At 46.0% G+C, this 286,372-nt stretch overlaps 8 protein-coding genes and 1 long non-coding RNA gene across 35 annotated transcripts in view; 2 read left to right on the top strand and 7 right to left on the bottom strand.

The window, feature by feature from the left end:
• Positions 1-3,946: 3,946 nt before the first annotated feature.
• CD101 (CD101 molecule) lies at positions 3,947-18,398 on the bottom strand. The gene is made up of 8 exons (XM_084532999.1): positions 18,253-18,398; positions 17,116-17,493; positions 16,218-16,634; positions 14,977-15,360; positions 13,746-14,141; positions 11,406-11,813; positions 10,290-10,682; positions 3,947-8,091 (listed from the first exon to the last, which is right to left on the bottom strand). The coding sequence occupies exons 1-8, from the start codon at positions 18,308-18,310 to the stop codon at positions 7,895-7,897; spliced, it is 2,631 nt and encodes an 876-aa protein (XP_084389125.1). The 5' UTR covers positions 18,311-18,398; the 3' UTR covers positions 3,947-7,894.
• Positions 18,399-25,324: 6,926 nt separating this feature from the next.
• On the bottom strand, positions 25,325-128,469 carry PTGFRN (prostaglandin F2 receptor inhibitor). Of its 5 annotated transcripts, none has more exons than XM_084507201.1 (13): positions 128,392-128,469; positions 128,123-128,292; positions 110,471-110,680; positions 108,642-108,710; positions 103,473-103,621; positions 63,581-63,946; positions 62,357-62,776; positions 59,414-59,797; positions 54,596-55,021; positions 47,548-47,967; positions 37,117-37,224; positions 30,200-30,505; positions 25,325-28,943 (listed from the first exon to the last, which is right to left on the bottom strand). In XM_084507201.1, exons 4-13 carry the CDS (start codon positions 108,695-108,697, stop codon positions 28,777-28,779), a joined length of 2,802 nt encoding a protein of 933 aa, XP_084363327.1. In that variant the 5' UTR covers positions 108,698-108,710; positions 110,471-110,680; positions 128,123-128,292; positions 128,392-128,469; the 3' UTR covers positions 25,325-28,776. The 5 variants fall into 5 exon arrangements, with proteins under 5 accessions (XP_084363327.1, XP_084363328.1, XP_084363329.1 ...); XM_084507202.1 differs by having other exon boundaries at positions 128,123-128,284; positions 128,392-128,416; XM_084507203.1 differs by lacking the exon at positions 128,392-128,469 and having other exon boundaries at positions 110,471-110,580; positions 128,123-128,352.
• A 3,697-nt stretch (positions 128,470-132,166) lies between these two features.
• On the bottom strand, positions 132,167-144,920 carry CD2 (CD2 molecule). Of its 2 annotated transcripts, XM_084505561.1 has the most exons (6): positions 144,683-144,878; positions 141,459-141,755; positions 138,608-138,844; positions 135,883-136,002; positions 134,018-134,053; positions 132,167-133,891 (listed from the first exon to the last, which is right to left on the bottom strand). In XM_084505561.1, exons 1-6 carry the CDS (start codon positions 144,741-144,743, stop codon positions 133,683-133,685), a joined length of 960 nt encoding a protein of 319 aa, XP_084361687.1. In that variant the 5' UTR covers positions 144,744-144,878; the 3' UTR covers positions 132,167-133,682. The 2 variants fall into 2 exon arrangements, with proteins under 2 accessions (XP_084361687.1, XP_084361688.1); XM_084505562.1 differs by lacking the exon at positions 134,018-134,053 and having other exon boundaries at positions 144,683-144,920.
• Positions 144,921-159,569: 14,649 nt separating this feature from the next.
• LOC311430377 (uncharacterized protein) lies at positions 159,570-186,697 on the bottom strand. 4 transcript variants are annotated; one of them, XM_084506904.1, is made up of 8 exons: positions 186,611-186,691; positions 186,460-186,531; positions 185,806-186,033; positions 167,806-168,081; positions 165,737-165,985; positions 162,128-162,265; positions 161,430-161,549; positions 159,570-159,946 (listed from the first exon to the last, which is right to left on the bottom strand). In XM_084506904.1, the coding sequence occupies exons 3-8, from the start codon at positions 185,822-185,824 to the stop codon at positions 159,786-159,788; spliced, it is 963 nt and encodes a 320-aa protein (XP_084363030.1). In that variant the 5' UTR covers positions 185,825-186,033; positions 186,460-186,531; positions 186,611-186,691; the 3' UTR covers positions 159,570-159,785. The 4 variants fall into 4 exon arrangements, with proteins under 4 accessions (XP_084363030.1, XP_084363031.1, XP_084363032.1 ...); XM_084506905.1 differs by having other exon boundaries at positions 186,460-186,526; positions 186,611-186,629; XM_084506906.1 differs by lacking the exon at positions 185,806-186,033 and having other exon boundaries at positions 186,460-186,697.
• A 19,743-nt stretch (positions 186,698-206,440) lies between these two features.
• On the bottom strand, positions 206,441-217,524 carry LOC311445415 (uncharacterized protein). Of its 12 annotated transcripts, XM_084537500.1 has the most exons (9): positions 217,443-217,524; positions 217,291-217,354; positions 214,852-214,882; positions 214,355-214,645; positions 212,662-212,949; positions 211,192-211,491; positions 210,133-210,255; positions 208,779-208,859; positions 206,441-207,684 (listed from the first exon to the last, which is right to left on the bottom strand). In XM_084537500.1, the coding sequence occupies exons 2-9, from the start codon at positions 217,333-217,335 to the stop codon at positions 207,281-207,283; spliced, it is 1,563 nt and encodes a 520-aa protein (XP_084393626.1). In that variant the 5' UTR covers positions 217,336-217,354; positions 217,443-217,524; the 3' UTR covers positions 206,441-207,280. The 12 variants fall into 12 exon arrangements, with proteins under 12 accessions (XP_084393626.1, XP_084393628.1, XP_084393627.1 ...); XM_084537502.1 differs by lacking the exons at positions 217,291-217,354; positions 217,443-217,524 and having other exon boundaries at positions 208,779-208,856; positions 210,133-210,207; positions 214,852-215,077; XM_084537501.1 differs by lacking the exons at positions 217,291-217,354; positions 217,443-217,524 and having other exon boundaries at positions 210,133-210,207; positions 214,852-215,077.
• A 7,027-nt stretch (positions 217,525-224,551) lies between these two features.
• LOC311445905 (uncharacterized protein) lies at positions 224,552-228,575 on the top strand. Of its 2 annotated transcripts, none has more exons than XM_084538494.1 (3): positions 224,552-224,762; positions 226,016-226,111; positions 226,695-228,575. In XM_084538494.1, exons 2-3 carry the CDS (start codon positions 226,051-226,053, stop codon positions 227,612-227,614), a joined length of 981 nt encoding a protein of 326 aa, XP_084394620.1. In that variant the 5' UTR covers positions 224,552-224,762; positions 226,016-226,050; the 3' UTR covers positions 227,615-228,575. The 2 variants fall into 2 exon arrangements, with proteins under 2 accessions (XP_084394620.1, XP_084394619.1); XM_084538493.1 differs by having other exon boundaries at positions 224,628-224,762; positions 226,013-226,111.
• Positions 228,576-237,812: 9,237 nt separating this feature from the next.
• On the bottom strand, positions 237,813-272,516 carry ILDR2 (immunoglobulin like domain containing receptor 2). 4 transcript variants are annotated; one of them, XM_084506287.1, is made up of 10 exons: positions 272,344-272,516; positions 264,484-264,816; positions 263,306-263,425; positions 254,880-254,936; positions 250,333-250,479; positions 249,414-249,590; positions 244,077-244,190; positions 242,249-242,459; positions 240,642-241,320; positions 237,813-240,116 (listed from the first exon to the last, which is right to left on the bottom strand). In XM_084506287.1, exons 1-10 carry the CDS (start codon positions 272,387-272,389, stop codon positions 240,081-240,083), a joined length of 1,920 nt encoding a protein of 639 aa, XP_084362413.1. In that variant the 5' UTR covers positions 272,390-272,516; the 3' UTR covers positions 237,813-240,080. The 4 variants fall into 4 exon arrangements, with proteins under 4 accessions (XP_084362413.1, XP_084362412.1, XP_084362415.1 ...); XM_084506286.1 differs by having other exon boundaries at positions 244,077-244,193; positions 272,344-272,514; XM_084506289.1 differs by lacking the exon at positions 254,880-254,936 and having other exon boundaries at positions 272,344-272,515.
• A 328-nt stretch (positions 272,517-272,844) lies between these two features.
• On the bottom strand, positions 272,845-280,252 carry LOC311432115. Its single transcript, XR_014689827.1, has 3 exons — positions 280,225-280,252; positions 274,945-275,056; positions 272,845-273,185 (listed from the first exon to the last, which is right to left on the bottom strand). It is a non-coding gene; the product is annotated as an uncharacterized lncRNA (long non-coding RNA).
• A 2,009-nt stretch (positions 280,253-282,261) lies between these two features.
• Positions 282,262-286,372, top strand: part of MAEL (maelstrom spermatogenic transposon silencer) — a 12,839-nt gene continuing 8,728 nt past the window's right edge. Inside the window, exons 1-4 of one of the 4 annotated variants that reach the window (XM_084509802.1) lie at positions 282,363-282,459; positions 282,919-283,031; positions 283,248-283,331; positions 285,355-285,457. In XM_084509802.1, coding sequence (XP_084365928.1) covers positions 283,269-283,331; positions 285,355-285,457 — 166 coding nt within the window. In that variant the 5' untranslated portion in view covers positions 282,363-282,459; positions 282,919-283,031; positions 283,248-283,268. Of the gene's footprint in view, positions 282,608-282,918; positions 283,032-283,247; positions 283,332-285,354; positions 285,458-286,372 lie in introns of all 4 variants that reach the window. The other 3 variants (XM_084509800.1, XM_084509799.1, XM_084509801.1) reach the window with 3 other exon arrangements.

Consider the following 286,372-nt stretch of genomic DNA (forward strand, 5'->3'; position numbering starts at 1 on the left):
TCTTATGTGCTGGTATCTGTAATTTTAGCAGCAGAGCAACACGAGTTGGCATAAAGAAGTTGCAAGTTGGTCAGCTATGCGGAAGCACAAAAAAGGCTGGATCCCAATTCAACAAAGCTTGTCCTTATTCCTGCCTCCATCAAATAAAGCACATAAGCCTCCATGGAAATCACATGCTTGCATCCTGAGCTGAATAGGGATAAGCAAAAAGCATGCTTAAATATTTTGCAGAATTAGATCCACAATCTTAATTTCATACTGCAATAATTCATTTTCAGAAAAAAAAGCTGTTTCTATGGAGACTTATTTTGTGTCCAGCAGAGATTTTTCCCTTTAATTCTCACTATTAGAGTCAGGCTTTCCTCCTGTCTCCTCCTCTAGAGAAGACGTTCTAAAGAAGTAGATTTCTGATTTCTTTGCCTGTTTCACAGCAAACTACTGTGTCTAAGTTCCCTCATTTGTTAAGCAGAGAAGATTCTCAACGATGCATTGTGATGGTGTGAAGTGCTTGAATGGAAAATGCTGTAGAAAAATAGAGTATAATCTAAATTTTTTTTCTTGCTTAGTGTTCTTTAGATCAACTCGATTTACTCTACTGAAAGAAACTCACCTGGAAGCATTTTTTTTAGAGAAAAGGCCTTGTTGGGTGGTATAAAAGAGAAAACGTGATGTGGTATATGCTTTTATGCTTTTTTTTTTTTTTTTTTTAATCTTATGCAATTGTACGTACAGCTACAAAGTAAACGTAGAATAAGAACATAAAAACAATTTCTAGATGATCAGACTATCTACCTCCTCACCTTGTCTGAACAACGGCCAAAAGCAAGGGCAGAAGACAAAAGCAGATGACAAAGAGCAGAAGACAAAAGTAAAGCAGTCGTATGTGGTACTTCTGCAAACCTCTCACAATCCGCAGATCAAGGACTTAACAGGCCAGAGAAAGCTATTTCAACAACGATCAGTAGATTCTCTTCTTGTTCATTTTCTTCTGTAAAACAAAAAATTATAGCACAGCATCCCATCTCAAGGAGCTTTCCAATGTGACTTTATGTTGTGTGAAACCCCAATCTTGTTCACCTAGACAGAATTTTGTCTATTGTTTCATTGCCCAACCAATTTCATAAGCCCCTGAACATTTCCTCAGAGCCAGCCCTTGTTCCTAATACCTTGAATAAATTAATATCATCAGCACAGCTTTTTCTCTAAGTAGTCATCCCCCTTTCCAAGACATTTATGTCTTCATTGAGCAGCACAGGGTCTCATCGGTGGTGACCTCCCCTCCATGTCAGAACTATTTACCTTCTGCCTTGTATTTTTAGCTAATAGTTTATCCATGTAAAGAGCTGGCCCAGTCTTACCTAACTATTACTTTGTTTCCATGAGATCCTTTGATGATGGAACTATTGAGTCTCTTTTGGCTCCACACAGACCACATCCAAGAGATGTTTCTTATCTATGTGCTCCTTTACTCTTTCAAAGAACCTAACAGACCTGAGAGCACTTTTTGATAGCCTGATCATTTCTTCCTTGCTTGGTGCAGACATCAAGCTTCGCAGCTGACTGCATGTCCCTCAGCCTTACCGTGTCTGGTTGGTCTATCTAGCACAGCTGCCTGCAGAGCCATTCAAGCCTCTGTATACCCACTCAAGATACACAACTCTGGCTTGACAGTAGGGCCTGAGGGACTCATCTCAGTAAGTATCACCTGACACACTCATTCTTCAGAACAGGTCACGTCTTTGCCTGTAAGAGACTCAAGATGGGGTTGCCCAGTGTGAGTTACCATGCTCCCAGATCATGGGTTCTGGCCTGAGGAACCTGTTCTCCAGAGCCTCTGGGTCTGCCCCAGAATGGCCTCATCAGTAGAGTCCCAACACATATTGTTTTGCCAAAGTCCAATTAAATGTCCAAATGATAGCACAAAATGACCTACTTACTCCTCTGTACCTTTGTCTTACCTTTTAGATGCACCATGTTGATGTCCACAGTCTGAGACCAAGGAGCATGATGACCTTAATGGCCTGTACGTGATGCCTGCCTTGGAACATAGGATGTGTAACAGCAGCACACCACATTCATAGCTCTTCTCTAGGCACAGCGGAATTAGGGGCTCAGCCATGGACACAGGTTCCCAAGGACATCAAGCAAGAGACTTCGTGCCAGCTGATGGTGGTGGGAGTCACCCTGTGACATCCCCAGCCTCCCTACCCATCTCTTCAGCCCTTCACTAATTCCTCCCAGAATTGCCTGCCTCTCCGAACATTATCAGGCCGAGGCGTGAGTCCCACTTCATTAAGCCTGTAAGCCAGTGGCTGGATGATATCTGACTTGCATCCGTTTGCAATTTAAAATGGGCATTTGCTTCAGATCAAAGCGGCAGGGGCAGCAGGAGCAGAAATTAGCATCTCATGGGCTCTCTCCCCCCTGCTTCATTGCCACAGTGTGTCTCCCTCATTACCAGGGAAATGAAACGTCTTTACAGTTCAAGCTGTCCCTGCCTTTTATCCCATGGCCACCGCGTGAGGCATTATTGCCGCATTTCACAGCGATTGGTCATGGCCCTTCTCTTTCAAATTGGGCAGCGTGCCTCTCCTCGGCCTTCACACCCTGCGAGGGGGCTGCAAGGAGTCACTGCCGCTCCTGCTTTTCCATATTGCTCCCAGCATTCACCAATTCATTCCCTCACGCTTAAAATAATACTAACCACCAGCTTTCCTCTACCCCCTGACCTGTGAATTTTCACACTTGGTTGGAAGTCCCAGAAATAAATGCTCCCCTCACCCCTACAATGAGCAGGGGCAGCGGGCATGAGGCTAGAGACAAGTTAACCTCCTGCTTTGCAGTCATCCCCATATTGCTTTGGCTTTGTGATGTTCCACAAAGAAGGGTCTGGGGACAGCATCTCATGCAAGGGCAGGTTACAGGGATGCCAGGGGAGCAGCTCCCTCCCACTGCCCTTACCAAAAACCCAGACACAGGACCTGCTTCTGGCACCTGTACAAGGAACAAGCAATTAAAATACAAAACACCCTCTGATGGGATTTCTATTTATTTTTTTATTATTATTATTATTATTTTTAATGAAGCTGCTTGTGCAGGTGAATGGATACAATGGCAGTAGCAAACTGCACACCCACACATCCCCAGAGAGCCCTGCTGGGACTGGCTGTCGAGGAAGACTCAGCTCACTGCCAGCATCATTTATAAACATATAGCTCTCCTTAGAAATGTACAGAAAAAGGCATAACGAATGAATGAAAGCAAGAAACCCCTAATGAGCGTATGCTCAAAGTTGCTGCTTGTGGTATTCTGTTTCCTGTTTGGATTGCAAAAGCAAGTAGCTTCTGGACCCTGCTTTCCTGTTTGCATTTCTAAATACAAGCTGCTAGGGAAAACAGCCTTGTATATGTTGTAAACAGCGTGCGCATGCACACACAAAAAAAAAAAATCCTCTAAAAAAAGGAGATAAGGGACCATTAATGTTGTCAGCCCCACAGCACCTCAACCAGCTTCCTTGCTGGCACGTCTAGCTGGCTTCAAGGATGGAGACCCAGTCCCTCCTACATGCTGCAGTAGCAAAGCGAGCTGTGTTACCTCTCCCACACCCTTCTCTCCTCCAGCCCCACTCTTTCCAAGGCTCCTGCCTTGGAAAGCATTGCTGTGGAGCAAAGAATGCCTTCTCCTGCCCTGTGCAACAGGGCTGTAATCCTATATTACCTGCTGGAAGAAGAGAGGGAGGAGGCGGAGAGTTGGAGGAGAGGGACCAAAAGCCAGCAGCAGGCAGACACAAAGCAGCATTTTCTTAGTGGTTAAGGGAGGTTTAGAGCCCCATGGGTGATTCTGCTCTGCCTTAGATGCCAAAGACCAAGGCCAAAGGACACGTGAAACAAGCAGAGGCTGCAGGCAACAGCTTGAATGCAAAATAGCATAAAGTGAGACTAAAGCACATATCAGAACAGTATCTTTTATTTCCAGTTTTTAAATGTTTTATCACAGGAAGAAAACTGAACGTCAGATTTCAAAACCAACTCAAAGTTAATAGGAAGGAATGAAGAGATACTGCTTCAGAGGGGCATCCCAGGAGAACTGCACATCATTTGCTTGGAAGCATTTCTTGAAAGTTTGGAAGCCTTCCTCAACAGCCTTGCCCTGGCAATACCAGGGCAGCACATTGCTGCTGTGTCCTCTTTTTCCAGGGAGCAGGGCAGAAAACCCTGAGACATAAATTTTGAGAGGATGCAAAGTACTTCCTCGCCTGCAAGCCATTTGCCACCATTCCTGCATGGGAACCAATTTACTACCCAGCCTCCCTCCTCACAGGCTACCAGCAAAAGGCCCTCAGTGCAACCATCTTCAGGGGAGAGACATTCAGGTAACCCTTTGTACCCCATCACACTGCACAAGCTGCCCATGTGGCCATTAAGCACCATCCTTGCTCCTCTCCAAAGCCAAGTGCCATAAAAGCCTTCCAGGAAGGCAAAGCAGTGGTTATATTACTACCTGACCCTCTCACACCATCCATCTTCTGAAGAGCAAGGGTCTGTCAAACTGCAGGTCTTCACTTTGAGTGAAAGTGCTTCCCTCCTCTTGCACAAAGGTTTCCATGCCTCCCTTCCTGGCCCTTTTGGAAAACAGGACTGAAGAAAGCCTGATACTGATTTCTGACTGCAGGGCTGCAAGCAGCCCCAACCACCCCAAAGCTTCCAGCACAACGCAGCCCTTGTGTTTCTTTAGCCCCTTGTAGCTGATTCATTCTTCTTGGACCCAACCCTGCATTGCCTTGTAGCCTGTTCAAGCTGCTTTAAAATACTTTAAAGTGCTTTAAAAAAAGAGGACCTGAAGGGCCACGAACCTTCCCACTGCATACTGTCCCTCACACAGGACTGTCCCTTGGCAAGAGTACATCTGGGGTGCAACAGGAGCACTGCTGTGCTGCAGTCTGCACCACCACACTGTTTTTCTCCATAGGTTTATTACAGTTAAATATATATTTTATCAGCTGTTTTAGTTTACATCAGAGGCCAGGCTTGAAAAAAAAGTGGTGATGGGGTGGCTAAAGATGGCCAAGAGCCCCAGCAGCAAAATTAGCACCCTCCTCCTGACCCACCACTCATACATCTACCTCAGCCGAGTGAAATGTTCTCTTTAAAAATAGGACTGTTTTTTTGCAGCTTTTACTGTGATGAGTTACAACTCTAAGTCCACTCATGGAAAAAAATACATCTTAAAAAAATATAGCCAAAAGGTTTGGCTGTGACCCAGCAGAACCAGATGAAAAAAAAAAGAAAATAAAAAAATAAAAGGAAAAACCACCCCTGCAAAAACACACACATTCTTCTCACAGACCCTTTCATCAAGGCCCCAGGCACGGTTCTCAAACCTAAATTAAAACCTCTCAACCTGCATGAATGGAAAGCTGCTACTTGGGCCTCTGGCTAACCAAGAGAAAAAGGGCCAGAAAAAAAAAGAAGGTGTCCTGCGGCTGGGAAAAGCTCCCCCTCTCTAACCACCTTCTTCCCCCAGTCCACCAGACACAAAATCTCATGTTACTGTAGTCTGCGGCCTTTTACAAGAACTTCAGATGCCAGCAAAGATGTTTCCATGGACCTGCGATGGAGCAGCAAAGTGGATGAGCAAAGGGCCAGCAGGGGTTTTGGGGACACCAAGCCCAGCAAGGTCACTCCTAGGGCTTGCCACAGAGTCATGACCCAGATAAGCTGGATTCAGGCAGAAGGCTGGTCTTGGTGAGGTTCATCCTAAGACGACCTGTTAAGAGTGGCATGTCAAGCCACATGTGTGTGATTTACCAGGGTGATGCCTGAGGAGGTGTGAGACACTGAGCAGCAATAAAAGAGCAAGGTTCTTGAGAAAGAGAGGGGAAACTGAACACCCACATCTTCCTATCTGCGGTCCTCAGAGGTACAGAGGGACAAAAAGTAGTTGCAAGCACCTAGAAGTCAAGTAAAAGAAGCGAAACATTCTCTTGCTGTTTAAACAAGATCAGATTGTGTCAGCCCTATCTAATGGGTAAGAAGTAGGGATCATAGGTTCTTGACTTTAGCAAGGCTTCTGAAGCGTGCTCCAAGGTACTTACTTACGAGCAAGCTGTGAAAACAATTTGAATAAAAATACCGAGGGAGAGCACGATACTGGTAGATAAACTATGTGCACAGAGTCATTACTAATAGTTGATGGTCAGAGACAGTGCCTTCTTTCTTTTCCCACCCCATAGCATACCTATATCTTCCTGCGTCCCCTGACTATGAGTTGGACACCAGGCAGTGCGTGTAAGGCTGGCTCAGGGCTGGCTGGCAGATAACTCATACTTGGTGGGACAACATGCCTACCTTTTCTCCTTCACCCAGCTATCACTGTTCCTGAAACCTGTAGCAGTTAAACATCCTGGGAGCATCTGCTTCTCTGCCAAAACAGAATGAAACCGGCCCATGAGGTAAAACGTTATCAAGACAAGACTCAGCCAGCCAGCACGATCCTTAGCAAATGGGCGCAGAAAGCTGTTCAACAACCCTGTGTAAAAGGTGCTTTGGTTAGATAGGAAAAGTCAACAGCCTGCCTACACACACAGTGGAGAAGCAACTTGCTGGACAGCAAAGCTGCAGGAGAGCAGCCAAGCACAAACAATGTCACACTGTCACACACACATGGAAAATCAAACATCCCGCTGGGATATGTAAACGGTGTGTAGCCCACAGGGCAGGGGGAAACCTCTGCAGAGCACCAGTGAGAGCCCCACGCACAACACCAAGTGCTTTCAAGATGGCTGGGGTCGGGACAGCTGGGGAAGAAGATGTAAGAAGTCCAGAGAACTTGACCTGCAGGAAAAGACTGAGGTGGCTGAACAGGGAAAATAAGAGCAATAGCCTTCAAACTTATGAAAAAAAAAAAAAAAAAGTGCTTTTTTCAAGGAAAAAAAAGTGATCAGTATTTGGAATGCAGGGCAGGCAGGTTTCCCAATTGTAAGGAAAGTGAGGGACTTGAACGCAGATCCCACTAGCGTCCAATATATTGTATGGTACAACCCAGAGGGATCTAAGGCCGAGTCCGAGCTGCGCAGCTTTCTGACCCACACACAGCCCACTGAAGACCCACTGCCTACAGCAGTCCCAGCAAAGGAAAACTGGAAAGACTTTGTACACGCAGCTCAAAGATGACCTGCTGTCTCCTCCTTCCTTCTGGGAACCAAGACTCCATGTGAGTCCCTTACCAAGTCAACAGGATTTCTTTTTTTTGTGGCAGGCTGTGGTACTCCTGCTGTGGACTTTCATCAGCCTGGACCAGCCTTGCTCAACTCCTGCAATGAAAACCCATTTCCTTTCAGAGAAGATGCTCTTTGGGTGCAGGATCTCTCAAAACCAGCGGACAGCAGTGTCTGAGTGCTTCCCCAGCAAGGGATGGGCAAAGGCAAGAGCAATGTTTTAAATGGGACATGAGCACTCCATTTCCAGCTCTGCCTATGTTTTTCAGCTGCACACTGCACAGATTTTGTCAAGTCACCTTAAAATGAGCAGCAACTTGTTACCTTTGTGTCCCAGTACAAAAGGAACTGTTTTTTTCCCTTTATACCTGAGGGGTGATAACAACCCCACTGGGACTGTTCGGACATGCATACTGCAAGGACTTCAAATAACCAACAATGAACTGATTGTCAAATGGGTGGGTTCCAAACCCAACAGAGGAATGCCTGTTACAAAAACCTTATTTGCTTAGTAACTCAAAGCTGCCTCACTCCACTGAAAGTAAACACAATTTCAGGTATTCATTGCATGAGCTATGGTAAAACAAAAACAAAAAAAGGCCCTCTTCATGTACTCAGTTCTCCCTCCTCAGGTGTCCAGTTCTTCTCCTTCCAGTTGCATCTGCCATTTCAGGCCAGCTAAGTTTGCTTGACTCCTCCAGTCCCTTTCAGTTCCATCAGCTCTTCTCCTTTGATGTAGCCCTTTTTGCTTTTCCTGGAGATGAAGCACCAGCAGAAGCCAGCAATGGCCAGGAGAAGGATCAGAATCAGAGGTAAGAATAGGATGAAGTTCAGCAATGGTGGAGACGAACAGATCGTAGACAAAACAGTTGCCTCTGGAGGAAAAAGAAACAAAAAAGTGAGGCCCTCAAGCTAGTTTGAATTTCCTCTCCTACTGTTTCTATAAGTTACTTTTTTATCACTCTTCCCTCAATCTTCAACATCTACCAATTTTTACAATATTTTCAAGGCTACCTGAGAAGAACTGGAGACAATCTAGGTAATTTGTCTGAATTTCTTGCTTTGCGAGGTCAGATAGGGCCCTGTCTCACTCTCAGCTGAAGCATCCCACCAGGAGCACAAGGCTCTCCAGTTAACCTGTTCCAGACTGGTCTCAGTAAGGAAAAGTCATGTATCCACCACCCTCTTGCTCCTGCCTGACACCAGTGAGAGGCAGAGGTCTGCCAGAGGGTGCACCAGAACAAGGAGGGACAAGAGGAAACCAAAGGAATGAGACCTAGAAGTTCCCTGTCCCTCCCCACCCCACACTCCCCAGACACCTACCCCTTCTTGCTCCTGCCACTCTGCTGTCCTATTTCAGCTGTGCTGAGCTTCAGGCAGCTACTGACCCAGTCCTGTCCTCGGCACCTCTAACAGAAGAACTCCCTGGTCAAGGTGAAGGCCACCTGTACTGCTGGTAGACCCTTTGGGTCCTCTGAAGATCAACCCCATGCTAGCCTGTCTGGTTTTGTCCTGAGCTCCTCATATTCACACATTAATCCCGACCATTACAATCCACTCTTGACACACAGCTTCCAGCTCCACAGACCAACCTCAGATGCATGTGGCCTACCATGAAGGGCTGTGCCAGCTTGCTTAGATCTCCTTCATTCATCTCAGTGTTGTTCCTCAGTTCCTCTTTACCCAATACCAGTACATGAATGCTTTGTGCTTGCCCTGCAGAACCATGCTGAGCACGGTCAGTTAGAGCTGGAGCTGCCCCTGGTTATGGGTGTACTTGTATTTCCCTTTGGAAACCCTCAGACAACCTCCCCTCTGAAACCTGTGAGCCAGAGGGACATTTTCAAGATGCCTGCATCACTGGAGAAGCAAAACAAACAAACTAAAAAAAAAAAAAAAAAAAAAAGAGAGAGAGAGAGAGAGAAAAAGTATCCAGCTAATCTCTCATATTTTGTGAAAGCCATGAAAACCACTTGGCAAAAACACCAATAACAAAATTGGAGGAGAATTTTCCAGCAGTTACTGAGCAATTCTAGCAATTGTTTCTTCACCAGTAACAAGTACAGCAAGAGATCGGGGTGGGTGGGGGGATGATGAAGGAGAAATTGGTGTGTTATAGGGAGCCGTGAAGGACAACGGCAGGAACTTAACAGCAGAGGGAGGGAGCTCTGTCAGTCCCTTGCAGTGCAGTTAAATCCAGATTAGCTCTGCTGTAGGTGTGCAGTCTTGTGAGCAGGCTCTGTACATGCCTGTGCTAGGAGCAAGCACAAGGGAGCACCACGGGGCCCACCTCAAGCCCTTCCACCTCGGTGGGTGCTGGTACTTGCTGCAGAAACAATAACTCCCTGTAGGCACCAGGACTGGCCTTGATACACCCCAGCTCAGCTGCGTACATGTCTGATTTCACAGTTCGTATTTTTTCCTCCACACAGGTCATCCGAGCCTCCTTCTTCCCCAACACAAGTACTTTTTCCCTTCCAGTTACCTCCCTAAAAACACTTTGCATGCCTGACTGAAACCTTTCTTTTTATTTATTTAAACTTCTGTCTGCAGAATCCAGCTCATTTCTGCACCAGGCATACACCCCAAGAGGACAGTGGTGGTTTTTAAAGGCCTCACTGGAGATGCCAGAAAAATTACTACAAGATTTACTTTTCCCCTAAAAAAAAGAAGGGGGGGGGGGGAGAATTCTGCCCCAAGTGGTTGGATTAAGAGCAGGGTTTTGGGCACACGATCCTGCAGAGGGCCTACAATCCAGCAATGCAAGGGAGCAGACGGGAGAGCTCCCTTGGAAGTCAGTAGTACCATGCTGTGGACCACATCTTACTCTTTGCACCTCACTTGACCTCCACCTCTACCATTTACAAAACAAGGAACCCGGGGCTCAGCCCTGGCAGATGGTCGGGGCCAGAACCTCAGCAGGCCCCCTACACAAACCCCTCAAATTGCTCTCCTCCTGCCCTGCATCCCAGTGCAGCTCAGCCTCCCCAGCATCCAGCCAGATGAGCTCCTTTGCAAGTCCTCCCACCCCAAAAAGTTAAGGGCAAGCAGCCCCTGCCCGCAGGGCACTTACCTCTGGGGATGGCGGTGAGCTGGGTGTACCCTGAGCTTGCCCAGGCCTGCAGCGCCCACTCCCCCTTGCCCCGCTGCTGCCACTCCTGCAGCTGGCAGTGATACAGCCCGGTGTCACCCATCTCCACGCCGCCCAGCGTCAGGCTGAAGTCGCCGGCGGTGGGGCGGCGGAGCTGCAGCCTCCCCACCAGCCCTTCCTGGGGGTACTCGATGGAGCCATCATGGTGCAGCGTGAGCAGGGCCCTGGGGCGGCCGCCCTCCTCCCCACGAAACCAGGTGGTGGAGAGGTGGGTGGTGGGCACATGGGCGTCCCGCAGCAGGCAGCCCAGCGTCACCTCCTCGCCCTCCCTCGCCGAGATGCTGTGGTTGGCTTGCTCCAGGTGCAGCTCGCTCTCTGGGGAGGGAGGCAAGCAGAAAGGGCTCTCAGGGCATTGCACGCTGCTACAGAGACGCTCCCCCGCCTCCAGGAATCTTCTGGAGAAACACACAGGGGATTTGGATGGCCGGGTGGGAAAGCCTCCACAGGACACCAGGTGATTTACTTTCTCCCAGGTGTTTTTTCCCCTTTATCCCCCACCCTCTGCTGTAACCCTTCCCTCCCAGTAAGAGATAAGGCATCCTTTGCACCAAAAGCTGTTCAGGAAGCCGGAATCCTCTGATCCAGTTTATTTAGGGCTGAAACCCATCAGCCAGGTGGGGCCAAAAAAGGAAGGAACCCACTGCCCTGCACCCCAGGGTGAGAGCAGAGCTAAGCCCTTGAGCCCTGTTTAGGACAGGGAAAGCTTTGTGTCTTGCTTCAGGATGCTGAGGAGCACCAGGAAGACGCTGCTTCTGTGTTCCCAGCACTGCACCACTGACTGAGCACACCATGCATCAGAGGGGAAAGCAAGAGCCATGGCTCACTTTGTTGTGAAGCGTTAGACCTCTGCTGCTGGAGGCAAAAATACCAGCTTGATTGGTTCAGGAGAATGCAGTAAATCCTCCTAATTCCCTACTTCCCCCTGAGAGGCCCACTCAACAGAGCAAACAACCCCAAAACAGCCCCGCACAGGAACCACTGCTTCTCCGAAGCCCTGCTGCAGACACCCCAGCCTCCCCCAGGGGCACCCCAGCTCACCGGGCAGCCGGAGCCGCAGCGAGGTCCTCCCCGACTGCCCCTCTCCGAGGCTGTGCCAGCTGTCCCCCAGCCAGTGCCACTCCTGCACCAGGCAGCGGTACCCGCCCTCGTCCCTGGGGCTGGCCGAGAGGATCCGCAGCTGGAAAGCCTCGCTGGACACCCGCTGGCTCAGGAACCGAGACCTCTGCGCAGGGGAACTGAACTCGGCCCCGTACTCCAGCAGGCCGCTGTAGCCGGCCTGCAGGATCTGCAGGGGGGTGGCAGCTGCTGGAGGAGGAGGTAGGAAGTACCAGGTGACGGCCAGCTGAGTGTTGTTCTGGGAGAACAAAATCCTGCACTCGATGCTCGCGTCGGCACCTCCAGCAACCTCCACAGAGCTCTCCTTCGTAGCGACTTGAAGCTTGCTTTCTGGAACGGAGGAACAAAGTAATCCCCAGAGGCTGCAGCTGCCAGTCAGGCTGGCCTGGACTGCCATGAGAGGTGGGAGGCTGAGGATGCTCAGCGTGGATGCTGGAGCAGGTGGGCTAAGGGTAGGAGGCTAAGGGGAGAATGAGCAAATCCACACATTTTTAAAGTGTGAAAGAGGCAGGAACAGGGAAACTGAGGCTGCTGTGGTGCTGGGGCTCCGAGGCGAAGCCCGTCTCTGCAGTGAATGTGCCAGCCTCCCGCTCCCATCACCAGGCCTGCAGGTAAGTGACAAGCCCAGCCCACGGCTGTGGAGCTGGTGGACAACAGCAGCCTCATCTCAGAGAGACCGTGGAGCCTCTGTGGGTTTTGCCAACAGCCATCATCCGTTTGTGGTGGTGGTTAACCTGAAACCACACACCATGATCCTGAGTGTCCTCCGTGATTATACCTGGTGGTCGTTCAGCTCCACGACAAGCAGCCCCTTCCCACCACAGCACCTTTCCTACTCCCTGAGCAATGGAAAGGCCACAAACAGGTCCTTCTGAAGCTCCCAGCTCCTGCAGGTCACAGGTGACTACCTCCTGTAAAACCTCCTTCTCCCTGTTCCTCAGGCACCCATCCAAAACAAGCAAGCAGATCACTTCAGACACCATCACTGCCTCTCTTGAGGCCAGCCAAGGCAAAACATCCCATCTGCTGGCCTTTGACACTCCCGCTGCTCTGGAGGAAATGGGGAGGGCAAGAAGCAGAAGAGGGGAAGGCAATGACCCTAATTGGGAAGCTGTTCAAGCTTGTCACATACACACATGGAGCAGGCAGACTTGAGCACACTTCAGAAGCAGATGCAAGAAGTTGTCTTCCAATGCACTTGCCTTTTTCAGAACTTAAAAGGGCACCCAGCCTTGCTCTAAGGACATGCACATCTTCAGAGGAGGGCACAATCTCCCTCCTCAGAGATTTTCAAAAGTCACTAGGACACAGGCCTGGGCAACCTGCTCTTGGTGTCCCTGCTTGAGCAGGGGACTGGACCAGGTGACCTCCAGAGGTCCCTGCCAACCCCAGCCATGCTGTGATCCTGCGGCCACTGGAAGAAAGCAGGCTCTTAACTTCAGCTGCTCAGAACACAGTTCAGCCTGCTGACATCCAGGAGCTTCATGCAGGGACCCAGTGTGAGCCCTGCCAAGGGTCTTATGCTGAACTGTCCAAGAAGTCAGAAGTGGAGAGGATCTGTCCTCGTTCCCCCCTCCTGCTGTGACCTTTCACGCAGCTCTGTCCCACCTGGAGCCACCAGGCTGGACACGAGCAGCATTTAACCCCCTGCAGCACCCACTAACACCCAGTGGTAAATAAAACACTGAAGCAGAAGTCATGAACTTGAGTATCTCTGCGGGCTCCAAGCAAGAGATTTTATGCACAAAGGAACAGGCTGGAAATTTTCGTGATTTGCAGCTCTACTTTCCACAGCCTAGCCTCATCCCATTGCTGCTTGAGCAGGCTTCCTCTCCAGAATTACTCTGCACCTCCTAAATATCCTTCATGGCTCGTGCTGCCTTTCATTGAGAGGCAGTGCTAGAGCCAGCAGCCACCTCCTGCAACATGGGTCTCCGCCTCCCAGCATCACAGTATCCAGTAATGGCTGCAATACATTTGGAACCAAATGTCAACTTGTCTTGCTGTCCACTCTGTGTGGATGATCTATGATCACACTTGCTCATCTTCATGCCACTTACACTACTACTGCACATCCACACCAGCAATTTACTGTCCCCACAGCCTCCAAAGATCCCTAAAATCCAAAGGAGGAAACAGGAGGGGCCACACTGCCTTGTGCACCCTAAGAAGTGACTCAGCTGAGGACAGCCCAGCATCAGCGGTCCCAGCTGCTCTGGTTACTACCGATGGGTTTGAAGGAGCTGCAGAAGCACCACTCACCTGGAGGGATGACCTGTATCCCCACGGCGTTGGAGGTGGCAGAGGCAGTGGGCTGCCCCCGTGGGGTCCTCCAGAGCCCCACCTCACACTGGTACGTCCCCGCGTGGCTGGACACCGCGCCATGGATGCGCAGCCGGGAGGAGGCATCCACCTTCTCCAGCTGGGCTTTGCCCTGGAAGTTGACCTGCACTGGCCCCCAGGACACAGTGCCATTGGGAAGGACCCGCACCAGTTCCTGGTAGCTGCCATCAGGTGGGTTGGGCTGGAAGAACCACCCCACGGAGAGCAGCACCTCCTCGATGAGGCTGCTGGTGCTCACTTTGCAAATGAGCTCAAAGCTCTGGGTGTATCTGACGGTGGCCGTCCGGCTTATCAGCGTGGCTTGCAGACCAAGACCTGCTCAAGAGGATGGGAGCCATCAGTGTTGGGGCAGAAGTCCTCCCTGCTACCACCCACCACCCCTGCCCCATGCCAGCTCCTAGCCCCATTTTCACTTTGCAAACCTCATCATCACGATGAAACCTCCTTCCCATCTCCCCTCTCCTGAGCTGCAATTTGTTCTTCTAGCCCCAGCCACAGGTCCTGTCCTGTCCCCTCGTCCACCACTCCCAAGCCTCTGTGAAGCTTGGGCAGCCCTGAGTACCCAGGAAAAGCAGTCAGGTGCCAGCACCAGGGGCGCATCGTAAAGGACATCTAAGAAAAAGAGCCTCAAAGGCAGGTCCTGCTATGCCAGAACAGTCCTTGTCTAGCATGACATGGAGACCAAGAATCCCCTACATGTTCTTCTTGGAGCAGTTTCTCACAAGTCCTCCCCCAAATCAGCACCTTGTTGTAAATGACAGCAAACCCTGCTGCCCCTTCCCTGTCATTAGCTGCTCCGCTAGGTCACCCCCTGGTCCCCAGGAGAAGCAACAGGGGCTACCCACAGCTTTTTGTGCCAAGGATCCAACCTCCAAGGACCCAACAACTCCACCTATTCACCCCAAATCTGATCTCAAAGAGACCAGGCTAAAGACATACACCTTTTGTTGGCAGCTGCTGCATCTGTCACACTGACATTTGCCAGGGCAAATGCTCTTCCCATTATCTCCTACTGAAAACTGGCACATTCACACTCTTGCTGTAAGCAGCAGCTACGTTGTCCCTGCCAAGGTGAGGCCAGACTCACCGTGTTCCCCAACCCAGGGATCACTGTAGGTTTTACCCAGAAGAGCCACGAGGACTGACTGACCTATGGGCTTCACATCAACTGTGACGGCTGATGACAGGTTGGTCTGGATGCTCTGAACATCTCCAGGAGCCTTCACCTCTGAAGCAGAGCAGTGGTAGGCACCGCTGTCCTTCGGCCCCACACCGTAGATGACGAGGATGTAAACTGAGCTGCTTTGCTTGAATACTCGGAGCAGCCCCAGCCCAGCTCTCTCCTCGTATTCCTTCTTCCAAGCCAACAACCCGCAGGGGCCAAGCCTGGCCACTTCCACGCCGTCGAGGAACCAAGCCACTTGGAAGTACCTGCTGCCGCTCCTCTGGGCTCCCAGTGTGCAGTTGAGCTGCAAGATGTCCCCTTCAGAAAGGGTGCTCTTGGAGGCGGTGATGCCCACATGGAGGTCACGGTCTGTGGGCAAACACAAGTCAAGAGAGTACAGCAGTGGCTGCACAGAGAGAAACAAGAGGGGGTTCACTATCAAAATGTTTCCTTTTTTGTTAGAAGAGTGATGGGAATGGAAAACGTTCACCACAGAGAGATGGTCTGCAGCCCCCTTAAACCAGAAAGAGGCACAGAGGGGCTCTGCAGCTTAGCGGTGCCCCCCCGTCCCACGTGAAGGGCATGGCTTCGTGCTGAGGTTTGGAGGCAAAACAGAGCACCTCAGCAGCTGCTGCTGGTGGGGCTGAAGTACTTTATGGAAAGCACATTGCCCTCCGAATTTAAACACCACTTCATAAACAGCACGCGAGCAGGAATCCCAGTTGCTGCAGATATGTTCGGCATTCCCAAATATTTGCTGGAACGTTTATAGAAACCGTTGGCCTGCTCGGCCGCGGTGGGGGCGGCAGTGCCGCACTGCTGGGCTGCTCCTGCTGAGGGGCTGTGCCATGGCCACCTCTCCTCAGCAGCACCGCCTGCTCTGACGTGAGCACCACGGCGGCCTTGCGGCACCTCCCCTCTACCCTCAGCAGCCACCACAGCACAGATACTGCACTTCCACGAGGTTTCCCTACTTCTAACATGGTGGCATGGCACTGGCACCTGTAGCCATGTTATTTGAGCCATGCCACAACCCACCAGGGGAACGAGACATCCTCTGGTCCCCACCTAGCAGTGGGGCTTAAAGCCTGACCCACAGCCCCTTCACACCATGTATGTAGTGGCAGAGGCAGGCGTGTGAGCAGAGAAGCTTTGCGACACAGCGCTGCCATGGCCACTGCTATAGGGCCCGTGGTGCACCAAGGAGCAGGAGCCAAGGGCCTTACCCTGGCTCGTGACCGCCAGCACCGTCTTCTCTGTCTGCCCACGGGAGATGTCCTTCCACGTCTCATCAGGGTCCTCAATCCACTCGGCTGCCTCACAGTACAGCTGCCCCCGGTCAGAGGGCTCCACTGCCACAATGGAGAGCTTGTAGGTGGTGTCCCCAACCTTGTCCAGCCGCACGTTCCCCGACAGAAACCTCTGTGTGTAAGATGGCCCCGGCCTCAAGACAAAGTCCTTGGAGAGGGTGAGGATCTCCTCGGCTTGGTGCTCCCCTGCTCCCTGAAGGCGGTACCAGCCGACAGAGAGGTGTGTGTGCTGGGCCGTGGTCTTGGACACCTCACAGGTGAGCTCCACTGCGTCCCCCTCTGCCTGGGTGAGGACCTGGGACCCCATGGAAACCGAGAGGGTGTCCGGGATCACTGGGCACAAAGGGAGAAGCACAGAGAGAAGCCGGTCAGGGGGAAAAGCATTTCTTGGCCTCTATGGGCATCCTGTTGGTCACTACAATAACCACAGCCAAGCCCTGAGGGGTCTGACAGCTATGGGACCTTCTCCCATCCCTTGCCCTGACTGGGGGGCCATGGCCAGAGCAACCTGCTGAGGTACCCTCTGGGCATCCCAACCTTGACCACTCAGGGTTAGGATAGCATTCCCACAGCAGGAATGTGCCATAGACCTGAAGATAAGCACATCTCACCATCTGCAGTGGGAAACCCACCTGCATCCCTACAGGCTGTAGACCCACGTGTGCCCTGGTGTCACTCTGCACACAGAACAGCACATCCTCCTTGGGAGCTCTAACATCATCTTGACGGTATCAGTAGGAGAATGGAAAATGGAAGTGGAAAAGCCCAAATCAGCACCACCTAGCACGGAGCAAGGCTGCCCTTGGGGACCCACCTGAGAGGTTTGTCTTGGCGCTGTAGCTCCCGAAGTACCTCTCGTCAGTGTTGGGCGTGTGGCACTCGTACTCCCCAGCATCCTGGTCCTGCAGCTCCTTGATGTGCAGCAGGACGGCGTCCCCCTGCACCCGCTCCACGTAGATCTCCTGACTGTGCACCCGCTGCATGTAGTTGGTGTAGGGGAAGGAGGGGTCGGCCGTGCTGACAATCTGCACCTCACGCTCGGGGGCCGAGGGCATGTAGATGGACCACTGGAAGTTCTGCTCGGCCGGGCCCTGGTAGCCGCTCACCTTGCACCACAGCGTGACGTGGGACCCCCTCACTCGGTAAAGGGGTCCCTTTTGGACAGTCACCACCCGCTGGCCAGCACCCACACCTGTTGGCAGAGTCATCATGCAGGAGTTTGCATGGATGCTACTGGAGGCACCCAAAAGGGCGATGGATGTGGGTGTGCAGGGGATTGTAGTGTAGTACTGAAGTGAGTTATAGCACGGTCTTATTCTGTGAAGCACAAAGCCCCAGGAATTCTGGTGCCCTTGAATTTGTAAGAACAAGCCCTTTATCAACAGACTTGTGAATTTGCTTCAGGGGAGTCAACAGCCACTTGCACACCTTCCCATCCCATGCAGTTCCCAGGTGTGATGCTCACTCTGGACTGGTGCTGAGCAAAACGCACAAGGGACACGAGCACCAAGACAGAAACCAGTGAGGAGACCAGACCAAGGAAGAAAGCTGGTGGTGGCACAGCCTAAGAATGCTTCAGAAACTCCATCCCAAGACTTGGGGGGGCAAAGTAACACACCCTCCCCCCCCACCCCCAACAGCCATGCAACACGGGCTTGCACATCTTCTCACTGAAATCTTGCCAGCATCTGGCATCAGCCCACAGCACCAAAAGGAGCACGCTCCACTGGACCCTTGCCACAGCCACAGAGCTGGAGCATCACGGGGGCCGTCCTTACCCTACAGCCTGAGCAAGTCGCTTTGCGCAGCCACCCACCTGGAGCATCCTGTCCCCCCATTTAGGGAGGCAAAGCAGCCCCGGGGAGGCAGCCCGTACATCTAGCTTCTGCGGGGTTCCCACCAGCCTTACTTCCCACTCGCCTGCCGCTGAAAGCCCCTGCAGGGCACTCACCCAGGTGGAGAAAAAGGACGAGGAGGAGAGCAGCCACCCTGCGCCACGCCAGCCCCATGGGAATGAGCTCTGCTGGAGTCCTCTCGTACAGAGGCGGTGAAAAGCCCTCATGGGTAATGGTGACAGCCACCCCACAATTTTGAAAGCAGCTGGGAGGAAGCTGCCAGCCTCCGGCGGCGGTTTCCTCTGCTTAGAAAAAAGGCGGGGAGAAGTCAGGGAGCAGAACGTGACATCAATGTGGTGCACCTCTCCAAGGTGACAGCTGGCCCCATGCCATATGGGGCAGGGTGCTGCCCAGGCCACCAGCTGTGACTTCTCTGTTCTGCAGCAGCTAACACACAGCATGCAGCAAGGCAAAGTGCTTGCCCTCTCCCTTGAGTTGGGGGCCAGGATGGCCCCCACAGGCCACGGGGACCCCCGGACCAGCAGCACTCTGATGACAGCAGCAATGCCAGGAGGATGCTGGCCTCAGCACTGGAGGCAGGCACTGTGGCTGCATCCCACCACATGTGCATCTCTGACTTGCAGTGGAGGCACTCTCTGAAAGGGTTGGTTTGGTTTTGGCAGGGAGGAGGGCGGCGTGAAGCGCTGACTCCCGAGCTGTGCTGCTCCCGCCAGCCTGCTGGGGCATCGGCTGAACGGCTAAATTGGCTCAGGGATTCGCAAGCAAGAAGTAGCCATAAAACAAGCCCTTTTGCTTGATCCTGCTGGACTCCCGGAGGGAACAAGATTCATGTAATGAACCAAAACAAACACAAGGTCCCCCCCTTGCCCCATTTAATAAATGGATTCACATGACAGCCTGCAGGGCCAGAAGACAGATGCACAGACTCCTCGTTGCAAGGCTGGTGCCTTTATCAGCTCTGACTGCCTGTTAGCCTGCGCACGCAGCTCCGTTAGCACCGCACAGCTCCCCAGAAAGCCACATCCAGCCCGGGGAGACAGAGAGGTTCTGGATCAGGATCTCACCTGTCCCCTGCCACTCACTACCAATGGAAGGGAGTGGAGGAGCAGCAGCTCTTTTGGGGTGCAACACAGGGCTGAAACCATTGCTGCCTCCTGCCTCAGGGGCTGGGGTGAGGTTTGCTCTCCAAGAGCAACCCAGAGGTGCCCCGGGGATGATCCTGATGGAGGGATCCCTTCGGTGGAGGGAAAAGCACCTCTGCCACAGTGGCAGAGAAAAGGGAAAGGGTTGGAGTTCAACCTCAGTGAGCTGCCTGCCGTCAGCGTGCAGATAAACACACACACGGGGACAGTTTGATGCCAAGCCTGCAAAACGCTAAATGACGCATGAACCGCTCCTTGCATTCACAGTGGAGAAACCGGGGAGAATAGGATTGCCTTGCCCAGCCCCATCACTGGCAATGATGATGCTCTGCGGAGGAAAACGACAGCTCCCTCTGCCCAGGACTGCACAGTATAAAACTTCCTTGCTCCCTCCTGCACAACCAAGCACCCAGCAGGGCCGTTTACCATGGTGAAGGAGGAGCAGCAGAGAATCCTTTACAGGGATGCACTGACAGCAGAAACCTCATCAGTCAGGCATGGGAAGAGAGATCCCATAGCCCTATTTTCTCAGAGAGGACACAGGAGGGAAACTGATGGGGAAATACCACTTACTGGGGAGCACAGAGAGTCCTCGCCTTGTGTGGCAGGGCCACCTCTCAGCGCACCCGTCCTTTTGGGATGCCGCTCTACCACTTTGGGACAAAGCCTTCTGGAAAAACACCAAAAATGCAGCGTGGAAAGTTGTACAGAGCCCAGAACAGCCAGGATGAAGTCAGATTCGACCTGAAAGGGCCTGTCAGCAGTGTCCTTGGGGACTGTGAAGCCTCACAGACAGCTCACTGCTGACCAGACACCCCCCTCACACGCTGTTGGGGTCCTGGGGGAATGGCAGGATCGCTCCTGCAGCAGGGCAGAGATGCTACGGGGGAAGCCATTGATAGTGAAGGAGCTGACACCTCTTGCCTTTGCTTTGCAGCTCTCAGGGGATGTGCCCTGCTTCCCCAGCCCAGAAATGCCATTGCCACATCCCCAGGGTGACCAAGGAGGGGACAGCCTTGAAAGCGAGGCTGGAGCCAGGCAGAGCTGGGGGACTCAGGGCACAGCGCGACATTAGCCAGGATAATCCGGCAGTCCTGGGGGACGCGCTACAAGCCTTCAGATAATCAGGGGAGCTGGCACAACAGACTTTGAAGTCTGCCATCAGTTTTTCTCAGTCCAGCTCAGACATCAAAGGCAGCTGGTTGCATCCCCCAGTTAGGGAGCAGGAGCCAGCTGGCTTCCCCAAGGCCGCCAGCTCATCCGCCATCCCTCCCGTGGGCAGAGCCCTCCTGACGGAGCACAAACGCCCAAATCCACCGGTTCTTGATGCAGCCAGGCTCGCTTTGCTGGGAGCTACACAGACAGCTTGCAGAGACGAGCGTGATGGTGGCGGATAAAGATCTCCACCCTGCCACACCACCGAACCACACCACCAGCTCCCAGACAGCCACAAAAGCAAGGGAAGTCCAGCAAAAGTGCAGAAGTCACAGCCACTCCTGATGGCAGTGGGACATCAGGAGTGGCTGATGTCCAGAAGGACAGCAGGACTGCTGCTGCCACTCACATCTCGCACTCCAGCTGGATGTGGCTCTAATGTACAGCAAAGGCAAGGTTTTCATGAGCAAAACCCACAGCAGTTTTAGCACAGAAAGGCTGCTTGGATGGTTTTGCACCTAAAAAGAGACATTTTCTTTGGTATAGGAACTGAAACAAACCTCCTTTTTGGGGTGGGGAATGAACGACACGACACAACAACCTATTGAAATCTAAGAGCAGAACAGGCTGAAAAGCAGACTAACATCAATCCTCTGCAACTGCAGCTTTCTAGGGCTCTGGCTTTTCTCAACAAGGGTTGGCCTAGGAGGAGAGCACCCACAACTTGTTTTTTGTTGAGCTAAGGGTTGCTCTCACTCATGCCATTTCTACTGTAAAAAGTTAAGCAAGAACAAAATTGGCCAGGGCACCACAGAGACACCAAAAACCTGCAGAAATACAGTTCCAGCCACTGACACACTCATCTGAAGGAAAACCCCTGAGGCACAGCAAAGTGGTCACCAGGGCCTCAGCACCAGCTGGTTTGCTCTGTGGGGCCACACCATCTGCTAAGACAGAGCCAGCTGTCCCTCTAAGTGACAATCATCAAAAATACCTGACCAAAGGAGGAGGTGACAAGGTGCTGCTGCAGCACCTCACCCAGCCCTTCGTCCAGTGCCTGTTGCCTCCCACAGGCGGCCTTTCCTCCTTGGCACCAAAGCACTGCAGTTTTCTGCCTCCACAGTAGCACCTCTGCAGCTCTCCAGGTGCCCTGACATCTGGGCAACCTTAAGCAACCTTAGGGGGACGATGTGCTGCTGGGGACCAGGCACCCGAGGGACGCTTGCAGCAAGGATGCTAATTCAGCTCTCCCCCAGCAGCTTCCTGAAGCACTAACGGAAGGAGCTGTGGCAAAGAGGTACCACTCGGTAGCTGCCCCTTCCTGCATGGAGAGGCTGTGCTCCTCTGGCCGTGCGATTTTGCTCTGAGGCAGCACAGCCTGCTCTCTGCAAACCCCAGCATCCCCCTTCTGCATCACGTTCAGGACACAGTCCTGTCATCGTACAGTTGACAGGAGCAGCCCCCTCTCTGGCTCAGCACTACTCCAAACCTCTCCGTGATGGCACTCGAAGCAGCATCAGCATTTTCTATGCAAGCAGCAGCATGAAAGACTGTTTGAAGCAGAGCAGCAGAGGCTCGTGCCTGGTTCTTTTTGTTCCCAGTGGACACGGGGAGGGCAGAGGACAGGGAAGAGAAGAGGGGGGTTAAGAGGGGAGCAGGGAGAGCATTCGCAGCAGGCTGTTGTTAAGTGGGAACTTCTCCTGGGGAATACAGAGCGGTATAACGAGTGGGGAGAGAAGCTAGGTTTTAATATTAAGCTGCTTATTTAGGTCTCTAAGTTATGGAGATGCTGTGCTTCAAAACTAATTAGATTGACAGAGCTTGGATTTGATTACAGGATTTGCAGAAGCAAGAGGGTTTAAAAAAAATTAAATGGCTGCCCTGGAAATGTTAGCAAGGGAATTAAACAGCCATTGCTGCAGCCAATTGTTAAATACATATAAGCTGGGAAAAATGATAAATTCCAGTTGCCAAAACTTGCTGCAGCAGGGAGCTGTTCTGCTAACAGGCCTGGCTGGAGGGTGTACAAAAGGTGCGTTCCCCTGTCTTAGAGGGGGGCACAGGGGCTCCACAGCTCCTAAAGAAGCACATGCCTCTCACTGATGGCAGCCTGCAAATCTAAGAGTGGATGGATTTTCCCCTGCCCTGACCCTGCAACACTGAGCACGGCACCTGGGAGCCACAGGCAGGCAGCTCTGGCTCGAATGGAGAGAGACTGCGGGTCCCACAGAGCAGCACAAGGGCTGCTTGGGGAAATCCTACCTCAAGTGAGGAAGCAAGGTAGCAATGGCAGAACATGTACAGCTCACCTAGCATCAAGTCTCTGCTATATTGGTAGAACTCAGCTACCCTCTCACTTATTCCTCTAAGACCATGGGAAAAGCAGCAAGTTCACAAGGTCCAATAGCAGAGCCAGAGCTGCTCTTTTTGAAATCGCAGAACTGCTGACTTCTGTTCCTCCTGAAGCACTTCAAGCAACCTCCATCCATGAATATGAAGCTTCTCTCTAAGTACATGGACAAGTGTCCAAAGGAATTCATTTTGGGGCCTGATGGGTTGCCAGACTTAAAATGTAGCGTAAGCATGCTAGTAGTCTAGATGTTTTAGCTACCAGACAGAAGTTCCCAGCAAAATAATAGATGCTCTGCTCCTATATGTCACCTTCTCACCTTCCTAGGCATCAGTTTGTATAAAGCATTCTGGACAGCAACATGCTGTCCACCCCATCTTGCTCTCATTGCTGCACAAACACCCTAAGAGAACACAACATGGCAACATCGATGCTGCTGCTGCTGGTATCCTCCATTCACGCTAAAGGAGGATGTCACAGAAAGACTGGATTATATTTATGCTTAGCCAAACATTTTTTCCTTCAAGCAGAAGGGAGGAGCTACATCCAGCTCCAAGGAAAACCTCCAAGGCATACAGCTTTGGTTAAATAGAGGCATTAGGAAGGGTTATAAGTGTGTATACTAGACGTCACCTCTTTGTGCGTGGATTGCAAGTCTCACCCTGAAAGCAACTCCTCCTTCAATGCTGCCATTGCTGTCCAGGGCTTAATAAACAGTGCTCCCAGTACTGCAACACAGCAGCTATCACCTCACTTTTAACTGACACCTTCTACCCAAGAGACCCTGCAGTGCCTCCCCAGTTACCCCCACAGACTCAGAGAACATCTCTCAACATGGGCTCAGTTGGGTGGGAAGTGGCGACACTCAGAGGACATGGTGCTGCCATCCACAGAAGGTAAGGGAGGGTTCAAACACAGCAATGCCATGCCCACGGGTCCTGAGAGCCATCTTGTTAATAGCGCATACATTCAGGTCAAGGAAGGAGATGAATAGTGACTAACAAAAGACATTCCTGGATGAATAGTGACTAACAAAAGACATTCTTGGATGAAATCAGGGAGCTGAAGACAGGAAGAAAAGATAATGGCACCAGGCAAGGACACCTCAGCACGCACCTGAAAGGCTACAGGCAAAGCCTCCAACTTCAAAAGAACCTTAAACGTCTTTCTTCTAAAGAAAACAAACTTCCAGGCTGAGAACTAAGAGCTCAGCTTCTAAAGGGGCTCTCCCTGAAACATCAGAGACAGACATTTCTGGGCTGTGGTGGCTGAGAGGAGCGGTGAGAAGGACAAACACCAAAAGTAGAAAGACACATACATTATCCTTTCATTGCTGAAAGACTCACCTTATTGCAATGGTTTTGCTCCAAGTAAATACTTCAAGAAGACTGGTCACTCACTATTAGTGCAGCTAATAGGAGAGATGGCTTCAGGGAGATACTTTGCAGATAACATGCCAGGAACCTTGGTATGAGACTGCGGGATTCACGTGGCAGAAAAGCAGCATGGCTGAAGACTAGAAGCCTGAGCAGGGATATAAAACATATATAGATATAAAGAGTGGATTGGATAACATAAAACATATGTAAAAAGTGAATTGTATCCTTTCCATAACCCATTGGCTATTCTTATGCAAAGACAGGTGTTATACACTCAACGAGAAAAAAAAAAAAAAAAAAAAAAAAAAAGACTAAAATCCATCCTGGAACTGTTTTCACAAAAAGTCTCTGTGAGAGTGAATGTTACAAAAACCTCGAAACGTCATCCATGTCTTGGTTGAATTAATGACTACAGCTACCTGCTGTGGTTTCCTCCCTCCTTTCCTGTCCTATCACTAGAGGGAGCTGCTATTGCCTCATTTCTCTTACCAGCCTGGCCAATACTGTACACTCTTGCCACACCTAATTCTCACATCTGAGATAAGCTGGCCTTTCCTTTACAGCTCATGGTAAGAAACATGTACTTGCAGGTTCCCATTCTTCTAAAACACATGTCTCCAGTAGGTCAGATAAACTTCGTTCTTGAGATACCTATTTTTCCAAGTTCAAGGGGGCTGGCCGAGGTGTTAAAGATGAAGCCCACTGCAATAACCTGTGGAAAAAGACTTTGCTTCATATTAGGTACAACGTTCAGCGCAGAGTTGCTTGCCTGGAACTCATAGATGACGAGCAGCATTTGTGTTATCATCACAAGCAGCCGCTTGGAAGAAACGAGGCCAAAACCATCTTATTTAGAAAATCTGTCCCTTCCGCTCTGGCAACGAAAATATTGACTTACAACGGGGTAGGAACAGGGTCGATTCAGAAAACAATTAAGTTCCCCAATTCGTCATACAAACGTAGGCAAATATTTTAAACTTACTGTAAAAGGACCGATGCTTATTTTGCAGGGCAAGCAGTGCTGGGAACAGGACTGGAAGGTTTACATTTGACAACCTGGCAGTAACAATAGCGTCTGCATATGTGCAAGGCACAAGGAGGGAACTCCCATAGCGCAAACATCCAGACCCACAGCACAAACTTAATCAAAAAGGCTCTTTATTTTAAACATAAAAAGAAACATTTTACACAGTATTGTTAGAACTATTGGGTACCTGCATTCCAGAACTGTGCCAAACACTTCATTTTGTAACTTTGAAATTAAAACAAAAGAAAGAAAACATCTTGCCCTTCTGCTATACGGATGTTTGGATGTTCGAGCTTGTCCTGGATCAAATTCCCAAGTGCCTGGAGGAATTTACCAGCTTACCCAGGAGATGTGGCAATGCGAACAGAGGAAGATCAACATGAGCCCTTAGGATACTTAGACAATACCACAGGTTGCAGCAGAGAGGATACGGATCCTTGCACAGCATTGCAGGCAGCTCACTCTCCTGATATTCTGCAGGTTTAATACACGACCAGGTGCACACACACCTCCACTCACACAAACCCTGGTCACACAGGAAATAATAATAAAAAAACATGAAAGTGACCAAGAGTCTTTTTTTTTTTTTTTTTCCCCACCATTGGAGACAAGATTTCCACTCTATTTTTAAAAAAGGGGATAATACAAAATTGGCACAAATAGAAGGAAACCTGTAGGGTAAGCCTAGCCCCTCAGCTTCTAGCCTTCCAACTACAGCAAATCCAGGGCCTAAGGTGATGCAGCATTGCCTTCCAAGGGGCTGGCAGCAGTGTGAGCTAGCAGCAAACTTGCTTCACTTGGAATGACAACGATGGTTTGTTACTGGCCTTGAAGGAAGGCCAGCATTAGCTAAAGACATGGGGACCTTTCATTAGAGGAGCAGGGAGCCCTGACCAAAATAACCCTGAGTTTTTTTCCGGCAGGGATAAAGTGTGCTATGTTGCATGCTTGGGAAGAGCTGGCGGGTCCCTGCTCATTCATTCCCTAATTATTGCATCGTGACCCTCTTTCCCTAAAACTTAACCAAGGGCACATAAATATGGAGTCAGTCTACTCGGACAGCAAGCACCTGATGCTGTGCTTTGAACCTCAACACCACTACCAATCTCCCCACCCAAGACACCCCAATTCCACAGGTCATTTCTGTGAAGAAAGCAGACAATAAAGCAGGAAAGAAGCTGTGTAGATCAGTGTGGGAAGGACAGCCAGCACCCCAGACATCAGAATGGTGTTCCTTAACATTCAAGAAAAAGCAAGATTTCACTACAGCAGCCAAACAGGAGAGGAAGAAAAATTCTTGCTGTCAAAATGATATTTGAGTGAATTTTCTCCTTGACGCCCTTTCTTTGTAAAGCATCAATAAAGATTTCCGGGCTTTCGCAGTGGAAACTAGAGATTGCTTCTGCCCTGTTCCTCAGCAGAGGCAGCTACATCTGTCTGCAACATAGGACTTTTCAGAGCTCTTCAAGAGAGGAGGGAAAAAAACACCACACACATCAGGACAGAAAGAGAAGCTGCTAAGAATGTTTAGGCCAAAAGTCCTCCAGAGGTTTACAGGCTGTGGGTCTCTCAGCTCTAGAACCCTACACAAAGTGCCAAAGAGAGTCCAACAGTGAGTTGCAAGCTACATCTCTGCAAATCAAGTCCATTTTGAAGATGCCTCACATTCAGCTTCCAAGAAATCATTAGACATTGTGTGTGTCCATATGTACAGCCAAGGTTTACCCACCAGCAGTGTGACTGTGTGCATGTTTGCGTGCTGGGAGCAGAACGTAGCCTTCTAGAGAAAATCTTCATGCCAACCTCAGAAAAACGGTCACAACACAAGCTAAGAAAACAAAACAAAAAACCATACTGAAAAAAAAATGGAATAGCTGTAGTGGTGAGTAAAAGGGTCCACTAGCTAATGTGAAATGAGGCCATTGCAGCACAGACCTGCAGCTCCCCTGGAACAAGCTGTTAGTGAAGGAGACGGCCTAGAACATAACTAACATCTAAGATTGGCAACAGCACACCACGAACGCTACCTTCTGCAGGTGCCATCCTCCAGAGTCTTTTCTTTTATCCTACAAAACCTTTAAAGGATTGAGCCCTGACCTCATCTCTGCATTTTTAACCCTTCCTGATGCAAACTAGACCCTGGCTGTGACATCAGGTTGTGGTACAGTCCTACTCTTTTGTTTGTACACAGTACCTATACTCTGACTTTTATTGCTTAAAATACCAGCTGTGCTGGAAAGACAGAACTGCCCGGAAAAGTAGCTGCTCCGTTGGCAGCAGCCAGGTCAGTGTATGTGGAAGACCAAAGCAGGACTTCTTATAATATAGCACCTAGGAAAATACCTTGAACCCATGGCGAAAACCTTACTGCAGGCCCATGCACAAGACCAGGATCACAGGAACTTTTTTGCTGCCCTCTTCAGCTTGCTCATACTCCTACTCTGAGCTACTGCAGTCAGACTCTGCTCACAGGTTCAAGGGTTACCACTGAGTGACTGTCAGAAGCAGCATTGGTATCTGGTCTGTGCATCTGGGGACAGTTTACCAGTCCCCTCTAAAAACACGATCAGTCGGCCAAGTGCACATGAAGACCCATCTCACATTTTTTTCATGAGTCACGCCACTGCCAGTTGGGCAAGGTCTCCTTCCTCTGCCAAGGCCAGCAGAAGGCTGGATCTTGTCTCTAAATACCATGCTGCCCCCCATGCCACAAGCAGAGCAGGGTCTGAGGCACAATGTGAGCAGCTGTAGTGAGGAGAAAAGAAAGGTTGGGGAGCTGGTGGCCATACGCAGACATCCAACAAATGCTTGTCTGAAGAGTGACTCTTCAGGGCTGACAAGTTAGCCCCTGTTCACCACAGTCAAGAGCTTTGAGCACAGAAAACTAGAAAAAAAATAATAAGAAAAAAGTCTCAAAGACCTCCAGGCAAGTTATGCTTTCAGGTTAATCGTAAACCCTTTGAAAGCCAGGGAAGAGAAGGCATGCTAACAGCCAAAAATCAATTCCCTGCTGGAATAGCCTCATGAGGCACCAGTGGAATACCCTTCTCCAGGCTTCAAGCCAACACAGAGAAGTCTGTGAGATACCGTGGTGACAGAGGAAGTGGACAGGATGCTGCAATGAGGGCAGAGGGGAAAAGTAGATTAGTTAACACAATGAAAGCCTGACGATTCTACCAGTCCCTTCCCACACATTGCCCTCCTTGTCATGTTTTCGTAGAGGAAGACCTTTTCAAAAACCAAGAGGGGCTAAATCAAAATATTTATAAAATAACAATTTAGTGAATTTTGTCACAGGGCCCTGCTGAAAGCAGACTCAACAGTTTGTACGTTAGAAGGACACGATCCCTATGCAGAAAGTGCTGCTGGAAGAACGAGAACTTTGAGTCACTAAACATGGCCTGAAAGCTCTCGGGACATGATGTGTAACAAGGAGAAGCTTGAGGTCCAGGCTGAAATCAGAGAGGAAGCGTGCTGTCTTGTCTGGGCCTGTGAGCGAGTGTCTCAGCACAGTCCAAGAGCCCTGTGAGTCTCTCCCAAAACGCAGGTGTGCCTGGCTCCAGCACTCAGTCCATCTCCATTGACATCAGCCGGCGACGCTCTCGCCGTGTTTCCTGCACTTCCTTCTTGCAGCACCAACGGGAGCTGCAGTAGCCGATGAGGCAGGATAAGAGTCCGATGACAGTGGCCAGACCAATGCCAATCAACAGGGGATACTTGAAAGCATTCAAAACTGAAAAACAGCAAGGAAAACAAAAGTCGTTAGATATCACAGAGAAATTTAAAGATCAACATTATTTGTTCTTGCCTAAAGAGGGAGTAAATCCCACATTTTTCAGTCATGGGCAGGTTAATTATTTTGGAAGGAAAAGCTAATTCTCCTTCTTGATTTCTGTCTTTTGAGGTTTGGGATACCAGGACCTTACTGGACTCCATTGCTTCCTTCTTCACCATATTTCTTCCTCTACCATTTCAAAGCTCTGGGGAGGCTAGAGGCACCAGAGAAACCTTGCAATGATATAGCAAAGTGACAATAGTTCTAAGAAGTACCCCATTACCTGTTTTTCCAAACAATGGCCTGGCAACAGTTCTCTATCACAGGCAGACTGTGGCTGCCATCTCTTTATAAAACTGTTTCCAAATGGCAAGGACTTTACACTGTGCTTGATTAGAACTACTTGTACAGTACATTCACTGCCACTCAGCAACCTCACCTAATCAACCTCCTAAGTTGGTGCATGAACAAGAAAGTTGATTTGTAGGCACCTGATGCACACTTAAAAGACAGGGTCAAGAAATGGAAGGAGCTTAGAAAGTACAGTTATGACAGTTATCTGCATAGTAGGGAGAACAAAAGTTTCTGATTCAAGTTCACAGAACTTCTCATTGTGACCTCTCCTGGAAACGCTTAGAAGAAAGCAACCAGTTCAAAGCCTCTCCCAAATTCATTCTTCTCCTTAGCTACGTGCTGAATGAAGCATCTAGCACACATCTAGCTTCTCACAAAGTCTAGCAACACTTGCAACTCTGATTGTAGAGCAGGCAAGGTATTAAGTGCAGGGAGCAGCATGTCTTGTGGTTAGGAGAGGGAGGAAGGAGTCAGAGCCCTGACGTTTTGTTCCCTGCTTTGATATTAACCATAACATGACTACTTCAGCACACCCCAGCTGCAAACCAGTGTTTCTTCCAGCAGGGAACAGGAAGATTAACACTTGGAGAGAATGCTACACCTTGATTAAAAGATGCCCTAGCTATGCAAAACGTCAGCAAGGCATCAGGAAAAAGAACACTTCGCGCTTATGAGTATGACCTATTCAGGCCTACCTAGTCTGTAGAACTTCGAATTACAAATTGAAAACAACAGCAAGAGGATAACAAAATCTAATGAGATTATCACAGGCATCATTAAAAACATATATAGAGAACATTTGTCACAGATTAACATAACAAGGTGCTAAAAATCCCGCAACACACACAGTCATCTCTTACCATCCATTTTCACAGATAGGAAGACAGGTTTGGCTTTGACGGCAGGTTCCTGCTGCCACACACCGGTGGCAGACCGTACCCACGGGGTCACCACGCAGTAATGGTTCCCAAAATCATGGTCCTCGCAGCCATGCACACGGAGACGGAATTCCAGTGGGCTGATTCTCTCCAGGCTGAGGTCACTGCTCCCGTTTCTCCTGCTCTGCGTCACGATCCCTCTTCGGTCCACCGAGGCCAGCAAGACGGGCTCTCTGTCCAGCGCAAAGGAGCGCACAGCAAACCAGGAGACATCAAAAGACATGTCATCTGCATTCAGGGAAAAAGGAGAATTTGGACACGTTGGTGAGCTGCAAAGACTATTCATAGTGCCACTTCTCAGTAAAAAGGTTAATCTGCCAATGGCGTAACCAACACTGGACTGACAGTGGGGGTAGGGGAGGCAGGGAAGAATGTCCTGAACGTGTCCTTTCGAGGAGGATTCAAGCAGTGAACTGCAATGAAATGCACTGACAGGAAGAATATAGCTGCACAGGGAGGGTGACTTGCTATGGCAACAACACAGAGGGGGTTTCTTGCTTTCCTACCTATCATCCTAAAATGCGTATTTCGTCTCCGATCTAACTTTTCACCAAGCAGGCCTGGTGTCATGAGAAGTGCTAAAACTGGGCTGAGCCTACACTGAAAAGGGAGTGGCAATGCTAGGCATTTGCTAGCAGAGTGATTTGCAATCACTACCTTCATGCAGCAGCTGCACAGCTACAAAATCAGAATGCTCTTTCCTAAAGGCCCCTTCCACACATTTAGTCTGCCTAAACTTAAAGAGATTCTACAAGGAGTAGAAAAAAAATTACGTGCAAAAATATAAAGCATTTGGAAGCAAAGTTTGACCACAATGCTTTTATGCACTATTTCTGCAATTGTTAGTAAGTGTCATGGGCCATCGTGCACTGTGCTTTGTATGAATTTTACTATCCCAGGAGATAGCCTACAAAAAACATTTGCAGCACCTTCCACATTAACCTCGCTGACAGGTAGACAGAGCTCATCAGCACATTAAGCCCTTTTTTACGTTCGTGCAAAATGCTATTGATCCCATTAGCAGATCTCAATCTTAGCCCTATTAGGCTGTTGTTGAGTATCTGCTTTAAAAATCAGCACGCTGCTTTTCTAATGTGAGCTCAGCAATACCTGTCAAAGGGTCTGAAACATGGCGTGACCCACAGCGTAGACAGAAAAGGGCCTCAGATGCCTGCTCGCTTGGTTCAACAGTAGTTCCTCCTTCCTGGCACTTAAACTGATAGGCCCAAACTGGAAACAGAGGGTAGTAATTCTGTCTTGAGTTTTGTGCAGACATTCTGCAAGGGGATTAACCTCTGCACACCTAAGACAGTCCTATGATTTTGGGCATATATCAAACCTTCACTTGCTGGTATTGAGATCTGTGAAAAATACAGCATTAGCAATCTGAAATTTAAAACTGATCTTTCATCTAAGCCCTGAACCTCCTGCTGTACTTAAATTATTTGCAGATATAATTGAAGACAACTTTTAAGCTGTTATCAGGCAAGCTGACATCTTAGGAAGACAGGGAACCTTAGAATAATCTTTTAAAAAAGGGTAGGGACATCCTCGGTTCTGCTACTTGTGGTTACGCATCAGCTGCTACAGTCCCTCTTATTGCAGACAAAAAACACTCACTGTTTGCGGTACAATTAATTCCCCAGTAAGGTACACTGTTCTACACACATCTTCAAAAACAAAATAGAAACTTGAGGAAGCAGATGGCAGCACTCAGTCACTCCCAGAGACACTGGCTGACCAAACCATTTGGGACACCAGCCAGTTTATTGCCCTGCCTGCCATGGCCAGCTGCTCCGGGTGACAACACAGAGCCTCAAGAGAGCACCTCGTGTGTTTTGTAGTCCTATCGCGGGAAGAGGTTTCCTGGTCCTATGTGGTGGTGAGCATTGGCCATATGGACCAGCAGCACTCATAACAACCACACTTTGCCACATCATACCACAAATACTACCGTTAATTACTCAGCATACCACTCCGATCCCCTCCCTGGAAAGCAAAACTAATCAAGATCACCACACACATTTTCAGTTGACAGGACTAAACTTTGACCGCTGCCTTGTGTACTCTCCCAAGTAGCTGTGGGAAACAGGGCCTCTGCTTGAGAGAGCTCCGTTTCTATAAACTATTGTTCATCTCTGTTGCCTGTTTATTCCAAACACAGCATTAACTCCAGCCACAGGCAGTCAGGTTGGGCATGACCAATTCCTTCCAAATATCATGAAGGCTGACATTTTCTCCATGCTTCCAGGTACAGTAGGAGCATATGGACACCTTCCAGGCTACGTCCAACTACACTGAATACACGGTTGCATTTACTAAAATAGATTTCAGCAGTAAGTTTAGGAGGGGGGAAAAAATAACCTAGCCTTCAGATTCCTGGGGGATTTACTACTGTTGAAGAACTCCTCTGTTTAAGTCTCACTTAATTTGAGGTTCTCTTCCCTCAATGTACAAAGATGAATGCAGGCACTTGCTGTCATTTTGAAATAGCTGAATCTGTCTTCTGTAATTACAACATGGGACAACAGTATTATGCCAACATATTTTATTAGTCAGTATACACAGTGTGCAATTAGTGACTCACTGCAGACAGTCAGAGGGAGGATTTGGCTCAGAGTGCTCTTTGTCGCTATCCTCCTTGAACTAGCTTCATACAGCAAAGTCATCTGATTCGTTTCTATCTCTCTCATTTTTCATGCTGTAAAAACACAGTAAAATTTAGCAAAACAAGGACACAGATCAAGCACTCTCCAAAGATCAGTGATGGCCATGCCGAACAGCTCCCACAAGCTAACAAATCTGCAATTTTACTGACATAAAGAAGGCCAGACGCTAGGCTTCCCAAAAGCATCTGTTTAACTCCACACACCCTTTGTGTCCATGCAGACAAATCAGACACTCAGTTTTTGTCCCCAGTCTTCAAAAAACAAAACAGAACCACTTGACCCACAGACACACTTATGACTACAAAGGTTTCTTTTACCAGTAAGGTCAGGAAGGGACCATGCATTACAGAAAGCTCGTCACTGGGATGTTGTGCTGCAGAAGGCCACCAAGGACCTCAGCACCCACTGCTCGTGCAACCCAGCTCCTTTCATCCAGGAACACGGGGCACTGGATGCTTCACAGGCTCTGTAAGCAGAGTAAGAGTGGTGCCATCCTTCCCCTCCTCAGCTAGTGAGCATCATCAACATGTAAAGCACATCTTTACACACATTTCGATTTAACACACAGGACTAAGCTGTCTGGGTCTCAGCTGCTTCTCTGGCCAATCACCCCACAGAACTGGGAATCCTATTTCTAGACCAGCTCCTAGGAACCATGCACTTCCACTGCTTAGAATGGAGCTCTCTCAGCATCTTGTTACAGCGCTGAATCACAATTTTGAGACCCTTTTTGTTTACTACATTTAAATGAGGTTGAATAGGGCTTCCTAGAGAGCTGAGCAAACCACTTCAAGCCATACAGGAGGTAAACAAGCTGGTTTTGTTAAATTCTCCAGAGTGCCCACTGGGTCCGTCTGGAGCAGATTTAAAAAAAAAATAAATCTCTTTCAGGCAGAGTAAGTAATACTTTTAAATCCCTAAGCACATAGCCCAAGAAGGGGTGATCTGGGAAGTCTAGAGAGATCGTTTGTGAAAATGTGTATTCAACAGAAACATCAGAAGCAGCTTTTGTATCTTCAGGGCACAGAAGTACTACTACTATTCCCCCCTGACACACACATACTTCCCTCATATCAATTCAAAACACCAGCTACGGATGCCAAGCCAAAGAAGCACTTCTTTAGACAGAATGGTTGCTGCCATGTACTGAGCTCAGTAATACACACTCCACTTCAGCGGGGTCTCAAAGAAGCAGAGGAAATTAAACCACGTAGCAGTCATGCCAAAACCTTTTCAACCCTTTTGAAAGTTTCCCACAGGGTGGGTGTGTGTACTCACACACAGCTGTGAATTGCCTCTGCTAGAGGATGGGCCAGCCCATAAGTTATTCTTCTAGCAAGGAATGGACATAAGAAGGGGACTTCCAAAGATCATTGGTCACTTAACTTCTCCTCAGCTCCTTGAAAGTACTTTATTTCTCTGACTGTGGACACAAAGAGGGAGAAGAGCTGGCACCTGACACCTCACCTCGCTACTGAAGGTATACATGCTGATCTGCTTGCATACTTTAACATCACACTACATGTACAAGAGCAGAGCCAGCTGGCACACCAAGCACATTCAGACTGTGCAGGAAGTGCATTTAACAAAAGATCTTATGAAATTCCCTGATCCCTCTTTGCACACAAGCGGGCCTGTAATACCCTACTGCAGAAGGCCTGACCCCAGAAGAGCAGACCTCTTGAAAGCCATAATGACCCACAGAACAGCAGGATAGCAACATCGATATGCAATTGCTCTGCTCTCCCTTCTCAACAAGTTCCCAAATGGAAAGGCCATGCCGGCACTGCTGTCATCTGTTTTCTTCTAGGAGATGCTGGCAGCTCTTGCTTTTCCTATCTCATTATCTGGTGTAGGCTTTCCCCAACAACATGCCTTATTTCCCCACTGGGATGAGACAGCACTGTTATTTTCACAGTCTGTCTAATGTTTTGGCAATCATTTAAAGTGTAAATTCTCCATTTTGGTTGTGAATTAAATTGTGATACTGACTGAGTGTAGAGACCCATCAGAGATGGGATGCAGAGTGAAAAGCGTTCCCGTTGAATGATTACATCTGGTTGTTACCGGATGAGGCCTTAAAGTCCTCCTCCACATAACTGAAGCTCTGCTGCCTGTCTCACCGAGAGGACCAGCAAGGACTGGAGAGGGGCCAGCTTCTTAGGCCCAGCTGAAGTGCTCACATGGGACTTCCCCACAGAGACACACAGAGCATGGCTGGTTAGACCCCAAACCTTGCTCTTTCAGCAACTGCAGGCTCAGAGCACAGACCAAAATGTTCTCCCTACTTGCCACAGTACCACGCTTCTTTCCTCCTTTCTGTGGGTATCCGTCACGCATGTATCTGCCCCGTTACAGACAAAAATCCACAACAAAAACAACGCCAGCAACCAGAGAGGCAGGGATGTGCCATTTCAATATGATATTACCCAGTTACGGAACGCGTTACAGTGCTGACATTTAAAACTGTGTGCTGGCTGCTCATGATCTCTGGAAAGGGTAATGTTTCCAAATACAGGCATCATCTATCAACTCAACAGACATCCCTACTCTCTCAAGAATTTTCCCAGTTTAAACTTAACTGTGCTGATCAACAGCTCCTTGAAGAGGCCACCTTTTTATTTAAATCCATTTGATTACCCTTATCTTGTCAGTGCTTCTGTCTCGAGCTACCAAGCACACAAAAACATCACAAACCCAACTGCAGCAGAGCACTGATAGGAGAGCCCCACTCTCAGTAAGTGGCATCTTTTCAAGTTTTAAGTGGGTCAGGGATGCTGAGGCCTCTTCCACAAGGCAACCCCAAGCTTATTTTAGCTGTCGAACACCAGGAGAAGCAGCAGCTGCTCCCTGCCAGCAATTACTGCTCTGCAAAGGAAGACAGATGCTTTGGGTACTGCCTTGCAACAATACCTTTAACAGCTTAGAAACACCTCAACTTCAGAAGATGCTTTCTGCTGAGCAGAAACTGCAGGACAGATGGAGGCATATGTACAGACGTACATTGCTGCAGACTGTCCAATATCCCAGGCTATGACTCTTTTGACAACAATAAAGTTTACTCAGCATTTCCCCCCTACCAAGCATTTCAATAATACAATCTACAGACTTCTATCATTTTTTCACAGGCAGCACAGAACTGTAATCTAGCAAATTGTCTCCCTGCTACACTCAGATTTAACATCAAACAGCCATTCTGCAATTTCAAAGTGATGCACCTTCAATAAACTTGGTACTTCATCTCATCAACTATTACACTAACTAATATTTGCCACACAGCCCCTTTTTTGTAGCGGCTTTTGCATAGATTTCTGTCCCACATGAATCATGGTACCTTTACATTTAGGTGTATATATATTTATATTTAAACACATTTATAGATTTAAAATATATTTTTATATTTGCACATAAAAATAACTTTAAAAGACACACTAAACTCACTCCAAAGCCACATTTTGGATACAATAACCAGAGCTACTCTCACAGCCTTTTGATGAAAAGCAGCTCAGGCAACCTTTGGCAAGCAGCTAAGTTTTGAGCAATTCTCTGAACTTTTCAGCCCTTCACAAAAATCTCTCTTTAAAGTGTCTGCTGTCCTTTTCATAGGTACCATGCTTCTTTTTTCTTCTACACAAAAAAAAAAAAAAAAAAGGAAGCTCACCTTTGAAGGCATCAGGAAGTAATGTTCATTTTCAGTATTTAGGCTGCAGAAGTCAATTTTTGTGATTCTTAGATTTACATTAAGCCTTAAATTCACTGTGAAGTTCTAAGCTGACCGGCCAGGTGATTTTAAGATTGGTTTACAGGTAACTGCTTTCTCCTGACAGGCTTTGCCAATGGACCTTCTTTCTAATTGAAGGAGACAGCAATAGTTTTCACGCCCATCTAGTGGTTGCAGGCTGACCGCCAGCAGTGGGGTCAGTTGGTACAGACAGCACAGGGGTTAGGAATAAGAACGCTTTTTTCCCCCTCTCACCTCAGAATGTGAAACACAAATCTTGTTTTAGACTTGGCCGTGTAAAGCAAACATTCTCTCCTGTATTTAGCTAGTTCTGTACAACATTAAATGTTCTCAATTCTCCAGCTTCACTCACATGACACGGGGTTATAACTGCTGGTATACAATCTGGAGGCGAATGAGTTACAAGTAAAATATTTTCTTCAAAATACCTGGCTCCAGTGCCATTCCATCCGTTGTGATGATACAGAGCAAGTCTGCCAGTTCACCCTGGTAAATTGTCAGGTTGTCAGAATGCACGGAGACATTAAACACAGGACCTAGAAAAGAGTAACCACAATTATTCATGACAGGCTTTTCTTCAACGTCCAAAAGTATTCTTGTGTATTTTTGAATCGTCCTCTATGTGTTTGCAGAAACGGAGCTTTGAAGTAGGGATAAGCAGTCATGCAAGTTTGGGCAAAATAGTTACCCATTTTTAGACACTAATTGCTGCACTAATACCCAGACTGCCAGACCTGTCACACAACACAGAAGTCGCTGCCCGTATCTGCCTTCCACTGTCCTGCACAAAACGAGCCTTTCTTCCACTGGTGACTTCTCTAAGAAGAATAGAGTTCAGGTCCTCTGGCTAATCCAGCAGAGATCATTTCAGCTGAAGCTGTCAATAGGAATTCAAGTTAGAGCAAACCAGTAATTTAACCATACAGGAGGTTCTGCTGCGGAACTGAAACACAGACAATACAAGAATGCATCTGATAACATTTTTCTGCGGATTTTCCTTCAGGCTCTGCTACAGATAGCTTCTTTTGTACAAGATGTCTCAATGCCCAAGGGTATAGTAACTCCTTCAGCTGTGAAGTGATGATGATATTGATGAAAACCATTAGGCTGTTATGAAATGCTCAGACACCATAACAACATGTGTGTTTGACTTCTGAGATGCAGAAGATTAAAAAAAACAACACAACTTGCCCACATTTTTGACAACAACTACATCTCTGGTGCAAAGTTAACAAAACCACAATTCCTCAGACATGCCTACATTGCTAGGTACTCTCCATTTCACAGGACAGAAAACGAAGAATGCATCAAAATACCCTTAGTGATTTTTCTACTAAAGAAAACAGAGGAGATATGGAGGAGGAAAGCAGATGCTAACTGTGGCCTCCAGAATGGCTTTGGGGAAAGGGGCCAAGGAACGGAAGAAGGCACTTGGGATTCAGATTTTAGAAGATTTTAGATTTTTACCTTCTCTGAAATCTCTTAGCTGCTATCATTACCTGGCTCAGCTACTTCTGGGATAGCATCAGCAGCAACAAGAACAGAAAATTAGTTTATAAACTGTTGGAAGATCTGCCATGCTCTGCTCTTACATGCTAGCAGTTTAAGTACAGGACTTGTAAATTCCAAATCCATTCAAGATCTGTGGCAAACAACACTTCTGACAGAGAACATTTAAGGAAATCAGCCAAGCAGCCCACTTTCCCCCTGCCCTCCCAACAGGTTTTTGTGAAAAGCTATGCCGGTAGCTCACCACGCTGCACACACTTATCGCATCACTTCCAAATTGAGGTTCTGTACAGAAACTTGGAGATGCCATGAAGCTAGCGCTGTTATTTTTGGTGAAACTATGATAGACTACAGGGATCTGGCTTGTTTTCTTCAGCAGAGATTACACAGCACACAAAGTAAATTCCATTTACATTGCAATAATTATTCTGTGGCTTCCAAAATCCTCCCCCCACAATTTCCACAGCACACAATCTGCTGTGGTTTGTTATACTGCAAACCTCTTATAGCCCTCTGCCCCAGAAGCAGTGATGCCACCACCTCCCTGGGCAACCTGGTCCAACGTCTGACTGCTTTTTCTGAGAATGTCTCCTCGTTTCCAACCTAAACCTCCCCTGGCACAACTTGAGGCCATTCCCTATAGTCCTATCACTGGTTACCTGCAATAAGAGGCTGATCCCCAGCTCCTCACACCTCTAACCATATTCCTCTTGCAGCTGACTTGATTATTCTTTTTCAGATAAAACAAGGTATTTCACTTTTTTGGGGGGTGGGGTGGGGTAATTGTGCAGATTCAAGGTCCCAAGGGACTAGTTGTGAAGGGAGGATGGACCAGGGCACCACAGCCAGCTGTAACCAGCAATGTCTCATGGCGCGTGTGAACTCTCACAGCAACACAAATGAAGCAAGTGTCACGTCTGCCAGGAACATCCCAGCACACACCCTCTGCTGCACTGATCAAACACAGAACAGCTCCATACTAATCCTGGCCACTGTCTGTAGCTCAGTGTCTACACAACGGCCTGGCAGTGACTGAGGTGACACGTCAGGAGCTTGAGACATGCCCTGGTCCTGCGAACAGGCCCTGGCCTGCTGGATGCTAGCAGAAATCAGGCGAAGGAGATGAATTGCATGATCCCAACTTTGTCAGGCTAAGGCTGACTCCTGCCCTGGCAGGGTGAAGAAGGAAAGACAGAAGGGTACATGTAGATAGGACGTCTTTTCCGGTCTTATTTCTAGAGTGAAAGTCCAGGCATTCAACAGATGCTGGCTTCAAACCTGGCAGGCCAAAACACACTAATGCAGAGCCTCCGGAGTCTGAGCACCCCCGGCCATTGAATGTCTTTAGGGTAAATGCCAATTTGCTTGGTTGGTCTCTCGGCCAGGAGAGGCCATATCACAGCAACACAGCACCCCATACAGACCCTCCTGTTCTGGGTCACCAAGTACATCTCTAGCCTACCTGCGTGTGAAGAGTCAAAGCTTCCTAGGCAGTAAGAAGGCTGCCTGGCAGCTCCTGCTCGGTCATTTTGTGATCATACTTCCCCTTGGTAAGCCACAAGCAATAATTTCCCTTTGCTTATTTCCCTACAAGGGGGTACATCTAAAAATCACCTTCTGTAACTCCAGAGGAAAAATCACTGCCCTGTATTAGGACTGGATTTTGACAGTGCTCTTCCCTCTCTCTAGCTGAAGAGGAAAATAAATATTATCAATTAAAAGCTTTTTAAAATGTAAATAAACTTCATTACAGTGAAGTCCCCTTAGCTTAGCCTTGAAAACTGCAGCTTTTTAGGAAGAGCACTGTTCTGCCTTAGCAATACTGCCGACCTTTCTGCCCACATGCCCCATGCCCTGGACCTCAGGCTGCCCTCAGGCATGAAAGGGCAGAATAAAGCATCTTCACTGATGGTTTTTCCCTCACCCCAGAACTTGAAAAGACAGGAGGCTGCTTGCAACAGACACCTATTTAGCCCTGATCTGGATCAAGACAACCGTGTAACCCCTTACCACCCAACACAAGGTACACTTGCCAGAGCTGCAGTCACTGCACAGCCTGGGAAAGGTTCACAAAAGCTGACAACATGGCTTTATCCCTCGTGAAAAATCTGTCACCCTTCTCTGTAGAAGGGTTCAAGGTTTTCTGTTTGGTTTTATTCTAAAGAAAAAAATGACAAGAGTTTTTAACTTAATAGCTTGTCTGATTTATGTCCCCCGGCTTAAATAATTTACTCTGGCTTCAGCTGAACCTGCCTGGCAACAGGATAAGAGAAGCAGGAATGAACTGCATGTGAATCTCAAGCAAAGGCAGCAGCAAACCAGTGTTTGTTAGTGAGTTACAAGCAAAGCCATCACCTTAGCTAACTGGGTATCTTCTTTACTATAGGCTCAAAAAAAGGACTTCAGTTTAAAAAAAAAAAAAAAAAAAAAAAAAAAAAAAAAAAAAAAAAAAAAAAAAAAAAAAGACACCAGAGCAAACACAGGATGTTTCCAGACACCTTTCTAATGCTCTTGAGGACCTCCCAAGGCAAACATGCCACAAAATCTTCCACAAGGTGTGGATCACCTTATTTTTTTCCCCCATTACCATCACAACACAGTATTCAAGCAGCCCCAGATCTAGGCTCCACCAAGAGCTCATCACACAAAACCCAAGTGGTATCCTGAAGTTTTTACCCCCCAAGTAAAAAAACAAAACAGCAAAAACCCAACCACACACACTCAACCCCAAGCTTACAGCTGCAAGCACTTGGTTAACAGGAAACCCTCAGAAGACAGGGACAACAGCAACATCTATCGGTGTCTCTCCATTGCCATGTCCAAGTGTTTGCACTGTCACAGGAAGGGATGGGGAGGTAACAAGCTCTCCTTCAACAAGACCTGAGTTCATGCCACATGAACACTGAGAAAAAATAGAACTCTGCAGACAGATGATGTGGCTTTTCTCACCTTGCCACCTGTATTTAACAGTTTGAAATCCTGTTGTTGGCAACTACAGGTCACTCGAGAACAAACAAGTTGTAATTTAGTTTCAAGTGCAAGGTTGGCAGATGAAGCATGACTTGCAAAGCTCATCAGGAACAAAGAAAAGTGTAGGGAGGCTATTCAGGAGGTTGAAAGCTGAAAAATAAGTGGATTTGAGTAACTTCTGGTTTGAACACAAGCATCATAATCTCAGCTAGCTCAGAAACTAAAAAAGCAGACTTACAAAATAAACCAGCATTCCCAATTCTAAGAGCCAAGCATCCATTTTCCCCTATATTGCCATCCTCTACTAAGACCTTTGATTTAAACTAAGCCGAACACTCCATTTCTCACTAAAATGAGGCCGTATGTAAGCTTAGAAAAGTCTCTTAAAAATTCTTCTTAAATAAAGTAATAACAATTTTATATTAAAAAGCAGCTACTGTCAAGATAGGAAAATAAATAGTTTTTGGAGTCATGTCTTGATTTCTGCATGTCTGAAAAACTCTACTTTAAAAATAAAAATGGAAGTAATTGAGGTAAATTGAAATTGAAAAATTGGTAAATTGAAATTGATCAATTGAAATTTACTAGTACAAATCTAGAAGTGCTTAAAAAGAAACTCTGTTCCAGGATCAGGACCTGTTTGGTTTAATTATTCAATTAATTTACTCAGCTTAAGGATTTATGTACTGGAAAAAAATAAACCTTGAGCCCTGTTTACCTGATGTCACCCTACTCTCCCTGCTTTCCATCACTGCTCAGTAATCCAAACATTTTAAATCAGCAAGAAAAAGAAGGGGGGGAGAAAGAAGAATAACCAAAAGCCAGTTAACATCTGGATTTACAATAGAAGAGCTAATTAACCAGGTCCTAGGTGATGTTTTGGCCTTTTCTACTTCATCTCAGGCACTATTTTCTCTGCAAAAACAAGTTCCAATCTCCCCACAGAAAGGAGTTACTTTCATTTTCCAGACGAAGTAGGGCAGAGAAAGGTCAAGTAATCTATCTGGCAAGAGAGATCCAGACCAGGCTGCTCCAGCAATAACCCTGTACCCAGTTTGTTACCCAGCACAGCCCAGCGCAGCAGGAGCAATCACTGCATCCAGCTCCACTTCTTGCAATCAGCCAGCACCACGGACCACAAGGGGGAAAAAAATGATGCAATCCACAAGTGCTCCATCATCCAAAGCATTACTCATATCTGCCCTGGCAGCAGATCTCTGCTCAAAGTGAGGATCCCATGATCTGACTCTCCAGATAACGAGCTCCTTCACCCACACTATTGCAGCCCCCGTCCTCTCCCAGCTTCTTCACAGAGCTGTTCCCCAGCAAGTTTCACCCCAAGCGTCATACTAGCCATTACTGGAAGAAGCCTCTAGTAGTTTAGTCTGAGGTTTCTACTTCCAGATACAAATTAGTGCACACAGGCACAAAGGCATACAATGACAAAGCATGTTCCTGCCCATTAACGGTGGCTGGAAAATACCAGCCTCTCTCGCCAAAGAATTTCTGCTGTATGGCCGTTTATTCATTTCCATGATTAAGGTTTCTTTCCTTTAAAACCCTTCTGCTTTACTTTCTTGCAGCTGAGTATCTCTGGGTCATTGCAGGGCATCATTTCATTTTAATTGCCAGTTCAGCATCAATACTCAGCTCATATTTCCGAAGCTCTTAGTTTATCTCAACTTCTTCCAAAGAGAATGATAATACATTGCTGTGCAATGAGCTCACATGCAGATGTAATCCAGAGTTGAAGATTTAATTGAGACACTTCCCTTCAAGTTCTCTTTTATTTTTGCCTCTCCAGAGCTACTTGCCCTTTGCTGAATGGCACAGAGGAAAGCCAGCTCAGAGCACAGCCCAGCTCCAAACGGTCCCCTCTCATAACGGACTTCTGAATACACAATTAAAAGCTTCCTTCTTTCTGCTTTCCTTCAGGCAAAAGAAAATAAGTCACTTCTGTGGAAATCCCAGTGAGCACAGAGAGGGCAAACACAACCTAAACACTAACCTGGGTTGCTGGGTACAGGCTGAAAGGGATAGAAGATTAAAGGATGAATGCCAAAGAAGAATATATGGCCCCGGGATAAACAATCCAGCTCCAGGCCAGCTGGAACCACTCATACCCAATACCTGTACACAGACCTGTATCAGATAAGCACTCTGATCTCAAGCAAGTTCCCAGCTATTAGAAGCCACTTTTGCTGGCTGGCTCAGCTAAGTCTGACGGTGACAGTCTGCACACACACACACACACACAAAAAAAGTCAACCTCTCACATCTGCTGCTCAGCCCTAGCAGTGCAAAGGCACTGGAGCAGCACCTCCAGGTGACCAGGAGAGCTGATTTTAAAAGGGAGAGATTTGGGGCCAGGTGGGCAGGATCATAAGCCTTACAAGAAGCTGTCCTGATAAGCTGGCTTGAAAAGGAAAACAGGAAAAAACTACAGAAAACAGATGCATTCCAGGCTGAACAAAATGCTGTGTATATATACACACACATCATCTGATGGCTCGATGGGGGAGAAGCAGCATTTGGGCTTCAGCAAGAAGAATGACATGAAATTAAGAGAAAATCACAAGACAAGTACTAGCAGCTGCTCCTATCCCTCCCAGTGCTGGGCAAGCTTTGAGAAGGGATGGCAGAACTTCTGTTTTAAACTGAGCTGACCAAAAAGCAGCACTGAAGAATATTACTTCATATGGGGTGGCTTCCTCCTGCCTCCTTCCCAAATAAGCTTAGCTTGCTTATAGCTACTGGACATACAGCAGGCATTCATTTCCCAAAACTAGTCTAGTGCTCCACAGTATTCACAAGGCCTGACCCGAAGGATTCTCAAGATCCCCCTCTGGTCTTAAAATACATCCAGCAGAGAACAATCTGCCATTGATTGAAAATATGCAAACTAAAGACTTACGAGGCTCCTCCTTCCCCTCCTCTTCCCCTCCCCCTCCAGTTTATATAATTCTGTGAACAAAATCCACATTTTTTTTTTTTTTTTTTTTTTTTTTTAAGTTCAGGAAGTTTCAAACAAATGCCTTTACATTAACATTTCAGATCATAAACTACATGGAATAAATACGTCCCTCTGCAACAGCAAGTGGAGAAAGAGGAGAGGAGGTCTCTGCTTGCAGCCAGCAAGTTCTGCCTTGAATGGAAAGAATCCGAGCGAGACATTTTCCACAGATGTTCATGGAAAAACATTTCGGAGCACTGCCACATTTCAAGCCCATTGTGGCAGGAAACACTGAAGTTTCATGCGCGCAGTCCCCAGCTCATATAAAATGCTTACAGGCCTCCTGCTGCTCAGATAGATCACGCTGCACGGCGCGTACGCACACCAAAATCCTTCCTTGAAGCATCGCTCGACTCAGGGATCTGGGAGGGAGTCAAGCTGGCAGGAAGGATTTCCAACCCAAGCAAACCTCCCTGCCCCCTACCGAAGAGGAATCAATAAAAACAACCGAGCAAGAAATTCCTCCTAGCACTCAAACCTTCATGTAAAACCCTTTAAGGGCTTCCTTCTGCTGAAAATGCTGCTTCCATATCGATCTCCTCCCCGCTCCATCCCCCACATGGTGCCAGCTGGAAATGCTGTGGCAGCCCAAGCCCTCGTAGTCGGGAGAAGAGAGGAATGCCTTCTGGATTTTAAGTTACACTGCATTAGCAAGGCCCCACCACTGCCACACTTAAAGTGCTTCTCTGCTACACTTCGAGACCCTTGAAGTCAGGAGAACTGTTAGCAAGGTAATTGCACTATCGGGGACAAACACACACATAAACCAGTCACCACATATCCCCATCGAACTCGAGATTTAGCAGAGAGGTGCCTTCCAGCTTTTGCAGTTACCTGGAGAGCAACATGCCCCTCTTTGCTGTCTCTGACCCTCTGTTGGTTAGCTTCTTCCCTCCAGTTCTGGGCAACCTCCCGTTTTCCCCAGAAAATCCATCAACCTCAGCAGTTCTGCCTTACACCATTCCCATTGGGGAGAATCTGGCATCAGCTCCTTTTTTTGGAGAACAAGCTTGACAGTTGCCTGTACCACAGGAAGCGAGACAAGGGCGCGATATCTGAGCTGTGCTTTTATAGCTGCCCCGCAGCTTTGCCACTTACCTCTGGCTGCCTGACCCGGTCAGAGTTTGCACCAAAGGAAGAAGAAAATTTTGGGGAAAGGAGGGTATGTAAGTAGGGAAGCAAGCCTGCCAGCATCCATTCTGACTGTGCTTGTCGTGTGTCATAATCATGCCCACAGATGAATGTCCAGTGTGGATATCTGAGCAACTACTGAAGGACACAAAGTTCATCTATCAGTTGAATAAAGGTATTTTAAGCCAGACTTGGCTACATGGCGAGGCTATTTTGGGAAACAGCTCTCCAGTAAATTGTGCCTGGGATCTCATTTCTGCCTTCATTCTCTAGTAAAGCATGGAAGGCTGACAGGGCTTCAGGACCATCCCTTCCCTGGCTCCAGGAATTCACACATTCCCTGGGCAGAGCTGCGGGCTGCCTCCCCTCCTTCGCTCCACGTGCCGGAAATCCTAGCTGGGCGAGGAGGGAGTGAAGAGAAGCTGATAGCAGAAAGAAGTCAAGACTGTGACATGCACACTTCCCTCCCTTGCATAGCTCACAGGTTTCCCTCCGAACCACGAATATTAATAGCCTCTTGCCAAACCTTTTTGGGGGGAGTTCAAAGTGACATAACGCAAACAGTGTTGGCAGAGCTACCAAGCACCACTTTCGTGCAGGAAAGCCCCCATGTCAGAGCTTGCAGGGGGGAGGTTTGGGCCAGATTTCATCCCTCATGGTTTCTTGCATCAGCCCTTTGTAAGTCTTGCTCTCCCACGATGTCTGATTTAAACAATAAGAGCAGCAAGGCTGAAGCTACAGCCCACTAAAACCGTATCTCTAGAAGACAAATCTACAGCAATACTCAGCTGTGACACTGTTACTCCAAGAGCCTTTTGGAACATATGCAAACTAATAGGATATTTTCAGAACAGTAACTTACCATAACACTGAAAAGCCAACTGGGATGATCTAGAACTGAACAGGCACTGAGCTGAGTCCCTGTCCTCTCTTTGCCCAGCTTAGGTCAGGCTGTGTCTTCAATAGGGTTTGTATGGGGATGATACACTTCAGAACTTCTTACAAAGTGAAGTTCTCACTGCACAGATGCCCCCTACGTTCAGCTCTTGTCCTTTTCCTTGCACACCAGCTACAGAGAAACTGAGGTTTTAGAAATAACCTGGTGGAGAATGATTACCTTAGTTATGGAGGCAACCAGAAGTCAAGCTGCTCTAGCCTAGTCACAGCTGCTTCTTCCTAAAACCCTTCAGTCCCATATTATATGCAGAGTAATTCAGTTCACGAAGAATAAGGGATGTGAAGAGAGACTTCCACCCAAGCTGTGTTTGTGAATAGCAACAGGGGGGTGCAGGAGGTTTGAGATAAGCAGCTGAGCAGAGAGCTCCAACACAGGATGCACCCTTGGGCTACACCAAGAGCTCTTTAGAAGTGTTCAAGTCATCACGAGCTTGGTTTATCAAATCACAAGATGAAACTCTCACTGCCATTACAAAAACAACTCTGCAACAGTTCCCAATCACGCGGCATGATAGGAAGTCAGCGTTAACACGCACCTTGACGATTCAAACCAATACTGCCCCACTTTCTCTCACCCCCATAATATACCAGGACAGGCACACTTCCCTGGGAAAACCCCACCAGGCGGGGTTTGTTACAAAGGTGAGGGTTTCAGCAAGGATGTGGGGAACAGGATGCACATCTGGGCACTGAAATTCATTCCAACTTGTGGAGCTTTGCAAACCATCCACAAGAGGCCTTAAAGGTCTTCAGCAGCAGGATATACTTGCTGAGATTGTTGAAAAATTGCCATTGCCTTGACCTCACCATTTTCTGCAATTATATCAACGAGAAGGTGTGCTCAGGCAATTTAATGCTATGCTAATGAAGTTTGTTTTGGAACAGAAATCCACTTTATATTAATACTCTTCCAAAGTGGTTGTTACCTAACAGCAACCTAGCAATGAATCTGGCAAATGTGGCAGCAATTATTCCATACTGAGAACCAGCTCTGAGCCTGCAAGACCATAAAAGCTGAATTAGTAAAGGAAGAATTAGTTATAATCGTAACCTTTGGGTTATTGAATGTCTTTCTGTAAACAATTTGTAACACAAAGGATGCAAGTACCACCAAAGGAGACAAGGAAAGCTCCCAGCCATCACACCATCTGGAGAGCCTTTCAATTTCTAAAATAGCAGGTATTGCCCAGAGACAGGGAAACCACTGGAAGGGTGTCACAGAACTCCCTCCCCTTCTGGCTCAGACACACACACACACACACACAAATGCTACACCAACCTGATGTCTGGAAGTCTATCTGGATGGGGTTGGATAAGCCATTCACTGCTTCACGCCACATGCCACCACCACCTGGAGACCAGGCAGTCACCACACAGCGGTAGAGCCCAGCGTCAGAAATTTGGGTTTGATACATCCTGTAGCGGAACTCGTTCTCCTGCACCTTCTCCAGAACCACGCCATCCACACGGGTCTGGTCCGTCCAGTCTTCCAACCGCACCACTGAATCCTGGTTCAGGGAAATTATGCGAGTGGTTCCATTGGGATTCGACTGATCTGTCAGTGGCTTCTCTGCCGTGATGAGGACAGAATAGCGTGGCGTCTTGATGTTTTTCGAGGACACTTTGCATGTCATCTCAAAGGTGTGGCCTGCCACGAAGAATGGCTTCAGTTTCACCGCCTCCACAGTCAGCGTGTAATCTGAAGGGGGAAGGAAATAAGCAACAAGGAAGGGGTTAATAAGTAGTGCAGTTATTGCTGCACTTGTTCATCTGGAAGGTTACTAATAAGCAAAATGCTTTTTTTGCAGAGACAAATCCCAGCACATTTATCTAAACACACATGGACATCCCAGAATGCTACTTAACAGCACACAACAGCTTAGGTCGAAATGCAAGGATTCAAACAAACACCATACTCTGAACAGATGATGCAACACACAGGACACAGCATAACCTCCAGGACATTTTTATTTAAGAGTATGGATACTAGTCAGATGAGACTTGGAGCCCCAGTTTGATGTTGGATCTGGAAAAGCCCCATCAGCGACAGAGTACAGGGACGCTGATGAAGTACTTGTGACTAGTGACAACAGCTGCCACTGACTGAATCTGCAGCACTTAGTAGAGCTGCTTTTTATTTCTCTTGAAAAATTCACCCTAACAGCAATCCAGACACATTGAGCTGAACCCCTCAAATCATGACAAGATTGCATGACAGGAAAGTTGGCGTTAACATGAGAACCCATTGCCTCCAGTACACTCATACACACACTGCTCTCGAAGAGGTCAGCACACATCTGCCTCCACAAATGCTCTTTTCACTCGTTTCTAGTGCATTCACCTGATTACAAGCCTAACACAGACCTTGATGTGTCCCCAGCAGTTTGGCACCAGCAACGCTTACTACTTGATTTCATTCCCTTCAGCATCCTCCAAGTATGCGGGCTCTCAATCCCAAGAATCCCTTAATTATAGGGTTTGGGAAAATTATACATCTAGGAGCAAAGCCTCAAGACAAAAAAAAAAAAAAAAAAAAAAAAAAAGTCACAGTGAGAAAATGAGAAAATGAAGAGTGCCTGAAATTATATCTAGATAAAAGGAAAGGGAGTTGTTATTTTCCTGGCATTGTGATGAAGAGACATCCTGCACATCCAGGTTCTTCCTTAGGAAAGAAGGGCTGGGGCAGAGCACACAGCTTACAGCAACATCCCATAGCAGCAGTATTGCAAGAACTTGGCCAATGCAGCTTTCTGGACTTCACTACAGCATATTCTCCTTTCCCCTTCTTATGAAAAATGGGTCCAGACGCATCAAACAAAATCTCCACACATCACCCTTACGCAAGGTGAAACTTCTCAGGATAAGGAAAATAAGCGATGGTAAGATTGCAACGCTTTCCCCAAAGTGAACTAAATGAAGTAATATTTATGCCCTCCCCATAAGAGCAATGAGATACTTGTCAAGATTACATTTTGCAGTGTTTTGCCTTCAAGCAGCAGTTTTCACAATGAGTAAACACGGCCCGCAAGATGAGAAACCTGGTATGACAACTTTAAATCGGTACTGTATAAAGCAGATCACAGTACAAAGCTATATAAAGAAACAGCAGGGGCAGCATCAAGTGGTCTCGCTGAGCACAGAATTATTTGATACTCCACACCAGCCCCCCTTGTACTTCCACCCACTAAGCAAGTGGGAATGTAAGGGTTGCACATTTAAGCACTGAGGGTACAATCACAATTGAAGTTTTGTGTGCATGCATCCCCTGCTTCTCCTGGGTGAGAGCTCATCTCACATCTGATTCCAGACTTCAGATCTGTTTTTCTCATTCTGTGCCCTGAGACTCTGATAACACCCTCTTTATAAGATGGTAGCTTTTGGGATCCCAGCACAAATCAGCTTGCCTCATATCTTAGGAATATAGCCTACAATCATACTTTTGCCCCAAAAGCAGCACAAACAGCTAACCATACTTCTCTGCCTTACTGCTGCTCACTAGACCTTGTGAGAAGGCTATGGGCAAAAAGTTTCCTGATGCAAATGTCCACTGTGCTTCTGATCTCCATGTCAGAGAGCTGAGTCCTGGACACTGAAAAAGAAATCTTGCACTTGGTCTCTCATACATGTACATAAGGAAAATACCTTAATGTGACAAGAACAGTACAGATGTAGCTGAGAAGCTGCAACCCTCCCTACCATCTGGGCTGCAAATGGAATACTTTAACTATTCTCTGAGACACAGGTCAGGAAGCAGCACACAGGGAACTGTGTCTTGTCCCCAGCAAGGACCAACCCAGCTTTGTTCCCAGTTGTTGTTTTCTTGGCTTCCTATTTGAGGGCAACAGAAAATGCTGCTTTGACCAATTATTTTTGTTAAATAAAAGTAGTAATGGTAGCATGAAAACGCAGCAATGTTGTCTGTAGAGTTTGTGGAAGAGAACATCTGAAGACCTGCAGTACAGCTGGATAACAGTGGTTGAATACAAAAGGGTTAGAAATTAGGATGCTGAACAAAGGACTGGGAAACATCCTTCTAGAAGTCCTTGCATAGGATTTTTCTACCTTTAGAAAAAACCCAAAGCCCCTTCATCCTTTACGTTGGATGAATACCACAGAAGGCAGAGGCACATTCTCTTATGTGAGAACATAAGAAATGCAAACCAGAATGGAGAAGGGGGCATGATAAACAACACCCAGAGGTGCTGAAGTGTTTGTTGTTTGCTAGAAAGCAAAATATAGGCCAGAGAGGTCAAAGAACATTTTCTTTCCAAGAACTACAGCTTGATACCTCTTTTCTAATCTTCTGAGAATTGACAAGAAAGCAATGTCTGTGTCTTGACCACTACTGTGTACACTTGCCCCTCCATGCAGGCACACACACACAGGCAAGAGCCTCTCTGTCCTGTGCAGAGTCTCACCTCCTTCTCAAAAAGCTCTGTGTAAGAAAAGCAGGACAAAACATACCCCTGTCCATCGCACACAGGAGGCTGCAATCTGCAGAGTTTGTTGGAAAACACTAGGGGAAGAGAACCTATATAAACCATACCCAAAGCTCATAACCAGTTTGGGTCCTATTACAAGACAGAGGGCTAGCAGAATAAGAAATCCTGGCCAAATTATTTAGATAAAAATTGACCAAACTGTACTTTGGAGCTTGGCAGCATGTGCTGCTGCCTTCCATCCCGGGCCACTCCAAGTGGCTAACCCACACTAATTCTCTTGCTGCTCCCTTCGACTAAGCGTGTGCTCAGCTTCAAGGATGCTTCCTGGGAAATGACTGAAAACAGTTTTCACCTAATCTGTCAGTCCAATTGCTAGAGAAGCCTAGCAGCTAAAGGGCAAGGAAACAACAAACATGTTCCCTGTGCTCCACCAATTCCAGTCTGAAAAGAAGCAGCAGCCACAAGTAACTAATCTCAGAGCCTAATGCCTTGTCAGCAGCGCTAAGTAACACCATCCCAATATTCGTAAAAGCTGCTTCATCCCCCAGTGCACTGAACAAGATTGGAAGTGGAGGGAATGCAGCAGACATTAAGGTAATGACAGTTTTGCCTTCGCAGGAGGCGGCGGCTGTATGGCACCCCACGGTACAATCGTAGGCCCAGAAGCTTGGATACCACGAGCACTGAAAGCACAGCCGGCACGCTGCGGCCTACACCACGGCCTGACACATGTATACACGAGGCAACTGCTCTCACTGCTGCACACACCCCCCCCTATGTCGCCTTCACTGCCCTGCTCAGCTCCTAAGCAATGAGTACAACCACTTGGTCCTCGTGCAGCCAGGGGAAGAGGAGCCCAGGGGCTCCTGGCTCGTGTAGCTACTGTAATGCACTAGCTTGTTCTCAGGCCCAAATTGGCACGTAGCGTGACGGAGTGGTGCCACAGGGATGGGGATTTCTCTGCATGTCTGTACTGAGCAGTGTGTTACACACCAGCAATTGCAAAGACAAGTGGGTAGAAGAAATATCACCTGCTCCCTGCTCGCAGGACTTTCTGCAAGATGAAGATGCCCTTGCTCCCCATTAAACTTAATGGAAGGTCCTGAGCAAACGTTTAGGACCAGTAACATTCTGTTAAATACAATTACTTTGCAAATTAAAGACAGAAGTATTAACAAAACCCCAAATAATAGTATCTTTGGGATATGGAGTTTCAATTAAAAGATAATGCTCTCTTTTGCTAAGGCTTTCATGCAGATCTAAAGCTGACAACACTGGTTTAGGAAACGAGCACTGATTCTGCATTCCACTGCTAACAGCACCTTTGTTTTAAATGTAGGTAGCACTCACACTCCAACTGATATATAAAATAATCTTTTCAAACTATCAAACTTCTGTGTTCAAAATAATCTACAGAACCAGTCAAAAAAAAAAGTTTCCCTGCCTTCCCTTACCCCTTTATAAAGTACAAATCCCAGGTAGTAAATAATCTGAATACAACAACACATTTGATGCTTTCATATTTGGGACAAAGATGCTTTGTTGCCATTGATGGGGGGCATTGGGTAACAAAATAAAAAAGCAAAGAAACAGAAATCAGGCAGACCATGTCAAAAGCAATGGTGATGTGCAATCAGCACTTGCAGAGCTGAATAAGCAGAATGACGCATGAGCTTTATTACTCCCAACGGATAGAACAGAAGAAAAAAAAAAGGATAAAAAGCCTCAAGTGAAAATGGGCAAGCATACAATTTATTATAAAACACAAGGAAAAAGGGCTTTGACATCCTCGTGTGATGTTTACATTTCAAGCCAAGGCCTGTTATCCTCAACACCCCTCTACTGACTGCCCCACGGATGCAACAAAATCATTTCGCCTTTCTCTGATACTCAGAGTGAGATTTTTCAAAGTCAGATCTCTCTGAAGTCCTCTCCACCCCCAGCACTGCTCTAAAGTTAACACAGACAATGCAAATAGTGAAATAGTTGGAAGAAAAGCCTCTATGTAGGCATAAGCTATCCAAGGAACAGGCAAATTTCGGTTCTCTCCTTAGGCAAACACGTGGGAGCCTGGCTGCTTGCTTTTATAAGCATTGGGAGCAATTCGGGACTCAAATCACCAGAGATACTTGTCAAAACAACAGTCAGAGAGCAGAGGCAGCAGCACATTAACTCCTTCATAGTTGGTGCTGCACCACCAGGCTCACAGCCCCGTTTGGAGCCTGCAGGAACCAGCTGTGACTGGGGTCAGGGCGTGCAGGGAACGGCATCTGGGGCCAGATTGCTGGAAGAGCATGGCAGGGAGTGGAAGGGAAGAAGGGGGAAATCAAGCCTAAATATTTCCCCCTCCATACATACATATGTGTGTGTTTTTTTTTCAGGAGAAGAATGTTTGTAGGAGAGTTTGCTTTCACGTCGTAAATACCCCAGCTCTGAGTTTTGCCAACAAACGTACTTTTCAGCATGGGGACTGTAACATTTACATTTGTGTGGCAAAATTAGCAGAGTTTTTGGAACAAAACCAGAAACAAGGGAACGTTCACACCTGTCACGGTTTGTTTTCCCTCAGAAATGTCAACACAGGCTGAGACTTTTCAACTCCAGCTGGTTTCTCTAGCTGCTCTGAAGGCGGTGATCCATTACGCGTGCATGCACACACACACAGCTATGGCATAACTGAACTGATTGTGACCGGCATTCGCCATTATTGAGGGATCTCATTCCTGCTAGAGAAGCCAGCTCCTAACAAAAAAGGAAATACCCTTTCTGTGGACCAGACTTGGTCTGGGGTTGAAGAAAGTCTGAACAAGCAGCCTGCCATTTTCTGTCTCCACTGGAACAAAATCACAGAAGTTCTCCAGTTCATATAAAGATAATGCCTGAACAGATTTAAATTCATTTAAGACTACATGTCTTTGAAACGGTCATCTGTCTATAGCTACTTGAGCTAGACCGCTCAACAAATCTGTGAGGTGCAAGGACAGCTTAGCTAATTGCTGTTTTTGTTGTTGTTGTTGTTTTGCTTGTTTGTTTGTTTTTTTGTTTTTGACAAAGATGTTACATCCTAGGCTACCCCATTCCTTCTTCCCCCATTCAGCAGTCCCCTCTTACATGGCTTCACACGTAAGCCAAAAGGATATCACTCTACTGGACAATCAGGCTACAGGAACCCGCTTTATACCAAGTGATTCAGGTACCTTTATTTAGCTCCTAAGAAATGCTCCCAAGGACTGTTGAAATACTGACCAAAGGGCAGTTCACTTCTGTCAAAAAGAGGCCTAGGTCCAAGCAAAGCACTGAATGACTTTGCTGTCACATGCTTTTTTTTTTTTTTTTTTTTGATGCTCTGGTACTACTATGCTCATGAACATACTCAAAAGTGCCCTTTAAACACATGCTTATAATTACAAGTTGGTATAGAAAAAAACAAACAATCAAAAAAAAAATGCTATCAAACTGACAGTAAGAGATGACTTAAAGTGAGTGACATTCCTTTTTTAACCCAAGACAGCCTCGTTGCAAGCAACAAGATGCATCCTAGAGATACTGAAATACTCTGGGTCATGAAAGCGAGCAGTGACCCCAGCATTACTGCTGGATACACCCTGTCACAATGACAGCCTGGTTCCTCTAAGTCTCAGCGCAGTTTGAGCAAAGGATCTGTTTCGCACTTCCACTCCAAGCTGTTGCACAAAACTGGTCAGTGCTGTTTACTAATTATTTAACTGCAAAAATATAGGTCTTTACACAAAGTAATTTTTCTTCTTCATAACACAGAGACACATTTCCAAAAGCCTTTTGTAGGCCTTCTGCATGATGGATCTACTCAAGAGAAAACTATCTTAGCTTTCCAGGACTTCCAGTGAATAGGTGCAAGGTTCCTACCTTGTGTAGCCCATAAAATGCTGACAGGTGCAGAAGTCACGTCTTTGCTTTTTACCCAGCTGTTGTTGCGGTGCCTGCTCCATGCAGAGATGACACAGAAATAATCCCCTCTGTCACTTTCTGAAGTCCACTGGATCCGTAAACTGAAGGTGTCAACAGCCTTTTTAGAGAAGATTATTTCCCCGTTCTGAGTCCGCTCTCTGCTCCTGTCCCCGAGAAGTAGAGTCCAGTCTGCATCCATGGTGGCCAGCAGTTCCTCTGTCGCAACATCGTCACCGGGCAGGTGCTCCTTGTAGTACCATGAAACTGTGAAACGGATGTTTGCTTCGGTGTCCTGGGCGTTTGTGATCCTGCACTCCAGCTCGGTGGGGTCATCTGAAAACTTGGGTGTTTTAGATGCATTCAGGAACACCTCATAATCTGGCTCTGTGGGAGAGAAAACCCACAATAAAGAAGTGAGAAGATACAAGCAGAAAGGAGCAAGTGGCAAAGCTTAATGTTAAATAAGATACTGCTAACTGCTAACATCCAGTTTGTGAAAGCACATGGTCCCAAAGCCAAGTGCCAGAACATCTATTTTTCTTACAAGAGCTGGTGATTGGGAACTTGGACTCTAGCTCTCAGACTTGTACTGGTGTGAAGTGAGCCACCCTAGGCCTGAATTTCCAAACAGGACTTGTGTGTCTTGTCAGACCGTTTCAGAAAGATCAGGACAAAGTGATTTTATTGAGCAAAATCATTCCCTTCCTTAGGCCTGGCCCCAAGAACCCACAGTTGTTTCAGATATCCCGCCACTTTTGCACCTGTCTGAAGGCCTCCAGCAGCCAGAAGACCAGTTACACTCTGTCTTTGCACTGTCCAGAGCCATCCCATCTCCCCAGTTTGTCTCCAGGATAAGAGTCCATTTCCCATCCTGAAATGCCACCTTCTCTGCACTTAACATCCCATCATCTCTCTACAGCATGCAATGAATGTTAAACATCTCACCCACCCGTCCACCCAAATCAGGGGGCATCAGTGCCACTGGCCACGGGCAGCACAAACAGCAGCGTGCAGTAAATTTCAGCAGGCATCATAATAAATAACAAGTAGGTTAAGCCAACAATGTGTATATCAAAAGATATCAGAAGAGCTCCACAGAACAAAGAAGTAGATGCTGTACAGCTGTGAGGCTAGAAACCCTGAGGCTTGAAAAGGATCGCCTGAAATGCACGGGTTAAGATTGGGGCTGCTGTATTTAAATCTAAAATAGCTGGCTGTCCAAAGCCTAAAAGAGATAAGGCAGCCACATGACTATTTTCTCTTGGACTATGGAGATAGTAAAGGAAAAAGATTACAGCAAGGACCTCTCACCACAAAGGAGATACATGTTTATTTACTAGCATTAGAATATTTTTCTCTCTTGCTGCCTACTATTATTCAGAAAAAATACTAGCCTTCCAACTGTTCAGCCAATACTCATCACATGGATTTTGTATTATAAGCGTATTCAGTGCTCTATATTTATTTCTTGCTTTATGTTGTATTTGGCATTTTGCCCTCCCAGAAACAATTAACTGAAGCTATAATTGGGACAGAGAAGGCAATCCAAGGCTAAAACTTAGACTTAGCTCACCAGTGAGCCAAGATAATAAAACATCTTAATAGAGCTGCTGCGCTAATGTGTGTGCACATGCACTTTTGGACTTGGGATGCAAATGAAGGAAACAATTCTATTCAAGCAACCTGGCTGCTGCCACGCCAGCTTGGAGAAAGGATCTCTCGCCACTAAGTGTTCTGCATGCAGGCATGCAGTGTCCTTGCATCTAGCCAGAACAAGGGCATACAAACAGACCAGACGCCGGAAGATCTAAATCACTGAGTTTCTGCAGTGCTAGGTAACAAACGTAAAGGTATTGCTCACCTAAGTCCAAAGTACCTACTGTTGGCAGCAGTACCGCACAGCTGTATAGCACTGTGCTTCTTTATTCTGCGAAGCTCTCCTGATATATGCATCTCTGACTGTTAACCTACTTTGTGTTTATTATGATGCCTGCTGAAATTTACTGTACACTAGCTCACTATGCACTACATAGTGAACATAAGCATAGATTTTTGCAGACTCTCGGTATGAGTAATACAAAATAAAAATTCACTCAATTCCTCTGCTGCAACCAACTCATAGATTATTAATGGTGGCCAAAATCCATTTTTGGTGCAAGCAAATCCCCACAGATCCTACAGCTACTCTACCCTTCCTGTCTCATTCACAAAAGACCAGTCTTCTCCAGGGCCTCATGATATATTGCACACACTCTGCAGTTTTCTTATTCCCCCTTGACTCATCTTCACCACCAAAACAGGCGGCAGTCAAGACCAATTAATATTTTCACAGCAACAAAGACTAAAAGAGCCGAAACTCTTCTCAGGATAGGAACACAGAAAGGAAAAAGCTGCAAGAAAGTCAAGTTCTTCAATAATCACTTCAGGTTGTTTTATTTGCGGGGAGGGAAAGGACCGCTAAGAAGAGAGTCTTGGCTTTGACAGCACCACTCCAGATAGGCGCTTCACCCTGACAGACATTCAGACAGAGGATTTAGAAAGAATAAAAGGCTGGCTGGATAAACCTCATTCCTCCACTCTGTCAGCTGTCAAAGAACAGCCTCACTGACAGTTCAATGACTTAATACCCCAGCAGCTCTTAACTTCCATTAAGAAGGAGGAGTTGGTGAATTCTGGATGCAGCTGAAAACCTCAAATGCTGAAAAATTATTCTACTTTCCTTTGTCCTTAGCAACCAAGCGTCTGCCGAGGAGTAGATTTTATTCTCTCCTTTCCCCAGATAATACCCAATTGGAATGGAAAAAGCAAGGAATAGTTCTACAGGCACTGGCAATGTAAAAGAATATGTGAGCACATGGTGCACCTGTATGTGCATGAACACGTGTGTGCACATGCACGTACATGGGGAAAGGGGCGAGCTCGCAGAAGCTGAATGTGTAATCAAATGGCTGAAGAATGAAAACAAAGACTTATCACTTGTGCACTTACCTCTAGCACACATTGCAAGTATGCAAGAAAGAGCCACAGCTCAACTGCTCTGTACAATGCCAAATTGCAAAATTACAATGTTTATCACTGGAATTTAACCTTGTGGCTACAGCTATTTATTTCTGATAAACAGACTCTCTATATGCTGAACCCATTCTGTCCTTTTGTGTTGGAGGAACTCTGCCTTTGTAACTGGGCAGTACCATCAGACTGATTACAAGAGGCTCCAAATGAGTACATGGAGAACGTTTAGGCACAGATGCTTGCATCCAATAAAAGCTGGGAACAAACATCAAGTACGACAGCTCTGCCAGTTCTCCAGTTCACATCTAGGTTCATCCATGCTTCCAACACAAACAATCCTTTGTGAATTTCAGCAGGAAAAAGGTGGAAACGCCTTACCTACAGCATCCTGCAACACCATCCTGAGTTACATTGCTTATGAATTGAAGTTACTCTTCTCTCATGATTAAACTAGAAGATAACATAGGAAGGCTAACATACCCTTAAAAAGCCAGACTTTTTAGAAGTTTTGCTGGAGTTTCATTTTTAGCATTTCTCAGAAGCAACTTTGTTTCTAAGCATATTTGCATAAAGAGAGACAGCCAAAGCTTAATGTTCAGAAAGGATAACGCAAAGTAAAATATCTACAGTCTTCAGCATGTGTATGATCCAGTAGATCTCCAAAACACATTTTTTTTCAGGGCGGGGGTGTAGGGAAAGATATTGTCAGCCTGCTCTTGTAGGCCAGGTAGATTAGACAAGCCTGTTGAACCTCTGACCTCCACTTCAGCTTCTGTTCTGTTTAGAATGAACAACTGCTAAACACAACTCTTCCTAAGCACAGCCCCCTTGTGAAGAAAAAAAAATATATAAAAAAAATGATGGTATTAGAGGTACAAGAAGGGAAATAAGAAGGGAAAATAACTATGAACAGCTGGGGAATGAAAGAAGGAGAGGATAAAGAGATCATCAAATCGCTGTTTAAGTAGATCTTTTTTTTCCCACTAGTGACTTAAAAGAACTTGCTGCAAAAATGTTGCAGTAACTTAAGGAACCCATACATTCAGGTGCACAAATAATCCTTTGTGTTCTCAAAAGGACAAAAACCCACTCATGTCTAGAACTGAATGATCAAAAATGCACCAGAGTGGGATATTAAGTACTGCGGGAAGACCTACTTTAGTGGTTACTGTGCTAAACAACACTTCCAGAATTAAGCTCTTAGCCAGGTCTCTCTTGTTCAGTCATACTATTCAATAGTGTGGTCTCCTAAAATAGACTTGCCTGTCGAGGGAAGAGAATAAAGCAGTATAAAATCCCATCCCATCCTAAATCTATCGGTAGGATGTGGTGTGTCTTTAGCGATTAAAACAAAGAAACAATTTGAAAGATATTGCAGTTCATTATGAAGTTTGCATCATAAATAACTATATGGCAAATGACTCAAAAATGATGGGAACCATGTGGTATCACTGCGTTTGGAGCTCAGAAAGAACACCTGCTGCAGTATCAAAGCCCTGCTGACAGTACACGGGAAATGAAAGGGGACAATATGATACCAAGGTAGCTTCAGCCCCTGGAAAATAAGGTGGACTTTTAAGCTCTGTTTCCCAGTTACAGACAGTTCAGTGATACCCTAAAGTCCCAAAATATACAAGCCCAGAGAGAGAGATGATACATGCAAATGTGGAAGAGATGAGATCCTGCAAGGTCCTTTCCCTTTTCTGATAGGAAGAAGGAATGCATGGTACAATATCCATGAAGTTTGCGAGCAGAATCACTCACCTAATGCAGTCACCACCACACTGACTGGCGCAGATGTCCTCTCCACCACTTTATGCCAGCTCCCGTTGTGCAGCGGTACCCAGACAGCTGCTTGGCAGAAGTAATACCCAGAGTCCTCCACACCCACATCACGCACCAAGAGGCGATAGGAATTCCTATCGACATGGCTCAGGCTGATTAGAGTTGAATCACTGACAACAGAGTCATGGTCCATGCTCAGCAAAACCTGAGCATCTGACAAGGTGTCGTCGGGTGACCCAGAGAAATACCACGTCACCTCAGCCTGGAAAATACCACTCCTGTCTGTTGTGATGTTGCAGGTAAGATCCAGGGAGTCTCTTTCAGTCACGGACAGATTGCTTGTTGAGATGAGCACATCTAGAACTTGGAAATGAAGAGAGAAAAATTCAAACAAAAAATAAAACATTGCTTTTATTAATATTTTAAAGAGCCCACTCACTGTAAATTATGCAGACCTTCACTTTCTATTACAGAATTTTCTCAAGTAGCTCAGTAGCCCCACTTTCAAGCACCCCTCGACTGTTGTGCTGCATCATTTATTATAAGACAAGCACACATTATCAAGCAAGCAAGGGATCTTTGATAAGGGTGGGAGAAAGAAGGAGAAGAGAACAGTGTTTCTATACCTCAACAACAACTGGTCTGTGAAGGCTTTGTCCTAACCACAGACTGTACACCACCCTCACACAGGAAAAAATGAAGGATATTTATTCTCACAGGAGAGTCAAGGTATTTGGGGACTCTCCCAGAATGGAAAATGTCCACTGAAACCACGAGGCCCTACACCAGAACTGTAGCAGCTCTTCTCAGTAGTTCCACTAGTCCTGCCTTAACCAGGCAGCTAAGAGCAGATCAGTGATTTCTATGTAAAGCCATGTTCTAGTACCTAATACATACCCATCTGTAAAAGCTTTCTAGGACTATCACCAGAAACTAGAGACAGTATAGAAATGCCAAACTGTTTTTCTGAGTGGCCACAACTATTGCCAATAAAACCAAGCAGTACTCATCTCACTGCTCACCACTCAATAGCACAGAACAGACTGAATCGAGCCTCTCCTGAGAGGTAAAGCCAAGTCCCCTATCTGATGAATGCCTCACCGGGACTGGAAACAGTAGGAAAGCCTAGTTAATTTAAGAGACTAGTTAATTTAAATGCCAGAATACAAATCAAGAGCCCTCTGAAAAGTTAAGAGCAGTGTTTCTCCAAGGAGCACCTCTGATCATGCACTAGTGACCGGCATTCAGAACCTGGCAGGATAATCACGGAGAGGGACTCTAAGAGAGTTTACTTGTATGTGCCTTCTCAAGGCTCCTTTTTTGGTTGCAGAAGTGCCTGAAGGCCTCACTTAGGATTATATTCCTCTAGTGCAAGGCGCTATTAAAAAAGACATACAGGAACAAAGTCAGGCCGAAAGAGTTCATGATTTAAGGACACCAAAGTAGATGGAAGAGTAATTCCTTTTTGCAAGTAATCTGTGCTACTTATGCAAGTAGTTACACAAGTAGCTTTGCGCATGACTATTTTTTTTTATGTTAGATAATAATTTCTGTTATTATTTTTATTTTATTTCTACAAATTCAACCCTACAGTTTACAGCAGGTAAGAAGGGAGGGGGAGGCTAGAAAGCTTTCTTGCTCCTGACAAAGTGCCACTGCTGCCAATGACTGAGCTGAAAATGAAGGCCAAAAAAAACTTTACAAACCAAACAGGAGAAAAGAGACACAGACAGACAGAGGGAACATTAAAAAACTGCCCCATTAGGCACTGCTACTGGTCCTGGCCATCCTCATCCTGTTTTCTGCCCACCAACTTCAGCCAAATTCTCCATATGTGCAACAAAATAGAGGACTACAGCTACAGCTCTTAATCAGCTGCCCCTGTCTCAACAGAGAGTACCTGCAAGCTTTACTGTGTAACAGATACCCTGAAAAAGGGGCAGATTGATCCTGTCAAATCTCACAGGCTAAACACCATCAGGATACTAAAACTACATCCAAGGGAGCTAGCCAAAACCCAGCAGTTCTGACTTTTCCCTATATCAATCAGAAGATGACAAAAATGAAAAGATACCCTTATTGTCTGAATACTTTGAAAAAATACTGCCATAATCTCACATTTCTGAGACCATCATTGCCTGTTTTACCACCTATTGAGTGACAAGTAGCATCACCCCCTGCTTCCCCCCTCCAACTAGCAGTGGCAATGCTAATGCAATTAAGCGCTTAGTGCATCTGCTCCTGAAACCTACACAGACAGGGATATCTGGATATCCTCAGCACAGCACTATGTGTATTTCTGTCTCCTTAGTCAAGCATGCAATGATGCATTTAGCAGTGCCCGCCAACACAGCGGAGCCATCAGCCCAGTGATCCAGTGGTAGCGATAGAAATCAGAGGATAATTTGTCCTTTGAAATTATCCCTGCCTTTCTCTTTTCTGCCAATCTTTCTATGCCATTTTAATACACAACATTCACATCTGTCATGAATCACAGTCCACTTTCACAGGGGAAGCACAGCAGTTTAGTACTCTCAGATAACCTATGTTAATGATAGCACAGAGGGCAGGTTTAGGATGCTCGGGGTTAAACACAACACGATTTAAGAAATAGTGTAACCCGAGGAAGTGAACTAAGAATGAGATAAAAATCTCAGTCTAGGCACATCAGAGATTCCAGTCAGTCCTTCCATGCCATCATCCCCATTGCCCCCAGAATAAAAGCTAGCAAACTCATGCCAAGCATATGCTGTTAACCCAGATGTAAACAGGCCAGCTATCCAAACAGCACTCTAAGCTCTCCTGGAAAGGTGTCCTTATTTAGTTCAGCTTATCCAATTTCTGCTCTCAAGAAGCATCGCCTCCTGGGCACAGCACTGCAGTAGCTACAAGCCATGGCCCCAGCCCAGCTGTAACACTCACCAGTCCGCTGGATCGACACGCTTGCTATCTCCACGCTCTTCTCCTGAATCTTCTGCCATGAGCTATCTGCCCCTCTCACCCACTCGCTCACAAGACACCTGTAGGTGCCTGCATCCACCGATGAGGCCTGGGACACAGATAGTCGATACGTATCATTCGCTCCTGTGTCCAAGCGGATATCTCCATCACGGTAGCGCTCCTCATAGCCAGGGCCAGGCTGGAATTTGCCTTCGTGAGTCAAAGATAGGATGTCCTGCCAAGACAATCCACTTTTGATCTGCCAAGTCACGTGCAGGTGTGTGTGCTCCGGTGAGGTGGTGATTGCTGAGCAGCGCAGTTTGAAGGAGTCACCCTCAGAGAGCTTGAGAGATGTTGAAGAACGTGCTTTTGAACCGCTCACCCATAAGCCATCAGAAATTACTATTTAAAAAAGACCAAAATACACAAATATCATAAAAGGGAAGAAAGGAGAAAACACCCACAATGACCTGTTTGGATATAAAGCACTAAAACTACCACCTCTCCAATTGTTCCTTCTTCCACACAAATACATTCCAGGAACAAGGAAACTTGGCTGAAAATTCATTCGTCACCCCCTTTAAACATGCCATAACAAGCATTCAACTTCATTTACCCTACCCTCACTTCAATTTCTTATCCAAGTAATATCATTCAGACTATTCCGATCCAGAACCATCTTGATTTTCACGAGAAAAAGAGACAACACAAAGAGAAAAAACAGTCTCCCAAATTATTACTGAAGAACCCTAAATGAGAGAGCAAGGCTAGGACATAACTGCAGGAACAACATGCTAAAGATGAAAGGGAAGACTACTTCCCTCACAGAAAGATCTCTAAATGACACTAAATAAGAAGGAACGCAGGCGATGTTTTTACCTGAAGTTAGCCCCTCTTCCCAGAGGCTTAGTGACATTAAGCATTTGCAGACATCTTAGGAAAACACACTGCTTAGTTTTCCCATATTTATTTACATATTTCCTAGATAGAAAAGCAAAAGTGGTGTTCAGAGTAACAGGTCCCCTTTGCTTCTTTGCCTGGCTTGCCCTTGCTCCTATCATGCCTCCCAATTTTGGCTTCAGTAGAATCAAATAGGAAAAAAAAGATCACAATGCTCATAAGCAACAGAAATTCAACATCATTAAGGGTACATCTATAATCAATATCAAAAACAAACTTAGAGCACACCTCACTCTTCAGAAATACCTTTCACTTGGACCTCAGCATCATAATTTCCCTGAACGGTGGCATCAGTGCTGGGCGTGGAGCATTTGTATCTCCCTTGGTCAGTTGGCTGGATGTTTTTAATCACGAGTTCCACAGCATCGTTGCTGCTCCGTCTCAGTTTGATATCCCCGTGGCCCACGCGTTTTTGGTACTCCTCAGAGGTGAAGGTAGAATCCCAGGTACTCACTATCCGCACGAAGTCAGTCTCTCGGGCGAACTCCCAGTCAAAGTTCTGCTCGCTGGGTCCGTCGTAGTCACTCACGCTGCAAGGGATCGCCACCTCCGTGCCCAAGACTCGAATCAGAGGACCTTTGGGTACCCTCACAATGCGTCCCCTGCAGAAAGCTAGGTTGGGGAATAAGGAGAAAGAAAGCAGGCAGTTAATAAAGGAAATCACCAGGATAGCCTTTGACCAAAATAATGTGAAATACGGTAAGGTTGGGCACCCACCCTGCAGAAAGCTATAACTAGTAAGAGCAATCTTTCCCATTAACGTTTAATCTCATTGGAACAGCATGGGCAATCTTTGGTTCACTGCTTATTTAGTAATGTGTTAGGTAATGAAACACAGAGACGAGGAGAGAAGAATTTAAAGAGAAAAAAAAAAAAAAAAAGAGAACACTATTTAGCCACAGGTCCAGTGGTTAACAGTTTCCACCAGAGACAAAGTGGTAAGCCTCCAAGTGCCATGTTTCCACCAGAGGCTGAGAGAAATACACTTAAACAGCATTAAGTAGTGGTTTTCATTACTACAGTGATGGCATAATCTAATTGGGCATTTTTATAAGTCTTCCGCTGACATCAGTAGAGGGTTCAAAGAAGAAGTTCTAACTCTCCTTCAGCTTGACAGCCATAAGAATAGCAAGTTGACATTCTCCAAGCATGAAGTCACCTCTTCCCTACAGGATCAGGGCTTCTCTAATGCAGATGAGCTTCCCTGCCTTTCTAAGTGACTTTAAAGGAATTACTGATTTCCACAAACAGTGCTTGAATGGGTTTCTGCAACCACACCTGCTTCCAGCACACAATTCACCTTTAATGGAAGTCCCAGAACATGAGAGCAGGAGCAGAGCACACTCCCTCCAAAAGCACGGGGAAACAGTGTTCAGACTGTGTTTTCTGGGACCATCTAACTCAAAGGACAGAAAAACAACAGCAGTTCTCTGCTGAAGGCTGGCACAGCAACGTGTTATGCTTCAGGCAAAAGCACAAACCACTTAAAGTAGCCAGAGGACCTGGCAGATATAGAAAGAGACTTTTCTGGTTGATTTGGCTCTGTAGCTCAAAGAACAACCACAGTGTCTGCACGTGGATCTTGGCAGATTCTCACTTCAAGAAAAGCAAACGGCTTTCACTCTGGTTCCAACCAGAGAAACTTGTTCAGCAAGAGATGTACTACCAAAGTTCAGTCTCCAAACAGTAGCAACAAAATGCTTACCAATATTTGGCTGTGGACATGGATACCACAGCTCCACATCCACAGCAAAATGGCAGAGCAGGAGAACAGCAGAACAAGAGAAGCCAAAATGCTAAAGGGTAGATATTGCAAAAATCAAGTAGACCACCATAACTATAGCAGGAGCAGCTGGACCAAAAGGTTGATCTAGAATATCACTCAGGCAATGTCAAATTTAACCAAATAGCCCACATATGCATGAAGCCCAATAACTCACAACTGCTCTAATTCACCAGTTGAACCAAGGACTGACGCTGTCTTTACCTCTGCAGCTGGTAAGAAGAGGTAGTCCCCAGCATGTTCTTTGCCTTGCAGGCTGTTCATGTGCACAGGCTCGTTCCTAACAGCCCAGTTTCCTGATTGCCATGACTTTGTATAATTGACATTAGTATTTTATCACACTAACCCCAGTCTGCAATCAAAATATGTCTCTTACCCTCTTATACCCCTCTCAGAAGACTGCTGTAATGTACCTGATCAAGTGATTGCCTAGTCCTAATAAGAAGGCCAAACTTCTCTGCGTCTTTCACATGTGAGCAGGAGAGAAAAACCTTGACTATGTCTTGTCCCCTTGTTTAAGGGGATCTCTCTAACCACAAGCACCATATATTAAAATCCAGACTATGGAAAAACAACCAAAAAAAAAAAAAAAAAAAAAAAGATAGCTGAGGGGCTCCAGCCAATATATTCTCACCATGCCTTAAGATTCAGCCCCATTCAATCCTTCAGCTGATCCTCTTACAGAAAGCAGGAACAGCAGCAGGTAAGCTTTAAAGCACTGCCTGACTGCCAAAACAGCTTTGAACAGACCAGAGTGAGAAGTCAGCTCAGGATCCCAACTGAGGGCATTCTTTTTAAACGCTGTCTTCTCTCTAGAAAACGCTCTCCCGTGATGCTAAAACAAGCGGACAACACTGTTCTGCATGTGTCTTCAGCTGTAGACCCACATACCGTGCACTGCACTAATCCAATCTAGAGGTGACAAAGGCACACTGATGTGGCAAGGGCTACACGTTTGTGCTTTGGATTAGCACTGACAGCTCAGTTTCTCTTCCTTCCGAGGTTGCTAAAGACTCTCTGACATTTAATGAAGGTAGTGGTGATTAGCATCTTTGTAAGAGAAGGCAGACAAAAGGAAAGAGAAAGGGGAATAGGGATTCCTCTGTGAATCTGTTCAGAGTCGGTACCCTGCTGCTGCAAAGCCTATACCCTCTTCACAACAGTCCCAGAAGCAGGCAACAATTTTGGTTTTACAGGAAGGTGGAAGGCAGGCAGTGGAACAGCTGCAGGAGAGAAAAGGGACACCCTGTAACATTTTCTTATGATTTCCTGCTTCGCAAACAACATTTGTTACTGCTAAAAGAAAGGAGGGTTTTCATGAGGCAGGAGCACAGAGACAGCATCACGAGGTAAGAGGATGTGTACTTACTGCAGAGCACCTGCTGCGCCCTAACTGCCTGCAGGTAGGGAAGAGAGAGCACAGGGCTGATACTCGAGGGTGAGTTGCTATTCTAGGTGACCCAGGAGGCTCAGTGTCTAGCAACCCATGAATTCAGGGTTCTGCTTTTTGTCCCGTAGCAGTCAGCAGCAAGGATATCCCTAGCTGCTCAACAAGGTGTTGTGTTCTTCGCTGTGCATTAGGGATTAACGTCTCATGTAACTGCAGCAGAAGGCACCAAGCTGCAGACACCAATCTTGCCAACAGCAAGATCCATGTTGCTCTGGCAGATAAATGGGAGCTTCTGCAAATATTTTGTTCTTGCAGTGCCCTGTGTTAGACTCACATACGCCTCCCTCCATCTTCCCAGAGCAATCAAAGTTCAAATTCGCACTCAGTGAATTTATTGGGAACATTGATTTTTCATGGCACCTAATATGTTTTAATGTTAATATAAGGTGACATGTTCTTAATGAATTCACTTGAATACTATTTAACTGTAGAAACAGATGGATCGGGACAGAACAGAGTACATGCTAGTGACAAAACTCAGCAGAACATAAGCAGTTTAGGTTGGTGCTCTCTGTGATACTGAAAAAAAATTGATGGGTACTTAGTAAGGACTCTGTAATTGGCTCTGTATCATAAACTGCAATGCTGGACATCAAATCCGAGTACAAGATGAACTGCATCAATGCAAAACTGTATTTATAGAGCTCCCAAGCACTAGATGAAATTGCAAGAAACTACTTTTCAAGGCAAAAGGTAATGGAGTGGTTGTAAGGAGGCCAGCAGGCAAACACAAAGGATGCGACTTGTTGCTTGGGCTCACTAGGCAGGTGACAGGACCACCTGACAACACCAGTGCTTTTGGGCCAGAAACACCCAAGTAGGAGGGCAACCACAGGGATTTTATGGCTGTTCATCAAGTGCTTGTTTAGAGAATTCTCCCTCGGAAATACATGAAATACTCAACCAGAAACGCAGGCAAAGTATGTCTAAAGGTAGAATAATAATCTGGGGACTGCCATGTCAACAACATAGAGGCAAGATATCCCAGACTCAGCCGAGTTAGTTTTGAGCTAGTGTTTGTTCCCTACTGACGCTGCATGAAGTACTTAGTTTAATTTGCCCCATCACTTAGATGCACCATCTCATTGCTGTCATGACATGAAATATTTCCAAAGAGAGCGCACAGGAAGCAGATGACTGAGTAGATCGGTTGTGAAGTCAATCCAAGTACATTAAATAGCAACCTGTCATTTTTAGGATAACCAAGAAAACAAGGCAGCAAGATCAAGAAGGACCTACATAACAAGTGGTCTGTTTAAACTCTTAACCAGCAGCAACTCCTCAAGAAAGGAGCTGGTGAGGATTTCCTCTTACATTAAGGACATTACCATAGATAAGGAAAGCCTCCTGGGAACTTCATCTTCACACAGGTTGTGTATCTACATATCATTTGGGAAAGAACACGATGAGAAGTAATCTGATAAGTCACCCACAAGGCTGAGAGGGTATTATTATTGCAAAGAACACACTTCTGCTTCAGCACTGTCTTACATGAGGTGCTTCCCCCAGCCCACATGAGACAGCTCCACCTAATACAAAACCATGTTCTCTTAGCAGCCGGGAGAAGGAGGTCGACTCTCTACATCCACCCTCCAAAGGAAAACGCAATGTGACATGCAGTAGGAAGTCAATTAAAGCCCAAAAAGTGAGAACTGACGACTGACTAAATTGGCTCAGACTGAGCGCTCTGCATCTGAAAGGACATGCTGTCCAGCTCCTCACCCAAGGCAGCTGGGGAGATGTAACGACAACTTTGCTGATGCCTTTCATCCCCAAAGCATCTCAGAAGAGCTTTCCAAACAAAAGGTTGTTTCGTTTGCCAACTAACCGTTAGCATGTCTGGGAAGGAGATAGAGCAGCCCTTCCAAATTCACAACGGTTTATGACAGGAAACATACAGCACCCAACTATGCAAACGGGGGTAACGATTTTCCCTCTCTCAACTCCTCCATTTATTTTCAATCCAGGTACAACTCTGCTGCAACCCTATACAAATGAGGGGGTTGAGCAGGGACAACCATTCCTGTGACACACCAGAGGACATGCAGTAGATTCCTCAGCACGAAAAGCTGTGCTCTCCGCCTCCAATTTGGAGCAAAACACCTGATCTCCCAATTCTGTAGCACCCTGCTCAACTACAGTGTTTGTGACGCATGAAAGCATTTTACAACATGGAAGAAAAAAGGGATTTGATTTTGGCATCATTTTTTTTTTCCTACTGCTGAGACATGTCCACACAAATCCTCTTCCTCTGCTCTGAAAAGAGCTGTTCAGGCCCCTGCCCCAAGGCACTGAGCAACTTTTCCTAGCCAGCAGACAGGTAAAGAGACAGGCAGCATGCCACACAGTCACAGGCTCTTTTCTAGGGAAGGAGAACCAAAGTATATCAGCAGGAGAGATTACAATCCTTATCTCCAGTCTTCCCCCCCGCCTCTCCTCCCAGCTTCAATTATCAGGCAGCTCCACATCAAGAATGACATGTGTGACTATCGGGGAGAGAGAAAGGAGCTTTAACAAGCAAGTCTACAATGTCTGAAAACCTTTCAATGCCTTTACATACATACATATTCTTTTTTAATATATAACACTGTTTTCCTAGAAGTTGCACCTTAACACAAACAGCACATTGCTTTGGAATTTCCCCGCGCCCTTTTTTAAATGCAATCAATTCAATTTTCTATCCTACGTTGCCTATGTAGAAGAGAGAAAGACAGAAAGAGATTAAGGAGAATAAAAGGATTTTTATTTTTTATAGCACCAGAAATCCAGCTAATTATTGAAATTTCTTTACTGGTCTTAAAAAGAAATAAGCGAGATCTCTTACCATCCCTGCATAACGTGCACCAAAATCACACTCTTCTTTCCAGTGCAAAAGAGACACACAGGGGTTGGGACCTACCCTAGACAAAGCTCTCTTGCTACTCCTTCAAAATTACAAAATTTATATCATCCTAATCAGCAGAAGCAACCTGTCCCTTACAACCAGGCAGCCTGAATCACAAGGGGCTCCTTTAAAAGAGACCAAAGCCGATCCCTTACATGTAAGGGGTAATTGCCATATACTAGTCTGGAATTACTCGAAGCAGCCTGGGCTCTGTCCCTTGCAAAGCAACGGTACTGCTCTACCTCCCTGCCTGATATACTCTACCTAAAAAAGGACTGGTAGGTTTTTATGGCTTGAAAGCTGTGCAGTGCATCATCTGAAGTTATCAGAGAAGAGCGAATGAAAGAGTCCATGAGAGAGACATTTACATTGTTCTTTCCCAGGCGGCTGGGATTCTTTTTTTAGATAATGCAGAGCTCTTATCAAAAGGAATTAGCCTGGGTGTAATTGCTTAAAACCCATTATCTCTATCAGGATGAAGAAACGCATACTGCATCTTAAGTGAAGCCTCAGAAACGCTATCAAACTGCAAGGCTGCTGGATTGCTCTAATCTCCGTGCCATCTGAGATATCTCCGAAAAGCCACATCTCCAGCCCTGGGTGAAAAAGCAAGTACCTTCACAGTTGGACTCCATCTATACCACGTGGACTGGGATTCACATGAAAGGATTAAACAACATCTTTTGCAGCACAGTAACGAACTGCTGTCTCCTCTATTCATCCCACACACATCTCCTCCAAGAAAAGGGATTTCAAATGCCCCTGAGTGAATCACAAGGCTTTCACTAGGGCTCAGCTCCCAGTTATCCTACGGTGCATCTCCCCATTTCCAAAAGTCCTTTAGCACAGCTGTGTTAGATGCCTGTCACCTTAGCTAGCTAGCTAGGCTCTACCTGTCATCAGTGGAGAAAAGCACTCCAATAAATTTCTCTCCCATCACTGCTTACGGCCAGAGCCTAGCGAGAACCACCTGAGATCAGCAGAAAACAAAAACAGTTTTTTTCCCCCTTTTTCTTTTTTTAAATACACTCCAGAAATGCAAGACACACCATCACAGTAGGCCAGATGAACACACAGGGAATCAGGCCTGATCCCTTCTGCTCAACATGATGTTACTTTGGGTAACCACAAAAAGGGGAAATAAGGAGCCACATAAACCTTCCCCAGCTATGCAAAACAAAAGCCTAGCTTGTTAAACTGCGTACCCTTTGGTGGGCAGAAAACTGCGGCACCTCCAGTCCAAACAGAAGAAATGTCTAACAGGCAGAGATAATACTGAAGATTGTGTTTTAGATTCCTCTGGATGTCAAACAACTACCACATATGATCTCTATTTCCTTTCTCTACCACTGACTGACAGTTGAAGATAAAAGGCTACATGTAAAGAACTACTTTTGATAAGTCTCCAAAATGCTGCTAGGGGCGAAGTGGGACAGAAAGAGAAAAAGCAATGAAATGCAAGAGTCAACATGCTGCTTCCTGGCTCTTACCTGAAAGACCTGCCCCTGTTAATGATCTTCATTTACTTTCCTCCAAATTCTCTCGCAGAACTTATTTTTTACCTTACCCTGACAGAGCACCCCATTTAGGTTACCTGGTGACATCCAAAACATCCAGGGACTCTAAAAACTGACATTTAGACTGCCTCACCAGACAGGTGATTTTCTTTTGTTCTACCTCAAAGCAATTTGTATGGCAAGAGGACAGGTTCAACATGTCACATTTTAAGAAAAAAAGTTGACAAAGCAATAAAGCCCATGACTCAAAGCTGAGGAGTTGGCACAGTTGGAAGCTGGGCTGCGACAATTTGTACAAATGCCATTTTAAAAATATCTCCACTTTTTTTGTGTGTGTGGGGAGAAAGGTCATAGGAAAAAATGCAATATTAATCCCAACTCAAGAGAAAAACATACATTTATCAAAGGTAAAAAAAACTCCTCAAACTGGAATATACAGAATTAAAGTCAGTGCTGTTCTGCAACATCATTAACTTGCACTTATCTGTTATCTCAGATCTCTTCCAAAGCAGTTGGAAGGGAGCAGAGCAGTCTAAATCCATTTGCTCTACACTGTAATTTCCTCCGGGCAGAGACCAGCCATTTTCTTTGCTCTGTGTGGAATGCAGCACACCTCTAGCATTGAACTGAGCCTTCTTTGGATTTAACTTGAGAAAACAATTAGACTAGAATAGATCGTTCCTAAGTCTGCATTAAGTAAAATCACACAGAGTGTGAAAACCCAAAATAAGACAGAAAAAATCTAAATCCAAGGCAAGCTCGTGTTAAACTGTAGAACCTAATAAATTTTTCAAGCAGCATCATTTTAAACTGAGCATAGCACCTAGCAGTGATGGGAAAGCTTTAAAGCCAAGAAAAAGTATTTTTGTCAAAAGACTTTTTAAGAGATGCACATACAGCAATATCCACGTGCTTCATAAATCTATAATTTCACAAAATATTAATTTTAAAAAGGCAACCGTAGAACACTCCCAACTTCCCTCTCTCCTCAAAACAATTTCCATGATTATCACTCCTTTTTCTTCCCAGAGCAGCAGGTATAGATTTTTATTGGCATGGAGTGATCATTTGTTTTCAAAGTTACCTTTAATGTTAGGCAATACACAAAAGCACTCAAAATGCTAGGAAATGCTGAATCCAGTATGAAGCCTTCTACCTTTCATTTCTATTAAGAACAAAAAACAGAAAAACTACCACAGAATAGCTGTTTGTCTTTTTTACCTGCTCAAAGTTGGCACTCTTCGTCCACTTCAATTCAACCCTGCACTTCACCTATACCAAAGTCTAACGTGGATTGACAGAGGAGATTAAGGAGCCACACACACTCTCATAATCCAGACACTGATTTTACCTGCTATTTCCCCAAAACTCCTTGCTGAGGATCATTTCACATCTCAGCACACAGAGCTAATTTCCCAGCAAGCATTCCATGGGATGAGAGAAGCCAAGACGCAGACCTCAGCAAAACCGGAGCCAGGCCTGGCTACAGGAGGCGGCAGCCACAACACCGAACATCCCAACACCACGACAGGCTCCTGAAGTCTCCAATTGCTTTGGGATCCCCAAGGGCAGCTTTGCTCTCTTTGCATCTGCTGTGGTGAGAGATTCAAGGAGGTGACGGGGCAGCAGGAACTGCTGGCCACAGCAGCATATGGCACCAGCCTGCCTTGGCTCCGCGCTTGACTTGTAGCTGATTTGCAGCCACAGGAGCCAGTGGAGGGACGGAGCTCAGTGTCTGAGTAATCCTCTTCATCTGTAATTTAATTACCTAACAGTCCGTCTTCAACATAAATAACCTCCGAGCAAGAGCCACATTAAAAATGCCCACAGCAGATGCACACCGAATGGGCCAGCTGTCTTGCTGCAGAAGATACACCTGGACAGACCAACCAACGAGACCACGCTCATGTGGTACAACAGGAGCCATTAGAAATAGATCAGGCACTCCTGGGTTCAAGCTCAGCACCCATTTCACTGTAGCACACTGTTTCTTCACGTAAAGATGAAGACAGGGAGATCTGTTGAACTAGACAAAGAAGACAAGAGCAAATGTATAGGGGACAGCTCTAACTATTGGTGCCCCCATAGCTCGGGAGGCCCTGAGGCCTTCATGTGGTCACCTGCACCACCATCGCATCTATACTTTTGGCTGTAACCTGGAAAAAACAGAGGGCAATGTTTTCCAACCCCTCCTCTCAACTCCTAGATCCAATTAGCACTCAAAAGCCAATTTCAGGTCATGCGGAGCACTACTGTTTAGTATGCTAATCTCTACGGAGCCTGCACGTTAGGAGCACAGATATTTTCCTTCTAGACAAGGGGCACTCGTACGCATGCGTACACATCCGAAGTATGATTTAAGACACACCAGGGCTCTTCCTTCTTTAATATAAGATTTGCATAACTAATTCTGTAACTGAGAACAGGAGTGCAAGGTATTTACAGTACTTGTTGCAGCTGAGCTTTTATTATTTGCTATGGGACTATGAGAAACTCCCTTGTCCCAAAAAAGGCAGCTAGCCTGGTCTCCAGCATTAAAAATATTACACATTAAGTTACCCCACCTCAGGAAGAAACATTTCTCATTACGGTATTGACTCCATCTTGCAAAGTATAAGACCGCAAGGGGTCTAGAAGGGGGTAAGAGAAAGGAAGAGGTCAAGATAAAAAAAAAAATACAAGAGGCCAGAGGCATAAACAACACCTAGAAGACATGCAAGGATTCAGGTCAAGGTCTTTAAGAGGGTATGTGTAACCCCACACAGAACATTAAATAAAATTACCCCCAGATGGGTCTGCAGAACAGCTGGCTTTAAAACAGACATGCCACAGCACTCTTCATTATTTGAAAGAGACTCTTAAATACCAGCATATACAGTTCCAAAGACATGGGAAAAGCCTTCACAAACAACATCCAATCAATCAGGTTGCTTGCATTAAGACTCCTGAAAACTGAAAATAATGTATTTAGATCAGTAGATGGAACACACAACAGTCTATTTACTTCAATAACAACTAAAAAGCAAGCATCATTTTTAAACTCACAAGACCAGCACAACTGCTTCAGCAGCCGGTCCCAAAGGAGAAAAGGCTGTAGAAGGTTAGTGGTGAGGTCCCAAGAACTACACTACACATCTGCTTGGGGTTTGCACCACTCTGCATTTGGTGCCATAAGCCAAAAGAGCAACTGAAGCACAGCAGATGTGCTATGAGGAGATTCACATCAGCAATTCAGTCCTTATCCCATGTAAAATGGTAACAAGGATGCAGCCTGAGGGCTCCTTCTAAAGGGTACTGTTCATATTAAACTTTTGAGAACTTGAATGTGGAGATGGGAACTCTTCCCAAAATCACAAATGTGAGTTAAGCCATCAACACATGTCTGGGATATGGAATCCACCCACTCTCTGCAGCGCTCCTTATCCCTGCTCAACAAATTCCAAGGCCAAAGTCTCCAAAAAAGTGTGCAAGAGTTGAAAATTTGCTGGCATTCACTGCCTCCCAGAGCTTGAAGGCAAATTAGCTGTGTAATTAGCTGTCTTTTAACTGTACTCTACCTCTAGAAAGCTGTTCTCGCAAGTGAAAGGAAATGACATTGTATGAGGCTGCTGTTTATCCTAACCAGGCCGGCCAAAGAGAAGAGGCTTGCTGGAATGGGTGGGCAGGTACGGGCATGCGGGCAGTGTGTGAGGGATTCAGAAACCTGCAGAGAAATGAACCACCCTGTGCAAGGCTTACTCCTGGTACAACTCTGCTCCCATTTACCCCATCCTGGAGAGAAGCAACCTCTTCGTATTTGCCCCTTCTAGAAAAAAAAAAAAAAACACTCCACTGTGATGATCAATGTTAGCTAGTTCAAAAAATCCAAAGGCTCAGTTTTCAAAAAACCCTGAACATTAACCCTAACATTAACCTTCCAAGTCTCTTCATAATGTTTCCAAGCTCACAGCCTGAAGCTCTCCACCTCCTCTCACCTCTGAAAAACTTGCCCTGCATTCAGCACAGGTATTTTGTTATCTCCAGGAGCGGAATAAAATAGCAAGGTTCATCAATTCAGTACCTGCCTGAAGAAATCAAGCAGTTGTCCCCTGTTCCCCATCACAAACTGAAAGTCTCTTCTCCCTTTAGATTATAGGCCAGAGAGTTTTCACTGCTATTTCTTCGACTAACTTGCAGCATTTGCCATAGTATCTACTCTCCTCTGCAATCAATGCTGAATAGCCTCCCTTGTATACACAGTAGCACATACCACTACAGAATGTCACACACGTTTAAGCTTAGGGACAATTTTATACCATGAGACATTTGAGAAAATCCACATGCAGCCACATAATGAAAGACTGCATTGCAAAATATTGTTTCTTCAAGTCTTAGCAGTTGGCATTCAGCCACAAGCCACTAATTTTCAGATAAGCATGCCTAAATACACATCTTAAAAGTTGGAATAACAGGAAGCATATTAAGAAATTTATCTCACAAGTATTTACTTTGCTGCTGTCGCTGCCATGCTGCGTACAGGAAAGGTCAACATCACAGGTGATAAAAGAGAAGAGGAAAGTTAACACACAAAGAGCAGCTGATATGCACCCTCACCCAGCACACTTCAGAAAATGAAACTCAAGAGGTCAAATGCAATGCCTGTGAGTCAGCAGACTTTTGGAGGAAAAATCCGAGGCTAAATGTGAGGATACCACCTCTAACTTAGAAGGTCTCCAAGCTAGAGATGGTCATGAGAGGATGGTAATGGGGAGGATGTGCTCACTCTTCCCCAGGCATCCAGTCTTGGCAACTGTCAGAAGCAAGATATGGGGCTAAATGGACATTTGTGGTCACCCTTCTCTCTCTCCAGCTTCTGGAGGATTGGAGGAAGTGCCATTTTCCACTGCTTGCTTCTCAGTGGCAGCCAAACTGGTGGTTCCACTGTGCCCAGGAGTGAGAAGAAAGGCAAGAAAAAGAAACAAAGAACAAACACAGCTTTTTCAAGTAAGTCTGAAAATGAAAAGAGAGGGAACCCTTTGGGGCATGACACGGGAGAGAAAGGGCAGAGAACCAGCACAATGTTAAAGCAGCAGGAGGAAGAAAATACAGTTTTTGAGAGAAGCCCAGAGGGAAACCGCTTGTTTCTTTTCTGCTCCAGTCTCCTTGCAGAGCTGTTCCAGGGTTACACTACCTAATAAGACAACCTACATACAAATTAAGTAGCTCCTAATATTTGGGTGAAACTTGGATGTCCTGAAATTATTCAGTAACTAACACTTATAATCAGCTTACGCGGCAACAGACAGCAGATTGCTTTCACCCTGGGCATCCTCACATTTGCTGCACTGGGAAGAACAGGTATGACCCAGAGTGCCTTTTACAGCAGCACAAAAGACTCCACAGCCATGCTTCACCCCAACAGAGAGCATGCCAGACATTTTCAGGCTCCTGAACCAGTACACGTATAGGGCATAAGAACTAAAGACAACATTGCAAGTTCCAAATTACCATTGCATCAGCAGCAGCACATTGCGGTCTAAGTCTCAGAAGTCTTACACCAGCCACTGTATTAACACAAAGGAGTAATTTTAACACTGACTGAAAAGAAATGATGTCTGGTGCAAGCGCAGCAGCTGTCTAACAGCATACAATATAGAGCAGCATACAAACAGAAAGTGGAAAGTACAACACCCATTTAGAAATTGAAGGGTGTTAAAATTCATCGGGAAAACTGCAGACGTGTCCACAAACACTAGAATTAGCAGCCCACACTTTTAAACAGTGAGAAAAGATTCTCAGTAGCATCTTTTAAGCATCTTCAAGATTTTAGCTAACGTTCATCTCTCTGACCTGCCCCTCTGGCTCCCCAGTGGCATTCTGGTAACAGAGCTGTACTCAAGACACAGGGAGGGCTAACATTCCCCAGAAGTACCTTTGATTAAGCCCAGTAAATGGGATCATGAAGCACCACTGTCCAATGGGCTGAGCAAGTCCTGATCCTTTTTCAGAACATGTCCTGGAAGCCACGTGAGGTTAAGGCAAACTGTTCACCCAGCCTTAGCACCAAGGACAATATGAACTGACATATCTTCCAGGATGCAAACGCAGAACACTGACCCATACATAAGAAAACCAGAAATGTGAACTGCAGCTGTACAACACCAACCTATACCCAAGAGGTGTTCTTTTGTCACTTAGGCTGCAAGCAATCTGCCTGTTCTCACAAACATTAGCAAAAAAAGGAATAAGCAAGAAAAGCACTTGAACGCTGTGCAATATCAGGAAATTCCCCTTGCTCTCATACCTCATGATAGTGTTCAAAAGGATAGCATCACTTGAGAAAGTCAAAGTGTTGCATCTAAGCCCCAGCGGGCAAAAGAAAAGGAGTTACGCCTTCACACATCCTGCGTCTCTTTCCAAGTGTTAATGCAGCCAGACTTCTCAACCTATGGTTTGAAACAAAGGATCCTCCTCCTCCCAGCTCTGCAGCTCTGCCAGGTCTAGCATCAACAAGACAACAATTTAAAAAGACCATAACAAAGACTGGCATGTAAATACACCAAAAGTATTTCTCTTTTAATTTCTACTCTGTTCGTAATTTGTACTTTAAAGTGTCAAATACTACTTCCACACCCTGCTCTCTTGAGTTTAAAGCATCCCAAAACGAACTGCTTTTAGCTTTCTCGCTGGCATGGCAGCCATAGATCATGTTAACAGCACTACCCTATAACAAATTTTGTTTGTTATTAGGCAGCAGCCAGAATTATTACTGTTGCAGGAAACCAGCAAAGCTCCTAGCAGGCACTCCTGCTGCTAGCGGAGAGCTGCACAGCAGCACTTAGGGAGCTCCAGTTAACCGCGCGACTTCCGCCTCACCTCACTCCCTGCCTCCCCACTAAATTTTTCAGAAATAAGAACAGGTTTTTAGAGATTAACGATCTGAAGAGCATTTCCCAGGAGCTTCAGCCAGTTAAAACACACAACATCAAATTAAGATGTTTCAGAGAATCCAGGCAGAAGGGCGCCAGCCATAATGCAATGCAAGAGCAGCCCACAAATGCTTCCACTGTTCGCAGTTTTATAGCCTAAGCCCTACCAAGAGTCCAAACGTGGGGTGCAAAGCACGCTACTAGTTCAGCTTTCGCCTTTCCTCAGACAAAACACAGATCATTTCAAGATCTTTGTCCCTTTCACAAGGCATAAGCAAGCCTCGGACAAGGGACAGCTACAAAGTCTTAACAGAAAGTACAGACCAGACGTCCAGTTCATGCCTAGGCTGAAAAGCAGCGCTCTGCTTTTATCATAAAAGGAGATCCACGTTGCTGAAGAGAATAGATGTTTAAAAAAGAAATCAGTTTAACACTTTCGTAATTATGTTCCCTAGGTAGCTTTAAGGTATTTGTATTTTCTGCCTGCCCTGTTCACACTACTGTACTTTCATCTTTTAGCAGGTCAATGCAGGAAATTCACTTCCTATCTATCATCTATAGTTGCTTAGCACAATCACTAAGATCTCCCAGAATTCTCTGAGATCCTATTGAAAAAAAAATCTCTGTACTGATGAAAAGAACCATCTTCATTAATCCGCCTGGCAGATGTATTCTTCCCTTCTGATCATTATGGGAGTTTACAATTCTAATAAAGCTGTACTCACATCACATTATTCACATTACAAAATCTCTGGAAAAAAGAAAGCTCTTGGGCATGGTGCTGTAAATCATCAAAAACACTTCTTATTCCTCGCTGATAAGCTCTTTAAGAAAGGGTTTGTACGTAGTTGACTGCTAGGGAAAAGTCACAGGCATGGGCAGGCAACTGATTATCACTGAAAAAAAATCATCTTGTAAGCAGAACTCAACTGAGATTATAATCAGAACCCTATTTTCTACATGGAAGACACATTTACACAGGTTTTAGCTTGATCTTGGGAGTGAAATCCACCCAAAACAGATCTATTGTAAGCCAAGGCTCTAAATCAACTGTAGAGAGCCTGAAACAATAGCGGAGGTGAAAGCTCCAACCCTGAACACCAATACTGGAAGCCAGTAACAAAAACAGCATCGTTATTGTGGGCAGTTTCATCATTTATGTATATTTGTGGAAATATGCAACTGCTGAATATTGTCGAAGTACAGGCATTACAGATACCAAAGACAGGCTAATACCATGGGTCAGGGCTGTATTTATGGGAAACTTCTTGCAGGAAAAGTTTTACTTGATGCTCTTTAATTTCTGCCTGTAAAGGGGGAGAAGCACAGTACAGGCTTTCTCAGCCTAACTTCACAAGCTGCTGCTAAGACTCGATGTCACTCAGTTAAATATTTGTCCCCATTTCCTCCTTAAATGCCAGAAATCTGAAAGGACAGAGGAAAGAAAACACTAATTGATTCCAATTAGCTTCTATCTCAACATACTAAAAATAAAAAATTAAAAACCTGAGCAAACTGAGAATTAAAATATGCCAAGCATGGGGGAAAAAATCCAGAAATGGACACCAGAGCTTCCAAATGACTAGCACCATAAATTCAAAGAGTGTTCATCCAACTATTTCATTTTTAGAGCTTACTTGGTTTTAAACTGCAGTTTTATTATTACTTGTAACTTGTGACAGCTTCCATGCAATGCATAATTCAGCATGCGTGTGGCAGAAATCATAATCAGAATTATAACTTCGAGTCACAGAGTAACTGTATAATCTAGTAGCAGTATTTATGTAACCACAGCAGTCTAAGGCAGTGTTCTTTAGAAACCCTTCATTAGGCCAGCTGGTAGAGCTGGAAGGGATGGCACACCAGTCCCCGTTCTGACACAGACACAGTGAGGACCTTCCGTACAATTTCACATGCACAGTTATATATTTGCCATCATCCCCCATCAACGGGCTCTGCAAAGTCCCCCGGCCTCCCATGGCTGTCCCTGCCACAAGTATACACTCCAGTGCTTCTACCCATAGCGATCCTCCCGCAGAACAAAGTACCCAAAATGACCTGACAAAATCCTTGCTGGCATTCATGCTTCTGATGCTGCTGAGAAGACTGCTTAGGCAGAAATAATAGATTTGAATGGAGGAAAGAAAAGGCAGGCAAAAGATGACTTCATGTGCAGAAATAGATGTTCTGAAAGAGGGCAAGAGAGATTCCATTCTCCTGAAAATGCCAGCAGTACGTACCGCCAGATAAGCACAGCTCTCACTAAATGAGTTCTGTTCGAGTTTCTCAGTGGGCATTCACCGCCTTTTATCTATTCCAATACAAAGCAGGCATGCCATCTTTTCGGACAGAAAGGAGAACAACCTCTGCACAGACACGCTAGCTAGGAGACGCTCTCAGTCTCCTGCTTCAAGCTCCCACCACCCATCCAAACTACTCCGAATGTATGAACCAGCACCTCCAAAAGGTGCAACAAAGGATGCAGAACAAAAGCACAGGTAGCCATATTTGCTCCATCTTGTACATCTTTAAAGTGTCCAAAACAAGCAAGTTTAAATCAACTGAATACATTACAGACAAAGTGGAATTGGGCTATGCTCAGCACAACTTACCATACACACTGCTGCCTCTCAAAGAGTACTACAGACCTGTTTTTAAGTAGCATAAGGGTAAATTTAACTCTCAGGACCAAATTTTATATTAAATTACTACAAAAATGGTAGATGAATCAGCTTGTGAGGGATTTAGGGGTCTTGTTGAACAGATCAGAGCAATTATCAGGTCATTTTCTGTCATAATCTGGTGGCGTGAACCCGGGACTCCAGGAAGGTCTTAAAGATAGGGCATTAATTACCATGAGTTAAAAAAATCTCCTTGGCTATATGTACACAAAACAGTTGTCAATATATGAGCCTTTCATATTTATAACACATATAAAAACAGCCATTTACAGAGAGGTGCAGAGGGAAGCAGTGATGTTAAATAGCAACGAGAAGCACTCAGTAACTTTCAGGCCAAAGGTCTTCTCTTGCCCACTCAGACAAAAGAGGCAAGAGCAGGGCAAATGTCCCCTCAGCAGCCTCCGTGTGCAAGTGTCAGCCAACACATCTGGCTGTTTGGCATCAGAAACTGGGTACCGAGCTGGTGAGGGAGCAAATTTGCTGACTAGCGTGTCACCCAGGACCTGCCACCATTTCACTCAGGGCAGCAGACATGCATTCACCCAGAACCCCATTTTACACAGGCCCACCACAGGGCAGCCACTGGGCTAGGTTCATACCAACACACGTGAAAGCAGAAAGCTGTCCTCATGTTACCAAACTCCCCGAGACTCGTTGTTCCCCACCATTAATTCATGGCACAGAGTACTATAGTAGTTTTCTTTGTCCTCTGACAATCAACACGAGGCTTCGAGCCTAAAGTTGTCCACCACATTATCCCCGTCAACATAAGAGTCTGACACCTGAGTAAGGAGGTAGGAAGAAATAGTAACCTACAAGCAGCTTTTAACACACACAAGTCCTAAGGAGAAGGTCCAAAGGAGGTCCAGCAGGTCTCATTGCTAGACCTTCTAGAAGCCCATGTTCCCTTCTCACACTCAAGTACCTCAGCTGCTGTTTTTCCCTTTACCTCCCCTCCCATGCAAACAAGCTCAAAAGAGACCTTAAGCCATCAGACCAAGATTATAAAATAAAATTAAAAAATCATGAAGTGGTAGCAAAGCTTTTCATCACTATGCCACTCACAGAACCTGCAGCTTGGGCCACTGCCTCCTACACCTACCAAAACCTCCAGATAGGTTCCCACCCCCGTGCACAACCTGCTCTTCTTCAAAGCACACCCTGTGACTCGATTACTGATCATTTCCCTCACAAACTGCTTCTCTGAACGCATTTCAGGCCAAGTGCCAGGCACAGAAGGTCTTACGTGAGAGGCTCCCTCTGAGGAGGAAACCTCGGTCGCGGGGCTTTAATCCCAAGGACTGGCTGTTTACTTATGACAGGCACTTGACCAAAGTCCTGCTTTCGACTGCAAGCGAGATCCTACAGCAACAAGGCAACTCTGCCCCCAGATTGTCACTTGTACGAGAACAGAACTCACGCTGGACTTTGGCCAAGCACACAGATGCAAAGCAAGTTCCCACCCCAATGCACCAATACCAGAAGTGTGATGCAAGAAGAAAATACAGAAGAAAGAGAAGCCAGCAAATTACTCTGATGGCATATACTTGTTCCAGGAAAGCCTTGTACAGGGACTGGTTTCTCGTTCTAGATAGGAATCATTAATGCAAGGGAAGGACCCACCTTACAAAGCCCGGGTATGGAAATACCTTGTCCAGGAGAGTGCCCTGCATTGGTCTGTAGGTTACCAGACTTAGCATGAAAAACAAAGTGTCTCTCTATGGCTTCAGGCAGGGAGAACAATCTCTCTAAATGCATACAAAGCAAAAACTGCCAGCTCACACCAAAAAGGTTGCAAAAATATCTTTTAAATGACCCTTAATAGCTTCTTTCCAAGTAGCTTTGGCTTATCTAGTTGATCCCTATGCTTTTACCAGGAAGACAAGTTCTGTGACAGGCACATTCCCTGTGCCCTCTGGCCATGAGTGGGAACAAGGGGACCCTCAGAAGTCCCCTCTGTCCTGCTGCTTTGGAAAGACACCCCCACCCAGTGACTCTGCTCACAGTACCACAGCCTCCCCCTCAAGCCTCCCTTTCGGACTCAAAAGGTGGGCACCAAAAATCAGTCCAGACACCACCACACACCCTGCAGTTGCACCCATCCCACTTCACTCCTTGTTTTAAGTTCTGCAGGAGCTGAAAATTAGCTATGCCATTTACCTGCCAGCGGTCAGCAGAAAACTTTGCTCAGAAAGCTAGGGTATTTCAAGATTTATTTGCAGAGCTTTGAGAAACTTGTTGACTTCTACCAAGGCTGTTTTCTGTGGATAACTGCCCCAGCAGCACCGCCCCAGGCAGCAGACACACCTTTAACTCATTCTCCCATGTTAAGCAAGCCATTCTCCCACTGCTCGTTCTCTCTGGAGCATGTCCTACTCCAGTACTCTCTCCTAGCCTTCCTTACTCCAACTCCTAACAACAGACACAGTTCTGTGTTCTATGCCAATTGAGTGCTGTTATTTACTCTCTCTCTTTTTTTTTTTTTTTTTTTTTTAAATGAATGACCTAACAAACCCAGGGCTGTCAGCAGTTTGGCAGCTATTGACAGGTGCCTATCAATACAGAGCTCAGTCAATAGCTTTAATGCCCATTCAACCCTGCTTTGTGACAGAAATGCAGGACCCAGGCTTACCTTGCCACCTCCCCGCTGCAGAGGACCGCAGGGTGATTTTGCCTGCGATAAGCTGTCACGCTTTTTGTTTTCTCACTGATGAAGCCTGCTCCAGGCATTCAGGCTCTCTAAGCCAAAAGGCACAGCAGGCCTTGCCTAGAACCCAGCCATGAGATCAAAGGGAAACGAGGTTGATGCAATAGGCTTATTACTCTGCATTCATTTAGATCTCCATACGAACTGAATATAAACAAGCACACTCTACACACAACACACAGGCTCTTTACATAGGCACAAACTTCATCCACTGACAGCACCTCCCGAAACACAGGATGCCACCGGGCTTCTGAAGAACATGCCACTTCTTTTGGGAAAAGGCGGAGGCTGTAACTTCTGGGTGCATCTTATGGGCAGTGCTCTGAATGCACAAAATAGGTAGTGGCTATGGTAAAAGACAAGGGAAGACACCACCACCTTTCCCACCATCTAGCACAGAAGACCAACACCTCACCGTGTATTCCAACAGTTTCCACTAACAAGTAATTGCCTATTTTCTACCTCAGTATTACTCACTATGTTCAAGAGCAAAAAAATGCATGTACTGATTAAACATACATTACTGTGAGAAAAAATATATAAAAAAAAAAGTACTGGAACCTAATGATTTATTCACCCATTGTGTCAATTCTGACTTTTTCTCTCAACGATTATGTTTGGTACCCTGAAAATTTAGGAAGCATCCTGTGTTAGTTCAGCATCTGTTTCATATTTAGAAGCTATTCTTTGCAAACACAGGGGTCACGCTGCTTTTAAAGCAGCTACTGCCAATTCTCTTTTGCAGGGCAGATTTAATAGCAAATTCCACTGCCACAGGATTCACTGTGTAATAATGAAGGGTAGTGTGTCAATAGATGAAACCGAACACATCAATAAGAAGCTGGCAGAGGTCCCTGCGGATGCCTCTCTTGCAACAATCATTTTAATGCGTGTAGGAGAACAATGCTGTTACAGCCCGCTCAAAGATTCCCCACAGCCACATTGCATCAAAGACTGAAACACGACGCTAAATCTCTGCAGTTGGAGCTAACAGTGGAACACGCACGGAAACAAAGTCCTTTACATTGGCAATTATTCTTCTTAAGGCTGACAAACCTAAGCAGAGCTAGCTTTTGTCAGAAGCAGACTCTTGCTAACCATCCCGACCCCAGCAATGGTTCCACCAACCTCTTTTTAATAGATACTGATATGGCAAGAAAAGAGTGACCCAAAAAGCATGAAAGCATGCAAATCACAATCACGAAGCAAGCATTAAGCAGCATAGCTGAACCACATCTATAGGAAAGTCGGCAGAGAGGCAAGCCCAGACGGATCAAGCTTATTAAACAGGAAGAGTACTATAAGTTCTTTACTTTTTCGAGAGAAACTATAGCAGCAGCAGGAACTGGTTTACAGCCAGCATGAAGTAAAGGACAAAGGGGGACACCTGGGAAAAAGCCTGAGAGAAGAACTGAAGCCAGAGAACAGAAGTTGAAAACCACACATAAAGTTTACATTGATTTTTTTTTTAAGGCCATATATAAGAAAGATGATATATACTGTGTCTGCTGTAAGCAGCAGGCTCTCACAAGCAGATATGATCAGTGATCCACACAGACCAGCAGCACGTTGTTCCAATACTGGCCAATTTGGCAGAAGGAGGAAAAAAAAAGAAAAAGAAAAAAAAAAAGAAAAAACCTTCACAACACATTTACAGAACTCTGAAACTGGAATAAAAAGGCAGCTTCCACTTCCCTGCCCCCAATTCCAGCTGTAATCCTCTGACACCTCAAAAAAAAAAATGACAGAGTGCTTCCTCGAGGGACCTGAGACTAATTCCCTAACGAGCCTTTAGAAACGGATACTTTTCCAAGCCTTATAATGTGGCCAAATTTGGACATTTTTCATAAGAACAGCAAAAGCCACATTCTTGGTGCAAAGTTAACTCCAGCCAAATTTCCAGCCCTTGCTCTAAAGCACTGAGGTGCTACAAGTTCTCAGCTTAGCAGCTGCAATATTATTATTTGCTCGAGACTGAGGAGAGGGAATTGGCTAGAACATGTGGGAAAAAAAAAAAATAATAATAATAACAAAGCTGCTTCTTCCTGCCTTCCCCACTCCCAAAGTGTAATGCTTGGAAACGTTTGAGCTTTTTTGTTTGTTTGTTTGTTTTTTGGGCGGGGGGGGAAAGCCAATGTGGGGTATACACCCAACCCTAAAAATTTCAGCTTGAATGCATGAAGCCATGCAGAGTAATAAACAATTTAAGAGATGGCCCTCGTAACAAAAAGTAGCAAGCAGACGTACTACAGGCATTGCTGGCAGCCCTGTCTATCAGCAGCTGTGACAGCTTGCCTGTGAGCTCCAGTCTTTAATTAGTTCTCATTCCTGAAGTTCACAAGTCAATTAATTCCAAAAACCATCCTCAAATCCTTTTTTAAAGGAGTAAAACACTGCTCACAACTTGGTCTCTTATTTATTTACTGACTTATTCTTCCCATAGCTTGGCTAACAGTTCAGTTCCTTTACAGCATCCATGCAAATGCCATCTGGCCGTAGAGATTATCAGCAGTTCGCTATTTCAGCTTGCTTCAGCTCTTCTTCATATTTCTGCAGCGCAATTTTGCCATCGCTGCATACAAAAAAAAAAAAAAAAAAAGCACCAACACATCGTTCTCAGGGCTGTTCCTTGAGACCCAGTCATATAAGGCTTTCCCTCCAATGTGCCTCACCCAACAGCGTAATGAAAAGCACCTACTGCAACACTTGCACAAGTTTCGAGCAGTCCCCAGGACAATTACATCAATTCACATTTCCTAGCATTCCCATACAGCTTTATAACATTAGAAGACTCGGTCAAGATATTTAGCAGGACTAGTCCTACCTTCTAAGCTCACTCATAAGCCTAGCTGTAATGCCGTAGCTAAAGTTTGTGACTGTTTCCAGTGGTAACCCAGTTCTGAAACCTCTTCCAACTACAGAGGAAAAAAACAGACCATCCCTTTTTTTGTCTCGGACTTTAGTTAGATGAAATCAGCTGTTTTTCAAATCTGCAAACTCTCATGTCTACAAATAAGCCAGATTCTGATAAAAAAAAAGAAGTATCTCAGTATTTTGAGTTAAGTTCTGTAAGTTCAAGTTAAGTTCTTGAATCCTGTTTTAGATACACGGATGATCTAGAAAGATAAGATTCACGGCTTTTGGCATCTGAAAAGCTATTTTTCAGATCATCCTATCTCAAACACAATTTTTTTGAAACTGATTATCTATTTTTATACCTTTGCCCCCTATAAAACCTAATGCATAAGATGTTTTAAACATTCATCTAATTATTTTAGAGCACTTTTCAGCAGGTATTCAAGCCTTGGAAGAAAGCTACAATTTGAGATTTTCTTAACAATCAACTTACAAAAAAAAAAAAAAAAAAAAAAAAGGACAATTGGAGAACTCGGTATCTTGAAACAAACTCATTCCTTCTTTAAGGCAAGAAATATCAACACCCAAACAAGAAAGGGAGTGACAGTCTCTCCCTTTCTTCTTTAATTCAGTTTTGGTGTACACCTTCTTTGGGTTAGGAATGAGGGTTGTGCAGGAAATGGCTTACTTGTAGAATCACAGAATGCCTTGGGTTGGAAGGGACCTTAAGGACCATCTAGTTCCTGTCCCGCTGCCATGGGCAGGGACACCTCCCACCAGCCCAGGCTGCCCAAAGCCCCATCCAGCCTGGCCTTGAGCGCCTCCAGGGATGGGGCACCCACAGCTTCTCTGGGGCAACCTGTGACAGTGCCTCTCCACCCTCAGAATAAAGAATTTCTACCTTGTATCTAATCTAAATCTACTTGTTTTCATTAAAGCCATTCCCCCTTGTCCTGTCACCACACCCCCTGACAGGGAGTCCCTCCCCAGCTTTCCTGTGGGCCACCTTGAGGTACTGGCAGGCCACTGTAAGGTCTCCCCAGAGACTTCTCTTCTCCACCCTGAACAACGCCAACTCCCTCAGCCTGAGTTATTATTCTTGGGCACAGAGTGAAACATCAGTATCCATAACAAACATTACAGGTATCTTACACATCAGGCTTTATTATTTACTACTGCAGATCTTCTAAAAAAGCAGGACTGCTAGGCCTTGTAGGTAACCTCTCCAGGAAAAGTCAAAAGCAAAATGCAAAGAAAAATACCTTTTTCATGTTATAACAGACACCCTCACTTCATAATTCATCTAATGTCCTGCCTTCAAAACTCAGAGACCTTGACAGACACCGACATAACCCTTACTTTGACCCAATTGATATTAGTAATGTTTTCCTCAAGTCCTTTACAATTTAACTTTCCTAGTGAAATTCTATACATGATTAATATAATTAATGTAATTATATTCATTAATTATATTATAAATAATTAATATAATTCTATACGTGATTAATTTCTATACATATCAGGAAGGCTTCACACCTTCAGATAAGGTGTCCATTACTCTTCCTCCTAAAACACAGGACTTCACACAAAAATGTATCAGTGAAAGGCATCTAAAAGAGACAATCGTAACATTTAGTTTCGAAAAGTATCTCACTTAGATATGCAACTTTTTCTCCATTAAGAAGACACACAGATCAGTTTTGCAGGTGTTTGAAAAGGACTGTGGCAACTAGGAAAAAAAAAAACAAAACACACCACCACCACATAAAACCCATCAGTTTATCAAACATGAAAGCTGAAATCTCAGATGTCCCCAAATGTTTGTTTGTATATAGAGGTGGATTTATCTACATATATGTATTTTATTTTTTTTTTTAAACCTACAATCCCCCCTAATCGAGCATGTGGCTGCATTTTTAAGTGACCCCTACTGCTTAGTTCAAATCTTGTTCGGGCAGGCTTACACTTCGATTCAGGGATTAGAGCCAAATACAACAGAGGCTACCTAAAGAGAGCAAGCTGTTGCAGTGTTGAAACGTAGCAATTGAGAAATCTGGAAAACAGGGATGAAGAAATTTCAGAAAAAGCACCTGTGCTACTGAAAAGTAGTTCTGGACCTCAAAAGATGCACAAGAGCCAGAAAGAGGTGACCAAGCTATCATCTGCTGACCTGAAGGAGCACAGGGTGCAAGGGTAAAAACACTTGCTGTACTGCTTTTCCTCTGATTTCCACGTACTCCCACAGCCTACACTCTAAGAAAATACATCAGCATGGCAAAAACACATGGGAAATGCTTCCTCCTCAGAAACAACACCTGCCTTCCAGTGCCCCACCAACCCAGCTCCAGTGTTCAGCATATGCTTTTTAACCACCGCTAAAGCTACAGCAGAGGTATGCAGGCCTCACCGCCTGCTCCCCCTCTGAGTAGTAGTGTGGGCACGAGTCCACCTCCTTCCAGCAGAAGGAGAGCAAAGGCCACCAGCGCTGAGCTTGCCAGCAGGTGAGCAGACACCAGCAGGGAAAGGAAGCAAATTCCCTGCAACACACCTTGAAAGGTGCGTGGGCGCTCGTCCATGCACCACTTCCCCGCCCTAAACCTTATGGCTCACCCATTTTCTCATGCTTTAGGTGCAAACCCAGGAAAAGATTAAAGCGTGCTTTTCCTTTAAGTTCATGATCGCAATAACTTACACTAATTGCCATAAGCTTTCTAACACAGAGCCTGAGCTAAAGCTTGATTCAAATGACTTGCTGCTGTAGCTCCTGAGGAAAAGAAAAACAAACACTACAGAATTCCAGGTGCAAGTTGTAGGAAATAACATATTTATGTGCACACAAGGCGTCTGGGGATCTGGCATGCTGGCACTGGCTACCATCACAGCAGACAGCGTGTGTCACCCAGGTCTAAGTGACAGTAAGAAAAAGGTCACCCCTGGGAAACCCAGCATCAGTGGTATTCCCTCAGGATCTAGTGAGCGCCTGCTCTCCTCCTGTCCCACAGCATGTACACAAAAATGAGCTTTTGATCAGTTACACTGAAAACCTTACCTTAAATCTCAAACAAGAACAGGAAAAAAAATAAAACCCAGAGGCTGCAAGGCTCACTCTCAGACGCTACAGTCTGAGGCCTAGTAACTGCTAGATACCTGTGGGTTTGGTTTTTTTTAAAGTGTTGTCCTAGGAAGGATGTTTTGGTTTCCAGAGTGTTTCACAGGTTGATTAGGCAGGCTGACTGCAGAATGAAATCACACATAAAAGAGGGAATGGCAGTGCAAAACTCCCTCGTGCTGCCCTCTGTCCTCAGAATCTAACCACACCAGAGGGAAGCAGACAGACTAGATCAAGCCTTTAATTCAGGATCCACCATCTCCTTACCAACACTGGCACTAACAGATAACAACAGTGGTACTGGATCCAGGAGAAAGGATGAGAAAACATTCCTATTTGTCATGGCCAAATACTTCAGCCATTTGCTGGGTTATTCCATAAAGATCTGAACGAAACAATCAAGCCTAAGTACACGCAAGGGATGAACTTTTTCATGCTTCAACTCCTTCCCTTCACCTTGGTTATACAGAAATTCATCAACACTTGCAGCACATTAATTAAAAGAAAGAAACAACAGCCCGTCTCCTCTATTAAAGAGCTCCTGGAAAACACACGTTTGCAGAAGCACACTTTTCCCACCCAGAGTGAGAGGAGCAGCACCTCCCCAACCTCTCACACAGCCTTCTCGCAACATTTGGAATAGCTCAGAGAAGCTACAAATTGTATCAGGAGACAGTCACACCGCAACACACCAGACAAGTCATTCCGAAAAGTTCAGGGTATTTTTTTCCTGCACACAAAAGCACTTTCAATTTTAACAGCACGACTGCAATTAAAAAAAAGGACAGACCATACAGACAAAACACGTTGCAAATGGTGGATCGATACCTGTGCATGCACGTTTTAAGTTATGGGAATTATTTTGTCTGGAATTAAGGAGGAAAAACAAAGAAAAACTTCCCTGTTGCACACCACCCTTAATAAATTTACTTTTTGCTGGGTGATCCCGAGCACTTTATCCGAGAGTCCTGGTCTTCTGCTTGTCCTACTAAACCACTCTCTCGAAAAAATTTTTATTCCCTCTCTGTTTCCTAACCAAAGAGGCTAAAGGTGTCCTCGGCGGTTCTCCGCCGCTTCCCCAGCCGGCACGGTGCCGACACCCGAAGAGAAACGAGGCAGCCAGCCCCGGCTGCAAGTCGGGGAAAGCAGAGCGGGCACCTCTCGCCCAGCCTGAGCGCCCCGGGACCCAGCCGGGGGCGAGCCCAGATTTGGGAGGCCCGACTGCCAGCCGCGGCTGCCCGCTCTGCAGACCCGGCGAGGACGGCGCCCTGGCGGAGTTGAGACAAGGCGTCACGGGCGCTGCCGTGTCCCAAGCAGGAGCGCAGCCCAGGCGGGCGGGCAGCGTTTTGTCTGAAGGCAGGCGGTGCCGGGCGGGGCGGGGGGCACCCCGCTCCTTGCCCCCGGACCTGGGGAGCCCGGCTCCCACCTCCCCTGCCCGCCCCAACTCACCGGGACCCCAAAATGTTAAAACGATGAATTAAAAAAAAATCATAAAAAAGCCACCAACCAGCCAGCCAGCCATCGCCCACCCCGCGGGAAGGAGCCAGCGCCCAGCACCTGCGCCAGCGGGTCCCGGCCCCCCCCCCATGCCCCGGGGGGTCCCCGGGGAGCCCCCGCCCCAAAGTTTGGGGCACGGCCCCGGCGCAGGGGTCCGCGGGCCCTGCCCTCCCCCGCTACCTGCGGCCCCCCGCGCTCACCGAGCAGCAGCAGCAGCAGCAGGAGGAGGAGGGGGAGGCAGGGCGCCCTGTCCCCGCGCTGCCCCATGCCGCACGCCTCCTGCTCGCCTCCCTGGCCCGGGGACCGGCGGCAGCGCTCCCCGCCGCCCGGCTCGCCGCCCGCTGCCCCGCCGAGCGCACGGAGCCGCCCGCCCGCCCCGAACCGGCCGCGCCGCGCCGCGCAGCCAACCACGGAGACAAACTTTCCCCAGCGCCCGCCCCTGCCCGCAGGTAGCGGGGGGGCGGCGGAGCGGGGACGGCCCCCGGAGCCCCGAGCGGGGCGGAGCCGGAGCCTCCCGCCCGGCCCGGCCCGGCCGCCGCCGCCCGGCCTCCGAGCACGCGGGGCCCGGCAGAGCCGCCGCCGAGCCCCGCCGCCCCCCCGGCCGCTGGGCCTGGCCCGGCCGACATGGCGCCCAGCCCGCCCCGTCCCCGCAGGCAGTGCCCGCTGCCTGCACCGCGAGAGGTGTGGGCAGGGCAGGAGGTGCCCCCTGCCCGCCCCTGCCGCAGCACCGCAGCCTTCCCGTGTTGGTTTGTCCGGGGGGGTTGAGTTCCTGATCTCCCGTGAAAGCAAAAGGCTCAGGAAACTTGGGGAGTTTCAATCTCCTTGCCATATTGTAGAATCATAGGATCAATAAGGCTGGAAAAGCCCTCCAAGGTCACCTGGTCCAACCATCCCCTGCCACCAGCATCACCCGCTAACCCATGTCCCTAAGCACCACGTCCAGCCTCTCCTGGAACACCCCTAGGGACGGTGACTCCACCACCTCCCTGGGCAACCTGTCCGAACACCTGACTGCTCTTTCTGAGTAGAAATGTCTCCTCATTTCCAACCTGAACCTCCCCTGGCACAACTTGAGGCCATTTCCTCTAGTCCTGTCACTAGTTATATGCAAGAAGGTAGCTGTAGAGAGCAATAAGGTCTCCCCTGAGCCTCCTCCAGACCAAACAACCCCAGTGCCCTCAGCCACTCCTCACAGGACTTGTGTTCCAGGCCCTTCACCAGCTTCGTAGCCCTTCTCTGGACACACTCCAGGGCCTCCATGTCCTTCTTGTAGCGAGGGGCCCAAAGCTGAACACAGCACTCAAGGTGCAGCCTCACCAGAGCTGAGTACAGGAGGACAATCACCTCCCTGGTCTTGTTGGTTACACTACTCCTGATACAAGCCAGGATGGTTATTAGCTGCAAAATCGTCACCCTCCATGTGTGTGTCCTGCTGTTGTCTTCCCAGGCTCCCTTCAGGCCACCTGGTTTGCCGTGCTTTGGCAGAGCTAGGCCCGCATTACAGTTGCTGTGCAGGGAGCCTCCAGAGCCCGTGCACGGTTTTGAGCAGCTCCTCCAGCAGCAAATGGCTGGCGTAGGCTTTATTCCGGTGTCCCCAGGACACCTCAGCCTGGAGCACGCCTTGGGTTGGGTGAGGTTGTTTGCTCCCACCAGCAGGAAGTGCGCACTGTGTTCGCGCCTGGGAATGATTACCAGATGGGATTTGGGGTTGGACTTTGCCATTAATTCCGTAATGCTTCACAGGAGGGAGGGTGTTGCCTGATAGGAATGAGACAGGAGCCACCTGATGAGGCTTGGTGAGAACGTTTATGCTTCAACTGCAATTACCTGAGCTCTGGTACAAGTGAGATACCTTTGCAGAGCTGCAGCTGCGAGGTGCCTGGGGGACACTTGGTCCCAGCCATGCTGAAGTTATCCTGTCTTCCAAATTGCAAGTGAGGCTGCAGCCACAAACATGACTGAGCAGCGGCTGCCCAAACAAAACAGGACTTTTTTGTGTTTACAATACCCTCTATGCCTGTTTGTTCTTGCCACCTGTTTGTGATCATTCTGTTCTACCTCCTCCTCTGGCCAGCACTCAAATACATTTTTTCTGAAATTCTTTTCCTTCACTGAAAAGCATCTCTTCTGTATACCAAAACATGTTTCTTAACGTCAAATTCAGAAAACTGATTAGCTCTCTCTGCCTTACCAGTCTACTTCTGTCATGCTGGTTAAACTACTGATCCTTCACCAAACTCTAGTCCTGAAAACATGTCCCCTTGTACCCCTTAAGCCTCGCAGCAGCAATCCTAACAGGTACATATGGATGTAGTCACGGTTGCGAAGTTCACTGCATGCACAATCCACTGGCTCTGCAGAAGCCCCACTCTGTTTGCTCTGTGCTTCATGTTTCCTGTGTTCTGCTGCTGGGTTAGGATCAGCGAGCTAGGACCTGAATTACTGAATGGTTGCAGCAGTAGCTTTCTCCAAGAGATGGTCTTGAGGATTTTCTTTGTACCCGTGGAAAGCTTTGCCTTCTGACTGTCCAATTTGGAAGGCCCCATTGCATTTACTGTAGCTGCCAGGTGCAGGTGTCTACTTCACTATGGCTTGGCACTGGAATTGTACTGGTGAAAAGAAAACATAAACGCCTATGATCCTAGAGTTGTGGTGTGTGGTATTGCCAACAAGTGGCACCTCACCCTTTTACTTCACATTTAGTAGGAACCAATTTCCTTCCCATATACACGGTCAGACTTCTAGATAGGAGGGGCCACCATAACCCCTTAATCTGACATGTGTACACAAGCCATGAATTTTTTCCCAGCAGCTGGATCAAGGCAGTTTTATTTGAAAGAAAACACATCTTGTCTTAAAGGCTCCAAGGAATGGAGAGTGCCTTGTTCCATCCGCTAATTTACTCCAATGTCTCATTACTCTTGCTGCTAGAAAATTGCTTCTTTCAAGGTTGAATTTGTCCGACTTTGACTTCGAAACATCAGAACTTGTTATGCTTTTGTCTACAAACCTGCACTCACAACCCATTTTCATGGATAAGTAACTATACACAGTGCTCCTATCACTGCTCACTGCTAAACAGAATGGATTGTTTTCGCCGACACCTCGCATTAAAGGATTCACTTCCCAGCTCCTGCAGCATCTTTCGGATTCTCCCACATTTCTACGTGCTTGTTGACATGCAGGCACCCACCCTGGATACAATATCATCGTGGTCTGTACACATGCTGCACACGGAGGAAAAACTATTTCTTTATCATTATTTGGTTTTCCCCTTCCCACATACATGAAAACAGAATTACACCATTAACTGCCTACCCTACACAAACAGCTTGTGGAGTCCATCACCCATGCTGAATCCTCAAGTCTCTTTTTGCATCTGTTTTCCAAGACAGCCATTCATTACTGATGTTCTTCCTTTCTCACGCCGTGGCCTTGCAGCAGGCTGTGTTAAACAATGTTTTGAAATGCTGTGACAATTTAAGCAGATGTTTGAGATCCCTCATTCGATTTTAAAACCATTTCTCTGAGGCTGATAAGTCACCAGCATAGATGCCAAAAAGAACAGGGCTGAAGCTGACCACTGAGTTAGTCTACCTTCTCCTTCAAAGCCTGTTTTCTTCTTTTTTTTTTTTGTTGCGTGTCCTACTTTCAATGGATTGTTACATGTATGTGATTATGTCATTTTTTCCCCTTGCCAATTCCATTTTGTATAGTTCAGCTACAGGAGCCAGACTGAGTTAAAAGCTTTCTCTGAGTATAAAGTCAAGACAAATATCTTCCTCTGTTTTTGTGCTTTCTCCATGTTTATTTACGACGTGCAGGGTAAATATGTGGTCAGTTGTTTGTTTCTTAGGAAGGCATCCAGTTTGACTTTCAGCATTTGGCATTGTTGTCGTTGCGTAGATACCACATCTATTTCATTTATTGATGACACTGCAGAAATGTTTGCCTGAATTTCTTCATACCTAGATTGCTGCATAATGCATTGGCTGAAGGCACCTCTCATTCTGGGGTAACTAGATTAGCCAGCAGTCTCTCGGAGAAGGATCACCATTGAAGGGTTATATTCAACAACATGCACGCACACGTGCATAAACATGAACACACACTGATCCTCAAGAAAGCCACATGCAAACCCTCTCTACTCGCACCACTCCTCCAACACTTACTTGCCAGGCTTTGCAGTTTCCCTCTTGACAAACAAGCTGCTGCGCTCCCCACCTTGTTGCCTGAGCAGCAGAGGACAAATGTGAGCCGAGTGCCCACTGGGAGCACGGAGTGCAGCGTTCAGAAGTCCTATGCATCTTTGGCAGTGGAAGGGCCCAGCCAGGCAAGGACCCAGCACCCTGTTCAGGGGCAGGGGCTGCAGAAGCACAGCTCCCATGCAGCGCAGATCGCTGGCTGCGAACCCTAAGCACTGGAACAATATTTTGGTGCCACTGCCTGCTGTAAGTGAGGGCCCTTGCTGCTGGTGTGTGGCAGCCATAAGCTCTCCACAACAAAGAGAGGGCTAGGCAGACAGGTAAGTCCATGCTCATCTGCTCTGTCAGCAACAGGGCAGACACTAAGGGCAGGAAGGAGACCGTCAGCAGCTCCCAAACTGCCCTGGGCAAAGGGAACCACAGCGCAAAGCTGTCCTGCAGACACCTACACCTAGATGTGCCGTCTGGTGCCGTGGGTACTCATTAAAGATCCTTTTCTCAAGAGCTAGGGACATTATCCCAGTGTGCTGGCCAAAGTCTCGATTTCCTTCTGCTTTGAGGTTCGCTTTGGATTTTGGAGCGGGCACAATACTCATCCTCAGCTCCTGTTCAATCTCGCCTTGCCCTACTAACCAGCCAAGGGGCTGCCCCAGCACAGCTGTAGCTGGCATGAGCCCGACAGCCTCTAAGATGCACAGTCAGTTTGGTGAAATGCTTCCAAACGTACCTGGATATAAAATACATGCCCCCTGTCATTCCTCTCTCGGTAGCTGAACAGAAATATGGGCAACAGCAGAGAGCTCACAAAGAACTGTGAAAAACTCAGCTTACCCATTATGTATTATGCATTAAAACCTGTCTCTATTGAGCTGTCCAAGATAAAGTCCTACTGGCATTTGATCAAAAGGGCAGGAAATTACCTTGATTTGTCCTGGCTAGAGCTGGCTGCCTTCTGTAAAAAGTATTTGTGAATAAATTATTTGCAGATTGACGGAAAAAAAAAAGCGGGTAATTTATTTGATGAATATTGTTCAGATGGCTATTGAGGTAACCAAGTCATGAGGAAAAAATATTGGTGAATGATTTATTTGAAAATCTAGTTGAAATTTGACAGGAGAAAATGGTCAAACAAACTGTTTGCCACTGTTATTCAAATGTTAGCAGAAGTGAAGTGCACCATGGTGCTTCAAGCCATGGTCCCAAGAAAGGTATGAAATATGAATTCAAATCTTCAAATCTGCACTCGCCTTCTCCTTATTCACCTATTAGCGAGTGCAGGATAGATTCTACGTTTGCAGCTATTTATTCTTATTTATTATGAAGACATTCTGGAAACTATCTTGCCTGATAAAATAGCAATGAAAATTGAGTACCTTTTACTTCCCTCCTGCCTCCCTTCAGCGGATCTCTAAGCACTTTACAAATTTCAATGGGTTTAATGTTACAGCTGTTCTGTGAGGCAGGAAGGCATAATGAAACCCAGAACAAGTAGGAAGCACACACTGCTAGCTACAGGTTCCTTTACATCATAAACTATCACACTTCGTGAGCATTTTTAGACTAGACTCCTTTCAGCAGGGCACATCAGTTACAGGCTGACTACATTTTTCAAATCTGGCTGCCTGACGTTTGGTTCTTAATTCTGTACTTGAGCACTCATAAACAGCTGCTTTATATTACATGCTGAGCTCTTGTTGAATTTGATGGAATTTTTCAGCATTAAACACATGAGGAGAAAACCATGTATCATGATATTTCGGTGCACGCATACAGATTTAGCAGCATGACCTTAGATGCTTGCCTGCAGAAATGTTTATGATGGTCTAGGAGGAAGATAATAACCAGGAAGCAGGCAGGTTGCAGAGACCTGTGAGTGGCTGCAGCTTGCACACCCATGTCACTGGTGCCTCACAAGCAAACCACACACAGAAGAGTAATCCAACCTGCTAGGCAATAAACGAGACATCTTTCTCCTTGATGCCTCTCTTTTACATCTCCAGTAGCAGGGCTGCAGCCCCTCCCTTGATTTTTGCTCAGAATTGTGACTGCTCGGTACCCGATACGAGGAGCTGTACTTTCAGAGCAGTATATGGGTGTGAAGGGTTTGGCATTAGATGTTATGGCAGCTCCTGCCATGGCACATACAGTACAGATAAAATCAACACACTGCTCATACTATTGGACATTTTCTTGTCAAGTTCAGTACAAAGGGGATTTGACCTCCAGTACCAAGCTGAGCATCACCAACCAAAGAATTTGTGAACAGAATCTGCCTGCCAAGGCAGTATGTGACTAAATTATCACCCAAAAACTTGCTGTCTAAACTCTGTAGAAGTGATTAATTAATAAAGAAATGATCTAAAAGATATTTTTATGTAATGATGACTGAATATCAAATTGAAGATCTGCTGATCAGCTTAAACACAAACTATAAAACCAGAATAAACATTTGGTTGTTTTCTGTTGATCATTGGAGACAGTTAAAAATCTAGATTTACTCGGCATGATTTTTGTTCTCTTTCCCACTGGCATGTCTAGGAAAAATCAAAAGGAGTCAATTGTGCTTTCAGGTTTTCTCCATTTCTGTGTTGTGACTGCAAAAATCATAGGGGAGGATATTGCTCTGTTTTAAAGGAACAGCTTTCATTACAAACAGAGAAAGAAAACAATAGAAGCATTTCAGTTGGCGTTTGTTTGTTTTCATATGGAACCTCCGAGGCAAAATTGAAGTTGGGAAGGCGGGGAGAGTCTCTGCTTGTAAGGCAAGCAGGTACAATTCTCATCCTGCTCCAGATTCACTCTCTCGATGCAGTCCAGTTATGCTCCATTTTGGGAGCTTGCTTTGCTTTTTTTTTCCTGGGGTCAGTCTGAGCTTAGCTCTTTTTTGTGTTACTACCTGTGGGACTACTCTCTTTCCACATCAGAAACAGGCTTAAATCCTTTTCTAACCTTGCCTACAATGAGCAGGACATCCATGCAATGTGGCAAATTAAATCAGAAGCTGCGAAAGCACGTTTCTCAAGGAGGTCCCAGAGCCTCACATGTCACTACAAGGTGCATACCCCACTCTGTACTTCTTTACTTTTCTGAGGCACAGAAATTACAGAAGCAAGAAGCCAGGAGGCCTCCGCCTATGCAAGGCTGAAATGCTGCAGATAACATACACTGAGCTGTCACCTATTATCCTGAGTTGATTTTAAATAATCTATAATCCAGGGATGAGAAATGAATACCACAGGATGAGGCAAATCCTTCTCATGCAGCAAGACAGCGTTGTCACTACACCAAGCCACGAAGCAAGAAATGCTATCTCGTCAAGAGAGGACTTCTAATTTCTTGAGCAGAGTGGCTAAAAGAATCTTCCTGAGTGCACTTACATTAGCGGGAGTTAATTAGGAGATTAGGCTGGGGTTGATGATCATGACCCCTTCTGACAATCTGGGTGCACTCTGTAGGAATGAGAGCCTGGAAGCAGGGAAGAGGCACGCTATTAGCTGGCACGGTCGCTGTGCCCCAAGGAGCAGAGGACAGCCCACAGAATGACCCAGCAGGGTGCTCTGGGGGCTCTTCCCACCCTGGAGTGGGGCGGGTGGAGATGAGATGAAGAGAGCTTTGTATTAAAAAACAGGGAAAGCCAGTGAAATCCCAACGTCTGATTTTCAGGTTCATTTTTAACTCACAGTGCTGAGTGAAGTGATTAGAGATGTAAAATGCATGCAGAATAAAACCAACATAAAAGTTCAGTGACGATTGGCAAGCTGAAACTTCTGCTTTCAACAGAATTCCAGAAACAAACTTAGAAAGCTTTATGCACAAAAAGCTATAGGAGAGCAAAGCAACCTGTGTTCTTATTGTATTTCCAGTCCTTTTGGCATCTTACTATTCCAGCATCTCCTGCTCACTGCTATTTGCTGTCTTCTTCCCTCTGTTTTGGTTCCACGTTGGATGACCAGCTAACTAGGTACTGAGCCAGCAGAGGGAAAAAACAGGTCAAAAACTGCAGATGTCTCAGTGTTTGAGCCCAAGAGACATCAGATAACAAGCTGTTATAGTCCATCTGCAAATCCACTAGCTGGCTCGTTATTCATGAGTGCCTGCATAAGGCCTCATTGATTCTAGTCTGGCTTCGTGCTCTTGACCCTGCAGCGCTTTGGGGGCATCTGCAAGCACAAAAGGTTTGTTGGCGCATCCAGCACTCCTTCTGTGAGTTTTGGGTAATATTCGGGGAGGAACCTCAAGTGCCAGCTACCCCGAGAAGATGCATCTCACCACAGATGTTCAGATGAGCATCAGCTGGGGGATCCTGCGTGCTGCTGGAACGCTGCTCCATACATCCGTGCCTCTGCAAATCCTGCATCCTTGAAAATGGTCCCTTGCAGAAAGTGCTCCTGCTTTGGCAACATGGGGAATGTGCATGCTGATCATGTGGTTCACCGGGACAACCAAAAAAGCTCACTTATCGCAAGGTAAACTGCAGCACAAATTCTCCTTGCCTACCCTGTGACCGCAGGGATGGCAAGCAAGGAAACACATTGAGATTCAAGTCACGATATATAAAAATCTCACTAATTTAGACCCAAGAGACTTCAGAAGAGGGCAGAATTTGGCTCTCAGTGAGAAGGCAGTGTCTGCATATAAAGTCACTGGAAAATGTCCAATAAGGCTGCATATACCGTGTCCCCCCAAATCCGCTTCCCTGGCTGGGGAGTAGCTGCTATTCACAAGCTGCATGTCTTAGAGCAGAATGAGAAGGTTCAGTAAAAGCAGCATGAATAAATGCTATTAACATGGTGTTGAAGAAACCTTCAGACCCAGCCTTTGGGCAGATGAGTGAGCACAGCCAGGCAGGGCAGGCCTGTGTGGGGGGCTCCGGCTCTTCTCTTATACCCCTGCGGAAATCATCACCCCTCTGCTTGTGGGAGAGCAGAGATCCCTGTGTCCCCTGCCAATCACATGTCCCATGGGTTTCCCCTTCGGCTTGTCACCCACCACATGGCAGAGATGATGTCTCCTGTGAGCGAGGAGCCAAGAGCGAGCAGGACATCTGCCCGTGGAGAGGTTTTTGGGTAGAAGTAGTGCAAAAGGAAGCATCACAGAGTTTCCAGATCCTGTCACAGAGGATCAGGGCAGCTGGGTAGCCGTGGAGACGGAAATTGAAGGTGTGTTACGGGGATTTACATGCCATTTTTGGAAGCCCTGTTTCAGTTTAAGATGATTAGCAGTAACTGTGAAAGCCCTCAGGAAACTGCCTCATATAACTTTATAAAGGCTCCAGACGAGGCATAGCCCTCTTCTTTGAGCAGGAATTCCCTAGCCAGTGGCTGAAGAAATGTGTTGCTTTTCTCCTTGCTGAGAATAGGCAGCTGTTGTGCTTGCTAGATTAGCATCCAGGCTGCATGGGAAGATTTGATTTAAGGCAAGCCTGGCTGATGACTCTCTGCATGTAAAACTTCCAAAACAAGGGGGAGGGAGCAGCTGCAATTACAGTTTTCAACTGGGAAGTGAGAAAATAGAGATAATTTCCGTTTCTACAGCAATATGAATAATTATCAAAAAGAAAATGGTTGATTGGCAGCTAGAAGACTTGCTCCTACTGAAATGGGCCAGTAGGAGTAGCACAGATGAAATCCCTGGATGGAGGAGTTTACTTCCAAATGGTAAAACTCCTCTTCCCACTCTCATTTGCATGTTTGCTTATTGGCTTTTCATTCACCCTTACTAAGAATTTATATTTTTTTCCTCCAGAAAAGTGTTTTACAAGGTTTGCATGTGGACATCTCTTCTGTGATCCCTTGTTACCCCTGCTTACATCTCAACAGCTGCATGACTGTACATGACTGCAAGCCATTCAGGCATCAAGGCTCTAAAAAATCCTGCATCCACTTGTAGATTGTAAGCAACAATGTTCTTTCTCAAAAATATTTGAAAAACAGCCATATTGAGCAGGAACAGACTTTCCCCATCATGTTGCTTTCATACAGAGCTGGTTTTCTGGTGCCGCCTCAGACAGCCGTTCCTTCCAAAATTCCTATATCCAGCAGTCAACAAATCCATGGCTATAGCCTTCTGATGTGATAATAAAATACCAAGCCAATTCTGGAGCCAACCTCTGGCATACAAGTCTGGACTTCTTTCTCTAAGTGTTGCCAATGCTAAAAAAGAGCCTGCCACCTAAAAGAATGTGGTGCACCATGTGAGCAACACCGGCTCAGCTGAGTCGCCTGCCCGCTGCAGAAAGGCAAGTCCAGTGATGCTCAGCTCATCTAGCTGCAAATCTGCTGAAATCCACTCTAGCTACTAAAACTGAAAATCCACGGGGTCTGAATCAGAACGAGCAAGCAGTCAAACCTAAAACATCACTGCAATTTGCTGCTGAGCCCATGGGCTCTCAGAAACAATGAATGTTTAAAAAAAAAAAAAAAAAAAAACTTCAGAAAGGAAGGTCATACATATCTTACAAAGCAGGTAATGCCTTTTGTATTTCTCGCTGAGCTTCTGTAGCTGGTCTTCTTGAAATACTCCCATCAGCACATGCTGGAGCACATCTCATGCCTATTCGAACAAACAAAAGATGTCTCATCTTTCACTTTCTCCTTCCTCCACACTGCTGGGAATTACTGCTCTTCTCTTCTTCATTCTGCTTCTCATGTGGAGAGAGTCATTTTTAATTTTCTAGCACAGTAAAAATAATACAAAGCTTCATGAATGAAGCTGGCAAAATACAGAATCGGGCTTTACTCTTCATGCACAAAGATAAAATGGTAACATAATATTTAATCAGGGAGTGAAAGAAAGAGAAGTGAGTTCATTAACTTTTCCCTTGAGTGAAAACTCCTGTTTTCATTTTTCTTTTATTTTTATTCAAATAATTTGCAAGAGAACACCATCCGTATGCAAATGCGTGTGTCCTCAGAACACAGCTTTCTTTTATATAGATGATCGTGAGCCCACTCCAATAAAGAGAAAGAGCTGGGATTTTTCCATAGAAGTAATTGGCTCTATTAGCCTCCAGTTATCTCTTCCACATTCCTGAGAGCTCATGTACTTCAGTGGACAGCATTTGAGAGCATTGGACTTCACTGGCCCAACTGCTTTTACCTGGGGTTAATTGTTTTCTTCCCCTACCTGCAAGTGACCGAGGAGGAGGAAACTTTTGCATTTCATTCTCTGTATAGCAAGATTCACGGCCTTGAGACCTTTGGAGGCTCCACCTCACCCCAGCTCCCTGCGTTATTCCTGGAGCCAGCTGGGCTTGGGGTGTCATCAGGGGGAGTTCAGAGGCAGGAGGGCAGGGGGATAGCCAGCAGGTTTTGGCCTCCAGCCATGGGTGGACATGGCTGTCCTGATGACAATCCAGCTGTGAAACACCGGGCATGACAACAGCACCAAATCAACCCCACCTTGGTTGTGTCCTGAAGGTATGCTACTTGAGGACACTGTGTATCTCTTGTATCTCTTCTGGGTGATCCCTCCAGGTACAGCCAGTTGGAAAGCAGTGTTGTGGAACACAAGCTTTTAGAGAGCTGCAAAAACGATCATTAAAGTAACCTAAGCAATTCCCACACCCCTTCTGTGACATTAAAAATGCACTCATCTCCCATCACCTGGGCCTGTTATTTCTCAATTCTTCCTCCTGTTGTTTCCTTGTAGAAAACCATCTTATCACAAGCCACTAATTTATGAGGAGCAGGTGAAACACAGGAGACCCCATCCCTTCCTCAATGACGTTACTTCTGTCCGATCAGTATCTGAAAAATCACCAAGAGCCTCTCAATGAATCTTTCTGGATTACTTCCTAAGCAGCTGCTGATTCTTTCTTAGTAATAACAGAAGAGAAATCTGAGAGGAAAAACTGCAGCTGCTGCCGCAACAGAGAGAGCTTATTATGAGGCATTACACAAAAAAACATTTGTTTTTTTCATTTCATTTTATCTGTTTTGGTTTTGTGTTGTGTGGTGTTTTTTTTTTTTGTTTGTTTGTTTGTTTTGCCTGAGCGGTAAATTACGATGCAAAATCCACACCAGGAAGCTGATACCTAGCCCCATTGCAGGCAGGTTCCCACACAACTGCAGGTGACTTCACCTGTTTTGGTTAGCAACAAATTCTACAAGGTCATTCCCATTCTTGTCCCTCATGATGTTTCCACTCCATTTCTACATGGCTCAGATTTTGCACTGGAGGCACTGAGCCGTGATCTGAGGGATTTGCCACCAGTGACTGCCTTTCTCCAGTGCACGCTGGCTCAGGTTACCTCAATTTACAGTGCCACGTGGCACCATAACCACAGGTATCCTCTTACCTGCCTCGTTAATGCCTTTTGATACTACACCCTTTGGAGAGGGGATCATAATGAGATTTTTAGGCCCTTTTGCAGTACAATAACCGATAACATGAACGCTGTTCTGTGATAAAATACAGTTCCCCAGGCCAGACTTAACCCAGAATTACCAAAGCTCTTTGAGGACTACAAAATGCTACCTTCCATTAACATTACAAATCCATATGACATGGAGAACAAGAACCAAAAAAGAGGGGGAATACCTTGTATTGTAATAGAGAGAGACTTTAAGTGGTCACGGGCTGCTGCGGAAGATGCTACATGGAAGTGAAGAAGCCTCCAGTCATCAGCAAGCTCTGAGAGGATGAAACACCTCTGACTTCCTCCAACCTGCTTCTTTTCTGCCAAACACCTATATAAAATAAAATACAGTAAAGTAAAATAAAATAAATAAATAATAAAATAAAAGCTATTATTGACCATGCAGGTTACTGACCAAGCAGGCAGAACAGGGAAGTTATTTTTCTCTTGAATCTATGCCCTCCTCTGGAGGAGGTGTGCTTTTCTCTCCACCACAGCTCTCTTGCTGCGTGAGTTCAGTTAAGCGTTTATCAAGTCCTTTCCAAATCTGGAAACACTGATGTGTCATGGCAATACTTCTTTGTTTGGGAGTTACTGGGTGATTAATTGCAGTAGCTCCTCGAAGGACAACTTAATCTGCATTAACAACTCACCTGCTTCTCGGTGCAGCAATCATGCATGTGTTGGGGAGGGTGGATGGGAAATTAGGAGGTTAAAATCATTTTTAACTCTCCTTATCTCTTGACATGCCTTAAGCAACTTGCCTAAAAGGCTGGCAAACATTTACCACAGTGTGGTTGTTAGATGTAATGTGAAAACAAGTCAACAGAGAACCTCAGGCTAGCTTGGGTTTTTTTAAAACTTTCCCAAGCAATCAGCTAGACCATATCCTCCTAAGCAGCTGAGTCCCTAAATTATTTGTCAATTAAAAAAAATGTAGTTTTAACCAGCAACGTGACTTTGCAAACAGTCCATTGTATGTCTTGGAATCAAAATGCTCTGTGACACAGACACGTTTCAGTATTGGTCCAACAAGTCTCGATCCCATATGGCTTCAGTTACAGAGAAACTCGCTGGAGCCTTTCCTTTCTTGCACAAAAGCATCGTCAGCTAAACTCCAATAACTGAGCTTTTTTTTTTTTTTTTTTTTTTTTTTTTTCCAGGCATGTGCAAGGGGTGGAAAGAGCCTAATTGAATCTAATTTGATAGCTTTGTCAGTTTTAAAATTAGCGTGGACTGACATTTTTTCCTAGAACAAGGGAAGAGAAAAAAAAGGTCAGATTCTTAGCTGGTGATGAGTTGATGATCTGGTCCCACCTTACAGCTAGGAAAACAGCAGTCCAGGGATGCAATGGGGCGGTGTGTGGGTAAGTGGTGATTGCTGCAGACCAGCCTGCAATGCCTCTACAGACCAGGAGTGAACATGAACATGACAGCAGAGGACGGTTTGATAAAACCGTGCTCCTGATTTTGGCAGCCATGGGTGCTCAGTTCTGCTGGCTCTGACACCACCAGCCACCCCTCAACAGAGTCCAGTGCAGGTTCACAGAGATCCAAACATTCTCCTGCAGTTTATGGTCCTCAGCCAATGCCAAATCCAGTCAACAGGAATCTTTTTGTTGACTTCAAAAGGCAGTGACTAGTCCCTAATTTGTCATTAGATCCTTTGAGTATAATTAAAGCCATATTTTGTAGAAAGGGAGGCTGGACACAGCTCCTCAGATGATGAGTTTTTCTATCATTGCTTGGTTAGCAAGACTGATGATGATAATAACACCAGTAGCAGAAGCATCCACTTTGTGCTGTGAGCCTGCCATAGGCCTCCCTCCAGGTGTTAGGTGATTTAAGGAATCGTGGCTTTGCTTCAGCCCCAGTATTACAAAGACTCATAAGGGAAGAAGCCCAAATCTCCCCTGCCTTTAGCATCCCTTCGCTTAATTGCACCATTCCCTTCTTTCTTGAGATTATCTCACCACTGTATGAGCCCTGTCTGTGAAGTGGGTCCTTAGATCCTTTGCGCTCACTTAGCATTTCAAAGCTTGGTGCTAGAGCCACTGCTTTGCTGCAGTGGGGCCTTGAGGAAGGGTAGTGGGATCCAGCCCACCTTGAGATCAAACAAAACCTTGCCTTGGGGGAAAATGAGGTCTAAGTAGCATCCTGTCTATAAGCTCAGTGCCAGTGAGATTTTACCCCAGCCTTTTCCCTGTTATCTCTTTGTGCTTTGGACAGGTCACCAGGCAATCGCAGATCAAAATCACAAGTGCAGGTAGTCACAGCTCCTGCTGGCAGTGCCTTAACTGAGCCAGGCAGCAGCTCACTTTGAGGCAGGAGAAAAGGTGTAGCAGCCTCACCAATTTATAGCCAGGAGCGATGGATGGGGCTGTGCCTGCGGCCCTGGCTGACCATGAAGCATCCCAGCCAAGTCAAACAAGGACAGACTCAGAACCCAGTCCTGCTTCCAGGTCCTCCTCCAGGATGGAGAAGGCAACATGACAGCTCCCACCTCCTAACCCGGAGGACATGCCACTGTCCTGCTATGGGTCCTGTGCTGCACCATCCTCCTCACAGGGAATCGGTGGTTAGTTTTCTCACAGCGCGTATACATTCAGACGAGCTAAAAAAGGATTGAATGTGTCTGCTGTATCTCTTTTCTCTAGAACTGCCTGGGTACAGTAAAACATGAGAGGCTGTTGCAGTTGTTCAAAATTGCATCTGTGTTTAATCAGCCCATGTGCCCAGCTGTCTGCTGCAGTAAATCCTCCTGGAAGCCACTGAGATGGGCTTTTCTTTATGAAATCTCATTACTGTGATAGGTGGTAGCAGCGCCTATTATGCAGGTTGCCATTATACTCAGTTTCTTCTGAGGCTGCCTGACTTTAACTGGCTGGGCTGACATCTTCTGTGAGAGGTCTTGCCTCAGGCTGACAGATTCCTCAGCCTTTTGTACTACATACTATTCAAATCTGGTTACTCTGGCCCTATTAATTTCCTCTTAGGTCTTTCTGTAGCACCATTACAATACTGGAGTGCTTAGGGCAGCTCTGGCCCTATTTAATTTCCTCTTAGGTCCTTCGGTAGCACCATGATAATGCTGGAGTGCTTAGGGCAGCTCCTGCATTTCTCCCAGCAGCTCAGTGCCTGGTGGGAAGATGCAGTCCCTTCAGATGCCCTCCTTGAGCCACGGAGGGGCTGTCTGCCCAGGCACATCAGCATAGGGCCTGGGTGCTACCCTCCTGTGTGGAAATCAGGAGTAGGCAAGTAGGGAGCACTGGCCACTTCCCACCGTGAAGGTGGGATGTGGCCAGGACATGCACCGAAATTCAGGTGCCAGACCCCAGGTTGAGATAACACAGGCATAGCTTCTGTTATCAGATCACAAAAGCTCAGGAGCATGACCATTTATCCATCTCCACAGCAGGTAGCATGGGTTTTAATATTTAAAACAACGTTTCAAACCTAAATTCTTCCTGCAGTCGTGAAATAACAGGAATGGAAGCTCCCAGCTGACAGGCAATCTCTTCCTCCTCTCTTTCTGCCTGTGTCATGACTGGTCCTATTTCACCAAGCCTAACACCTTTGCCTTCCACTTAGAAATGCCAGTTGGGATTTTACACTTATTAAAGGGCATCAAAGCAGATCTCACAGTCTAGCAGAGCTTGTGCTGCTCTTTTTCCTATGAGCCCATCTTCACTGCTGCACTGAGCAAAATGGGCAATTCTCCTTCTGCAAGCCAGCTATTCAGATCTCAAACTGTTATTATTTTTTTTTTCCTGAGCTGCAGTTATTACAAGCTCTGTCTTTTACAGGCGTGTTGTGCTGGATCAGAAATAGCGATGCACGGCCACTGAAGGTTGAGCCCTGTGTTTTGCTAACACTTTGGAAGACGATACCATCTGTGACATGATTCAGATCAGTGGTTTAGTGAAATTCAGCTGGCAGGGAGTTATCCACCAGATTAATGTTTCAGAAGTTCTCGTGCTTCCAAAATGATGTTTTGTCTTCCCTCTCCCTCTGCTGTTTTCTTCCTTCTTCCATGTCTCCATAGGCAGGCCCTGTCAGGTGTCACAGGCACCTCGTTAACAGGCTTGGACAAGGCAGGAAACAGTCTTTGCCAAAAAAAAAAATAAAAAAAAAAAAAAAGAAAAAGGTACTTACATCTTGAAAGGGTGCACACTTCTGCCACTTTGACTGAGGGCAGCAGGGCACAGAAATGCATCTCCCTGCAGGCACCCCACTGCAGCCCAACACACAGGGCACCCTCAGTGCACACACGGGAGGCAGTGTGGAAACTTCTTTCCTGGCCACCAAGTTTCACCCCTCTGAAGACCACTATAGCACATTGTCCTGCGCCTCTGGGATGTGCCCCATTTGCAGGAGTGAGAACAAGTGAAAGCCGCCTTTGATTTTAATACCACAGCACCACTGTGGCTCCCTGCACACAGTGGCTTTGTCTGGTTCACAAGCAGCCCAAGTAACCTCAATACTCATTTGCAGACATCCCCCTGGGAGGGAAGGCCCATTGCTTTTGGATGCTGCTCAGACAGCTACAAAAGGAGTAGTCCAGTAAAGAGCTCACGGCCCTGTGAAACACCTAGCAATCCAGACATGGGAAATAAAATTCTGCAGTACTGTTGTGTACATCCCCCCATCTGTTTCCTGCAATACATTTGTCCGTAAAATAGCTCTCGCAGTGGCAATTTCCTTCAGCATGGTTCTCCAAAGTTGTCTCCTTCCAAAGCATGCTCTCAAAACCAAGCTCTCTGTCTCTCTGTGGCTACCCAAAGCCTGCCTGCAGCACACAGTGCAGCCAAAGCACCCCAGGACTGTCAGTCCTGGACTCTCTCCAGTGGGCAACGCGCAGCCTCAGAGGCTCTTCAGGGCTGCTGTGGCATCCTAGGTGCAGGGAGGCTGTTTTGCATTGCATCAGGCCTTCTCTGGGTAAAGCAATTATTTGTAGCTGAGAGTTGGAGGTCAGAATAAATGAATTCTCATCACCATCGCAGATCTTCATAAGCTGCCCACTGCCGTGGTAATTGAGCATAATAATTAAGCAATAAAGACAGTTGTTTCTGAAGTACTTTGAACATCATAAAAATAGTTTTGGTGGTTACAAACCAAAAGTGCTGGAAGCCATCATTGTGACAGTACTGAAGACGAGATATGTGCTCTGACAGCGAGACGCTGTAAATTCAGACACAGCAAAGGTGGATTGCTTCAGAAAAAAATAGGTAAAACAGAACATCTCCACACCTGCACTTCTTAGCTGATTGGACACCGTGTCTGATCATTTCATGCAACAGAATGACAACCAACTTAAAGAATTATTTCCTTGAAACAATTTGGAAATATACCTGTTTTTGCCATATATTTCATCCGCGAGGCAATTTTCCACTACCCTTCTCCACATCAGTCTGGAGTTCCTGTTAGAAAGATGTGGTAATACAGAGAGACATCAGCATCATTCACTGAATGAAAATACTGAAACAGCAAACAGTTTCTAAAAATAAAAATATAGTGAATATGTCTTTAGGTCTCTAAGGCATTATACGGTGACTAATCAGAGCAGTTTTCTTACGAAAAAGGGACAGAAGCAATAGAGATGGAATCAAATTTAATAGTACAAAATGCGAGGTCGTGCCCTGAGGGAGTAATAATGAGAATTTCTGCTACCAGCTGGGAGCTCATCAGTTGGAAGTGACAGAGGAGGAGAAAGACCTGAGTGCACTAGCCGATCAAATGACTGCAAGCTAGCAACATCATGCAGATGTGAGAAAGACAAATGTGAACCTAAGACACATCAGATGAGGGATTTCTAATAGGACTAGGAAGATTTTAACGCCATGAAAGAAGTACAGAATACTGTACATCCATTTAAAAGATGAATTAATTTAAAATTGCCTTTTTTCGGCCTCTCTCAGGATGACCAGGGGAGAAGAGACCTTTCTTCTACAAGAAGAGAGTAAATGAGCTTGGTTTCTTGAGTCTAGCAAAATGCAGGCTGGGATATATTTTTTGCTTATAAATACCCTGGAGGGAAGCACCAGGAAGAGAGAAGAACTGTTTGAGTGAAAGGGCAGTGCTGGCAGAAATGAGTATAAATTTGCCAGGAAAACATTTCAGCTGGAACTGAGAAGAAGGTTCTGACTCTCCAAGTGCTTTTCTGGGATTGCCTTTCAGGAGTTTTTATCAGGACAAAAATCACAGCTTGTTTTAATGCAGAGCTGGGGCAGTTCCCTACAGGTACCACCCCTACGCCTCAAACAGCAGGGAACTGGGCAGTATAACACAGAAGATCCTTTCCATCCTACTTTCCATCATCTTCATAAGAGATATTTATCTTGTTAACAACCTAAGGTTTCATACAGCTGGTGTTCGATTGCCTTTGAGCTGCCAGGTTTGCCTCATATTGCTGACCACAGAAAGAATGGCAAAGGCCTAGTACTGTCTCCTGGCTGCTTTCTGGACTGTTTCATCGCAGAAATCAGTGAGCCCAGCCCCAAGCCTGTTTCTATCAGACACGTGCAGCGTGACTCACACTATCCACCCTGTCTGTGGGGAATGGGCCAAAGGCTCTGAGTCTCCCTCTGCACTGTGACCAGCTCTCCTCCTGCTCGGGGTGGAGAGAGATCACTCCCTACTCCATGAGCATACCAAGCTCTCCATGTTGAGGAACCACCTAGCTAGAGATGGAGCTTGGGACAAAGGCATGGAGAAGGGTGGAAATCTGTGAACTGTGAGCCCCCAAGAAGACGATGAACAGAAGCTCAAGGCAGCTTACTTGCCAACCGCCTGCCATTCCATGCAGTTGTAAAGACATGTGAAATTCCAAAGAAGCCTAGTCCAGAAGCAAAAAATAAGGTGAATGGGTACGGCAGAAGATTAGATGGTATGGCCTGATGAGTGAGGTTAAGCACATGGCATTAGAGTCCTGGTTTTAGACTACTTAAACCATACAATCAGTATAATCTGAAGCTAGGAATCTGTGGGGGTTTGTTGGGTGGCTGTTAAAATTGGTATGGCCCAGCCACCCCTGAGGCACACAGAAGTTTGTTCTTCGTCTGCCTAAAATGGGATGCTGGGAATTGACAGGTGATCTTAGAAGGGCTAAGTGCAAAGCATGAGATAAAGAAAGCTTTAAGTACGTTTCTTTAGTTTCAGCCCTCAATATATCAGCACTCACCTTTGTTTTCTTTAACCTTCTCCCAGGTATATCATGGCCATCAGGCTGCGACGTTGTTAGGGAGGTTGTTCTTTTCAAGTAGCACTGTAACTTCACACAGCAATTTGTCACTGCAGATAAAACATCTTTGCTGTCCCAGGTGGCTTACAAGCTGAAACAGGCAGGGCATGCAAATTCCACTGGAAGGTACAAGCTCAAGCACAGAGGATCCTGGAGGAGAGGGAGGAAGAGGAAGTAGGATTTGTAGAGGGCTGCCTAGGAAGAGGAGCAGTGTATGTGCAGCAGTACTGGGGAGGGCACTCTAGGCACAAGGGCGAGCATGGGAGCAAGGGATGCAAGGAGGGATGTGGAGAAAGTCCAGAGAAATGCAGGGGGAGGAGGCTGGAAGAGGAAATCAGAGGGAGCTAACAGCACTGTGTTTGTACTGGGGGGCTCTGTGTGGGGGAGAATGAGCCCAAGGACACAGTAGGTCATGCAGAATGGATGCTACATCCCACCCCAGAGCCCACCACCACCTTCATATACACATGCACAAAGCATTTGGAGACACTTCAAGGTGAGGAGCACCTATAGAAAGACTTACTATTACCAAGATTAAGAAGCTGTGGAAATCTTCACTCAGAAATGTGCCTGGGATTTGTCCCTTCACAGCACGGATGTTATTCAACTGCAGATCTGCACGGGTGTTTCTTAAGTGCATACCTTTGTGTTTAATTTGACTGGTTTGCTTGGGTTTGCAGCAGCAGAATCCTTCCTGTGTGTTTGGACAGTACACACACCAAGCCCTGAACTCTCAGCAGAGCTACTGAATGTATATGTTTATTTCAGTTTTATATTCCAGGCACTGAGCAAACCCTCAACAAATGCTGTCTTCAAAAATTGGCCGCTCACCCAAGCCCGTCAAACTTTCCATGGAGTCAGAACCTCAGAAATCCCTCACCAAGAAGGAAACATTGGTCTCGCCTGAATTCGTTTAAGTAAAGGAGGGGAAAAAGAAAACACATTCATCAAGGTTTTTGTCTGGTCAGATGATACTGGCCAGAAATTCAACCTTCCGCTTCTGTTAGACTGCACGCCCTCACTGACCAGCTACATCTTAGGCTGGGGACAGGAGGAGGAAGAAGGTGGAGGGGACCATCCCGAAGCCTTGCTGTTGGTGCTTACCACTGAGGAGCCTGCAGTGCCCTTGGAGAGACCCCAGCCCTCCGGGGAAGGCAGGTTTTTACTGTAAAGGGAGACAGAGCAGGGCTTCATTTTCGGGCAGGCTACGTTAGAGTTAGGCAGCACAGAGCAGATGTCCAAGAGAGAGCAGGGAGGTGGGACCAAGGCAAGGCACGGAGAATGAGTCACCCGCAGCCGGAGCCAAGCCAGGGCTGAATGCTGCAACAAATCCTATAAGGCACAAGCAGACTAGAGCAGAACAGGAGAGAGGAGAAGTCATCCTTGCAGGGAAACAACCAGAGAGGCAGAAGGAGGAGGGTGAATGAAATCCAAAAAACAGCAGAGAGCAGGGCGCAAGAACGACTGCCCTTCACCAGGCCTGTGGGCATCCAGCTTGGGACGCTGCTGCTAGCAGCAGCCCAGAGCAGACATTTTAGAGAAAAGCACAGAAAAGCCAGAAGTGTTGTGTGACTTTCCCCTGAGGACCCTCCAGCTCCTGACAGCCCACAGCACAGGAACTCCTGCAGCCAGGCCCGGCACCTGCAGCCTTCCTGGCCCTTGGGGATCTCTTCTCCCCTGAACTTAATGGCTGCCTGGCCCCCATGTGCTGCTGGCCTCCGTCCCCACCCGGCCCCGCAGCTTGAGCACATACCAGGAAGGGGGGCAGGAAAGGGGGACTTTCCGAGGGGGAAAATCACAGAACTGATAGCTTTCAGCACTTAGAAGTTTCTCCTCCACAGGCCTGAGGAGAGGCTCTCCTCCACAGCCCGCAAGGTCCCTCAAGGGCAGTCCCCCAAGAGAAATGCTCCACGCGCTTTGCAGCCCATGCAGAAGCTCCTTGCTAGTCATCTCTGCTTCAGAGAGGCATAAACCTGTACTGGGAGCAGAAAGAGGAGAGGAGAAATGCTTTGTTTCCTGAAATACTAGAGCACTTCTTTTTGTCCTCAAGGAAAGGGGTGGCAAATAAAGGTTTTGTGACCAATAAGATACGGAGAGAGGAGAGGGCAGGAGCTGAGTTACAAATGAAGCTGGCATCTTACAGCAAGGGAGGCTGCAAGGTACAAGGCCATAGTGTAACAAAAAAAAAAAAAAAAAAAAAAAAAAAGAGAGAGAGAGAGAGAAAGAAAAGCATTCAGAGCCTTTACAGCATCCATCAAAGCAGTAACGTTATTGCATGGTACGTTTATAGTTCCCTTGCAGCCAGGGCAGCAGCTTTTCAGTCGGGCTGGGCTTAAAAACGAGGCCATAGCAGTCTCCTTGCTGCTCCTCTGTGCATGGGCATTTCCCGTCCCCTCGCAGCGACTCCGAAATTCATTTCACCCTTTAATTGGATTTCATGCAGCAGTGCAATGCACAGTGCGGGATGGCCAGGGCTGCTTGGGAGAGGGGTGCCCACTGCCCATCTGGCAGCAGCAGCACTGGGGATGTGGATGAGGAGGGGTGGGATGCCTACAGACACCTCGCTGGGTGGCTGTTGGGCAGGCTGTGCAGCTAATGCCCTGCTTCTGGTGGCAGATTTCAGCAACACACAAGTCTCTTCCATTTCATCACACTCAAAACTGGCTGGGCTTAACTAGGTCACATTTCCTCACCGTATCAGAGGCAAAGGCTTGTCTTGCTCGAGTAATTTAAGCAAGACCCAGCCTTTGCACAGGGCAGAGGTGCCAGCACCCCTGCTGCAGCAGAGAACAAGGAGCAATGGCTTTAAACTAAAAGAGGGGAGGTTTAGATTTAGATTAGAGTTTTGGAAGAAATTCTTTAGTGTGAAGGAGGTGAGGCCCTGGCACAGGCTGCCCAGAGAAGCTGTGGATGCCCCATCCCTGGAGGTGTTCAAGGCCAGGCTGGATGGGGCTTTGGGCAACTTGGTCTGGTGGGAGGTGTCCCTGCTCATGGCAGGGGGTTGGAACTGAGTGGTCTTTAAGGTCTCTTCCAACCCAAACCATTCTGTTATTCTAGAAACTGATTTGTCTTTATTTTTCAGACACCTCACCACAACCCTCCTTATACAAGTGGGAGCAAGACACAGTCACTATTTTCCATCTCTCTGCATCCATCATTTTCTTTGCCTACTTTTGGCTCCCATTTTTCACCTGCATTACTCATGCAATAGAAGATTGCCCCAGTCCATAAATCAACCACTTTGCTCAGACAGCAGAGAGGTGGCATTTTCATCTTTTTTTTTTTTTTTTTTTTTTTTTTAAATCCTTCTCTTTATGCAGCCAGCCATTTTACTCCCTCTTGAGATGGCTGCTCTAGACTGAGCAGATGTTTCCACTGAGCTGTGTGCAGTGACACCTAGCCTCCCCCTGCCATCACCCAGCCGGCCATGGTAAATTGAGAGGCTGGCAAGACACAGAGGCATCCTTCTGCACCGTGTTTGTCAACAGCAAGCTTCGCCTGCCCACTCACCTGCCGCGGGTAAGTCCCGCCGGGCACCTTCTCTCACCTAAATAATTTCATGCCATCTGCAAACCTTGCTGCTTCGCTGCTTCCCCCACTTTTCCAAGCCATTAATAAATACTAAGCACCAGCAGCAAGTGCACAGCTCACTGCCCAGCCCACTGCCCACAGGGAGAGTGTGCTCCCACCTCACTCGGTGAGACCCTGGCAGCACGCCCTGGCAGCCCCCAAATCCCTGCCTCACTGGGGGTCCCCAGCCCGTACACCTCTGCTTTGCTGGGTGCAGTGTGCCATGACTGGTGTCAGTGGAAATCCTGCCTCACGTCCCACAGCAGGCATATGTTCCCCTTGGCACACTTTCCTATGTTTCCTCTAGTCCATGGGGAAGACCTACTTTATTCTTGCCTTTAAGGTGAAACAGAAGGAAAACAGGAGCTTTGTTCTGCAGGCCTTTGAAGCACTGCTGCCAGCCAGAAGTGGCTAAGGACATCACGTCTGCTGCCCGGAGAGCAGAATAGCCCACATGCTCCCAGATTTTTGGCTCACCTCATTCTCCCTGAAAGGTCCAGGAAAGGGCCCTGTCCCCCAGCCCCACTACCAGCTGCAGGGCTCCTAAAGCCCTAGGGGAGGGCACCGTCCCCCTGTCCTGCCGGACCCTTCAGCACCTGGCTCTGCACCTCTAACAGGCACTGAGGAGCTGCAGCAGAGGGTCTCCTGCCCCCCTCCAGGCCGTGCAGGGTCAGGCCATGCATCTTGCATGGCCCATGGTCCATTTAATGGGACATGTTGCTGTGTTGGGAGATCAGCCGCTCCTGCAGGCTGTGAAGCCTTGCTCAGCTGCTCACATTGCAAGCTTAGCCATGGAAAAAAGTACCCAGCAGGCACAGCACGTGACTTTAAAGCAATCAAAATGTCGTCAAAGGAAAGCCAGCACTGCTAGCATGAGCTGAGAGAGCTGTTTGTAGCAGAAGTTATTTCCCCACCTAATTTCCACCTTTCATTCTCTCAACTTTTGGCCAAAAGGCTGCTAAGAACGTCCCTGCTTTCCTCCCAGTCACTGACCATCATTTCTTCTCATTTTCCAGAAGGAACCTCCTTCTGCAGAGACCTGGACTGGAAGAGTGAGCACAGCCTGAAGGAGGAACACTCAGAGCGGCCTGGAGGGTGCAGCACAAAGGCTCGGGGGTGCAGGCAGAGGCAAGGCCTGCTCCCCGAAATGAAGGAGGGATGTGAAGGGCAGATTTCCCTCTTGCTGTCTCAGGCTTCTTTCCTCTAGTGCTCGGCTACTGCCTGCTCTGCTGACAGCTCCCCTCCCACAGCTTGGACACCCGACCCACCTTTCACACTGCTCAGATTTGGATAGCAGGTCCTATCACTCCAGCTGTACATCCCACAAAGGGAGCGTGCTTGGGTTTTTTAAGATGTGTCTTGAAAAGAGAGAGGCTATTAACAACAGCTATTGCTGATCTCCCTGCTGCATCCAATTCATTTTTAAATAGCACAGCTAACAGGACTAAAATCTATACAAAAAATATTTCATGCTACCCCTTCCTGAAGGTAACTTTTTTGTTTAAGGATTTCATTCCAGGTTTTCTGATGCTTCGAGGCTTATTTTTTTTTTTTTTCCTCCTGGGTAGGGTCAGGAAGGGAAGAAGAGCTACTGAGTGAGAGTTTATAGATATTATTTCCATTACAACTACAAATTAAACAGCAGTGAGAGAGAATGCCTGAGAGAATGATTGACTCCTCTTTTTTCTTTCTTCCAAATCAATTTGTAGTGCAAAAGCATTCATTATTTCACAGTAAATCTTCTTCCTGCTATTAGACCTCTCTATCAAACTTTTCCTAGTCGCATCCCATCCCCCTCCACCCCCGTGGTTAATGTTCATCAGATTACTACTAATCTTATCAGAGATTTCATTGCGCTGCTTGCAGAAAGCCATGCCTCCACAACGTCTCCCCATTCCTACTGGGGACTGCATGATGCCGTGACTGGTAGCGCCTTTCCCCTCATCGATCCAGATCTGATGGCACCAAAGCCTTCAGTGGAATGGCACAGCCTGCACAACTCTTCATGTGAAAATAAATAAATAAATAAAAATGCAATGAGCGACCAACCAACTCTTCAGGCAGCCAACAGGCTTCAGTTCAGTATTTTCAAAATGAAGCTTTCAGAACAATTTTTCATTCCTTTCCAAGCCAAAATCTCAAATCCTCACAAATGGAATCAAGAAAGTGAAAAAAGGCATTTTTCCCCTCTTTGTTTTGCCATTTGTTCTTAATTTTCCATGGATGCTCTCTGCTTTTACCAAGACCTGGCCCCTGTGCAGGGTCGCCCTTTGGCGCATCCTGAACTGCATGGAAAACGCTTTCCTGGCCAGGGGGAAGCCAGGAACAGGGAAAGCTCTTCTACACATCACCCGTGGGTTATTTCCACCACAACATTACCCCAGTCCAGCAGCTTTGTGAGCCACTGCCTCCAGACACAACCCACAGGCAGCTGGGGATGCCCGAGGAGCACAGAGCAGTGGTGGTGCTGCACACAGGCATCACCTCCCACTCGCTACAGCGAGCAGAGCCCTCTCCTGCCCTCCCCATAGCCCACAAGCACTAAGCACCGCTGCCAGCATCTGCACTGCAAGCTTACAGCATGTCCAAATTGCTGCCCACTCCCCACAGACCCCATTCAGCGTTTCCGCTATCACCCTCTCCCCGAGTATCTGTTTTGGATTAATTGGCCTGAAGATCGGGTAGCATGCATTTGTCTGGATTATTTCCTGCCCAGGCTAACCTCTATAGATATAATTTTTTTCAAAGGGAATGTTTTGGCAGAGCATCAGAAAGGAAAACTCCCTGACGGTGCAATTACAGCTTAATGTGCAATAGCCATCCGGGAGACGCCGGGAAAGCCCCAGCGTTCAGGGCACATGAAACGCAACTCGCTGCTACAACAGGAAAAAAAAAGTGAAAAACCCACCGGAGAGGACTTTGAAACAGCCAGAGGTGAACAGACACTGTGCAAAGCAACAGCTCCTTTCCATCCCCACCTCGGAGAGCCCAGGCCAGAAGGGCTGAAGAAGAGGAGTGTGGGAACTGGGGATCAATGTCCCATGGCCATGGGCTGAGCGAGGAAGCAACACGGGCATGCCCTGATCCCTGTTTCGGTGACATTGATGGAGGCACGGGGGGGATTAATTCAAACCGATTGACCAAATCTTTGCATTTCACATTGCTGTCACATTTGATTAAAGCTGATCAAATTGCTCGCTGCAGATAAATCCTTGGACAGACACAGCCCCATTACCCAGCCCTGAATTATCAGCAAGCAGCTTGTCTCCTTGCAAACAGGGCTGCCCCTCAGGTGAGTCTGACAAGTACCTTGCAAGAAGGCGTTTTAACATACAGCTTCCCTGAGACCCCATCTCAGAAAACATCCCCTTAGCCCCCCCCTTTCTTTATGCCACTGGTCATGTAAGTCACACTGCACTGCTTCCAGCCAGAGGCCATGCTTCACACTCAGGAGACACATCCTCTTCTAGCTGCAAGTTATTTGCAATCATGCCGAATTGTTCCACGAGCCTATCACGCAACCAATAGAGCTCTTCAAAATGGCTTTGAGAATAACGCCAGTGCGGGCGCTCAATTACGTTTATTCACATTACTCTAAAAGATGGCTTGCTTTCGTGAACATCTTTGTAGGCAGAAAATTTTTTTCAGCAGTGTTTGGGAATGAAATGGGTCACAATCGCTAAGGAAGACAGTCTGCATGTTTTATTCAGAAGCACATTTTGTGAACGTTTATTGCTACATACGCCCAGCTCTAGTGAAGATGGACATCCCTAGTTTTCCTCCTCATTTCTCCTCCCTTTGTTCTTATTTTTATCTCTGCATATTAACTGCAACCTATTGACATTTGCAGCTATCAGCTGGAGGAAAAAAATAAAAGAGATGGGGTGGTGGTGGTGCAGGAAACTCGACGCAAAAGGAAAAGTTTATTTCCTCTTAAACCTTTCCCTTAAATTCAATTATGTTGTTCTCATCCACAACAAGCTAATGGCCACTTACAGACTCCATATCAGATGCAACCATATAGTTTCTGCTGAGCAAAAATTTCCCTGGAAAAAAGCCACTTCATTTACTGGTGAGTTGCTTTGCTCAGTGCCTCTCAGCTTTGACAGACTTCAACCAGTTATTGCACAGGGTTGCCAGGATGAGGCCCTGGACTGGCAGAGGTGCCAGCATAGTCCCAGCACCAGGGAGGGCTGCAAGGGACCCTTTTTGGCACAGTGGTCCCATGAGGTCTCCCAGCCATTTGGTTTCCCTGCCCATATGGTGGCAGCCAGGCTCTCAGGGGCAATTTCTTCTCATAAACACTTCATTTGGTGCTTTCAGAAGCAGCTCACTCTTACAGGCTTTCAGGACATGGCAAAATGCTTGGAGGCAGTCTCACCCTGACCAAACAAAACCACCATGAGTTTGTGCAGCCCAGCCGCCCAGCTTCTCAGGCAGCTTTGGGCAGCAGAAGGACCCCACACAACCCCAGGGGACCAGAGAGGACCTCACGTGTTACAGAGCCCAGGCTTCAGCTCTTGAAACATCCTGAGCATTGACCTCATCTCATCGCTGTGTCAGGCTCAGCAGGAGAAGAGAGGCCAAGAACATATGAAACAATGTGGGGAGGAGCAGAGCCATCAATCAGGAGACGGAGCAGAGCTGGCCTCCCTTCCTCCAGGAACCAATGCCAAGAGCGAGGGATGGAAAAGTGAGGACGAGGTGCCCTGGAGGAGGACAGAGAGCAGAAGTTGGGAGCCTTCCCCAACTCTCTTCACTAAAGGCTGTTCTCCTCTGCCCCAGAAAGGTCAGCATGGAAAGGGAAAATGATATATTTTTTTTTTCTTTTAAACACAGCTCTAAGAAAGATAAGTAATGCTTTCCCTGAAGGCAGAATAAAAAGTTTCAGTTTAAAAACCTAAAAAAAAAAAAAAAAAAAAAAAAAAAAAATATGGAGGTGGAGGAGGAAAAAAATAAATAAATAGTCCCCTGATGTTGCTATCTTGGGAAATGTTCATATCCGTGGGGACTTTTTTAGTGCCCCTGCTCTGAGTCAACCAATGTTTGATGTAGAGCATGAGTGTGCAAGGACAGTCAGAGGGGAGGGAGCTGGTTCTCTACAGCAGCAGCGAGGAACAGACCCAGACAGCTACAGGGCCAGTGAAACCACCCAACACCCCACATGGGGCTGATCTCACACCGTGTACAGCCACCACAAGGGCTGTGTAGAGGGCCACCATATCCCCATGGCATGGCAGCATCGCCTTCTCATGTGGGTGTGAGGGCAGGAGGCATACCGGCCACACTCCTGCCATCAAAATCACAATGCCCTCCAGCCATCTCCTCCAGATGAGGTCTTAATTATTTAAGTGAGCCCTACAACTCTTCGTTAAGGCACTGAGTTATTATTTCCATCTTACAGGCAGGGAAGCAAGGGTGTTTTTGTGCGAGCCCATATGTTCTCCATTATGGGCCATTGCTCCTCCTGGCTGCAGCACGACCTGACTGAAGTGCAAAACAGCGTCCAACATTTGTTCTCCTCGTACGCCCAGACCAACCAGTAGCAGAAAGCACAGTTGCAAACTCATGCAAACCTGGGAGGTCTGGGGGAACGTTATTTCCAGACTTTGTCTCCTCAGCAACACAAAAATGCCTTGCTATCTTCCTCCTTCATCTGGGGGCTCCCTGGGGCTTGGACTAGGTGGCCTCCAAGGGGTCCCTTCCCACCTAAATTGGGTGATTCTCCAGTTTGGAGAGAATCGTTCAGAGCCAACCCATCACTCAAGTAACAACGCTGCTCCTCTCAGCATAGTCACTTTTTTCCTCAGCTCATCTTTGAGGAAATTGTTCTGGGTTTCAGCTTGGAAAACAACACCCCTGCAGAGACACAGCTGCAGCTGTGTTAACATGGCTGGTCACCCAGAAGCTTCTGAGGAAAAAATCGGACCATTTTGGCTCACCGTACACAGAGAGGAGGCTGCCTCACTCTTTGCTTTGAGTCCCATACCACTGCTGCGGCTTTGAGGGAGGGCTGTCAGCATATAAATTCAGATTACTCCTGAACACAGAGCCTAGCTGGATTTCTCAAAGAGAAGAATAAAGAGCTGTGGCCTCCCTATAGGCACCAACAAGTTCCCCTGCTCAACACACGGTTGTCACAGCCTCCACAGCCACATCCAGCCCAGACCCCAGCACATATATGGTATTTGGGATGACCTTTGCCACCTGAATTGCCTGCTCAGGATGCAAGGGGCCATACAGAGCAGGTTTTCTCTCCTTAAATACCCTGGATGTTTATCCATGGCACAGAGCCAGCCCAGAAGCAAAGCACGGAGCTACACATCAGACCATGGGCAGGGGTCCTGTGCCTTTCCCTGAGAAGACAAAGCCCCAGGTGACAGCAGGCCCGTGTAAAAACCCTGCTAATGATGACAAGCAGAAACACACCACACTGTCAGCATCCCCAGGCCAAAAGGTATCCAACAGCCTTTTCGCAGGAGCTGACATCCACGGCTCTCTCAGTGCCCTTAGAGCTTGCTCCTCATCACGTGGCCCTGTGCCATGCACCCACGTCCAGCCCCAGCCGCTCATCTTCCTGGCCATGGAGAGGAGCAGCTCGCTCCAGGTCAGGCTTTTCTTTCTCCCCCGCACCCTCTGGGCCAGCCGCCCTCCTTCCCACGCAGGACAGCTGGCTCCATCCATGCTCACATGTTTCCTACGGGCCTGCACCGCTTTTCCCACTAACAATGCTCTTTGTGTACACCCAGAAGTCTCCACCTCAGCAAGCCGACCAGGAGCTGGGGCCACTGCTGTACTGCACACAAGGGACACATGGCTCCTGCCTCTGGCTTGTCTAGAAACCCCATGCAAGAGGCAAACAGGGCAGCAGAGATGGGGGCATGACTGGTTTAGGGCTTTAAGCCCAGCAAGAGAACCAGGAGACTGAGACCAGTAGGGGAAGAAAATGGGTTCAGTATCAAGCACAGCACTGCAGGGAGAAACTAGTGGAGCCCAGCTTCCCACTGCTATGTTTCTGAATGTATTTCATCCAAATACCTGTCATCAGCATCACCCACAAGGCAAAAATGCTACCTAGGACAAGATACCAGCCCCTGGGGGCACCACAGGGATGGGCCTTGCTTCCCCTAGTGGGGTCAGAGAGGGACCTGCAAACAAGGAGCTTCCCCCCACACCTCATCACAAAGATATTTTGGAGACAGGAACCCTTCCAGCTAAATCAGCACCCATTTACCCTACTTCAGCAGAGCCTCAAACCACACATGGATGCAGCTGGGGGTCAGTGCAGAGAGAGGCACTTGGCACAGCTCTTTTTGCCACCCATCACCTATGCACCAGGATAGGCTGAGGTTCACAAAGCCAGAAGCCACATCTGCACTGAGATAATCCCACAGAGCCAACACATACCTCTCAGCATCATCCCCTGCACCTCTCCACAGCCCCAGCCTGAGCAGATTCACAGTGAGCAGTGGGAAGCCTGTATTTAAAAGCGAAGCACAGCTGGGGACACAGCTGAAGGCTGGCTGGGGCTAACACCCTTTCCCCAGGGCAGAGCCCCTGCACAGGTGCCGAGCCTGACACCTCAGGTACTCCACCTCTTGCAAAAGCCTCAGCAAGGCTGCATCCTTCATGGCCCTGGGCTATGCGCAGCAGCAAGGTGCAAGATGCTCAGCATGGGGCAGGAAGGGTGGTAGAGACCTTCACCACCTCCCCTTGTCCCTGGCACCACACCACAGCCTGCCCTCCCTCCAGTGACAGGAATCCCCTGCCACAAGCTGTGCCCTCCCAAAAGCTGCAGGTCTTTGCCGATGCCCCCATATTCCTCCCAATTGACCCAAGTGCCTGCATTGCTCACACAGCTTCCCGCTGCTCCTGCCCTTTGAGCCCAGGGCCAAGGCAGTTAGCAAGCCCAGGCAGGCTGGATGTGTGGCCCCGCATGTCCTGGCAAGAGGAAGCTGTTTGCAGGAGTGGATGTTGAGTCTTTTTGGCTCTTGCAACAGCAATGGAAGAGGTGCTGCACCTCCCCAAGGAGGAGCCCCGGCCCTTTCCCCACACAGCTCAGAGCATCCCATGGGGAGGAAATGTGTCATCAAAACACTGTGGTACCGTCAAAGCGGGGTGGAGGAGGGAGAGCACACGTGAAGCCCATTTGAACAAGACACCCACTGGTCCAGGAAAAGGCCTTGGACAAACACAACTTCATGTGGCTTGTCTGTGGCACCTTGCAGCTCAGCTGGCAGCCTGAACAAGTGAGAGAGAGAGAGAAGAAATTTGGGAAAACAGCGTCAGAAACAATGGGGAACAGAAAGACCAGGGACAGCTTATCAACAGAGCTTGTGTTTTCTGGAGAAAGGAAAGTAAGTGTGTGCTCACGTCTGTGCAAGGAAGAAAGCTCATGTATTTAAACTTGATATTGTATGGACCTTTAGGGAAGGATGTCTGTAAACACCTAGAGAAGTTCATGCCTCTGTACCTAAAAGAGGAGATGTGCATGTAACTGCGGGTTGTGTGGGGGTTATCCAGGCATGGCTGTGCTGCATGAAATGTTTATCATGTGCATGCACTGACTAAGAGAGGGGTGCTCACCTGAGGGAGGGAGTTGCAGGAAAGTGATGCAATTAGGACATGAGAGCATACACCCCAGCCGCACAGCACAGCACGTAAAAAGCATTTGTTGGTAGAGATTTCATGCCTGAGTCTGCACGCCCCCATGGGAAGTGAGGAGGAAGCAGTGCGTGTTCAGGGGGTGAGGGTGAAAAGAGTGTGTATCTGCACCTGTGAGATGGGGAAAGACCGTAGATGCTGGCACCCCCAGAAAGAAGCGTGGTAGGGATGCTGCGCAGGGACAGCACTCATCGAAATTTACTCTGAATGAACCCCAGGGGCTCTGTAAACTGGATTAGATCAGTGTCGCACCCAGCTGGGTGTTGCAGCTGACCTCTGCAAATTTCCCCAGCCTGACAGCTTCGATTTGCAGTCCCGATGTGTAGGATCTCTGGCTCAACGTTTTCAGCTTTCTGAATTTTAGGGTTTCAGAGCCATCATGCCACAGCACCTCAGAAAGACAGCCAAGCCCAGAGCTGCTTTTTGCTTAACATTCTTGCTGGGCGAGGTGGTTTCTTTTTTCCTTCCTCCCAGCCCCACTGTGGTTTGCACGCAGGTGCTGTTTCACTGAAGCCTGCATGTTTCAGGGCGCTTTTCAGGAAAAAATAAATAAATAAATATCAGGCCTGGGTTTGGTGCCAGGATTGCTGCTTTCGTTGTGTGGTTATGATGCACTCGCCCACCCATGCGCATTTTGTAGCCAAGAGCATTGCTCTGCACAGGCACGTGTGCAAGAGGGATGCAGCGTGCACTGGGGGGGCACGGTGGGGAGAGGACGTGGGACAGCCGGGTGGGGATGGTGGAGAGCAGCTGGTGGGAGATGTCCTGGGCTCCCCTTCCGTGCCATGAAGCTGCAAGTACCTAGGAAGATGAAAATGGCTCTTGAGGCCTGTGCAAAGAAAAGCAAAGGAAAAATGGGGGGAGGAGGAAAAAAAGCACACACACACACACACACAAAAAAAAAAAAAAAAAAAAAAAAAAAAAAAAAAGGAGAGGGAAGAGCCCAACAGCAGACACAGCTGTGCACAAAACAGTTGTTTCCAGGTGCCCTCTTCTGGCCTTTCTGGGGTTTCTCCTCGGATGTTGGCTGCCGTGGGGGCCCAGGCAGGGCAAGAATGGTGGGTGCTGCCATTGGGGCCCCCATCAGAAGCTTCTGGCCTGGTCCTGGCTGGTTTGGTACCACACCGTGGTGATTTGGGAGCTTCCACCCAACCCATGCTTCTGTTTCCCTTGGGGTTGTGCTCCAGCGCCAGCGAGCTCCAAGCAGAAGGCAGCTTCCTCCTTTCCATCCCCTTGTTCATGTCCATGCTCAGCAAATGGACAGAAGGAAAACCCCCTCTCCTACCTGGCCCTCTGCAGCCCCCATTGTCCCCACCAGGAGTTCCATCCACCCACCGAGCTCCTGCAGCTGCTGGGGCTGCCACTCCTCGCTGGAGTAGTCAGCTGGGCCAGGAATGCCTCATGCAGCAGAAGAGAGTAATGAAAATTAAGCCAGGAGTCCTTCAGAAGCCAATCACTTATGTCACTTAAGCAGGTGTAACCTGCAGGTTAATCTGCTTGCTTAAAGATAAATAAATAAGGAGCTGCTGGGGAAGGATACAGAAGGACAGCACAAATGGGGACCACCAGAGGTACACTTTCATAACCCTGTTTCCTAAGGGATACCTCAACCAGCCAAGATCACCCTCTCTGACACAAGCACAGGTGCCACAGATAACAAGATGAAGGATTTCAACCTAGACCAAGTATTTAAAATGCAGCTAAGAAATCCCTGCATCATTAAAAAGAAAAGCCCACCAATGTTTCTCATTTGGGAGGCTGCTATTAGTTCCCTGCCCAAGCTGTGTTTGTGTCCCAGCTCCTACCCCCAGAACGAGCAGCGTCAGATTTTCCATCATTCCCTTGCTGTGTGGGGAACAAGGCACTTACAGGACGAGGCCAGGAGAGGCTGGGAAAAAATGAAAGATGAGCTACAAGACCCTACTCCCACCTCTGCCCTTCCGCTGCCACTCAGCCTTGAATGCCTCCCAAATACCACTCCTTTCACAAGGCTTTTTCCTTCCTGAAGACAAGTCACCTCAGTGTACCCTGTGGGAAAGCCCAGGGCCTCCAGCAGGGACCTGTGCCTCCTCTTCTGTGAGTGGCAGAACAAGTCTGAGCAGCTACAAGAGGAGCCAAAACTTGAACCTACCTGTAGCTGGGATGGTGAACACAAAGCCATGACTGACGTGTTTTGAATATGAATCACAGAAATCAAGTGTCTAAGGGAAGCCTCTAGCTTTGACTGCCCAGATTTCCTTGACCACAACACAAGAACTACATCAGATGGGAGACAACTTTCATTCGATTTATGCATTGAGCTGGTCTCTTTTGCAGACACAGAATGTACCTAATGGGGAGGAGGAACATCAGGGGCCAGCCCAGTTCGTGAGCTTGGACACACAAACCTAATAAAAAAATGTTTGGGAAACCTGGACCATTAGCAGCTTTTCCACTGCTGCTTCTAGGGAAAAGCTCCTCAACACTCCCAGGCTTGCCAGTCAGGATGTAAAACAAAACAAAACAAAACAAAACAAAACAAAACAAACAAACAAAAACCAACCAACCAACCAACCAACCAACAAACAAAGTAACAGGGAGAAAAGGGCACAAGGGCCTGGCCAGACCATGCTCCTGTTGTCCCGCTAGATGACAGCATTACCAAGCCGTTGTGCACCCCAGGCTCCCACCAGCAAGGAGCAGGATGCTGCAGGCACCCACTGCCTCTACCTCTTGTCTCTGGAGGTAGCTGAACAGCATGCTTGGCCCAAGGACAAGGCTTTGTACAGGAGCTGTATGGTAGATCTGTGCTGTACACTGCCTTACCTACCTAGAGGTGTGTGCCAGAACCTGGCTAATAGGTACCGTGCTTAAATAAGGCATCCCTAAACTGTTGTCGTCATTGTATGGCCCACACATCCCCGTCTCCCCCTGGTGAGACCAAGCAGTGATCAGTTCCCTGAGTGGCAATGGGCTAGATGACCCTTTTAAGCATGGGTACAGATCTTGTGTCCCTTCTTCTTGCCATGATGTTCACCACCTGAGGCCTTGGCCACCACTGGCTGTGGCCAGCCAAAATCCCACATTGCATGCATAAAAGCTTCCACAGGAAATCATAGAAATTATCTAGGTTGGAAAAGATCTTCAAGATCACCAAGTCCAATCAGCACCCTGACCTACCTAGGCTCGTCAATAAACCACATCCTTTAGTGCCACGTCCACACGTCTCTCAAGTACCTCCAGGAACAGGTACTCCACCACAGCCTGTTGAATGACTGACCACCCTCTCTGTGAAGAAACTCTTCCTGATGTCCAATCTCAACCTCCCCTGGTGCAACTTTAGACCATAAGCATGTTTAAAGACCAGGAACAAAATGAAATAATTCTCATTTATTTCATCCCATGCAGCTACAGCAGGTTTTTATTTTGTTTTGAAATGGACACAGAACCTTCTTTCTATTCCTTGGAGAAGAAGAGCTTTTGGTTCTCACCTGACCAACCTAGGCCTTTAAACTGTGCTTCTGTACAACTTCTAATTAAGGCTTTGGAAACACACATCCTTCAAAGCCTCCAGAGAGGGTTCTCACCACTTACCACGTGCATACTCACGTTGAATCAGTTGAGACAGCTGCTTTGGTGCCCGACAGCAGCAGAGCAGTTTTTCATCTCTAGATAAGAGATCGGGCCTGAATCTGCCTCAGGTGCTCTGTCACAGTTGTTACTCTTTCCAGCACATATGCTTTGAGATAAAGAGGACTCACAGGCACGTCTTCCTCCAGTGCCACTGTGAAATGCCTCTCCTCCCTTGTCAACCTCCCCTTACACCCGTGACTCTTTGGAGCTGCACTTTGGTGGTTTTCCCACAGCTGAACCACTTTTCCTGAGGCGGTCTTGCCAGCATCAACAGAGATCTCCCTTCCTTCTCAACCACCACGGGCCAGTCCAGTGCCCTAGCCCAGCAGAAACATCAGCCCCACCAGGACCAAGTGGTTAATTACCAGCAGGGCTGGGAGCTGAGCAGCCCATTTCAGGGATGGGGAAGAGCTGGCACAAGGGAGCAGGGCACTTTCAGGGCTGGTAGATGGGAAAAGGACAAGCCCTCAAGTCCCCAGCAGCAGCTTTTGGGAGCAATCAAGCAGCTGGCCTGACCCTAGCCATAGCTGCATCCACTGCAGGTGACATTTGATATTCACAGAAGCGTACACCCAGCCTCTCCCGTTACCTTCAAACGTGTCCCAGCTATTCCTGTGGCACATGGACAACAAGGAAGAGGGGTGGGATAGGCAAGAACGCGTCTGATAAGCACGTGTACTTTGGCAGCAATCACTGGGGACGTATTTGCTGTTCCCAGCAGTGTGAAATTAGGCTGCCTGTGTGCCGCCCAAATTTCTAGTTAAGATGAGAGGCGTGATATAGAAAGAGAGTGGGGGCTCCGTTTATTTCCATTAATTTTTTGCTTGTTAAGCAGACTTTTCTTTTGTGGTCCTTGGATTCCCAGAAACTCCTCCAATATGCAGAATTTAATTTCCCAGTTCAAGGCCTGAAGTCTCCCTAAAAATCACTTTCTGTGCAGACACATTTCCTTCCTGACAGTGCTTTTTTTAAGCCTTGGTGCTGCTCAGTTCCTCTTTTGCAGAGGCTAGCTTTTGGCTAATCTCTCTCTCTCTTTTTTTTTTTTTTTTTTTTTTTTTTTTTTTTTGTACGGCTGAAACAAAAACAGAGTCTACAGATATGATAACCTCAGCAAAAGGGTGTTGGAGGTTTTGCTGGTCGAGTCTTGGGTTTGAGTTACAGGCATTTCCCCTGCACTAGGAACCACATCCTCATTCTGTCACTTGCTCGCACTGGCCCTGGCTACTGAAATCACGGTGAAGCCAAGTAAAAGTGGAGATCTAGCTCGTGCAGTGCCCGCACCGTGCGTGCCCTGCAGCAGCCCTTGCAGTGCACGCCTGCCGGCCGCACAGCCGCGAGTAGAGCCCCAAGGCAGGCAGCCATTCTCGAAGACACAGCTCCCTCAGGTGGCTTGCTTAGCAGCTGTAAAAGCTCCAGAAAAGTGGAAGCTGAACAGAGCAGAGAGCTACAGCGATGGCAGTAACAAACCAAGACCCCACAGGTGCTCCCTTCTCAGACAAGAAGAGAAATCAGGACCATGTTCCCCCACAGGAGCACAAGCAGCAGCTTCTCAAGCCAACGACCTGCCCCTGCTCTCACAGGTCAGCATCTGCCAGGAGAGCCACCAAGGCATGGGAAGAACCCATCGTGAAAGGAAGTGAGGTGCACACTTTACAGAGGAAAAGCATGAGATCCCTTACGTTGAAGAGACTCATTAGCAAAGCAACACCCCTTTATTTCGTTCCCTTTCTTGATGGGAAAGCTCACCTTGCATTTAACAGAGGAAGAAGCGGTTGTCTGATTCGGGTTGCCAACCAGAGAGGTCCCAGGCTGTCCCACCAGGCATGACACATCAGCAGGAGGCTCGTCAAGGGCTCAGTTGTCCTAACACACCAGACTTACCGCCCACTCTGCCTCACCAGGGCTCAGCTGGGGAGCTGTAAGCATGGAAACACAGTTTTAGGATGCCCACAGGCCGTTTGGTTTTGGTTTCCAAGCTGTTCATTTTACCCCACGGTCACCCCATGCTCGCTTACCTGCCCAAGTCACCGAGAAGGATTGGAAATGAAAGCAGGTATTTGTGTGGGAGGGCAGGCAGCAACCCCAAATGCCTTCCTTCTGTTATTATGTAGGCAGAGAAAGCGCATGGGAAACACAGCCAATGAGCGCTGCTGCACGCAGAGCTCCTCTGTTGTGGGCTTATCTCTTCCTGTTATCTCAGCACCTGCATTTCAGAGGCACTGAGACAGAGACCATCTAACAATATCACCCAAAACAAAGGCACATGAAGCGCCATTGCAGTGTTGGGGCTGGTGCTGCTGACAGCCAAGTGGGCAGGCAGCAAATGTCACCTCGAGGTGTTTTTCTGCCCTGGTTTCTGTCCTCTCCATCCATTCACACACTCTTTGCCCACACCAATGAGTGTCGTGTGCTGGGGCAGGGTGAGCAGGACTTCTGCACCCCAGCCCCTGTGCGGTTGGGGCTCACTGCCCTGCCCTTGCTGTGAGCCCTGGAGAGTCAGTGTAAGCCATGCACACCTCGACACAGCAATGCCCGCCTTCTCTGAACAGAGCCGTTCCTCTCCTCAATCCTTTCTGAGCCAGGGCTGTTTCCAGCAACACTGGTAAAGGCTGAAAATAGCAAAGCAGCCTGGAGATGAGCTTCCCAGGGCAGGCAAGGTGAGCAGGAGCCATGGTCTGTAGCCACTCGAGGGCCCTACAAGTCCTCTCCGTTCTCTCTTGGCTAGCATGAGGGGCACAGAGGCCAAGTGCAAGGTTTCGGTTTAAAGAGGAAAAACAAACCAGCCAGTGTGGGTGTTTTGTAGGAAGGGAGAGCTAGAACAGAAAGTAACACTTCAGTAGTGCAGGCTCGGGGTAACTTCACAGAGGGTAACAGAAAGGCTACCGGTCCTGATCACTGAGGATGAGGAAGTGGGAGGCAGCAAGGCAGCAACACATGGCCCCTGCCCCAGGTACACACCACAGCTCGGATGAGGTCTCTGCAGGGAAAGAGAAGACCAAATCCCTGCTGGGAAGCCCCAGGGCAGCATGCCCATACTAATCCTGATACGAGGTAGCTCCTGGTGAGCCTGCTCCTCTCTCCACACAGCTCCACTCTGTGCCTTCCCAATTCCAGCAGAAGATCAAGGGAGGCAGCAGCCAAAGCAACAAAAAGGGAGGCATTCGGGATGCTGACGCATTCCTGGCTTTCAGGGCAGACATGTCAGTGTGGCTTCCTTCTTGGCAGAAGATGCTCAGAGCCCAGCTATGGCTGATCAGTGACTGTGGCCCAACACAGCAAGGTGATTTCCCATCCTTGGAGAAAGTGGGAGAGGAGGCCACTTTGTTGGCATAGGGCCTCTTCCTGTGCCTGCATTCAGTGAACCTTTCTTCCCACAGAGTGAGATAGCATCACCCACCAGGGTTATTTCACAGATTTCCCAGTTACTAGAAACTGATCTTACTCACAAGCCTGAAGTCAGACCTCTGGACATCATCACTCGTAATGCAGGACCAGCCCCTCGGTCCCTCTGGGTGAACGTTGGTCACTCTGGGAATCAGAAGGTGATAGCCCTGATGGCCCATGTGCTGCATGGTCAGCACCTGAGCTCTGATCTGACATATCACCCACAGCACACCCCATGCAGGACTGCAGTTTGAAAGACAAAATCAGCATTTCTTGAGCCTACTGCATGGTTTCAGCACAGCTGAGGCAATGATGCCCTGCCTGTAACAACAGAGAAGGGAGCTGATGGGCAAGACAGTCCCAGCTGGGGCTGATCTTAACTTAATTTTAGAAATTAAGTTAACTGGGTCCAGCTCTGCCTGTTCCAGGAGCAAGAGCTCTCTAGACTGATTAATGCCTGGCTGAGGTTACAAGCAGGTCTTGTACGTTTCACCAGAAAGCCCAAGTTTAGGCAGCAAGTGCTGCTGATGTCAAGTGGCCTACGAATAGTACAGAAGACCCAAAAGAAAACCACTGCTTTTCGGATGTCTACTCAGACTGCACAACAGGTGAGAGCTGCTGGAGCACAGTATGATGACTGCCCAACCGCCCTGCTCTGATCATAGCGTTGCACTTTTCCTCCCATTCCTTCAGTGCTAGGTCTTGCTATCCATCACCAACCAAAGCTGCCTCCTGCATGTGTTGCATCTCTTGAATGGAAGGACAAGCCAGCGTCCTTGTAGAGTGCAGCTCAGCATATCAACCCTCTTTTGTCCCATCCTGCATGGCAGGAATGGAGAAAAACACTTCATCTGATGTGACTCACTGATAGATTTGTCTATGAAAGAAGAACCAGGAAAGGTTGCAGCAAGTATCATCAGAGCTGAGCACTTCCTGTTATTTCTTAGGTCTTAATGTTGGCTCATTTTCCAGAACTGAAACATCCTCTACAGCATAAAAAAAAACCACTAAGATTTGAATGCTCCATGACACACACACACAAATTGCTGACTTCTTGTAGGCATCAAGCAGAACTCAGGAATGTATAAATACCCTGTACGTACAAATAATCTGTTGCAGCACATTGAAACAAACATATCACAAAAGCAAGAGTCACTACCAAAGAACAGGTAAGAGAAGCAAATATAAGCATTGCCCTGACGAGACTCCTGTCAGACTTAGTATTCTGCACTCATTTCCCTGCATCTTCCTGAAGGTGCCCACATTTTCATACAACTCCACCCAACATGGCTATATTCAGCTTTTTTAACTCAGCTTGGAGCCCCTTGTCACCTCAGAGAGAAAGCGATGGAGAAGGAGCCAGAGGAGACCCCAGTAGGTTGAAATGTGCACCTCCCCAGTGCACCCATGCCTGCTACTGTGGGCATCTGCTGGCAGCCCTGCCCCCAGGAACAGGAACCAAAGGCAGATTTTGGGTGTGCTCAGCCTTACAATAGCTGAGACACTGAGGTTTCATGGTTCACAGCGTGGTCTCCAGTCTGGCCTCAAGGGTGGGGTTGGACCCAGTTTGCAACCAACAGCAGAAAAGCTTCTTCAGCTGAAGGGGAGAGCAAGGACCCGAAACCAACCCCAGGAGCGGCTGCTGCAGCCAGGAGCAGGGCACAGATTGCAGCAACAGGGATCAGGCAGAGGGCATGTGCTGTCGAGGCACTTCATAGAGGGGTCAGTGGCAGGGCAGGAGAGTGGCTACAGCACTGCCACCATGCTGCAAGTGCGGCCAGCAGGGTTTGCAGAGCTGCCAGCACAGCGCTTCGGCTGGGAGCCAGGCTCTGCACGACTGCCCCTGGGTGATGGAGACACCTGGCACAAGGCAACCAGCTGCAGACCCCCACCAAGTAAATCACAGAGTGAGGTCCCTTGACATAAGCAGCTCTCTAAGAGGAAGGCACATGCCAGAAGTTCACCAAGCCCCAGCCATGGGGAAGGAGCATCTCCAAAGTGCTCCTGCAGCTCTGTTAAGCCCATGGCACTGACAGCACTGTTCGGTGGCAGTGGAGTCCCAGGAGGAGCCCATCTTCCCCACCAGGCCCCAGTAGCCCCCCTCTCTCCCAGGAAGGACCAGCACTACCCTAACCAGAGCAGTCCCAGTCTGGCTGCTCGCTCTGGAGAGGGCACAAGGAAAGCTCTGGCCACACCAGGCAGGCAGGCACAGTGGCTGTGCTCACCCACGCTGACCTAATCCCACCAGCTGCAGGTACCCACATGATGACCAGTGCCTACTGATGATCTCTGCAACACCTCCTGCATCCAAGTTTCTGTGGTTCAGCGACCAGAACATTTTTCCTGTCTCCTCTGTAGCAAAGTGAGATCCAGATACTGGAATTGCAGCACAGGTATGAACTGAAATACTCACCACACACTCTTCTCTTTATTCATTCACTACAGGGACATAGCTTGTATTACAAAATTAGCCATGAAATGTTTACTGAATGCAACTTTAAATAAGTAGAAACCCTAAAACAAGCTGCAGAAAGCTAAAGCAAGAACAAGTGGCACTTCCAACACTGTGTCCATGACTGGAGTTCGAGCAAAGTGACTGAGCTCTGGATGAGGCAAATACCTCCTTCTCTTTGACAAGTTTCTTCTCTGCCCTTATGCCAGAAGATAAAAATAGTCACATTTCTGAGGAGAAACAAAGGATGGCTGTTTTCACTCCCATGATGCGCGCAGAATAACCAACCCTGAAAGATGTACGACATGTTCTACCTATTGCAACAGAATGCTGGCCAGATGGTTCATGCTCTGTGGCTCTGGTAGCTCTCCCTTTCTCCACCTATGCTGCAGGTTACACCAAATGGGCTCATTTATCCATTCAGACATAGCTCTGAGGTATGTCCTCTCCCTGCTCCTTAGCTGTCCAACAGAGGCAGTTATGAACATTTCCAAGGACCAGAGGAGTAAGCAGCATTTGTCCATCACGTGGAGTGATGTAGGAGCAGTTATTGCAGTCTGGATACACACCTCTCCCTTTGGGAGATCTCTCAACAATTCTCTGCAAGCACCTGGTTATATACGTAGGGAGTATAGTTTCATTTTATTTGCCAGCAAGAAGTCACAGAAAACAGCTGAAGCAGTCCTTGTGGAAGCCATGCAGTATGCTCCCCTGGCCCTCAGCAGATGAGGGTACCTTGCAGGTTGTTGTCTAATCCATCCTCTGAAACCCCAAGTGTTGGCGATACTCTCCCAGAAATTTGTTTCCATGTTTGTTTGTCTGTTGGAAAAAAAAATCCAACCTATATCTTTCTGCAATTTAAGCATGTAATTTCTTGTTCTAAATATGGTAGAGAAAGTAAAGGGTTTACTCCTTCCCTACTTTTCCCACATACATGCTTCAGGCTTCAGTGTTTTCTTCTTTGCTTTGGACAACACAATTCTTTCAACATCAGACAAGCGACTGATTATGTACAACTTATTTTTCTGTCCAGGAGATCATGCATTCGATGCTGAAACCAGAGGGCTGTCCCAATGCATGGCAGGAGAACAGAAAGCTACGAGACAGAACCATGTGAGATCCATAAGCCAGTGTTGTCTCCCTAGGGCTCTAGCTTCTTCTTGAGATAATCCATCCAAAAAGGAAGACTACAACAAGGTGCACTAAAAACAAGTGAGCCACAGAAAGACACTGGTGTCAAGTCTCAGTTGAATTAACATGGCTCCAGGGATTAGGCCCCTTCAATGTCCTCCACCGTGACTCTCCATCTCCAGCTATTTGGTGTTCTCTCTAATTTTATGCAACAAAAGCTAGTGCTTCATAGCTGAGCATTAAACAAGCCTGGGCGCGAGGGTTCCCTGACAACTGCCAACTTCCTTCTTCTGGCGAGTCGTGGAGCAGAGAGAGCTCCATCCCTCCGAGGCCAGATGCTCAAGGTTTCTCTCTCAGTTGGTTTGGAGTCCGCGGCTGGGTACGCGGCCTGGGCCACGGAGGCACGGCTTGCTGCTGCCCCTGGGGCTGTGGCAGAGGCCTCTGCTGCACGCGCACCTGCCGGGGGGTAGGGTTGGCCGGCGGACGAGGGAGCTCCCGCACCGCCATCTCAGTCTCCACCTTGCGGATCTGCATCGTCCTCTCCTCATCTGCAACGACAGGAGACCCCAGCAGTCAGGCATCTACTCAGGTCTAAGCAGAAGGCAATGCTGTTATTTAAGTCAGTGAGGGAGAGGAAAAAGCTCAGGGAAGAAAAAGCCAGATATTGGTCTTACCTGGAAGGCCGCTGTCACTCTCAGATTGTCCTGCTGCTTCAGTGGAACAAACAAAATCACCGTCACCCATGCACCCCAGGCAAAGCTGAAAGCTTTTCAGTTGCCCAGCTGAGGTCAAGGTGCCTGGGGACATTTGAGGTAGCTCTGCCCCCTCTGTGCTGGTCATCCACCAAGGGACACCCACAGCCTGAGCTACTCTGTCATCTTTTGAAGACAGACCACTGAATGGAAATTGAGATGCACTTACAGTACGCAACATAAAAGCACTCTGCCCTGCCACTGTCTGTGTGGGATTGCCATGAAGATTTCCAGGCACTTGGTAATTGCCAGAATTAATTTCCCAACATGTAGAAGAATTAAATACATGCCAGCTGATCATTAACTTGTCATTTCTGAAATGTCAGTCATCTTAGCTTAGGGACTGAGGGATTTACCTCTTGGGGCACTGAAATGTCTTTAAACACACACCAAACTGTTTCAAAGAGGCTGGTCACCTTCTTATTTTAGTTCTCATTCTCCCAGACATCTTTTTTTTTTTTTTTTTAAATCCAGACCCAAGAACTTAGGAGATGCTGTCACCGCACAGTTGAGGGAGTAATTTATCCCACTCAAACAAGAACAGCCATAATGTAAAATAACACTCTGATGGCTACGCTCACACTGGCATCGTGCTCACAGCCTATGCCAAGCCTTCTGAGATGACATCCTGTGGTTGCACTGCTGTGAGCTCTCCCAGAGAACAGGGAAAGCACCTGCCTGTCTTTTGTGACCAGGTGAAGTGAGAGGGCCATGGTGAGTTACAGCACTAATGTCATACCCTCGGCCATGGGAAAGGCCATTCTCAGACCTGCTGTCAGCCTGACCACAAGCACCTTCGAGGTATCAGCTGGAGTTTCTTGCAAATGTTGCCCTCTTCACCTTGACAAAGACTGCTGTGGTGTACAAAGGAGTCTTTTCTACCATTTTGTAGCCTGAGCACTGACTCATGCAGAGACTAGCTGCTATTGAAGACCACACAGGAAGCCTGACACAGTATGTGGGTGCAGGACTTGAAAACAAGCCTGCAACACCAAGGGGCTCCCCTGGCTGCTGGGTGACCTCCTCATAACTTCAGCTTCCTCTTCTGGGTGGGCCAGCCAACTCTTCCTGAGTGGCAGCTCAGTGTCCTCTGCCCACACAAAATAGGGACAGCACACAAGCTGTAATTCAAAGAAACCTCTCCATCAACACTGAGTCCATGCTGAGAGACGACTCCATCAGCATATTTCTTGTGGCCTTAAAGAAGCTTGAATTTTGGACAGATGAAGTCTCTGCCCACTCTGAAAGCATGGTGTCTTTAATAAAGTGCCCCATGTTGGGCCTCCAGTGTTGATAGGCCTCCAACAACATTGCTTTGTAGAGAGAACCGGCACCAGAAGATGCCTGAGGAAACTCATGGAAAAGCTGAGCTCTTCTTGCCCCTTTCCACTATGTACAGTGTTTCTAAATGTGACTAATGATTTCAAAGATCCTAATTTTACACTATATAAATTTACTGGAAAAAAAATCTGCTGACGGAGTATCTAATTGTATGTTTAGCCCCATGGATGTTCATGACAGGTGGTCTGGGCTGAGATTTAGGGGAGCCATTCTTCTCCCACAGATAAACAGAAGTGTTTGAGACCAAAAGGTCTTTTGTTCCAAGCATATCCTGGGAAACCAAGACTGACAATAGCAGCTGATCTGCTGAGATTCACTGCATGTGAAAATTGGGCTCTTGCTCAAGCTATGGCAAACAGCACGCTCCTGCCCACAGGGGTGCAATCAGTAGGAAGCCTGAAGATTTTAGGTGCCTGGAGAGTAACATAAAGCCTTTAAACACTTACCATCATCTTCAAGCCTTTCTGTTTTTTTCTTCCTGATGCAGAAAATAAGCAAAATCACAAAAGAGACAAACAAAATTGCGCCTCCTGCTATGCTTATGATAAGATAGAAGTCCAGCTGGCCTAGTTAAAAGAAAGAAAGAGGTTGTTAGAGAAAAAGAAATAACTTGCATAATGCCTACCTAGAATTCTGTATTTTTCTCCCATTGACTATAAAGGCAGCCCCAGTGGAAGAACCCACCCTTTACCCTTTCTCTGTACAGAGCAGAAAGTTACTGGTCCTCATTGTGAAGGACACAGTGTTGGAGAATGCTCTGGAAACTTTCTTTGCAGCAAATTGAAACCAGAGCACTCATGTGTCAGCTCCTCTTATTTAAATTAATACAAATAGTCTGCTCCTTCAAGGGACCCTTTTAAGGACAACAAGCATCCAGGCAGTGCTCAGCATCCAACAGAAATAAACTTTTTCTATGTACTTCCTACCGAGCTGGAAACACTGAGATCAGCTTGCTGCATAGCATTTTGGTACTTCTGCTTCAAGTTTTGGCTCTATGCAAATTAAAAGATAGTGAAGATGGGGAAAAAAAAATAACCAAATATCCTACAGCCTCAAAACAAGGGTTTGGTTTGATTGGTGGACAAAGATTTATGTGAGCCTTCCTTACTTTGGCCAAATAAGGTTTGTTGGAATTTTGCCTTCCTTTGCTACCTCCTGTTTGTACTGCTCTCCTGGCATTTGGTGTTTGTGCTTGAGCACAGGCACTACAGAGCTGAAGTACCCAAAAGAAGTGCACCTTCCTTTGCTCCCTGGGAGACAAAACTCCGAAAGAGGAGGCACTACTGGTACCACCCATAACGTACACCAGACATGCACACAGAGGACATGAGTCACAAGGCTGAAGTCAAGACATTTATCTACAGTATGAAGACCTGCACCAGTCTGGACTGTAATGGAGAGAAACAAGCACGCTCAGTGACTTAATTCATCTCACCTGCTTCAGCTGCCAATGTTGCACTGAGATGTGTTTTGCCTTTCCAAGGTCTGTTTATCCCAGTTGACTATGAGGCTGAGCCCAAGCAGACTGACAAAAAGCTATGCTTATATAAAGTTAGATGAACTCAATCCCATCTGAAGTATGCCTTGTCCACTGAAGGTCAATATTCAAGGTGATAGACCTCAAATTCAGGACAAGATATTCAAGAATGGCAGCAGGGTTGGAATAAGATTTGACTGAAATTTTAGGGATTTTTAAATCTACTATGGAGCTATTCATGTACTGCCACCACACTGAAAGGTCTGAGAACATTTTAGTTTGTGTAGGAAGGGTAGAAATAAATGGTTATGTTACTTTATCAGTGTTGCACAAATGAGTACCTTCAAGACCAGCATAGCAAACATTTTCTTTCTCCATTAATTATTTGACAGAAAAACAAACTGTCTCACCCTGTGCAAAAGGAGCACTTCTTCTCAAGGATTACCCACTAGATGGAAGCATCTGGCTGATGGATAATGCCTACACCAGCACTGCAGGCAGGCCTGTGCTAGCTTGGCTCATTCCCTGGGCTGCCCAGGCCCACCCTGTTCCTCTGCTATTTCTCCTTCACTCAGCCACGGTACACCTTGGTGTCACTTTAGTGAGGCCTGTACCTCAAGGATTTGCTCCTTCTCTTCTCACACTGTGGGCTGAACTTTGGACTTTTCTGAAATTTGCTGTGGCAGAAATAGCAGGACATTGGAAACACTACACCAGCTACCATGAGTCCCCATGCTCCACTAGCTGCAGCAGAGCCAGTGAGTGCTTCAAGTTCAGTGCTGCCAGTTGGGAGGGATGAGTCCAAGATCATCAAATTCAAGGACTTTTCCCCGGTGCTGCACTGGATATCTCAGCTTAGAACTGAGCACCATGTATGTGGTGTTACACTGGTATGATCTGTCCCTTGTTTTCACCTTAACTCTCAAAACACTTTTACTGAGGCAGGGAGGGAAGGGTATAACTACTTTTGCCTATCTAATCATTTTCAGCATGATTCTGCCCATTTAAAATACATTTCCCACAGTTCTCTTGCTGTGACGGTGTTTGAGGAAGGTGAAACTTCAAATGAGTAAGGAAATCCATGGTATATGTGAGCCATGCTTATCTGAGTCATGTGGCCCCAAAGCTCAGCTAACTTCTCCAAAACCTCCTTCCTGATTTTTTGGCCAAGCAGGGAGCCCAATGAGCTTATTTTTCCCCTTGTGAGAGCACCCAAGCACACCCACAGATAGCAGACAACCACCACCTTTGTAGGCATGGAGAGGAGAAAAAGAACTTGCAACAAATTTTCCCACCATGAAGGTGTAAATCAAGAGCAAATCCCCTGAAGTCAATGCCATGGCTTCATATACATATGGAGAAGATCCCATGCCACATTTCCCAAAACAAGCTGTTAATTTATGTTGTAGTAGCTTGGGTAGTTTTATACTATCTTACTGAAATCACCTCTTTCACGGTAATCATTTGGGAAGTACCACTTGTTTTAAAGGAATAAAGAAGTATTAAAATAAGTGATTTCTGCCTGTTGCAGACTGCTGCATGCAATAAAAACCCAGCAGTGGCTCTAGACTCATGATATTGGGTACAGGGAACCATTGATATTTCTGGTACCTGGAACAATCCTGCAGATATGTGCAACTACATCAAGCCCTCTAGGTCAAACCAACAGATTGTAGTAAAAATGGATTTTCTACCTGAGCACTTGACTTGTTTCTCGGTTGTTTTTTCGCTGACTTCATTCTTGACAGTACATCTGAACTTCCCAGAATGGGTTGTAGTAAATTCCACCCTTGTTGAATTACTTTTTTTAATTTTATCATAAACCACTTCTACCGTAAATGTTTGGTTCTTAGTCGCCTGCTTCACTTCACATTTCACAGCTGTGGTTTTATTAATGCATTCAGCGTAGATGATTGGCTGAGGGACAGGCTCTGAAAAACAAGAGAGGGGACAGGCAGGTCTGACAAGGTTTCTCCTTTTGAAAATCTCCATTATTAAGCAGGACAATAAATTAGCCACCAACAAGCAGTGAGGGAGTAACACCAGCTAATGAGACCAGAGAAGAATAAAGAGCAAATTAGACCTCTACTGCAGAAGCAACACAGCAATGATAACCAAAATGCAGTATATTAGTCTACATGTGTTCTAACACACTTCTGATCTTTTTTTGTCTCCTTCTATTCCCTTCTCACTACTCTATAAAGTGTCTCTTCCTTAAACAAGGCATGATTATTTCAGCAAGAGCACCTACACTCTACACTCTACCTTCTCCTGTACCCGTTTTCACTGCAGCATTACCCACAATTTAAAACCTGAGTTTTATCCCCAGTTCCTCTTCAGAATAGTTCACATCGTAAGGGCACTTTAACTCCAGGTAGTTAACCATATACTGTGCAACCTGAAGGGATGCTAAAGCTTACTCGAGTGATTTGGGGGTGGAAGGGAGGAGCCATGGTTGTGGAGCTCTGCCAAGATCTGGAAGCCATCTGAGAGCGTTTCAGCAAAGCAGAGCACCAATGTGGCTGGATGACTTCCAGGCCCAGCCTGGCTCACGGCCAGCTCAGCGAGTGTAGGGAAAGAAGGAAAAGGAGGTGAATGGGGGGGACTGGAATCAGCCCTCTGCAGCTCCTGCTTCAGTGTTTTGGTGCAAATTAAGTGAGCTCTGATCTGCCTGTACCCATCAGGAGAGATTTCCTCTAAGGCAGAACAAACAGCTGCTTACGGTGCTTTATGTATCACCAAAGGCACTCAGCTTGCATGACAGCCACAGCATGAAAACCCATCAGAACAGAAATCACAAAACAAAACAGACCACTCTTAGCTCTCAACAAGGCAATATGACAGAGAGAACCAATATCTGTCTCTCCTTGTCCTGCAAGCAACGAGTTATGTTTCAGTTCCAGATTCTCTGTCACTGGTGACACTGATTGAAGCAGAAAAGCCTTTCAGGACTTTTGCTCAACCAGGGACAACTGGCAGGGGCATCAGATGGAAAAAGTTCAATTTCTACCTTTTAAACGAGGCAAACAACTACACACCAGGCTCATCTATAGCTGTAGGCAGTGTAAGCTATGGAGAGCATAAATTTTAAAGCCATTAAGAGCTGCTCATAGCAAATGATGTCTAGTTTCACACTGAGAAGGAAAGGCAGCGTCCTTTTCCTCATTAAGCTCCTCTTCTGCAAGCTGTAAGTTATCTTTCAGCAGAATGTCCCAGTGTGAAACACCAGAGTCCAGGTTCTGGTGATGGAGTTGGGTGATGATGTCATCACCTAAACATATTTTTTTCTGTTATAGAACAGTTATTTTCCAACACTAATATCAAGGTATAAACTGGATGACAATTGACTCACCCAACAGTTACTAGAGGATTTTACTTCCAAAACTGTGTACCAGAGGCAAGGCAAGCTTTCTGCTGCACAGTAGGTGACTTGATGCAGCACACAGCTAACTTGCAACTTATTGCCTTAACCCAAAATTAAACTCAGGTAACCCCAATGACAGCTCAGTGCCTTAAAGCATGAGTAAGTAGATTCAGGCCTCAACAACTTCCTGAATCTGCAGACAGTTTGCAATTATGGTTTTCGAAGTAGTGAGACACCCTCACTTCTCAGCAGTCTTTTAGTTAGTCACGGGGCCTTCAAACTACACAAAAAGGCTGCCATTCCAGCTGTCTTTGCTGCTGCTGCCTCGTGAAGGCATAATTTCAGTAGTGCCAGCTGATGCCCACACACTCGAGGTTGGCAAAGGTCAGCATGCTGGCTGAGGAAGAACAGAGCAAAAACAATCCACTTGCTAGGAAACAAAACAAAACAAAACAACAACAACAAAAAAATAATCTTGCCTTATGGCTTAGCAGTCTGAAGAGGTGATAGCAGCCACTGAAGAGCAGATTACCAATCCCCATCTTTCCTATTCATCTCAGAAACCTTGGGCTGCTACCACTATCATCTCTCAGCACAAGATACAGCACGGAACTGGAGGCTGCCCTCATGCTTTGAACCCATGCAGATGAACTCCCTAGGTGTGGGCTTAAGGGTGCTTTTATTTGTTGCATTATGCTGTCTGAGGATGGGGATGCAGGAGTTGTCTCCCCTTGCAGATTCAAATCCTTGCCTATTGCGGTGCATCTCATGTTATGTGACCGCTGGAGTTTCTTGTGTTTGAGGGAAAAAAAAGAAAAAAGAAAAAAAATAAGAGAAATAAAATAGAAAAAAAATAGAAAGAAAAAAAAAAAAAAAGGAAAGAAAAAAAAGAAAAGAAAAAGAAAAAAGAAGAGTATGGTCTCCTATTGCCTATCTACAGGCTTTTAGTGCTGCCTGGGCACATGGAGAGATCAGGTGGCTGACAAAGAGAGGAGCCAGAAAGCAACAGGGGACCAGAGGGAATCAACAGGAGTAATAGAAAGGAGCAAAGACGGACATCTCACAGGAGCCCTCCCGAAACAGAAATGGGGCAATGAGCAGGAAAGGTTGTATGAGGGTGTGGGAACACCAGGTCTTTTTCATCTGTGGCTGGGAATGCTATGGGGAAAGTAAAAACTCACCCTGAACAATGAGTGTTGTTTTTTCTTCTGCCTTCAGTTTTCCATCTTCGTGGTAAACAAGCACTGTGTACATGCCGCTGTCCTCTTTCACCACATTCTGTATTTGTAGAGTCCCATTGGAGAGTACGTTACACCTGCAGCCTTTACTGTCTGTGTAATACTTAATTTTCTTATTTTTTAGCTGAAGTAACCTCTGATCATTTCTTGACCATGTTGCCTCATGCACAGTCTCAGTAGTCATGATGTTGAGAAAAGCTGACCCATTCACTACCACGTAAATCGTTCTGGTATCGGCACCTTTGAAGGGAAGCACAACCAGCCCATCAGCAAGTCTTGAACAGCCACTGCTGTCCTGTTCACCAGCCACAACGGTGACCCAAAAGGTTTTCATTTCTACTCTGAGTTCCCTAAGCCTCTCTGTTACTTACATTTTATTCTCCTCCTCCAAAATTCTTCTTGATCGTTCATTAGCTAAATTTCAGCACCCAGCTTAAACCTGAGACATGAGGCAGTAAAGGGTACAGTTCTCAAAAGCAGGCTATCTAATCTTGGGCTGATTTATTCAGAGTGATTTCAGATGCTGAGCTTCATGGCTGCCCATGGACTTAACCCTACCTGAAGATAAGGTCACTTTGTTTGGTTTAGCATTTGGCACAGGCTGACATTTAGAGCGCTTGTCACTGCAATCATTACTGCAGACAGCAAGAACGCAAACTGGAACATGGGATCACTTCAGCAGCAACAGTGACAGCAATAATAATAACAACAGTGGTCTAAAAGACGTGCCTGTGTCGATCAGTGAGTGCAAGACACCGAACTGGAGGAAGACACAGGGCTGTTGGTTCCTGGTGCCCCCTCCCTGCCACTCTGCAGCGCATCCACCTGGTGTGTGTAGCACACCATCATGGTGCAGACAAGTAAGGGGGGAGAAAAACAGCTAACCTCAGCCTGCAAAATTATCAGGCCCTGGAGATACTGGGAGACAAGCAAAGGAAAAAAAAAAATCTCTTGACAGGTGCCCTTTGATCATAGATGCCCTCTGCAAAACAGGTGAGAGGAGGCTACATCACAAAGGTGCAGCCAGGACTGGGTAGCACTTTTCATGAAGACAATATTCAGAAAAAGCAAGGACTGTTGAATGTTAAGCACGTTACTGCCACTGGAGATCAAATACTCTTCCCGCTGTGCCTGGGTCTCATGTCCTCTACGCTCAAGGGTGCTCCACAGCCTCCTTAAGGCACAGCTCTGGTGAACAGGGGCTTCTGAGCACACATTTTGTCAGGAGGTCACTTCAATGCAGGCACTGCCTCCATCCCAAGTGTGGGTGGAAAATTTTTAGGAGATAAAAAAACACCAGAAGTGCTTACAAGAGTCGGATGGAGTATGCTAATGAATAACAATGTTAATTCAGAACTGCAACTTATTTCATTTGTCTTCTTCTATATTCTGTATTCATTCCTTTTCAATTTATAGGATAAAGCAGAGGCAGGATGGGATTTCTTTTCACATGACCAGGCAGAGCCGATTCTGCTCTAATTTTATAGATTTCAAGCACTTTTTCCCACAGGCAGAAAAACTGCATTTACGCATTTATTACACTCCTTCGCTGTAGCATATAATTTTTTATTCCTTGTATCTAGTACAATGATAAACTCTATGACAGAGGAGAAATTGAAATCTGGTTTCTGTGTCACAAAGCTAACAATGTTGGAGATAACCAAAGAATTAAAATATTGTGCCTCTGCAACAAGGAAATTAATACTGAAGTGTTTCCTACATTTCACCCCCAGTCTAAGGAGAGGCTCTTAGTTCACTATTGCATTTTTTTTGAGGTATTTGATGTCTCTAATGAAATATTCTGAAATCAAGCTATCACACAGACTTGGAAACAGCTTGTTTCCACTTTGATGACACTACAGGTTATAATCAAATGTCTGAATTTCAATACTCATTTCTGCTCAGTCATGAACAGGTATTTAGAGTTAGTAATAGGATTTCTGTACATAACAGATACTAGCATTTATTTCTTTCTCTCCAGAAGTAAAGAAAAAAAATCTACGTTTTCAGGGAAAATTCAGTGGAATCTCTGAGAACTGACCACCTAGCCATATCTCTACAGAAATCACATCAACACTCAGACTTGCTGATGGAAAGTGGAGGCTTCCACATGTGTGATATTAAAATTTGTTCAGCTAAGGAAATATCAATTCTGCTAATGCTTTTTGTTTAGCTAAGGAAACATCAATTCTGCTATTGCCAACTGTAATGTTCTTCAACGGGCAGAAATATCAGAACTGGCAGCAGAGAGCTCATTTGCAGTTGCAAGAAAGAGTTACAAATAAAAGCTCAAAATAGTAGCTTTAGAGAAGTAAGGAAGTCTTCTATTTTACAGCTTCGTGTATATTTGAAACCAGTTTTCCATTCAAGGGAAATATACTTTATTTCTGCTTGAGAAGATTCTTTTATACATCATGTACCAAAAATAAATTCCTTATTTATCTATTCATTTTGTTCTGAAGGGGAAAAAAAATTAAACAATCTGCAGTGAAATGAACAGGAAAAAAAAAATAAAATAAAAAAATCCGTGCCTGGTTGTGTTGTCTTCACCTCTTAAAACCTTCTCTAACCTACACGTTAACACCTTAAGTTTTTAGATTAATGTTTTAAAAAATGAGAGCAGTATTATACAAAATATAAGTACATATTTGCTTACTGTTTCCACATAACAGGCTCCTTCAGCCTCACTGCTGACAAGGGGATCTATCACTTTTTCTGTTAATATTTATGGAAGAATATAATTTGCACTTTCAAAAATATTTGTTCTTCTTTGATAAGAAAAGGTAATTACATGTGATAATGGTTCTGCACAACACACTGTGAACTAGATCTCTAATGTAGTACAAGCTACCTTGAGGGCAAAGAGAAAACTGCATGCTGACATTTCTCATTATACGTGTGTCAAATTAAAGCTCATTAACTTAAAACCAGAACTGTTTACAGCTTATTAATATAATTGAAATAGGAAACTCAGGTCCTACCCTCCTCACCGTGGCTGAAAATTAAATCAAGTAATAATAGCAATAATCCAAATGTGCCCAAACACCTCACCCACTAAGAAAGTGGAACTAGTTTCTTATCAGTAACATCCCACCAAGTTGTTAATAGTTTAAAATGCAACTTTAACAACACCAGCCTGAGAAAGCAAAAACTTAATGAAGGCTTACCTTTTACATTGGGAAACCAAAGCAGCAAGCACTTGACTAGGAAAATCCTCCTGAAGTTCATTTTCAGGGTCCAAAAAGCCAGTGCTGCCTTGTCTAATGATAGCTCCTGGCAGGTGGAAGGATGGTCTGCTATAAGCAAGCGGTCGTGGGCTGTGCCTGCACAGCCCTCGTGCCCTCCTCCCCCTCTCACTCTAGCACTTCTCGTTTCTCACACAGGCACAGAAAGCACGGACAGAAATACCCTCTGACAGGCTGCTTTGTATCAGGACGGGGAAATCTGCAGTGACAAGGAAAATGTACACCAATGTGCATGCCCTCAAGGTCTGCCTACCCAGCTGGAGGGCCAGCCGGTGCCCTTGTCCTCTTCCATATTCATGTGAAGAGTTCAGTTCCAGCATCCACACCACGTGCCACCTTCCCTTCCAGGACAGATGTATCTTTTTTGGGGGAGAGAGTGATGGGGACCCTTCCACTCCCCTGCGACCCATCAGCAGAGAGGGGACAGCAAGTCCAGGTCCCCTTGTGGGGAGCAGGAACTGACAGCTCTTGGGCGACATGTAGAAAGGAGATGCACTTCCCTGGGAAAGCATCAGATCAGCTTCACATCAGCATCTGATTGACAAGGGGCTGGCCAGTGCGACACATGGGTGTCCTGCCAGCATAGCCATCCATCTGAGCAAGCTGCAGAAGAGGGATGAGCTTGGAAGGGGATGAGCACACTGCCTTGGTCTAGCCAGAAATTAGCCCCAGAGCTGGTTGGTGTTGGAAAGAACGTGAGGAAAGAAGATGGGAGGAGGGATTGGAGTTAGGTCCAAAAAATATGAGAAGCTAATAAAATCTTTATTCCTGTTTCCAACATGAAACAGATGGGGTGCAGAGGATTTTGAATTATCATTCTCAGCAATCCTTTTGCAACAGCAGCCACTGAAATCTATCAGCTTTTTTATCGCAGATGTAAGCCAAGAAAGAAGACAAAAGAAAAGCTGCGGCACAAGAGATGTACAACGTTAGATAAATCTTTCTCATTTATTCATGTCATTCTGCTTTCCTGAAGTTATAGGAAGATCTTCTAAAACCCCTCCCCTTCTTCAGCTTTATCATCTTTCTCATCTTTAGCAAGCACCTCTGTTTGCACAAAAGGAAAAAAGTTACCTGAGGAAAAATGCACTAAGGCCACAGACAAGGCCACACATTAATGATTTCCACATCACGGAAAACCTAGCTTTTCTTTGTTTTTTTGTTGTTTCCTTATAAAGAACACACAACAGAGGCACATGCAAATGGAGAGAAAAAGCAACAGCAGCAAGATGACATTTTTGTGTCTGACTTCTATGTTCAGTGGAAGAAAAACAGGCTGAGGCATGGAAAATGCCCTGGTATCTTCCCAGCAAGCAATCCGTGTTGGCAGTGCCGGCCCTGTGGGGCTGCAGGGACCTCTCTTCCCAGCCACAGGAAGCTTTTGTCATTGGGCCCATCAAGCAGGGCAAAAGGAGGCCCTGCCATGTTGAAACCAATGTCCACATTCTGCTCAACGTTGTCTGTTTTTTTTTTCCTCAAAGCAGCATCCCTTGACGTCAACTTCTGCTTCCAGCAGGCCCCAGCTTTTTGTCAGCACGTTCATACCACAAACACACTGGGGCAGGGACTGTCCCTTTGCTCTGGGCACAGAGAGAGGCAGCACGGTGCTGTCCTGCTCGCTGGATAACACCTGCTGTGAAGCTGTGACAAGAACTAAGACTGGCATGACTAAAATGCAAGCGGAAAGATGTCAGTGTGTAAAAGTGAGAGAGAAGAGAGGTAAAGCTCCAACAGCAGAATGATATCCTGTACTCCTAATGATGGCCACTACTTCCAGATAATCAAGTTTCTGTCACACCCAGTGCCCACACCCTTGTAAAGTTACAGCCCAAATGACTCAGTGTGGTGGCCCCTATGTCCCAACAGCCTGGTTACAGCCATCAAACTTTTCCCCTGTAGAGCAACAGGCAGAAAGCAGCAAGAAACCACTCCTCGAAGGTCTGTTCAGAAAATGAGCTTGCTGTGCCCAATGAAGAGAAACTCAAGAGAGGTGGCTGTGACTTGATAGTCTTTGTCCCCTGTACACTGTGCATCACAGAAGTGACACCAGGCCTGAGCATTTGTAAGTAGGTCGGGGTGTGTGCACAAAACCAACTTGCTCAGAGATTTTGTACAAGAAAATCTCCTTCCCCTTCCATAAGGCCTCAGGACAGGTTCAGCCACGCGGTCTTCCTACACTATAGGACTACGTATCAAAGCTCCTACGTAAAAGCTCTGGGCACCATGTCACAGCCGGGCAAGCAAAGGGGCCCACCACCCACATGCCAGGATCTCACAGGGAACCCATGCTAGGTGGTCATGGCTCACCCCACTGAGCAGCCCCTTTTTTAGCCAGCATCGAACACCTCCTGTACCAGCTGCTGCTCACAGCTGCGTGCTGCCACAGCCCAAACACCACCCCAAGATGTGATGAGCCTACTAGGCATGGAGATAACCATGGCCCCACAGTCTTCCGCTTACTGCGGAAACCCTCTCTCCTACTCGATACACAGGAAGTAACATTGCCAGGCTAAACACAAGCCGGATAGAAAAACAGGGCACACACACAAAAGGAGATGTCTCCCAGTACCAAAGTGCTGGACCTGTCTTCAGCTAGGCCTCTCATCCAGCTCATGGCTAAGGATTCTTGGCCTCTGGTTAGCCCGTTGCATTGCTAGAAATCTCCATCTTCTGACACCTGGTAAACCAGAGGACCAAATGCAACCATGACAATGGGGTGTTTCTTTGCAGCCACTGCTGTCTCTGTGGTATTGTTTCCACTGCAAAACCCACAAAGCACTATAGTCATGTGGGTTTGTCTTTGTTGCTTGCTCTCATTTTTACTCTTTCGTTCTTTGTAATACTCTAATCAGTTTCCTCACAGGGAACGAAGGTAAGTATCATACTTACATTTCCATGGAAAGGTGACAGACACCCACACATCTGAAGGGAGCATCTCAAGAGACAAACAAAACAAAACAAAACAAAACAAACAAACAAACAAAAACAACAATTACACTAGATCTACTAGAAACGAAAGAGTACAAATACACTTAGCATGTTATTCCCAGGAAAGATAGCATGCAATAAACTAATGCGTGCTTGTAGCCCATCTGCTAATTTGCACCACCTTGTCTGACAACAAGGTTAGGTTGTATTAAATGGTGTTTAGGTGGGACTCATTACTCTTCCCTCAAAGTTAGAGTCAGGCAGACACCCTGATCTCACCACCACTTGAGATCCTCACCATGAAAGATGACAAGTATTGAAATTCACACCTATAAATTTCTCACAAAGACAGGCCTTTAGTCAGATGCAGTTTGTGAGGCGAGCAATGAATGTGATATTGAGTGAAACACCAGGTGGGTAAAATCATGTGGAGGATGTAGAAGGGAAGCTTTGGATAAGGCTAAACTTTATACCTGAGAGCTTTCCTGTGTTGGGAGATAAAGCATACCAGCCTGTAAGACTAAGAGCTGGGCTCCACCTGTGCTGCCCTAGGTGGTAATTAAGGGTTTCAGGATGGCACAGTCCCTTCTCCTTTAGCATAACTTTGCAGGACAGGGAGAATTGTGGGCACTGGTTGGAGTGGGAAAGAAGCAATGCCAGCCTTGGCAGAGTGAGTTGCCTGTGCACTGTGAAACACTGAGGATCTACTGGCTTCCACATGCAGCTTCTCCCACTTGGCCAATGAAGGCCACATATCCCCTTCTCTTCACTTCTGACATAAACACACCCAAGAAAGAAAGACGTCCAGCTTGAACAAAGTGGTGGAAACAAGAAGGTCATGAAATCAAAACAAAGACAGCGGAGACACTGACTCAGTAGCTTGGAGCCCAAGGCTTTGACTCCATTACATGCAAACTGAAAGCACTGCTTTGTCTGTGCACAGCAGAAGTATTCCAAAAATGGCAACACACCCTGCCAGTGCTGAAACAGCTGTCTGAAGAAACTTCTTTTTATCCTTCTCTGAAAAAACGTAGATGGGCACTTTCCAAGAGAGACTCACACAGAATAGTCCTTGACTGTTTTTTGTTTGTTTGTTTGTTTGTTTGTTTTGAGGAAAATGGCTCCCTTGCTATTTCCATAACACCATATCATCGGTCCTAGGTCCTCTCTCTCTCAGACTCATTTTCTTCCTTTCTACTTGTAAAAACGTGTCAACAGCCAAGCCTCCCAAATACACCTCATATAAGCCTGGTCTAAAGGAGAGTAACTGCCCCAGAAAGAGCACTCTGAAAACCTGCAGCTCACAGCATTGACTTAGGCCCAAGAGGATCTGCATCCCATTGAGCAATTATTCTTGCAGACAGTGCATGTCACTCTTGCTTGTCTGACACTGATTTCCATCATCTGTAACGAAAGAGATTTAAGATCTAACTTTTGGTGTCTTATTCTAGCAATTTCAGTGACCTCACTACTACTGCAAAACACGCTGTGGTTCAAGCAAAAATTTGTTGGCATGATGCTGTCAATCTGTCTTACATGAGAAGCCAGAGGGATGAACAGAACTGTCTCTTCCTGTCTTAGCAGTAATAAATACACAAAGGCCTGTATTAACTACAATATACTTCTTCATCACCAGAGAGATAATGGACTATGCGAGGAAGATATTAGGACAGCTGAGGCCAAGCACTCATTTGTCCAGTTGCAGGAATGTGTCCATTGTCTGGCTCAGATGATCTTGCTTCATGACATGTACAGAGATAACATTTCTCTGCTGACAGGTTATGAGTTTGATGTGACAATGATGCTACAGTTGCCAGCAGGTCTTGTATCATATAGGTATGGTAATAAATGTCAAGGGGGACAGAAAAAAAGCTGCTCTTAGACATGTATCCAGGAAAGACAACTTGTCATCATCATGTAAGTGAGTAATGTTTCTGACATGATCTGACATTCTCCAGAAACCATTAGCTTAACAAATGAATTACTGATCTTTTGCAAAATGTTTTATTTTATTATAGTATTTCAACTTCAGAGAGTGAGGAGCAGTATGAAATAGGTAGCTGGGAGGATGAGAACTGAACCAGGAGACTGAGTACTAAAATCTGGGTATTACATTTTAGCACTAAAATTGCTTATTCCTGGGAAAGGCCCAGAATGGCCTTTACATAGGTCCCCCACACAAAGGAAGGTCTTAACTTCAAATGCAAGCCATCAACACAAGCTTCTTCATAAGCTGTAGGGATTTGTCCTACCAGTGAATATGTGGGATGCACGTATGCAGGCATAAAATGTTCCTTCTAGGAGACCTTGAATAAGCATCTCTGAAGTGGCACTGTAGACCCCCCAAATTGATGTCAAACGTGACTAATTTATTTCTTAAATGATGGAGCTATGATGGCATACGAAAGCCCATTATGGAGCCCTGCACCTACACACAAGGAGACCTGGTCATTGCCACCAGCAAAGTAAGAACTAAACCTCTCAGAAAAATTTCTGAGTGACTTGTCAGCACAGACTTGCTACTGGACATAGAAGTAAGGGGAGGAAAAAATAAAGGTCCTGACACTGATACTTGCCTTACACTAATGCTCTTTGCGCCATGTGCATCAGGGGCCATAGGGCTTGGTGCAGCATAGGGCTTGGTGCAGCCCTTTTGCTCCTCATTGTGGATCCTGACTTTGCAGCCCAGTTTCCCCTGCTTCCTCCCTGGTCCCACAAGCTTTCTGTGCCCTGTGAACCTGGTTTTGACCTTGCTGGTGTCCATCCACTTGGATGCACAGCCATTTCTGCTCACTGACCCATTCAGTCTTGCCAGCTGGCAAGCTGTGAGGACAGAGTGAAGTAGAAAACAGGAGCTGAGACCCTTGCCACCATAACACCCTTGGCTAGCTGGTGCACCAAGACACCCTACTCTCCTGGAAGCCTTATGCAAGCACCTCTGGCACACCAGGGCCAGTCCCTACTTTGATCAGACACGGCAGCACCCCTACTTTCACCACACTGAGTCTGGACAACAGCAGTAAGCCCAGGGTGGGCAGCTCCTCCAGGTGCAGGGACAATAGGGCAGCAGGTCAGGTCACCCTGTCTCGACTCTGCTGCCAGCACATCACACTTGCATGGGAAACACCAGGCGATTGCAGCATGAAGTTACTTGCGCAGTAGCACAGCCTTCTTCACAACAGCACAGCTGTGAAAAGTACAGGCAACAAAGCTGCCCATGCTTCTGAGAGTTTACAGCCTATGGCTCCTGTTGTCAGCCTCTAATGGCTAAGGTGCTGTGTCACTCCATTTCTGAGAATTTCTGGTTGTTTAAGATCTTAGTGAGGCAGGCAGAGGAAGTTCTGGGTAACACACGAGTGTTGGGGAACTGTAGGTAAGCTGTGGCTTTTCACAGTGTTTCTATCAAGGCAATACATCAGGGCCAGCTCCCTCTGTCACACTCTTGTGAGTCAGAAGGAAACCAGCACCTAGCATGTTAGCATGGTTAACGAGAGAAGTCCTGTCCACCTGACAGCCTTGGTAAGCACTGTTCTAAACATCCTGGGCAGACAGACATTCTGCAGTAGCCAGACCACCAGACCACAGCTGCATCCTGGACAGACCACCACATGCAGCACCCCATGGGGTCTCCCCCATCTTGGCAACACCAACACAAAGGTGTCGGGTGCCACTCTATCAGCAAGGCCTTTTTTTTTTTTTTTTTTTTTTTTTTTTACAGGGGACTAAACAGCCATTCCACATTCCAGCATCACAGATGGACAAGTGGAGGCAGGGGATGACGACATGACATGCTAAGATCCACCAGCAAGTCTAAAGAAGAGCAATTCAAAACAGATGCTCTCACTACCTTTCCACAGCCAAGGTCTAAGTGGTCAAGTTCAGGATGGTGTCACCATTAATTTCATCCACTCCTCCTTGTTTTCATTATAGAAGGGCAGGTTTTTTGTTGACTATGGTCCTTGCTTGTCCCCTACACGCTCAACTTTCAGCTACTTGGTAAACATCTGCTGAACCTTAAAGGCTTCTTTGAAGAGCTGCAAGTTTACAGCACAACCTCAACGGAAAGTTGCTATGGATGTTTTGTGCCCACATAAGTAAGATGCACTGGGTTGGAACTACAGTTGCAGTGGTTATTTATAGTATCATGGAAGTTCCTTGAAGCTCTGCAGCATCCGTAATTCAGCACAAATACTGACAGATACTTTCCTCTCTCACTAAGACTGTTTAACCATTCTTTCCTTTCCTCTCCTTCCCTCTCCTCTCCTCTATCAGATTCATGGCAGCACTGAATCCTACTGTTTTTCTCTCCAGCAAAGAAGAGACCCTCCATCTACAGCTCGCTCTCCAGGGAAACCTATCAATAGTTGTTTGAATCTGCCCAATAACACAGCTTTAAACTTTCAACAAAAGTTATGCAAACAAAACTCCTTATCAGAAACTAAATCATCTGAAGAAAAAGAACCCCAAACCCTCAATGGCTGGGCAGGAACAGAAGTTGCACAATTTACTTCATGGCCTCATAGCACAGCAAGAGAAATCTTGACCCAGGCTGTGCACAGAACATAAAGGGAAACAACAAGTGCTTGCCTGTATTCAACGTACATAAAACTGGCCAGGGCTCTAGGTTTCCACCATTGCTTCTCCCATTTCCATTGGCAAAACCCATCTCAGAAAGTGAGATGAAGAGAAAAATCCAGAAAGGGTTGGCTAGGTTTAGAGAATATGGAATTAAAAATATATAAAGAAAAAAAAAAGTTTTTTTTTTTGTTTTGTTTTTTGTTTTTTGTTTTGCTACTCTGGGGTAGATTTGTTTGCTCCTTCCTTCTCAGGCTTATCAAAGCTAGCACTACACATTCCTTGCAAATGGCTAATGAGAAGAGCACAGAGGAGAAGGTGGGCCCAGGGCCCCATCCTGTGTATTGCCAAAGAGGCTCAGGGGAACTGTGATCTACCACTAGGATAAAAGTGCATTCATCAGGGGAATAAGACTCTTGTCAAACGTCAGAGAGAGTAGGTGTGAGGAGGTAGCAGCAGTGACTACTGTTTTCTGAAGGAAGACATTTTATATTCCCTAGGGAGTTTGCAGGACAATGTTGGATGTAGGACTTTGCTGGAGATCCCAGCATCCTCCTCCCCCTTGAGAGAAGAAGCAGTATATATGACTGCTGCTACTCACCATCACATCTGTACGCTCAGTCGTTAAGGCAGCGCCCTTTCTTCCTCTGGCATCCTCCATATCTGACAGTTCACTCTCTGTGGCATCCTCCTCCTCTCTCAGTCCTGCCACAATTCATCCTGTGATGACAGAGGCACCAGCAGCACACACCATCCCACCCAGCAGGTAGCTCCTGCTCCAGGCTTGGTATGTCACCTAGGAAAAGCCACCTTAGCTCACAGTGGGTTCAGACTGTGTGCCACACAGAATCTCATACCTGTTGTCCCACATCCCGTAACTACAGGTTTGTCTGTTATTTCAGAGGAGAAATACCTGAGGATCACTGCGCTCTGATGAAAAGCTTTCACAAGAGTACAATACAAACTCTTAATGTTCATTACTTCAAGCCATAGATTTGTTACAATTCTTTTTAAATAGGCCAAAATATCAGTACATCATCTTTTCCTTTTTTTTTTTTTTTTTTTTTTGTTTCTTTGAGGTTGTCTTACTACACGACTCAAAGTGTGTGTGTGTACATACACACACATAGAAACATTTCTTAAAATGTTTTACTCATTAGTTTTGGGAAATTGCATTTTACCCTCAAAGAAGAACTTGTGTAAGCCAAAGCTGAGACAGCAATGTTGGAAAAATAGTATACACACTGAACTGTATTTCGTTATTCCATTTGCATACAATACAGGAGCAGATAATTCTCTTTAACATACAGTATTTGCAATTCCTAAAGATTTGCTGAAAATGGCCTCCAAGTAATTCATGACATATAATACATCTGTTTCTATACTGCTAGACAGCACTAAAACTATGAGTAGCTGTGATCAATTTGCTGATTAAAAAAAAAGAAATCTTTACAGAATTCAAGTTTGAAGTTTTGCTTTCTCAACTCGTTTTCAGTATTAACTATAAAAATCACACTTTAGAAATACAGCTCTGATTAGTGTTTTTAATAACAGAAACTGACTGTTATATGGAATGTACTAACTAGAAAAAGAAACCAAAATAAGCTGACATAGGTCACCCATATTTGCTACATCTGCAGATAGGTTCTTTTACTATTTCCGTTTGGCACAAAAGCATGATGAGCACTCTACAGACAAGCCCTAGTGCCACAGAACCAGCCACTACCCTGACAAGCCCATAAACCCAGTGGGCATAGGCCAAGTGTTCCCATTTCCCGGGGCAGAAACTCATCCCATCCTCACAACACCCACCCAACCCCCAAAGACCATGCAGCAGGTGAAGTGAAAACCCACACATCACTCCACCTACTGCCCACAGAAATCCGTGTTCAGCTCCTTTTGGGATGTTGGGCATCCCTAGTACAGATCAGCAGCTTCCAACCCAGCTCCACAGAGCTGAGACAAGCAAACAGCCCTTCTCCGAGCAAAGCTTAAAGGTGATGGGAGGCACAGACTGAAGGAGACGGCAGTGTTAAGTCAGTCCTGGAGCAGGGTGGCTTGACGCGTTGTTTAGAGCCCACCTCTTGTCTGGGGTTGGAAATATTCCCATGAAGATGCCCACAGTGCTGTCAGCGAACACAAGCAGAACCGCTCTGGATGCTTCACGTGCTACTTTAACGTCATTGTTAAACACTTCCTGAGGGGTTTAGCTATGTTTGAATCATTTTAGGAGGACATATATTCCCCTACCCACCACTCTCATGTTCTTTTTCACTAAACATCTTTTGCCCTCCAGGCAGTCTGCTGTGGTATGGCCAGGCAACAGTTTCTTTTGTCCCTACCACCACTAGATGGCTGATGATAGCGTGACTTAGCCACATTGCTTGCATTGCTTGGTCAAGATAGCTAGACATGTATTGGGTTTACAAGGCAAAGTTGTGGTAGCAGAGGTGCTGCAGTGGTGGCCTCCGTGAGCAGAGCCCAGCAGCTGCCCCACGTCAGATCAGAGTCAGCTCCAGCCAGCTCCAAAAGGGACCCACTGCTGGCCAGAGCTGAGCCAGGGAGCAACGCTAGTTCAGCTTATTGGAGAGCAGACTGAAGGAAGGTGAAGAAGGAAAAAAAAAAAAAAAAAAAAAAGGAAAAAAAAAAGACACTGCTGTGTGACAGCAGCTAGGACAGAAGAGCATTAAATGAGACAGAATCATCCCTGCAGCCCCCAAGGTCAGTGAAGCAGGAGGTGCCCCAGGCAGGGAGCAGCAGTTCCCCTGCAGCCTGTGGAGAGACCCCTGGTGGAGCAGGCTGTCCCCCTGCAGCCCATGGGTCCCACATGGAGCAGATCTCCACACTGCAGACCGTGGAGGAGCCCGCGGTGGAGCAGGTGGATGTGGCCTGGGGGAGGCTGCGGCCCATAAAGAGCTCCCACAGGAGCAGGCCCTGGGCCAGAGCTGCAGCCATGGAGGATGCATGGGAGAATTTTGCTCCCAACAGATGGACCCCCGTGGTACCAGGCTGTGTGGGAGCAGTTCTTGAAGAGCTGCTGCCTGTGGGCAGACCCCTCAAGTTCAGTTCGGAACGGATGGCATCCCGTGGGAGGGAAAACAAAGGAGCAGCAGAGATGAAGTGTTAGGTATTGACCTTAGCCCCCAGTCCCTGTTCCCCTGTGCTGCTCATGGGGAGGATGTAGAACAGTGCGGATGGGGAGAAGGTGTTTTGAGTTTGCTTTTAGTTCTCACTGCTGTAGTCTGCTATCAGTAAGAAATTATTTCTATCCCCCTATGCTGAGTCTGTCTTGCCAACAATTATAAATGGTGAGCAGCTTTCCCTGTCATTATCTCAACCTTTCAGTCCTTTCCATCATATTTTCTCACCCTGTTCCCTTGAGAAGAAGGGAGAGAGCAGTTGTAGTTGAGTTCAGCTGCCCAGCAGGGTGAAACCGCCACAACCTAAGTCTCTCAGTGCCATAGTTGGCTAAGAGTTGACCTTCATCCCCACAGTCTGGAGTCATGCAAGCAACATTTGAACAAGGTCAGCCAGAAATGTACCATGCTTCCTAGTGGTCCTACAAACTACATCGTAGCCCAAACTATCCTCTAACTCCTTGTTTCCAAGTTAAACTACCCTCAGTGTAATTACCAAAACACCTGCCACCATCTGCTTGCTGGAGAAGTACAAATATTTAGAAGTGCTTCATTTAAGGCCTTCTGATTTCTCAGTAAGAACTCCCCTGCTGTCTCCAGCCTGAGAGACAACTTGCTTCAAGTTGTAATAAGGAAACACAGAGTTCATTGTGAATGAAACCAATGCAAATAGTCACTAGGCTTCAAGGGTCATGGGACTGATGCAGTTGTTTCCTCATTCATTTTACACCAGAGGACAAGAGGGAAGCATTTTATATGTGCTGGAGGGACTTCTCTGCCACTAACCTCATACTTGTAGGATCACAGCTCATCTCCACTCAAAGGGTTAGAACAGTCTTTATACCTGGACACTAGGCAGCCTGGCTGAAGGAATAAGCAATACCCAAATGCTAATCCAAGCCTCCATGCTGGCACATGACAAAATTTTTGCATCCATATCTGACAGAAAGGAGTGATGTTGCTCTCCTGGCCACCTTCTGATACTGGTTCTTTGTAGATAGCTTTTGAAGTCCATGCAGCATCTCACTCCACCCTGAATGGTGGTAGTAATGCCTGATCTTCTGGATGCTGTAGCACTGTGAGAATTTAATGTTAAGGAAATGGTTTTCTGCAATATCTGTCAGTGACACTGCATCCTACAGATGAGTTACACATGAGCTCGTTTACTTATTTTGAAGTGAATTAAAGTCATTCAGAAAAAGTGGCATGAGCTTCCTATATGCATGCCTAAAATCTATTTTTTTTTCCAAATACACAGACTTAGATATTCATCAAAAGTTAACCACTACTCACACACCTCTTTAGTATTTACAATGAATGTTTCATTTGCTGTTGTGAACTGGCCTTCTACCAGTTTTGTCTATCTGCTTTCAGACTCACCAACCTCAATCACTTCTGTAGAGCTGATGGTGTGGGCAGAGTCCTAGTCCTCCAGTCCCTACCAGCTGCTGGCTCTTGGTGCACCTGCCTCATGCTAGACTCCAAGCAGGGACCCCAAGAGCTAAGTACACAGCCACTAGGACATCAGGAACAGCAGCCCAGGGTAGGGGCTGGAAAGCAGAGCCCCAGACGTCTGCATTTCCCACAAAGCAGAGCTCCCTTGTCCCACCAGCACTTGACAGGCACAGCAATGGACCCTGCCCTACTCACAGCCTTCCCCAGCCAGGGGCGCTGGCTGCCAGGAGGCCCACCACCACCAGTGGCTGGAGGGGACAGCCAGAACCATTGCTCTGGTTTCTTACGATCACATATCATCAGGATATGGACTGAACCCACTGTCTGCACATGGATATGCACACACGAGTGCACACACTGACAGGTTTTATGACACTGTCCTACAGTCTTCTTTTGGTCTGACTTATGAACAAGTGTCCTTGGGATCTCTGTTCCCTAGACTACCCATGCCAGCTCTAGTCAACAATAAGTTGCAATCATCTCTCCTATTTTGGCCATATGGAAAATTGGAAACCAGCCTGCCTTTTCCATGAAAGCCATAAAGAAACAATAAGTAAATAACAGAACTTAAACACTTCCAAAACAAGTAAGAAAACAGATTTACTTTTTTTTTTTATTAGGAACAAAATCATTGCAGGAAAAAGAAAAGAACACCATAAAAAGAACAATAGCTGGGTATGGGCATGTACAATTACAGGAAGAGTACAGGCTACACAACTTTTCGCCTGACCTCACAGTAGCAGAAAACTTTGCCCTGCTGCTGAACAGCCTCTTCAGCAGGGAAGCAAAGAAAACCAGCTGTGCATGTCCTATCTGTCTTGAATCCTAAAATCTCAGACTCTTATCTCAAGGGGAAAAAACCTCCCACCCAGACTGGGGGTATGACAGTAAGGGTGCTAAGAGCAGCCACAGCATCCCCAGCCATCCCAGAAACAGGAGAGCAAGGAGGTGAGCTGGAGCCAGACAGGCTAGCCCAGCAATGTCCCCTCACCAACCCTTGGCCCCAAAATGCTGGCACATTTGTAGCACAGCTGGGAGCACCATTTAGCCCCTGAGGCTACGCATGTGCTGAAGCTGATTATCCCCTGCCTGCCCCTGCCAGAAAGGGCAGAGGAGCAGCAGTGCTGGCCACATCTCCCCATTTTCACAGCTGTGGCCCCCATCCACAGAGCATCCCAGTCACTGTGCTGCATAAGTGCAACTGCCACCCCAGCACCCCACGTCACACACTTTTTTTTTGTCACTCAACTCATGGCCTTTGAGGAATGTTGGTGCCAAAAGGAGATAGCACAGCACCACGAGAAAAGTCATCGTCTCCCTCTTACCATGGAAAAACCTGATTCCTACGGCATCCTTAAAGAGTGGAGATGGGCTGAATCATTGCCAACACAGCACACAGGATCCAAAAACCTTTTAGACAGCCACAGAACATGGGAACAAGGAGCAGAACAGCCTATAGCTGGGCACCACCGACGCAGAGCTTTGCCATGTGTAGACACAAAGGATGTCCAGGTGAACATGCAGACACCCCGCCAGCTCCCCCGCCTGGGAGAAAAGCTCTCAGCAGGTTTTTCTTCTGCAAGGGTGCCTGCAGACCTCAGGGGGTGGGTGGCATTCACAAAGCACACCTCCAGCCTGCTTCCAAGGTACTTGGGACAGTGTCAGCACGATAACAGAAGGGACAGAGCAAGGGAAAAGAGAGAAAGGCAATGCACCTCCATACCCCATCCATTTCAGACCCAGCACCTCACTTTTACTTACCAGAATGTACCCATGCAGTAAACACCCTGCTCTGGTAACGCATCCTGGAGCACTCAGGTGGCTCAGCAGCCCCCAGCAGCTTTGTCAGAGACTCGACTACCTGCAGCAGGGGATCAAGCCCTTGCCCTCTCCTCCCTCTTCCCTGAAGGTCTACCCCAGCTGTGGCACTCACAAGCCTCCCGTAAGCACGGCAGGATGCTTGCAGTGTCAAGGCATGCTTAAGGGACCCCATAAATCGCTGCTGTCTGTGCAGATAGTGCAGCACTGAGAAAGCCTACACACACAGGCAGATGGCCAACCTAATCAGCTTGTGGTAAGTAGCTAAACCATTATGATAAAGGCACTAATGCTTGCATTGATGAATAATCTCAGCATTATAATCAATGTTTCAGCCAAAATTAACGCACCCAAGCCCCAGGCAACCTCCTGCTGAAGGCAAGCAAGCTAGTGATGGAGCTGTTTGAGCTCTGACAGCCCAAGCAGTTACATTCTGGTAGAAGGTATCTGACAGCCCCCTGCCATCACAGGGCATCAGGATGTGAGCAAGCCAGCAGAGCTTCCTGCCCACCGCTTCACACCTCACACAGTTTGTGGTGAGGCCCAAATCTCAACAGGGTCTGGAGCTCAGAGGAGCACTTCAGATAAATACCTGGCACTGCAGATACTTAGCTGAAAACTCGGTCAAACTCTTTGCAAAGACTGTGAAAAAAATGCCTTGAAATCTCCTGAGAAGAGGCTTTCTCAGGAAATTTCTGGCAGGTCCTCATTTCTATCTGGAACCGGTGTGATACTACAATCCACCTGTCCCTTGCAGGAGCCACTGGCTGGCAAAGATGGGGGAAAGCATGAAGAGGGCAGGGAGAAGGATCGCCCATCCAATCTCAGGCTGTCCTCAGGGCTCTATCATGTAACTGCAGGTCTGCTAATAGGCAAAGCACCAGAGAGCTGCCCAGTTTTGTTAGGGAACCTGCCAGCCCATGGTAGCATGGCCTTGGAGCCACACGTTTGTTTTTTTTTTTTTTTTTAAATGAGGTTATAGCAGGCCTGACACATCACATCTTTCCCCTGCTAAAATTTTCCAGACCAATTCTTATACACAGTGAGACTATGGGATGCAAAGGATGGGTGTCACAGGCTTCAGGAGAGGGTTAAACAGCAACCATGTCACATTAGTCATCAGTTGGGTCCGGGAAGCAGTCTGAGGCATGTTCCTGGCTTTCCACGTAACCTATCATCTCCTGTTCTGGCATTTCCTCAGGTTCTACCACCACTGGAAAATTTTCTTCCACCAGGGGCAAGGGCTCAGTGCCTGGACCAATCTGGGCAGCATCTGGAAAAGAAGGGGGAAACAGCTTACACATGTGTGCAACACATTTAACCCTGTGGAAGTTACCCCCTCCGCTCCCCAGCCCTCACTGCTGCAAGCTGCCCAACCAGCTCAAGCACCCCCTTCCCCAGGCTTCTACAAGCCACATTTCAATATGCTTTATAATTACTCATTTATGGAGCTTCCTCTGCAAGACACATTGGTGCTGAAGCTCTCAGGGCCCAGCAAACCAAAATATACCAAAACATACCAAATCCAAATCTATTCAGTTTTATTTGAATCATAAAAGCTGGCTAAATGTACATTTTTAATATGTTCTCACCTTAACACTTCCCACATGCAATTCTGCTTTTACTAAGTTGTAGAAAAATTAAGTATGGGATGTTTTGTTAGTCAAACTGATACTGTGGAATTTTTTAAAATAGAAACAAGTTCTACATTATTTATATTAATATTAAACAACTACCTGAATGACTTGCATTTTTTTCCCTTTCTTGCACTATATTCAATGAATGCTTCTTTAACAACGATTTAATTATGATGCTCCCTTCTTTAACAATGATTTAATTATGATTCTTCTTTAATAAGTGCTTTTAATAAACTGAAGGCAGAGCAATGAAGCATCTAAGGATAGACAAAAAGCACAGCCAAGCAGGTGAGAGGCCATGCACAGTACAGCAAAGGACAAAGGGAGCAGAGGCAGCAGAGCTGAGCTATGACCTGTGTAATGATGTCTGCACTGGACCTACTTCAGCTGTTGATGATGCATTACTAAAGAAGGTATTGCCGAGCATTCATGTTTGTGACATAAATTTGAGGGAAACAATGCAAAAAGCGGAGTATTAATATCAAGTGTTCACAGATTTCTGAAGGGTTTTCATTGCTGCATTCTCTTGACCACACTGTGCAAAAGCAGTGGGGTTTCATTATCCGTTATTTTGGAGGATATAAAATATGGCTGTATTCCTATTTTGGCCCCAGTTTAAGGAAATATGCAAACCTCTGACTTTGATAGGATTTAGCCCTGTTTGCAGCATATTGGTAGATGCTGTCCCAAAGAAGACGTCTGCCTACTAAAACAATGCTGATTCTTATAAAATCAAACTGATGATAAAGGAGAGGGGTGATAAAAATTGCGGAAAAGCTGCTAATTTGGGGTGGGGGTTGCTGTTTGTTTTTCTTAAGAGACATTTTAGCACAGGACACAGTGGCACAGGCAGCATGCAGCCTGCTGGCAGCACCCTCTGCAGGACGCTTTCGAGAAGACTGCTGCTACATCCCACGGCTGGCTGAGGGCAAGAGCTACCCAGTACAGCACTGATGAGCGACCTGCTGCAACTTCTGTCACCCAGACAGAACGGGCCTAGCAGCCCGCACTAGCTATCCCCAGGCTTCCCTCTGCAGCCAGGTCCCTCCCTGCTGTCCCACACGTCCATTTCACCCTCCTCAGCAGGCTGTCTGGCGTGAAACAAGTCACTGGACACACCTGGCACTGGAGGGCAGTCGATTTGGGCAGCTTGAGCCTCCACATGGTCTCCATTGGGGGGGCTCTTCACAGCTTCACTGGAGACCACTGACATCGCTATTCCGTCATCTTTTTCATCCTCTGAAAAGCCAAAAATCAGAGACTTGAAGGGAAGAGGCCCCCAGCAGCACTGGAACGTTCACCACAAGGCCAGGCCTCCAGCACCCACTCGTGGCTCCCCCTCACATGGTGCTGGCCCCACTCCCAGAGCAGACAGATGCCAGCATGGAGGGCCACTGCCAGCCTGACAGAGACCAGCCTGGCCATGCTGCCAGGATCACAGCTTGAGGTGGCCACGCAGGGAGTGAGCACTTGGGGACAGGTGCTGACAGAGGACAGCCAGCAGCAGCCGTCAGGATCAGGCCCAAAAGGGGGCTCCATTTTCTCACAGAAAACACTTTGCTGTGTTTCCTTCTGGCACACACAAGCAAATATAAACTGAAAAGAGGAAAAACACAGTTTTCTTCAAGATCCCACCACTCCTAACGGTTGCCTCTCCGTGAGTAGGTTTCTGCTCTGCTGGGTCAAGGGAGAGCTAGATGGAAAGTGACTAACCACCGAGGTGAGGCCAGTTCATGCTGGGGCTATTTCTGCCCCAACCTGTACATACACTATCCTCTGGCAGATCCACCCCAGGGGCAACAGAGCTCCCCACTCACCTGAAGGCACTGGGATAAACTTGTGCTTCCTCTTCATGCAGCAGCAGATGACTGAGGACACAACCACCACCAGGATAGCTGCACCCCCTGCACATCCTGCCAGGATGTAGATGAACAATGGGTACTGCAGCGGGTCTCCTGTAAGAAGGACAGCATTGTTAGTTGCCAGGGCAGGCAAGCTTCTTTCTCCCGGCTGGAGAAAGCCCCACAGACAGATTAGGGCACATGGGCATTACTGTTGCCCATTTCTCTCAAGGATTCTTGAGATGGGCTGGAGCTCCAGCTCCAGCTCCTGAAGCCGCTCCAGCTCCAGCTCCTACTGCTGCTCCAGTCCCAGCTCCTGCAACTGCTCCAGCTCCAACTCCAGCTCCCGCCGCCCATTTCTCTCAAGGATTCTTGAGAGAAATTATGAGCTGTAGCATATCATCATTTATGTCACATCATTTAATCATTGTATGGAATTTTTCTTTATGTAAGAGGCTTACACAACTATGCTGTGTGTATTTGTCTGTTTCTGTCTACTCTGACCAATAACATCTCAGATAATCCACACTTGATCAAATTTAATGGAGGAGGTGATGGTTTTAAAGATGCTACATTTCAAGAAGTTTTATGTCAAGAAGTTTTGTGAAACAGAAAGCCCAGAAGAAGACCTAAGCTAGCATCTCCTGCTGAAAGGAGAGCCACAGTCTGCCGTCAGTGCTCAGATTAGGCTTCAGAGAATCCACTTGAGATAGCAGTATAGCAACTACACCAACCTCAAAGGAAGTGCAGGCTCTGATCTGACTTTGTCAGACACCAGAGAATCCAGCCACCAGGGCCAAAGCTGTAGGGAAGATTTCATTGCTGCTCAGGGAAGGATTTTTCTTTATTGTCCTCCCCAGCTGAGATCACGCAAAACTCCTAGCAGGAGGCTAAGGCTGCAGATGGCGGAGCAGAAGGCTAGGCACACGCTGGTGGTAATTATTACCCAGCTCAGAGACCCTTGCTCAAGGCTGCTGTGACAGGTCATATGAGCAGGGACTGCTGTAGTGAGGGTGAGCAGCGAAGCAGGCAGAGACCGTCACAGGCTTGCAGGAGAGAGAGATCCATCCAGACACGCTCCTTTAGGACAATTTGTTCCACTCTGGGGTATCCAGTAAGAAAACTCTTCATCCCAACATGGAAAAAGGCAACAGCTCAAATATCTCTGTACTATACATTCCTTAAAAGCACGCTAAACCTCACCATAGCTTTTTGAATCATTGGGATCTCTTCTTGCCTGCTACTCAGCCCCATTGAACAAGACAGCAGTAGCTTCACTTAGCAAGGCTGAACAACTAGGAACCAGAGCAGCTATCCAAACACAGAACTTCTTCACTTTCCCTGCACCTCTCTTTTTAAAAACACTCTGGCTAAACTCTGGGCAGCACCACTCAGGTTCCTCCAAGAAGGCTGCAGACAACTCCTTCCTGAGCTGGGTGCAGCACAGCATCAGCACAGTTCTCCTGCTTGGCCAACCTCTATAAGGAGAGTTACCACATTTTTAGAAGTCTAGGCTCAAAATTAAACTTTGAGCAAATGAGAAATCATTGTCCTGATCATTTTAATTCCTATGAGGAAAACTCAAGAGAATATTGTCCAAAGCATAAAATGTTGAAAATAGTCTTGAATATTTCTTAAAAATTTGCCATTTGTTCAGAAAGTCTTTCCAAGATGAAATATGTTAAAAAAAAAAAAATCAAAAATAAAACAAGCAGTAATTAAAATATGAATAATAAAATCCTTTTATGTATGTTGACTTGTAAATTTCTGAGCCATTTGTTTTAGATTCTCCACAGTGAGAGCCCTTTGGTGCCTTGGAAATTTATAAACATTTCTGTCAAATTGTCTTAAACACTTAAAATTAATTTCATCAGCCAACAGGTTGCCTAAATGATTGCTTTTACAATAGATCTTGCACCTGAATTGGAACAACAGTGGAAAAACTATATTTATCCCTTTGTTTGGAACAAATAATTACGCACAAAATGAGTTAGTCATTAATTCATTTAGTTGAACTTATTTCTCTCTTCATTTTTCTAGTATCAAAAATGGCTTTAGCTCACTTCTTATGAATGCGGCTGCATTTGGTGACTAAAAAGTAAAGTTGCTGCTACTTCCCTGCTCTCACGCCCTTTCCAGTACATGTTTATGCATGTGCTCATCCCAGAGCTATCACCAAATTCCCTCGTGGGCTTTTGAAGAGGAAATGAGAAACTGATATCGCACCCAGGGGACTGGGCAGCCACCCAGAATAAACAATGGTAGCTGTCAGCACTTGTGTAGTTTATCTTGATTCAGAGCTCACAGACATTTGCATCCTCATTCCCCAGTGTCTCAGTTAACTTGGGTCTGACCATGCTGAACAACTTTTGGCCAATTCAACTGGACAAAATTCAGATTGCTGCTCCACAATCACAAATGCCAAACTTGTACAGGCTGGCCCACAGCACCAATGCAACCAAACACAAACAGCCCATGGCATTTCTGTCAAGTGCCAGAGCACACAATTTGGTGCTTAGGTCAGTATTTTTGCTTTTTTACCAACTCTACGCCAGTCTTGAGAAAAGACAGTACCCAATCTGCTGTAGAGTTGGAACATTTCAGGCAATTTCTAAAACACTAGGTGCTATTGCACAGTATAATTTAACATAGCAAAGCTATGTTAAATTACTTATGACTAAATCAGTCAAAAGTCTTATAGTTAAATCATGTTATCCTGACAGTTCTGATGACATCTTCACTGCCAGGGAGGACAAAAACCTTCGAAACTTTACTACTGGAGATGCAAGTAAATATCTAATCAATTTGATTTTTTTTTTCTTTATTAAAAGTCAGCTTACAACACTAACCAGTGCTTTGCATCATGAGGTTATGGCAATCCTAGGATCCAGATTTACTGTCTCATTAAAGCAGGTTACTCAGCATTTATAGAGAGCTTGCAAAGGGATCAAGTCATGGCCTTCCCACAGAAGTGCATACCCAAGCAGGGACACAAATATATACACTTTTTTTTTTTTTTTTTTTTAAGTAAATTACATCTTTACCACACCTCTGATAATGCAGGGCTGATAAAGATATTTATATGCTCTGGTATATCTTTGTATTGGTGGTCTAGACAAGGAGAGAAGAGATGAGGCAAAACACCTCATCTGAATTCAGCCCTGTTGTTGCTGCTGGATTAGAATAAATGTTTTTCCAAGGATGTTGCACAAATTGCAAGGCAGTGAGGGTAACAGGTGGATGTAAAAGTAGGAAACATCTCGTGTTTCTACACTGACTCTTAAGAGCATACAGAATCCCCATCATTGGAAGTAGAAAAAGAAATACAGATATCCTTCCTGGCAGCAGAGTTGGGGAGAAGGACCTGCTGAACAAAGCTTCACCCTTTCTATGACTGTAGGCTCCGTTTGAGACAGAGCAGGAAGAAGGAAGTCAATGGGACACTTTCTAACGGGGGATGTGGTAAAGTCTGGAAGGCAGCTGCCTGAAGACAGAAGACCTCATTTTTATATTGACAACAACAAGTCCTAAGATTCCCACCACAAGAGACCAAGAGGGAAGTTTTCTGGCGATGCCATTACTCACCATAGCTGCAAGACAACACAATGGGCCCGCACCTCGTGATGCCGTTCTTGTGGTGAACCTCACATACAAACTCCCCAGGCATGGTTCTGTCCAGGCGAACCTTCTTCCCACCATCCTTAATGCAAGCCTCAGAGGTCTTCAGCTCACTGCCATTCAGCAGCCACTCAAATCTCATCCTCTCATTGCTGGACACGTTGCAGGACAACTCTACGGTCCCATCAGGGAAGCACTGGATAGCAATGGCTGGCTCTGGTCATGCAACACAGGACAACAGGAATGGGGAGGGAAGAGAGACAATGAGCAGACTCAGCAGTGACTGAGAACTGGGCAGGAGCTTTTCCTACCAGGAAGACTCCTACGGCATTTGCTGTTAGCCAGGGTGCACAACAATTAGTAACCACTCTTCAGTGTCTGCTCCCAGCCCTTGGCAGGACTCACTCAACCCTACTGCTGCCCCTTGGTCAATGTTCCGGGGACATCACAAAAATACAGCTTCTCTTCATTTTCCATGTAGAAACTGATAAAGATAGCAACAGAAACCCATGATCTGAGGATCATGGACACACCTGGGGGCCAGAGGCTTCTTCCATAATCAATGGATACTTGTAGCTTCAGAGGAGATTCAGCCCTCTCCTTGACCAGATACTTTTGCTATCACTGTCTCTACTTCTGTTTTAGTGAGAAATTAGTACAGATCATGCCTGTGCCTAACATAGGTACCAATACAAGACATCCACAGATAGAATGGCCCAGGCTAGGACAACTGAAACTGAAGGAACGCATTGATGATCGTATTACAAAAGAGAGAAAAATCAGAAAAACAATCTATTAAAAGGAACCAATCTGCTACTTTGCAAATACAGACTAAACAGAGAGGCTGTGTGGTTTTATGACCATAAGAGTTGCATTGAGAATATCTATGCAAATCATCCATGTAAACAAGCTCAGAAATCACCCTCCTCAACTATGACATCAACTTCAACTAAAATTACTACCTCCAGAAATTCCTTTGCTGTGAAATTGTTTCCCTAACTTTATGTGGCAACAGAACTCAAGGAGAAGACAAAAGTTCCCAGAGTAAGTTCACTGAAATAGAGGTAAAAACCAGGGCACTTTGCAATCTTTGCTTACTTCTCATCTAAGCCCCTGATCTTTTCTGGCCAAGGAGTCACATCTTTGACCTACTCTCTGTGGCAGTTCTGCTTGTTTGCACTTGAACAGCGTAAGGATTCATTTGTCTTCACTGAGATCAGTTTGCTTTGACATTTTCATTACACTTTCATGCACTTCAATTTCTCTTAAAAACTTCTAAGTGAAAGCTCTGTAAAAGGAACAGTGGAGATGAGGACAAGACCCATGGTTAGTGGCTATCTAGAGCAATGTTCAGCAAGGGGCTGAACCTGTTTAAGCCTTCTCTCTATTAACCCAAGCAACAAGCTGGATTCTGTATCAGTGACTCCATTTCCTTCTTTTCAGTCCACAGGTGGATGACCAGGTAAATGAAGGGGAGTGGGAATGCTGAGGCCACAGGGATGACATCAGAGAGCCTGGCAAATTAAGGTACCTACTGCATGTCTCTACACAGACCCAGGAGATACTGACCTCAAAGCTGATAGTGGGCAGGAAAAAACTCAAAGTCATACCTGGACTCTTTCACTACCTTTTTGCAACTGCACAAAGCAGTCTCTTCATGAGACCCATCAGGAAGATTGTTCTAGAAATGGACTGAAATCTCCAGCTGCATGTCTATATACTGTAGACTCAGCTTTAAAAATACTTTATGCTGCTGCCTTTTATGTAAGGAAAAAAAAATAGTACATAGCTCAACTGACTGGCTACTCGAAGGGAGGCTCAACAGGCAGGAAAGACTGACAACACGGATGTCAAAAGCATTTCTTTAGCTTATGCTCACCATTCCTGCTCTGAGACTTATGAAGCTGTGCCTTCTGTTCCAGAGGCCCCTATAGCTCCTGCAAGCTCAAGAGGTGTCTTTAAAAGAAATTCAAGGCAGCAGCTTCCAGACAGGCTCACGGATTCACAAGCTATTTATTGCTAACAAAGTCACTTACCAAGTACTTCCAGTGCAAAGGATTTGGTGATGTCATTAAAAACAAACTCATAATTTCCTTCATCCTCCTTCTCCACACTCCTTAGCACTAGAGAGCCATTCTGCAAGTTCAGACGTCTGTAACATGTGCCACAGCTGACCAACCAAGTACCATTTACCATGTTAACGAAGCATCTCTCATTGTCCTTGCTCATTTTGGAGAGGTTCTGCAGGTTTTCAAGTCCTATAGGAAACATAGCTGAGCTGCCACTGAGCGCACCAATTGTGGTGACAGAGCCTGGAAGGAGAGCACAGAGTGTAGGCAGTGAGCTTTCTGTGTGTCTGTCTGTCCATCCATCCTCAGCTGCCCCCCAAAAGGGCAAAAACTGAGGTCAGATGTAAGAGGGACCCATCCCTATCAATAGTCTGGGGACACCAGGAGTCAAAAAAAAAATCAGAGGAGCAGGAAGGGTGACAGTATGCCTTCTATAAAGGTTAGCTTTCTTTGCTGCTACCGTGAGGATTGTCACCATGCACACAGTGACACGAGTCTGAACAGCTGGTCTTTCCTCTCCCCAGATTTTACATGACCCTACCCTCTCTCTACCACTTCTCCTGGTTGCTGCATGTCTGTGCAGAGAAAAATGCTTAGGGCATTAATGCCATAGGTGTAGCGTAGGTGATAGCTGAAATAATTGCTGCTTGCACAGCTTCTTTTACCTAAAGAGTACTGTCGCAGTGTCTGCGTGAACAAGCTTCACAGTATCTCTGCACATTATTAAAGTTGCTGTACTCAAATCACAGATGGGTAAATAGCAGGATGACAGCAGCTCAGGGACTGACCCAAGGTCATACCAAGTGTCAGGAACAGGACCACACTGCTCTCCAACCCTCCAGCCAGCAATTTACATACAAGGATCTTACGTTCTCTGTTGAAATGCTTTTACAGACACTGGGAAAGTACTATATTGTTAGTTACAATTAGTTTGCTTAAAAAAATGTATATACATCTTCCCATAGTCTGACTGCTCCTTTCATGCATTAGCAGTTACACTACTTGATGTATCACAGTGCCTGGCAGAGTCCTTAAAGATCTTGGAATAAAATTAAGGTGTCCAACAACCTAGGCAAATCTGTGCCACAATGCCATAAAGAAAAATCCCACTTACCATCAGTAACAGTTATTATCACCAGCAAGCACTGCAGAATAAAAGGAGAGTTGAAGTCCATTTTAAAGAACTCCTTGCATCACATGCAGAGACGACAATCTGGCTACAGAGCTCAGTGAATATAGTGTTCAGGAAATGATGTCAGAAGCAAGAGTGAAAAAAAAAAAAAAAAAAAGAAAAGAAACTCCATACTGGACAGATTGAATAATGTTACAAAATAGACCTGCAAGGTTTTGGGTGACTGAATTCAGACTAAACCGACACGAGCCACAGTGTGCTTTGCAAAGTCCTGCACCTTGGAGCAGGCTGCAAGTGTGAAACTAGGACTGGGAGGTGAGGAGAAGGAAAAGCACTCCTGATCAACTCACCCCACTTAGCAAGATGCCAATGCAGAGACTGGGCAGAGGGGAAAAACCTATTTCTTTCGGTCTTTTCCAGTTTATAGAAGTACAGAATCCCCACATCGAGAAGTCTGTCCAGTCAGATAAAGCACTGCATATACAGGCTGATTTTCTGCAGTACCAACAACTGTCCCTCACCAGCAGTAGGTGTGGGAGAATACTCTCCTTCTGTATACAAGGGCTACCTTACCAGCCTGAACTTTGCTGGGCTCTTCCAGTGTTGTGATTGTATCTGCCAGGAAGGAAAAGGTTCTCTGTACAACCACCCCAAGTGAAGAACACAGGCTATAGAAAGCTAAGTTGCATTACAAATCCAGACCAAATACAGCCTGAAAGCCATTCCAGCTCTTCGGAATACAGCTCCTAGAGATGAGACCAGAAAGCCAGCCCTGAAGAACCCCTGTTGAACACATATTCACAGGGCCAGTGCAACTGCCCCGCTTACTTTGTTCACACTCTGAGAGGACTTAAAACTCACTGGTATTTCACACAGAGCATGGAGGAGGAGTGCTGCACACAAGCAATGCAGCAGAATCTGCCACAGCATTAGAGCCAGCATCTCAATGTTTTCAGACACGCTTAGCAGATGTGCTTGGAAACAACTGCAACAGGAGTTCAGGATGCAGCTGGTGATCTTATGCTTTTGCATTGTTTCCCTGGATGCGCAGCCCATTACGTTAAGAAAGCTCCACATGGTGCAATTCTGTATATCAGTATGTTTCTAAGAAATAGTTAAATCCCTTACATGTGCTGTTTTTCAAACAGTTTGGCTCTGCTTGATAATTCCACATTTTGGCCAGTGGTTTGGCCCCTCCAACTTCTTAGTAATGACAATTAAGTCTACTTTCTGCTCCTAGTGTCTAAAACATACAGGTTTGCTCAAGGCTACCACAGCACCATCCTGCCTTTACCATACATGCATAGGACAGTCCTAAATTGATCTACGATGTGACAGAAATAGCCTTCTCTGAGAAAAGCAGTGAAGTGAGTCTTTAGACACTTGCAGCAGAGCAGTGGAAGGAGAAAAGAGAAAAGTATTTACAGCAAGAAACACTTTCGTTTCCTTCTGTACAGCTGAAATTACTTGAAGAAACTCATCCTCCAAATACTGCTGCAAAACTGCGGCTAGCCATCTGCCTCGGATGTGCATGTCCAACTTCATTTCACCTCCACATTTGACGGGTGAGCTGGTTGAGCTTAGGATTGCCGTGCTTTGGTGGAGACAGGAGGCAAAGAAGATGGTACATGCAAGGGTCACTTCAGAACAGAACCCCAAAAAGCTCAGAGCCTCAGAAAAACAGCAAAAGGCAGAGGGGGTTGTCCCACAGCAAAATCCAGCAAAAGTTCACCTTCTCTCCTAGTCAAAGACAGCAGCCTTGCAGAGCTCATTTGTGGATTTGCAGTAAAATGAAAGAAAAAAATACTGCCTTCCTGCTGTAGCTTCTTTGTTACAGAATAGACTCTGCATGACGGTGACATTGTGGTGTCCTGCATTTAGTCTCCCTCGCAGTGACTCCAGGGCAAATGAGTACATTTATGAGTTTAATATTTCTGACTGCTAGCACCCCATACATCACATATGGTATGAAGTCCCATTAGGCTCCTTCTGTCCCTCAACATCCTGGCCAGTGAAAAAAAAGAAGTCACAGCCAGGATGAAGAGGACAGCACATGCACTGTCTGTGTTGCCATCAATCAGCAGTCTCTCATTAAGATCAACCCTCCCAAATTTTGTACATAAGGAATTTTTAGGTGAGATCAAACACTAACTTCTGATATTAACTAATGAATGCTATCAACACCCCAAAGTAGCCAGAGAAAATACTTCCCCTTTTTATATAAAGATGCATGAAATTTTCTGTGACAAAAAACACCTTGTGAGGCTTAACAGAAACCACAAGAGGAAAAAAAAAAAAAGTGATTTACAGTAAAATCTTTTTTACTTGGTGAGCTGCAAGCTCAGGGGGCCATTTTGTCCTTACAGCCACTAATGGCACCGCTAACCACTTTTAAGAGAGGAGGGACACTCATTCCCTACACAAGTCCCTGTTGGAGCATAGGAGACCAAGAAACCTGAGCTAGTAAAGTAGGAAATGAGGTGTGAAGTGCTATGAAGTAAATTTGTACATCTGAGCTCTACATACCTTCCTTTAAATAGGCCGGTGACCACCAGCAGCACACCTATTTTTATGGCTACAAAGGCATGCAGCCTGCCTTCACACAGGGGGAGGCTGCAGAGCCCAGCACCACAGCCTAAGTGCATGGAAATGCAAAACAATGCAGCAGCTCTGGTGATGCACAGGACCACCTCTGCAGGCTGCAGCATCTCCCCCAGGCCAGAAAACCCACAGCTCAGCGGTGCGATGGCACAGCCATGACCTACAGAGCTGCAGTCCTGGGAGGAAGGCAGCTTGTTGCCCTGTTGGTTTTCATGTCCCATCCACACCTACAACTGTCGGTGCATGAGAACATTTTTTAAACACACTTGGAGTGCAGCCATGAGGCAGGAACCAGGTGCAGGCCTAAAAGATGCTTCTGAGTGGTGGCAGTAGGACCCCTGAGACCACAGGGAGAAGATGTTGGGGCAGGGAAGAGTAATATGAATTCTGTTACACAGAACTAGCCAGAGCACTATGCTTGGACCCTGAACTCCTTCTTGGTCTATACTATATCTATATATTATATACAGATCTATATATTTGTATTATATACAGGTCAAGAAATTATATAATTCTATATGCATTTCATATAATTATTATATAATACTTTCTATTTTATATATAGAGAAAGTAGGTTTTCAAAGATAAGCACACAACTTTGTGTTTACATGGTGATAAAGAGAGTGCCATGCAGCTTGTTTCTCTAACTGCAAGTTGCAGAGATCATAGCTACTTGGTAACTTATTTAGGAAGTGGAAATGCCCAGTCTGGGTACTCCTCTATCTCATGTTCAGAACAAGTGACTTTTGGACAAAATATGATGTACCAGGATAGCAGGACTAGCTAGGAAAATGGTCACAGATGAAAGCCCTCATGTCAGGGAATCTACAGCCCCACACAGAGCTGTAAAATGGAAATAAACCTGGACCCTCCCAAACTCCTACCTACAGACAACCATCAACAAAGACATGCATAGGATTTCCCCATCAGCTCCTGCCATGAGACCTACCATGCTGGTCCTTACCTCAGCTGCTCCACCACAGCTCTCATGCTTGACACGTTTGTTGCACAGCACAGCAGCTCTGCTGCTTTGGGACTCAGCATCTCAAATAAAAGCAGTCAGCCTGATCCACAACACACAGCCACCTGCACCCTGTTTATGCAGTCCTGCAGGAGCAGAGAGAGGCTGTGGCATGGCTGTGGACAAACAGACCTACAGCAGCCCCTTCTCAAAGCTGACCCACACCTTAAATGCACATGCCATGCACTTGAACAGATGCATGCCACACCATCTGATAGCATGTCTGACAGATTAATGTTCTTCCCACCACGCAAACCAAAGCAGGGAAGTCCCATGTGTCAAGCTTTATGAAAGTAGACAGGCCAGACTCAGGTCACTGATGCTTCTCCCCACCTCCCAAAATCATTAATTTGTTGCCATTCCTACATAAAGTTGCACCTGGAGAATGTCTCCTCATCAGCTCTTAACATGGATGCTGAATGAGGCAGATTTGGGGGGAAACTGGACTTTAGCTCTCATTCCTCTTGCCTCCATCCCAGAAACAGCCTGCAGGTGATCCTCTTTCCTGCCCAATCCATGCAAACAGGCTTATTTCAGCCTGTACAGATACACATACTGAGGCACAGACGAAGAAGGACCTGGGGATCTCCTGCAGAAGGTCTGCCATGCCTCAGACACATCTCCATGAGACACACACCACTGGTCCTCATCTCATGCTTCCTGCCACAGCACTGACTTTTGCTATGCAATGCTGAGGCTGTCTGAGACCCACTGAACCAGACACTGCTCTTCTGTCTAGGATGGACCACCCAAGTAACAGGGCATGGCACGTAGGATCCTGAAGCAGCAAAGGAGACAAGGTTCTGCGCAGCAGACTGGGGACCTAATCTGCAGAAACCCTCTGCTCAAAGTAAACCAGGCAGAAAACCCACAGCAGCAGTTTCATTTGCTTCTTATTGTCTTATACATTGGGGTAGCAGACTTTGCTACCCAGTAATGCAGAGCAGAAAAGTCCCATGCTTTCAAAATACAGAGAAGACAAGCTGGAGAGAGATTTTCAACTTCCATTTCTGACAAGATAAAAATCCACGTGTTTGTCACACTTCATACATAATCTTCCCCTCCAGCCAGCTCTCTCTGACATTGAAATGAGACCGATCAGGTTTACAGAAGGAAATCAGACTTCTGCACAATAACAGTTGCTATCATTCTCCCTCTTGTCATACCTGAGTGCTTCCCACTTCTCCACAGCTATCAGAGAGCTCCAGGGGGAGCACCACACATTCATCCCACACACATGAAACCCTCAACTCCACTTAGTGCTGAGCAGCTACGTGGGGAGAGACCCAGGCAGGTCCACTGAGCAGCACACACATGGAGACGGCACTGTGCCACAGTGCTCCTCGGGGCGCTGGAGCACACTGAGTGCCCAGTTCCAGGTGAATGGTCTGACAATGGCAGAACACTGCATCATCCTGTCTCAGCGCTCCTGCCACGTACTCACAGCCTTGGCGCACAGGCTCAGGATGACCTCAGTGAGGGCACCAGTTCTGCTGCCAAAGGTCCCAGCACCAGCTACTACCTGCCATCACAGCGCTCATCCATCACCTTGCTGCCAGGGGACAAGAACATGAGGATCCCAGATGTCCAAGCCCAGCGCAACGATCACACAGTTTTCTCTGACATAGCTCTCCTACTTTGGCCCATGATAATGGTAGAAAAAAAAAAAAGTCTGTACATGGAATAACTGCCAGAAACTGCACAATTTGTATTTAGTGCCACTGTGTGCAGGGTAAAATGTTTTGCATTTACTTTGGGGGAAAAAAATATTACACAGCTATTGGGACATACAAGTTCAAACAAGCTGCTACAAGATCAGAACTTGACTGAACAACCCTATCAAGGACAGCAAACACAATACCTGTAGTCTCTAGGCCTTGGCCAGTTCCACTAGAATTAGGGGACAACATGTCTCTGAATGGTCAACACTTGGAGAAGTCAAATTAGGATCCAAGCTGCCACAGGTTGCTGCAGGTCAGCCATGCTTTCATTTCCCCTTTTATTACCCCTTTGTGCCTGCTGCTGAAACTTTGCTACCAGACGCAAGAAACTGCATCTGCTGATACCTGGAGCAAATTAGAGCACTTAAGAGCTTTAAGATGTTTCTTTTAAATAGAACATGTATACTCTTTGACCAAATATATAGATTATATATACACATACACACTATATATAAATATCTCCAGCTCATCTAACTTTGTATTGCCACTTTAAGTGCTTAGCAAATCCAGACCAAGATATGTAGAAAAAAAGTCTTGTCAGAAGATTTAAACTTATTGTACAAGGTCCAGATCGCCACTGGAAACATTTTAGGTGTCCATGTACCAAAAGGATCTGAAAAGCATTATTTTGTGGGATCAAAACTTCAGCTTGTGAAGTTGAATCTCAAAAGGCAAGTGGAAGAGTCCTGGCTGAGGACAAGACAGCAAAAATATGGCCTTTTTAGACTACACAATTCTTATATATCCTGAAAATCTGAAATGAACAAATTTTAAAGAAAGGGTAAGTAATTCTGTATATTTGACAATGCTAAGAGGCTAACAAATATTTCTCCCATACTCAGTGGAAACAGACACAGCCTTCTAGACTGACAGCTTAGTTTGTGGCAGAATGGACTGGGTCAAACCTGAATATGGAGGAAGGCAGAACACCATAATACCCAGTTCTCTGCAAATTGAGTGGCCCCTGAACAGGTCCAAACCACATTGCAACAGATTCAGCTCCATGGAAACAAAACCAAAGCACTGCCAGATTCAAGTCTTCTGAAACTCAGGAAGGCCACCGTGAGACTGACTTTCACATGATGAAAGTTTAAGAATATGGACAATAAGGCTTTCTACCTTGTATTTCCCAATGGCTTATAGAAATAGTTCTAATTACATCCAAGTGTAGACAGTTATTCCAGCAGAGGTGCATATTCTATTAAATGCATTTCCAGCAATGCTGACAACCTTAAAGTACTCCCTGGATATCAAGAGGTGTGCAGATCAAGTTCACATTCACCCATGATTCATTTCCCTAGAGTACTTCTTCCTAAACTTTTCTTTTTATCTCACTGGAAACTGAAATTTGGGTGTATTCACCAGAGTTTTGGATCTGGGGATCTCTCCAGGAGTAAAAATCATGAAAAAAAAGCAGAGTAGTAAACCAACAACTTGAGAAATGCATCACTTAGGCAGAAAAATCTAAATCCATATAAGATTTATTTGCAAAAATCTCACATTACTTACTGTGTTTATTCAAAGAGCAATGGAAAACTCAATCATGGACAGAGATAACATGCATTTTCACATTTCAGTTGAAAAGACTCCATTCCTAGCCATATCACAGAGACAGTATATATAGGTTGCTTAAAATTCTTTTATGTGCTGTAAGGAATGTGATGGAGGGATAAAAGTAACAGCCTGAGACACTCAATAAAGCACAATAAAACACTATGCTTAAGACTTTTAAACCTACCTTACAGATGTAGTTGAAATACTCTTTTTAAGAGAAGATCACCAGATACATCATACCTCCTGACAGCATACTGTTCTCAATCCTCTTGCAGTGCACTCTTGAGAATTAAGGTATTATTAAAGAAAGGCACAAAAACTACTGCTGTCTGAAGAGGGCTGATTCCTCTGATCATCCACGAAGGAAGAAGAGAAGTTGTACCAGACAACCTGATGAGATTGTCACTGGAGCAGAATACATTCCTGGGCAATAAAAGAAAGTGTTACAGGGATGCTGGGCTCTAACTGTAGGATAGTCATGTAGAACTGATTAGAAATGGAATTGGAAATTCATATAGTTCTACCCCAAAGCTGCTCCCAATTGGCCATATAATCCCTAAGAGTGTTTCTATGTTCCTCTCCTTTATTTACTGTACCTGCAAAGGTCAGCCATGGACCAGTAACTAACTAAAGCATTTAATTAAATGCCTTGCAAGCCACCAATTCTTTAGGAGGCACAAGAGACATTATATCCTAGAACAAACATGCAATATTTTCTGGAAAAAAAAAAAAAAAAACAAACTAATTCTAAATAGATTAAGTAACATTTCCATCCAGAGAAAAAAGCTTTTATGGGTTTCCAGAAGAACCTCTTTGTCTGCCTCAGATGTCTACTGCAGGCTGGACCTCATTTCTCAAAGTCTTCAAAGTTACCCACTCAACACAAGGGATGCCCTAAGGAACTTGTACACTTTAACTAGGCCAAGTCACAGACCTCTGTGATTTAGGCAAAAATTGGGCCACCAGAGGTATGTCACACTGAATCCTAGCTATTGCTGTGACACAAATGCAACTGAAGACAGTGCTCACTTCTCACAAGAGCTCTGCTCTTTTACCTCTTTTCCATCACACCACATTTACAGGCTTTGGTAGCTGTACCTGGTTCCATAAGAGGTCACGTGCCCTTTTCCAGAACAGTCCCCCACAAACACGAACTGTTATGCAGTGAATATAACTGGTGGTAGATGGCTTTTGCTTCATTTCTGTTGTTTCACCAAGAGCTGATCACACATACCTAAAACCCAGCAGGGCATACACATTCATGCTGGAAAAATCCCCCAAGACAGTTCCCCCCCCGCCCCCCCCGACATAGTGCAAATCACTAGAGCTGAACAAATACATAATAAATAAAGGGTTCTTGATATCCTTATGTACACATACTCACTCACAAGGAAAGAATCAAAGGAAGAACAGCTGTGCCCCAAGTTTGCATCCTCTTAAATGAAGCATAGGGAAATTACAGGAACTGTATTAGCATCTTCAACAGTAGTACATGGCCCTTGTCCCATCTGCCCGTTCAGCCCAGGGAACCCAACCAAACACCCTTCTGTTTCAAGAGGAATGACATTCCTTTGGCAACCCATACATTTGTGTGTGCAAATACAAGCACCAGTGAAGAACCACTACCCACATAAAGAGGAAAAGCCCCATGTATCTTCACTAGCCAGCTGAAGACAGGAGAGAAGCCTGAAGGTCACACCAGAGTTTTGAATGCACACACCCTAATCAATACAGACCAGTTAACCTGACCCACACAGCTCCCTGCGCAGGACCCCATTCTACCTGCTACCCAACAGACGACCTACTGTAAGGTTTCTGAGGCTCATTTCAGGCCCTAGAGAGCCTACTAGTTAGAGCACAAGCTTACCAGTTCTGTAAGAAAGCAGAATTTCAACTAGTCCTATCTAATTTTTTGTCAAGTTAGGCTGTTCTGACCATAGATGTGCAACTAGTCATTGATTACTAAGTGTTGTTTTTTTCCCCAATCTTTGCTCTCATAATTTTATATCCAGTGAGGCTGAAATAAGCATATAATAAAATTCTTGCCCTTTCACTAAGACTGGATACTTGCCCTAAAAAATTCTCTATAAAAGTTTCTGTCACCTTATCCCAGGACCTGTGTACATGTATTTTAGCTGCCAGACACTTAACATGCAAAACATAGCAGCATTCCAGAATCAGCAGTGCAAGTCCTTTTGGAGAAACTTAAGCATCGTGTGCTAAAAGTAAAGAAATCTTCTCTTGCAAAGTACTCATAAGTACACTATTAATTCCACTGAGAAAATAAATCTAGACACTTTGAGAGAACAAAAGTCAAAGAAAAATACTGCTATCTCCATGTCTACAATTTTTCCTCAGAGTGAGGATGTGCCATCAGTCTGTCTTCATCTTCACATGGCTGTCTTCAAGTTTTGTGACTCTATCCATCAGGGGTCACTACAATATATGAGTGCATGCCATTCCATAGCTGACCCTATTGGAGCAGGACATTGGTCTAGAAACCTGTTTATCCTGTGATCCTAGGTGAAGAAGTATACAATTTAAAAATCATTAAGCATAACATCTACTCTCTTTCAGTAGTCCCTGAACTATTCTCAAATTCCCCATCCTTGAACCAAGTGACTTAGGACTGCTCCACATATACACACTGTTCCTCCTCGTTGCCCACAAGCCTTGGCTCTTTACAGTGTTTCTCCTCTGTCTGTAAGAATGGTCCAAACCCATCCCAGCATGATCAGTAAGCCAATGGTTGCGCTATGGAACCCATCTTTACATTTCCCAATTTCTGTAATTGGCTCCACTTCCCATTAGTAATGAGAGATTTCATTGCTCCCAAGGTTGCACAGCTGAATGGGAAACCTAGGCTACCCTTTCACATAACAAACTCTTAAGCCCTACTTTTCAGAAGCTAGCTGCTGCACTGCTGAATTGCCTTCACGATGGTGCACAGCATTTTGTTCAACAATTGACTGACCCACAACATAAATTATAAAGCAAAAATATGAAAGACTGAAAAAACTTCCAAGACTTTGTTCATATTTAGTAAGTTGTTCGTAACACTGTTCAAAAAGATTGTCCTTTATATATGTATATATTTTTATATGAATATAAAGTTCATATTTAGAAATTACAAGACAACTCTCTAATAAGATTAAGTCCCAGGGATTTGTGACAAGGTCACTTTGAGAACTGTGGTTACTGCTTCTGGAGGAAGTAACTTTTTAGAGGAAATACATCTGAAGGAAATGAGATTAGTTTTCCATTTCACAAACATTCATAGGGTTATCTCTGGGCACACATTCTAGTGCTATTGCCCCTGTTCCTTATCTCTGAGTGGGAAATGCTGCCTCACCATATGCACAGGTATTCATGTAGTAACAAAGCTTCTAGTTACTTGGCACCATTTCTTCAGTAACTTTTGCATCTGTACTTTGTGATATAACAACACATAGCAACTCATCTAACTGGAGGATAAAAAAGACGGGAAAAATTCTGGACTGATATGCTTGCACTACTTTGCTATCATTAGTAAAATCACACTTTATGTACCACCACCACAGAAGAGCAGGGAGGATGGAGAGGCATAGACTGCAGGCAGAATTTGCTTCTGAGTTTCTGCACATCCTGTCCTACAGCACCCAGCAGCACAACACCGAATGCAGCATGAGGAAGTGAGACAAATTAGAAGAACTGAGTCCTAGTGGTCAGTCTTCATTGAAAGACAGGCTACAGTTTGTCTGCAACTGAAGCCAAGTTGTCTGTAGCACCTGCAATTACAGCACTTCACAAACTGAAGGGCAAAGCCTTGACCATAAGCCAGTCAGTTCTGTAAAAAATGTTAAGAGCTCAGAAAACACAAAATACTTCATTATTAAAGATGCAAATGTCTTCGTAAAATATACATATATTTGCTCAAAATTCAGTGCATTTGTAGGTAACATGAATTATTCTGCTTATATTTCATTGCATATAAGTTTGAGATACAGACTTCTATGACTCCAGTAAATTAAGATCACATATTTTTGGTATAGCTAAAGCTGTGCACGCATCTCACATTGCTGCTTCTGTTTCTCATCTCTGATTGGAAAACAATACCTTACTACAAGCAAAATTGCTCTTAGGGCATTTACAACCTTTCTGCCTTTGAGTGTATGTACAACACAGCTCACCAGAAGGAGAATGGGCTTGTACGGAACTTCTTTCCTAAGAGAGTAATTTTTCCAGGAAGGCAGCTCTTGATACAGGACTTCCTCATGTTGAGCTTCCTGAGCATAGGAGCCCACTATTTAGAGTAAAAGCAGCAAAGGAGTGCAATTTCCTCCAGACCATGATTCACTAAATTAGCTAAAGGAACCTAAGGGAAGTGCTACAGATTAACAAGGAAACAAGAGACACAACACAAAATGATCAGGAAAACATCCAACACTCCCTTTACACTGACTTTGCTGCTGCTCCATCGCCTTCCTCTCTGTCATCTAACCCCTGCTGATGTTGAATACCTGCCCAACCCACAGATGATGTGCTTTGAAATCCACCACTCTGTACCACTTAACCACAGTCACTTTCTTTAAAGCTGAATGACCAACACACCATTTCAGATGTCTCAATTGGGCACAGCAACTGAGAATGAACAGAAGCTTAGACACAGCTTTAAAATTGCAGGATATCTTTGTGGACCAATTTCATATTGAAGAAGTGTACTGCAGGCCTTCAACTACCTCATGAAGCCAGATAGGGTGCCAAAAGGGACAGGGTTTCTGTGGTTCTCTTGGCTGAAGAGGCTCGTGTTTCTAGCACTGAGCACTTCCACCACAACATGGAGACACCAGAAGGAAAACTGCTTAGCTAAGGATTAAAAAAAAAAAAAAAAAGATCAGGAAGCAATCACATTCTGAAACCTTGTGGCTACAGCAATGCCAGAGCAATCACTTCAGTCTCTGGGAAATATACTGTAAAGCATGATAGCAGCATGCAGGACCACTGTACTGACAAGGTTAATTAGCAACTCCAGCTAATGTTGGCTGTCTGTGGAAAGTCCACAAAGTTTGTATTTGGGAATTTCATCAGCAATACTGAAATCAAAGTGGAGAAATCTTTATCTGACCTATGAAGACATATTGTTTTATTTACATCACCTGATTTGACAAAAATATGTATGATTAAATAAGTCTGCAAAAGCAAATAGAAGTGGGCAAATACATGCAAGAAAAACAATGCATGAAAGCTCTTGCTCTTCTACTTTATGAAAGACTGGTACCTTTCTGTTTGCTTTGGGATGTTTATGGGTTTAAACACATGCCTCCAGGTTTTGGTTTAAAGTGGTCATACAATCACTGAATCTGATATTTTACATACATCGCCACAGGCTTGGAATGCTTCTTTTTGCAAGGTTTTACATACTCAGTAAGGTTTGATAGTTAAGGTTTTACTTCCTCTTGCACAAAGAGCGATAAACAGTTTTTGAGAGACAGTAGTGCACTGGAGACAGTCTGAATGTAGCTGTCCTTAAGAGGACACAAAAAGCATAACTCTTAATTTTAGCCATACAGTACAGGGGTTGGAGTGAGCATTGTCCAAATAAGGTGACATTGAGCATGGGCTATATGCTAATTCCTCCAGAACCACATCAGTCCTCCAGAAATAACGCTAACAGTATGTCCACATTTACCATTTCTGTCAAAAACTTCCTCTGAGCTGATCATCTTCAGATCTGTTTAATTATCACATAACACTCCTCCAAACACTCTGGAGATACCAGATAGGTAAGTTTTCCATTAATTATCCTTTGTTTGTGCACTAGGAAGCCCAGGACTGGATGCCTTTTCAAAGGCAGAGAGAAAAGGATCAATCTGACTGGCCAATATCTAAAAACTCAGACAAACACTGGTCTTCTATCAACACTGCACATATTGACAAGTTGCTGACTACACCACACCTGAACAGAAACCAGTATCTTCGCAGGCCAAACTGTGGCTTTTAATAGCCTAATTTCAGATTTCTAGCGTTCGAGTCCTGACTTTAGTGTGAGTGCTGTGAACGACTAAAATTACATAACCAAAATCAAGGACATTCTAGCATAACCACCTTAAACCATCAAAGACAGTAGCTGATGATAGCAAAGTGACACCCCGTAAGAAAAAACAGAGGATCTGATCCTTCAAAGTCACTAAGATTATTAACAGCTACCGCAAAGTTCTATTTGTTAATCACCTGATAAAGATTTCTTTTGCACTGTCCTGTATCCATTCTAAGCACTGCTGAGGACAATGATTCCACTATAAAAACCCCAAAAATCTATTGCTGAGTCCAGTTCTTTAGGACACTCCCTGCCTCCTACCTATCAGTACAAGCCAGTTGCTCTAAACCAAGCACAGCCAAAACTAACTATCCACTGTCTCATGTACAGTTCACACACCACCATGCTCTGGAAATACAAAACGTTCAATACCCAGATTCATACATTTCTGAGCTACAAAATGAAGTGGTCTGGATGATGCTGTATCTGAAGCATAAAATAGAAACAAAGACCCACAGGCTGAACTTCAAGCCCTTTGCATCGTATTTTCTCCCCCACTTTGCAGAGTGGGAGTGAGAGAGCAGCTGTGGTGGAGCTCAGCAGCCCAGCTGGGTAAAACCATCACACATGCACTAGTGTGTCTTAAAAACTCATGAAGTATTTTTTGCATAGCACAGAATTCATCTGTCCTCTCACTACCACATTAGATACTTTGTGGACTAACAAATGACTTAGACTACCTAATTAGGACTACTCAAAAATAACCCTCCACACTTGTTTACTGACCACAGACAACAAGAAACCAGTCCTGTATGCACCATTTTACAGCAAAAAGCAAGCCACAGTAATGTCTCTGACCCTCTCTGTGCTCAGATAGCATACACAAGGATTAGGAGAAAGTAACAGGTCAGCTATAAAAACAAGATAGCTTGTTCGGCTCTGCAACCAAAATTTTTCAGTCTGTATCCATGGTGGAAAAGGTTGTGTAGCTCTTCTCAGAGCTATTCTTCCATCAGCCCTGTTACACAACTGTTAGGCTTGAATCTTCTTGTAATCTTCACTGTCACATGGCACGCAAAGGAAGATATCCATTTAGAGACAGGTCTTTCTTTTATAGCAGTGGAGCTTATGAAAAACATTCTCGGTCTACATGGAAGTCTACAACATAAAAAGGAAATTGAGGAATCTTAGTATTTCCTACCATTCACATAGTATTATTCAAGAAAGCAAACCTTAGCAAGCATCCTCCTGTCCAAAAATTGAAAAATAAAGTGCACCATATCAATAATTAACTTTACTTAAAGAGTCAGCATTAATGTCATTACTACTGCCGTCATGTTAATTTCAGGACTGATAGACATGCCACTAAAGTTAGTGGCATAGGTATTATATGTCAGGAAGGAATCATATACTGGAAATCACAAAGGAAGTTTAGATGGTGTGCAGTAGAGTAAAAAAAATGTGCTATTTGTAGTGTGTCACCTTCCCAACCAAGCAAAGCATCCTTCCAAACACATGCTTGCAACTGAACACAATCTGCTGAATTAGCTTACTGTAGCAGTATAAAAATGATCTCCATCTTACCTCTTGTTTTAAGTAAATTAACAGTTGAGGCTGAGTGGTAAATTTGCACGAGAAACTTCCTTACACAACATCCTCTGGGAAGCATCATATACTTACCTCTATTCTTTCAAAAATGCTTACTAACAAGGACCATGCTCATAGAGAAAACCTCCAAACTGTAACTGCTTGAAATGAGACTGTGAATGCAATTCCCACCCCCCCGATCACACATCCCTTAAGAAAATTAAGTTTCTATTCAAGAGATTGCCAAACTGTTGATAGCTCAAGAATAACACACCAGATGAAAATCCAGATGATCCAACTAAAGTGGGATACAGTAAACCAATAGCTGAGATGCCCAGTTTCCTTCACAGAAACTGATGACTAATTATTTGGTGGATATTATCTGTATATATAGCAAGAATATGTAGTTCTCAGTTCAGCATTCATATTAATGTTCTCCTATACACATGCATACACACTCCCGAGCAGACAGAACTGAAAGAACACTTTCTGTGTCACACATCACAAAGGAACTACCCCCAGCAACTCAACACCATCTTTGGTTTCTTCAAGGTCTGGGTCCATAAAGTAGCTTATTACAGAGACTAAAACCATTCCCAGTTCCATGGTACCTTCACAAACAGCAAAGCTCAGTTCCACATTTAGAAACACTCTAAACATGAGACATCCCACTCAGGATCCCACAGCAGAGAAATGAGGCTGGCAAAACATGTAATTTACAGTCACAGCTTATGATCCTGGACAAGGCAACAAAACACAAGGTCAGAGCCAGTGGTGTTTTTAAAAGAACAATTAAGGAGAAAACAAGATTAAGACAGTGCTAACCTAATGAAAACACTAGCTCACATATGTACTGTCATTTAGCTTCACACATGGACTTACCTCTACACTTCTTTCACAGAGGAGAGCACTTCACTTTGGCCCTCCTACACACTTACATTGCTTGTTTTGATCACACCTGTAAAGGAAGGAGTGGAGGCCAACGCACAGGGAGATCCATTTTGTTTCCTATCAGAAGCACAGCTGTCATCAGTCAGCCTCATCTACCCAAGCAAGGTGAAGACTATGCCTTCACACCAAGATAGCTCATTGCAGCAAGATAGGAAGTGCTAAGCATCTTGAAACAACACTTACTTTATCTGACTAGATGCAAACTAATGACATTCAGATACTGATTTGAATCTGGACAAGGGTTTATATGAAAAAAAAAAAAAAAAAAAAAAAAAAAAAATCCAGGCAAGGACAACTCACCAAACCAGAGAACAGTCAGATATAGTCTACCACCTTCCCTTGCATGATGCACACAACACTTAAGACCACACATGATGGCCATGGCAAGACAAAGGTCTTTTTTCAACTAGAGAAGCCAAATCTCTTCTACTACAGAGGCCTACAATACAAGCATCCATCAAGGTTTGTTCACCTGGGCTCATTCATTCAACAACATTTAAAGCAGAGCATCAATGCAGAGATGTTGGACATTTATCTTTCTAATGTATCATCAAGACTAACAAAATCTTCTATTTTAAGAAAACTTTTCTGCCATTTTCTGCCACTTCTGTCAGCATATCTGCTATGTGTGAAGAATGATTCTTTCCTGGCACAGTATACTTTTACTAAAAAAAAAAAAAAAAAAAAAAAAACACACACACAAAACAAAAAAAAACACACACAGTACAGTATTTTCAACACCCTCCTGCAGATGTCTGCTCATCTTTTCATACTCAGAAGATTATTTTTCATTTTCAGGTTACATAGTAAAATCAATGGGTTTAGAGATTTAAAGCACTTAATAGATATGCTAACATAACATGGATGATAGCTATATATTTTTTCTTCACAGCCTTGAAGGTTATTTGCATGCATACAACTGTTCATGGTCTCTAAAGAGCAGAGAAATTTATATGAAACTCTGCTAGTCTCAATTACAATGCTTATTATAGATCACAAATAGCTTTTCTCCACAGAAAACCTGAACAGACTGTAGGGGTCAGCAAAGCCAAGCTAACAGTATTTCTCTTCTCATCTTTTTGCTTAACACTACAGAAGCAAAAATTCCAACCTGAACCCCACTACAGCACTCTCTTTACTGAACAGTTGCCCTGCATTTGTCCACGACATTATATCTGCCCCGTTCACAACACAAAGCTTCAGACCTGCCTTGGGAAGACAAAAGTAGTGAAGGACAAGGCAGCTCTCACATTTGCAGTTATCACTTGCTCATCACAGTCCTGCTCCCCACTTTATGGCCACAAAAGCCCTGGGGACCAGCCATTTTCCCTCAGAACCCCTTTCCCCCCCCCATCGTTTTTATTCGCAACTCAAGTACCCATGCCTTTAATGTCAGCATCCATTTTCCTTCTTTTTCTCTCACATTCTCTGCATGGTCACCTTGGTAAAACCGCAGGATCACTCAGGCCTTGTTCCCACTCTGTTGTCTGCCTTTCACAGAAGGACACTTTCCCCAATACCTCAGATACCAGTTTATACAGATGGGGAGGAAGATAGGTTCTCTCAGTTGGCAGACCTCTTCCAAAACTTTCTCCACAGCCGAGACACAGACCTGTAGGGAAGAAGAGAGGCTTTCTTCATACTGCTTTTGACTCTCACGTTGGGAAAATGGCATTTCTGTTATGAGCTGCACAGTCTCGCTATTTCCACTTAGTGAAAGTTACGGTAATGCCACCGGTACCTATCCCAATCTGTTTCTACTTACCACAGGGCTTAATTTGAGTTCATATTAAGGCACCTTTTTCACACTGCCTGTTGTTCAAGCTTAAGGAGTAGTTAAGCACATTCTGCAAAGTCAGGCTTAACTGTAAGCACTTGAGCTTCTGAGTTGGTTGTGGGTTGTTTTTATTTATTATTTGTGTAAGGCCTGGAAAGGGAGCTTAGAATCCACAGAAGTAATTTCACTGAAAACAGACAAGGTGAAAGAAGTACTCCAACTCCTCAACATTAAAGAACTGTAGAACCCAGAAACACTTACCTGCCAGCTCCTGAACTTGAGTCACTTCCACACGGCTTCACAGTGAAATCATGCCACCAGGCTCTCACTGTACTGAGGAGGCACCAACAACATAGAATTACTCAAACTATTTCACAGAGATGGGAGGAAACACGAAGAAAAAGCAGCCCACCAGGGAACACTGAGTCCACTTCACCACGACAGCAGAAAAACAGCCTATAGAACCTGAGCCTCAAACTACCCCCAGGGAGGTACTTCCCCACAAGTCCTCAGGCTTCCTATATAGCAAAGGTCAAATGACCCACACCTGGCAGGTTTCACTTCACAAGGGTGGAGCCAAGACACCTTGTGCAATAGGCTCCTCTACCTGGCTTCAGTCTTTTAAGGTCAATTGCTCCTTATCGCTTATAGAAATAACCTGACAAGGGGCTTAGTGGTTAGGGTTGACCTAATGAATGAACTGCAAAAGGTGCACGAGGGTCATATTTCTGTTAGACATTCTGTGAGGAAAAGTAGTACAGAGCCTGTTAAAATAAATAAATAGATAAATAAACAAATGAAAGAAAAGAAATCAAAGAAAAAAGAAAATGACATTAAAGGCAAAATTGCTAACATAGATTTTCATCTGTCTAGTCACGACGGATAAAGAATATCGCAATCAGAATTACTTTTCTTGGCACTAATGTTATTTAAATCTGCTTTTCTGAGATGTCTTCTTTATGCAGGACTTTCCAAAATCTAGCCCCGTGACCTCTGACTACACTATTTACTTCCGCTGCGTATGAGCTATCACGTACAAATGCCAGGATCCGGATCCTCACTCACTATTCAGGTCAAGGACTGGGCTGAAGGTTTGGGCTTTGATTTGAGTACATGCCTATATTGCTGCTTCCTGGCAGGTCATGGGAAGAAGATCGGCTGGCCTGGGGGAACTTATGTACACGTGGCTTTTAGGCTGCAGCCAAAGTGTTTCTCTAGATCTGGAAGTCTGAAAAGGGTTGCAGTCCTCAAGCTCAGATACAACCGCATGTTAGTCTGGTGCAACTGATTTTTGTGTTCCTTGCACTGGCTGTTCTTTCATCTCCTCTCCAGAGGCAAGGACATGTGTCTCTTTTGTGCTCCTTCGTTAGTAAACAAAGCAGGAGAGATTAAAGCCTCTTTCTTCAAGTCAGTAAGATACTGGCCTACAAAGATGGCAAAGGGCCTAGAGGGGAAGACGTATGAGGGGCGGCTGAGGTCACTGGGCCTGTTCAGTCTGGAAACGAGGTGGCTGAGGGGAGACCTCGTCGCAGTCTACAGCTTCTTCGCGAAGGGGGGTGGACGGGCAGGTACCAATCTATTCTCTCCAGTCACCAGTGATAGGACCCCCGGGAATGCTGTCAGCCTGAGGCAGGGGAGGTTTAGGCTAGACATCAGGAAGAGGTTCTTCACCGAGAGGGTGGTTGCACACTGGAACAGGCTCCCCAGGGAGGCAGCCACTGCACCAAGCCTGTCGGTGTTTAAGAAGCATTTGGACTGTGCACTTAGTCATGTGGTCTGAAGTTTTGGGTAGACCTGTGTGGTGCCAGGAGTTGGACTCAAGGATCTCCTCAAGAAACTGTCTGCTCATGGCTTGGACTGGCGCACGCTTCGTTGGGTTAGAAACTGGCTGAGTAGCTGGGCCTAAAGAGTTGTGGTGAATGGAGTCAAATCCAGTTGGAGGCCTGTCACTAGTGGCATCCCCCAGAGCTCGGTACTGGGGCTGGTCCTCTTTAATATCTTTATCGATGATCTGGATGAGGGCATTGAGTGCACCCTCAGTAAGTTTGCAGGTGACACCAAGTTAGGTGCGTGTATCGATCTGCTTGAGGGCAGGAAGGCTCTGCAGGAGGATCTGGATGGGCTGCACCGATGGGCTGAGGTCAACTGTATGAAGTTCAACAAGGCCAAGTGCTGGGTCCTGCACCTGGGGTGCAACAACCCCAAGCAGAGCTACAGGCTGGGAGAGGAATGGTTGGAGAGCTGCCTGGCAGAGAAGGACCTGGGAGTGATGGTGGATAGTTGGCTGAATATGAGCCAGCAGTGTGCTCAGGTGGCCAAGAAGGCCAACAGCATCCTGGCTTGTATAAGAAGCAGTGTGGCCAGAAGGTCTAGGGAAGCAATTGTCCCCCTGTACTCGGCTCTGGTGAGGCCACACCTCGAGTACTGTGTTCAGTTTTGGGCCCCTTGCTACAAGAAGGACATCAAGGTGCTTGAGCGGGTCCAGAGAAGGGCAACAAAGCTGGTGAGGGGCCTGGAGAACAAGTCCTACGAGGAGCAGCTGAGGGAGCTGGGCTTGTTCAGCCTAGAGAAGAGGAGGAGGCTCAGGGGCGACCTTATCACACTCTACAGGTATCTTAAAGGAGGGTGTAGCGAGGTGGGGGTTGCTCTATTCTCACCTGTGCCTGGTGATAGGATGAGGGGGAATGGGCTAAAGTTGCACCAGGGGAGATTTAGGTTGGGTGTTAGGAAGAACTTCTTCACCAAAAGGATTGTTAGGCATTGGAACGAGCTGTCCAGGGGAGTGGTCGAGTCACCATCCCTGAAGGTCTTTAAAAGACATTTAGGTGTAGAGCTTAGGGATACGGCTTAGTGGAGGACTTGTTAGTGTTAGGTCAGAGGTTGGAACTTAAAATTTTGAGCTGTTTGTATAGAAGCAAAGTACAGAAGAGTACGCTATCCCCCAGGGCAATGTAGAAACTACCTGTTGCTTCTCAGGTTTAAAAGATAAAAGGTGTAAACAGCTGTTTGAGTACAATACTGACGTATACATGAACATTTTCCTCTCCACTGTCCATGTTGGTGTGCAACATTTTTCATCGTGCTCTCAGATCAGGATTCTGATTCTAACAATGGTTCCTCTAACAATGGTTCCTAGTTCAAATTTCCAGAGAAGAGGGAAGCAAACCAGTCCTGGCTGCTTTGAATGAGATGGAGAGAGCAAACAAATGTAAACGAAGCAGATAAACCTGTAGGAATGTTTTCAGATAATTGCCACTGTCCAAAAGCTTTAAAGTGGTTGAATCCTTGAAAGTTCATTCCTGAAAATTCCAGCTGCGTCACTGAATTTGAAGGAGTAAGATAGACTTGCACCATCGCAGAGCCTCAGTCACAGTTTAAATGGGCACTGCCTCTAACTTCACAAGAATGAAAGAGAAAAGGTCATCTTTCTACCTTGTCAGCTACTGACAAACCTAGAGAAAGAAAAAACAAGAGTTGTTAACATTAAGATGTAATGTTGTGGTTTTTTTTAAGCACATCTCACCAAATGTGTAATATTGAGTAGTAACCTGACACCAAATGAAAGGGAAGATGAACGAGTAGAAGGTACTTGCATGGCCTTAATTTACGTGGCAATTGACAACCACCACAATCCGCAATGATTTCTAAGTGCCTTACACCATTGACCCTTGAGGCAAAAAAATGGGATTCCCATATCAGGTAAGGGGAGTACAATCCCTCTCAAAACACGAGAGTCTGGGGTACGAGACTGAGTACTGAAAATCTTAAGACTAGGATGTTCACGTACCAGAAAGGAAACTCACATTTTAGCACTGAACAACTATCTTTAGAGACAGGCTGGGAACTGGTTCTTTTTAAACCAGCGTGCATTTCAGCATCTTCACAGCTAAAGAAATTGTTGACTGCTCTGTTGAATTGTGTTCCAGGCAGAAAAACTCACGTTCCTATTAACATAAAGAGCTTAATACCTTGTGTAACAAATGGCTCAGTCTTCAAAATAGGACTATAATCAAAGTTTACAATTTACTAAAGGAATAGAGGTAAGCAAACAGCGCTGGGTGCACCGGGAGTCTCTGCTCCACCAAGACACACAACAGTTACATCAAGCAGCTGATTTTTATGCTGCTAGGCTAATACACATTCATTACTACTTCTAAAAAAAAAAAAAAAAAAAAAACAGGGTTATTATAATTGGTTTCCGGAATCCAAACCCTCCTACTGGAGCATGCGTATCAGTCTCCAGTGGTGTCTCTGGGGATCTCTCGTGCTGAAGACTCATAGTCTTCCTCACTCTTGTCCTTCTCCTTTTTCCAACTTGGCTGTATGTCAGAGACTTGTGCAATGTCCCCTGCAAGCTTTGCCTTTTAGTTGTTCTTCAGCTCTCCCCGTCTCCTTAATCTCCTGGCCAGATATCAGAGACTTGCATAGTGTCCCGTGCAATAGTCATAAGTGTTAGCAGTTATTCTGAAACCCCCCAGATACCAGAGACTTCAAGGAAAAGCCCCTACAAATGCATTTCCCTTCAAGCTCTCTATTGACACAAATTGCTAAAACATTCCTTTGCAAGATACAGGAACTATATACAGTAACCACTCTGTCTTTCTTAGACTTGTGGTTATACAAGGGTATGTAAGACAGAAGGTCACATTCATCATACAATGCGGCCCTAGCATTGTTCCATACTGACACGAATCAGATGAACATATCTCACACTTGCTTCTGACCTAAAGATGAGTTTTGGATTCAAATGTACCCCCTCCAAGATGAACCTTAACTTTGTGGGGTTGATATTCTGCATAAGACATTTGTAACGTCAAGCTTCACAGCTTCTCCTCTGGATGCAGGAAAGAGGTTACAGATGTATAAAAGGGCAGGACAACTTCCAAAACTACATTGCATTGCCACAAAACTACTTTAACATATCCCTGCAGCCACAGAAACTCCTTTGCAAGCCACCACAGATTAGACATTATGGCTAAAGAGCGTGGAAAGGATTGTTGAGAGACGTCTGCGGCAGATGTCTGGGTGGTGGTTTTACCATGCTGGGCAGCTAAACCCCACAACCGCTCTCTCACTCCCCCTCTTTTAGATGAGGAGGGGGAGAAGTAAAGCAAAGAACAACTCACGGGTTGAGATAAGGATAATTTAATTAAAGGGAAATAATAACAATTAAATAAAAATTATTATGAACTAAACAATTTAACTAAAGGGAAATAAAAATGGAAAGGGGAAAAGGGAGGGGGAAAGGGAAAAATAAAAAGAAGGGAGGAAAACAAACAACTAAAATAAATGAAGGCTATATGGAAGTGCAGAGGAAAGAAATTACTCTCTACTTCCCACAAATGAGCAATGATTGACCACGTCCTTGAAGCAGGGCCTCAACGCACGTAGCCTGTGTTTGAGAGGAGGACCAACATTTTCCCAATGAGAGCCCACCCCTCCCCTCTTCTTCCTGTTTCCACCTTTTCTTGCTGAGTGTGACATCACATGGTATGGAATATCCCTTTGATTGGTTTAGGTCAGCTGCCCTAGTGATGTTTCTCTCCTCACTTTTTGCCCACCCCCTAGGAGGGTTAGAGAAAGGCCTGATGCTGTGCCACTGCTGCTCAGCAGTAGACACAACACTGGTGTGATAACACTGCTGTTCCAGCTACAAGTGCAGAGTACAGCAGTTTCCCAGCTGCTGCCGGGAAAGTTAACATTCCAGCCAGACCCAGAGAAGCGCCACAATTCTGTGGTACAATTCACAGAATTGTCTAGGTTGGAAGAGACCTCAAGATCATCGAGTCCAACCTCTGACCTAACACTAACAGTCCTCACTAAACCATATCCCTAAGCTCTACATCTAAACGTTTTTTTAAAGACTTCCAAGGATGGTGACTCCACCACTTCCCTGGGCAGCCTATTCCAATGTCTAACAACCCTTTCGGTAAAGAAGTTCTTCCTAACATCCAACCTAAAACTCCCCTGGCGCAACTTAAGCCCATTCCCCCTCATCCTGTCACCAGGCACATGTGAGAATAGAGCAACCCCCACCTCGCTACAGCTTCCTTTAAGGTATCTGTATGTAGATAGAGAGCAATAAGGTCACCCCGAGCCTCCTTTTCTCCAGGCCGAACAAGCCCAGCTCCCTCAGCCGCTCCTCGTAAGACTTGTTCTCCAGGCCCCTCACCAGCTTCGTTGCCCTTCTCTGCACCCGCTCAAGCACCTTGATGTCCTTCTTGTAGCGAGGGGCCCAAAACTGAACACAGCACTCGAGGTGTGGCCTCACCAGAGCCGAGTACAGGGGGACGATCACCTCCCTAGCCCTGCTGGTCACACTGTTCCTGATACAAGCCAGGATGCTGTTGGCCTTCTTGGCCACCTGAGCACACTGCTGGCTCATATTCAGCCGACTATCCACCATCACTCCCAGGTCCTTCTCTGCCTGGCAGCTCTCCAACCATTCCTCTCCCAGCCTGTAGTTCTGCTTGGGGTTATTGCGCCCCAGGTGCAGGACCCAGCACTTGGCCTTGTTGAACTTCATACAGTTGACCTCAGCCCATCGGTGCAGCCCATCCAGATCCTCCTGCAGAGCCTTCCTACCCTCGAGCAGATCGATACACACACCTAGCTTGGTGTCATCTGCAAACTTACTGAGGGTGCACTCAATGCCCTCATCCAGATCATCGATGAAGATATTAAAGAGGACCGGCCCCAGCACCGAGCCCTGGGAAACGCCACTAGTGACCGGCCTCCAACTGGACTTGGCTCCATTCACCATGACTCTTTGGGCCCGGCTCTCCAGCCAGTTTCTAACCCAACAAAGCGTACGCCAGTCCAAGCCAAGAGCAGCCAGTTTCTTGAGGAGAATGCTGTGGGAGACGGTGTCAAAAGCCTTGCTGAAGTCAAGGTAGACCACATCCACAGCCTTTCCCTCATCCACCCAGCACGTCACTTTGTCATAGAAGGAGATCAGGTTCGTCAAGCAGGACCTGCCTTTCATAAACCCATGCTGACTGGGCCTGATCGCCTGCTTGCCCTGCAAGTGCTGCGTGATGACTCTCAGGAGGATCTGCTCCATGAGCTTCCCTGGCACTGAGGTCAAACTGACAGGCCTGTAGTTTCCCGTGTCTGCCCTCCGGCCCTTCTTGTAGATGGGCGTCACATTTGCTAGCCGCCAGTCAACTGGGACCTCCCCCGATAGCCAGGACTGCTGATAAGTGATGGAAAGCGGCTTGGCCAGCTCCTCTGCCAGTTCTCTCAGTACCCTTGGGTGGATCCCATCCGGCCCCATCAACTTGCGCACATCCAAGTGCCGTAGCAGGTCACCAATCAGTTCTTCATGGATAGTGAGGGCCACATCCTGCTCCCCATCCCCTTCTGCCAGCTCAGGGTACTGGGTATCCAGAGAACAACCGGTATTGCCGCTAAAGACTGAGGCGAAGAAGGCATTAAGCACCTCCACCTTTTCCTCATCTCTTGTAACTAAGTTTCCCCCCGCATCCAGTAAAGGATGGAGATTCTCCTTAGTCCTCCTTTTTGTGTTGATGTATTTATAAAAATGTTTGTTACCTTTAAAAAAATTTATAAATTTACCTTTATAAAAATGTTTGTTACCTGTCAGTAGCCAGATTGAGCTCCAGATGAGCTTTGGCCTTCCTAATTTTGTCCCTGCACAGCCTCACAACATCCTTATAGTCCTCCCTAGTGGCCTGTCCACTTTTCCAAAGATTATAAACCCTCTTTTTTCTCCTAAGCTCAAGCCACAATTCTCTGTTCAGCCAGGCTGGTCTTCCCCACCAGCTCGCCTTTGGGCACGTGGGGACAGACCGCTCCTGCGCCATTAAGGTTTCCCTCTTGAAGAGCGCCCAGCCATCCTGGACTCCTCTGCCCTTCAGAACCACCTCCCAAGGGACTCTACCAACCAGTGTCCTCAGCAGCACAAAGTCAGCCCTCTGGAAGTCCAATACAGCAGTTTTACTGGTCCCCTTCCTGGCCTCGCCAAGAATAGTGAACTCCACCATTTCGTGGTCACTTTGCCCAAGACAGCTCCCGACAATCACGTCCTCCACCAGTCCTTCTCTGTTTGTGAAGAGAAGGTCTAGTGGGGTGCCACCCCTCATAGGCTCACTAACCAGCTGCGTCAGGAAGCTATCTTCCACGCTCTCCAGAAACCTCCTAGACTGCTTCTCTGGGCTGTGTTGTGCTTCCAGGATATATCTGGGAAGCTGAAGTCCCCCATGAGAAAAAGCGCTGATGATTTCGCAACTTCTGTCAGCTGCCTGTAGAACTCCTCATCCGTCTCCTCATCCTGGTTTGGCGGTCTATAGCAGACCCCAACCAGGACACCAGCCTTGTTGTCCCTGCCGATCCTAACCCAAAGGGACTCGACCTTGTCATTCCCAGCCTCGCACTCTGCACCAGGACCCCCAGGTCCTTCTCCTCAGAAATCCTCCCCAGCAGGTCGTCCCCCAGCCTGTACTGATGCTTCAGGTTGTTCCTTCCAGGTGTAGTAGCGCTGTCAGATACTGGCCGACCTAGAGAGGGAAAAAATGTAATATGTTAAAATTAAAAAGAAATGGTTTTTTTTTTTTTTTTTGGACATCTCACTGAATATTGGAGTAGTAACCAGACAACAACAGAAAGGGAAGGTGAAACAGTAGAAGGTACTTGCATGGCCACAGTTTACATGGCAGTTGACACCAACCACAATCCGCAATGATTTCTATTTGCCTTTCATCATTCGTCCGTGGCACCATGCTGAGAAAGGATTCCTGTTGAGAATGGGACCAGCTGAGCATCCATGTATGGAACTTCCCTGAAAAAAACAAGGTGAAGCAAGTCCTCATGCTCCCCGACAGAAAACCCCTGTAGAACCCAGGGACACTTACCTGCCAGATCCTGAACTTGAGTTACTGCCAAACTACTTCACGGGGAAGTAGCACCACCGGAAGTAGCACCACCAGGGTTTTCCTGTTCTGAGATGTCACCACCAACATCACTTGCTCATAGAGTCTCCAAAGCTCTTTCACAGAGATGATAGGAAACATGAAGGAAAAGCAGCCTACTCCAGAACACTGAGTCCATTTCACCAGGACAGTAGAACAGCACCCTAAGTAACCTGAACCTCAACCTCCCCTGCAGTGGCAGTTCTTCCCATAACTCCTCATGCTTCCTTTATAGCAAAGGTCAAATGATCCCCACCTGGCAGATTTCACTTCACATGTGTGGAGCCGAGAGACCTTGTACAATAGGCTCATCAACCTGGCTTCAATGTTTTAGGTTCAATTGCTCCTTATCGCTAATAGAAATCACCTGACAAGGGGCTCAGTGGTTAGTGTTGCCCTAATGAATTAAATACAAAAGGCACGTAAGGGTCGTATTTCTGCTAGTCATTCTGTGAGGAAAATTAGTACAGAGCCTGTTAAAATAAGATTAACAAGCCTAAATAAAAGAAAGACATAAAAGAAAAAAGAAAATGACCTAAAAGGCAAAATTGCCATCATAGATTTTCATCTGTCTAGTCACGACAGATCAAGAATACAGCCATCAGAATGACTTTTCTTGACATTATTGTTATTTAAATTTGCTTCTCTGAGATCTCTTCTTTATGCAGGACTTCTCAACATCTAGCGCCATGACCTCTGACTACAGTATTTCCTTTGGCTGCATATAAACTATCACGTATAAGTGCCAGGATCCGGATCCTCACTCCCTATTCAGGTCAAGGACCGGGCTGAAAGTTTTGGCTTTAATTTGGTTACATGACTACATTGCTGTTGTTGTGGTTTTCCCCAGCCGGCAGCTAAGCACCATACAGCCGTTCGCTCCCCCTCCCCCCTCCCTCTCTGGGATGGATGAGAGAAACAGGAAAACGAAGCCTGTGGGTCGAGACAGAGACAATTTATTAAGACAGGAAAAAAAAAATAACAGCGAGAATAGTACTGCTACTACTAATGCGTACGGAATAAGTGATGCAAAATGCAATTGCTCACCACCCGCTGACCCATGCCCAGCCTATCCCCGAGCAGACGGCCCCCCCCATCCCGGCTAGCCACCCCTACCTATTGTTTAGCATGACATCAGAGGGTATGGAATAACCCTTTGGCCAGTTTGGGTCAGCTGTCCTGGGTCTGTCCCCTCCCAGCTCCTGCTGCACCCCCAGCGTGCCCACTGGCAGGACAGAGCGAGAAGCTGGAAAAGTCCTTGGCTTGGTGTAGGCACTGCTCTGCAACAATTCAAACATCAGCGTGGTATCAACACTCTTTTCATCCTAATCCACAACATAGCACCCTACCAGCTCCTAGGAGGAAAATTAACTCTATCCTAGCTGAAACCAGGACAGCTGTTTTCTGGCAGGTCGTGGGAAGAAGATGGGCTGGCTTGGGGGAGCTTCTGTACACATGGCTTTTAGGCTGCAGCCAAAGCGTTCCTCTAGATCTGGAAGTCTGAAGATGGTTGAGTGGTTGGAAAGCTGCCTGGCAGAGAAGGACCTGGGAGTATTGGTTGATAGAGGGCTGAATATGAGCCAGCAGTGTGCTCAGGTAGCCAAGAAGGCCAACGGCATCGTGGCTTGCATAAGAAACAGTGTGTCCAGTGGGTCTAGGGAAGTGATTGTCCCCCTGTACTCAGCTCTGGTGAGGCCGCACCTCGAGTACTGTGTTCAGTTTTGGGCCCCTTGCCACGAGAAGGACATCGAGGTGCTCGAGCAAGTCCGGAGAAGGGCAATGAAGCTGGTGAGGGGTCTGGAGAACAAGTCTTACGAGGAGCGGCTTAGGGAGCTGGGATTGTTCAGCCTGGAAAGGAGAAGGCTCAGGGGCAACCTTATCGCTCTCTACAGGTACCTTAAAGGAGGCTGTAGAGAGGTGGGGTTTAGTCTGTTCTCCCATGTGCCTGGTGACAGGACGAGGGGAAATGGGCTAAAGCTATGCCGGGGGAGAGTAATCAATGACCGAGTCCCAGATAGGATTGCAATTACAGTTTACAATTTATTAAAGGAATAGAGGTAAGCAAACAGAGCTGGGTGCGCCGGGAGTCTCTGCTCCAGCAAGACGCACACCAGTTACATCGGGCAGCTGGTTTTTATGCTCCTAGGCTAATACATATTCATTACCACTTCTAGAAAAGGCAGGGTTATTATAATTAGTTCCCGGAATCTGAACCCTCCCACTGGCACATGCGTATCAGTCTCTGGTGGTCCCTCTGGGGGTCTCTCGTGCTGAAGGCTCGTAGTCTTCCTCCTAGGCTTTTTCCTTGTCCTTCTCCTTTGTCCATCTTGGCCAGATGTCAGAGACTTGTGCAGCGTCCCATGCAAGCTTTGTCTTTTAGTCGTCCTTCAGCTTTTTCCCTTCTCCTTAAGCTCTTGGCCACAGATCAGAGACTTGCATAGTGTCCCATGCAATAGTCATAATAGTTTGCAGTTCTTCTGAAACCCCTTCATTCTCTTATCCCCTATTGACACAAATTGCTGCACAATTCCTTTGCAAGATACAAGAACTATATACATTAACCACTCTGTTTTTCTTAGACTTGTGTAACTACAAGGGTACGTAAGACAGAAGGTGTGGTGGGTTTACGTGGCAAGGTTTTTGTAGCAGGGGGCCATAGGGGTGGTTTCTGTGAGAAGGATCTAGAAGCTGCCCCATGTTTGGTAAGGGCCCCACTGCTGACCAGAGCCGAGCCAATAAGCGATGTTGTTTGCGCCTCATATTTAAGACAGGGAAAAAAACGCTGCGCCACACAGCAGCTGGGAGAGTGAGAGGAGTGAGGCACAGCCTTGCAGGCGCCAAGGTCAGTGAAGAAGGAGGGGGAGAGGTGCTCCAGGTGCAGCAGCAGAAGTCCCCTGCGGCCTGTGGTGAGACCATGGTGAAGCAGGACGTCCCCCTGCAGCCCATGGAGTACCACGGTGGAGCAGGGTTCCACGCTGCAGCCCGTGGAGGAGACCACGGTGGAGCAGGTGGCCCTGCACCGACGGAGGCTGCCGCCTGTGGAAGACCCCTGCCGGAGCAGATTCCGGGCTGGACCTGTGGCCCATGGAGAGGAGACCACGCAGGAGCAGGTGAGCCGGCAGGAGCTGCTGCCCATGGGGGACCCAGGTTAGAGCAGTTTTCTCCTGAGGGATGGACCCCGTGGTACGGACCCATATCTGGAGCAGTTCTGGAAGAGCTGCTGCCTGTGGGAAACGCACACCGGATCAGTTCATCAAGGACTGTAGCCCGTGGGTGGGACCCCACAGCACTGGGGACAAGAGTGACCGAGAAGGAGTGGCAGAGAAGCATGCAAAGACAACAACAACAGGGAAGGAACTTTTCCTTCACCTAGTTTTTTTAATGCTGCGACTCCTTCAGGTGACCACAAAGAATTTTGCACCTCCTCCACCCCCCTCAACACAACCCAAAAAAAGGACATTGTGGCATAGAGGTATAATTCCAGTTCACACCAGAAGACGTTCTTCTCACTGCAGTACAGTTAAGACCCACAAAGTGCCAAAAAAAAAAATCACACACAGACACACACCAAAAAAAAGGTAACGTATTTTCAAATTAGTTTTACGCGTTGGCATTATTTACTTGACTGATTTTGCATTCAGGGCTTCATCTATGTGGAGGGGAACATGTAATGCCATGCAAGGTTGTTTGGTTGTATGACTGACAACGGGACTTTAAACATTTGAACTGTTTGTATAGAAGCAAAATACAGAAGAGTACGCTACACCCAAGGGAAACGTAGAAACTACCCATTGCATCTCAGGTATAAAGCTTTCCCTTAAAAGGCGTAAGCAGCTGTTAAGGTGTAGGAAAAGGTGTAAGCAGCTGTTTGAGTACAATCCTTACGTATACGTGAACATTTTCCTCTCCAGTTTCCAACTTGGAGTGCAACACTTTTCATCATACTCTTAGATCAGGATTCTGATTCTAACCATGGTTCCTAGTGCAGAGAACTTTTCCAGAGGAGAGAGAAGCAAAGCCGTCCTGACTGCTTTGAATGAGATGGAGATAGCAAACAAACGTAAAAGAAGAAAATAAACCTGTGGGAATGTTTTCAGATAATTGTCAGAGACCAAAAGCGTTAAATTGTTTCAGTCCCTGAAAGTTAATTAGCGTAAACTCAGGTTGCATCACTGAACTTGAAGTAGTAGAATAGACTTGCCCCATTGCAGAGCCTCAGTCACGGATTACATTGCCATTGCCTCTAACTCTATACAAGAATGAAAGAGAAAAGCGCACCTTTTCTACCTTGTCAGCTACTGGCAGACCTAGAGAGAGGGGAAAAAAAAAGTTATTTAAACCATAAAGTTGTTTTAAGGCATTTCACCAAATCTGTAATATTCGGTAGTGAGCAGACAACAAATGAAAGGGAAGAGGAAACAGTAGAAGGTACTTGCATGGCCTTAATTTATGTGGCAATTGACAACAAGAACGACTTGCAAGGATTTCAAAGTGCCTTCCACCATTCACCCTTGGGACTCTGGGGACCAGATATTCTCGCCCTCTCCCTGCCACACATACCTCTTCTACCTCTCAACACATCTGTGCATGACGCTCCTTAGGATTTCTTTAACCTTTGACAAAACCTCAAGTACATTCTGGAGACATACCGAGAAGAACGTACTCACGTGGACATCCCAAGGATAGACGAAGCTTTGGAAGGCTACCATAACTCGCCTGGAGGAGAAGAAAGGGAGAATGAACAAGCGAGAAAACACATCTTCCCCTGACCCTCCCTCGGAAACTATGAACAAGGACGCCTTTCACACTTTTTCTTCAGGGAGCCCGTCTATGGGGGGACCAGGACTGGGGACTTTTCTGAGGGTGACAGATAGGAGGGGTCTCCCCACCCTTGCTGTTGCTCGGCAGCCCTCTCCTATGTCCCAACAAGGGGTAGAGGCTGCCCCCGTTGTACACATGCAGAACAGAGGGCCAGACTGTCCGCAAGAGACAAGGGGTTGGACATTTGTCTCAGCTCAGAGCAGAAAGAGATGTCTGCCCCCGACACCCACGCTGCCAACTACCCCCACGGGGTCCCTGGGAAATAGATTTGAGGCTCTCAGAGAGGTTGTGGAAGAGGCTGAGGGCCTGGACAGTAGTCTGAACCCGGGAAGCCACCCCGAGAAGAGAGTCAAGATTGGGGGAAGTGCAAAACATAAGGATCAGGCCCAGAAGGAGCACCGCATTGCGAACTGTGCCACAAAAAAAGAGCAGAGCGGAGATAGCAACCAAATGTAAATGAAGAAAATAGACCTGTAGGAGTGCTTCCAGATAATTGTCATTGTCCAAAAGCGTTAAATTGGTTCAATCCTTGAAAGTTAATTAATGGAAACTCCAGTTGCATCACTGAATGTGAAGTAGTAAGATTAACTTGCACCATTGCAGAGCCTCAGTCATATTTTAAATCGGCACTGCGTCCTTCACAAGAAGGAAAGAGAAAGGCACAATTTCCTACCTTGTAAGCTACTGGCAGACCTATAGAAAGAAACAACGTAACGTTGTTAAAATTAAAAAGTTACGTTTATTTTGGTTAGCTGTTGGGGCGCCCCAACCACTCCGCGCCCCGTATCCATCCCAATCTGTTTCTATCTACCACAAGGCCAATTCTTCATTCACATTGAGGTACCTCTTTCACACAGCCCATTATTCAAGCTTCCAAATACTTAAGAACTTTCTTCAAAGTCAGGCTTACGTGTGTGCACTTGGGTTTCGGAGGCCTTTGTTTTTTTTTTCCCCTGTGCTTGGCGTAGAGCTTAGAATCCACGTAAGTAATTTCACTGAAAACAGACAAGGTGAAGGAAGTACTCAAACTCCTCAACAGTAACAAGCACAGAACCCAGGAGCACTTACCTGTAGTCTTCTGAACTCGAGTCACTTCCAAAGCGCTTCGCTGTGAAATAGTGCCACCAGGGTTTTACTGAAGAAGGCACCACCAATGTAACTAGCTCATAGAGTCTCTAAAACTATTTCACAGAGATGTTAGAAAACATGAAGGAAAAGCAGCCTACTGGGGAACACTGAGCCTAACTCACCTCAAGAGAAAAATACCCCAGGCAACCCAAGCCTCAGTCTCTCCTGGGGAGGCAATTCCCCCACTAGTCCTCAGGCTTCCTATATAGCAAAGGTCAAATGACCCACACCTGGCCGGTTTCACTTAACAAGGGTGGAGCCAAGAGACCTTGTGGAATAAGCTCATCTATCTGGCTTCAAAGTTTTAAGGTCAATTGTTCCTTATCACTAGTAGAAATAACCTGACAAGGGGTTTAGTGGTTAGGGTTGACCTAATGAATGAACTGCAAAAGGTGCACGAGGGTCATATTTCTGTTAGTCATTCTGTGAGGAAAATTAGTACAGAGCCTGTTAAAATAAATAAATAGATAAATAAACAAATGAAAGAAAAGAAATCAAAGAAAAAAGAAAATGACCTTAAAGGCAAACTTGCTAACATAGATTTTCATCTGTCTAGTCACGACAGATAAAGAATATCGCAATCAGAATTACTTTTCTTGGCACTAATGTTATTTAAATCTGCTTTTCTGAGATGTCTTCTTTATGCAGGACTTTCCAAAATCTAGCCCCGTGACCTCTGACTACACTATTTACTTCCGCTGCGTATGAGCTATCACGTACAAATGCCAGGATCCGGATCCTCACTCACTATTCAGGTCAAGGACTGGGCTGAAGGCTTGGGCTTTGATTTGAGTACATGCCTATATTGCTGCTTCCTGGCAGGTCATGGGAAGAAGATCGGCTGGCCTGGGGGAGCTTATGTACACATGGCTTTTAGGCTGCAGCCAAAGTGTTCCTCTAGATCTGGAAGTCTGAAAAGGGTTGCAGTCCTCAAGCTCAGATACAACCGCATGTTAGTCTGGTGCAACTGATTTTTGTGTTCCTTGCACTGGCTGTTCTTTCATCTTCTCTCCAGAGGCAAGGATATGCGTCTCTTTCGTGCTCCTTCGTTAGTAAACAAAGCAGGAGAGATTAAAGCCTCTTTCTTCAAGTCAGTAAGATACTGGCCTACAAAGATGGCAAAGGGCCTAGAGGGGAAGACGTATGAGGGGCGGCTGAGGTCACTGGGCCTGTTCAGTCTGGAAACGAGGTGGCTGAGGGGAGACCTCGTCGCAGTCTACAGCTTCTTCGCGAAGGGGGGTGGACGGGCAGGTACCAATCTATTCTCTCCAGTCACCAGTGATAGGACCCCCGGGAATGCTGTCAGCCTGAGGCAGGGGAGGTTTAGGCTAGACATCAAGAAGAGGTTCTTCACTGAGAGGGTGGTTGCACACTGGAACAGGCTCCCCAGGGAGGCAGCCACTGTACCAAGCCTGTCGGTGTTTAAGAAGCATTTGGACTGTGCACTTAGTCACGTGGTCTGAAGTTTTGGGTAGACCTGTGTGGTGCCAGGAGTTGGACTCAATGATCCTTAGGGGACCATTCCAACTCAGTATAATCTATGATTCTATTACCCGCCTTTGGTTTCTGTGAGAATTCAGGCCCTGAAAACAACCGAAGTTTCTTCTGGATGGTGTTTTTTTCTGAATAGGATAACTTCATTTCCCTTTTGAAGGCTTACAAAGATGTAGTAACAAAAGCAAAGGCAGAAAACAGCACCTGAGGCACAGGCTACTTTTCAGCCTACAGCACACTATAGGTATTGTTATAAATGACTGAGTCCCAAATAGGGTTACAATCACAGTTTACAATTTATTAAAGGAATAGAGGTAAGCAAACAGTGCTGGTTGTGCCGGGACTCTCTGCTCCACCAAGACACACACTTACATCAGGCGGATGGTTTTTATGCTCCTAGGATAATACATATTCATCACCACTTTTGGAAAAGGCAGGGTTTTATAATTAGTTTCCCAGCACCCGAACCATCCCATGGATGCATATGTATCAGTCTCTGGCGGTCCCTCTGGTGGTCGCTCGTACTGAAGGCTCATAGTCTTCCTCCCACTCTTCGTCCTTCGGTTGTTCTTCAGCTTCCCCCCCCCCCTCCTTATTTAGTAGTCTCTGGGCCACATTCAGAAAGTTGTGTCTCATGCAATAGTCAGCAGTTATCTCAAAAAACTCCCCCCTATTCTCTTATCTCCCAGACCCGTGTCTCAAGGTTTACCCTTCAAACCCTCTATCGACATGAACTGCTAGACCATCCTTTTGCAAGATACAAGGACTATATACACTAACCACTCTGTTTCTCTTGGACTTGTGGTTATTTATACAAGAGGATGTAAGACAGAAGGTCACATTTCATTATGAGGCCCTAGCATTGTTCCATATTGACACGAATCAGATGAACATATTTCACAGAATGATATTATCATTTCAGACAAATATGATCTACATAGTGTGAAGTGTTCCGGCATGCTTACAATCTGCCAAGGGCCTGAAAATGGTATCTTCATTTTAAGACTGCATGGAAAAGAAAACAAAAACAACAACAACACAGAAGGAACTTTTCCTTCACCTAAATTTTATTATTATTTTGCAACTCTTGCAGGTGTCCACAAGAAATTTTGCCCCACCCCCTCCCCTCCAAAAACAAACAAACAAAAAAATACATTGTGGCACAGAGGCGTAATTGCAGTTCACAACAGTAGACGTTCTTCTCATTGAAGCACAGTTAAGCCCCACAAAGTGCCCAAAAACTGCCAAAATGTAATGTATTTACAAGTTAGTTTTATATGTTTGCACTATTTACTTGTCTGGTCTTGCCTTCAGGGCTTGACCTTTCGGGGGTGGGGGGGGAAGTGGGGTGGGAACATGTAATGCCGTGTGAGGTTGTTTGGGTGAATGACTGACAACATGACTTTAAAATTTTGAACTGTTTGTATAGAAGCAAAATACAGAAGAGTACGCTATCCCCAAGGGAAATGTAGAAACTACCCATTGGTTCTCAGGTTTAAAGTTAAAAGTGGTAAAGGCATCTGTTAAGGGGTAAGAAAAAGTGTAATCTGCTGTTTGAGTACAATTCTTACGTATACAGGAACATTTTCCTCTCCAATTTCCAACTTGGAGTGCAACATTTTTCATCATGCTCTTAGAACAGGTTTCTGATTCTAACAACGGTTCCTAGTGCAAGTTTTGGAGAAGAGAGAAGCAAACCAGTCCTGACTGCTTTGAATGGGATGGAGAGAGCAAACAAATGTAAATGAAGAAAATAAACCCGTAGGAATGTTTCCAAATAATTGTCATTGTCCAAAAGCTTTGAATCGGTTGAATCCTTGAAAGCTAATTAATGGAAACTCAGGTAGCATCACTGAATTTGAAGGAGTAAGATAGACTTGCATCGTTGCAGAGCCTCAGTCGCAGTTTAAATGGGCATTGCCTCTAACTTCACGAGAATGAAAGAGAAAAGCAGGTCTTTCTACCATGTCAGCTACTGGCAAACTTGGGGGGGGAGGGGGGGAGAGAAAAAAAGAGAGTTGTTCAAATTAAAAAGTAATGTTTACTTAGGACATTTCACCCAATATGTAGTATTTAGGAGTAACCAGACTACAAATGAAAGGGAGGATGAAACACTACAATGTACTTGTGTGGCCTTAATTTACATGGCAATTGACTACAACCACAATCTGCAATGATTACACCATTCCCCCTTGAGACAGAAAAATGGGATTCCCATATTACTTAAGCGGAGTGCAATCCCTCTCAAAATATGAGGGCCTGAGGTACACACACCACTGAGTACCGAAAATCTTAAGACTAGGCAGCACCGAACTCAACTGAAAAGGGAGGAGGAGTCTCTTTGGACCTTCACGTAACAGAAAGGAAACTCAGATTTTGGCCCTAAGCAATTGTTCTTAGAGACAGCCTGGGAGCTGGTTCTTTTTAACCCAGCATCCATTTCCGCATCTTCAAAGCTAAAGAAATGGTTGATTGCTCTGTTGAATCATGTTCCAGGCAGAAAAACTCATGCTCCTATTAGAAGAAAGAGCTTAATGTCTTGCTTGGGTCCTAAAGATGAGTTTGGCATTCAGACGTACCCCCTCCAAGACAAACAGCTACCTTTACTTTGTGGGTCTCCTATTCTGCATATGAGATTCATAGCTTCAAGCTTCATGATGTCTCCTCTTGATGAAGGGAGGAGGTTGGAGACGCATAAGAGGGCAAGACAACTTCCCAAACTACATCGCATTGCCACAAAACTACCTCAGCGTATTGCTGCCAGGGCACAAAACCCCTTTGCAAACCACCACAGATTAGACATTATGGCGAAAAAGGCTGGAGCACATTGTTGACTTTTTTCTGCATACTTCCAACTTCAGGAGCCAGTCAAGCTGAGATGACAGCTTGAGATTCCAACTGCGGCTTATAATAGGCTGTGCACCACAGAACTTGGTCTCCATAAGACGCGGTGCTTCAGAATGACATCCCCAGTGGCAACGTCACTTGGAAAGTTCCTCCAAAATATTCCCTGTGTTGCGTGCTAGGTGGCACTGCCTTTACAGAGCCGTTTCCCTGAGGACCAGATCTGGGGACCAGTGGAGGGGCAGGTGCCGATCTGTGCTCTTTAGTGACCAGCGATAGGATGTTCAAGGCATAAGCCTGTCGGTGTTTAAGAAGTGTTTGGACTGTGCTCTTAGTCATATGGTCTGAATTTTTGGGTAGATCTGTGTGGTGCCAGGAGTTGGACTCAGTGAACCTTGTGGGTCCCTTCTAACTCAGGATATTCTATGATCATATCATTCTATAATAAGCTGAATCACTTTCTTGGTCTTCTATCAGCATCCATCAGGAATTTAAAGAGGACTTACACCACCAAGAGTCAAACTCACACCATAGACTGGAAAGCAAACCTCAGGTTTTGAACCAAGTGTTTGCTCTGATATGCCTGAATGCGAGCTAGCAGGTGAGCCTCTTGAAAAAAAAAAAAAATCTATCACCTCCTTTCTGAACACAGTAGGAAGGGTAAGAGTTGTAAAGACGGGCATTTATCCTGATAGCTGTAAAATTCAATGGGAAAACTGCACTCAGTTGTGAGAAACCCAGATGAAGAAAGATGTGGAAAGATTGGGTGCACTCTCCACAGCAAAGTGAGAACGACCTTCCCAGAACAAGACAGAGGGCTTGTTCTGCTTCCCAAGGAAGGGCGGTGAGGAAGTGGGACTGTAATCATGATCATGTCTTTGCTGTAAAGAGACACCACAAAATTATCTGTTTACTCTAGGGTTAGAATATGAAGTTGTAGATACTGTCCACACACAGGGCATTAGGATGTACTTAGTCACATTATATGAACAATCCCAGTTCAAAGCAATACTCAGCAACAGCTCTTCAGTTATAAGAGAAAATACTTTTATTCAGCATTCCATAAGGAAAGATATTTCATGAAACCTACAAGAAGCACCTTATAGCTGTAATACAAAAAACATTCACAAAAATTACTACATGCCATTTGAGATTCAATTTAATACAGGTATTGAAGAAAGCACATCTAATTGCCGTTAATGAACAGCCTTGTTAATTACAGATATGGCTATACCCCTTTGCTAGCAATGTTCTGGTTTCTCTGCATTCCTTTTTTCCTCCTTAAAAAAAAAAAAAAAAAAAAAAAAAAAAAGTTCCTTAATGTGCTGTCTAGCAAACACTACAGTGAAATCACATCCAAGTCTACTGAGTTACACTGCACCTTTCGTATCATCATACATCAGATGAAGGCTTGGCAAGCTGCCCACGTCCAACAAGCTGTTAGGGTGTTCATCCTCTTCCCTGTGCATTTACACAGGTGCATGGACCACACAACAAATGGGGACTGAGGTCTGGGCCTGACATGGCCTCCAGACATCCCCAAGGTCCTGCTTTTCTTCAGTGGGGCCTTTTAACAGAAGCAAAGAGGCAGAGGCTCAGCTCAACTCCTCTCACAGTTAGTTACCATGCCTCTTCTCCAAGGAGTTTCTAAGGGGTCCTCCTGGAAGACCTTCAGAAGCACAAAGGGTAGAGAAGGGCTTATCCCTGGAAAACAAGCTAATCCCCAGAGACACTTCTCTTCAGGTTTCTACCAATTCTTCTAAGCATGTGAAGCAGCAGATTCATCTGAGCAACAGCAGAACTGCAATGTTAGCTCAAAGCCAGCTGAGAGAGAAGGGAAGAATCCAAACCTCAGTCCAATACTGTTAACATGTTTCCTGGCAAATCTGATAGTAAGAACTCCATTCCAAATCTCCAGGTTTGTCCTCTGCGTACCCCGTTCTGATCAAAGCATACTTAGTGGATTTGCTTCCTTCACTGTATTTCCAGGATGCTTTGCACCTTGAAGATGCATGGTATGCATTGTCCATAACAACACAGTCTTTGTCTTTCAAGTCCTCAAACCCTGGAAGAGGGAACTCCTCAAATTCTGCAGGAGCACTGTCAAACACCGGGGGAGTGGGATAATCAACATTGGATGGAATGCAGTCCTCAAATGCTGGATGGATGCTGTTCTCAACGCTGGGGACACCACACACTTCATGAACTGAAGTAGGAGGCTCTGCAGCTTTCCTGCCTTTCAGCTCTGGCAACTTGGGTCTTTCTTCAGCTGGAGGAAAAAGTCAGTTGAACAGAAATCTCCTCAATGCCAACAACTAGACAAGACAGTGAAGATAACACAGGAAAGAGACAGGGCTGCAAGTGGCAAAGGCTGGCACTGGTGGTAGAAGCAGTCAAAGAACACGTGTGAACAGGACTGCCTTAAATTAAAGGCTGTCTCACTGATTTTCTTTACATGAGTTGTAACCAAGTGGCCAGCTGCCAGCAGAGACACCATGACACTCCAAGCTAGAGCTCACAGTGCACGCTCCCTTGCAGCTTCACAGGGGCACCCACAAGCACAGACTGACCCCACCACAGGGGACTCTGCTACCTGGACAGGTAAGGGCCTTGGGATACCACAGTCCTGCTGCCTTCCTGGGGTGCCTACTCCCCTCGCCCTGCAAACAAACCCTGGCTCAGTTTGTACCTCTGCTTTCTGATGGCACGGGCCCCAGCTCTGGACTTTCTTACACCCAGCGATGACAGATGGAGAACACCCAGAATATCCCAGTCATGCCTGAGGCAGCAACATGCAAATGGATCTTTCCCTCCATACTGAACTAGTGGGAGCAGGACTGCTGGCCAACAGCAAATTGGAAGGATCGCTGCAGTTAAGACAGAAGAGAAACCTGCCCTACATGATCTGAACAAGCCCCTCTGCCCAAAAAGTGTCATGCCTAACAAATGTGCAGAGCAAGTGAAAGAACAGGCGAAAGCACCAGCAGTCCCCATGCAGTGAGGAGCTACCAAGATCCACAAGTTTGCACAGCGTTAAAGAGAACACAGCCCACTATGCTGGGCAGAAGAAGGATCTGAGATTGCAGAAACAACTCATTATCTAGATAGTTTTTCATTATCTACATAGTCTTAGTGCAGCACACATGTAATTATCCTAGTATTAATGCTGTCGGCAGCTCAAAGTGCTGTCTTTGGATCTTTCAAATTTCAGATGTTTTTATGTTAGAAAAAGTTCCCCTTGATTACAGTACTCTGCTTGCATAAGACAATCATGCCTCATGAACCCAAACTCAGACAAGCCACATCACACTCTTAGATCCCTGTCTGTGACCCATAGGAAGGCACATAATGACACATACTCACCATTTTCAGACCATTCATGTTGCTCAGGATAGTCTCTATCATCTCTTAGTCTCAAGCTTGAATGCTGTAGGACTGGCACTGCTAACCAGGAGTTAAACCAAGTCAAGTGAAAAGCAGACAAATATACCTGAAGCATTTGCAGAAAGCTGTCAAAGAATTCATAGTCTGCATATAGCTCAATTCCCTATATCTTATCACTTACTAGAGATTAGAGGATAGGAGGAAATTCTTCACTCAAAGGGTGGTAAAGTACTGGAACAGGTTGCCCAGAGAGGTGTTCAAGACCGGATTAGTTGAGGCCCTGAACAACCTGGTCTAGTGGGTGGTGTCCCTGCCCATGGCAGGGTGTTGGAACTGGGTGATGTTTAAGGTCCCTTCCAACACAAGCCATGTTATGATTCTGAGAAGTCCTCCCCCTCTGTTCAGCTTTTAAGCCTTTCAAGTAACTACCTACCCCTTCCTACCAGACAGGACAAACTACCTTATGTCTTCATTACCTATGTGGTGGACCAACTTTGCATTTCAACTGCAAAGCACTGCGGGGCAATAACTAACTGCTTCTTGTCAGAAGACCACCCTTTTCCACCCTCTCCTACCATTAGGCATTGAAGCAGGGAAAGGAGGTTCTCCATCCCATCTTGCCCACATTTGGGGGTGAGCTACTCAGAACTAAGAAAACAAAAGATCTTCAGGTAGAGGTAAAAACTCACACATGCCTCAGAGCTAACAGGGATATGGAGCAGCAATCAGCTTCATCCATACTGTGCAACACTGCCAGGCACTTGGGAAGGTTGCCTTGGTTTCAGCCCCAGCTCACCAGCTCAGGAGGAAACATGGGTCCCTCTCCTTGCCTGCACTCACCAACTCTGTGCTCCCAGAAGTGACCAAACCCAGGGGAGTTCAGCAGGGCACAAGTCCCACAAGCAGAGATATGAGGCCCTATCCTACCAGTCAATGTCCCACCACAGGAAAAATAAATAAATAAATAATAACACAGCTCTCAGCAGACCACACACCACACAAACAGGAGAACGGCAGCTGCCACAACCTCCTAAAGCCTTGCCACAAATCCACCCTGCAGACACAGGACCAGCCTGGACACTCTCAGCACCGGACCTTGGCAAGCAGGGCTGAAAATCCTCCCATCAGTGTGGAAAGGCCTCAGGCGGTCAGTCGCTGCAGCAGAGCCATGTGCTGTCACCAGCACTGACAGCAATGTAAAGCTGCAGCCTGCTCCTCTGAACCAAACTCACACCAAAACCCACAGTCAGATATCTCCTGAATGCAGAGAACTGGATCTATGCATCAATTACTATTTAAATAGGCTATTTAGGTTTTGAAGGAGATTTCTTACCTGCCCTGTGCCCAGGCTTCTGAAAATCCCTTATCAGTGCAACCAATAAAATAGTAACTACAACAGCTGCTGATGCTATGAGAACATAGAGAGAAGGATTTCTTCCAAGTGTGTCCTTTTGCTCTACAATTAAAATTTAGTTGTCAAAACATTTACAGTACAGCAGGTTGAAGCTACATCATTAATTTTTGTGATCTTAATCATTTTTCTTATGTCCTGTAAGTACAATATCAGAAAGCTGACTTCTAAAATTAGAGGTTGTCCTACTGACTTTCCTTAAGTGATCTGCAACCAAGCGGTTGCTTTTCACAAGGCGTATACAGGACACTAATCCAAGGCATTAGGACAGACCTCAGCCAACCTGCCACCAGCTGCTCTTTGTCTTATGCCACCAACTGAGAAATTGATAAGGTGTAGTGGTAATAATAGCTGGCATGCTATTTTCACATGCTAGGTTGTTTGCTATCGCAACACACCTCGCTTAAACTTGTGAGTCTCCCTGTATCCCTCTGGTTCAGTTTCTCCATCACAAAAGCTGTGAAGTTTAGAACAAAACCATCATCATAAGCAGCATTGCATTGAGAGTTTCCTGCTTTCCCCACCACAGGAACCGCTGCAGATGTGCAGGTGAACCTGTTCTCAAGTTGGGGAACAGTCATAAACTCAAATTCACCTGAAAGCCCTTCTGATACGTTTAAACCAGCAATCATTTAAAGATACAGCATTTACTGGCCCCCCGAAACTCATTCCTCTATCACAGCTCACAGTATTTCCTAGATACAGTGGAGTAACAAAGTAGAACTCAAACGACACCTTGTGCCACTCTGGCTGAAGTAGGCACTGGCAAAAGAACACCCAGCTTTACCCAGCAAGGCTTACCCCAGGAAGTCTGTGCTTCATCTCTCTGCTAATTACATGACTGCTCGTGCATTTGGGGCCGTCTCTTACATAATCCAGTAGGTAATCCAGTACCCAATCTCTTACATAACCCAATACACAGACAGGTTTCTGTCTCTAGTCTGGACTCAAGAAAGCTTTTCATTTTTTAGCAATACTCACCAACATTCACATTAGTGATGCCTTCGTACACAACTCTGCCATCTCTGTCTTTCACTTCTATAGAATACCTGCCACGGTCACTTGTCTCAATCTTGTCTAGTCTAAGGCTGTGACTAGACACAATCTCAGACCTGTTAATGTATTCTCCATGGTACCAAAACCAAGAGCCATTTGTCCAAGCCACTTCCGTGTTTTCCTTTTTCCAGACTACCTGGAAGAAGTGTTCCGGCATCATCTCTGTTAGATTCAGGAATATGGATCCACCCATAAATTCTGTGATATCTTGAAGTATTTCCACTTCTGAGGGGAGAAAAACATCAGCTCATAACTACAGGATTTTATATGCCATACGGCAACCACAAGCAGGAATATTGCTCACATCTCTTGTTAAGTGAAAGTGTGCTTTGCTATAATTGATGTATCAGCCTAAAATCAATAAACATAAATTTGTTCTGAGACTGCTCTGATAACTTAACTTGTAACCTGGTAGTTTCTTTTCCATTTTACTAATGCTTCTTCCCCACCACCCGCTCTTTCCCGACAAGGGAGAAAGATAGTAAACGAAGGGCATTGCAAGTGCTGGCAAGCAAAGGGAACATGAGGAAGTACATATGGAATCAGAGCTCGAGCACACCGTCACAAAGACAGGCATGCCACCCTTCAGGATTTGGTTTTACATCACACCCAAGAGCCAGGTCTCCTGTGCTTTGGAAAAGGCTTGAAATGCAGTAGGACTTCCCAAAATTATCATCTGAAAAGCTGGTCTGAACATGACAAGAACCACCCTCAGGCACATGACTGTCCCAAGCACTCATTCCAGACATTAACCTGTGCATATAGGTACCCTCTCCCCACAGGCAAACTGTTCTGTGGCACAGGACTCACAAGCAGGGATAGGGGCCTGGCTTCTTGTTACAAGATGCAATTTGAGGTTGATACAAACATGAGGTAAAGCACAGGAATGTGGACCCTGCTTGGACCCTCTCCCAATTCAATATTTAATGGAGATTGCTTACACTTCTACTTTTCTTCATACTGGCATACTTCTCTTCATATGCTGGCTCAGGGGGAAAGTGACTGGTCTTGGGCCACCATTTTGTTGAATTTCATGAACTAAGACACCTTTGGAAAACAGGGTCTGGAAAAGGAAACTTGCCAGAGTAGCATACACCATCTACATGTTATTTTCAGAACTTGCCATAGAAATAAGTGCATCTCCTTTCTCTGCTAACCCCATCCAACCTATACATTTAGACTTGAATCCTACAACACAACTACACTCAGAGAAGAGAAGGGAAGGGAAGAAATGTGCAAATGTTTTTCCGGATATTTCATTTGTCGACAACATGCATCATTTGGGAAAAGACTCCTCTAATCATTTTGTAACCCAAAGTGAGGCATGCAAACACAGAAAGGACACCTTCTGGAAATACATACATTAACACACGTGTATAGCTTGCTCAGACTTACTCTTCAGTTCCAGGTGAAAAATCTGATGCAAATGCAAGCCATCCTGGTCATACACTTCTGCTACATACTCTCCCTGATCTCTCCATTCCGTGGGGCAAAGACTTAGGCTGCCGTTGTAGAACACATGGGCCCTCTTGCAGTAGACCTCTAAGGTGTTCACCGATTTCCTTCTGATCTGAGCCACTCGCTGTCCGTCTTTCTTCCAGATGGCATGGATGTACCCAGCTGACTGCAGGCAGGCCAGGTGAAAAGCAACGCAGTAACCTACAACCCCTCTGACAAGGTATCCTGTTGAAATACGTGCACGTGAATATTTACTTCAGGGAGATACAGGATATCCCATACTTCAGCTTTTTGAAATCTTTTACTACCTTGGAAGCATTTCCACACTGGCTTACAAGTAATCTAGCAGGATCTGCATGCCAACACAGCTTACTTTGAAGAAAAGGCAAATAATGAATTAAGTCCCTGAACAGTTCCCTAAGAACCCTAAGAAAGTCCAATGCCTCATCATGCTGAGGAAGCAGTTTACTTGGATTAGATTTAAGAAGGGAGAATCCTACAGGGAGGTTACAAGGCATACCAAGAGTGTATTATGAATCGGCATCCGTCATATATATTAATGCCTAGGGACACATCTAGAATATTGTCTTTGACACTGACCAAAACCCAGAGTACGTTTTCAGAGTTTCTCTACAAAATTGGATCCTGGCATTTACAACAGCTGCTGTGTCAGAAGTAAACGGAAACAATAAGCCTTATGTCTTTTGTCATAAGCAGAATTCAGCACATCTAAGTTATAAAATTACTGTAATCTCTATGTCTGAATGAAAATAATTCCCATGCTAATGATAATTGCTTGTTTCCAAAAAGCTAATCACTTCTGGGCAAAGATTATTTTGCCCTGACAAGCAAGGATTTTGCTTATCTGTACTTAATTCTTTCATCCCCAAACTCTCAAATCAGTCAATATAGTACTAGAGCCAGAAGAAAAATAAATAAATAAATAAATAAATAAATAAATAAATAAATATCTTCAGAATGGAGCATCTAATTTATGCAACCCAAAGCAACAACTGCCATGCAGCAGTAAGCAGAGGGTGGTGTTGACAACACGGAAAGCAGGAAAGCAGAACAGAGCAAAATCCCCACTAATCTTCTGTGTCTTGTCACCCCAAGGAACTGTAACATCTCAAGGATGCTCAGAAAAGGGAGAACAGTCCTAATCAGCATCTTCTAGGACCCTAAATCACCACATTATCCCACTATTGGTCACACTTAGTGAAGGCTAATGCCACTTTCAGGAAAACTCGCTGGACCAGCTCACTGTGCTATGTCAGCACAGATTTCAAAATAACTATCTATTTTTTGTAGCCAGTAATTTCAAGCAGTGGATAAGATGACAACAAAATCAAGATCTGATATAAAGTCATAGTTGCATTTAAAAGTCTAACTGTAGCATCTTGCTTCTAGACCTGTGGCACAAGTGTAGATACTAATTGTGAGCAGAACAAATGTTTAATCAAAATCATGGCAGGCAAGTGTTCTCACGAGGTTAATATGTGAACGCAAGAACAAAAAGGCAGAAGATGCCAGCCAGGAACACACAACCTATACATCATAATACAAGCTAGCATCTGATCCAGGCATCCCTACACAGTAAGGGAAGGTTAAAGTGATAACTTGCACCCACCATGTACATGTAACTGAAATGTCCTTTGGTGAACGCAGCGCTGGGAGCTGGTGCAGACCTTAGCTGTGTACTGTCCTGCATCCTCCTTCCCAACAATGCGGAGCCCCAGTGTTCCGTTACGAAAGACACGAAGCCACTGGCCATACCCAGTACTGCCATGTGTCCCCTGCTTTAAGAGCATGCCTCCCTTGTACCATCTGATCTGAGAAGGATGCTCCAACTGGACATAGCCAGGGTCAAAAATAACATAGTCGCATTCATTCCCATTTATCGTTGTCACATCACCACCAGCTGAAAGTACAACACACAAAACAAGGTAATTGCAAGCAATTTTCTTTCAACATAATCCTCAAATATTATCCTGATCCTGCAAGTAACAAACCAAATCTCTAGGATCTCATCCACACCAAAACACATTTTCAATCACAGTTAAGTGTAAAAGCACGTAATGGCTACAGAATTAGGAATCAAATTAAAAATAAAAGTAAAAATCTTACCTCCAAGAATAATAAGTGCACACAATACAGCCTGGAAGGTGAAAATAGATAACATTTTAGAAATGATCGTTTCTTTGCTAGTATGTATACATTTCTGCATGATCTTGTTCACCAAGAAATCATTAAATCCTACTAGCTTAGGTCACTAGTGAAGGATGTGACATGAAGCAGGTGAGGAGAAATGTTTAAAGGATGCTTTTATGCTAACCGCTTCCTTACTGAAAAAGTGCATAAAATTCTCAGAAAAACAGAATAGCTATTTAAAAAAAAAAAAACACACAGTGTGGTTTCAGCCTCTGTGTCAGAGACGCATCAGCTATGAACCTGTGGGTAACCTTCCCTTCTTCCCTTTTTTCTTTCTCTTTTTTTCATCATGCCACAATTGCTATCAGACTCCTTTTCACAGCAAAGTCCATCAAAAACGTGTTTGCCATTTCTACTGTGTGTAGAATCTTAGAGCAAATCATGACGTGGAGGTCAGCTGGGTTGCAGCTGGGACAGAGTTAATTTTCTTCTTAGTAGCTGGTATGGTGCTTTGTTTTGGATTTAGGATGTGACTGTTGATAACACAACCATGTTTTAGTTTTTTTTAGCAGTGCGTACAAAAGACCAAGACTATTTCTGCTCCTGGTGCTGCCCTGGAAGTAAGGAGGCTGGGAGTGCAGCAGGATCTGGGAGGGGGCACAGCCAGGACAGCTGGCCAGGCTGCCCAAAAGGATGTCCCATGCCATACAGTGTTCTGATCAACCCTAAAACGAGGGAGTTGACTGTGGGGGCTGCTACTGCTTGAGGACTGGCTGGGCATCAGTCATCTGGTGCTGAGCAATTACATTGTGCGTTGCTTTATTCTGAGTAATCTTTTTTTTTTTTTTCCCCTTGCCTTTTCTTTCCTATTGAACTGTCTATCTCAATCCACAAGTATTACTTTTTCCCCCCCAATTCTCTCCCCCATCCCACTGGGTGGGAAGTGAGCAAGCAGCTCTGTGGTGCTTTGCTGCCAGAGTCAGGTTAAACCACAACAGGTGCATAGTTTTATAATCACAAGTGTAAGGACGTAAAAACCAAACCAAACCAAAACAAAAAAACAGTTATCTGCAATACTGGAATTTCCCCCAAGGAAACATTTATGTGAAATAGTGTCACACTACACAGCAACCCAAAATAGCGTCACACATCCCGTTCAGCTTCCAGTTTTGCATGTATGTGCACATGACACTAACAAAGTGAGCCATGGGAGATGATGCAAAGTGCTTCTTGATAGGCCAAAGGAACTTCTGCAAGTCTCCAGAGAGGTCTGTGGTGCCGACACATCTGTCAGCTGAGTAGTCAGCTCAGCAAGTGAATTTATTTCTGGAGTGCACACCATCTGATTTCTCATTCTCAAGTCATAAATTAGGGTGAATTTGCCTTTGCAGTGCAGGCACAGCACCACGACTGCAATTTGTGCACTAAATTATTGATTGAACTTATCTTTGCAGTCTCCAGGTTGCCCCAGAAATGACTGTTTCCACTTGAACAAGAAAGAAGCAAAACTGCACATAGGGCAGAGCTGCATCGGAGGCCCAAGATGAACAACAAAATGGACAGTATTTCTGGGGAGGAAAGCACGTTGTCTCTCTTTCTGCTTACGAAGCAATGCCTCATATCTGAGCAGAGCAAGTACAGGGCCATAGAAAGGCATGCATCTGAGAGCCGGAAGATGAAACGAATGTCAGCTGACTAGCACTGACAATCCAAAATAAGAGCTTATGTGGTTCACACTCATATAGAAAATGAGGGACATCCAAAGCATGCGTCCTAAAGACCACAGCCCAACTAAAAATGCATGCCGCCATACAGGTAATCAACCACTTCCGCTATGTAAACTTGAGCAGAGTCTGCATAACCTTCACTGCTACCTTCTTCACTGGATGTGTGTTCAACCACAAAATATGGCTTTGTGGATCATTTTACTGCCTTGTTTCAGCAAATGCAAACACTGTGGAAACTATGGCCCTCTGAAGACTTAAGAAGCTATGAATGCACATTCAGAAGAAAAGGATTGCACATTCAGAGGAAAAGGAGTACTTTTCTTCACAAAAAGCATTCAACACAAAAGCATTCAAACCAATAGTAAGAAACAAGCACAAAAAGCCACCAAATACAAGTCTAAACAGTCCTGTTCCAGCTCAGAAATATAAATGAACAGGGTGATTTAATGAAGCCAGAGAGGTAGCCATAGGTTTGTCGGTGCCATCGGAAGCCATCATTAAGCTTCAAAAGCCCTATGAAGGAGAGCAGCTACACCAACAATTAGCATCCTTCACCATAACAAAGGTGAACAACATGCTGTTTCAGATGCATCCCCCCATTATCAATCTTGGCATGGTAGTTTATGCCTGGACCAGCTAAATGAGCTCCACAAATGGTGCAGGCCCAAAAGGCATCCATCCAACCTACTGTTTGTTTGCTGGTGATGGCACAGGTGCTCTTCCTTCCTGCCATTCTAAACCGGTGATGTTCCCTGTTAGATGGAAGAAGGGCAGCATGTTTATCAGGTGGTCAGTAATTCGTTGGGTCTTTACACAGCCAAAAATTGTAGCAAGACTTACTAAATAGTGGTAGTCAACTTTTTAGATGTAGATTCATGCCACGCTCAAAGTGGAAAGATGTTGGCTTGCACCTTTAGTCACATTGGTCTCATTAACTTCAGTGTGCCCTTCACAATTCTCTTGCTATATGAAGAGCTATGTGCACACGTGTGTATGTGCATGTGTCCATGTGCAGCTATACCTGAGGTTTTTTTTGTTTTAAGCTTTGCCTGGCTTGTTCAGCCCTCAGGCAGTCATCATAAATAGAAAAGGCTAACAGAAATCAGCTGAGTGACTCCAGCTCACCTCTGACAGGCTTGCATACAGAGCCTTCCCTGGATACTAGCCTCCAGCATTCTCATAATCACCTCAAATGCTAAAACAAGTCTCCTTTGCTAATCGCTTCTTCTCAGAGCCCACTCACAGACCACTGAAGCCAAAAGAATTTGCATACCATTACCTTCAGGCAGATAAGGCATGTGTGTGCAATTTTGGGTACACAGTTTCACTTGTAACTTGTGAAGTAATCAATTCCAGCTGAAATTACGCTGCCACGGGACCCGAGGCTGCTATCTTTTACTTTGCATAACACAATTACCCTGATGAGGGCTTCAAAATACATATTTAAACAAATAACCACGTTAATATAGTTCATTTCCTGTACCAGCCTTCACCTAAAATTAAATAATTCAACACCATGCCGCCTGAGGGAAGAAACAGTGAAAGACTGCCCCCTCCTGTACACAAATGTATAATTCTCTGGATAGTTGAAAGCAAAAATCTAGCTTTCTTAGTATACCTTGGAATATTGATGTAATTGGAAAATAAAATCATGTGTATATATACACATATAAAAAGACATAATAGTTAAAACTGTACAAAGAATTTTCTGTCACTGTTTCTGACAAACATAAAATAATGAGAGCACTGACTCACTGGTCAAGTATGTACAATTCCGAAATAGTCCTGGCTATTGAAAACACACAAACAAAAGCCAAGCTTCAGCAATACAAGACTCAAAACACTATGTAGTGCCTAACCTATGCTTTTTTTTTTTTCCTTGAGTGTATTTCCTCTATGTCAAGTAACCAAGCCTTTTTTCTTCCCCCAAATTGAAGTGTCACCAGAGACTGCATTATCCTTCTTGCAGCCTGAAACACCTCAAAAGCATGAAGAACAGCATCAGGTATTTTAGGGGCAATTCCCCTTGTTGGCATGAAGTCCTTCCCACAGACCCCACCTTCTCACCTTTATTACAACAGTAGCGCTGTTTACGGACCTGGAAAACCCAGAGAGTAAGGCATTTTGTAAAAGAACGTACTGACACCCGTGAGGAAGGGAGGACAGAAAAACGTGTTTAACCATAATGCAAGCTCTACCTGAAGCAGCCACCCTTTGCCTAAGCCCCCTCAGGGTCCTCCCCACCAGGTCAGGGCCCTCGAGCCCACCCAACCCTGGGGAGCACTCGCAGGTGTTAAGGGTTGGGTGGGTTGGGGTTAGCTGTGAAGAAATGTATTTTTAGTCTTCTCATTGGTGAGATATGTTGTTCTTTCACCTTGCTGACTGGTGCTTTATAACAATTCCTTGGAAATTGACTTGGGGCAGCCATGAAATGGGGCTAAAGTGATGAAATGAGACCTTGGAGAGCACTGTACTACCACAGCAAAGCATCACCTGCCACCAGCACAGGAAAGGGAGCCTTCCTTTCCTCTGGAACAGGGAAATGGGATGCACAGGGAAGTAAGATGATTCAGACTGTTTAATGAGCAAACTACCTAAACTGGGTGTCTTCTAAAGACAAAACACCATTCAGAACCTGTAGGAAGACTCCATGTAGTTTCTTTGGCCCTACTTGGTTTTGTAAGAGCATTGCCAAACCAATAAATCTAGGTAACAGGCAATGAAGTAATCAGCAACTGAGATAAAGTGACTCCTTTAGCACACAAGTTTTATTGGGTAAATACCTGACTGCATAAAGCATAAACAAGCTTTCACCAGTCCATTGGCCATCTGTCTCAGTAGTTCTGGGAGCCTGAGGATTTTCTCCAATGAATTCATGCAGAGATTTACATAGTTGTGTTTGCTTTTTCTTTGTTCTAGTCCTGTCGTATAATTTTTCCATGTACATGACACTCAGAATGCATCTGTTTGTACAGTGGTTGATTTTCTTCCCTCATATATTACCTTCCCTTCTACATTTTTTTTTGATTGGTTAGTTGTGGGTTTTTTGTTTGGTTGGTTGGTTTGGTTTGGTTTTCCCCTTATCTCTTTCTGTTTTACTTAAGGATTCTTAAAATTACTACACAGTGACAGCTACCCTGTTTGGCTAAGGTAGGAACCAGTCACAGGTTGCTTATGCTAACCATCATTCACAGCTACAGATTGCTGGTCTACAAGACTGTACCTGGGCAAACCCCCAGTCACTACTTTGCTTTACAGGGTGTTTAAACACCAAGTCTCCTCAGCTATAGGTCACTTGCTGAATTATGCAGTGCATCTCATATGTATGTAATGGGCCAAACACATTCAAGTTACTGATTTCTTCAAAAAGGAAGTGTTACCTATTGCAAACAAAGTAAGACCTTAAAAATAACGGATGCATGGACATGAACTTTTTTTTTTAATTCCTATTTGGAAAATCTGTAAATTATTCAGCAAATTAGGCACACTTGAACCAAACCTAGCAAGAAGTTTCTTACAACAATGGGTTGCTGCTATTCCTGGGCAGCCCTGACCCAATATGTATTATGAGCATGTCTGATATATAACAGCTTTGATGGTCATTTTAGTCCCAGGTGGTCACAGGTGTCCTTGAAACTTCTAGCAGAAAGTTCTCTCTGCATTCAGGACTGCTAGCAGATTTGATTCAATGCAACATGCTTAAAGCAGCAGTTACTACCCAGACACAATATGAATATCTCAACCTGGAATCCTTCCAGATAACTGGCACGTATTGTAGGCTGAAGAATGTATGTCTCTGAAACACAATTAAGCTGCTCTGAAATACTAAAAAATGGAACATGATACAATGATGCTGCTACAGTTTGGAAGTTCGCTGGCTTGTTTATTTGTGAGCATATGCCTAGATTCAGGTACTTGCATTTTTGCACTAATAAAGCAATTGCTTGCTTTCCATTTTTTTAATCAATTTGGTAGTAGTTTGCTTCCTGTCTTTTTTTTTTTTTTTTTTTTTTTTTTTTTTTTTTTTTTTTTTTTCCTGTGAAATGTAACATGGATGTAATGGAGACATAGATATTCAGATACTGAATGGATGTGATCCTGGGCAGCCTTCTTTAGGAGGCTCTGCTTGAGGAAGAGGCTGCACTAGATGATCTCCAGGGGTGTCTTCCAACTTCAGCCGTTTGGAGATTCTGTAATTCCCATGTCAGAAACATCTGGGGGGGAGGAGGGGAGAAATGCTTTTATACTTCAAATCCAAACCAGGGGATATCATTATCCTCTTGGAAGGCACTACACTTAACTTTTTGCAGCGTAAACAAGCAATCTTACCTAAGCTGTGGAAAATCGCATGTGTCACTGGTTTAAAGCTAAAATACTTACAGGAGCATTTTCTGTCAAATGAAGAAGACAGCAAACTGCTCTCATTGTTTATTTCTCTTTTAGCAGCTGTGCAGAATGTCAGTGCTCTACATATGAGTGATTAATGTATCACTCTGCACAGAAAGCTCTTTCAGTGCAGGTGAAAATGGTTGATCAATAGGTAAGTTCAAGAAACAATCTTCAGTGTGCAGCCAAAATCTTTCAAATGTCTTTAAAACTTTCTTCCATTCTATTCAGATGACAGTTTAGCTGATTGTAAAATAATTATTATAAAGACTGTTGGGTAGATACAGTATTCTTCAATATCCAGAGAATGGTAACACCAAAGGTTAGCTAGAGCTAGCAGCAAAGTGGAAAAATGGTTATTCCCCCATTTAGTGCTTCTCCTTTTCTACTGTAATTCTCATTAGGGTTTTTATATTGTTTTGCTTCAATGAACTCTTCATTAGACATGGGGTTTTGGTCATTTCAGCTGTTGAAGTGCTGTTCGCTTTTTTAACAAGAAAAAAAGTACTTTTAACACTAAATGCATACATGTAGAACCTTTTAAAGCTGCTATATCAGCTTTATCAAAACAAAAAGAGGTATTTCCAAATCTGAAGCTCAAAATCACTGAACAGTAAAGTTGTTCTGAAGTAGTAAAAAATGGAGACAAGGCTTGACATGGTGGTGCATCTGTACTCATACAACTACTTTGAAATGCAAGAACTTTTTTGAGAGCATATGTCCAGTTTCAGGCAGTTATATTTAAGAGTGACCTAGTAAATGCCAGTTTACCATTTTTATCAACCTGGAGATGCTTTGCTTCTTTTTATCTTCCTTGAAATATGATTGCATTACCCATTTTGAGTACTTCATTGCTTTACGCATTTTTAAAACAGCCAGACTTTCCTGGGAAGATTTATCCCAAACTACCAACTTGTAATTAACGAAAGGTCTGCAGGATGATATATGTATTGTATCATGTAATTGCTTATATCTTGCTCATGGAATCACAGAAATGTCAATTGGAAGAGTCCTCCAGAGTACAACCTCCTGCTCAAAGCAGAGCTATCACCAGCACCAGATCCGGTCAGGCACACCTTTGTCAGGTTTGAAAAACCCCCAAGAATGAGATCCAGCAACCTCTTTAAGGTAGCCTGTTCCTCTCATCCACTACCCTCAAAATGAAGATTTTCTCAATATCCAGCCTAAATTTTTCAAACCACATTTGCCTTTGTTTTATCATCTCCCACTAAGCTGGCATTTTAGGGGCAATTGCCCTTGTAGGCAAAGCCCACTTTGCTTCCACTGCTTGTATACATCCTTTCAAGTAGTTGTTCAAGCATCTTTGCTAGAGCAAACAGCACCAGCTCCCTCAGTTTCTGCTCACTCTTTGTGTGCCCTAGGCTCCTAAACACCTCAGGAGCCCTTGCCAGTTCTTCCACATCCTTTTTGAAGGAAGGTCCATCCTTTCTGAAGGGCCCAAAACTGGACACGGTATTACAGTTGTGGCCTCAGCAGCTCTGAACAGAGAGGGATGATAACCTCCCAGTCTGCCAGCCATGCTTTTCTGGATGTAGCCCAGTAAGCAGGTTGCCTGAATTGAGCATACTGAGCCGTATTCTGCTTGGCAGAGGACCTTGGTGCAGATCCTCTTCAGCACAGCTCTTACTCAAGCAGCCAGCTCCCAGCCTGTGCTAATGAACATCCTCTGACATGCATGAGGAACTTTGCCCTTCTCCTTGTTAAACTACTTCAGGCTCAATTCTTGAGTTTCTCAGGTTTCCTTGGAACTGAATCTTTGATGTATGAATATCTCAGCTCCCACTCCATTTCAGTATCACCTGCTAACTGGCTATGGATGCGTTCTTTCTCATCACCCAAGTTGCTCATTAAAAAAAAAAAAAAAAAAAAAAAAGTCATTACTAACCACTGGCTGTTATGGGTCATGAATTAGACATTAAAACGTTGGCTGAGCCTGGAGGACCAGTAAGTTTTCAGCCTCTCAGTTTCCAAAGCAGATGCAGTAACCCATCAGAAGCCTTATTAGAAACAAGGTGTATTACATCCCCTGTTCTCTTTTCATCCCTATCACCAGCCATGTCTTGATGGGAATCAGGGTGGTCAGTTGGGGTTTGTCCACAGTAGATCCACTCTGAGGTTTTCCAATCACCTCTTTTTCAATATGTATTTGGAAATGAATTTAGCAGTTTTCTTCACTGATGCTGGACAGCAGGCTGATGCCTGAGCCTACAGTGTCTCCTCCTATCAGTGTCAAAGTCATGGGCAGTACTTTAGTTTCATGTGCAGGACTACTTTCCTCTCTCTATTGTCTCTATGCATTTGTACTTTGACTGTGAACATATTGGTCCTCTACCCTCCATATTTCTAAGCAGATGTGCTGTGCTGCAAACATGACTGGGATGCAGCAATGCGCCTGACAGTCGTACTGTTTTACAAACTGATGGGGATATGTTTTCCCTTTCATTCTATTTCGGTATTCCCAGCTTATTTTGTTGATGGCCATTTCTCCATCTGTTCGGACCCAGAGAAATTACAGACTGCAAGCCTAACGAGCCCATATCAGACAGACTTCTCCAACAGAAAGTCTTTAATGCAAATTGATGCTTAAACCTAACAAACAAAGCCTCAGTGTGACAAAACAACCTTTCTCATTTCACTCTTAATTGCAATTCCCATATTGTTTAGGGCACACAGTCACTAAGGTTTCTGACTAATTCAAATCACTTTCGTGCCTTGCTAACAATTGCTTTAAGTGAAAAGGAAATCTGAGTGGCTTTGGGGGTGTTTTTATGCTTTGTTTCTAGGAAAGAGTCCCAGATTCCTTGAAAACCGCTCGTTCCTGTGCTGAGCCTGTCAGTCTTTGTGCACCACCACGAAGCACGCGCTGGGTATTCGGGCGTTTTAGCTCCTAAAAAAGCTGGGTAGTTTTCTGTAGTATGACACTGGAGCGGTGTGGCAGCGGTCCAGGCCCACGGTAAGGCAGCAGGGAAGCCCAAATGTCACCACAGCGAGCAAACAAACGCACCATGCCAAGAAAGAGGGCTCCCCTAACACACCTGAGGGCAGAGCTCGCTCACGAGGGAAGACCCGGCCACCTCCTCCCACAGCCGCCCCCCGCAAGCCCCCCTCGGCCTGAGCTCCTGCCTGGCTCGGGGCGGGGGGGGGGGGCAGGGCTGGGAGTCGCCCCCCGCCACCCCATCGTGCCGGCCCCAAAACAGCCAGGCTCGGCCCTGCTGGGCCCAGCTGCTCCGCCCAGGAAGCGGCGCCCTTTGCCCGCGGAGCAGGAAGCGGCAGCCGCCGGCAGCGGGGCCGGCGCCGGGCGCCCTGCAGGTAGGCACGGCTCGGCTCGGCTCGGGTGTGGGGAGGGGGGCTCCCATCGCACCGACACTAAGCCAGCATGTGCTGGTGAAACCGTGCAGCTGCGCCATTAACTCTTTTTTTTTTTTTTTTTTTTTTTTTTTTTTTTTTTTTGGTGATGAAAACGTGCTCACCTTTTGATTTCAGCGTTGTGTATTCCAGATACCGGTTAGGGAAGGGAAGCTTTAAACACCTTCTCCTGAATGGCAGGTCCGTGCCTTTGTGCCCCGGGGTGACCATGCGGAGAGCGCGGCGGCAGCGCCTGGGGGGCAGGCGGCAGGAGCCCGAGGAGCTGGAGGTATGGAGCGCCACGCTGCCCTGGTTCCCGCAGGCTGCACAGGCACAGACAGCCACAGCTACAGGAGGGCTGCGGGGCTGAGCGGTCAGAGGATGAATGTCCGCCTGCAAGTAGCCGAGGTAAAGAAAATAAGTCATTGGGCCCAACCACAAAATCTGCTATTGTGATATGTGCTATTACTGTACTAAAGCCAAGGACCCCAGAATGGCATGGTGTGTTTGTCGGAGGTCCGGATCAGACACTCTTCCCACCTCATTTTAGTAAAGCTATGAACGTTGCATACAGAAACCTCCCAAACCTACGTGCACAGATGTTCTTACTGTCTTGGTTTTCACATTCAAACAGTAACACCAAGGATGTGTTTCTGCCAGTAACAGAAGGGAACTAACTCTTCCTTCTACCCTGTCCACTTGCTTTGAGGCTTACCCAAGTGGTTGTGGTTGGACATTTATCAAGATGCTGGTACCACCTCTGAAATGCGGAGAGATCTCCTTCTGTGAAGTTCCTGCTTGTTGACAGCCTTCTCAGAGAAACCCTGCTGTTTGTGGTTAGTTGCCTCAGGGAAAGTTTCTGTGTGGACAGGATTTTGTCTCCTCCTGCTTTAGAGTGAGGGCAAGCCATCTGGTACACACTGCAGCATGTAGATCGCTCAGTTGGCTTGTACCATCAACCTGTTGCAGCAGTTTCTTGGTAGTGGTAAAGTCCTGAGAGCTGTAAGGCTGCAGATAGCCTTACCATGGAACAGCTTGAAATGATGCATCTGCAGGGGTAGTCCCCTTCAGCATTCAGGGAATATTTAAAGTAGGAACTCAGATTATTCTAACGTCTAAGGTTTCTTTTTTGCACGTCTATTTTTTGTTGTTTTCTTTCTTCAAGGTTCTAGTTCAAGAAGTCTCTCTTTTGTTTGCTCCATTTCTTTCTGTCCCAACTGTGTCACCCAGGATCAAAGACTTAAGACTGGTGCTTTTGTAATCACTGGCATCTGAGGTCCAAAACCATTCCCATCACCTCAGTTGTCTCCTTGATTCTGGCATTATCTAATCCCTTATTAACAATTACCTTTCGGTAAATAACTGCTAGTGATGAAGTGGACCACAATGAGGCGCCATCACTGCATGGTGTTTGTACCAGAGCCCGACTGTCCAGTTAGCCAATTGCATCTGGAGCTTGAATAGTTGTCCAGAGACGTATTTTTCATTTGGCTCAGCCATAAGTAAACAAGAAGGATCGGTAGCTTGAAGTTCAGGGAATATGTTCCTGAAGTGATGCCTGTTCCCATATTCAGCAGGCGCAGTAGATTTTAAGGTATATTCTGTGATGCACTCTTGCTGAATATTCAACTAAGTTTAATTTTGTTTGCTTTTGTAAGAAGGATTCCTGATTGCTGAACCTGACATAAATGCCCAGATGGACAAAGGAGAAGATCAAGATCATGAAGATCATGAGGTGCTGGAAGAGATGCATATGGGTGAGAAATAAATCAGATAAGTTTACAAACAGAGCAAGCAAATTGTTCTTTGAGCTTCCTCAAAGTTATTTAAGCTGCTTCATTTCATCCATCTCATCCTGAAATCTGCTCCTTCCTCCCCAGGGCAGGCAGACCACCTGCCCTTGTCAGTGTACTGTTAAAAATATGTATGAGAAGACATAGTATTAAGAGAAAATATGAAGGTTTCCCAGGGACAAGGAAAGACCCATCACTGGAGGTGTTCAAAGCCAAGCTGGATAGGGCCTTGGCCAGTGTGATCTAGTGAGTGGCGTCCCTGCCTATGGCAGGGGGGTTGGAGAGGGATGATTTTTAAGGTCCCTTCCAACCCAGGCTATTCCATGATTCTATCAAACACCTATAGCATCCTGCTGCTTGTGGCACACATGCTCTGGGTCGCATGGTGAGGCTATGCTCCTATAGCTAGATTTTGCTTTGCTCCCAGTCCTTCCCTTTACTGCTTCTCCTACACAGTGCAGGCCAGGCTTCCTGGGAGAAGAGCTTGCCCATTTTCTGCCATGCCATCTCCAAGCAATAATCACAATTACTTGTGCATTTTTTCCAGGTGGTGAGGTAGATCCCCTTCGCAACCACTTTGCAAGCGCAGATCAGCAGGATATGTTGGCAGTGGGGTCCAGAGGCGGAGAGCAACAGTTGGGTGATGGCCATGGAAGTCAGCGCGGCTCCTCAGAGGCACAGCGAGGTGACTATAGGCCGGCAGAGGAGGCTAAGCTGCCTTGCTCTGCCATCAGCCTTGTAAAAAGACAAGAGAGAGGGGTGGCAGCAGCCTCACGGCGAGCCCATCGCACAGAGCGGCCCACCATCTGCTCCGAGTGTGGCAAGGGCTTCAGCCGGAGCATCCACCTCATCCAGCACCAGCGAATGCACACCGGGGAGCGCCCGTTCCTGTGCGGGGAGTGCGGCAAGGGCTTCAGCCAGAGCTCCCATCTCATCCAGCACCGGCGGGTCCACACGGGCCAGAAGCCTTACACCTGCACGGAGTGTGGAAAGAGCTTCAGCCAGAGCTCCAACCTCCTGAAGCACCAGCGCATCCACACCGGGCTCAAACCCTACGTGTGCAGCGAGTGCGGGAAGATCTTCAGCGACAGCTCCACCTGCATCAAGCACCAGCGCATGCACACAGGCGAGCGGCCCTACAAGTGCCCAGCCTGCGGGAAATGCTTCAGCCAACACTCCCACCTCCTTCAGCACCAGCGAGCCCACGACGGTGTCCGGCCTTACTCCTGCGGGCAGTGTGGCAAATGTTTTGGGCAGAGCTCTGACCTCATTAACCACGCTCGGACCCACACGGGCGAGAAGCCTTACAAATGCAGCCAGTGTGGCCGGGGCTTCAGCGGCAACTCCAACCTCATCAAGCACACCCGCATCCACACAGGCGAGCAGCCGTACCGCTGCACACAGTGTGGGGAATGCTTTCGTTTCCAGCCCCAGCTGGTGCGCCACCAGAAACACCACACAGAGTAGTTGGCCCTGGGGACCATGGGCAGCAGCTACATGGTGCTGTGAAGACACCTGGACACCTCATGTGGGGCACGGATTTGGGGGGAGGGAGCCCTCAGAGACCGTCCCCTTTTCTTCTGGGTAGGCCTGTTTGTGAGCACTGCCCATGCGCACAAGAAAAGAGGGAAGCCACTGCCAAATGAACTAGTGCACATTCACTGCAGTGAGGTGGCTGTTCCCAGCCCCTCTTTCAGGGACAAGGGAAAAAAAAAAGGTGCTTACGGTATGGTACATTCAAGGCCAAGAGGGGAGAACACAATCGTTCCAAGGATCAGTGCCTTCTGCTTTTTTTTTTTTTTCTATGGGGTGTGATTTTTGCCCTGGTAAAAACCAGCTGAAATCTGTTTTCTCTACAAGCTGCGAGGATTTTGCCCTTGGGGTAAGGCCACAGCCTTACATGATTGCTCCCCTTAGAATCCACATCTCCCACTTGACAGTTTTCATGGTTTTAGGTGGTGTTAGCAGCTATTTATTTTAAACCCCCACAACACTGCCTGTGTTGTAGGCCCAGCTGATACTCTGTGGAGGCCCTGTCTATGGGATTGTGTTTTTGCTGGGTTGTATGGTTGTTAAATTGACAGTCCCAGAAATCATGCTGCTGTTTGACAGCTTAATCCTCAGCAGCAATTAAGTAAATTAACATCCTATTAGGTATTTCTCCCAGGTTCTTGTTTAGGCGCTCTTGTGGGTGGCACTTTATGAATGTTTTTATAAGGCTTTTAAAAGTATTTAGGATGACTTTTTAAATTGTGATCTTCTAATTGTCAGTTGATGAAAAGGAAGAGAATGATGTTAATGATGTTTGAAAAATAAGCTATGTCAAACTTTGACTTCATATTAAATGTTAAACATTTTTTCTTGCATAAAACTTTTTAACTCAAACACCATTTTTGAGCTGTTAATGATTACAAAGAGATGACTATGACATGGATTTCTAGAATTTCTGTGCATTTCTGCAAGCAGTTTTGATGTCGTCTTTAGTATTGACTTTCTAAGGAAAATGAGGGAGGCAGAATTCTGAGAAAGCAGAATGAGCTGACCTCTAAAGAGATGAGCTTCACTTTGAGGAGGAAAATACTACTACTGGGAATCTGTCTTTAAAAGGAATTCTAGCTCAGACGACCACTTGGTACGGGGGAGGAGAGAACTGGCAGTAATAACAAAGATGTTAATATCTCCAGCACGGAAGAACTCCTTGTAATGAACGTGGCAGTGTATACTGAAATGCCTGTTCCACCCACGGAGCCAAACAGGGGAAGAAATCACCGTGTGCTTTAGGCAAGAAAATGAAGTGATTGAATCTGTTGTGCTATAGAATTTTTTATTTTCAGCATTGCTTATGGGCCTAATGCTAACAGTGAGCTTTCAGATGGAGATGAGCTCCCAAGTAGCAGTTATCTCTAAGGGCTAGGAGAAGCCCATCTCAAAGAGCTCAGGATCCTGGGGAAAACAGCAAGCTGTGAGCAAAAGCAAAGTGATGGGAATTACTGGCTGAGTACTGCAGGCACATCTACACCTCCCTTAACCTCCAGATGGTGTTGTGGAGGGCTCAGCTTCATGCTCCACTAGCAGTAGAGATGGTTTAAGTCATTTGGTTTCACTCTACTCCCACTTTCTCCCCCAGAGCCTGAATTAATGTAACTGTGCAGGCTAACCGTTCACATGGCAGTGCCCTAAATCAAATCCATTAAATGATCCACATTTTTAAAATGAAAGATTTCAGAGAGTTCATTTTGAACTGCACGAGTCTTAGACCACAGCCTCACGAGCAGTAGGGTGCATACTACTGAGAGACTTGGTGACATAAAAATGGATGAGCCAACAAGCAAATAAATAACATGGCCAATACTGTTAGTTCCCAAACAAGACATCATTTAAGATGTTTCCTTACTACCGGTTTGGGTTTGCCTGTTTTTTCATCAATGTTTCTAGGGAAGATTAGACCTTAGACCTGGAAAGGCCTGACACATTGCCTTTATTTACTGCATTCCCTCAGCCACGGTGGGAGGACGTGTACCCCCGGTGCCACAGCATGATGGAAACTGCAATTCATTTCTGGTGCCCTTAGTGCATGTCCTGTTATCAAAAAGTTTATTGATTCTAAATGGCAGCTGCTTTTCTCCCCCATAAACTGGCTGAAAACCTCTCTTCCCTCTGAGCTGGAATGTCAGCATATTGTTAAGAAACAACAGCTGAGGACATTTTCTCTCCTACACCTTTCATATATGCACTTAGTCATGCATTCAGCAGGTAGGAAGGGCAGTAGGCCATTTTGGGGCCAGCCACCTTCCAGGAAAGGCAACTAAAATTCTGTGAGGAGTTGCCTGTAACTGCTGCATCTTTTTTTGGAGAGCTGGTTTTCACATTACTTAAGTGCCAGGTTGCCACCTAGCTAGACAGGGCACATGTTGCTCTTGGTAATCTGTTCCCTGCTCTCCAAGACATGTCACTCCTGCAGGATATCCTAGTGGACAGCCCTGATCAACTAGTGGTCCTTTGGGAGCAATTTAGAGCTATGGCTTGTGGACTGTTGCAATTTCACTCTGCAACACAGCACAGAAGTGCACAAATCTTACGCAGAGCAGATGACTGGGGACAGGGCACCTATGTTCACTCCCTGGGACTATATTATACACCAGTGCAGACATAACCTGAGTAATCAGCTAAGATTATCAACATTCATGCAGCATTTCTCAGTTCCTTGCATTGTCACTTGATGTGTTGAAGCACAGCAGCACACACACCCCATTTTGCTCCTGTGCTTGCTTTCAGTGCTTATCTGAAGACAGCTGCCTTCCTGTCCTCCTCCAGGCTCTCACTACCAGCTGCCTCACAGTGTCCTCCCCCAGTAGCTTAAATAGATTATCTAATATTTTGACCAGGGTTTGCTATTAATTGGAACAAGATTAATCATGAAATCAGAGTAATTGAGATGCTCAAACAGGAACCACTTAAGCTTAGCTGCAAAGACTGTGGGTGTTTTATTATTATTATTAATTGCCTACAAGTGAAGATGAGCTTTTCACAGAAGTGCCCAGATCTCAGGCCTGCCAGGCAGTACTTGGGATGCTACCTGCACTTTTCCTTTCAAAGATCATTACAGTGGTACAAAACCATGCTAATGCTTTTCAAGTATGTTTTGAAAAGTGTGCTGCACGTGCCCAAGTGTTGAAACTTTTAGATTTCTAAGTTGTTTGAAGGCTCTAATACCCCACGTTGTTGGGAGCACTGTAACTCCACACCTTGTTGTGATGAGGAAAGTTGAGACACTTTTGTTTTAGCTACAATACAGTATCATAGCTTGATTAAGAAGTGTTTCATATCAGGAGAGCAGGCCATTCATGGAGACCTCTTGATTACAGAGCTCTGCTGCAATAACTTTGCAACTATTTACAAGAACCAGCCTGAGTTGCATGCTATGGAAACTGGGGAGTCACATTCCCTGTTCAGGCACCATACTGGGCCGAACAGAAGGCAGCCTCTGATCTCTCTGCTTAGGAACTGAACACAAAAATGACTATATATAAAAACATGTTTCTAGAGAAAAAACAACAACTTACTTCGCTCCTCCAGCACTACTTAAAGCATACCTTAGTCTCCGAGTCTGCTACCCACACATGTTTTGTCACTCTGGTCACTAGATGAAGGTCTATTTGTGTACAGGACCAAGTGCTCTCCTCTTGGTCTCGGCAGCTCAGTTGTTCAGCAGAGATGCAGGTCCCACATTGCATCATTTGGTGCTGCACAATGCAGTCTCTGTAAATAGGCTGCACCGAGATGCTTGCAGATTGTATTTGCTAATTTGTTTCACTTCCTCAGAAATCCTGGGTGCTTGATTCTGCTGATGGTTTCAGCACTAGGTGGCAGAACTCCAAGTCCTAAAGAAAACTGTTCCAGGTAGCAGGCCCTTCGGCACACACTTAATCACAGTAACCAGGTACACACAGAGACTTTTAAGTTTGAGGAATACTTTCCTAAAATGCAGAACTTTAACTGTACAGGCCTATGCTTCAAAGTCTAAGTTTTCCAAAGCTTGAAAGAGAAACCAGGAAGAGCTTATATAGCTAAGCTCATCCTCCTTGCAGAATGTCACTGGTCTGAAGATGAGAGGCAGGTGCTCCTTGTCAAGGTGCTGATAGGGGGCTGCTCCCTAAGGGGAGCCTGTGAGGGGCAGCAGCAAGCCAGGTCCTCTGGGGCTAGAGGCCTCTGGGCAGTGCTTGTTGGCTAATGTGCTTTAGCCATGCTTTACATCCTCCAGTCAGGAGGGATGCTGTTTGCATGGACCACCAGTGTCTTTTCTGTGGTTGTACATCAATTTAGTGGCAACAAATAGGTACTAGCTGTCCTTAGGTAGGACATGACAGTATATTTGCAAGAGGTAAAGTCTTTAGCATTTTAAGTTTTACTCGATCTCCACCTTCCTGGAGGTTAAAACCCTTGCCAAACCTTCTAAGTCCAAGGTGAGCAGGACTGAGGCCTGTAGAAACACAAGCTCTGTCTTTGCCAGGAAACAGGACTTCAAAAGACTTCATCCCTGCCCATGGCAGGGGGTTGGAAGTGGATGGCCTTTAAGGTCCCTTCCAACCCAAGTCTTTCCATGGTTCTGTGACTAAATAAATTAAACATTTAGCAGGCTCTTGAGTATAAAATGCATCCAGTTGGAGCTCAGACTCTCGCTACCCTGGAGTACCTATTCAGAGGTAAATATGCTGACAAATCTGTTGCTCACAGAGAAGATGTGATAAAAGGCACACAAAAAATCACCAACAGCTGCTCAGGAGAGGGGCTGGTGGAAGTGAACTTGGGCGGTAACCAGAAAGGATTTCTACCACACACTGAGGACTGACTGAAAGCACAACACCTCTTGTAATAAGTGGTCCTTTGCCATGTGAGGCTTTTTTTTTTTTTTCAAGCTCATTTCTCTAGTTCAGAAATGGGCCTGAAACACCAACCTGCACCTAGAGTGGAGCACGCAGGCCCAACTGGATCTGAACATAGAGCAGCCTCATATGTACAGGGGGTGGTTGGAAGACACTGGCAGAGCTGTCAGAGCCTCTGAGCCCCTGACCTGGACGTGGACAGGGCCCTTACCACATGGCCCCCGTGTGCCCGTCCCCATTGTCAGCTGTGGAGCAGCAGGGTCCAGGCCCGGGCCACTCCACAGTGTGTGAGGGGATGTCCAAAAGCAAAGTGGGGTGGGTGGCCGGGCCTGCAGGCAGCTGTGGGTGAAGCAGGGACAGAATCGAGTCCCCCCCAATCCTCTCCCCAGCACAAAGGGGTCAGGGGCGGCATTGGGCAGGTGTGCATCCCCTCAGTGCTGTTCTCCAAGCTGAGGGGCCTGGTGGGTCCCCAAGGATGGAGCTTGCTTACAGGTGTCTGTAGGCCGGGGGACATGGCTGTTGGCTTGGTAGGGTATGAATGTGAGGACTGAGCCTGTGTCTGGATCCACATTTGCCAAGGAAAGAAGCCAAGGCATGGTCTCAGCATGCAGTGGGGCCACTGGTGACACAGCCCAGCACTTGTGAGCGGCAGCAGGAATGGGACAGGGATTGCCAGGGCCTGGCCAGCACTGCCCTAGGGAGCAGGTGGCACTGCATCACTTCCCACTTCACAGGAAGGCAACTGAAGAGCCAGGAGATGATGGTTCTTGCACCATTGGTACTGCACACTCTTCTTGCTCCTGCACCTGTCTGCTGGCACTGCCTGCCAGATAGGGATCTGAACACGTAAATGCTGTGCAGATTACACCCACAAACTGTGAGAACCCACACCCATTATTTACAGCAGGGAGACGGGGGCTGAATGAAGGTACTTGCTTATGAGAGAGGAGAACCATCAATCCAGAGTATTGCAGACATAAGGACAAAAAGGTCAAACTGCCAAAATGAAAGAGTGTGTCTGTAGAAAAAAAAAGGTAAAGCTTCTCAATAAAATCTGCAGGGAAGAAGCTTTTGTGTCTGCATGACCAGGGAAGGATCCAGTGAAGCTCCATAGGGTACTTTGAGGCATTTCTTGTATGAAGGGAGGGTGGGCAGAACGTGCTCCTTTATGTTATCCCATGAGCTAGGGTATTTATGAAGGGCTCTGCTGCTCCCCTGGAAAATTTTTGTTGTATCATCCATTAATTAAAATAGGTTGAAAACCACTCATGTCAACTGCTCATTTCTTGGCAAAAAGTGGGCAAATTGTTTTGCCTGCAGGATAATAAAAAAGCAGATTGGTGGTAGCTTTTCCTGCTTTTATTCGCCATGGTGACAACTCAAAAGCGACAACTGTGAAACTGCAAGCATTGTAAATGTATAATGCTTGGTAATTGGGGATGAGGATGTGTCCCAAAAAGCTATAAGAGTGTTGTATTTTCATTGTACAGAGCATTCATTGTAAGGTCTTTCTTACCACCATCTCCCATTTTGAAGATTAATTACAGGAGAGAGAGGAAATCTAAGGAAAATAGCAAAAGCTGAGTACAGCAAAGAAAGCCATTCACTCACTGCATAATAGGGGAAAAAATAGTTATTGCAGATAAGCAACCACAATAAAAAATGACAAATAAAACAAACATATCTCTTTGATAAGCAGCAAGAGGACTATATCCCTGGCTGGAGATTTCGATAGGCTCTGTGAAAAGCTCGTGGCAGCAGGGCACCTGGCTCCCACCCAGCGCTCCGCACTGCATGATTTGTACAGCGGAGCCACAGTCACCTGTTGGGATATGTAAGAAGGGCAGCACTGGTGCTCCACAGGTGTGACAGGGACGGGGTGCATAAGAGCCTCCTGTCACCTGCACACTCATTTGGTGCTTTGGGCACAGAGGGAATGCGGTTCTCAGGGCACAAGTAAAGGCTTTGCAGGGTAAAATAAATAAATAAATAAAATCTCTCAAAGTGAGCAGGTGTGGCAAAGATCCACCAAGAGGCGCTGGAGATTAAAACCTTGCCATTTCCTTGACCTGAGTTTTGTTTTTTAAATGAGCCTGTCAGCTTTTAATTCATGCTTTTAAACTCAAATGTAACTAACAGCATCTTGGAATCCCATTTGGTTTCTATGACTCATGAAACACTGCTTCCCTCTGCCACTGCTCTCACCAAGGACAATGAAATCTGAATGGATTTGCTTCTGTTGTCTGTACTCCAGAGCTTACTGCAGCTGCCCTGGGGTTGAAAACAGTATTTACTTGTTTTGAAATTGTGTTCAGCTAGAATTTTTAAAATATTTCCAGTAACATCTCTGCTTAGGCTTGGGAGAATATAGAGCAGGCTTGGGGTTTTCTTTTGTGTTTTCTGTACTTTTTGCCTTTATAGTGTTTTGTTTTTATTTTTTGGTGGTGTTTGTTGCTGTATTGTTTTTTGTTTTGGTTTGGTTTGTTCTTTTTTTTTCAAAGTGCCACTTGGTCCACATCTAAACTGACTGGAACTGGTCAGGGAGGGATTACAAGCATGACACAAAATGACAGGCAGAAAGGGAGAGGAGGCAAAGGTCCCTCCTGGCAAACGTCCCTGCACAGGCTGGGGCAAATGTCCAAAAGCAATTGTAAAGATCGCAAGAGAACTTGCATGGGAGTCATGGCAGAGTCCTTCCTTTAGTAGCAGCTAACTTTATTCTTAGGGTTGTTCTGTGCCTGATGCTGGTAATTCAGCTGGCATTTTTGAGGTGGTATCAAAACTGATAGCCAACCCGTCCCATTATGTACAGGGATGTCTTTCCTGATCTCCCAGGGAATGGGAAAGTGGCTTCATGAGCTCCAAGTGAAGATGAGGATGATTTCAGCAACACAGCTACTGCATAAAGTGCCTATGCCAGTGCTGTACCACAGGTTTCAGGAGTCAGGGTCAGTTCTGCAGCGCCTGGCTTATGCCAAAGGCCTCTTTGCTCCTAGACCCAGTCAAGGAAAGAGCTGTATCTACTTCAGCTTTCATTTCCACATGTCCTAAACCTGTATTTAGTGACACAGAGTGGATCCTCCCCCACAACTTAATGTGAAAGGCCCCTAGAGAAAGAAGGTAGATCTACGCATTTCCTCAGTGGAACAGTCCATGACACTGTACTTATTTTCAGAATAGCCCAGGCATGATAAACACTGTGTCCATGTACCTGTAAAAGTTTGTAGCTATGTTTGGCTTACAAAATGTTGTGTGATTGCTTCTTCTTAGAGATTCCTATCTATACAGGTCAGGGGCTGCCCTGCATCTCTTCAGAGAAGCAGCTTGGGAGGGGACCTTGGGTTAAATGAGACACACAGACCCCTCTGAGTATGTGTGGAGGGAGCAGTCAGTGTGTCCAAGGCAACCTGCAACCGTAGGAGTAGGCTGGCAAGTTGGCCGAGAAAAGCTAATCTGTGCAATGCCAGAAGGAGGCTGGTCACATGCCAGTGGTGCCATCCACGTGTGGTTAACTGTCCTAAAACCCCTCAAAAAATTATCTGAGAATGAGAGTTATCCATTTTTAGAAGGCCAGTTTTTCATCTTAATATGCCTGATCTAGATACTTTCTTTGCTGCTCCCTCCCACAAATTTCTCTGGCCAGTTTTAGGTAACTCTTTGAAGGAGATTCGTATGTTAAAGTCTTCATTGGCTGCAAAACCATTCGTCTTATTTCTGCAGGAGAACTGGTATTACGCACCTAGAGTGGGCTTGTCAGAAAAAAAAGGCCAGGGAAGCAGGGTAACTGCTAGTCCATGGCAGTGGTACTCAGAGAGTCACCAGCCAGAGCCAAAGCCACGATGCAGTGAGCTGCTGAGGGGCCCACGCATCAAAGCAGGAGCAGAAACCTTCCAGGGAAACTCGGCATACGTTTCACAAAAGGTGAGCTGGGCCTGCGGCACATTGCCGATGGCTGTCTCTAACTTAATAACTCGGGCTATGATGTTTAGTTTCAGTCCCTTCCCCTATATTATATGCTAACACAAAGAATAATGCTGGCTGGCTGGCTGAGCTGATGTATGGTAGAGTTTCTCCAAGTTTCCAAGTATTCAAGGTGCTAGCTTTGTTAACTTTCCATTTCAGTGGAAGTGGATTGGTTTGAGGATATTTGCACTAAAGCCACCACATGGAAATTTTACAATGTACCTTAAAGGAATAATGGGATTATTAAGAAGTCATCACCGTTGGCATTTATTTTCCCATTCCGTCAAAACTTTTTTCAGTAGCCCAGATAACATTTTCGACAGCACTGCCAGATTTACTGCTCATGCTTGATCCTGTTGTTGCTCTAAGGGCTCATAATTTTTTTACAAGATTCACTCATCATCTTAGTTGTCTTCTTAGCTAGTCACTGTTGTGATGCTTCATTTTAAGGCCACAAAACCATCTGCATCCTTGACATGACTCAGACACCCATATCCTGTATGAAAAGGATTTTAATTTTATGCCAGCAATAAAAATTGATCACTGGAAAATTTATAATTTGAGACCCCGGTACACCCACGTCAGATTAAGTGCAGGAATCAGGCTCGTTATTTTCCAACGCCTGCATCCTGCAGGTGCTCTGAACGATGGTGCAGGCACAAAGCTACCCTTACCTCCTCTCTGAAACAAGTGACTCCTCATGGCCCCTCCATCAGCCTCTGGCTCCCTGTTCCTCTCTGCTGCTTACCCAAGAGTCACAAGTCACTAGGGCTAGGTAGCTATGGAGATGAAAGCCCTGCTCTACGTCACCCTTTGCTTTCTGATATGGTCCATTTGGTGCCTATGCAGATACATTTCCTGTGGGAAAAATAGAGATGGCTTCAGGACAGACACCATCAGTAACTGAGAACTCCTTCAGATTTGTATAGGGAGATACGAATGGGCTGCTAAAATATTTGGAAAATATAAAATTTTAGAATAAAGGCACAGCCAACTGATGGGTGTTGCCCAGATCTGACTTTAGGGAATTAAGACCTGCTTTTTTTTTTTTTTTTTTAGGCTGATTTTTTTTATCATCTGGTAAAACTTGTAGAATCACTAATCATAAAATCTTCAGTACTATTCCAGGTACTTGGGTTCAAAATAAATGTTGGACAGTTCTTACAAACAATTGTTTCTACAGATAAAATTGTTCTCTTGAGAGAATTAGCTTACAACTACTTTTCTACATGCTAAGTAAATAAAATGTCAACTTCCTAAACACAGTGTGCAAATACACTAAAGTACCAGGCATCAAGCAAACAAAAGTGATTCAGATAAACGAGGGGAAGGATTGCATTTTTAATATACACAACTCATTCCTGAGGGCTTGATCAAATCAACTACAGTGACTGAGATATGGGACAGACACAAATGAAATGAGATTTTGAAAGCTCTGGCTTTCAGAGTGATTTAAAAGATACAGGTATTCAGAGAATGCTAAATCACTGTTTTGGCCCCTTTCTGACACAATTATTGTTGCAGACACACATTCAAATCTCCATGTAAAATGGTTCCTGGGTCTGCTGGATGTCTGATGACAGGACAGCAGGATAAACTCCCCTAAAATCATAACATAGAGGTTCCCAAGGTTTTTCATTCCAACAAAACGTTAACAGTTTTGCTGGTTGTATCAGCATATGTCAGAGGTGAAATATTTAATTTTAAATGGCACGTAGTGTATTCTTCTCGAGGCACTGGAGTTGAGATGGAAACCACCTGCCAGCCTTTTGTTAACCATCCTGTGGTTCTCCTAGGAACATACGTTAAAGATGAGAAAAGATCAAAATACTTACAGTTTTGTCTCTCCAGCCATAATGCAAAGCAGAGGCAGGTATAGTATGCCCCTACAGGATAATCCTTTGGCCAGGAAGACCCAGGACTAGAATTTACAAATCTGCACTCACCACTAGAGAAGCGTGGAGAAAACATCCTTGTGTCATTCACCTAGTGTGAAAAACTGGAATGTCATGACAGCTGTGGAGATCATTCATCCTCTCCTCTGACCATTCCTGGTGAACTATATGGCGAAGGAGTAGTACAGAAAGTAATCTGCAATTTTTATGGAGAACTGCAGTGATGTTCATTAATCCAGTGTTCAAAAACGTATTGCTAGAGCGAGCACCTAACAAATTTGAGGCCAGGTAGCTACCAAATTTCCAGAGTTAAGAAAGATGGCATTTCAGAAGCTGACAGTGTCCATAACACAATATGGCACTAAATCATTTCTAGGCCTGACAGCAATCAAGATACTGGACCTTAAAATATTCCCACCATTTTCCCTCACATTATGAATTTAGCAGCTAAAAATTAAAGAAATGACTGCATTATACCCTATGAAATCCAGAATGTAAGGCTTCCAGATGGTGCGAAGCACTCACTTCCAAATTCAGCTGTTCCTGAGACAACAGCCACTAAAATCATGTCACAACTGTAGTGACTGAAACAAGTGTAATTGAAAAAAGTGACTTTCAAAGCTTGTGTTCATCCACAGTATTAATTCTTTCTCCGTTGCTCTTACTGCTCTGTTCAGTGCCTGAGAACAATGACCAGAAAAGAGTGATACCAATAGCACAGAATGAAGATCTGCAGCCTTCTCACTGCAATTTTTCCCCTTTTGCTTCTTTAAAACAAAAAGGCCGCTATGCAGAGAGGTCTGGTGGTGCTGGAAGCAGAACGCCAGCAAAACTAGAGCGCTGCTTCTGATATGGTGGTGTAAATGTTCTAGATTGAAGCTCTACAGGGCCATAGCTCAGCTGCAAGAAAATGCAACTTTATCAAAACAAATCACAGTTGGGGACGGGGGAGAAAAACACATCATGCTCTCATCACAAGAAAAGCTACTTTGATCCACTTTCAAAACAATACATCAATCTCACTTGCAACTCTCATCACAAAATGAACATAACTAAATATATTGAACAAACCAGCCCATACTTGTCTTTGTCTCTCTCTCTCTGTTCAGCCCTTGCCACAGAAACACCTCATCAGTCCCTGCTGTATGGTGTCTGAAAGGATGTAGATTTTCTTTCATAATTTAGGGCCTGATCAACTGGAGGCGGTCTGCAGCTGTAAGAACGAGGCCTCCTCCCAGCATGGGGATGATGCTGAATAGGCTCCAAGTATAAGCATGGGATGATATTGATCCAAACAGAGAAGAGAGGAGACAGAGAGAGCAAGAGGTATGCACACGGGCCTCTCCCAGCACGTGAGGCAGGGCAAGAGGCACAACAGCAGCCTCGCTCGTAGTTCAGGGCTGCAGGGGCAGCAGGGATATGGCTGCCTTCCAGCGCAGAATGGAGGATGCCAGAGAGAGCCCTGGCCTCATTTTCTTTGCAGACTCCCAGAGCCTCTGAGATCAGGTGCTGTTCATGGGAGTCTGTCTCTTAGGAGAGCCTCTGCTCCCCTGATGAAATAAATGCTTTGAACTGAGTCCGAGGCTGGTGGCTGCAAAGGTTCACGGGGGCCTGTTTTGCTTGTTGCTCTGTATCTTTTCCACCACAGTCACCTCGTGGTATCCAGCCCATCAACATGACATGTCCACAACTTCACACCACGAGGGACATCCTCGTTGGGAAATCGTTCTGAGAGGAAAGAGAGGAGACAAGTGTCAATAGGAGAGCACCCACAGAACGGACAAAGAGACAGATGTAGCTTCGACAGAGACACAACTGGAGAGTGACAACTTTTTCAGGCTCACGCCCCTGTTCTTTCTTGCACAGGCCACTTTGCTCAGGGCCAAGACCCAAGCTCTTGGCTCCCCCTCCCCAACAGCCACAGTCTCATCAGCCCTCACGAGCCCTGACTGGAGCAGGATGTTTCCCACTTGCTGGCATTCTGGGTGACAGATGCCTTTGGTGTGCATGGCACATGAGCCCAGGGCCATGGGCACACACCCACAGGCATCTGTCACCTCACCCCTTTCATAATGATCCCGCTGAGGTCTCTCGCAGGGTTCCTCATGCTATCTGGGGTTCCCCACACTCTGACTCCATCCACACGCTGCCCTCTCCTGGAGAGCCCCCTGCTCCTAAACTCTGCTTTGTGACCCCCGCCTGGCGGCTGACGCCTCAGCGTATCTGGATCAGGAGCACCAGACATGGCCTCACTGTTTTCTTGGGCTCCTTTTTCCTCTTCTTGTCAGAGGCGTTGAGGTAGGCCTGCTCCCTGGCCCGGTACGAAGGGCCTCGGCTCAGCTCCCTCTCGCTGTAGGGAGGCAGGGTGTCCTCCCCATCCTCCTGGTCAGATGACGGTGACTGCTGCGACTGCTGCTGCGACGGCTCGGGCTTGTAGGTAGAGGGTGGTGACCAGGCATAATACGTTCCCCCTCCTCTCTGGCTGGGCTGCGAGCTCAGCTTTGAGGGGGTTTCACAACGGTCACCGCTTTCATCGTAGCTCCGGGATTTCCTCTCCAGGACGCTGCTGAGGTAGGAGTGATCGTATTTCTGGCTCCCTCCGGGCGTCCGGCTCACCAGCCGGGGCAGGTGCTTCTCCTCGTGGGCCCGTCTGCGGGGCGGGCTGTACGACCAGCCCCGATCCGAGTCCGTCAGCGGCTCTCGGTTCCCCCTGCTGCGCTTGGTGTAGTACTCCTCCAGGGAGCTGTCCTGGTGGTGCAGCCCTCCGCCACGCGACTCCGAGCGCTCGAAACGCCGAGTCTCCTGGCTGTCCGCCCGCCGGGCCCGTTGGCTGTAGGACTCCGCGAAGGCTGCCAGCTCGTCCATGGAGACGGCCGGCACTCCCACAGAGAAGCTCTTACGGGACAGCATCTCGGATTTGGATCTCTGCTGGCTGGAGGAGGAAAAAGGTAGGGTTAGAGGCCAGGATTCAGCTGCACTCATCCCCTCGGCAGCCTTCAGAGACAATGGAGGGAAACAGGCGCTCCTGGGACATGAATCATCTGACCTGTTTTCATCCCCTTCTGTAGGAAGAGATGTATCACATCCTAGAAAAGCCTACTTCTCTCTGCTGCCTGTAAGGGCTGCCTAGTGTGGAGAGCTCAGATTCTACAAGCCTAATGTTACCCAGAGATTAACCCCGGGATGCACCTTCCTTGTCCTCCGCTATGCAGGGCTGAAATTTCTTTCTTCCCTTAGCCCCAGCACTTGTAGGTCTATGTCCTGCTGGGAAAACCCAAGAACCTAGCTACAGAAGCTCACAGGAGGGCAATTATGAAGCAGGTTTAAAGGGAGTGAACTGGCACAAGAGCCCAGTATTGAGGGAAATAAATCCCTGCCATTGATTTTGGGGGACAAGGCTGCTGGTATGAAGGAAGAAGCATCTCTTCTAGGTGCCAAAGTGCTGGTCCTTTAGATCTGGAATACAGGTCTTGGCACACCAAAGCACCAGGGTGCGATTCCTTACACAGTGCACCAGCACTGAGAATTGCCTGAGGCATCAGGTACAGATTTCAATGAAGCACTTTGAGAAGGCGACTTTGTTTCTTATCTATCTCACTTTGCCATCCTACCTGGAATGGTGTCAGTACCTAGCACTGCCCAGCTGGGGAGGCTCCAGCAGACCTGTACGAATCAGATCAATTCTGTCCTCATCTAAGACATCTTCCATCTCCACCTTTCTCTCCAGCTGCAACCCCTCCATCCTACTAGGCTGGACCAGAGCAGTAGGACATGGAGAAGAGCTACCAGTATATCTGTCCCTTCTCCTTAACTTATTACTTTGGCAGGTACAGTAACCTCCCAGACACAGCACTCCTCACCTGTGCCGGAAACTGTCCCTCTCATCTCTGTAATCAGAGACAGCCTGTGACCTTGACGTGCTTCCCCCGCCAATCACTCCTGCCCAGTACTCAGCATCCCCATCCAGGTCTCCTGCCGGAGGCAGAGGTTTCCTCCGCGCCTGGCGGTACGGCTGTCGGAAGTTCACGTCGTCCTCATGCAAGGAGCTGAGTTCAGAGATGGTGTTGTTATCTGAAGGGGAGGATGCAGAAAAGAAATGAGATAGGCATCACCTAGTATCATATGGGAGAGAAGAGAGGACCGGAAGGCTGTGGAAAGCCTGGCTGCAGATTTCTCAGACAGAAGCTGAGCTGCCCTCCATTAAAAAAAAAAAATCAAAATGGAACCCAAGGTCCAAACCCTTGTGTGATCCTGCCTGAGACTCCTGGGGCTCAGTTTGGACACATAGCTGGTGTTGGACCTACAGGTCTTCTGAACTGTTAACCAGTAGCCAGATGGGATATTCTAAGGGTATCTCAACTGGCATCACATGCTTGTGTTCGGACAACAAAGTTCAGTCTTTGTGCAGAAATCCCCCCTCAGCCCTGCTTCACTAGCACGTGTGAGCTCAACACCCTCACGAGGTGGGCACTGTGCTTGGTGGTGCATCATCCCAGCAATTGTGCCACCTCCCCCTTTCCTGGTGTGAGACAAGCTGGCTCTGAATTTGGCCTGACTTGCTTAGTTAAAACAAAAACAACCCCCTCAAAAAAAAAATAAAAAAAAGTAAGAGACTGTCTGAATCACTGTCAGTCTCTACCCTGTCAAGCACATTGACATCTGGAGGCCTGACATACCAATCTGGAGAGGTCTTTTTATAGTAAATCTTGTGGGTGGAGAAGACAGTGTGCTCAGCAATGACTGTTTTAGAAGTACATATAATTTCTTAGTTATGCCTAATCAGTACAGAGCCTTGATGTAATGTCATTCCCTAAAACCCCTACCTTCATTGATTTGCAGGATCTCACGTGTCTGTTTTAAAAGAGCCTCTGCCAGTGCCTAAGATGGGCTAGCTCTGCATCAGTTGCATGCTGCACGGAGGAACCAAGCCCCCCAGCCTGCTGTTGTACTCAGAACAGCTAGAGGACAAACACCAGCACTGCAGGCCCTCCTCGTGCACATAAACTGTCCCACCACTGCACCTCTGTCTCCTAATGCAGGAAGATCCTCGCTACGGTTTGTACTGACACCCATTAAACACCCCTTCAGTCTTTATTTAGGAAAATAAAGCCTGCAAGAGGCTATAGGCAGACAGTGAGGAGTTCCATGCAGAAGCTCCTTTCTGAGCTTGCATCATGCCCCTCCCTTTCACTTGGCAGTGTCTGACTGCCAAGCCATCAGAGCTGCTGCTCATAGCGCCTCTGATCTTATGTTGACCAGTGTCACCAAACCTCCTGGCAATCTCCTTGCTTCCTGAATCTTTCTTGTAGTCCCTATTGCAGGGCAATAACCACTCCAAACTACCTTTATGTATCATTCGAACCATACCGAGGACACCGCAGCACACAAAACAGACCTGGCTTTTCAGACCATGATGATCCAAAAGTTCAATTGCCCAAGCAGCCAATTTTCATGATAGTCTGAGTCTCCCACACCTTGTTCAGTCTAATGAAGAATGATTATTAGGTGACCAGTAACTCTTTAAAATCAGAACACAACTGTAGATTCCTAAGATCCAGATTTTATCCATCCCAAGATTAATATCCTAGAGGCTAGCTTGAATACAAAGCCAGTGAACCTTTAGCTATGAATTTGCAGGGTATTTTTCAGGTCAGTGAAAAACAAAATCAAACCATTCTCATTCCTCACATCGTTCTCGCATCCTCCTAGCTGGGTCAAACTGAGCCAGTTCTTTCTCGACATAGTACAGCACCTTCATGGAGTCCCTTTCCTTGTCAGTCTGGATCCTGTACCCTTTGCGCACTGCTGGGGAGAAACAAAAAGAAAAGGATTTAGAGGAATTTAAGTTTGAGGAGACTTTCAGACAACATTGCTTCTACAGTTGAGCTCACATTTGCAGGCAGGTAGGCTGCATCTTCCAAAACAGTGAGTCAGTCCTTGCTTCAGAAGAAACTTGTCTCTAAGGTGGGATGTGAAGTTGTGAGCAGCTGCATCGTTTAGGAAGTTTGCAGCAACAGCAAAAAAAGGCTTGGAAATGCCCAATCTGTACAGCCAAATGCATCAAGTGGTGACACTGCCATAGTGATTCCACCTCCTACAGAGGATGGCAGGGAGAAAGGTAGAAGTCGCTTCCCCTTTCTTAGCGCTACTGAAAGGATTTGTCATGGTATGGGAAAAGCAGTGCCAGAAGATCAGGCTTCCTCTACGCAGCAGAGGCTGTGAGCTCCCAGGCTGCAGGGGAAGCAGGTGGCTGAGCATGTGGGAGCTGTCACTCTGCAGGAGCGCTCCACACACCCCAGCCCTACAAATTCTGCTCACACAGGTTGAAAAGCATGTGGCAGGAGATGCTCCAGAACACGGAAGGAAACATAGAAAGTCCCACAAAGCACATCGCACTGAGATCTATACCAAATCCAATAATGGGGCCAATCAGGTCACTGGGTAACTGTGAAACTGCTTGCTCTGGCACTCTTTACATGCCGCATTTTACAGAAAAGGTAGGTTTCACACAGGCATTAGGTGCTTGACTCCACTTGCGGGGGAAGTCTGGACAGCTTTTTTGGCTTTATCACCTTCCTGTGTATAGAAGAGAAGCTCCTACACACCCAGAGCCTCAGCAGGTCTAATTCTGGCAGGCTGGCTCCATGCATGCTTTATGTGCTAAGCCTATGAATAGCCCGGCTACCTCAAGGCCAGTCTACAGTCAGCAAGCAAAGAACTCCACCTATTAGGACTCTGAGGAAAATAAGGCTTCTATAGCAGATTGTTTAAGAAATGTCTCAGCCTGGGGCTATTCGAAGATTGACAGAAACACAGGTCTCAGTCCCAAGGAGCTAACCCTGAAACTCAGCCTCATTAGAGCACTGCTGTAAGGATGAGTCGCTTATCGCTAACCTGTCTGCCTTGCACGGGGTTAGTGTGTTCCCCTGTGTGAAAACTGCAGCATTGCACGAGCCCTCCTCTTGACACACTATTTTAAAAAATACTTGGACGGTGGTAGTGAGCCAACCTCTTCCTTCTGTTTTATCCCATACCCCGATACATCAGTACCTAACATATGGGTTTGGTAGTACGTTGCATAGTATGCAGTGTGGGCTGAACAAGGACTTGGCAGAGGTATTCTTAGGCACCTTCTGTCCTAAACTGCTGCGCTTGTGCCTGTGCACGATGAAATAACCATGCTCTGCCTCAGAAATGGCTGTGCCATAGAAATTGGTGGAACAATTCCTGTAATAATCCTGCAAATTGCTTCAGGAGGAAGTGCTTTACTGTGGATTTTAAATGTGTGTATGTAAATAAACAGATCTTGAAATATTGCCTAGTGTATTTGTATTTGGGAAAGGTATTAGGTGTTAAAATGTAGTACAGGTCTCTCACAGTCCTGCTTTCAACACGTCTCCAGGACAAATCCAGATAGCTCACCTGATGGCAGTCTAGAGTTTCACAGTTGTTTATCATCACCATAAATATGTGTACAATGATTGTAAATGCACACCATGACTTACAGAACACAAGGAACCCTGCCTCTGCCTTCCAAACTGGAAGACCAGCATGTCTCTCCAGGTCAGGTTGCTGCTACAAAGAGGAGCTGGACTGACTGGCGGCAGAAGTGGTGACTCCTGCTGCACTGACACAGCACGAGCAACAGCACTGCAAGTTCTCCGCTTTGCCTCACCATCACAGTTGACCTCTGGTCTGATACACTGCCAGCAAAGAGTCATCTCGCTGTTCTTCCTTCCAATGCATCTCCTAGGAGCTCAGCTGAGCCACCACCTCATTTTTACACAGGCCAACAACCAAACATTTGCTGGAAATGACTCTGACCTACTGATAGTCTTTGGGGAACTTGAGCAGGCAGCTTCCAGATTCTGTCGCACAAGAACCACTAATCATGCTGAGGCTGTGCCAAGTATCTATTTGGGCAACATCTTCAGCTACTGGAACTGATGGGAGAATTAGCTAGGCTTCATGCTAGCTTCATGCTTGACTTGCTATTGCAGCTATGTATCAAAAGGAAAGTGACTTTCTTGGGTAATTCTGTAAGCATCCAGAAATTAACTTTGGAATTAAATCTGCAAAGATGACTGTGAGCAGCCCATAAAAAGGCTTTTCCATTACAGATAAGGCATATTTTGTCTCTACATTTATTTATTAAATACTTCCGGCAATGATATTGAATGCTCAACTTATTAAATCTCTTTATTATTCCTTTGTGTGAGATTCAAAGATATTATTGCTTCCTCCTCATACCCTTCTTCATCCATAAATTGCCAAAATCCTTTAATAAGGTCTGCATATTTTTAGACCCATCTCAATTATAAGGAAATGAAGATGCAAAGATGTTAAGCACTTGTCCAGAACCATTCCATTAAGTCAAAGGGAATGGAACATTCTTCCCTGTTAGAGCATATTTTCTTCTCCTCAACAGTTCATAAATTTCTAATGCTTAATTTGTGTAACTATGGACACTTTTTTTATTCTTCTGTGGGTGGAACCAAGTCAGACAAAACTGTAAACTGTTTCCCTCCCCAGAAAGGACAGCACTACTATTTTTTTCAGGCAAGTGTGGTTAGGAAGCAAGTGATTTGTCATCCTTTTCTTTTTTTTTTTTAACTTTCTATACTGGAGGTCTGGAGTTCAGCTCTCAAATTAAAAGCTTCCCTGTGCGCATGGTTTAGGGAATCTATGCCAGAGTCTCCAGGTAACCACTGCATTTAAAATAGAGAGCATACATCCTAAATTATGTGTTGCCAGCAGTCCTAAATACGAAAACTGAACGTTCGTTTTTATTTCCTGCTCAGCCCTAAGTTCAGGACCGAGTTCCTAAGCTTCACTGGAGCTTTGTCACATGGCGTTTATGTAACTGTAGGCAAATTTTTTTAATATTCTCGTGCCTTAGTTTGCTCACTAGATCACCTCACAGGGGTCAGCTACAAGCACACAAGCTAACTAGGGCAAAGGCTGTGCTTTCTAGACTGGCAGCCAGGATTACAGAATCCTCCAGTCTCCATCCCCTAGCGCTTCTGATCCTATTGACCATTTTTAAACGAACTAGACAGAAGTTTTTGGTATCAAAGATAGCAAGTTTTTACAAGTTTCAGATCAGACCTACAATAGCTGTGTGGAGGATGCAGAGACCATAATTAGTGCTCCTTCTGAGCAAAGACCTTCATTATCCATTCAACTATTATCTGTTTTGTTTAGCTTGCTGTCTGGCCAAACAGCAAATAAGCAGCTTGGAAGAGCCATGTAACGTGTTCTCTCCTCTACTGCATGTAATTAGGGGATATTCTGGAATGATAACGGAGCTTAAGAGACAAGGAAGAGAGCGCAGGGCATCAACCTCCGTTAGCTTCTCAGTTCAAGGAACACCTTCTTTGTGTGGACCCTGCACAACAGAAGCATGATTCAGGCTAAGGGCTTGTCCATATTATTACAATAAATATTATTAAAAAAAAAAAAAAAAAAAAAAGCTTAAGAACCTGTGTTGCCTCTCCACAACAGTTAAAACTCACTATAGTAATAGTTTTACTTGCAATATGTAGTATTGCCTGTCAAATACTGAGTTGAAGGTTTAAGTCTTGACGGTTTGATTCAGATTATATAATAAATGCATTTTTTCCATGTAATAACCATGGATGCTAAGAGCCATTCCATTTGGTTTCTAAACACATCCAGTTTTTATTCAGCATTTGTGCTCTGCTAGTAAAGCACAGCAGAGACAAGCACTGGGTTTGTGATTTGACTCTTAAAAAATCCCTAAGGTTCCCACAGCCAACACTGTGTTCTACAAGCAGTGACATTTTGCGCAAGAGAAAAAAAAAATAAGCACTGCGGCTTGTCATTCATCATTTTCTGACAAAGATTTTTGAATTGGGTACATTCTGCTTTGGATCAGTGACTGATTTATTTCCTATTTCAAAATGCACCATTCCAGAGCTCTGTTTTGATTTTGGTGGAAAAAAAAAAAAAAAAAAGTATGACTTGAATGAAAATACTTCTAGTAATTCTGGAAAGGTTAATATATTGACTGGAGCAGGGGAAGAATGTGGAAGGTTATTCCAAAAGCTTAATTATTTGAGTAGGCTACTTGGTTGTGGAACTTTTTGGAACTGTCTTATCAACACACTGTCACGAGTAAATTTAACAATTGACAATTAGTGCAGAGCTTTCAAATCAGACATGTGGCTGGATCAAGGGCTAACATACTGTGTCAGTTTGGTGACTATCTTGGTAAGTCACTGCTGCTGCTGCAGTATGTTTGAGTTCAGGCAGACACTCTGGCCCTGAAATGCTTCTAGGATGTGGCTAAATAGCCATCCTCTTCTTCCTTGAAGGCAACTTCCTTTACAGCAGGAGTGACCCTCACTGAGACAGAGGCACCATACCCATATTCTCTCTGTCTGACATTGATCTGTAACTACCTTCCAGTTAGAAGCCTTTTACCACTCACATTTCATAAATGGGAAGGCTGAACAAGCCAAGCGACCTACTGACTTCTGTAAGGTATGGGAGGGGATCCAGCTGCAAATGCTGTTGGGCAGAAATGACAAGGGAGCACGTACCTGCGCTCAAATTGCTACAGGGACAGTAAAACATGCTGCAGCAAAAACTGCTGCCGGAGGGGAAGCAATGCTCTACAAAGAGCAGCAAAAGCAGTTTACCAAGACAGAGCAGCTTGCAAGGCATCGGCTCTAAGGGGAAAACAGCCACTGCCTCTGCTCTCCTGCAACCACCTTCATTCATCCTTTTCTCTCCTGCAAGCAAAGGTTTAGAAAGGGGCCCAGAGCATGAACCTGGCCTCTGATTCTCTGCCGGCCTAATTCAGTACCCCAAACAAACACTTTGCTGATGGCACTAGAGAAGTTGGCCCACATGGCCCTACGGGATGCAAATGTCATTGTCAGCACCAGGATTAAAACGCAGTTCGTCTGTGTTTATCCTGTTCAAAGATGCTTGTCCCTCCCATTCCCAGCCCTGCTCCCAGGAAGAAGACTGAATGCTGTGCTTGGCACTGCAAATTACCATTTTGGCTTCCTCCAGTGGCGTCGCTTGGGGCTAAGGGAGGTGGGTGTGACTTGTCCATCAGCACAGCAGGAGATGGGACACCAGCCACAGGGACGCTGGGGATGTAGTATGGACCTGGCATGGAGGAGACCGCAGGAGGGTACCCTGCCTTTGCTGCCTTGCCTGCTACGTACACTGAAAAAGAAAAAACAGCAGTCAGCATCACACCAGCCTCCCCCAGACCCACACGGCTTGTGGCAGAAACCTGCACATCGCTGACATTGGTGACAACCCAGCAGGAGACCACTGGACAAGTGAAATGACAGGGGCCGATATGAATTTCTCTAAGCCTCAAATAGCCATGAGGGGAGTTTTAAAAGTGCTCACAGCACATTGTGTGAACGCTCCAAGATGCCCAACATCTGGAAGATACCTGGCATGTTAGAGCCAGCATTTCTGCTGCCACAACTTAGTGGCAGTTCAGCTTTAACAATAACTCAAGCTGCAGGGATGAGGCTCATGAAGCTTGACAGATCTGCCTGAGCCTGACCAGGAACCTTGCTGGGTTGCAAGGATTTTGCAGTGTTGCAGAGGGCAGCTGCTTCGCACTGTTGGGAAGAAACCTCCCAAGATGCTTTTAGCTCTGCCCCCGCAACACTCACTGACATGACAGCAACTTTGGAAGGGGAGCGTGACACTTTGGAGAAGCAGACACAGCTGCCAAGGCAGGGAGGCCTCGGAGAATTACATTTGTAATTAACTTTGAGCGCTCAAGCATTGAGCAATAGGTCAGATGCTTCACTCCCCGAGAACTAGTTCTTGAGTCAAGCAGAGTGCTCAGGGCAAAGGAAGCAACACTAGCACATTCTCCTCCTGTTCTGCCAGGGAGCAGAAGAGCTAAAGGAGATCCGTGCCAGGCCTGGACGGGGTCACTCACGTGCCCGGGGACAGCAGCAGGACTCAGGACAGCAGGGGCAGCGGACATAACAACAGCAGCTGTGTGGGCAGCACTGGCACCAGCAGATCCCCACCAGGAGGAAGAACAGGAACGCGCCCAGGATCACCAGGCCCACAAAGACCCACTCTGGAAAACACGGGGAGAAAAAGAGATAGTTACAGGATTGCACATCGCTGGCGAAGCGAACAACAGCAACATCATCCCTGTGGAGAGCACAGGGGCAGAATAGATGGTGGGGCTTTGTATAGAAATGGACTCCCTCCTGGTTTAGGACCATGTCAAAGCAGAAATGGCACATGGTAGTGAGAAACAGAGCTACCAAAATGTGGTCCCTTCTCAGCCTCTCTGGCTGGCTCAGAGGCAAGCAGCATGGAGGCAAGAGCTCTGATTCTCCCCACGGAAACCCTTCGTCCCATGGCAGTCCTGTACAAATGCTGCAGGACATGCCCTATTAGCATTTGGGTCTCATTAAAGACTCATTCTTCTCAGCCATGTTCATGCCCTGCTTATGTGTTTGTTCCCTACCCATATTCCAGTTTTAATGGGACAAACGACGGTGAAAAGCAGGCTATAAATAGCCCAGTAAATGAGCCAGGCCTGCCCCTTCACAACTAGGCCCACGCACACAATTATTCTTTTGAATGTGCTGAACGAACATCCTATTCAGGCGCTGCAGCCAGCCAGGAAACCTAACAACCACTTTTTCTTTTTTTTTTTAATTTTCGCTGAAGCCTCAGATGTAGTCTGTACAAGTGACAGGGCAAAAGGGACGGTCCACAAAAACCGTGATGGGGCTGTAATGGGCTATATTTACATTGCATGGAAAGGGGAGCTAGGAAAGGTCCCTAACACTCTGCTGCCAGGAAATCTGTAGCAGCAGCAGCAGCAGCCAAGGTGAGAGCAGGTGCCCTGCCTGCCATGGGGCAGCTCTCAGCCCTTCACTTCACCAGGGATGGTGGGCACATGGGTGCACATGTTGCCACATGGCAGTTTCCTGGATCAAGGGAATGGTCAGCAAAAACATCTGGACCAAGAAATTTCAAGACTTTGAATGCAGAGGAAGCCTGGAGTTGGTTTTACATCAGAGAGATGTACCAGCCTATCTGGAACTCAGCCCACTGGTGAGGGAAAACCTGTGGGGACACCAGAGGTCCCCAGGTGGTTCTTCAACCACCTTGGAAAGATGGCAAGAAGGCAAAGAAAGAAGCGGTGGGGCTGCTTAGCAGTGGGGTGGGGTTTACACCATGAAAAGCATCAGCAGCGGGCCAATCTTTCTGAACTGAAGTCAAGCATTCTCTACGTGGCCTCCTGGCACAATGGGATTTGGGCTGCAGAAGGGTTGGTACAAGAGCTGCAATGCAAGGATGGAATGACACTAAGTGAGATGAAAAGTTGACGAAAAGGTTGCTCAGCTTGGAACAACCAAAATACAATTATTTCTAGTTCTTAATAAAACACACAAAAAAAAAGAGAGATCTCATTTTTGATTCATCCACAGCATTCTGTTTGAGCAGAAGCAGAATTCTTTTCTTTGTTAGCATTTTCCTTCACTCTTCTACAAATAATTGTCTTTTGTAAATGCAATTTTTAATTTCAAACTTACGAACGTCAGTGAAAGATCTGGCATTTACAAATCAAAACACTTCATTTCAGAAGTGTAAAGTGAAACATTTTATGTTTTTTGAATATTTTATTTCTCTCTTGGCTGAAACAGATGAATTTCATTTAAACTTGCAGATAATTTTGGTCCTTGTGGAATATTTTTTGGTGAAGTTACTCTATGTTGAGAAAAACTCAGCTAATGAATAAGGAAATAGCTGGAGGGAAGCATTCATGAATGGAAAAGTAACAGCTGATAGGAAATTGTTAATACAGTTCTTCAGGTACCAGTTCTAGGAGCCATCTTGTTTAACGTTTGCGTGAATGACCTTGACACAGAAGATAAGAATGCATTAATGCAACTTAAGGGGAAGAGGTAGGGAAGCATTACCAACAAAGATGAAGACTGGTATATCTATCTTACAGAAAGGGCAAGTTGTCCTTGGGCAGGCCTACAATAAGAAACATGTAACACAACATATATATGCTGAATTTCAGGGTGTGCGGCAATACTTCCAGGGTCACATGTTCAAGGATCAAGAACAGTTTCTGCTGTGAACAGGACTTCATTTCTTGAAAGCAACCAAAAAATAAAGGACACGCTATACTATTCCATCACAGGACAAGTGTAACCACTTGGGCTTTACAGCAACAAAAATTTTGATTGTAATCATGTGCCCCACAAAGGAGGAATTTCCAGTAGTGTGAAGGAATGCCTTCATACAAGGCCTCCAAGTAACTTCATCTGAAGTTACTGACATTATACAACCCTGATCATCTTTGTACAAGAAAAGATGGATTCAGGCTGCAGCTCATGCAAAGCAGGGATTCAAGAGTGAAGAACGGATTCGACAGCCTGCCTTGTACAGAGAGAGCAGAAGGTTGCTGCATTAGCCTATCATAGACAAGGCTGTGAGCAGACATAGTCGCTGCCTGGAAATACGCGAGGAGCATGAATGCTAAGGGGAAAAGCAGTTATTATAGTTAAGGGCCCTAAATAAATGAGCATAAACAGGCTATGAGTAATGTAGAGGGAAGCTAGAAGCAGCACATCAAAGAAGGCAATCTGATGTGAGAGAGAAAGGTCAAAACCAGGCTACTTTTAAGTTTTTTTATTATTTTTTTTAAGTTTGCTAAGCTTATGAAAAGCATGAAATAACATGGTGCTTGGGATAGCATGTAAGACAGTAAGCCGGACTTCTTTCCCTGTACTTCTGAAATCTACGCCACTCTGAGCAGGGCAGAAGCTTTCTTCTGTCACGTTCTTGTCATGAAATATTACTGCCTGATGGAAGTGGCCAGCCACAGCTATGCAATGCAGCTCAGGTGTCAGGTCTCCAGAGCTGTTAGTGAACTGTTCACTAATAAAGGATAAAAGCCTGGTAGAGGAAAAAAACAAACAGCAAGTCCACTGTAAGTGTACTTGTGGTCCTTCTGAACATGTTCTAGGAGTATAAAAAGAGATCAGGTTAGTATATATGTTACGTGTTACTCAGCACCAGGAGAAAACATCTGAAATCCATATCCCAGTCACAGGGATGATTTGATCTCGCAGAGTTAGACCATTTGCTTCTGTGATTAGGTTAAAACAACAGCAGAAGAGCTCACTGGGTCCTCCGGAATGCACAAAACTGGGAGTTCAACCAGTTTTAGCTGCACTTCCCTAATCCTCGCCCTGCTACAACAGCCATTACCTTTTCTCACTGCCCTTCCAGATACAACTGTGTAACCCTGAGGTGTAAACCTTTACCAAGCTGAAACGCTATGAACTTCACTGTCTGAAAACTAGGGGTTTGTGCTTGCAAGAGTATCTGATTTTGTTAATTCAGGTAACAGGTAATGCAGGTGATGTGTGGTCTGTCACTGCCTTTTATACTTTATTTTTTATACGTATGCAGTGGGGGTACCAGAAAGCTACCTGGCCAACATACAGGAATTGTACAGCCATTCAATAGGACTGTAAATAGTGGGGCAAAAAAGGCATTAGGCAACAGAGAATCAATCTCTGTCTATACTGAAAAGGCCGATCCCTCTCCTACCATGCTGAGCTTCCAGGGAGCTCTGGGTTTCACTGGAGGTGGAGGAGTGTCTGCCTTCTCTCCATTTGCATCTCTGGGACAGCTTTGAAAATAGCTTCACACATTTATATGGAGATGTATTTCTGCACAGAAGTGTGAAAGAATGCCTTCTTGGGCACCGTCAGGGGATGATCATGACTCTAGGGCTAGATGTTCCCACAGCTCTTCCCTTCCAAGGACAGCGTGTTGCAGTCTGTTTCCTCTTTAAGGAGTGCCCCAGTTGGTGGCTCTCATTAGTTTGGCTAGCGAGGGAGTTGTCACGGGCAGAGACCCCTCGCAGCCGGCCCAGCCACCTGGAGTTACCTAGGACAATGTCCAGGACACACAGTGCAAAAGGGCCCGTGCCACAGCCGGGTTGCTAGCCAGTGCTCTATTTCTAGCACCTCCTGTGCTGCCATCTGGGGCGATGGCTGTAACAGTACCTGCAGCACAGAGCCCAGGGAGGGGAAGCTACTGGTGCACGAGAGAGGATGACGTACAGGGCCATATGGGCACACGAGGCTGCTGAGGTCTCCACAGGCTGGGGCAGCGTTGCCTTTGTTCTAGCTGAGAGCTTGATACAAAACTTCTGAACGGGGCTGGCATTTCTGCTCTCACGCTGACCCTGGCACGGCATTAACCATTTCTCTGAGTCACCTCCCAGCATGGCCACTCCTCCCCCAGTCCCAGCATCAGCTCTCAGTTCTCAACCCAAGACACGTTCCCAGTAAGCAATAGGCTTTTTTCTTTTTCTTCCCCAGATAAAGTACACATAAGAGTAAAATGTACACCACACAAAAGATGCTGCAGAGGGATAAACAGACAAGATGACAGACGACTGCATAATTAAAGGGTGAAATGGCTGAATACCTGGCATAATCTCCACAGCAAAACTGGGCAAGAGATCAGCAAGCAGCCCTGTCCTGCCTAGAAAAGACAGAAGGAGGAGAAGAAGGAGAGAGGTTACTGCAAGAAAAACACACTTCCCAGCCCCTGCCTTTGCCACCAGTCCCCTTCCTCATCAGCCCACTCACAGCCCTGGCAACCACAGATGTCATCGTGCTCAAATCCTGGTGTCTGCTTCAGCACCTCTACCATTTCTCTGCCCTTGCATTTTATCAATTTCTCTCTTCACCAGCAGTGCTTGGGCAGAACAGAGCTTCTCTGAGTTAGGCACAAAATGACAAGAAGAGGGGGGTCCCTTTAGTGTGATTAGAAGGTAGCATCTTTCTGGAGTTATGCCCTACACATGCAAAAAGCTCCTGGAAATATACAACATCCCTCCAACAGAAAGATTTGGTTTACTTTAAAATTATACTGATGCAGTTTGAATGGATGTGCAACATCTTTAACCCAAGGCCCCTGACAGCCACATGCATTCAACACCCACAGGTGGTGCCCTCCCTGTGGGGCTCTGCAGCTCCAGAGACAGCTCCAGGAAAGCACAACTGCAAGTATGTGCCACTTCTTTCCAGATGCACGAGCAGCTTGGTGAGGCTGTATAATATATAGCCAACTCTGGAGTGAAGCAAACCAACCAGGGAAGGACTCATGTACAACTTCACAGAATCATTTTGCAAAAGGAAAAGAAAAAAAAAAAAATTGACTTTTAATTTAGAACTGAACACAAACAGAATCCAAGCTCAAAGGCAGCTTGGTGCCTATTTGTTTTGGCACTGTGTGTCTGGGATATTTCTAATACACAGCAAACATCCTACACAGTGTTCAGCTATAATTCACACACACTTGTGCATTGGCAGAACAGGACTGTGTGCCGTTGTGTCCCTCTTTTAAATAGCACCGGGATCGTGCTCAGTCTTTTTAAGACATGCTAGAAGGTAGGAGAGCAGTGCTCTAGAGAGGCATACGTTGTGGCTGGACCTTAGCTGATGCAGCTGCGGGTTAGCCAGTGAAAAAGGCAGTAGAAAGCAACCCCACGTGTCCTCCAGGTCCCGCACAGAGCAGTGCTCAGACACAATGATGAATTGGGCCCCAAGTTCCTCGGCCTCAAGCCTGTCCTTGAAGTGTGTTATAATAAAAGAGATTGCCACTCTCTGTTTTTCCTCAGTGCTGCAGCTGAGCTTCTGTAGAGATCAAAAATCCACCAGGATGCCTGCTGGAGCCATAATAAACATCCTCTGAATACAGGCAGTGCTTTGCAGCCAGTTGCAACTCATCAAAGCTGTCTAGGGCTCATTGTACCACCACCACGAGGTGCTCCCGAAGCCTTAGCAAACGACACGGTTCAGGCAATTGTTCCTCATTTACTACTTCGAAACAGGACTCCTGCCATCCACCTACTGCAATATTTTCATCTGCATATACAAAGAGTTCCACGACACTGGTAGTCCATTTGCTGGAAGGCTCAAGTGTCCAAACTGCTCACAGGGAGCTTGTTAAATGAAAACACTTATGCATACTCTCTGCTCTCTAGATATGAGCATGCATATAACACGCACAGGGTAAGTGTCAGGTGTCACAAGTGGGCTCCAAACGTATGCCTTGTGTCGAGATGTACCACATTTACATTATGTTCCATACGCACATTAAATATATCCTCTATTTTCTTGGCATGCACAAACAACATGCAGTTCTCGTGCAGGACTCCGCACCTGCCTGTGAACAGCATACACATGGGCCACAAGCTCGCAGAGCATTGAGGCATACACCTCCACGCAAGCTTCTGTGTAGTCCTTGCCCGACAGCAGATGTCAGTGGCCAAACAGCTGGAAGTAAAGACCTAATGGGGTTTGGGGTGGCAGAGGTCAGGTAGCAACAGCATAGAGTAAAAGCTCCATCTTGCTGGCCCAAGAGGCTGCCTGCTTTGTTTTGAACCTACCCAGAAAGCCTCAATCCCTGCACGTGCTGGGGCCTCATGATCCCCAGGAGGAACTAACTGCATGTTCAAGGCGTAAGCAGCATCCCTCAGAAACAGCAGTGCTGTTTTTCACAGCAGTGCTGTGAGAATTTTGGTTACAAAGACAACTGGGGGCTCTGTCCCCATCCCAAATTAATTCCCCATTAATCCTTCTCCCCACCACCAGGTCCAGGAGGGTGAGGCCAGGACTAGCCACAGGGACGAGGCAGGCGGCTCAGGCCAGTGCCCGTCACAAAGGCTGACCTTTCTCCTCTGCCAGCAGCAAGGAGCAAAGCCAAAACACCCCAAAGCAGACCACAGGTGCCAAGTTGCAGCGCTGCCCCCCCATCTGCAAGGGCTCTGTGTCCTCTGTACAAGCCCCCGCCCCTGAGCCCCCACCAGGCACTGCGGGATGCAAGAGGGAATAGAGGATATAGAGGATGGCCCCATTTACCAGGGTCGTCCAGGAGGCTCTGACTGAGCTAGGAGCTTGTCCTCATCCCAGCACGGATCTGGGACACGTTCCCATCTCTATTCCCACCGCGCTGGAGGCTGCGCTCCCCCCGCAGCAGGCACCCCTTGTGCCCCAGGCCTTGGTCAGCCCTGAGGGGGGAGGCAGCCCGCCAGCCCCCAGGCTGTGGCAAAGGACCACGGCAGGAAAAGTGGAGGAGAAAGGGATGAGGGAAGAGCTGACGGGGTGCAGAGCAGGTCCCGACGGTGCAGCGGTACATGGGGCACATGGGGACAGCAGTCAATACACAAGAGGAGGGCGGGTGGCAGCGCGAGGGCACAAACAGCAGCGGCTCAAGGAGAAGCCGGAATCAAGCAGCTACTTAGCAAGAGTCTGCAGAGAAAAGACACGACAATAATTAGGGAAAGTGGTACAGCTGAAAAAGAAGTGAGAGCAGGAATAAAGGAGGTGCAGGTGCAGTCAGGAACACAGCAATAGGGTAAATACAGGAACATGGTAAACACTGGCAACTGCATAAATACCACAAATATTGGGTAAATACGGGAATAACTGTTGAATTGGTGTCCCTGTTGGAAACCACCTGCAGCAGCAGGGCCCACGGGAGGCAGCAGCTGCAGAGGGAACAATTTCTTCCTCAGAGGCGGAAAAATGTGCCAAGCCATGCCATGGCCAGAGGCCTTGGCACGGGATGCTGCCCCGAGGGGAGGCTGGAAAGCACCGGGGAGGAAGCGTGGCGCCTGTAAACCCGCCGCTTTTCCAGGGAAGCTGCTGCGAGATTTATTGGGAGAGCAGGGCTCCGCAGCGAGTAGAGCCCTGTAAACTTTATCCTTTCTTCCCATCCTTCTCTTCCCTCTTTCACTCGGAGGGAGAAACAGCAGCAGCCCTTCTCGGAGATCAAAGTTTTAGCAGGCAACAAAGACCTCCGAGGAGGCTGTTGCCATGGCTGCCTTGGTAACGGAGGCCTTTTAATCACGCCAGCCTCCTTTGTGAGCAGCGTGTGGCTGTCGCTGGCAAATAGGGAGGAAAAGAGGGGTAAAAAAAAAAAAAAAAAAAAAAATCCTTGGCAACAAGTAGCACTTGTAAATGGTGTGAAATAAAGAACCAGGAGCGGCCTGGCCTGGGACAAGCGGGATTGGACAGCAGTGACAAAGGAGGCAGCGCAGCGGTGCGGGGCATGCAGGAGCAGTGGACACAGGACGCCCAAGGAGGATGGAGGACGTGCGTGCCGGGGCTGGGGGGAGGCCAGCGGCCTTCCTGGCCTCCAGGCCTCGGCCAGCTTTCTCAGCAGAGGCTCCCACGCCCATAGCTCCCTTCGCCTGCTGGCGCTACCCGCCGTCGGTTGCGGAGGCACAGCTCAAGGTCGGAGAGCCCTCGCTGGGACGCTGCTCGCAGACACATCCCCGGCAGAGATCTGGCCCTCTGGTCCCCAGCACGTGGCTGATAGCACCACCATCCCCGCCAACTGCTGCGACCAAGTGCTGGCTCTGATGCTGCTGGCAGCCTCTCAGTGAAACACAGTGCATCCCAAAATTGTCATCTTGAATGGAAAAATTTTGCCAAGAACTTTCCCATCTCCGAAACCACATCAACTTTTATAATGAAGTCTCTCCTGGCAAGCAGGAGACTCCAAACCTCCCTTTATTTATCCCAGGTATTGAATCATTTTGCTGAGTAAGAGCCATCTTATTAGCACTCCTTGCCATACACTCACGTCCCAGGAGAGACTTATCCTCTCTGAAAGCCAACGCACGTCTCTATTAGCGCATTAGTTACTGTACAATGTGCTGTGTTTATGTGTGTCTACCTTCATTCCTACCTATAGGTATTGCACTTGATAAATTTTGGGTTTAGACTGCATCAGTATTGGCTAGTAATACAAGTTACCAAAGATCTTGGTTTACCAATCAGGTAAGTATCTTCTGACTTCAGAAGTTAAGAAAAACTCGTGCTAAAACACAATAATGATAGAAGCTGAAGCATCTGAAAGATTACTTATAAAATAATATTTCACTAATATATCATTTATGCAGGCTGCCGAATCGGATGGAGAAAAAGTAGGCAAGAGCTGTCTGGCAAAGCACATGGCTCACCAACCAAAGCATGAAACCAACAACCAGGATTAGTAGATCACTTTCCTGCCTCATCCAGGAACTTGACATATTCTTGGGAATGAAACCGCTGTGTCTTGAAGCATGTCTAAGCAATGCATGATCTCGTCAAGCAAACATTCCCGAGCCTGCACAGACCTATGCATTTCAGGGCAGCCAGCTATGCCTGCCTACACCTACAGCCATTGCCCTCCACATATTAACAGCCTGGGAAGGGAGCAGCACAGCTGCTTTCACAGGACCCCGCAGCTGATTAGTGAATTCTGGCTTTTAGAAAGGCTTACTGGGTTATATGCAGTGCTGTGCAATCAAGCTAGACAGCTTCTCAGTGTGGGCTGGGCCACATGAAGCTAGGACAGGGTATCTTCTGGCACCGCCCTGCACTCCTGATTCAAAGGTTACTCCAGGTACCTGCATCCACTGTGGCAGTGCACTCGCAGTTTCCTTCAACAATGAAGGAAATGCTGCGCTGAATGACTTTATTAAAGCCCACGGATGTTCTCATACAAAAAGCACTCATAGGTGCTATGAATAACAACTTGATTAATAGCACTGTTTGTGTTTCTAGAACCAGGTCACTCCACTGCTAGCTACTGAGACAGAAATGTAGACTTTTTTAAATTTAGGATTCAGCCTTTTTGGCTCAATCATACATCAGTTCTAAAAAAAAAAAAGTATGAAGTTGCAAATGGATTCACTAGCCCAGATGTAATGCCTGCAAAGAGTTTTAAAATTCTAGTAAAATACAAGTGCAGCAAGCCTCAGATGATTCCTGTTGTGCAATTGCTAAGCCCTGCATTAACCCTGATTCAGCAGAAGTGGAGTTCATACACTTTCCAGCATGCTAGACCCTGTTAGGAGATGCCAAATCAAAATACAAATATTTGATAAAAGTGTAATAATACTTTTATATTGAAATTCTCTCGTTTCTCCACAGTAGGTTCACTCTCTTTCTGTGCTTCTGAGGCACAGAGGTTACCATCCCACTTCCCTTGCCTGCACCGATTTCCTTAATAAGGGTTGAAGACCCTGATAAGCAAAACCTACTGGAGGGTCTTTTCAGACAAGTACGTGAGCACACAGTTAACATCAGGTATGCTTTATAAAACCTGTCAGCTTTGCTGGGCATGACTGGATGTACATAAATGCTTATGTGCTTTTCTGAAATAGGCCTGAAATGAAGACAGCACGTGGGATTCTCTGCAGCTACTTGCAGTTGCCCAGTCTGTGTGTGCGCCAATGTGACACACTGAAGCAACAAAACACGCAATCCCACCATGACCTAGGCAGACTGGCTACTTAGACTCCATCAGAAAACTGTAAATAGAGCCAGAAATCTGTGATTATTTCCCTAAGAAAAAAAAAAAACAACAAACAAAAAAAAGGAACACTAATTTATTCCAAGTTGTGACAAAGCAGCTTTTGACCACGTGCTATGTTGTGATTCACCATGTAAAAGCAGGATCCTCTACTTTCAGCTAAGTTTCTATCCATGTATTGACACTACTAGGCACCTACCATTTTTGCCTCTCAGACCTTCCAAGGTTCTGAGCGACACTAAATCGTCCTGTGAAGCAGCATCTTTCTCTGACCTAAACACACCTGTATATCTTTGCATTAGTATGCAGCAGCCCCAAAACAAGCAATGTAAATTGCATCTGAAAGACCACTGCCAGCACAGAGCAAACAGCAATGTGCTGTGGGAATGGCAGTATCTCTTGCAGACACTATCTCTCTGATCCTCCAACCCCTCTCACAAGGAACCTGGGTTCCACTCAAAGAGCAGCAAACAGTAAACAAAAATTTCTTACCATGTGTCTCCTAGGACTTGTAAAGTGCTCACATCTACATTTATATTCAGTGTCTCCCTGCAAGTCACTAATATCTGGGAGCACAATGATATGAAATAAAAATGTCCCAGAAGGTGCCAGAATATTGAGAAATGGTAATTTCACCAATGGCTGCCTCCTCCTCCTCTAGCCATCACTGGGAGAAGGTAAAGGAAAAGAGAGAAGACTTCTCCTTCAGCATAGGCAGAAGGAGAAGTCTAAGGTGGGAAGAGGAAGAAAGGAAGGAAGATGATTAGGTAACCTGGACTCACTCCAAAAGCTGGAATGTTGCCTCTGTACACATTGCCCAGGAAAAGGAATACACACAGGCTGCACCAAACAGCATGAGGCAGAACAAAGTATGCCCACGATAAGTATGTTTTCATGCTGCTGCCAAACTTAGCTAAGCGCTGCACAAAGTGCAAGGTCAGACCCACAGGCTGCAATGAACAGAAAAGCAGATGCGGTCAAGATAATATAGCCTAAGTGATGTTTCCTCCCAACAAGACCACCACAAACCGGGGCCAGGAGCATCACCAAGCCAGCTTCAGAGGAGGGGATTTCTTTGTTTTCCCACATGTAGTCCTCTGTACACATGAAAACGAGATTCTCCCTGTTACCATGGCACTGTATCATCACTGGTGCCTGAACACAGTTGTAGATACAGATACGAGAAGACACCAAATCATGGCAAGGAAGGTGAGGAAAGGACAAAATTCAGAGTCACAGTCAGCTCCTCTGAGGCTACCTGACAGCTACAGCTCCAAATGGCAGAGAGAACCTCACCTGAACTAAACACAGGTCAACCTTGGGCCTGTTATTAACCAGCACATGATAAAAAGGCACGCTGTGGATTTAAACGAGGGTATGACACCACGTTTTGGAGGAACTTATTCTCCAGCTGTCTGCCACCTGAAGGAATAAGTAGAGGAGATTGCACTGTCCCTAACCCATGCCATTCCATCTGATTTATTTTGTGATGGCATCTCCAAATAAAAATGTCAAATAAATTCTCACCTGAGCCTTGAGATTAAGGCCACTTGACAGACATGTTCTACCGTATGCCTCCACGTATCACTACACACTACAGACCCAAGATTTTTTTTAACATCACAGGATGTACAGAATCTGTACGCTCAAAAACCGTACAAAGACACTGACCAGGCAAACACTGGTGTCAGCAGGTCTTACAGTAAGTTAGAAAAGCCTCATTATACCTTTCTTCAGCAGTACGGTACTATAGTTGGGTTAAAACAAACTCAACAAATGCCCCTGAAGGCTCAATTCCTTTCTGTCTTCTCTCGTAGCTGGGATGGGTAATTTTTTTTAACCTACAGAGAGGCAGACTGTGGAAGCCAGGGCTGAAAGCTAATCCCACAACTAGGCGAGACCACACTGCACGAGGAAGCCTAACAGACATACACAGAGCCAAGAGTGCATACTGCAGGTCCTTGTAGTGGCAGCACCAGCTGAGACCTGACTGAGATTGTGGAACTGTAATTCTAAACGTACAAGTACAATTAGGCAGGCAGAAAAATATCCCAGATTGTCACATTCAAGCAGATAAACACAGTGCTTTTTGACATCCCCACAGGTCAGAAAAGTAGAGCCAAGGGAAGGTTAAAAGACTGCAAAAAGCATATGATTTGATGTCTTCTGGGTGTCTATTTTTGAAAGACTCAATCTCAAGTGTTCACTTTGCTGCAAGTTTATTGTTTTGCGCCTTAAAAACAAGGGTTCTGACTTTCCCCAGCCCTGCACTTTCTGTAGTCATTTACGCCTGTGTAATGTGTGAGCAGCGTGGGTGTAAACATTACTATTCTGGTTTGGCAGCATTTGCCACCCACTTTGCCTAGGTGTGAATGACTGCACAAGGTGCAAGGCAATGGTGAAGGTACTGCGGGGACTGTTTTACATAGATTTTACACCCATAGTAATACGGTGTGCAGATATGCGGAGAGGGAGGGAGAGAGCGGAAGGAAAGATGCATCACCTATTGACCCAAGACTCAATCTGGCAAGAGGTCTTACCAAGTACAAGCAGCTCCACTGATTCTTCATTCTTGCCCTCCACATCATCTGGTGTGATGATAAGGCAGTAATAGAGCCCACTGTCTCCCCACATCAGCTTCCCAATCTGAAGGTCTGCATCTGAAAGGAAAAAACAAAAAGTCAGGGGTTCCCTCCAACACCAGTCGGTGGAGGGGGTCTGTCCCCGCGTCCCAAATCCAATTAATTTCCTTATGAAGATGAGTGGTTAACCTCATTCAGAATATCAAGAAATTCACAAAAAAATACACAGATGTGGGACTCTGTGGCAGTAAATGGGAAGACAAGTAATGCCACAGAGGAAGCTCACTCTGCAAGCACTGAAAGCAGAAGGGATAACTAACGTTACTCTGCCTTCCCATCACCACATTCGTGCCATTCAAGAAGGGATTAAACAGTCCTTCCTCTGCAGCACTTCAGTTATCTGCCAAAGAGATCATATGGAGACAAAGGAAAGCACTCACCCTCGCCAAGGCTGATCACATGCTCGCCTCACCAAGGGGCCCTGGACTGCCCCCACTTCTGGCTAGGTGGTCTCCTGAGCAGAGCAGAAGCCTTACACATGTGACAGGGCAAGGTTTCTCACACAGACTCAGTCCAGGGCAAACATTTAAGGACCTGTCACCCTCCATCTCCACCCACGTTGGCTTCCCCCCATAGAAATCTCTCCCACACTACCCAAGGCTGTGTAGAGATTAGGTTCACAATGAGGTGAGCTGGTGAAGTCTAGAGCTAAATGAATATGAGGTGTAGGGTACTTTTCTTATTTTGAAAAAAACAGTGGAGTTTGTAAGAAGAAAAATCTAGCTCATAGAGACTGAAATTATACCTCTTGCTGGCGACCCTGTGTGAAGGAAAATCTATATACAGAGCAATATGCAGAAGCCAGAAATAAAAAGCTTAGTTTTCAAAGGGAAAATAACACTGTAGCAGGATTAGAAACCTACATAGAGCAGCATGAAGTGCAGCACCAAAGGAAATGACCTTTGGGTCCAGGGTTGGTTGGCTGAATCCTAAACATCTGTCATAGGAAAGTCTGCTGGAGGGGAGGGAACTCTTATAAGGAAGTTAACTCAACAATTATTGCCAGCCTCCAGTACCCCAAATTGCCAAGGATCAATTCCAGCTCCCATCACACATCCCGTGGGTAGGAGAGTTACCGTGGACAATGCTGACGTCTCGTTCCTTATAGAAGTCCCCTATAGTAACGGCAGATCCTTGCTTGGAGGCCACGACGCGGACTGTCCTCCTGCTGTCCACACAGTCCAGGTAGGGATCCCAGTCCAGGTTCCTCTTGCTCATTGTCTGTACACCAGAAGTCGCCATGCCCAAAGCTTCTCCCATCCGGTCCTGGCAGTATGATTTATACCTCCATTGCACCACCGCTGGTTGGGTGGAAGAAGTAGAGAAATGGCAGCGAAGCAGAGCAGGCTGAAACAACATGGCCACCTTCTTCTTCTCAGGCACAGTGACTTGCAACCCTTCCACCTCAGCTAAAAGACAAAAACATGAGCATCATAAAAAACATTGCTTGAAGAGCAGATTATGGCACTTTATCATAGCATCACTCTCCCCACGTGCATAAAATGACAGCACCAGATCTCCTCTCTGAAGGTCAGGCAGCACACAGCGCCGGCCCTGCACACCGCCCTGGTGCCCAGGCACTGCTGCTTGCTCTGCCAAACTAGAGATGCAAGAAAGAGTAGATCCAAAGCGCATAGCTCCTGCTGTGGCTGGCATGTAGCGCTAAGAAAAATTGTTCCACGTGGGAGGTATGGAGAAAAATGGCCCAAACACTCAAGCTTTTCACATTCCCACGGAGGATACGGACCTCGACACGTAATGTTTATCTACCAGCTGACGGGAAAGCTGCAGCCTGGAGCTGATGTATTAAGGCTTCTGAGAAGATACATGGGAATGAAATAAATACAGGACTGCTGCCACATCCTTGTGTAGCTTCGGGAGAAGCCAAGAGATGGTAAGCAATGCCAGCACCGAGCACTCAGGGGAGTGAGGTACTCCATCTACCCGCAGCACAATGTCCGAAGCCTCCCACACATGCCCCTCATTGCTTCCTGCACTGCAGGCAGCACTTACACAACGCTGCAAACACACACAGACACTTTCCCAAGCCTGGATGTGCCAGCCTGTGGAAGTACAGAAACAGCCCAGGAGCAAAGTGGGGCATCTGAGAGGGAAGAAGTTTGTAAAGGGGGTCTGCTTGCTGCTGCTGAGGAACATCGGGGCCCAACAGCAACAGTTCATATGGGAAAAAGGAATCAGTTTCAGTATGACAGCAGCTCCCTACACACAGCTATGCTATACCCCAAGGCCCAGAGCAGTGCACACTGAAAAAGAGGACAAGACACACGGAAACCTTAAAGTGGAAAGCAAAAGAGGGCATTTACTTTGCATCACAAGAGACTGCTGGGCTTAGGTGAGGCTTAGGGAGGAATGCAAGACTGAGGACAAAGCAAGGCTTTGGGGGAAAGCAGTAGGAGAGAAGGGCAAATACCAGTAAAGAATAAAACATAGTAAAGCATTGGGATAAGCATAGGAAGCAAAAGGATAAGTAGACATGATAATCAGGGAACCAGATGGAAAAAGCTGAAGGTGTCTTAGCCTAGGTCAAAATTATTTCAAAGAGCTGGAGCCAGGTTGCAGGAGATGAAGAAAACATGCAGAGAGGAAACAGTCAGCAAAAAATAAACCACCCATTCCAGAAGCTGGAGATGAGGAGATGGAAGCTAGCAAAAGAACTGAAATGGCAGGGGAAGTCTTTAGGATCGGGGAATAAGGCAGAGAGACAAAGCAGTGGAGCTTAATGCAGAGAGAACAGTAAGTACACCAACAGTATGACAACGGCGGGTCAAGATGGAGACAGCCGCAGACCTGAAAAGCAAAAGCAGGGAAAGGTCTCACGAGAAGGAGTCAGAACCACAGCAAAGTGAGAAGCTTAGACCAACACTGAATATTCATCTCAGCAAGTTATCAATGTCCACAGTATAAATCACAACAAAGCCTGCAAACACCAGTCAGGCGATAAATACACAGTATGGGCACCAGCTAGGAAGAAAGCTTATTTGAGAGAGATAAACTAGTCACTGATAGCAACAAAGAGTTACTAATCGAGGCACAACCTGACCCTGGGGACTACTAAGCGAAGGCTCGCAGTGCACTGGGGTGCTACAGCATCCACAAGAGGAATGCTATATTATGCATATAATGGATGCATGGCCTTATGCATACAGCACTATATGGAAATTGCACAGCAGACATCGTGAGTTTTGATAAAAGTGCCTGGACCCAAATCCAAATGCTGATGTTCTCCAGCGTGCCATGAAAGGCAACTGGGGTCCCAGCAAGATGCTGCCACAGGAGAGGCAGCCCCTGAGGTGCAGGCAGAGACAACTCGAGCAGCACCAGCTGGGACGTTTCTGCCGGGCCTCCTGCTCCCAGGGCCAAAGGGGCAGGAGCGGGGGGGGCTGCACAGCACTCAGCGAAAGTCACCACTTGGTTCTCCTGGTGACATCTTATCCCCTCCTCCCCAGAGGGCCGTGCCTCTGGGGCTGCACGTGAGCCTGAGAGGCATGACAAACACTTTGAAAAACGAACGGGTCCCGCTCAGACCTACATCTGGCAGCTCTGCCTGACCCCACGCAGTCTGCGGCCAAAGTCGACGCATGACGTGAGCTGACAAAGTGACTCACCACGTTACTTCAGCTTCGGGGACAAAACAGTGACACGGGGAATATTTAAAGCTTCCCCCTGCGAGCGAAGTACGCCGCTCGGTAAACACAGTGCTTTCGGCTGTCTGTGCGCTGTAGCCCTCCTTCCCTGTTAATGAGATTAATGAGCTTGGCAAGCCGGGCTCCGCTTTAATAAATGATTAGCTGAGCTTTAGCAAATTCTCAGCTGACGAACTTTCCCCACCCCACTCCCATGTGGATGTCTATATTGAGAAAAGAAACTTGTAAGCCGCTTTTGGGAAAACACAGGACTTCTTTCCAAAAGCATTTGGGAGATGCACAGTAAATTATCTGGCACCTTTTATATCCCATCCCAAGGTCTTTATTAACTTTTAAAGTATTCTTTTCGGACCTTTCCCAGAAATAGCATCTGAGAACAACCCAGTGCCTCAGACAGAGACTGGAGCAGTGGAAAGTCTCAATCTATTTAAGTCAAATTCTATATAATTATATATGGCTGCCCTGAGAAATTATACACCTGTTATTTCCACTGCTAAAAAAAAAAAAATATATAAGAGAATCTATTCACGTAAGGTGTCACTGTTGTAACCACAGCCATCCAAAAGGCCAGGAAGACGCTAGGCTGCCTGAAAACAAGATGGGAGCTTTACACCTACCAGTTATGTCTACACACATGAATTACAGAGGTCTCCTTAGGACTTTCTCTAGTTCCAGAAGAAACTGCTGAACTCAAAAATCTTTGAGAGACTAGATGAGAGACCGGAAGCCTCAGGACAGAAATCTGCGTTGTTTATATCACAGAGCCAAAAAATAGGAAAAGATAAGAAAAAGGATGACAAGCTTAGTGACAGCAGACTGTGGTTGCTCTTCGTCTAGTTTAATACAAGCAGGACCATATTAATCAAGAACATCTTAAAAACACAAATACCCTCACTCTCAGAAAGTAAAAGGAATCTATATTTTTGTACGTCAGTGCATACGCACATGTAAAGAGCTTAAAAATATCACCCTTCAGAAACACACGTATGCTTCTTGTTTATTTCTCACGTGCAATGTGTATTTGCCTTTTTGTTTTCCTCTGATTCTTTCCCTAAACAATTCTCAGATTATGCATGCAAACGATGCAATCAACATTACACACAAACTATCCCTAATACATTTTAGCTGTGATTAAAGAAAATTCCGGGGAGTGATTATAGAGGGCTGTATTCATACGGGCACATTGGAGCCTTGTGAGACTGATCTTCCCGAGTACCTTCCATGAATAAAAAAAAACAGAAAGGGCAACTGAGAGGTACTAATTTAGGTTCTTGATTTTCAGTTGGAAAATCAAGGAGAAGCCTGTGCCTCCCTGCACCTAGATGAATCCCAGGAAGATTTAGCTTCTCCATATAGCCTTAAACTAGCCTTTAAGAATAGAATAAAGTTGATCAGAAGCACTAATCCCTGTAAATAACAACAAAGCCAAACACCGTCGTTCAATGTAATAGGTCTTAAACTGCATCCTTCTACTGAATAAGGTAAGAGTCCAAGAGAAGGCAGTACACATTGTTCTTCAGGTCAGCATGGGTCTCCTTATCTGTGCATGCATTGCCATATCTCTTCCTTTGCTATTATTTGGCCCACATCACCATTTGCCTGAGGCAGCATGGCTGATGCTATGAAACTACAGAAATTACGCCCCTGAATTTTATGCATCTTTACGGGTATGAGTGCCAGATACGCATATGGGAGAACAGAAAGTCCTTACACCCTGAACCCCTAGCCTACACTTAAGGGCTTAAGGGCTTTGGCAGAAAAACTTATGTTCATAGGTAAAAGCCAAGGGGCTCCTCCTGGTCTCTACCACTTCTGCAAACAAAATAAACTAATGTGTAAAAGGATGCTGTATCTGTTTCTATTGTGCCTTGGCTACTGCCCATCAACTGTATTCTTTCCCCTCCCTCCCCTGAATACAGGTACTCGGTCCACATTTTCAAATGTGGATCTAGCCTAATTTCGGACATTGAAGGGCTGGGCTTTGAGACTGGAAATCAGAGATGATACGCAGAGATGCAATCAAGTGAACGGAGAGCAAGTAGGATCACTGAGATAGCATTGTACAGATTCTTGCCTACTCAGGCTGGGTTACATCCACTCCATGCAATTAACCAGCAAAAGCCATCACCAGCAGACTGAGTAGTTTATGGGAAATTAATTACGTCTTGGTCTAGTTGCTACCAGACTTGTGTTCTTAGCTCCATAGCCACTAATCGTCAACTTTTTTTAGCCAGCAGGAAACCAATGCCTAAATAGGTCAGCTGAGGTGGACAGACGGCACTGCTTTATACAGCTCCAAAGCAAAACAGAGACTTTCGGCTCCTAAACTGCTTAACCTGGGCAGGTGCAAAACCAAAGCAGTCGCAGGAAAACACAGCCTTGCACACCCAGCACAGAACCTCAATACAAAAACTCTCCATTAAGGTACAGATCGGACTCTGCAAACCGACTGCAGTAGACTTGGACTTTCTTGCTCTTCCAGAACGACCACTCAGCAACCGGTCACCACCAGAAGCCTGAGAACTAAATCAAGAGATGGAAAGAGTCTATCCAAGCCTTGTAACAGTGAGCCATGACACCTGTTCTTGAGATGGCATTGGGATTTCCATCACTACCAGTCCTCCGCCAGGGCGATCTCCCAGGAACAAAAAGTAATGAAAATGTGAGGTTTCTTCCCAGCTACACTAAGCTTATGCTGGGTGCAGCCAATTGAGGGAAGTCAGATGAATAGTTTAAATCAAGATAGATCAAACAATCCATCCATTTTCCTGCCTTCCCAGGGAATCTGCTCAGTCAGCCAGGGAACAGCAAAGCACAACCATACTCCACTGTGCCCCTTCTGCCTGCCCTTCCAAACTGTAGAGGGGAAAGCAGGGTAGTAAATCTACCTACCTTTGTATTACACCATGGCTTTGCAGTGGCTCTTCTGCACAGAGAAAGCAAACAGGCACTGAGTGCTAAATTACCGGAGGAAAATGACTTCGCAGGGAGAGGTCACATTTTAATGTGCACGGTCTCCTAACCATAACCTTTCCAGGCTTAGGCTGAGTCTTGAAAGGAAAAGAAAGTGTGCTCTGCCTGTTCTGCGGGTAAAACCAGAGTTCAGTCTCCAGTGCAACACTTCCCTCTAGTTTTAAATGCGTTAGGAATTACTGCATTAATAAGAATGATGGTAAACGCGAGGGGAAAATTCACCCCAGAGTCAAGCAGCACCTGGTAGTTTATGAGAACCAGCTTTACAGAGGGGCCTAGAGATACTTGACAAACTGTACCTTCTTTTTCCAACCCGAGTCAAATAGTCCTGCACTTATCCCAACCCACACCACTTCACACGAAGGTATAATGGATGACCTGCTCTTCATCCTTTTGCTGTTGTTATTAAAACACAAGCTTTAGGCATGTGGGAGAGTAGGGCAGAAGAGAAGCTGAAACAAGCCCATCATACTTCACACGGGATTTTTTTGAATTTGCAGTAAGAAGTCAATGCAAAACCAAACAAAAGATAAACGCAAGAGCCAAAAATTAAAGACAAACAAAGGACAGAGAGGCATTATTGCTGGGAGGAAAGGAACTGCAAGTGCTGATTAGAAATTTCTCAGCCCACCTAGAGGAGGGAGGAGGGGAGAGCAGGGGGCGAGAGCCTCCCTCTCTTTCTTGCTCCCTTTTGTCTCCCTGCTTCCTCCCTGTCTTGCAGGCTCAGTCTCCTACCCTGGCCCCTCCACCTCCCAGCCCCCACTCCTCTTTCCCAGAGCAGAGCGCTGCTCCGGCTGGATTAGGGCTCCTTACCTCGATACAGACCTTTCATTCCTTTGCACAGCCACTGGGGAGAAGAAAATCTTGAATCCATGTTTGCCTGCCTCTCTCCCTTTTCCACGCACACACTCACTCGCTCACACACACACACCTTTGCTTATTTGCTTTCTTTCGGCCACAAAAAAAGGCCGGTGGCGCCTGCTCTATCCCTGGGTGGCAGCGGCTGGAGGGGAGCAAGCTGACACCGGCTGCCTCCATCTCTCAGCGCACGGCTAACCTGTTGCCTGCCAGAAGCCTCTGCCTGCCTGCGGTCGACACCAGCAGCAGCAGCAGCAGCAGGCAGTCCTGTCGCCAAAGCCCAGGACTAGAGGAGACTGGAAGGTCTTCCTACCGCAGCGGTACCTCGCTCTGCACAGACCCTGCACGCTCACAGGGCGGACGCTGCCAGCAATCACCAGCTGCCTCTAATGGAGGGAGAAAGGTGTCAACAGCCCAGCCTTTTAGCTTGATGGAAAAGTCCTGATTTGGCCAGACACGTCCAGATATCGAAGCTCTTTAAAAAGAAGGAGGAATGTAATGTGTTTATCTACACCTTGCGCCCCGTTACCAGTCCCTGGATGCTATTTATCAGCACGCTACTACAGCGAGTAGGGAAGGAGCGGTAGTTGTGGGTGCGCTGGCACTCCGGACCAACTCACAGAAGTGGGATACATTCGGAAGCAGCCAAATGGCAGGGAGGGAGGCGGGGAGGGAGGGAAGATGAGCCCCAGATGAGGCCGTGAAACCCTGGAAGGGAGCAGTAGGCAGGCACCAGCGCTGAAGATGACTCAGAGTGAAAAAGCAAGGAAAGGGGTGGGTGGGTGGTGGGAGAGAGGTGTTATGACTAAAAGCCGAATTTACTGCTTGTGAATCCTAAATCTGAAGAGGAAGAGGGAAGAGCCTGAGGTCTCTCTTTTTTTTTTTTTTTTTTTTTTTTTTTCTGGGATACATCGGTGGCGGTGTGAAATCCAACTGCTTCTGCTGCTTCCCCGAGCCTGTAGCCAGCCTCCCCGGCTCAGCCAGCCTGCTGCAGCCTTTTCCACAGCCTCCTGCGCCTGGCTGCTGCTCCGGCCGGGAGGCACAACCATCCCCTGCTGCCCTCCCCTCCCCTCCCCTCGCTGCCCTCGGCTCAGCCCCTGCCCTTCCCCACCCCGGAGCCCTGCTGTGCTCCCCCCTGCCCGGGGGGCCCGGGGAGCCGTGCCGGGGGGACGGCCCGGTCCGGGGCTCACAAAGGGCCGGGCACCGCCGCCCCACAGGCCGGGTCCTGACCCCAGCCCCGACCCCAAGCCCACCGAGCCGGGGCAGGGCAGGGCAGCCCCCTCCCCGCGCTCCTGCGCTGCGCTGCGCGGCCGGGACAGCGGCGGACAAGTTCCCCCGATCGCTCCCGACCGGGTGGCGGAGGAGATTTCCCCCCCCACACACCCCCCAAAGTCTCCCCAAAAAACCCTCCGGGAGCCCTCGGGGCCGCCCCCCGCCTACCTGCGAGCCACAGCAGGACGATCCAGCCCAGGACGTGCCCCTCCATCTTCTGGCGGGCCGGCGGCCACCATGCCGCGGGGGAGCCGCTGCCCGGGCTGGCTGCGTGTGGCTGGGCTGGGATCGGCTGGGATCGGATCGGCTCAGCACGGCTCGGAGCCGCTCTGCACGGCTCGGATCGGCTCCCCTCGGCTCCTCCCCCGCCGCCGGGGCCGCCCCCGCCGCTGGCCGGGAGGCGGGCGGGGGGCCGCGGCCGTAATTGCCGTCATTCTCGGTGGAGCGGAGCTGAGGAGGAGGCGTCCCGGGTTGGGGTTTCTGGCTTTCAGGCCAAACACGGGGTTGGAAGGGGAGGAAGGTTGTCCCGAGGGAGCCGCCGAGTAGATGTGGTGCTGTGGGAGATGGTTTTGTAAGGGGACGGGTGGTGCTCCGAAATGAACGCAGCGCGGCCCCACATGCGGACACGGCGCGCTTCAAACTTGTGAACTCCGGGCGAGAGAGAAAGAAGGCGGTGGGAGTCTGGGGGGACTGCTCAGGGGCTCCGAGCCGACTGAACAGCGACTTGTTTTCACAGAATCGTTAAGGTTGGAAAAGACCTCCGAGATCATCTGGTCCAACCATCGCCCTACCACCAATGCCACCCACTAAACTTTTGGTGGGTCAGCACCAAAGAGCAGCACCTTCCAACACGGCCCTCACCAGCACAGATCCCCTCTGTGTGCTGCTCATCCTCGAGGCGTTTTCTTCCAGGGGCTTGGCTTGCATTCGTAACCGAAGTGTGGATTCTGCAGATGTCAGTGACCCACATGGGAGAAGGGAGTGGTCTTCAACCTCTTCTCACCCGAAATCTGCCAAAGAACATAAACAATCCTGATTTTCTAACAGCAAGTTGGGCCCCAGGGGGAGCAGAACGAGGTGTGTCCCTCTGCTAAAGGCACCCTGCAAGTGATGCCTGCAGTAAAACTTTATAAGCTATTTGCATTCTAGCAGGTATTTTCCAATTGCCTGTAGATTCCTTTTAATTTTGCCTTTCAGACTGAACTCTACAGGCAAAATAAGCTTTTTTCAAACCAGTGAGCAAAAATAGATCAATAATTTCCAAGTGAAAAAGCAAAACAGCATGTTTGCTGTGATAAAAGATGTGTTGAAACATTTTGGTTGTTTTTGAACAGTTGCAGTTCCTCTGCTAATGTAGTTATAGTGGATTTGGGCAAGGAGACAATCCCAAGGCAGCCGGTCTGTTTTTAAGTGTTTTATTCCAAGCTATTCAATGTTATTTAAAAATACACTTCAAATAGAAGTTTGTTTTTATTCAGCATTACTTAAAAAGAAATACACACCCATCCCCAAATAGTCTCCTGACCTTTTGGGGCTCAGAAGGTTCCTCTGACCCAATATATTAGTTTAATTGTTTTGCAGTACCAGCTAAAAGCCACAATTAAGAACTAAGACCTCACTATGTAAATAGCATAGGTACCCAGCAGCACAGTGCTGTTCTCCTTCAGCTCTCAGAGATCTGACACCTGACTGCCCTTGTGCATACTCACAGCTGAAAGGCAAAGTAGAAACTCTTATTAGAGCTGCAACTTCAGCCTCAAGAAATACATGGAGTTCCAGAAAACTCATGGTGACATGATACTTCAGAACATCTGAGTGCTTACCTCACCATGATTAAACATCTGTAGCATATAATCCATGAAGGTTTGTATGCACTGAACTAATGCTCCTAAAAGGTGAACACAAAGCTATTTTTTCTCTCCCTCCCTCAATCATTTTTCTTAATAACCCTCAAAAATTCAAGTGAAATCCCTGTGCCTTGCCTTTCTGTAACTTAATTGGGCAGGAGGCTGAACCAGTTTCCTGAGACAACGTTGATGTGATATTATCTCATATGTTAAAGGTTGGGAGTAGGACAATCCCTTATGTATCACTATTGTTAGCTACTCCCTGCTATTTTTTTTTTTTAATCTACTCCAGCTTTTGCAAATAAATTTGGCATACAACGGTTTTGCTAAACTTTTGACTCACAACAAAGGAAGGAAAGATTTTCAATACATGGAAGCACCATTGTTTTGCATGTAACGTTAGATTTATAGCTGCTTTGAAATTTTCATATACTCAAACTCAGTGTACGGTTCTTTTTCACGTAAAGTGAGCTGTCATTTGTATATATACATGTATGATGGATTAATAGATGTCTGAGCCTGGAATAGATGTTCCAGATCTCTGTAGACCTTTGATCTGAATATTGCAACATCTGCGCTGGCTTAATAGGTAACATAGGGATGTTCGCTTTCATTTTAGCCAAGTCTTGTAGACAGGAAGGTGCACTACCACAGTTAGCCCCATTTCACCTTCGGACAGTGGGTGAATTCCTAACCAATTACCCAGATCACTTCAACCTGCAGTCCAGCAGGGATTCTTTGTCCCCTGAAAAACAGTTCTCTGGGGCTATCCTGCACAATTTAGCCCCAGACTGAACTGGAAGAATACCACTCTACAACACTGTTTGATGTAAGTGATACCTCAACACCACCTGGGAGCAGTTCTCTAAGCAATGGGATCATGCAAAATTCAGTTGAGCAATACAGAAACAAACAAACTCACTTCTTGTTACTCACGCTGTAGTAACTGATGGCTTTCTTCTCTTCTTGCAAACTACTTAATTCCTCCCTTCCTTCTTTGATCTTCCAGTACCAGTCTTTTGTGGTCATTTCCTCTGTTGATAAGCAGAATCAGCTTTTTAGTACGTTTCCAGAATCTGGAATGATATACACTAGCACCTCACTCAGAATGATCCATCTTGGCAACATCCCCAAAAACCTGACATGTCGCATGAAAATATTTCTCTTCATGAGTACTTTTGTATATCCATTCAGCTCCCTGAATTTCCTTGGTAGAAATTACCATACAAACTGTTTTCAACAGCTTTCTGGGATGTCATACTAGATTCAGCCATTAGGCACTATTCTCTTGATTTAGTACTGAGACCAGCACATTACAGAAGCTATTAAGTGACACATCATCAAACCACAGTGTTTAGTGAGTCTCTTCAGAATAGCTACTAACTAAAACTTTTCCTCATTTGCTTTGTTACCCTGGAATCTCTTATTAATCTTCAATAGCTTCACAGCAAGACATTGCAGAAATATATGCATTCTCTCTGTATATGCTATTTTTTCGCAGCTGCCTGGCTACATTTGATCGCACAGTGATATGGAGCTTTTACTTCCCATTAACATCAGGAGTGGGTGATATGGATATATAAACTGCTTTTATTCTTAACCATGTCGTTTGTAACAACTAACATTTATAATGCTTAATGGAGAAACTTGATTTTCTCATTCCAGTGAGAACATAGGATATGCGTATCTGTAATATCAATTCAGCATTATACAAAAAAAAAAGAGAACAGCATCTTTCTACAATATTCACTCCTCCATATAAATTTCCCATGCTGTTCCTGATTCTTTCTTAGACACCAAAAATCACAGTTTCTATTTGCTATGCTTTGAGATGGGACCTAAAATTTGCACTTAAATAAAATACTAAGTGCATATCAGCAGTAATGTTTTGTGAGGTTAGTATACAAGTACACATTCAAAAGTGAATCCTCCCAGCTCATAATCTTTTATGTGTCACTGTACTCAAAAAATACACAGAATTGAAACAAGACAAACTCTACTTCATATCTACAGTTAGCCAAGGATATAACAAGTTGTTAAATTGTCTGTGATTGTTGGCTACAGAGAAACGGTGGCAGCACAAATACCTTCTGGGAACTGGGATTCAGCTGTGATAGTCTTATCCAGCTTTCTTAATGAAACAAATCACACCGCTTTGCCACACTACATCCTGTTTGAACCACAGCTTATCTGTTAGAAAAAGAATTACAGACTACTTCGAGTTGGAAGAGACATCACCCAGCACCTAATTTCATCCAACTTCTAGTACTGCCTAGCCAGATGGAAAAGTCTTCTTAGGGGATTTCTGAACAGAGGCAATGACTGTGATCAAAGCACCCTTTAACGTTTTCTTTGGAAGTTCAACAGACTTTTGTTATTTTGCTATATTCTGGAGCTAACACCAGATCTGGAGAGAGGATCCCAGGCACAGCTGCTGAAAGTATGAAAGCAGATGTACTACAGCATCATCTCCACTGCTGATACTTCGTTTTCCTTCCAGGGATGAACCGTTAGTCCTTTTGACATAGCATCACCTGGGGAGATCCCATTTGGTGGATATCCCACTCCGTCACACTCATTCCTAACTATTTCCTCCATCTTTGTATCATTTGCAAGCGTCCGTGACAACTGGATGTTTGTTTCAATGGTATTAAATATTTAGTAGCACACAGCCAAGAAATGGCATAAGAGGAATCCTGCTGAAAACGTGCAATAACAATTCCTCCTGTAAAATTACGTTTTGAGACATCCTAAGCTAATGTTTTAATGCATTTACTGGGGACCACATTGTCTCTGTGTCATTCTGTTTCCTTGATTTAGTGTTGTGTGGTCGAGTCATATGCCTCACACGTGTCTGAATGCATTACCTTTAGGAACCACAGTTAATATCTCTGATGCAATTACAAACTAACGTGACAGAATCTATTTTTCTGCAAACCCAGGTTGATTGACATTAATTACATTAGTTTTCTTTAATTCATTACTGAAGCAACTCCTGTATCAGTAATTCTATTCTCTTGCCTGGGATCCTCATCAGTCTGACAGGTCTATAATCACATGGGTCATCCTATTTAGGGCCAGATCCAAAACAAAGACTTTGGAAATTTTTCAGTACCAAACTGTAGAACTGCAATCTAAAAACCCCTCATTCAGCAGCAATTTGAGACATTTGTCAAAGTTGACTGACTATATACTTACAATTTTGCTTCCCTGTGTGTCCAGACTGTCGTGGGCATATAAGACATTAAGCAAAGAACCCAACCTAAGGCTTACATACATGTGGGTTGTCATGGCCAACTTGAAGCTTTCCACCTGAAAACTTAGTTGAGGTCTGACCAAATATTAAGGATTTCCAGTATTTGTCCAGGATACTGGAACAATGTGGTGGCTTCACTGGGGCCACAGCATTAAAGATATTTGGAATACATGGCATAGATGGGATGCAGCTGCACCCCACACAGGCAGCTGGTTGACATGTACCTTGTAATATGTTGAGTGCTTCAGGGACACACTGGTCAGCAGTGATACAGCACATGCCCAGCAAGCACCATGCATCCCACAGCCACATCACCTGCTGCACTGCAATTCCCAGCACAAAAGCTAGTGTTTCTGAAGAGTAGACAGAAGCATAGCAGCACCCACTTGAGGCCCCCTCAAAACCTGGAAGAAAGATGCCAATGTCACCTGTGAGGCCTGATCCAAGACATTCACAAGACGTCCAACACTCAGTGAAGCCCTGCAAAGGCAGGTGAGGGAACAAGGCAGGGGCATGTGGCTTACTTTTTGTAAAAAGGCCTCGTGACTCTTAGGTGTCCAAAGTTACATCCTCAGTCACACAGCTGAGGGGAACGGCATTCTCCACTCCTTTTGCAGTTGTGACACCATTCAGAAAGAAACCCAAGATTCATTAGATCAGGAGTAAGACCAAGAGAAAAGCTGACTGCTAATAGTGGACTGCTTAAATCATTTGCCTGAGGGAGGGACAGCCTGAAGGTTCCTGAAATGCTTATGCACTACATATAAACCAGTAATAACTACCGGACTGGAAAGCCAAAGTTCCCATTTTACATCACTCTCCAGGGAAACTGCCACAGGTCTAAAAGCTCCTTTACCAGGCTGAGAAAGATACAAACTGCAAAATTATGTGACAAAAGCTCATCTGCACACCCACAAAGGAGTGCAGGGAGACAATAGCATGGGGGTAGCCCAGATAATACCCCACCCTGGCTCCTCCCTAGCCCATCACAAAAGCCATCAGCCCATCAAAGGCCCACCTCCACTAGTCCAGAGAAGCACAGGAACAAAAGGGCAGGTAGAATCCCAAATTTAGAACTGAAGGGAAAGAACAACTTGTCTGGACCCCTGCCAGCGCTGTTTCAGACAGCCCCTGGGTTCAGGAGTGAAACACATCAAGTCAACACCACAGCAACTTTGGGACTGCAGCCCAGGAATATAGGACACATTGCGGGATGAAGGGCAAGAGCAGTTCAGGATTGCACAGGACTTCCTATGGGACATTTAGGGGGGGGAATCAAAAGCAGAGAAAAGGAGGGAGCTAGGTGATTTGGGAAGGAACAAGTGTGGGGAAAGGGAGGGATGAGGGAATAAGAAGAGCTGGTTGCATGTCAACAGTTTGATGTGCTTGTCTGGCCATGCCCTGCGCCTGCTCAGCACAGGCTGTCCTATCTTCTAATTAAATTCATTTCTAGCTCTTTTCCTGGGTGAGGGACTGTATTTTGTGTGTATGTGCGTGTATGAGGGATCTGAGCACCAGTGATGAGACTCAGATGGGTCAGAGGACCTGGGTGCCTTGGTGCCAGTGACTGGAGAGACCCAAGTGGACAAAACCAAGTGACCCACTGGGGTGGGCCAGGGCCATAGAAAAGCTGGATCTCTCTCGAATTCCCTAACAAGAACACCAAATATTTCCCACTCTGTGGGACAGGGCGCTAGCCCCAAAGCAGCAGATCACTGGGTAGCAGCAGATGTAGTTGCCAAGTTTTGTGCAGAATATCTTTGCTCATTCTTTCTAAGGAACAACTGTAAGACACATCTTGGAAGGAAGATGATAGCCACGAATCCTGAATGAATGAAAATGCATTACTGACAGAAAAGTTTCAAATAGTTTTTCTCTTTCAATGTACGTAGACCCTATTTTGAGACATCTAACGAACTACATGTATTGATGAGAAAGCGCAGGTCCCCAGTTGTGGAGCTGGGTTTCCAAGGCCAGCTATTTAAGAGTTAGGTGTTGGCATATCAAGTCATTTAATTGAATTAAGTACTTTAAAAAATAATACTTAAACACTGGCACAACCCTTGCTTTTATTCCCTGGAATGGCCCCAATGTGACTTACAAATCACCATAAATGGTCTGGAGAACTCCTTTGCCAGCTAAGTTAAACAGCAGACAATCAAACAGTTAAAACATGAGTTTCCAGTTAAAACACAGGGAGCTCCCCAGGGTCCCAGCCAAGAATACTGATGACATGGTGCTCCAAAGATGACCTTTTCCCTCTTTTTTCTCTCTCCCAAATCCATGTAGGATAATTCTTTCTCTTCACTGCTTATGAATTTTATTTTCCAACCACACCTCTAGCCCTAGGAGAGCTATTAGTGGAGTCTTGTCTTCTTTAAAGAGTTGATGCACACATTATCTAATTTTTTTAAGAGGATGGGCTCTTAGAGGGTGGGTCACAAAACTGCACACAAGAAAAGAACATGGTGTGAAGGAAAATAAAGCAACTGTGCACAGATGTACTCCTAGCAACAACTCATATAGTAACACAACAGCAATATTTGCCCTTCTGGCTAAAAAAATAGACTCTGCAGAAGTTTGTATTTAAAAGATATAAGTTATTTCTTGCAGTCTCTCTTCAGAGATTTAAACTAACGTATCAAGGACTAGTCCTGGATACAAGTAATTTTCCACAAGAATGACAGTGACTTTAAACATGATCTTCTATTCTCATTGATTTTACCTTATGACTTCATATGTTTTTAACAATGTGATTGGCTCCTCCTGTAAATTTAACAGCAAATTCAGTAAGTAAGTGCTTCATAGGCAGCATAAAACAAATTGTTTCATTGGATTTGAGCAAGACAGAAAAGCCTCCAGAAGACTAAACTGCACCAGCATTTTTTAACCTTCAGAGGAAACCAGCCACCAGTAAGATGCAAGAGCTATGTGATCTGACCTTACCTGCCAGTGGTTCCAGCAGTGACAAACATAATTAGCTGAGCCAAAGATCTAAGCCTACACAGCAGCTACCTCCTTTGGAGATAAAGACTCACAGTTACATAACCAGAAGATGACGAAGGCAGACAGACTGAAGGGAAAAAGCAGTTTTCCAATGAAATGCATTGAAGTCTTCGTCACTGTTTTATATCCTCATGTCCAAATTTACAGGAAATTCAAAAGGACTCTGGAATAGAGGATGGGAAAGAATCTTCCAAGTCAAGGCTGTACCATCCATCTTTATTGCGATTGCTGGGGTAAATTCACTGAAGTTAGCTGAATAAGCGTAGTGTGCTGGTTCATGTTCTGCTACATCATGCAGGCTCTGTAGGAACTGCAACCACATACTGAAGATGGTCCCCCATCAAGATGGCCCCCAAAGACAAAAGGAACAGTGAGGAATGTGGGAGATATCACACACCTGGGGCAAGAAAAACCTGGCCAAAATTTAATCTGAGCCTTTGCTGACACTGACACATTGGCAACCCTGCTTCAGGTTGAATTTTGGGTCCTCTGCTGCAGGCAACCACATTTCACAATCCCTTCTGTAAACTGATTAAACTATCTTCTGTGGCCAGTTATGGATACATACACATATAAAATTAACACACTAAGACAAGTCACGATCACTTACTTTTTGAGAGAGATTGATAGAAAGCTTAAGGAGGGAAGCAACTCACCCTGCCTATCAAGATGATGCAGATCACCCTTTGTTTTATGTGAACTGTGGCTCAGTATGCAAACTTTCAGTGAAGGAAATGTCAATTATGTCAATGAGATAGATGAAAGTCTGGACAGCTTTCACAGTTTTGCAAAATATGCGCTCCCAAAGTATTTTTTAATAAGCAAGTGCAAGTCTGCCTTTCCAAACATATGCATGCTCCCTCACCTCCTCCACTCTTCTGCTTTGTATCTCAAAACTAAACCCAGGCCTCTGGTGTGAAGCTGGTCTTCACTTCTCCCCCACTCCCTCCTGTATCCCTCCTGTGAGGGCCTCCACTCCTGTTATCTATCACCCCGTATTCTCACTCAGAAATCCGGGCCCTGGCAGCACTTTGAGCACTACTGGATGTGTCAGAGCAGGCACATCACCCTGATCCTGTCTCATGGAGCACCGGCTCCTCCTGAGGTCACTGTCAGGGAGCAGCAAGAGCCAGGCTGCTCCAGAAGGAAAGGCAAGGCAGGAGCTCAGGGTGATCATGGAGGCTGCAGGGCAAGCACCTTGTCAGCAGTGCCCATCCCTACAGGACAAGCTGGTGTTCAATGGCAGCAATAGCTTGCACCAAGTTCTTGCAAAAATTCCAAAGGCAGGCTCCCCACCCTCACAAAGTGGCAATATACTGATTTTTCAAATTAAAAATATACCCCTATACCTTCCCACTCTGAATAATGTTACATATTAAATTTAGTAAAATCCTTACAGAGTCACTACGCTCACTTATGAATACAGATGTTTGTACATGTAAACAAATAAAAGAAATAGAAGACTTGAATTACATATCTACAGTGCGTGGCACCAGATGTATGTGGGACAGGGGAATATGCAGAGATCATTGATTACTACTGGTTGCAGGTACTTCCCCCAGGCCACAACAGGCCTCTTACTACACCGTGCTGCCAGGAGCAGCAAGAGTACGGCTCCTCCAGGGGAGTTTGAGCCAAGAGCAGGGGGTGACCCCAGCCCAGGCAGAGCAAAGTGCATCCCGGGGAAGCCTTCGTTTCCACGCAGGAACGCAGTGCCAGGACCAGCCGAGGACCACATGTGGTCACTGGCAATAACAGACTGCATTTTTATTGTGTTTCCATCTCGGCAGATGCCGGAAGACCTATTGAACCGGACATTAGGGAGAGGAATGCTTGCAACCCCAAACAATGCAGCAGAAAACATAACAAAACAAACCAAAACGCCACCTGCCACTCTCTGCTGCTGTGGCAAGGCACTAACCCCCATGCTCGCTCCTCGCCCGCTGCCGGCCATCCCGGGGCTGTCACCGCCTCCCGGGGGAGCGGCTGGGCATGACGGCCACCTCCCCTGCCCACCGCCCCCAGGCGGCGCCCACCGCCCCTATAAAACGTGTGTTAGGAACCCAGCCCACTCCTCCAGCAAACGCCGGTTGCCAGCAGCAAGGGCAGGCCAGGAGGACAAGGATAGGCCAGGAGGATAAGGCGAGGCTAGGAGGAGGAGAAGGAGGAGGCCAGGCAGGTGGCGGCGGCCATGTCGTGCTCCAGGGGCTTCCGCAGCCCCTACTACTTGTTTGCCCGTGACCAGCTGCCCAAGCTGCAGCAGTGTGGGCTGCCCGTGGCATGCGTGGCCGACGCCATCCCACATTGCGCCAAGGACTGGGGGGTGAGGGCAAGGGAGCTGGGCTGAGCCCTACTTTTAGGAGAGAAGGGCTTTGGGTTAACGCTGTTATGTTGGAAGGGGGTAGGAGGGAGGGCAACTGTATGAATTTTGCCCCAGCACCTCTTGGTGGTGGCAAACTGACAGCTATGAGTTGATCGTGGCACGTGTGGTGGTAAAACACTGATATGGTGCTTGTGAGAGGGGGAGTTAGGTGGTGTCCCAGCTGCTGTCTGCTTAGCACAGCCTTACCTCTTCAGCCTTGAGCAGCTCTATCTGATTTTGGTTAAGAATTACTCCCACCCTGTCCTCCGCAGCTGCAGGGGAGGACATCTGTCTTGTGGGCAATGGGTGGTGGCACCCCTGGCTGGTGAGAGGAGCTTCGGGAGACCTCCATGCTGTGACAGAGTCAGCTTGCCCTCTTCTGAAGGTGCTCTAAGTGCATGTGCTTACCAGGTGCTCTGAATCAAAGCTTAATGGCTTTGTAAGAGACAGAGCTGCCCAAAATGCTTGATTTGATGATACCAGTTAGCAATTTTTGCAAAGTATTGATAGCTTCCTTTTGAAAAACAGTGTAAAACACTTGATTTGTGTAACTACTAGAAGGAAGTAGTAAAAACTTATTAATAATTGGCTTTCTTTCAAGTTGCTGACAGAAGAGGAAAAGATGGCATATAATGAGAGGGCTCAAAAGTGGAAGAAAAAGAAATCACAGAAGACAAAAAAGGAGGTAAATGCTCAGAAATTAACACCTTTTGGGAAGTGAAGTGTTGCTTGGGTTTGGCAAGGTGGGACACTATAGGAGATTACCTGTACTCCTAACCTCAGACTTCTGGAAATTATGGCTTATGTGGTAGCCCTAAGTATTGTGAAATTTAAACAGAAAATTGTTCTGGTGTGACTTGCTGGTGGGAGTACTCTGTACCTCTTTAAATAACCACAGCTTGTTCTTCTTACTCTTTTAGCTACTAAAATGTTGTTCTCTAATGGCTTAGTTTTATGTTTAGCAGTATTTTGCAGTGTCTGATTTAAAATGTGTTTTATTTATAATATGGTAAATTAGCATGGTTTTTAGTCACAGGTTTGTGTTACCTTTGCTTTGTGGATGTCCTTAATTTAGGTCATTCTTGTCTGATAGCCTGAAAGTCAGTACATTTTACAAGCAGCTGATTTGGTGTTCTTGAGTGAGGGGCTCGGTGGTAGACCAGGTCAATGAAATGTTACAGCCTGCACACACACAAAAAAAAAAAATTGCTTGCCATTAGTTTTAGATTGGTTTGATTATGGAGAAAATAGTGGTGAAGGACAAAATCTCAATGTAGGAGTTAGTAGTTAGTTTTCTGACTACACCAATGTTCAGCTTATAGCGCTCTCCCAGCAGGTCCCTGAAGTTTTCCTTGGAGTTTGAATTATGTAAGGTGGCACAAAGCTTATTTTATTCCTGTCTTGGTTGTCAGCATAAAAACTTCTATGTCAAAGCAAAGAGCCTGATTCAGTATGTGGATAATAATGCATTTACTTCTTCATTCTGTATTACTGTATACAGGCCATGAATTACTGGTGAGGGTAAGTCTTGGGACATGAAAGTGATAATGTGACAGAGAATGGTAGGATGACTGTAGTTTGGAGTAACTAGTAAATCTGGATTAGTTGAGTTAATTAATTTGGACTAGTAAGAACATGTTAGGCAGTGTCTTCTGATTTGGGGGCCTGCATATATAGGAAAAGACTTAAAATATGATTGTGTTATTTTTAGCAGGTGAGGGGTGTATAATTAATGAAGTTAAATGTTCATACATAATGGAGAGCAACACGAAACAACCACTAAGTCATAAATGGAGATGCATATTTTGTTCAACACGAGGTAGCATTTTAGAATGCTTTAATCAGGAAAAGAATAATTGCTTTACTAAAATAAAGCATATCATCCTCATTGCCTGCCAGTGGAAATACAGGACTGTGCATTTGAAACTGTGATCTTATTTTATTACTTGTACTTGGGTACACAGGAAACTACAGTTATTTTGCATAGTGAAAGGTCTTGGTCAACTTTTGAAGATGACCAAAGCTAACATGGGTGGGACTAATTCCTCCTTTTAAATAGCTAAAACTGATAACTATGAGAGCTTGTCAGGCAAAGATGATTATCTGGAATTTGTGTACCTAGATGTGGATGTTACTCACAGTTTGGGCCTTGAATGATTGAATCCTGTAAGCCTGTCATGTGTCTAGGCAGGTGCCCAAATCTCCCTGCCTTCTTAAAAGCATGCATGAATGTGCAATATTTTACTTAACAGGCCTGTGAGCCCCTCTTACTTGCTCTGTACCAGTCTGATGAATTGAGGCTTTACCAGGTTTTCATGAATGCCATTCCTAGTCAAAGACAAATAATATTTGTGTCAAACTTTTTCATCAAGTTTATGTATTGTTTGAAATTCCAGTTGGAAGACTTCCTCCTGTGCAACAAGTAGTTGAACCTAACAAAATTAAAACTTTTATACTTGTATTAGATTTTAACTAAATAGCTGTGGTTCTTTCCAGTTGTGAGTTAGCCAAGGTATTAAGACAACTATCCTTTGTTGGAAGAGAAATCTTGCTGTCCCAGTCTGCAAGTACACAGGCACTTGTACATAAATGATTTGTTCCACCTAGCCACGACTAGTAATGGACATAAGATCTTCCTCTAATAGAACGAGGTGAGGGATTTTACTGGCAGTTAGTAGACTGATTTTTAATTATTTTATCTTTTCCAGATGCCTAATCTGGATCATCCAGCACCTGGCTGTCTGACCACTGTGGTACACAGAGTTACTTCTTTTCCTGATTCCTCTGCTATGTCGTGGAAGAGTGATCAGGGTATACTAATCTTACAGTAGTTGATTCTGTTTGATAAAAGCTTGCTTTTTATAGATATCCTGAGTGGTACCTATACAAAGGACATTTTAATTTTTTTCAATAGCTCTCCATGTCAAGTGTGTGTTTGTTCTTAAAGTAATGGTGTAGGCCTGCAGAAAAAAATAAAAACTTTTTCATTGCATTGAGAGAAGTCAGTGCAAATGTCCTTCTGCCTTGCCTGAAATAATTCTATCCTCTGGTGTTTTTTTTCTTTAGCTTAATGGTTGTATAGCTACTAATACTTTCTTTACAATTCTTTCAAGGCTTTTAAGAAAAAGATCATTCTGACATTTGTAACTTACAAGGGTAACCCAACTTCAGAATAAAGGAATGCTTCTGCCAAGTTCAAAGAGTGAGAAATTGTACAAAGTTTGAGCTTTGATATCTAACAAGTGTTAGAGAAAATGATGACCTGGCCTCTTTGGGAGAAAAAGAGTGGATATGTACTTGGTCAATGCTTTTATAACATCCTGGCTTATTGAAAGAACTCTTGAAACCTAAACTTTTCCTATATTTACCTTGTCTTCAAGTGGATGTTTTGATTGGAATTGAGTAATGAACACATCTGCAATATTTCCCCCAACAAATAATCATTTTTTTCTCAAAAATGGTAAAATGGTAGTGCTTACAAGGTAAGTTAATCAGCCACTTAATGTAAGCTATTTCTGTACTGCTTGCTTATGTCTCTGCTCAAGCTTTTTACTTAAGAAGCTCCTTGAACTGTTCTCAATATTTTCATGGTTATAGAGGGTCAGGGAAGAGTAGCTCAATTTAAAAAGTATAACACCTGTTAGTTTGCTCTCTGCCAGAATCCATGCTTAATATATATAAGAGCATATATATATATATATATAAAAAATATATATTATATATAAA

This window comes from Aythya ferina (genome assembly GCF_964211825.1).
Source record: "Aythya ferina genome assembly, chromosome: 1".
In the NCBI taxonomy this organism is placed as follows: domain Eukaryota; kingdom Metazoa; phylum Chordata; class Aves; order Anseriformes; family Anatidae; genus Aythya; species Aythya ferina.

Coding starts and splice junctions, on each gene's coding strand:
- PTGFRN (XM_084507201.1), bottom strand. CDS start 108,697: ATGTGGAGAAGGGTAGTGGAAAATTGCCTCGCGGATGAAATATATGGC. Junction 63,947..103,472: donor TCTCTCTATTACAATACAAG/GTATTCCCCCTC, acceptor TCCCCAACCTAG/CTTTCTGCAGGGGACGCATT. Junction 62,777..63,580: donor TGCTGAGGTCCAAGTGAAAG/GTATTTCTGAAG, acceptor TTTTTTAAATAG/TAATTTCTGATGGCTTATGG.
- CD101 (XM_084532999.1), bottom strand. CDS start 18,310: ATGGGGCTGGCGTGGCGCAGGGTGGCTGCTCTCCTCCTCGTCCTTTTT. Junction 16,635..17,115: donor CGCCAAGACAAACCTCTCAG/GTGGGTCCCCAA, acceptor CTTTGTGCCCAG/TGATCCCGGACACCCTCTCG. Junction 11,814..13,745: donor GATACAGGTCATCCCTCCAG/GTGAGTGGTGCT, acceptor CCTCCGTTCCAG/AAAGCAAGCTTCAAGTCGCT.
- LOC311445905 (XM_084538494.1), top strand. CDS start 226,051: ATGGACAAAGGAGAAGATCAAGATCATGAAGATCATGAGGTGCTGGAA. Junction 226,112..226,694: donor GCTGGAAGAGATGCATATGG/GTGAGAAATAAA, acceptor CATTTTTTCCAG/GTGGTGAGGTAGATCCCCTT.
- CD2 (XM_084505561.1), bottom strand. CDS start 144,743: ATGAACTTCAGGAGGATTTTCCTAGTCAAGTGCTTGCTGCTTTGGTTT. Junction 134,054..135,882: donor AGAAAGGCTTGAAGATGATG/GTAAGTGTTTAA, acceptor GTTCCACTGAAG/CAGCAGGACAATCTGAGAGT. Junction 133,892..134,017: donor GAGTGACAGCGGCCTTCCAG/GTAAGACCAATA, acceptor CTGTCGTTGCAG/ATGAGGAGAGGACGATGCAG.
- LOC311430377 (XM_084506903.1), bottom strand. CDS start 169,013: ATGGACTTCAACTCTCCTTTTATTCTGCAGTGCTTGCTGGTGATAATA. Junction 165,986..167,805: donor CTTTGCACTGGAAGTACTTG/GTAAGTGACTTT, acceptor TTGCATGACCAG/AGCCAGCCATTGCTATCCAG. Junction 159,947..161,429: donor CGACTGCCCTCCAGTGCCAG/GTGTGTCCAGTG, acceptor CTTCTTTTCCAG/ATGCTGCCCAGATTGGTCCA.
- ILDR2 (XM_084506286.1), bottom strand. CDS start 272,389: ATGGAGGGGCACGTCCTGGGCTGGATCGTCCTGCTGTGGCTCGCAG. Junction 263,426..264,483: donor AGACGTCAGCATTGTCCACG/GTAACTCTCCTA, acceptor TTTTCCTTTCAG/ATGCAGACCTTCAGATTGGG. Junction 254,937..263,305: donor AGTGGAGCTGCTTGTACTTG/GTAAGACCTCTT, acceptor TGTCTTTTCTAG/GCAGGACAGGGCTGCTTGCT.
- LOC311445415 (XM_084537493.1), bottom strand. CDS start 214,951: ATGCAGAAATGTATACATACTAGCAAAGAAACGATCATTTCTAAAATG. Junction 212,950..214,354: donor ATTTCAGTTACATGTACATG/GTGGGTGCAAGT, acceptor GTATTTCAACAG/GATACCTTGTCAGAGGGGTT. Junction 208,860..210,132: donor GAAGCCTGGGCACAGGGCAG/GTAAGAAATCTC, acceptor ACTCCTGGTTAG/CAGTGCCAGTCCTACAGCAT.